The following is a 288358-nucleotide window of genomic DNA, read 5'->3' as shown; positions in this document are numbered from 1 at the left end:
TTGCATTGTGTTAAAAATAAATTTGTAGATTGCCCATTTCCTGCTCCTGCTCATGATTACCATTATGAAATTGGGATTGAGGACTTACATTAGACTCACCTTGTTTGTAAGATTGCATCCCTGTACTCCTGCACACGCTTAAAACATATGGCAAAAAAAAAGCCTGCTGAGAAAATTTTAAACAACAAATCAAGTATAAGGCAGAAGTTAAATAAACTCATATTGTTTAATCATGTATAGTGCTCAAATTGGAAAAGATTATGCAATGGGACATTCCATGCAGATGGGTGTGACATTTTGACAGATTTTTTAAAACTATTTTGTCCATAGATTTGTTGTTGTGTAATGATGAACTTCAAAGGATGAATCACATTGAAGTAAAATTAACTCTTTACATCCTGTGTAGATATTGTAACAAAATTATAATTGTTTATTATATAAGCTTATTTTAAGATGTTTGGTGTTACAAAATATGCACTTGCATTAAAAACAGGTGATTTGTGTGAAATTGATGAAAAAAAAGTTCTGAGACTTATTTGACAGATAGCTTTCAGTGTGAGAAAATATTTCCCTCAATAACTATGTTAACTTGAATTTTTCACTTTAAGAAAGCAGTTTAATCACAGAATGGGTGTGATCTAATGGAGTATGCAGTGGCCCTATGTTTCAAACAGTAATGTTTGTGGATACTCTGCAACATAAGAGCAATAAAATTGTTACTCTCTTAATTCTTGTTTTAATACTTCTTAGAATGAACACAATGTTCCAATTGATCGTAAGCATTCTTATTACTTTAGAACCATTCTAGAATAAGGGGGCCTGATTCAGGCAAAACCTAATTTTCTTAATTTTGTCTTTATTTTGCTAGGAGGTCTTTCTGTTATATTTTCCTGTGTTGAGGGAGGGGAGAGGGGAAGAGAATGCAAATAATCATATAGAATTATCTTTCTAGCACTACAAAGTACTGAATACAGTGATTACAGTTACACTTGGAAATCTAGGAAATTTCAAAAAATGGTTCAAATGGCTCTGAGCACTATGGGACTTAACATCTATGGTCATTAGTCCCCTAGAACTTAGAACTATTTAAACCTAACTAACCTAAGGACATCACACAACACTCAGCCATCACGAGGCAGAGAAAATCCCTGACCCCGCCGGGAACCGAACCCGGGCGCGGGAAGCGAGAACACGACCACAAGTTGCGGATTAGGAAATTTCAGTATTCATGTTACATGCCTAATTTTCATCAACATTTACCTTAATTATACAGTTACACTTTTTGCTGATTTGAACTGTGTACTACATGTTAAAAAGATTTTGTTTGGTCATAGTAATAAAAGCATTTCATTTTTTCTTTTAGGTCATATGTCCCATATGGAACTGAAATTATCAAGTTACAATGACAAAGGAAGGAATTAACATTAAGGAATATTACTTCACAGAAATTATGTACAATGGTTACACTTTTTGCAAGTTAACTTTAACATACCCCATTTAGTTTTCCATTAAGGGTGAAAGCAGTTGCACGAGTCATGTAAAGAACAAAGTTTCCCATAGGGAACTAAAGTATTTTACGTTTGACTTATTGCAGACCCAAAGTATTGTGATCTTCATATTTCTATTTAAAAAAGTTTGTAACTCAAATTCACAGACATTTTGGAATCTGTACATACATGTGTGTAACAAGGTACTTTTCATGTGTCATGTGGAACCTTTAATTTTCTGGTTTAAATATAATTTATTTCATGAATCACCTTTAATACCGACAATGTCTGAATGCAATATTTACCATTTAGAAGAAGAAATATTAATGTACAGAATAACAAACCTCATGAAAAATGCAAGAGATTGTAATGTACTGAACTTGGAATGGCTCTTTATCAATAGCAGGTAAAATAAAGGCTTCTATTAAATGTTCAACGAAACCAGTCAGTACCTCTTAATTCACCATAGAGGTGATACAGTAATAAAAGAATTTACTTTTTTCAGAATTTCTGCTAAGTATTAAAAGTGTGAAGACCTATTCAATAAGTATTTGCTTTACCAATAACTTGTAGTACAAGCACAAGTATAAGCAGGTAATTAAGGGAGTCAAGACTTGTGTTAAAATTAAAGATACTGACTGGTATTACTTGCTGACAAAACATTGTAGTTGCTGTACAGTTTATGCTGTAAGTGGTGTACCCAATGTGATTCCTGGAGGACATAATATTCTGTTATTCTATGGGAATGCACTGCTACCACACCTGTAGAAAGTAAGTTTTGCTGTGGAATAGTTGTATCAGACGTCTGTATCAGAAAACAAATCTCCACTGTGACACCCTCATGTTCTTTGTATGCTATTAGCTATAATTACAGGAATACTCTTCACATGGAGGAGTGAGGGAGGGGGGGGGGGGAGAGAGAGAGAGAGAGAGAGAGAGAGAGAGAGAGAGAGAGAGGAGAAAATCATGTTCTTAGGAGGAGCAAGCTTTACAGCAACATATGCTGTTAAAAGCATAGTGAGATTTTCTTTTTCATCATTTCCAACATTGTACACAACTTTCTTGCACTTTTATTTTATCACATTTTTCCCTTGAGAATGAAGAAGAGAGAGGAAGAAGAAAAAAAAGAAAAAGTAAGCGAGCTTTCATAAGAACTGAAAACTCTACTTGTGTCATTTGTTATTTTCAAAATGTTACTCTCTTTCCAAATGCTGTTCTATTTCTTCAAACCAATTCTGAATGTCTCAGGTTATTACATGTTATTTACTGTACATTGTCCAGCAATACTTCTGTTGTTACTGGATAGTTTGTATTTTGGCACTACCTTTGTACCACTGGTATTGTCTAGTGTACTTTTGCAGATAAGAAAATCGATTGGACTAGAATGTCCTGTCAGTATAGGACAAATTCAGACAATATGGAACTTTTTACACTAAATTTGCAATATAATGTCACCCTTGTCTAACACAGATTGTAGCAGCCATTGGGGTGCCTGTCTGGCCAGCTTCTACAGCTTTCGCTTTCAGGTTTGTTTTTTGCTTGGGCCATATTATGACAACCAGTCATTCCAGTGATTAACGCCATGTCAAAGACTGGAACCAAGATTCACAGAAATAAAATTCCATGGTTGTAATTCATAGTCTAATTAATTTGGCTCACTGACATGTTTTGAATTCAATTTTAAAATAAAACCATGGTACTAGCCATTATTTGGGTAAAACCATGGTACCAGCCATTATTTGGGTGTCAGACTGGAAAATTACAGTTTTAAGACACCCCAACCTTAAACTTAACAGCTGTGATCGATGTTATTTTCAACAAGTTCCTTCACTTCCTACATCATCATTGATCAGTCCAATATAATATTATTACTACACTTAACTTCCAAATGATACGAGTTATGCATTTAAGAGGAGCCTTAACGTTGGCCTTTGTGTTTCTCATATTTAAATGTATTTCTTGTCTCGTATCGAAGACTGAAGCACTGTCAAAAACTGGTGCTTCTACCTTATCACTCAGTTAAAATACACTGTGTCATGTACAGGCGTTAATAAAACTATGGCATTTAAATTTATGATCAAAGAGAGAGCCAAATTCGTAAGTGAATGTTGCAATTACAGTGTCAGCATATATGCAGATCGGTAATGCATCACTTCAGATAAAGAAAAATAACAGTTTTTCCGTTTATAACTAAGTAATACTTTAATAGTTCAGTTGTAATTTCTGCTGTCAGGAAAGATACCCCTAAGCAAACGATGTCAACTTTTTTTCAAGACACGTCTTCACTGTTTTCCACACTTGATTTTCCGAATTATACCTGTAGTTAAAAGCTTTGGCAACCAAGGTAATTTGTTGAGCTCCACTGAATCTTAAATAGTATTTTAAAACGGGCAAATAAGTAAAGCACTCATAAAATTAATAGTAAACAATTTATAGGTCAGCTTGTCATACTTCCAAAACACACTCGAATTTAGGAATTTCACAGCAGAACTGTCATTGTTTTTTCTCACTAGATTAGAAACACTTTATTATGTTGATGTGTAGATATCTAGAACATCCAATATAAAAGACTTATCAGGGCGCAGAACGAAAAACATTTTCATCCGTGTTTCGACACTTCGTTTTTCGCCAAATTCAGATATGACGGACAGTCAATGATATAATCTTTAGCCGGCACGCGCTAGAGCCATCTATCGGTAGGTCCGGTAGTTGAGCATCCCTCATTTCGCTAGCTTTAGACGCCTGTGGAAAAAACTGTCAGAGATCGGTATTTTCCTCTGGCAGTTATCATTATTGGCTCACAGTTCTCGCTCTCTAACAGTTATCGGGCGACCATTACAGGTAACCTGGAAGTTGGTAACGGAATAACTGTGTGTCTGTGTTGCTGATACAGTGACTCCAGTCTTAGACCCCGATGATATTTCAGAGACGATAGTTACTGGAGCGAACAAATATTTACGTACTACTTCGGAAATAGCCGCTGGCCATCGCGAATGACAAATAACATGTCAGGAAGAATAACATTATACAGTTGAATATAATAATTATTATCCTCATCATTTGTCAGGAGATTGTCAAAATATGTGAATATATTACAGTAACTGCTAATATATACAGAATTGATACACTGTCAGAATAAAACACAGTTACGCACTTTTAATACATTTATCAGACACAGAATACCCGATCTTGACTGTTGCAACCAAGTGCTGTCAAAACTGAAATACAGCAGAATTTTTACCTAAGCTGGTCTATCAGTCTCTGTTACGATATTCATCTACAGAGTAGAAGGAGGGGTCAATGGAAGCGTATGATTCCACCCGTCTGCTTCGACGTAAAAAAGTGTTGTTGTGTGTTAATGTCATTACGGCACGGTGTTTGAGTTGGTTTGTGTGTGTGTGTGTGTGTGTGTGTGTGTGTGTGTGTGTGTGTGTGGGGGGGGGGGGGTGGCTGGCCAATCAAGTTTGCAGTGCCGGAATTTGCTGGTGGTAATTAATTTTTTTTTTTCTTCTAGCTGTGATGTTTTGTGTGTTTATGGAGTATTGAATGTGATTTAATTTATGTAGGGATGATTGATTTGTGGACTTTTGGGATTGTGGTTTTATTTTTCGCAGTTGTAGGTGTTGATTTTTTGGCATCAGTAGCTGTGGTGGACCTATATAGGTCACCGGAAATGACCAATTCCCATTTTCATAGTTGTACGTGTTGATGTTTTGCTATCGTCATCTGAGGTTTACCTATGTAGGTCAAGGGAAATGTCCGATTCCAATTTTCGTGCTTTTAGTTTGTGGGTATTGGTGTTTTGGTATGGTCACCTATGGTTGATTTATAGTGTTCAAGGGAAGTGTCCGATTCCTGCAGATTTTTGTTGGTGTAGCAGAATGCTGCATTTTTTTTCTTTTTGTTCTTCATTTTGTGTTTTGGAATCATGGTGTGTTTTTTTTACTAGCTTGTCCTCACCCTAAAACCTCCAACTTCCCGCAGTTGTCCCGTTGGTTTGATTGTATTTTTGGTGTTTGATGTTACTGTATTATTTATATGTATCTTCATGTTTGTTGCCGTGTGTGTGTGTGTGTGTGTGTGTGTGTGTGTGTGTGTGTGTGTAGTGACGTCATGGACACACTTAAAATAGCCATTTCCGGCATATTGATGATGGATCGAATCAGACACTTCTGTATCAAAAAGTCTTTCAAACACACTGTAAACCGTGCTTTATCTGAAACCAAGTTTTTAATGGTTGCTGACTTGCTGGCAGTTTATTGAAAATGCATGTTCCTGAATATTGGACCCCTTTTGGACCAAGATGTAGATTGCTGTTCCTATTTCTAGTGCGGTACTGATATTATGTATTGAGCTATTGGTTGGAAATACTTGTAACAAATTTCATTAAGGAATAAATGTACTAGGAAGCAGTGGTTGGAATACAAAGTTCCTTGAACAGGTTCCTACATGATGTTTTTGAATTTATACCACAAACTATTTGTATTACACGCTTTTACATGCAAAAAACTTTTGCTACGTTTGATGAGTTACCACAGAATATGCGCCCTTATGAAATAATAGAGTGAAAAAATGTGGTATGCCCTTCCCAACTGAATTTATTATCGAGTTGTAGTCCCATAAATGTAACACTGTCAACCTTTTCGATCTGCATATCTTCATATGTTATAAACATGCTGTAGCTGGAGAAATCGAGCAGTTTCCAAATCTCACTTAAACTTGGATTAGCGTACTCACACTTTCCCCAATAGGACTATCTTTTACAGCACAGGAGTAAACGAATCTGTCACATTACGTAGATTTTTTGTTGTATTACAAGGCTGTACACTTTATTCTATTATGTGAGCAGCACAAGAAATTAAGCTTCGAATTTAACCTACAGTACTCAGTTTACATATTACTTCATACTTAAAAACGCACGTTGTTAACATTTTACTTAAACAGTGCTGTGGCGAAGTTCCGTGTAATTTCTGATGCAGCTGCGAAGATAATATTTCTAATACCGACCGATAACCTACAATCATATAATATGAAACACTATAATCGTTCTAACATCAACTAAAATGTACCCGGTGTTAATAAGCTAAGGTTATGATACGACATTCCTGCCATTTCACACTACTCGCAGTTATACTGATAACTAAACTGATGTATTCCAACTATGTCGTTATTTAACTCTCGGAGTATTCGGTATTCGCTAGCGAAAAATAACTTGGCAGTTATTAATAACCGTTAACAATAACGGTTATCAGAGAATAACTGGAACTGTGATAACGGTTACTCCAGAATAACCGTTTGGCCCACCTCTACAAACAACACTACAGAGACGTCAATTACCAGTGGTGCTGCCAGTGTTCCAAGTGCAGTGCATTGAACATTGCAGTGAACACAAGATGAACGACTTTTATGATCAAATCTACAGAATGGCCCTAGATTTGATCATAGTTATTTGACGACAGGTGAGATTTTACAAAGTTCCCAATTACACGACAAATTTCTTTGACATATCAACTCTGACAAAGAAATATGGTAGTGTAATAGCAGACTAAGTGACAGCCACAGCAACAACAGCAGTGTAGCAATTCACTCACTATGTTGCGTTAAGACTTCTACATATGCAACGACCTGTCTGCACAGATATCTGTGCAAATGTCTATGCATGAAATAGATCATTGCAAATTTGGTATGTTCACATGACAAACGTTCCAATACACTGCTCGCTAATCACCTCTTGGTGTAGAAAAGAAATGTCATTGGCAAGCTATTATACTCTTGTACGATAATCTCAAAGAAGAAATGGAGGAAATTTCTATTATGGTCTGTGTCACACTGGTGTTGGAAAAAAAAAAGCCACAAACAGAAGAACAGATCAAAATAGTCTACACAGTGACTGCTAAAGTAAAGGCAGTTTTCAAATGGTTCAAATGGCTCTGAGCACTATGCGACTTAACTTCTGAGGTCATCAGTCGCCTAGAACTTAGAACTAATTAAACCTAACTAACCTAAGGACACCACACACATCCATGCCCGAGGCAGGATTCGAACCTGCGACCGTAGCGGTCGCGCGGTTCCATACTGCAGCGCCTAGAAACGCACGGCCACTGCGACCGGCTGGCAGTTTTCACACCTAGATTTACTTCACAACTTGCAGCATAAACTCGACGATTGAGGTAATTATTTCAGGATGAATGTAGAAACATATATCTTTTTTCACTCATAGCTCCTAGTACAATACAAAAAAAAAAACTTGTATGAGGAAAGCAGTTTCTCCACATGAGCGGCTGATGGTGACAAGATTCCTGGCAATAAGAGCTACTGTAATGTTGTGGACGTTTGGAGCTAAAAGGCGCTCAATGCCGAAGTTGTCAGCGCCCTTACGCCTATTAAAATAATCGAATGTGGATAAAGTTACGAAAATTGTTATAACACACTGAGGAGAAAACCTATCAAACGACACTCATTCACTCACTCTCACCTCACTTGCATTGACCCATACAACAACTCCAACGAACACATCCTAAGGCAATGGAGAAAGGGTGAAAAGTACTATACATGGGATAAAACGGAAGTAAAACAACAGAATATCTGAAAGGAAAGTGCAAGAAAATGTGACTGGCTGACCACTTACAAAAAACACTCTGACCACATTTATTTGAATGTTACTTAAAATGGATGACAGATCTAATAGCAAATCTGCTGCAGCCTGCTGGTTGGAAAATAAAGCACAATCCAATAAAATGTGATGCACACTGATCTGTATGCCACAAGCACCACACACTGGAGGGTCATCGAACTGCTGGAGCTAGAAGCCAAGTGTCAAAGTGCTGTGGTCTATGTGAAGATGAAGGAAACTCTCGTCCAGTCAATATGGCTGGAATGAGGTACTCCACGGCCGCATAGTGGGCTTTAAAATGTGGAGCTTATTGTCTGGCAATTCCAGCTACTCTTCCTCCCACTGACGCAATACTCTGTATCTCAACAGTGAGGTGACAGCATGCATTGCGGTGATTCATCGAACTAACAGCATCCTGACATGCCTCCTTGGCTGCTACATCTGTCCTTTCATTCCCTGCGATACCTATGAGTCCTGGTACCCAGCAGAAAGACACCTCCACCCCCAGGTGCTGTAGTTGTAGAAGGGCATCCTGTATATTCTAGACTGCTTTATCTGCTGAGTATATGTGCTGTAGAGAGTGAAGGGCAATCAGAAAATCGGAACTGACAAGGAATTTAACAATTCTAATCTGCTCCAGTGCCTGCAAGATCGCATGTAATTCCTTGTTGAAGACAGTAAAGTCTTAAGGGAGTCAGACCTTGAGGCCATGATCAGGGAAAACAACAGAGCAACCAACAGAGTCCCTCTGTTTCAAATCATCCATAAAGACAGCTGTACAGATGTGGTGCTCCATTAAAATAGGAGAAAAAATGCGTTAAATACACATATAGGAGTACAATCTTTCCTGTACTACAATTAATCTAAAAATGCTCAGGGCCTATGCAGTAGCCAAGGTGGCAAACGGTTCAAGCCCTGGATTTGGAGCTGTATGTGGTCCACACCAAGTTACTCCAGCATACGCCACATGCAGATCTGACACGGCATTGTTCCTCGTGAACGATTGGAGGAAAGGCGGACAAGGAAAATTATGGTATGCGGGTGAAGATGGAGCCGTTAGTAACATGCCTGATGCACCATGAAGAGCTGCCACTGGATGGTGAACAGTGGTTCCCCTGCCTCAGCACAGCAATTGGGTACGATGCTCGTCCTGTAAATACATGCGGCCAGCCTAAGCCCTTCACGCTGGATGGCGTCAATAATCCTTAGGTAAGAAGGCCTCGCTGGCCCATACTCTGTTCATCCATAGTCTAGCTGTGAAGGCACAAAAGCCCTATAAAACAAGGGCAGACGCCCCCAGTCTGCTCCCCAGTACCTGTGGCTAAGGCATTTTACAATATTCAGGGTGTTCTGAGTTCCGGCTTTCAGGCCTCATAGGTATGGTAACCATGACAGTTTGGAGTAAAAGATGAGGCACAGAAAGCTCACTGAGGCTTTAAAATGTAGAATGGTGTCCCTCTCATGCAAGTCAGGTAAATTAAAAATAGGAAGAGAATGGTTAAAATTAACACACAAACACACTGATCCACAGAGAACTGAAAATCCATCTTTGCAGCTCACTCCTCTAACTGCTGCACTGTGAGCTGCAACTGACAAATCACTGTTGCAACACTGGAGGAGGAACAGAAACAGCAAAATCGCCCACAAATAAGGACACAGGACTCGTTGCCATAGATGTAATACCATTTATGGCTATGGCAAAGGCGTTAACAATTAAAACACTATTCTGGGAACCACCATTCTCCTGCTCAAAAAGAGGCATCCATTGAGTGTATGAGGCGATTTTGACGTTTTTTCGCCCCCACTCTTCCCCCCTAATCTCACGTGAGAGTTTTAAAAATGTGTATTTTTATGTAACGTTCTTTAAAAAAAAATAAAAGCCTTATGATTACTTTGAGTGAAAGTGTCACGTTCTATAAATAAGAAAACATTACGATTATGTTGGATGAATGTCTGAACTGTGGAATAGGTACTGAATTCGAATTATTATGTAGCGTGTTGTAAGTGCAAGTGGTGTGCTTACTCTGTGTTATTGTCAGCAAAATTTTATACGTACTGATTCAGAAATGCAACTCCCAATACATTAGAGAAGTAGAGTCACTGCAAAATACATTCAGCCCTTTAGGTAATGCATCATATGGCCCAGTTCAAAACTAATTAAACTGTCTTACCTCTACAGCAGCAATGGAGTAACGGAATATATTCTGGTCTCTCACAAAAAAATATAAATATGCTAACTAGAGGTTCAGCGATGTGCAATGCTGGTGGTATTACTTTGAAATGCAAATGAAGTCCTTTTGTCTGATAAACGAGAACATTTAACAGAATCCAACTTCTTTGAAAAACATGTGCCCTGGACAGTGAGGCGGTAGTGACTGTGGTGAATTACTAATGCTGATTTTTTTTTTTTTTAGCAAAATTATATCGCAAGTTAAGTTTGTCTTTTAAAAAAATATCTGACAATTGAAGTTACATTACTCACAACTGATTCACAAACAATGATATTTAAACATCAAGTATTATCTAACCTTACTAATCCAACATAAATGCAAATCATCAAATTACATATAGCTCTGTTAACAAATCTTAGAAGCATTACACAAGTGAAATATTTAACTAGGATTTTTATCAAAACAGTTTACATACATTCTGGCGTTACTCAACAATTACAAATTATCAGCCAACTCATCTATACTAACACACTGGCAAAAACAAAAATCATTATTATTTAACACCTTTACGTTGCTGGCATGAAGACTCCTGCTTCCAAATTCAACAATACTGAGATACCTAAATTAATCTAACACTTGGTGGATTCACACAGCTTACTCCATCGTGTTTTACTCACAGACAGTTACCTACAACTGTGTGCCAAGTGCTTTCTTCCTCCAACACTATAATAATCTCAGACCAGAAGCAGTATCTCTGGATCTGCGGTCTTACACAGTCAGCGATATAAAGCTTATCAAAGACATACATCGTTTATAAAATCATGTTTGGGTGCCACATACAAATGTCCACCAGTAGACTCCTTTCATTTAGCATACGTATGTTAATCTGTGCTTCACTGCATTGCAGTATATGCAATCAATCTACACTACCGGCCATTAAAATTGCTACAACAAGAAGAAATGCATATGATAAACGGGTATTCATTCAACAAATATTTTATACTAGAACTGACATGTGATTACATTATCATGCAGTTTGGGTGCATAGATCCTGAGAAATCAGTACCCAGAACCACCACCTCTGGCCGTAATAACGGCCTTGATACACCAGGGCATTGAGGCAAACAGAGCTTGAATGGCGTATGTAGGTACAGCTGCCCATGCAGCTTCAACACAATACCACAGTTCATCAAGAGTAGTGACTGGCATATTGTGACGAGCCAGTTGCTCGGCCACCATTGACCAGACGTATTCAGTTGGTGAGAGATCTGGAGAATGTGCTGGCCAGGGCAGCAGTCGAACATTTTCTGTATCCAGAAAGGCCCGTACAGGACCGGCAACATGCGGTCGTGCATTATCCTGCTGAAATGTAGGGTTTTGCAGGGATTGAATGAAGGGTAGAGCCGCGGGTCGTAACACATCTGAAATGTGACATCCACTGTTCAAAGTGCCATCAATGCGAACAAGAGGTGACTGAGACGTGTAACCAATGGCACCCCATACCATCACGCCGGGTGATACACCAGTATGAAGATGACGAATACACGCTTCCAATGTGCGTTCACCGCGATGTCGCCAAACACGAATGCGACCATCACGATGCTGTAAACAGAACCTGGATTCACCCGAAAAAATGACGTTATGCCATTCCAGGTTCGTCGTTGAGTACACCATCGCAGGCGCTCCTGTCTGTGATGCAGCGTCAAGGGTAACCGCAGCCACAGAAGCGTCTCGCGGGCCCCGAGGAATCATGACGTCATATCATGGCATGAGTCGTCTCTCATGCTAGCCAATATCGCTGGTAGTTTTCGAAACGCGGATATTCTTTGAGCATGACATGCTGATGCCTTGTGGATTTGTGTATGATGGCAGGATTTGTGTGCGTTAAAACTTTTCAATCACGGAAAAAATTGATAATACTTGCTGCAAAAGCACATGTTCGCAGAGGAGAAAGGATAGTTTATATTCCAGACAATGGACGGTAAGTAACTTCCATTAGTAATCTTATCATGCGCAAGAAAAGTAAAATGTATGGTAAATCTACAGAAATTTCATTCTTTGTGCAGATAGTATTCTGATGCATTATGTTGCCCAGTAAAGTTTCTTTCAATGCATCTATGTGGATTATTTGTGTAACGGCGTATTCTCATAACAAATGGCTTCGGTATTTTTTCCTGATCAAAAATTGTGTAGTAACTGTATTCTAACTTCAGTAACCTGCACATTTGAAAACTTTTGAATGTTCACAATTAATCATTGATCATAGTCAGTATTTTTGACAGTAAAATAGATATGAATTGGAGTGACTGAATCCAGATTTGTGAGTGGTGTAATGTGTTTTTGTAATGGATGTTTCAGAGTTTCAGAAGTGAAAGTCCAAGGAAGAGAAGACAACGAGAAGTAGCTTTTTTGTCTGTTTCATGGTTTATAGGCCTACTGGGGAAACTCGCCATGTAAAAAAACGAGTAACGCATCCAGCTTGGTACCTCTATGGTGATGTGGAAATCCGAGCATTGTTAATAAAGAAATTAAATCTGTGTGTGTCTTTCTTTTGATTCATTTATCATGTTGCTTATAGTAGAGCAAATTTAATTAAAATACCCAGGTGATAATTTCAACATAAATTGGATTATGTGCATAGCTGCTTCTCACAGGCAAAGTATAAATATTCACCATCCTCTGGCATGCGTGTTCACTATTCAGTTATGGCAAAAGAAATCACTGACTCAAGGCATAATTTGCTTGGTAGACATAATTGGAAATGGCCTTTGTAGTTATAATTTTACATTATTACTCCCTGACAGATTATCTTCTGCATTTCCTGGCCCTGACATGATTAGTAATAGATGTTTCACCACCAGGTCTGGCATACAGCATTAAGTGTGCTGCTCTGCTGTCAGCAGCATGGTAGTCAATGTGCTAAGCAGTCATTTAGGAACTAGTGTGAAGTATATGCATCTGTACAGCCTTGGCTAAAAAAAGATACAGCTAGAATGCTAATTACTGTTTCAGGAATTATCCCTTACACAGTTAAATATCTTATGTTAAATATGTATCTAAAACTGAATTCATGAATAACTTTACAGTCATTTAATCATTTGGTTTTGTAAGATATTTAAATAAAAATACCGCAAACCGAAAAATCGTCTGGAAATGGTAAGGGATATCAAATATAAGTAAATGTTTTTCCTCACTAAGATTAAAGTGTAAAATTGCTGATACCTGGTTGTTACCATGAGATCACTGCTGGCCCCAGCAGAGCAATCTGCTTTGACCACCAGCACCTTCATGCCAGCCAACAGGTTAATACACAAAACAGGGCAGTGCAAGACTTGGTCCGTAATTGTCATTGGTTGAAGCAACTAAAATTAAATTTCTGAGGTATGCTGGAAATGTGTTATTGGTATATTCCCCAGCATGATTTAAAATTTTTGCATTGAAATGGCACTGACAGTGTGTAATATATTTTGCAACTGAGAATAGATACTTAAAAATTTTTGTGGAAATGTATTTCAAGAAACCCTTTCAAACCAAACCTGACAATTATATTGACACTGGGTTACACAAGCATTAGCTGTAGGTGTAGAATAGGTAATTTACACAGAAAACTTTTCATACAAATTTTATTGCCAAGCACACTAAAGTTAAGGGAAAGATGCAATGCCTAGATGAGATAAACATGGACACACAATAACTCGTTTTGCTCAGATATATGAAAAATTAACTGTAGTATTATATGACGTATGACATATAACACATCTGAGGTGCAAATTTGTGGAGAGGAGAGATTGCATTGAATCTCTTGTGTATGGTGCACATTTTGTTGCAGTGCTGGGATGATGTCATCCAGATTTCAAAATTAGGAGTCTTGTAATGAAACTGTCATCAGTTTTAATATTTAAAAATAAACAAGCCTGAAAAAGGAAGATGAATAGGACTTTAAATTAAATTGCAAAAATTTTCTTGTTTTGCACATTCATTGTGGCTGACACTTAAAAGCTCGTGGCTAGTAGCTCTTATTGACCTTTGTGTCAGCCACAGTGAACATGTTGAAGATTTTAAAGTAACAAAGTAGTTGTTGACATTCTGGTATTAATGGATGGCAGCAGGAAACACAGCAATGAAATAATGTGAATTACTTAAACCAGGAATTAAACAAGTCTACATAGCTATGAACACAGTCAAAAAACGGTTGGTTCAAATGGCTCTGAGCACTATGGGATTTAACTTCTGAGGTCATCAGTCCCCTAGAATTTAGAACTACGTAAACCTAACTAACCTAAGGTCATCACACACATACATGCCCAAGGCGGGATTCGAACCTGCAACCGTAGTGGTAGCGCCATTCCAGACTGTAGCGTCTAGAACCGCTCGGCCACCCCGGCCGGCGAACGCAGTCATTTCACACTTCTTATTCACTGCATATTTGTGTGCTATATCTAATACAGTAACCTTTTATTTTCTCATCTTTGATCTGGACACGTGTCACATCTTACTTGTTTTCCTAGAGCAACTCTAGGTTTACAAGATCCACATTTTAGAATTCTGGTAATTGCTAGTCCTACCTCATGCTGAAAGTGTGGGTTGATAGCTGTCTCTTCAGATACGATCTCATCAACTGCCATTTCAGAAACTTGAAGCAAAAATGTGATTATTCAATTTTCTGTCAGTGATGAATATATCACTAATGTATAGGTATGTTCATGATGGTATAGAACAGTGCAGGGCCATCTTCTGGAACACCTGCTGGGTAGACTAAACTGTGCACTTCACATCCAGTGCATCAATTTCTTCATAGATCTAACATTACTGATAGGTAATACAGGGTTCCCAGGACTTTGTACTGGGACAATTTCTTTTGTTGATTTGTGTAAATGACAAAATACTGCTCCTCAAATTCAAGGATCGTTCTGTATGCTGATGCTACACCCATTGCATGCAAGTGTAAAGATCATGAGCAACTACAAAAGCTATGAAACTGTATTACAAATGAAATAATTCAGTATTTCTATGAAAGTCATCTCATTGTCAGCACAAGATAGCAGCAGTAACAGATTTTCACCCCACAAGAGAGATTTTGAAATTCAGTTGTGCACTGGAACTGATATTGTCATCAAAGAAAACTACTGCTTGGTTACAGTTAAACTTTCTATATTTAACATGTTATAACATGGAAACTAATTACCGTACAAGAACATAATTTGGTAGCATCAATGACAAGGACATGTGGAAGAGAAATAATGCAGAATCAATTCAATTGAAACACTTTTAATGGGCTGCTACAGTACACCATACCATTACATACCAGTACCATTACTGGTGATGGTGATGGAGGCTGTTATGAAAAGCTAGCGATATCATTCAAATCTGATATGGCAAGTTAACAGAACTTTTGATCCATGTGAGTAAAATTATTGTGTAAAATCGATAGTGCAGCTTCTTACAGAAGTCTCTTCAGGGCCTTCGGAGTCTTTCATTTACATGTCAACATATTTACTCCCTAATAGTATTTGTTGTTCATAATAGGGGTAATTTTACTCTGTTCAGTGAAATGAACTGGCAAAATACTGGAAGGAAAAACAATGTCCATGTAGACTATACATCCCTGCCTACGATTCAGAATGAAATTTCAAATTCTGATCAAAAGTAACAGGTTGCTGCTAGACATCAAGCAGAAAACTGAAAATCCTAAGATATTAAAAAAATACAGAGTAAAATAATTATTTTATTAGCCTCTCCTCAAGGATGCATATGCTAGTTAACACTAAGGTTCAAATTAACAGTGTTTTAATGTTACCATTATATGTCGGGCTGTCAGTACTCATTGTAAAATTCTGAAATGCTTTGCACGAAGTATGAGAGAAAAACAGCACTTGAAAAAAAAAAAACCATTTCTAGCTTTCAGGGTCAATACTTCCTTCCTCTGGGAAGATGAATATGTTTAGTGATTGGAAATGAGGGGAAGATCACTTAGACCACCCGTATAGAATACTTATGTGACACATTCATGAGTACTGCTCCAAAAATTTGAGATCCAGGTCAGATTTAAGCAACACATTGAAGAAACTCAGAGGCTGGATGCTAGATAGGGTACCAGTAGTTTCAAACTGTGTGCGAGTATTATTTTGTATAACACTATTGAGAAAATTTAGAAGGCATGAGAAATCAGGGCTCGGATGATAGACAGCATTTCTTCCCTCTCTCTATTTGCCAGTGGAACGGGAAAGAAAATGATTTGTAGTGGTACAAGTTACTCTCCACCAGGTACCATTTGGTTGCTTGTGTAGTATGTATGTACATCAAAATACGGAAGAAAATTGTGACTGCCTACTACATTAAGAAGTAATAGTTGAACTAACCTAAGCTTTGTGATTTACTTCAAATGTTTTGTCCCACTGATACACTCTGACAATCAGTGACTTGCATCTATAGCAGTCTTACAATTTGGAGATGTCAGCAGGCTTACTGCTTGGATCTATTAATATTCCCTCATTGAGCTCTTTTTATCTTAAGATCACATAAACTGGATTTTTGAGAAACTACATACAGGAAAATGTGATAGGCATATAGCTGTTTGTTTACAGGAAAACAACGATCAAAATTTAAGCATATCGGTAACACACACATGGCAAGAGCACATATCTGGGCTAGAGCACTATACTGGATTTTGCCCCCTCCCCCCCTTTTCTCTAGAAACCTTGACTGGAGTAATAACTTTATTTGTAGCATAGTCTGAGGTCTACATTAGGTTGAAAAGCGATAATTTCGTTGGCAGTTGTGGAACACAGCGAATGAGAAATAAAGGTTGTGGTAACAGACAGACGTGTGTCTTTGCCTAATATTTGTTTGCGGCATATTTAAATGCACTTTCCCACATTTAACGCATTTCTCATAATAAAAAAAATAAAACTACTAGGTCATCCCCAAAAAACATATATTAGAAAATGAACAAGCATCCGACGAGTTTTGATGCATATTACGTACAGATATCGTACACAAACTGGAAAAATGCAATGGGCGTTCCACTAAGCATCCTTTACCATATTTGATTCGTTTTTCAGCATTTGCTACTCCTGGTATGGGTTCCAAGACAAATTCGTGCTCAAACGTCTCAGTGGTAGTTAGCCTACATTAGTAAGCTGCAGTTAATGCGTTAAAAACATTTAGACACATTGTCCGCAATGCGTAATATGTGTTATGCTATAAATCATTCTGCCTCTCGACCAATAATTTGTAATCAGTTGGCTTCAATCAATTACGTACGACTCTAATATGTAACTTTGACTACGCAGCGGATTTATCATGTCACCATAATCCAGATTATTCGCATTTAAACCTTCTTTCTACACTTTATTCTGTTAACGGAAGGTTCATTCAAACAATCTGGATTGCTTTGACATTCCAAAACAACAGCTGAAGGCAGGTCTGTATAAACCATGGAGGTAATTCTTACCTCCATGGTGTAAACGCTGTAGCCAACATGTGACGTCACTTACGTCAACAGAGTTGTTTACAGGTCTAGTCACGAGGCAGCACTGTCACGCCTTCAGCCTTTCTGATGACGTCATGAAGCGATTCCTTGGGGCCCGCGAGACGCACGTCCGCAGCCACGGTCTCCGAGCTGATAGTCCATGCTGCTGCAAACGTCGTCGAACTGTTCGTGCTGATGGTTTTTGTCTTGCAAACGTCCCCATCTATTGACTCAGGGATCGAGACGTGGCTGCACGATCCGTTACAGTCATGCGGATAAGATGCCTGTCATCTCGACTGCTAGTGATACGAGGCCGTTGGGATCCAGCACGGCGTTCCGTATTACCCTCCTGAACCCACCGCTTCCATATTCTGCTAACAGTCACTGGATCTCGACAACGCAAGCAACAATGTCGCGATACGATAAACCGCAATCGCGATAGGCTACAATCCGACCTTTTTCCTTACACGAGGCTTCACAACAACGTTTCACCAGGCAACGCCGGTCAACTGCTGTTTGTGTATGAGAAATCGGTTGGAATTATTTGCATATCACAGCATCTTCTTCCTGTCGGTTAAATTTCGCTTCTGTAGCACGTCATCTTCGTGGAGTAGCAATTTTAATGGCCAATAGTGTAAATATACGCTGATACGTTGTAGCTGTATTTCCAGCATATCTCACTCAAGAATTTCACCATTGTTTTTTATTTTTGCCAGTATCTATTAATTTTTGATTTTAACAAAGAAATTTACGAAAACCAAGACTGCAGCCGCCCCCCTGCTCAAGTTCAAGAATGGAGTTCTTGCTGCTACTCCGCTACGATATTGTAGCAATAACAGTTTCGAGGAGACTTAAGCCAATATTATTAAACAGTTCAAGTCAGCTGCTGTGGCGTCGTGCCTTTCGTTAGTGCGTTAACACTTTCAGTCTGGTTACCAATCGTGTGTTTCTGTACAGGTATTATGGCTTAAAATTAGGATTGAAGTTCTTTTTAAAACAAAATATGTGACCCTGAAAGCGACAGTGATAAAGAAATAGACAAGAGAAAAAGCTGGGGGAAAAAAGCTGGGAAAAAAGAGGGGCGAAAGCTCAATGAAACTGCTACACAGAAACCAGAAATACCGAAAAGAATGAGAACAAAATCCATAAATCTGTGATTGGAGTCGACCTTTTAAAGACGATGTTTTTGTGGGCTGTGTGTGTTGTGCAAATCTGTTTTCACAGACGAATTGTCGGTGGCGATAACTCATGCGAAAAGTGCTTCAGTATTCTGCCTCCGTATTGTGATCGTGAGATGTCTTGTCTATAAAATCGAAAGCCTACGTTATTAAGGAATGCCAGAGTAGTCCAGACTTCTCTCTCTATCGCTTCTCTGAGGAGCTGTTGGATCTAATGCTGAATGTGCAGCACCAAGTCTTTCTTTTTTGGGAACTTCTGTTTAGCTGCTTTCGATAACTTTTTCACTTCTTCCTGCCAGCACTTCTTCGTCTTGTAGGCGTGTCTTTTCGCATATGCAACATAATAATCATTGTAACTCATTGTGAATGACTGACAGCGTTAACCGAGCTGTCGAGTGACGAAACATTTACGAGTGTAAAAACAGTTAGTTGGGACCTGCCCAAGTGGCACTGCCACCCAGTTCGCACTCTGCAGCTTTCGTTGAGCCGCACGTTTTGCTGAGGAGCTACTGTGCTGCTTTATGGTGTTCTCATAACGGTAATAAATATTATTGTGTAGGAATTAGTCATATTTTAGTGGAGAAATATGTAATACATAATTTAACACAGTTTTCTCTCCATTTTACACTGCTTCTTGCAGAAAGAAAATTACATGTTTGCTGAGCGGTCCCTCTTCCTCATGTGAGATTGGCTGAGATTCAACTAGACCCCCTCCCCCACCCTATGTGCCGCATGTAATTAATGGACGCCCCCAAACGATCCAACAGCATGTCACCAACTCTGGACATAAATTAGACAGGAAGACCATATGAAGTTGAGGAGGTGGCCACAAAACCTCCATTGGTGCAATTGTGGTGCAAGATTATTATGCCTCCAAATGGTATCATATGCCTTACTGGTATCAAAGAATAGGCTGATGCAGTGGTGGTTACATTGGAAGGCCTGCTGAATAGTCACCTATAGCAGGGTCCGTTTGTCGAAAGTGGACCGAATTCTCTGGAATCCACACTGAGAGCTGTTAAGGAATTGCTTGATTTGGAAATTTGTGGTAAGGTTCCATGAAACCAAACTACTGAGGTCATCAGTCCCTAGGCTTACACACTAATTAAAGTAACTTACGCTAAGGACAACACACATACACTCAAGCCTGAGGGAAGACTCAAACCTCTGACGTGGGGAGCCACGCGAACCATGAACAAGGCGCCCCAGACCATATGGCTACACCGCGTGGCTGCCTGATCTCCAACAACCAGGCCAAACGACAGTTAACCATTTGTTCCAGGGTCTTTCCTGCACAGCTCGTTAAGGCGATACTCCTGTAACTACTGGGACACATGTGGTCCTTTCCTTGTTTGAGGAGAGGTGTCAGAATTGTCTTCCTCCCGCCAGTCTGCTACATAAGATTAAAAGATTTGAGGAGGATTTCCTTTGATGCTGACGGCAAAGCAGTACTTGATTGGTTGTGACTGGGTGCAGTATCACGAGTCTCAGACAGGGTCGATTCCAGCTCGCACATTGAGAAGGGGAAGTTATAAAACTCAGTATTGTGGTATCAGAAGTCTAACTTGCCCCCCTCTGCAGTCGTACAGTAGCGGCAAAGCAGTAGATCCTGGATGGCATCAGCAGCAGTCACTGCAAAAAAAATGCTGCCATTATCTGAGTGATATTTCTGAGCGCTGTTTGGAGACACCAATGTTTCAGCACCACTGCTATTGGTAAACAAACGTGTTTACTGGAAATCCTACTGATGGCTTCCTATACTTCTGTGGAACAAGTGAAATGATTGATACAGTCCAAGAACGCTTGACATGATCTTTTCTTCTTTCCTTAATTACGCATGAAGCCATGGCACTTCTAACCGAAAAGGCTGCGACATTGTCTGCTGTTGAGCTGTACTTAAACCATTGATGAGCTGTACAACTGTTCCAAATCGTTAAGCAGCTCTCACTGGTCCACCAATCAACAGGCTGCCTCCCAAGATGACCTGAGGACTTTGGGATTGATAAGTCAGTGACATGAACCACTTGTGAGATGCAGTCCACCCATTACTGGATGCTTCCATGGTGTTCAAATACAGCTAGCTGGCTGAACAGTGTCCAGTTAGTCCTGCTGACCATTCATTTTGGTGGATTCTGTGAAATTAATGCTCCATCCAGGGGATGACTGCGGAGTGGGAAGTGGGCACTGGAATGAAGGTCGTCAATGACTTCCCACTGAGCAGAAGCCGCAAGAGCAGAAAGAGAGGTCAATGGCTGAGAATGACCCTGTAGCAGCACAGAAATGAGTGGGAATGCCTGTGATGAAAGTGCACAGTTTGTGTGATGTTATGAGGCTCCTCAAAACCTGTCCCTTAGGGTAAGTAGATGTTGAATCCCACAATGTGTGATGAGCATTGAAGTCTCCCAGTAGGAGAAATGATTGGAGGAGTCGTTATATAAGATGTGTTAGAGCCTCAGAGTCAATCGCATCACATGCAGGTAAATGTAGCGAATAAACTCTGACATGCATGGACTGCAAAGCGACCACTTGTAGGTCAGTAGAGAGGGGGAGAGCAGAGGAGTGGTGTACATTATTGACAAACAGAGTGACCCTTCCTTTGACCCTTTCCACAACCAGGTCATCCTTGCAACAGAGTGTGTAGCCCCTTATGACAGGGGCATCTGACGTTTCAAAATGCATTACACACAAACACAACCACAAGGGCTGTTTATGGGATAGCAATTTCAGTTCTTCCACATGTGTCCTGCACCCATTAATGTTCCACTGTAGGATGGGAGCCATTTATTATGGGAGTAGCACTTTCATCATGACTTTCTGCCAAGGAGGGGAGTCTGCAATGGGAAGAGACTCAGTCTTGGGGAAGATGATTACCCCAGTCCAACATCAAGGTCCATCACTTCTAAAGAAGAATTGAGACAGACATCAGAGAGGGTAATGTCGACATTGTCTGACTGTTTACTTCCCGATTCCATCAGTGGTGAACGCTTTGCCCCAGGCACAACTGTGGCTGTCGTTGTGGTAGCAGAGGACAGCGTCCCATACTGAATGTTTGGAGGGGCAGGGAAACATCACAATGTCAGCAACCACGGCTTTTTCTGAAATTCTGTGGGGAGAGAGAGGTTTCGAGATAACTACAGCAGCACAAGTGCATGGACAAACACAGGTACTAGTGATGACACTAGCTACCTCTGTTTGTGTAGTATCATTGATGTTTAAGGGCCGAAACAAAGGAGGTAGCGAACATTGGGCACAGCATGACTTTATACAACTTTTTGGCCTCATTATATGGGATGCACTTTGTAGTGTTAAGCTTTTGTATCTTTAGTTCTACAGAATATACGTTGCAGTCCCGACTCCAGACAGGGTGAGCTCCAAAGCAGTTCCATACCTCAAAGGAGACATACAAGTGACTCCTACAGGGGTGGCCTTACCACGTTTGCCACAAGTGGCTTCTCCATGACACCCAAGAGTAGTATGCCCTAGTGCTGGCATTTGAAACAGCGCATTGGGTTGGGGACACAAGGCCACTCACTTAAGGGAAGGAAACCTGCCTTAACGAATGTAGGTAGTTTCATGTTATTAAATATCAGGATAAAGGAGTTGGACTTTACAAGATCTCATCCACCTTCGTCTTGATATTTTGCACATTGACTATACTTTCAGGAGCCCACTTATCTTTCAATTCTTCCTTGGGAATGTCCACCTGGTACTCCACCAGGTCCTTGCAATTCACAACACCTTTGCTATAATTCTAATTGGTGTGTAGCTCAGTTTCTCTGGCTTGTTCCCCAAGGCACTGAATTTTTTGGAAGTTATTAACTTGGTGAGAACTAGATGTTTCCACCAACAGCATCCCATTACTTTAACTTGATTAAAACTGCCAGCAACACCTTCTAATCCTTTCTGTATATAGAAAGGCGAAACCTTCTTGAAGCTGCCCCCTTTCGTTTTGACTGTTAAAAACAAAATCCGATTGACAGCATGTGTTCTGTTACTAGATCCAATTTTACAATTTACTCCTGAGTCAGGAGTATTGACTACACGAGCTCTCTTACTTGAATGGGTGCTAGTACCACCTAGCAGCCGACCCAGGTGAAAATCAGCACAGGATCTATCTTTGTTGATTTGGAGGAAAAAGTTAGAGACATAGGAGAACTAAGAGTTGAATCAAAAGTTGAAATGACTGTCCACATACATTTTTCTCCAAAATTAGTTGCTAATAAGTAGACTTGGGAAGAATTATTTAATTCTGATGCAAGATTACAGTTAAACTGATGGAACACTTGACAGAATTTTGTCGTCAGTTTCATAGTGACTGGAGATTTAATTTGTCTGCTTACTTTTACCACCTTAGTAATTTTAGTACAATTCTGGATGAACTATTTAATACTTTCGCGAGGTTAAGTTTAGAGGACATGAGATTGTTTTCACTGGAATAATTTGTTATGAAAAGAACGATGTCAAATTCACTTAAAGATGTAAGAGTAGATTCTACACAAATGCACTAAAACGTCAAGTGAATTTGTCACCTGGGCAGAGTAGCTGTTACAGTTGTACATGCTATCCTATTTGTGGCTTCCTTCAACCATCAAGTTAAAAAAAATTTTATAACCATGAATAGATAAACATGTGGGAAGAGAAGAAAGGAAGTAGAAAACTAGTGAGTATTGAAAATCATTTAAATATACCTTGAACCCTTTTCATATGCAACCCACCAGTAAAAACATAAATGAGCAAGGATGAAATCAAGGGGGAGGCCCGGACCTCCTACCACCAGCATGAAATTAGTCACGACCTAGTTAACATGTGAAACTGAAAGATAATACGTATGCTTGTGTGGCCATATTCCGCAGCAGCTGTTAACATCTGTTATTATAGGTTATCTGTGTTGAACTGACTGCAATGTAATTAAAAAGAACTACACTAGATGAGTTTCACTTTTATTTAAAAGCATCCTCTGTGGTATTCTGTATATTGGATACACACGTTTGTACATTTATTTGATTCTTTTAGGTTAAAAACAGCGTTTTCTTTATGAGTTGGTCTGTAAGCTACCTACAGTGTTTCTTTACATAGTCTGCACCTTCCCCTCTTGCTAACAGTGGTTAACGTCGACAGGTTTCATTTCACGTCTGTAGTTTTTGGCATTTTGCATTGTTTCCTGTGCTGCACTATTTATAATTGACTTTTCATTTATCACTGCTACAGTTTTCATGCCTATCTGTTTGTTTTCTTTCATGTTATGAGTGTCTCCAACCTATGAAACGATTTTGTGTGTGTGTGTGTGTGTGTGTGTGTGTGTGTGTGTGTGTGTGTGTGTGTGTGTAAGAGAGAGAGAGAGAGAGAGAGAAATTGCCTTGTATGTGTAAAGATGTGAGAGGGGTGATGTTTTTTTCCCAAAAGGGGCGGGGGGCGGAACAACAGGCTGAGGAAAATAGCAGTGGTAAATGGAGCCGGTAGTTATATTTGTACTTTTAATGTTACATTAAGTGGTCAATCAGTTTAAAGAGTGTGTGGTTTGACAAGTTGGTCTGATCATTTATGAGTTGTTTCTTTTCTGTTGTTGTTTTTTGGATGTTGTAGTTTTTTTCGTAAGGTGAGGAGCTGTTTTTTGTTGTTGTTTATCCTTATGATTTTCATGTCAGTGTCCCTGGTTGTAATTTTATGTTGGTGTTGGTGTTGTAAGTGTTCTGCAAAAGATGAATTATTTGTCCTATACTTCCATGATCTTACATGTTCTTTGCATCTGGTGTCAAATGCCCTCATGGTTTGATCTATGTATCTTCCATCACATGTATTGCATTTCAGTTGGTATATTCCTGATTTCTGATGCAGATCAGTTTCTCCTATTGTTTTTGGGAAATATTTCTGAATTGAGTTGTTGGTTTGGTGTGCTATTTTTATGCCTTGTTTTTTGAAAATATGGGATCTTCTGTGTGTGTGAATGTGGTTGTATGCCATTGTATACCATGTTTTACTTTCTGTTCTTTCACACTTTGTGTTGTTTCTAGTCTTGTCTTTTGTGTATTTGTTTGTGTGTGATTTCGTCCTTGTGTTGGTGACAGCTGGGTGTTTGTTCTTTTCTGTTTCTTGTTCAGCTTTGTTCCTAAGTTCTCTTTGTATCCATTGTTTGTGGCTATTTGTATTATAGTATTTATTTCTTTTTTGTAATTGTCTGTATCTAATGGCACTGTGTTTAGTCCGTGGAGCATGTATCTAAGAGCTGCTTGTTTTTGATAATTGGGGTGTTGTGAAGTCTCATGGATAATTGCATCTGTTGCTGTCAGTTTTCGGTGTATGACAAATGTGTGTTGATTGTTCTGAACCTTTATGGTGATGTCCAAGAAATTTAACTATTTTGCTGTTTCCCTATTGTAAAATGTATCCCATCATGAACAGAATTTATGTCTGTGTGTAATTGGTCAATTTTATAGTTTCGTTTGTCTATCAAGCACAAGGTATCAACCATATATCTAATCCAGTATAGAATGTTGTACCTATTTGGCATTATTTTGTTAAATATAATCTGTTCTACATGGTTCATAAATATGTTTGCTATGGTTCTGGACACTGGAGATCCCATTGGTTATCCTTCCCTTTGTAAACAGAATTCATTATTGAACTGAAAATAATTCTGTTCTGTTATTAGCTCTAGAAGCCTGACTGTTTCTTTGATGTATTCATATGGAAGTGTGTGTTTTAAGATTTTGTTCTGCAATGTTTATTGTTTCAGCTATTGGTATATTGGAATACATATTCCCTACATCAAATGACAGGAGGGTGGTTGTGTCTTTTATGTACTGAATAAATTGTGTGGTGTTACTTATAGTCCTGCCTTCTTATAATCTGTAGTTTTGTGATAAGATTTTCAACATGCATCTTGCAAGTGGGTAAGTGGGAGCATTTCTATAATTCACAATAGGTCTGACGGAGAGATCTTTCTTGTGTAGCTTTGTAACTCTTTTTTCAACAAACAGCTCAGTTCATACATACAATACCAGGAACAAAAATGATCTGCTCAAAGACTTAAAAGCACTTACTTTAGTTCAAAAAGGAGTCCACTACTCGGGAACACTCATCTTCAATAATTTGCCAGCAAACATAAAAAATTTAGTTACAAATAAAGATCAATTTAAAAGGAGCCTGAAAGACTTACTAGTGGCCAACTCCTTCTACTCCACTGACGAATTTTTTAATAGAAACAAATGATGTATTGTAATTATGTATGGTATATATACATACTATTAGTATTGTTATTTCAGCTAAAAAAAGTTGACATGTTCCACATCCACGAGGATCTCCTCAGCATGGATCTATGGAACGAAAAACTAATCTAATCTAATCTCCTGTATGTCAAATGAAAGAGCAACTCTAACAATTTTGTTTGGCACCAGTGCGCATGCGCAATCCGCTAGACAGCGGTAGTTTGCAAAGACCAAATCTGTAGTTACTGTGCAAAAGTGCGTTCCGGCTGTAGTTCGGTTGTGATCCTCCAAGTGATAACAACATTCGTAGATGGTATCATCAATTTGAAGATATCGGCTGCCTTTGTAAAGGGAAGAACACAGGACAACCAAGAGTTAGTGAAGAGACTGTTGAGCGAGTGAGAGAGTCGTTTACTCGTAGCCCAAAGAAATCAGTCCGGAAGGCTAGTCGTGGATTACAAGTTCCCCTGTCGACTGTTTGGAAAATTTTAAGAAAATGCATACAGCTACGTTCTTACCGTTTACAGATATTACAGGCTCTAAAGCCGGCAGACCATGGATTACGTGCCAACTTCGGAAACGAAATGTTGTTGTTTCATGACGATGAAGATTTTCTGGATCATGTCGTCTTCAGTGATGAATCGACCTTTCACCTTAGTGGACATGTTAACACTCACAATGTGCGCATCTGGGGTTCAGAAAATCATCATGAGGTGGTACAAATGCAACGATATTCCCCTAAAGTGACTGTTTTTTGTGCCGTATGCCGGTGGAAAGTATATGGGTCTTTTTTTTGTGAACCTACTGTAACTGTCACTTCTTTCCTTGATACACTAGAGCAATGGCTCTTCCCTCTGTTGAAAGAAGATGAGCCAGAGAACTTAATTTTCCAGCAAGATGGTGCGCCACCTCAGTGGCATAGCGAGTACGCGATTGGTTGAACTTCACTGTACCCAAGCGCTGGATATAGGCCACAAGGGGCTCAATGACAGGGCTTGCTTTGCATGGCCTGCACGCTCACCCGACCTAATGCCATGCGATTTTTTCCTTTAGGGCTTCATCAAGGATCGTGTGTACGTGCCTCCGCTACCAGCAGACCTACCTTCAGAAACCAAAATGAAGCAGCTGTTGCTACAATCACTGAAGACACACTTATCAATGTTTGGGAAGAACTCGGCTATAGACTTGATGTGTGCCATGTGACAAATGGTGCTCACATTGAACATTTATAAGGTTCTTGATAAAACTGTTTGAGTTGCTCTTTCATTTGACATATCATTTATAACTTCAAGTTTAATATAATAAATATTATAAAGCGTTAAAACCCCGATATTCATTTATAAACACCCGGTATATTACATACATACATTACGGAAACTTATGTAAACAGTGATCTTCCTCTTGTTTGACAATAAAGTGTTCAAAATTTCATCAATATCGAAATAAAATTGTAGGTCTGTATGAGTTACACACACACACAAACACACACACACACACACACACACTGAGAGAGAAAGAAAGAGAGAGAGAGAGAGAGAGAGAGAGAGAGAGAGAGAGAGAGAGAGAGAATGAAATATTTTACAGATCAAATATTATTTGCATGAAGGCCTCGCGAAAGCAAATTACGTACATAAAAAAAAGTGTTTTCAGAATGGTTGAAAAACATGAACTTTCCTAAAGTCCTCTTTAACAAATTGAAACCCCCTCCCAACCTTTTGACAAAAACTTGGCTATACCACTGGTATGAGGAAAGTAAAAAAACCTACATCATAGATAATAAATAGTACAGTCAACAATATCTATTCAACAACAGTTACAAGTGCTAGACGTTAGCACAGTCACATTCACCTGGGTGGGCGGGTGGGTGGGGGGGTGGGGGTGGGAAGAAGAGTGTTGTTACCCACATTGGGAAGTAGGTGATCAGTTAACATCTAGGTATTCACAGTAGTGGTGGTAGTATTAGTAGTAGTAGTAGTAGTAGCTTTATCCATACGTAGATCTCTTTTTACAAGGATATAGGACATAACAAAGTATTTGCAAGTTTAGAACAATTTAAAATAAGCTAATTTGTATACACATAAATTTACAGACTTCTAGTTACAGACAATCATTAGATTTACTCCTTATTTAATAATGTGATGCCACACTGTCCACTCATATCTCATGATCAGTCCCTGCACACACTATACACACATTGTTTCATAACATTTCACTCACTACACACACACACACACACACACACACACACACACCACTGGTGACCTCTAGGCCATTTTCTGTATCACAACTTTCCATTTGCTATCCCTCTATAATGAGAGAGATTTTGAGTTCAGAAAGAGGAAGAGGTGTTAGTATTGTGCAATGTGTAGCTTTGGGGCAAGTTTTTCTAGAAAAGGAAAAAAATAAGGGGGAAAAACATAGTGTGAAGGTGTTATGTGGAATGTTGGATGTTTTATAATCATTATTATTATTATTTATTTGCAGTGCAGTGCAAGGATAATGCACAAGTATAAGTCTGTAATGAAGTGAACTTGGGGTAGTGTACGGTGGTAAGCTAGGCAGTCCAGAAGTAAGTTCTAGCTAAAAAGGGAGTAACGTACCTTGAGAAGAAAAAAAGTGACTGAAGAGAAAGAACTTCATGATGTACAAGGTAATGCACCTCAATATAAATTGGTTAGGTGAACCTCATAGAGGGAGGACCTATATCATAATGAAAGAGAAAGGAGATAAAGGACCATTATTGGTGTAGCAAAATAGGATAATATTGGAAGTATTTTCCTGCATTAAGCAGTGTGTTTAACAGTGAAGTTCAAGTTTGGCAAAATGAATGAATGAGGATTTGTGTGCCAGAGCTTTGTTGTTCACATAAGGCACAGGGAACATGAGCAATGTGTACGGGGCAAAAAGGATTGCAAGTTTCTTATGGCCTGTAACTCCTCAAGAGAATGATTTGGTTATGTAAGTAATGTCATGCATGTAACACTTGGGTCACTTCCAACCATAGCGTAACCATGAATAGTTGTTGAATCTATAAGTGTCAAAGAAAGGCACAAATTTATGAATATACACATCTGAATGGTGAAATGCATGTGTTCTGGCTTATTAGCTAACCATAATCTTGGTTACATGCTAGGAATAGAGGATTTTATACAGTTTTGATGAAAGTATGGGTTTTATACAATGTGGATAACAGTGCTGAATTACATGGTTGGGTTCATAAATGTCCTTATGGGAGGGTCTTTACTTTTAACACGATTATTCCTTTTTGCATTTTCAATGTGCTAGTGACTTTAAACAACCTGAATGACAGTATTAGTTTTCTATTCTGTGGAATCACCCTCTTTCATGAATAACCAGGGTAACATTTAGTAGTTGAAACCGGACTGTATTTGATGGACTATCTAGTGTGTGTATAGAGCACACATTCCTGATACAAAACTTAAACCACACAGTGTGAAGAATAGTATTGTGAAAATAGAATTTTTCTTACTAAATTTGCAAGTAGGTGAATATGGATTGGGGCTAAGAAATGAAAGAGGAAGCCACCTGGTAGAGTTTTGCACAGAGCATAACTTAATCATAGCTAACACTTGGTTCAAGAATCATGAAAGAAGGTTGTATACATGGAAGAATCCTGGAGATACTAGATGGTATCAGATAGATTATATAATGGTAAGACAGAGATTTAGGAACCAAGTTTCAAATTGTAAGACATTTCCAGGGGCAGATGTGGACTCTGACCACAATCTATTGGTTATGAACTGTAAATTAAACCTGAAGAAACTGCAAAAAGGTGGGAATTTAAGGAGATGGGACCTGGATAAACTGTATGAACCAGAGGTTCAGGGAGAGCATGAGGGAACAATTGACAGGAATGGGGAAAGAAGTACAGTAGAAGAAGAATGGGTAGCTTTAAGGGATGAAGTAGTGAAGGCAGCAGAGGATCAAATAGGTAAGAAGACGAGGGCTAGTAGAAATCCTTGGGTAACAGAAGAAATATTGAATTTAATTGATGAAAGGAGAAAATATAAAAATGCATTAAATGAGGCAGGCAAAAAGGAATACAAACGTCTCAAAAATGAGATCGACAGGAAGTGGAAAATGGCTAAGCAGGGATGGCTAGAGGACAAATGTAAGGATGTAGAGGCTTATCTTACTAGGGGTAAGATAGATACTGCCTACAGGAAAATTAAAGAAACCTTTGGAGAAAAGAGAACCACTTTATGACTATCAAGAGCACAGAAGGAAATCAAGTTCTAAGCAAAGAAGGGAAAGCAGAAAAGTGGAAGGAGTATATAGAGGGTCTATACAAGGGTGATGTACTTGAGGACAATATTACAGAAATGGAAGAGGATGTAGATGAAGATGAAATGGGAGATATGATACTGCGTGAAGAGTTCGACAGAGCACTGAAAGACCTGAGTCGAAACAAGGCCCCGGGAGTAGACAACATTCCATTGGAACTACTGACGGCCTTGGAAGAACAAGTCCTGACAAAACTCTGCCATCTGGTGAGCAAGATGTATGAGACAGGCGAAATACCCTCAGACTTCAAGAAGAATATAATAATTCCAATTCCAAAGAAAGCAGGTGTTGACAGATGTGAAAATTATCGAACTATCAGTTTAATAAGCCACAGCTGCAAAATACTAACACGAATTCTTTACAGACGAATGGAAAAACTGGTAGAAGCCGTCCTCGGGGAAGATCAGTTTGGATTCCGTAGCAATATTGGAACACGTGAGGCAATACTGACCTTACGACTTATCTTAGAAGAAAGATTAAGGAATGGCAAACCTACGTTTGTAGCATTTGTAGACTTAGAGAAAGCTTTTGACAATTTCGATTGGAATACTCTCTTTCAAATTCTAAAGGTGGTAGGGGTAAAATACAGGGAGCGAAAGGCTATTTACAGTTTGTACAGAAACCAGATGGCAGTTATAAGAGTCGAGGGGCATGAAAGGGAAGCAGTGGTTGGGAAGGGAGTGAGACAGGGTTGTAACCTCTCCCCGATGTTATTCAATCTGTATATTGAGCAAGGGGTAAAGGAAACAAAAGAAAAATTCGGAGTAGGTATTAAAATCCATGGAGAAGAAATAAAAACTTTGAGGTTCGCCGATGAGATTGTAATTCTGTCAGAGACAGCAAAGGACTTGGAAGAGCAGTTGAACGGAATGGACAGTGTCTTGAAAGGAGGATATAAGATGAACATCAACAAAAGCAAAACGAGGATAATGGAATGTAGTCGAATTAAGTCAGGTGATGCTGAGGGAATTAGATTAGGAAATGAGACACTTAAAGTAGTAAAAAATTTTTGCAATTTGGGGAGCAAAATAATGGATGATGGTCGAAGTAGAGAGGATATCAAATGTAGACTGGCAATGGCAAGGAAAGCTTTTCTGAAGAAGAGAAATTTGTTAACATCGAGTATAGATTTAAGTGTCAGGAAGTCATTTCTGAAAGTATTTGTATGGAGTGTAGCCATGTATGGAAGTGAAACGTGGACAATAAATAGTTTGGACAAGAAGAGAATAGAAGCTTTCGAAATGTGGTGCTACAGAAGAATGCTGAAGATTAGATGGGTAGATCACATAACTAATGAGGAAGTATTGAATAGAATTGGGGAGAAGAGGAGTTTGTGGCACAACTTGACAAAAAGAAGGGACCGGTTAGTAGGACATGTTCTGAGGCATCAAGGGATCACAAATTTAGCATTGGAGGGCCGCGTGGAGGGTAAAAATCGTAGAGGGAGACCAAGAGATGAATACACTAAGCAGATTCAGAAGGATGTAGGTTGCAGTAAGTACTGGGAGATGAAGAAGCTTTCACAGGATAGGGTAGCATGGAGAGCTGCATCAAACCAGTCTCAGGACTGAAGACCACAACAACTACACAAATTTGCAAGTTAAATCCACAGGCTCATGTAAGTATATGAACATATGGCTCTGAAAACAAGGTAAGATGGTCAAAGATTGTTTAAAACTAATTCACTATAAAGTAAGGTGTTATGAAGTAAAACTTTTTGGTATTATTAGTGTGACTTATTGAAGATGTGAGTTGAAAATTAGTTAACATCGATTTAGTTTGTGTAACAGATCAATTTGACTTAAAGTGATGTGTTACACCTTACCTTTTCAACCTGACAAATTGTGACCCACCTTCTGTGTGCAGAAATTTTATTTGGTTTATACACATACTGTGTGCTGTGGGAATATACCGTCTCTGTGAAATGGAAGTGGGTGGCAATATTATGGCGCATTGCGGAACTCGCTGCAACAAGAGAGTATTCCGTGCAGTTTATGTCGCACCTATAAGATATATTCAGATCCATGGAATCCCCAGAGAATGGGAGACCTGGTTGTTTGACAGCTCTAAGAAGGTGAGTTGGTAATGGTTGACAGCCAGAGTATACAAGAGACATTATACAAGGCAAATGTTTTATAATTTGGAATATAACCAATTGTACATCTACATGGATACTCCGCAAATCACATTTAAGTGCCTGCCAGACAGAGGGTTCACAATAATTCTCTATTATTCCAATTTCGAACAGCGCACAGAAAAAGCAAACATATATATCTTTCCATGCGAGCTCTGGTTTCCCTTATTTTATTATGGTGATCATTTCTCCCTATGTAGGTCAGTATCACCAAATTTTTAGCACTCGGAGGAGAAAGTTGGTGACTGAAATTCTGTGAGAATATTCCGAAAAATGCCTTTGTTTTAATGATGTCCACATTTTCTAAGTGTCCTGCAAATAAAACAAAATCTTTGGTTGTAAAAAATCAATGTAGTTGTTATTCGCTTGTAACGCAAAGTGGATGCATGTATAGCACAGAAGGAGTTCCAAATCATTCAGCAGTAGTTGGTATCTTAATTAACTTTCCCGGCTGACACAGGCATTTGCAATGGGAGAGAAAGGAGCCTTAAGCTAAGATATCTGGGCCACAGTACTTCTGGAACTGCTTCCAAGAGCCAGAAGGTAAAGTTTATAACCTAAAGCAACTGTAAAATACATGCAAATGGACCGTTACTGACGCATTATACATCACAAGGTGTGACGCTACACATATTGTACATTTCAACTTTAATCTGTAGCTGTACTTATTCCTATGTAAAGTTCACTTTCTGGCTGTTTGCATTATCCAAGCATAGCCGTTTTTGCTGTGAAACACACAGTTACAACAAGGGAAGTTCGCACGTGTCTTCCTAAATAAAGATGCCTTGTAGATATAAAAGAACTCGTATTCAAGCTAGATAAGGACTTCATCAAAAAACTCTTTTCACATTTGGATAAAGAAAAACATTTCCTATAAGTTTAATAATCTTAGATTATAGTTTATCACCAACTGCTGCAAGATGACATCCATATGAGCTATCGAGTGGCCACACTTCACTCTCACTCGGATATATACTCACCCTGTCCGGGGCTTCAGCTGTACATCCTATGAGCTTCTATTTACTCATGTTTGGCAATAATAACTGTACTGTCCCAAACAATACTAAACATATTTTATAGTGACATACACCAGTGAACCAATATACTGTGACCACCTGCTTAATCATCGGAACACCAGAGGCATTGCCCACATTTTGAAAATATTGTAATACAGTCAGTTTCTACAAAATTATTTTAAAATTTTGAAAAAATATTTACTGTTCTTAATGAATTCTTCTACAATATTCCATACATATTTTAAATTTTTCGGTTAAACTTAACACAAAAATTCTCGATAGGTAATTCAGTTTCCCCCATGAAGGTCATATTCAATATTTCCAGGCTCAGGGCCATACTTACGTATCAACATCTCTATAAAAAATATATTTAGAGTAAAAGTGAACAACATTAATGAAACTGCATTTTTTATGTTGGTCACAAAGTTGGTAGTGCACATTATTGAACCGAGTTGATATTGCTAAGAGTGTGCTAAAAGGTATTTTCAGATTCTGGACCCTGATTTCACATAAGTACCCCTTTAAAAAGTATGTTGTTAATATAATTCAACAACAATTAATGAATGTTTTAAGAAATTTTCTTTTTAGGGTATACCTCCCACCCATCCTCTCAGTGATGCACGTAAAGGAAAATGCCTAGGCATCACTAGGGTTAATAGTGTATCATTGGTCAACCTTTAAATTCAGTATGGCAGGAATTGTGTGCAGCACAGATTTGATGAGTCACAGGTAGGTTGCTGGAGGTTCGTGGCACCAGATGTCTATGCTGGTAGTTCGTTGTCATGGCTGGGGCCCCATACTATCCCACATGTGTTCCATCGGGCGCAGATCGGGTGAATTTGGTGCCCGAGATGTCAGCACGAGTTCACTATCCTGCTCCTCAAACCACTGTAGCACAATTCTGGCCTCAAAATACAAACAATAATCCTGTCAGAATGTGCCAGCAATGCCAGGAAAGACATCGAATACAGACGGGTGTGTATTATCCGCAACAATGTTCACGCAGTCCACAGTTGTGGTGCCTTCAACTACTGCTGTTCATCCCGTGAAAGACTAGATGAATGTCCGCTGTAGTGTAATACTGTCCCCACCTCCAACCGTAGTGTGATGCAGATTTCGAGCAGCCATTTGCCTGTTCGACGGTGCATCTGGACACGATCATGAAAGTGGTGTAATGAGAAATGTGATTCTTTTGACCAGGTGACACGTTTCATTTGAAATAATGCACTGTAAACCACTAGCTGTACCAATACAAATTTATTCCTCTACTGGTTTTGCTTCACAGAACCATTATCTTGGAGGGCTGTAACGATGCAATAAACCCAATGTACAATAGACAGACAAATACATAAAAATGTTCTGAAAACTGATAGTTGGAAGGTTACTTACAATGCTGGACATTGATGATTCATACATTTGTATAAGTACAATGGCACCTCACAATAAACTTGCCCATGTTCATTCACACAATATTTGGTAATCATTACGGCAACTTATGTCAGAAAATCCTGATCACAAACTTGAAATATGATAGACATAATTGTCAGGTTACATCTTATATCATGGCTGAGTGCCAGAGATAGTTTAAAACAGAGCTCACAAAAACATATGATCATCAAGGATGAAAGACTGTGGTCAGGAATGACCATAGACCATATAGTCTGCTACTCCATGTCAACAAATATGGCGTATCCATATAATTGCTAATCAGTATATACACTGGCAGTTAAAAAAGACAGCTGCAAAAAGTCAATACAAAATGATTTTGACCTAAAATAATCACAAACAGACTACCAATAAATTTTTGACTATAAACGGGAACAAATAATTAACAGTATGCAATATCACAACTAGTTAATGCACCAAAGGAAAAAAGAAAGAAAAAAGATGCACCACAGAAGAATAATGTGAATGGGATGGAAATTGGTAGGTGTGATGTACACATACAGAGAAATGCTCCAAACATTCTGAATCAGGGATAGAGATAGACACTCTGCTCCTGAATTGATTCAAAGAGTCAGATCTTTCTAGTGGATAATGGATGATTCAGAAAAAATGAATGGTAGCTCATCTGATTATTAAATGCATTTCTGGTGGCTGTAATCAGTGGGAAGAAAATTCTGCAGCGGGCTGCTGCAATGGTGTCCCACATCACATCCTTAAGAAAACATTTCCCAAGCTACAAAAAAATGTGTTATAGACCATGTGGCAATGTGGATTTGCAAACCCTATTAATACATGAAGTTTTTCTCATCTATGAAAACAGAAAATAAAGAACGCTCCGTTTCTTTCCAATTTGTTGGCTGTCGGGCAGTTTCCATTCAGCCATTTCAATAGTAATACTAATTACGGCATTATGAAAGCACAACGCAACACCCAGTCTGTGAGTGGAACAAAAATTTCTTGACTTTTCTGGGAATCGAACCTAGGAACCTCCATTTTCAATTCACCGCGCTGTCCACACAGCTACAGAGGCAAACAAAAGTCGAGGTCTTCAGAACGATACATTAATGCAGAAAACACCTCTGGCATGTGCCTGTTCTTGATTTCAAAAGAATATCAATTTACTTCAGATGCTCAATAAACGTTTACATGTTTTTGAGCAAGTTGCTACTTTTTATCCTTTGACTTAGCATTGCACTTATAATGTGTTGCCAGTAATCATAAAATGCTGCGGCCTTCAGCCACCGCGTGGTCGGAGCCTGTTGCAAAGCGATCCAGGCATCACTCCCCTCCCAACAGCTCAGTGCTCCCCACCACTCTCACCGATCGGACCATAGGATCTCTCACTAGCTCACTGCTCCCCAGTCTCAGGGATCAGATTGCATGGTAGCTCATTAGCTCACTGCTCCCCATGAAGGAAACTAGCTCTCGTAACCATAATAGCACGGAGCAGACCACACGATGACTTGAGGTGTCAGTCTATTCTCTGTGTTCTGGGCACAGCGAAACAGCTTGCAACTCGCTTTCATGACTGAGCACTTCTCCATCCGAGTTCAACTCTTAATTCTTTATATCCTTACTTGACCTGCTCTAATCGTCGTCATCTTGTGTTGTGTTGTTGCTCTTCGGTTTTTTGTTGTGTAAGTGTTCTTATTAGGTTTACTATTATGCCTTCTTCTATGTCTGTTGTCTCTATAGTTGCTTTTGTTGGTTTGTCAATAGCCCCCCTTTTTTTTTTATGGGTGAGATACTGAATGTAACGGTTATTTTAACATACACGATAGTCCATGTATACAAGTTGTCTCAAGATTAATGGTCAATATTCGGAGATATGACAGGAACAATCATTTGAAGCAAAAAAACTGAACATGGACATACGCCCCATTCCAAATAGTTTCTGAGACAAAACATATTTAAAGCTCCTTTTTCTTGAATAACATGAAATCTGCAACCTCTAATGAAAACTTGTCGCAGCACCAAATTAAACTACATTAAATTTCTTTTTAAAAGGGTCCTATTCATTTTTTCTCAAGGTCTTTTAGGTTGCGTGGAGAGAGCGAGAAAATATGGAAATTCTTGCACAATGTACTTGTTTGAGTTGTAGGTAAGCCAATTTGAGGTAGTTTCTTGACCTGATAAACCAAGTGTCCTACATCAAATAATTCGTCTGCACTGTTATGCTAATGCTACATTGTAAACAATGACAATGTACTGAATAATAAAGAAAATAAGTAACAATATGCATTAAATGTGTTCTATCTTGGAAACCATTTAGAAGAGCGCATATGTCCACATGAAGTTTTTTTTGCTTCAATTGGTCATTCCTGTCATATCCCAGAACACTGACCATTCATCCTGTCACAACCTGTATATTATGTTTATTTTTTTATTTATTCATTTAACCTGAACAGATTAATGCCCTCAGGAGTCCTCTTACATCAGACCAGATGTAATCAGATGTAATTACAAAACATATTAAAATCACAGTTACTTACAAAATCATAATATTTTTAAAATGATATCTCTTCTTCTGCTCTCTGCACATAGTAGGCATTTGCCTGTTACTCTTTCTTGGCTGAAGTTGTTGATTTTCCTCGGGCTTCCTAAATATCTGCTGTGCATTGAGAAATAATTATCAACAATTTTGGTAATCTGTTGTCTTCCATTCTTTTGACATAACCCTTCTAGTTGTTTCTGTATTCTTTAATCTGCTCACTTAAGTTTTTCACTCTCAGTTCTTTTCTGATGTCTACATTCACTCACCCCTCAGACAGAATGTACCCAGCTACTCTTCTTAGCAATCGGATCTCTAGTGCTTCTATTCTGATGGGACTGAGGGTATCTACTGTGTTGTCCAGGAAAGAGCTTCAAGGTCTAGGGAGCAGTAGTTATTATGAGCAGTAGTGGATCAACAATAAGCTTGAGTATTTGGACTGCAATGCCGTCCTGTACAGCAAATGCTGAGCTGAAGGATTTTTCGACAGCGTTGTCGGCTCAAGAAAGAATTTTTTTTTGCAATTACCATCATTTACCTCTGTGAAATAATCAGTAAGACCATGTTTTGTTTACAGTTCAACGAAGTACTCTAAAGTACTGGTTTAGTTCCTTGGTTGGGACAATGAAATCAGCTGCAGCTTCTACTTTGCTTACTCTTCCCTAGATCACACAAGTTTTCCATAGAGCATCTGGTCTTTATGTTTTAGATTAATGTATTGACACGTCTTAGTTATCGTTCCTCTCCGTTTGCTTTCTGCATGTAATCAATTTTATTTTCAAGTTTAGGAGATCGTTCGAGAGTCTGATGTGCAATGACTCCGACATTCGTGGACTGTTTTAGCTCTTCCATTAGCCAAGGTGCAGGTTTTCCCTTCAGGTTTCCTGTCTTTGGGGGAGCATATTTATTATGTAACAGAGTTAGTTTGGTAATGATGTTGTGAGCTGATATTACAGGTATGAATTTCTTTGGTTTGAGGGCCTGACTATAGGCTGCATTATGGGTAAGTGCAAGCTGAAATTTGAAGAAGAAATTACACAATTGAATTTCACAGTGAAGGGGCAAAATATTTATGTTAGTGTTCCTAGCATTATTTGTGCGATCCTGAGTCAAATCAAATTCTGAAAGGTCCATTTTGAAACAGGCAATCCTGCCTACTTTCAAAGATCTGTAGAGGACGCACATTAGGCAATTTTTTTTAAGGGATTTGATATTGACAAACATATATTTGTCTTGTTTGTCTTCATTAGTATTGGATGTGAGTAGCATGGTCGGTAATAAGTCAAAGTGTTTGTATGCCATTGCTCCGCCTTCTCATCTGTTACTTCTGTGATGCCTTAGGACAGTGGAGTCTATATTTAGCGAACTGGAGAGAACACTTGGCTTGAGCCAAGTGTCCAAGTTCATTAGAAGAAAGACATGGTTGTTGATATTCTGAAATATATGGTGGAATTTGTTGAAATGAGTTGAAAGTGATGGCCAACTATGTTCTACAGTAAAAATACAAACACACTGGTAGAAATAATGGCTGCACGAGAGGACAAGTTCGTAGTCCCTAAAGCACGGACTTTAGAGTTCATTTGCACTGTTTCTCTCCAGTCTTTATCTGCACCATTGTCCTGTCATCACTTGTTCACATACTGTGTAGCCCAAATTCGGGTATCGCATGATTCAAAATTTTTATCCTTCAGCAGTGAAATCCTCGAATATTGTCAGGCTTGTCTTCATGAGTTTCTTAATCACCATGACTGTTTCAGACCTTTTTGTCTATGATTCAAATTTCACGACTGTCGGTCTAGGTTTCGCAGATCACAAATTCCTACATCCTACTCTATAACTTCTGATTATACTATGTGCTGCATGTATATTTGTTCTCACTTTAAGCTTTTACAATGTAGAATGGCTATGTTAATAACAAATGTTTTAACTTTACCAGTGTACTTTCAGTGCTACACAACAATATGTTATCCACAATGCCTTCACCTAGAAGAATTATGAGTGATGTTCAGTACCATTTTACCAAAATGGAAGAAAAAGGGAAGTGCCGCTAAATGTCAGCAGATAATTGTCATGGCATCTGGCTCGCCATCAAACCTGAAGAGTCATATAAAATCGAAATAGTCTTCAGTACCCCTGGAACAATGTGGGTCGTCACAAACCCGATCGAGATTGTCATCAATTGATGCAGAAATTCGAGAAATCATTTCTCGTGAACTATCCTCCCTCTCTGCTTCCACCTCGGGTGAAGGTATCCTCCCAATAAGGCAAACTGAGTCTCAAGCACTATCCAGCCCATCAGTGTTGTCAGATTCTGGACCAAGTCCTGATTTATCTCCTTTGTGGAGCCCTCACCCTCAAGTGCTTTTCATTTACAACAACCAATAAGTATTTTTTTTTTAAATATTATAAAGCTGTTCACATTAAGTAAATGTATGCCATTAGATGTACAGTTTTTAAAAATGATTTGCAGTGTAAATTAAAAATTTTTGGCCACCGAAAAGGTAGTCTGCTGTACATCTGATGTGTGGATGAGTGCAAGTAACATTAGTTTGAGAAGCGTGAACTAAAGTCGTATCTTTTAGAGTTCTCATAATTCGAAGACAGACAGATTGCAGAAAACATCTCAAACTCGATAAAGCCTGTTATCCAAACACAATATCAATTTTAAAATCACTTTCATAATAACAGAAAATGTGTCAAATATTAAATTAACTGCCATGCTTTTAAATTTACATATATCCCATGCTTTGCACATTCTTTAAATCCCACTGCACAACACAAATTCATAAGTCCATACAGAGGCCTGTTGATGAGCTCAAATGAGTTTTTGTGTTTCTTAAGGAGAAACCCTTTGTTTCAAGCAAACTTTCTGAAATGTAAGAAAATTTAAAGACCAACTGAAATTAAGACAAGATGTCCCAACCAGATGGAACTACTTACAAAATGTTGAAAAGATTCACTTTAAATAAAGATCTCATAATTTCTTACCTCACTATTTTAGGTGGAAAATCTGTCACCTTAAACTTAAAAGATACAGGCTGGGAGATAATGCAACAGGGTTTACAGATTCTGAACATTTTTGATGACGTAACCGAAGAGGTGCCCTCACACGAAACAGTCTCAGTTTCAGTAATGAATATCTTGCCAAGATTAATGAAATAGCAACAAAAAAAGAGTATCCTCAAGAAACAAACTCACTGGCTGATAATTTACTTAAGGGTTACCAGAGTGGTTTGGTGTTATTTCCAGCAACAAAATGGTTAGCCAGGCAGCATTACTTGACTCCCGATTGAAAGGCAAGGATTTTCAGATGACAAAACATTTCAGAACTGCAACATGATGGCTGTTGCAGAAATGAAAGTGTTGGTTGTTCAGTAAGAAAAAACAGAGCTCATGTCTCAACCAGTTACCACAATTACACACGAGACTTTTTCGATCTGGTAGGAGTACAGTGAAACTATTAGTCAACTTCTAGCAAGTCACAACCAGGAAAATGCAGATACACTTCAATTACAGTTGTTATAATGCTTATATAGTATTTTTCCAATAAAAATATCAAAATATAACAAGAATCAGTCTTCATTCTTAAAATTTTTCCACTTGATAAAAAATATTTATTATTTTGTTGTAATATTTATAACTTTTGCAGCAGATTAATTTTAAAACTGTTGTATCTGAAAATTACTAGGGACGTAACACAAAATTATTGCTCCTCTTTATATGTTCTTTCAAAATAGGGCCAAATCAGAAAAAAAATACAGGTTTAGTGGCTGAATTAAAAAGGCAATGTACCTTCCTTTTACTTATTTTTGTGAGTGAACGGTGAGTGGCTAATCACGAAAAAGAATTGGTTAATTCCAGTGAATGGCCAGTTCTGATCCAAACTCTGAAAAGAACAGTTTTGCCCATGTCTAATTAGGGAGAGATCTGGTGACATTGCTGGCCAAGGTAGGGTTTAGCAAGCTCAAAGACACGCAGTGGAAACTCCCACCCTTTGTGGACAGGCATTGTCTTCCTGAAATGTAAGCCTAGGATAGCTTGCCATGAAGGGCAATAAAATGGGGCACAGAATATTGTCCCTGTGGTGTAAGGGTGCTGCGGGTGACAACCACAGATGTCCTGCAATGGAAAGAAAAGTATGGCAGGCAACAGTGAGGTTGGTACTCCACCATTATTCAGGGCATCTCCAGATAGTTTTCAGCCTGAAATCCCATTGACTGGAGTAGAATTGTCTTCAGTGATGACCCCATTCGAACTGAGCCCTGATGACCGGCGCAGATGTGTCTGGAGATGACAACAAGCAATGATGGTCTGGGTGCAACTTCTTCCCATAGCAAGACACCTTTGGTTATCACCCGTAGCACTCTTATAGCATAGTCGTATGTCGACGAGATTCTACACCACATTTTGCTGCCGTTCCTGGCAAGCCATCCTGGGCTTACATTTCAGCAAATAATGCCTGTCTGACACAGTGAGAGTTTTTACTGCTCATCTTGGTGCTTGCCAAACACTTTCTTGGCCAGCAAGGACAACAGGTCCGTCTCCAATTGAGAACTTTCTGAGCATTAAGGGCAGGGACCTCCAACCACCTCAGGATTTTGATGGTCTGACATGTCAATTGGACAGAATTTGGCACTACAGTCCTCAGGAGGACATCAACCAACTCTATCAATCAAAGCCAAGCCAAAATAACTGCTTGCATAAGGGTCAGATGTGGGCCAATGCATTATTGACTTGTTGGTTTGTGATGTTCTCCCTTTAAAATAAATCATCAAATTTTTCTGAAATTGTAATTGTTGGTTTGTCTGTACATGAACATCACTTTTACCGATTTCCACACCATTCAGATAATTCTTTCATGGTGCGTTTCTTTCCTTTTTGTCTTAGAATGTTTATCGGTTTATGGTCCAGGTATTATTTGACCAGTTAGTCTAAAATCTTACACATCTGTACTGCGCTCTCTGTCTGAAAATAAAAAACTTTTGTTTACAACTGTTCAATCTCGATGGTCCTGTTCCCACTGTAATCGTCAGGTAAATATGGAGATGTCGTCTGCTGCAGAGGTTCATATTTGACAATGCGCACTGAACAGAATGTTCCGAACCACTTGTGCCTGCTCCAGCACTGAACTCGGTCATCAGATCTCCTACAGATTGCAGCCTGTCCTGTTTTACAGAGGTGGGCAAGCTTCTGACCTCCACGTTCTGAAATGAGGCACACACATCCTACAGTTTTTCACCTACTCCTCATTTCACTGTCATTCAACCACTGTCCACACAGGCTCACAACAGTAGCAAGCAAACAGCTTTGCTGTTTCTGTTATGCTCATTAGAAGGTGCCTGGCCATAACAACCTGTTCTTTGTTAAAGTTGCTTATGTGTGTATATCTCCCCATTCGGCTCTGTTCCACTTACAAGATATGATCAAAAAGCAATGGGAATCTTTTAATTTCACAGGCTTTATACATCCTATTTTCAAATTCTTTTTTATCTTGTTGGTACATGTGTTCCTGATGTATCTATGCATTTTCAGCTGTTTTGAATTTTCAGTTTATTGTTGTCAGTTAAAAAGGTTACATGTATTTTTTAGTGCCCAGCGAACTTTTACTTTCGAAAAAGATGGATCTGCATCTACATCTACATCAATTACCTGCAAATGACACTTAAGTGCCCCCGGCATAGGGTTCGTAGAACCACCTTCACAATAATTTTCTATTATTCCAATCTCGAGCAGTGCGCCGGAAGAAGAAGAAGAAGAAGGGGGGGGGATCTCTCTATCATGAGCTCTGATTTCTCTTATTTTATTACAATGATTGTTTCTCCCTATGTAGGTTGGCGTCAGCAAAATTTTTTTGCATTCGGAGGACAAAGTTGGTGATTGAAATTTTGTGAGAAGATTCCAACATAACAAAAAACATCTTTGTTTTAATGATGTCGAGCCCAAACACTGTATCACGTCAGTGACATTCTCTCCCTTATTTCGCGATAATACAAAATTTGCTGCTCTTCTTTGAACTTTCTCAATGTCCTCCGTTAATCCTATCTGGTAAGGATCCCAGACCCTGCAGCAGTACTCTAAAAGAGGACTGACAAGTGTAGTGGAGGCAATCTCTTTAGATCTGTAACATTTTCTAAGTGTTCTGCCAATAAAACGCAGTCTTTGGTTTTCCTTCCCCACAACATTTTGTATGTGTTCTTTCCTATTTAAGTTGTTCATAAATGCAATTGCTAGGTATTTAGTTGAATTTATTACCTTTAGATTTGACTGATTTATCATGTAACCGAAGTTTAACAGAGTCCTCTTAGCATTCATGTGGATGACCTCACACTTTTCATTATTTAGGGTCAGTTGCATACACATATCTTTTATAAGTCATTTTGCAATTCGTTTTGATCTTCTGGTGACTTTACTAGATGATAATCGGTAGTATCATCTGCAAACATACTAGGCGATAATTGGTAGTATCATCTGCAAACAACCTGAGATGGCTGCTCAGATTTTTCCTAAATCATTTATATAGATAAAAAACATCAGAGGGTCTATAACACTACCTTGGGAAACACCTGAAATAACTTCTGTTTTACTTGATGACTTTCCTCCAATTAATATGAACTGTGACCACTCTTAGAGCAAATCATGAATCAGGTCACATAACTGAGACAATACTCCATAAGCACATTATTTCCCTACAAGCCACTTTTTAAGTATGGGGCTATTGCATTAGTACACTCTAAAACTTGCAGTACAATTTGCTCAAAAAAAGAAATAAAGTGCAAGACACATTCAAAATGTTGACTGTGGCTTTTGGCAAATCTACTATGAGTAAGACAATAGTTTACAGGTGGTATAAACATTTCAAAGAGGGTCGAAATGACGTTGAAGGCAATGATCAGCCTGGACGCCCTAACACATCAATTTCTGCTGACAATATGGACAAAGTAAAGAATATTCTGGAAAATCACAATCAGAGAGGTTGCTGATGATGTCGGCACATCCTTTGACTCATGTAAAGCAATTTTTCAGATTTTTTGGGCATGAAACATGTAGAGCAAAGTTTGTTGTGAAATTGTTGAATTTTCACCAAAAACAATGTTGCACAGACATTGCTCAGGACTTGGTCAATGAGTCTGACAATGATCCAGAACTTCTAACAAAGGCTATAACTGGTGACTAAACATGGCTATAGAGGTATGACATCTAAACTGAGGCTCAGTTGTCCCAATGGAAACTGCCCGAAGAGCCAAGACTGAAAACAATTCGACAAGTTCGATCACATGTGAAGGTTCTTTTCACAGTTTTCTTCTTTTCTTCCATTACAAATGGACAGTGCATCAGGAGTTACTGTCTTATGGCTGTATGATCAATAAGGAATACTATGTGGAAGTTATGTGCCATTTGCCTGTAGCAATTAAAAAAAAAAACAATGAGAATTTTGCAAAATCATTTGAGGAAATTACATCACTGTAATGCTCCCATTCACACCTCAATGTTTGTTTATGATTTTCTTGGAAGAAAACAAAAGTGTTACATTGCTTTAGCCACTGCATTTGCCAGACATGGTTCCTTGTGACTTCTTTCTATTCCTGAGGCTGAAAAGAACCATAACAGGACATCATTTTGCCACTATTGATCAGACAAAAACACAATCACTGAAGGAGCTAAACACCATAACAAAAAGTGAGTTCCAGAAGTGCTTCCAGGATTGATAAAAGTGCTGCTACAAGTGTATGGTATCAGAAGAGGTTTACCTTCAAAGAGACAATGTTGATGTTCACGAATAAATAAAGATTCTTTAAGGAAAAAAAAAAATTCCCATCACTTTCTGATCATGCCTCATATACACTTGATACATTTCTTACCATGTCATGTGTCCGCACCACCACCAGGCTGCATTTGATTTCATGCTGGACAGTGGTCAGTGTTTTGGTTCATTGGTGTTAAGTGAACTTTATTCGCAAAATTATCTCTCTGCTCCGTGAATGACATTGCTCAGAAATATTGGATAAATTATGCAGGATGTGTGGAAAGACAGAGAGAGAGAGAGTGTGTTTACACACAGATTGTACAGCACAAACATAACTCAAAAAACTGGGAAATCAAGTTTTTTTTTAAAGGATTTCCCAAATATATTCTTACGAACTTGAGATGAGAGCACTGGAATATGTTACACACACATTCATATACTATGAATGTGAGTAAAAAAACCAATCAATGTTCACACTAACACTTGCCACATCCACATTATATACCAGAATTGTGAAATTACGTTTTCCTAAATAGTTGTAGCTTAAGGACTCACCTTTACAGACCAAGTGTCCACCTTTTCCTCCTAATTTACCCATTACTGAAAATTACAAGCATACAGACAGCTTAGTGTATAACCCACACTGGAATGGTTGTATTTAGAGTGTGTATGCCACACATAACTGCCACCCAACACCCAAACTTCTGCATACCTCGAAATACACACACACTCACAGTCACAACAATGTTTTTTCACATGTACTTGCTTTCGTTGTATAGTCAACAACACATGCACATAGCACTTGATTGTTTTTGTAGAGCTGAGTAACTTTACTGTCTTATATTGAGTTGACGAATGCCGATTTTGGAATTTTGCTCGTCTCATAAAGTTCCACAAAAATTTCGAGGGCTTCCTTCAAATCCCAATCAGTATCCTCCAGGCATCTGAGAAAACAGGAAGCATTACTTTCTAAAGTCAAGCAAATCCAAACAAGGTTGAAAAACATCAAAGTCGCTACAGGATGAAAGCAGATCAAAATTAAATTTCAACAGACATACTCAAGAATGGCTAAATGCAAAATGGAGCAAGTAATATTCATATCTGCCACATTGGAATGAAGCACAGCACTCAGTCCTCATCAGTCATAAGAGGGCAAGGTGAAAAGTTCTCAGATTTGCAGCGAAATTGTGTTTCTAGGTAAAAACGTACTGACTTTTCAATGTAGTTCTTCCCTAAGGCAATGCACTCTGTCTAGTGATTGGCTTCCACCACTAAGACGTTATGCTGAAGTTGGAAAGTGCTCCACCTGGTGAATGGGCAATAATAATTGCTTCACTTGTGTAAATGTTTAGGAGTAAAGGAGACCATTCAACAAATAACTGAAGTACTGAAACATCAACAGCCACAGAAACACCTTGTCACATTTCACCTTTCTGTCGAGTTAAAGTGTGTACACACACAAAACTAACTCTCCCACCCACCCACTCTCTCTCTCTCTCTCTCTCTCTCTCTCTCTCTCTCTCTCTCTGTCTGTGTGTGTGTGTGTGTGTGTGTGTGTGTGTGTGCGCGCGCGCCGGCTGAACACACAGTACTGAGATTGCCTTTCAAATGCAATTTCGGCATCGTGTCTTCAGGCAGCAAAACGCGTAAGAATGCAGTTGTGTGTGTGTGTTTTTTTCCCTCTCTTTTGTGTCTTCCCGTTGACGACTCACCGCTGCTTCTACTATGTGGTGACTGGGCTCCTTTATTCCTAAATATTTACAATCTACCAGAACCTTTCTTACTATATTAATACTTCACTTTTCATATTCCCAAAGCGTTTTTGAGTGTCAGTGAATTATCTTGTGATGAGATCTCCCTCCCCCTTTTAATTTAGGGCTCTTCTTAGGTATGTTTTCACACATTTCATGCGGAATACTTCTTAGTATATTATAACCTTTGCAAGGAAACTCTTTCACTAGCCACAGCAATTCAAACACAGTCTTTTTCACTGAAGATCCATCAGGTTAAAATTACATAGATTGCTGCTTCATTTGCGGTGCATAAAATCAGATAGATCTGCATAAAATGGTTCAAACACTGATTAGGTATTCACTTTATCACTTTCAACACATACCTTACATAAAGCTTTCCCACAGTTAGGTCTATTGAAAGTACTGTACTCTTTGTTTCCAATATCCCTCTGACATTAATTTTGCACACTTTCAACCCTGATTCTGTCCAGTTTCAGATTGTACAATATATTTATTCTTTCCCAGTGTTGATGGAAAGTGTTGGATTGTTTCTCGGTATGAGAAAAATGGTTTTTAAAATGGTGTTTTACGTGCCCATTTGATTGAGAGGTCCCACATTAGTCTACTGCGATATTTGTTTTACTGATCTGTATTAAGAGGGACAGTTTGTTTCAGGGTTTGAAAAAAATGATTTTTAAAATGGAATTTTACATGGGCAATTTCACTGAGCAGTACCAAATTAGTCTACTGTGATATTTGTTTTATTGATCTGTATTAACAAGAACAGTAAAACATGATGAATAACCAGTATTCCAGGAATGACAGCATTGCCCAGGCATGTGTTGACTGCTTCTGCTATGTAGCAGCACTGTTCAGTCATTACTGGAGTACCAATTATTCTTTCCGTTTTACTGTCCCTGTTAATACATAACAACAAAACAAATGCTGCACTACACTAATTTGGGACCACTCAATTAAATGGGCACATAAAATTCTGCTTTAAAAATAATTTTGCTCATAGCAGGAAGCAAATCGACACTTTTCGTCTGCAACGGGTGCTGCATGACTTGATGATCATTATTTACTGGGCTGACTCCAGCTACACATTGCAAAAATGATACTACCAATATATGCCAAAACACCAGAGAAAATGCTGCTAGAGACTTGTAGGAGACACACTCTATATATATCACCAGGATCTCCTCCTAAACCTCTGTACTGATTTAAACAAAATTTGACACACAAACAGCAAACTTCACAAGTATCAGCAATGTGCTGCCTATGTGCTGCCTATGACCATAGAGATCCAATAGGTGTGGAGATGCAGGCAAACTGTATAGGATGTCCTGCATTATCGTCCTGCTTGGCAGGACAGCCTACATGTAGGCTGCCAGGCATGATAGGCCTGTCATCGCAGTGGTTTCAGCCTGCTTGTGGACCAGTTTTGCAGGTGGGGGTGGGTATCATTTGGCGAAGTCTGAGATAAATAGAGAAGGGAAAAGGCAGAGAGGACAGGGAGTGGAAGGGGGGGGGGGGGAGGAGGTGGTCAGGCAAGGGAGAGAGAAGAAGATGAATGTGGGGCAGACAGTTATTGAAAAAGAGATGAAGGAATGAGGGAGGTGGTTGGGTAGAAAATAAGGAGGAGGAGGAGGAGGAGGAGGAGGAGTAGGATGATGATGATGATGATGATGATGATAACAAGGATGGGATGGAGTAGAGTGGGGGGAGGCGTAGGTGATGTGTGCATTATATGAGCTGAAATGTAAGCTGTCGAAGCCATGGGGAAAAAGCTAGTAAAAAACAAATATGAGATACCAAAACATGGAGGCCAATGATGCCATGCAAGATCTATACATCCCTTACAATGCAGGAGGAGCAGTGCTGTCCAGTTGTAACTAAATTGCATGTGTTGAAACACAAAACGCAAAACCTCTTCCTGTCTCGGCTCGACACACACTGAGGGCTGAACTGGGAGCTAGTCAGTACCAGCCAGACCTCAACCGCCAACCACATAAATAGGCAACTAATAATTAAGGTTGAGGTAAACTTTTAGTTTTGATGCCTAAGTTAAAATTTCCTCCAAGTCTCTATCTTCATTCAAGCAGAAGATAAAGTCTTGTATAATAAGACCAATTTTTCAGAAACTGCCTGTACCTTCAACTATCCTCCTTCGAAAGCCTTTCCTACACCAAGGAATGTTTTCTCTGTGCACCTGGATTCTTTTCGTTTCAACATAGTTCATAGTGTCAATCTTTATTCTTTCCTAAATCCAGAAACAGATTCTAAATGATGTTTATTCTTAACATTTAACAAAGTTTATTACCACATGCTTCAGGACTGCTGCTAATCATGATGTTCCTTCGCATTTCCCTAATTGGCAACTATTTTACTTTAAAAAATCTTGCTGGTAGTGTTCCAGACTCACAGTAGAAACATAAAACACTTTACAGTTGTTCTTTCACCTAGTTCCAGAATTAGTTACTAACTCAGCAAGGATAATCATCTGTATAAATTGTGTTGAATACTGACCTGAAAACTGCTTCGACATACAAATTCATTTTACAGATCCTATGCAACTTTTACATAATCTGAAACCTTTGCCCACCAGTCTCAATACTAATGCAGTTAACACCCTAATCTTATTACTCTTACATGCCACAGTCGAGGCCATCTGAGGGAGAGCTCTTGACGGCATTAAACAAGTGTGTCAGGAGGCTGTGTGTTGACATCTCTGCTCTGCCTACCTTAGCTGGACATTGTATCCCATAATACAAGTTTAAAGCCTAATCTACGAATTCCATAAAAAATATTTTTTTAACATTGGTAAACTCATTTGAAAAGAACATCTATGAATGTAAAATAGCACTAGTGCTAAATAGTGCTAAATTCTTTGGATGTTAAGTATCATTAGGCTACAGTTAATCTTGACAAAGCAACAGATTTACACTTCATAGAAAATATGTTTTTTAATTCAGTGACATGTGCACGGGTTTTCATGTCTGCATAACACCAGCAACCTACATACTCTTGAATCTGCTTACAGTGGTGAAGCCTTAGTTTACCTCTGCAGTTATGAACACACACACACACACACACACACACACACACACACACACACACACACACACTTCTTTCCCTTTCCAAACTGACTATTCCTCGACGCACCCTATAAATTGGTGCCTGCTTTTCATCCAATTGTGCCGTAAGAGTCTTTTCACCCCAGTTTAATTCAGTACCTCTTTGTTATTTATTTGATCTGCCCATTTAATCTTCAGCATTCTTTTGTAACACCAGCTTTTATTCCATTCTCGTCTGCACTCTTTATTGGCTATGTATCACTTCCATATTAGGTTGCACTCCAGACACTTATGTGAATGCATTTCTTACTATTGTGAGTCTAAATTTTATATCCTCTCTACTTCAGCCATCATAAGTCAATTTGGTGCTATAACAGCACAACCCATCTTATTTCCAACGCTAATCAGCTGAGCACAGCAAGGCTTAACCTGAGAACATCACACTCTTTTTACTATGATTTATGTTCATACTGTAACCTCTTTACCCATTCCATTCAATTCCCCTTCTGAGTCCTTTGCTATTCCTTTAGAAATACATCATGTGCTACATGTCCCACACTGAAGGAGAATCTACTAGGATGTTGAATGAATTAAGAGAAGTACATAAATGTTAGAAACTTACATACTATAAGCAATGCTCATCCCAAATTAGTAAACACTGTTATAAATGCAAGACTTTTGCTTCATGAAAATTTATTCCTTGCAAATATTGTATAATATTTAAGATGTTGATATGAATTACAAGGTCATCAGCAAACTGTAAAGTTTTTATTTCTTGTCTCTGAACTTAAATACACTTTCTAAATTTCTCCTTGGTTCCTTTTCTGCTGGCTGAATGTACAGACTGAATAACATGGGTGACAGGCTTCATTTAGAATGTGAGTGCCCCCACCTGCACCCTCCCCAACAGAAAAAAATAACATGCTATATAACACTTTAATATTTTTTTGCTGAACAAACTGATGATGTTTTCCTTTCTTACTCGATGATCCCAAGGCAAATAGTGTATGATATCTAATGTGAAGTGCCTACATTAGGTAGCTTACTATAACAGCATATGTTAGGTATATTGGGAAAGATGTTAATTTTATGTTAATGTCTTATGGCCAGAACAAATAATAAAATAAAAATCACCTGTCACCATGTATCCCAACTTTGTGCTTATCAAAGTAATACAGAGAATATGAACATTCCTTAAGTGTTTTATGGTTAACTCTGCCTGGTGCAAGACTTTCCACTGAAAGACACTGTGACTCACATGTAACCTGTACAATGAGTACATATCTAGCCCAGTGTAATGTTTGTGTTTTTGATGACAATAGCAAAACAGAAACTTCGTGTCTCTGTCCATCTGCAACCACTCACAAAGATACCTTGATCTGAACAGGCTGCCTCCAAACCACTGCCACCGCCACTGTAGGGGTGCCTATCAACAACTTTGCCAACAGAGGCAGAAAATATTGTATTTGTGATAATATTTCCCCCACTGTCAATGAGTTACACATAATATGATGTAAATTAATGGTACGTACTTTCGTGACCATGGAGCTGACATACTAGTCAGTTGCTGAACCATTTCGGCCATGGACTCCTTCTCACATTCTGACAAATTAGGCATCAATCGGTTTTTCTTTATTTTTCTAGATGGTCTTACAAACCTGAATGCCTCCTGTAAAAAACACACATATCATCTGATAACACAGTTAGCCGTTCAGTTAGTCATACATCATGTTCAAAGTATCCCAGCTTGAAGAGAAGCTTCAATGACATGGGACAAATGAACAGAAGTAAATAAATGTAAGAAACTTACTATAAACAAAGCTCATTCAAAATTAGTTAGCAGTGTAATAAATGCAAGACTTTTACCTCATCAAAAATTTCTTCCTTGGAAATATTGTAAAATACATAAAATATTGACACAAATTTTCAAAAATATATATATCTTGTGCACCCTCAACTAATAATGAAAGCTGCACTAGCCACATGCGGTAGTACTGCTAAAGCCCCTCAGAATCTCAACTTTGACATTAGTTGTGATGTTGGTGAATACTGTGCACCTATCAGGATGAGTAAAATGCATGTGTCCTGATTGATGTACAGCTCAACAGTGACGTGGATAATCTTACAGTTACACCTACACTGTGGCATCCAGTGCTACCATAAATAGGCCCTCCCCATCACATATGCGTGGAAATATCACGAAGGAAGCAAGGAGTTTCCATAAAACTACTGACTTAGCAATCCACTAATTTCTACAGCTAAGTATAACCCTTAAACAGCAAAAGATATTTTTCATAGCTACAGACACTTGACGCTGACGTCTGGAAGTGATATTGACAGACAAGGAAACTACGCTGATTGATGATGCAACTCAGCAACTATCAGACTTTGAATTTTTCCAAAGACTGTTGGTTTATGAAGAGAGAGCTGGTGAATTGTATCATTGCCAAAGATCCAACATGGGTCCAAGGCGAGGCTCAGACAGTAAACCACTTTTTGTTATGTGCAGAAATTTGAGTATTGTGGATTTGCTTGAAACAGATTATACAAAAGAATGGCCGAAAAAATTAAAACTTAGCTTGTACTACTAATTGTCTATACATAAAACATAAAGTCTCAAATATTACATGTACTTCAAGGTGCCAAATTAAAATGTAGTATCTGACAATTTCTTTAGCAAACGTTACATAAAAATAACTGTCCAACTAATGACAAAATCTGATAGAACTGTGAATCGCACACAGTGTATTTTTAATGAGACTAGGACAGTATTTTTAATTCCTTTTTAGAAACAGAACAGAATAGCTATTTCAAAAATCTTACCATGGTTGAGAACATTAGTCTAGCCACATAATAATCAATTCTTAATTTTTCAGTACATATGTTCCACCAGATAGAAAGTGAAGAACCTGTACAATTTAGTTAGGCCAAATCCAAAATGCAGTATTTTCTACATAAAATCCAGGAAATTCACAGCATGTGGTAACAAGAAGATAACAAAAAACCTGCTGATGACACTGAAACTTCAGCAAAACATGTCTAGGGAATAAAAATAAAATAAAAAGGTGGAGCCTCTCCAAAAACAAATTTATACTTACTGAGAGTAATTAATCACTGCAGATTTCATTCGGGTGAGTAATTTTATATACCTCAAGTGTGGGGTGAAAGACCACTGTAGTTGTCAAAGCAGAAGCACATCCACCAAGATTTCCAGAAGACATTCCAAACTGCACAGTCATTAAAGAAATGTTCACAGCACCAATATTTGTATGGTTTACAGTGATCTCAGATAAACTATTCTGATCATTCATTTTGTAAAATTGGGCCACAAGTGATTCTGCTAGGAAACAGTGATAACCAGACCATGGCTTATGAGCTGTAGAGGAGCTGGACTGGTGAGGATGCTTGTGAGTGAGAAACAAGACAATGCTTCTGCAGCCTAACGGTAAATGCCTAAGAAATTTGGAGAGTTGCTCAGAACTCATGAAATAGGAGATTGGTTAGCAGGTTCAGCAGAACACAGAGCCAGAGAGTTCCACAAGTTTGACAGACAGCCTTCAACATTTCAGCACAGCTGCTGGTATTATTATTCAACTGCAGTTTTGAGTAAGATAATGGAGCTAATAGTTAGCTAGAGGAAGTGCTGCTTCCTTGAAATAGTTTATTAAAGTAAGATTGAACTATATTGATTCACTGGAAACTGATTTTGGTTTAGCTTTCAAAGCTTCATATTTCCAAGCTGTTATCAATGCTTTTTCTTTTTTTAAAATTGCTGAGGATGTTGCAAGAAGCCAGGCAGCAGTGAATGTTTCTATTGTAGTTGTCGGGCTTGGAACCTCTCTGAAGTCAATCGTGCTGCTTCAGGGTGTGATCAGTGTCAGAACTGTTATTTTTTATGTCCATCTTGTGGATAAATGCAAGGCACGGGACAAATCAAAACGTATTTAAGTGATGTACACTCATGCTCATAAATTAAGGATAATGCTGATACATGGTGAAACAATGCTCTGATGGGCAGTCTGCGGGTTTAAATCACCTCAGGGTATGACCATGCGGTGCATCTGACCTGCAGCTGTTGCACGGTGGTGCTGGCAGCAGTCCACATACACAGAGGTGTGTTGGTGCATCTCAGAGTACGGTGCAGCGAGTACGTGTGCACACATTTTGAGACATGCTAATGGTGACCGTGTATTGAAAATGGCTCAAAGATCACATATTGATGACATTATGAGGAGTAGAACGCTGGGGCGACTGGAGGCTGGTCAAACACAGCAAGTCGTAGCACGGGCCCTCCATGTGCCGCAAAGTGTGATCTCAAGATTATAGCAACGATTCCAGCAGACAGGAAACGTGTCCAGTTGCTACAGTAGGAAATGTCCACAGTGTACAACACCACAAGAAGACCGATATCTCACCATCAGTGCTCGCAGACGGCCACGGAGTACTGCAGGTAGCCTTGCTCGGGACCTTACCGCAGGAACTGGAACAGTTGTCTCCAGACACACAGTCTACAGACGACTGAACAGACACGATTTATTTGCCCGGAGACCTGCAAGGTGCATTCCACTGACCCTTGGTCACAGGAGAGCCTGTAAAGACTGGTGTCAAGAACACAGTACACGGTCATTGGAACAGTGGTCCCAGGTTATGGCCACGGACGAGTCCAGGTAGAGTCTGAACAGTGATTCTCACCAGGTTTTCAAATGGCGTGAGCCAGGAACCAGATACCAACCCCTTAATATCCTTGAAAGGAACCTGTATGGAGGTCGTGGTTTGATGGTGTCAGGTGGGATTATGATTGGTGCACGTACACCCCTGCATGTCTTTGACAGAGGAACTGTAACAGGTCAGGTGTATCGGGACGTCATTTTGCACCAGTATGTCTGCCTTTTTAGGGGTGCAGTGGGTCCCACCTTCCTCCTGATGGATGATAACGCATGGTCCCACCGAGCTGCCATCTTGGAGGAGTACCTTGAAACAGAAGATATCAGGCGAATGGAGTGGCCTGCCTGTTCTCCAGACCTACACCCCATCGAGCACGTCTGCGATGCTCTCGGTCGGCATATCGCTGCATGTCTTCAAACCCCTAGGACACTTCAGGAGTTCCGACAGACACTGGTGCGAAAGTGGGAGGCTAAACCCCAGCATCTGCTCGACCACCTGATCCAGAGTATGCCAACACGTTGTGTGTCCTGTGTATGTGTGCATGGTGATCATACCTCGTATTATTGATCTCAGGGTATATGCGCAGAAAACAGTGGCGTTTTGTGGCACATGTGTTTTGGGACGGTTTTCTCAACTTATCACCAATACCGTGGACTTACAGATCTGTGTCGTGTGTTCCCTATGTGCCTATGCTATTAGCGCCAGTTTTCTGTAGTGCCACATTATGTGGCACCACATTCTGCAATTATCCTTAATTTATGAGCATGAGTGTAGGTTTGCCAATTAACAGTTCCTTTGCAGAATGTGCTGCTTTTAAGCAGATAGTGGAACTGTCATAGCAGCCCCTTATTGCTAGAGGGCCCGCATAAATGACACGCAAGATGGGTTGTAGCGTGGAGAGAAACATCTCCAGCAGACAGAAACAGTACCAGACTTTCAAAATAAACATGGAACTACTTTACCAGACAATATGTGACAGTGTTCCACCAATGAGAACTGATATGACTGATGTAGCACTTCACCAACACCTACACTGTCAGACAGGCAGTGTTTACCAACCCCTAGGAACAGCTCTGACCAGTACTTACGCCAGCCCTAGCCTTGTATTGACATGCTGTAGTCTTGCAGTAGCACTTTGTAGTTTGTAGAGTAGTTTTGGTCAGTATCTTCTTCCATTGTCTCATCTATTTTGCTACCACAGAGTTGTGTGTATGTTTTTTTTCTGCATTTAAATTTAGTGTATGCCAAGAAGGCGTTTTCCCTTTAATTTAATGAAGTGTGTTCAAATTGACTGTTAGTTCTTTCCTACCGACCACAGGACACAACAGTTTTTGGAGACGAGGATCATTCATTTTCGAATGGAATGGCCTCCTCTGAGGAGCTTCTTCAGTCTTTGTTGGAAGCTCTACAGCAGATTCAGGTAACGTTCACGCGTTCAGAAATTTGCTCTCACTCACCAGCATTGCAAGAAGTAGCCCATAGGGTCGATTCCATAGCAGGTAAACTGAACACGTTGCACGTGGCTACACTGAAGTTTCCGGCTTTCGATGGTCTGTCGAACCGTGGTCAAATTATGTCAAATGGTTGGAACAACATTTACTGGCACATGGGATCCACAACGAAAATCAAAGTTGGGCTATTTTTTTAGTGACAGTCAGTCCACAGGTGTATTGTTTAGTTCCGCAATTGAACCCTGAGCAGTCCCCTCGATATCTCTCATTTACTCCCATTAAGGGCTGCGTTAATTCAACAATTGAACCCTGAGCAGTCCTCTTGATATCTCTCATTTACTCCCATTAAGGGCTACGTTTTTGAGTACTTTGACTCAAAAACACACATCACCTCTGCCTGTCAGACTTTTTTTTCTTGTTGAAAGTCTCCAAGTCAGACTTATCAGGTCTCTCCCGCGATTGTAAATTCCGGTGCACCAACGTCGTCTGCAAGCAGTCTTACGCCTCTTCATTGATTCGTGATATGGTGATGTTTCACGCACCAGACGAGGGTCTTCGGGCTGATATTTTGAAGTTAATGGACCCGTCCCTCAGCACCTGTCTGCCGACCATTCTCACCAGCTATAACCACCGCGTCCAGCTATTTTTGCAGCTTGTCAGTTGCCTAACACTGAGCGGGAGCCTTGTTCATCTGTTGACCCACTCTGTGACAGGAAGTCTTTCACCCGACTTCCACACTGTCCGGACTGTTTCCAGACTCACCAACAGTCAGATTGTCCGCATTGGCGAGCGAGATGCACGGCTTGCAGCCGAATGGACCGTATTGCCTCGGTGTGTCAGGCTCCACAAAAACATCGTGTCGATGCCACGCTTCCTGCAGATGCACAGGCTCGTCAAGAATCATCACCTTAGGATCTGGAAGCCTCGAATTCCGTTGTCAGCCAAGTATTCTTCATCATTCCCCAGCTGGGTGCCTGTTTTCTCATTACCTTGGAGGTTAAGCATATTACGGTGGTCTTCCAAATTGACACGGCATCATCCGTCTCTATTGCGGATGATGCCACATACGAACATTTGGGCTGACCGGCTTCATCCCCGTACACTTGCACCTTGTGCAGTTTCAGTAATCACTTTATATCCGTAAATGGCGTTTTTTCCACACAAATCTCTTACAGTGGTCATTTCTTCACTGTTCAGTTTTTGGTGGTCGGATCCCCTGGAGCTACTAATCCTCTGGGTGTGGACATTTTTGGCCATCTGGGTTTATCAGTGCAAGATGCGATATAAACTGTGTTGATTCCCTCATCAGATACCCTCTTCGCCCCATTGCTCAGAAAATATGACTCGTTGTTCTCATCCTCCACACTAGGCGTGAAGGGTTTCACTGCATGTTCCTCTTTTTTAAGGCCCGCCTGGACCCATTTGCTTTCCGAGGCAGGCTCCAGGTGGAACTTCGCCGCTTACAGGACGAAGGCATTCTTTCTCCCATCGCACACAGTCACTGGGCGACGCCTGTCACGATAGTCGAGAAGCCAAATGGTGCTTTACGTATCTGCGGTGATGTTAAGGTCACGGTCAATTCTTAGTCCATCGTCGATGCCTATCCTGTCCCATCGGTGGATGACATACTCACACGTCTTGCGGGCTCGACCGTTTTCACAGTCAATTCTCATTCCGTCATCGATGCCTATTCTGTCCCATCAGTGGATGACATACTCAATGTCTGTGGGCTCGAACGTTTTCGCCAAAATTCATTTGTGTGATGCTTATTTGCAGCTGCCATTGGACGAGGAATCACAGCAGATCCTACTCGTCAACACCCAGTGTGGTCTTTTCCAGTACAACCGCCTCCCATTTGGCATTGCCAGCACTCCTGCCATTTTCCAATGTTATTTGGAACGCCTCACAAGCAAGGTGCCTGGGGTGGCCAATTATCTGGACGATGTCATCGTCAGTGTCTCGTCCACAGTGGACTTTGTGGACAAGCTGGACCGACTGTTTCACGTTTTTTCTGAGGCTAACCTGTGTTGCCGGAAAGAAAAGTGTGGCTTTTTTGTGCGAGATGCCAGCTATCTCGGGTTCGCAGCCTACACGTCTCTAAGGAGTATATTAAGGTGATTCAAAACCTGTCTCCTCCCACCAACGTGAACCAACTGCACTCCATCTTCGGTCAAATCAACTATTATAGGCATTTTATACCCTACGCCACAGAGATTTTGGCACCCCTGACTGGGTTATTGCACAAGGGTGCATGTTGGGTTGGGACATGGCACGTGAGCTGGCTTTCACATGTCTCAAGTCAGCTCTCTCCCACCCTCCTTGTCTGGCCACTTACAATCCTTCCCTGCCCCTCATCGTCACCACCCATGCCTCAGAGTACGGCCTGGGTGCAGTCCCGTCACAAGTGGTCGACAGTGTTGAGAGGCCGGTGGTTTTCACATCCAGAAAATTGATCGACGTTCAAACCAACTATAGTCAAATTGAAAAGGAAGCTTTGGCACTGGTTTTTGTACTGACTAAGTTCCACAATTTTGTGTATGGTCGACATTTCACGCTGCAGACCGATAACAAACCTTTGGTTTCTTTGTTTCACCCGGGTGCTGCAGTGCCCACCTGGACGGCACACCACCTACAGCACTGGATGCTCTTCCTGGCGATGTTCGACTGAATGGCTCGCAAATGCTGGTTTTCTGTCCTGGCTGTCTGCAAGGGCGGTCTGTGAGTTTGATGTTTCCCCCTCGGTTTGTTTCCACATGGACCCGGCTCTGGACGCGCTTCCGTTGGATTTCGATTCAGTCCGGTGGGCTACCGCTCAGGATCAGACTCTGCAAGCTCTTTGCCGCCAAATCACTGCAGGTTGGCCAACCAGCCATCATAGCACCCACAATACGGAGGTCCAGCACTTTTGAGATCATCGGCACAGTCTCTTTATCCGCAGTGGCGTTATCTTTTTGCATAGTGATTCTGACATTCCCCGGGTGGTCATGCCACATGCATTGTGCTGCCGTGTCCTTGACCTTCTCCACACTGGCTATTGAGACATCATCCTCACCAAACAGCTGTCCTGCTGACACCTTTACTGGCGTGGTATGGATAAAGACATTGCCTCCCTCTTGCCAGCCTGTACCACGTGCCAAACACTTCACACAGCACCCCCACGCCAGTATTTTTCGTGGCCGGATGCTGCCGCTCCGTGGGAACGTATCCATTTGGATTTCGCAGGGCCATTTCATGGTTCCCAATGGCTCATACTGATCGACTCCAGGTCGGGATACACTAATGTCTCCAGCATGATGAACACCACTTCTGCTGAAACTATCAAAATTCTCTGGCGCCTCTTTGCCGTCGAGGGAATCCCCAAAATGATTGTTATGGATAATGGTCCACTGTTTACTCTGACCGAGTTTAAGCAATTCTGTACTGCCAATGATATTTCCCTAGTCCATACCGCCCCATTTCACCCTGCATCAAATGGCCAGGCGGAATGTTTTGTGTGGAAATTCAAGACCCAGCTCGATAAGCTGCTGTGCCATCACCCGCTGGAGGAGGCCGTGCTTCGTTTCTTGACTGTGTACTGCACTGACCCCAGGCTGGTACAAGTCCAGCAGAGATACTTCATGGTCGACCATTCCGCTCCCCCTTATCTGTCCTGGTTCCCGAGGCTTCTCACCCTTCCACCCGCATGCCAAAGCACTTCTTTCAAGTTGGGCAGGAGGTCTGGGCACGGACCTTTTCTCATCCACTGGGTGCCTGTTGTCATCACCGAGCTCTGTGGCCGGGCGATTGTGTCTCTCCAGTGGGCCGACGGTTCCGCCGCCCGCTGGCACCTCAACCAGCTCCACCCCTGTCTGGTGGACCACGATGCCCCGGAGGAGCTGCCAGTGACAATTGCCAACCACACTGTGGTGGAACCTCCGCTTTTGCCTCTGCCTCTGCCTCAGCCGCTGTCTCCGCTGCCAGCTCCCCCAGCTGTGTCACTGCCTCCTGCCCCTGCCGGCCATGAGCCCATGGACATCGATCAGGATGCCCCTATTCCTATGGACGTTTGTGGTGCTGTGCATTTTTTTCCCCACAGGGTGAAATGTAGCAGCCGCTTATTGTTAGAGGACCTACAGAACTGACACGTAAGATGGGTTGCTAACCCCCTTTCAGCAGCACGGAGAGAAACATTGCCAGTGGACAGAAACAGTAACAGACTTTCAAAACAAACACGGAACTCTTCGCCAGACAACAGGTGACAGTGTTCCATGAATCGGAACTCATATGACTGATGTAGGACTCCGTCGACCCGGCTTTATAAGCACGCCTAGACCGTCAGACCCACAGTGTTTACGAACTGCTAGGAACAGCTCCAGCCAGTACTTATGCAGGCCCTAGCCTTGTATTCACTCGCCGTAATCTTGTAGCAGCACATTGTATTTTGTAGACTAGTTTTGGTCAGTATTTTTTTCCATTGTCTTGTATCCTTATATGTTTTGCTACCACAGAGTTGTGCCCCCCCCCCCCCCCCCCCTTTTTTTTTTTAAATGCTGAGAAGGCATTTTTCCTTCAATTCTAATAAAGTGTGTTCCAATTGAATGTTAGTTATTTCCTGCCATCTGAAGGACACAACAGGAGACACACAAATGTAGGCCTAGAAAGTGTGGATCTGGACACATTTTTGTGACACTGCAGAGTTAAGAATAGGACAAATAGGTTTGTTAAAATTGTTTACTAACTCATTTGCACATTTTTTAAATGGTCAACAGTCTTGAGACATCAATATCACTTTAGAAGCTGAAGTTAATATATAAATATTATATCCGCTTGTCGCTGTATGATTGGAATAATAATAATAAAACAGTGACGGACACACACACACACACACACACACACACACACACAAAGATTATTTTGTGTCACACACTTACCTCTGCCTCTCGTGTACTTGCATTTGAGATATACAAGATATCATTAGTAATTTGATATTCTTCATTTTCTTGACCCTTAAGGACAAAAGTGCGTGAGAAATGTCTGTGAGAACTTTTCTCCTTGGTCATGTCACGGAACACACCTGTTACTGTCAGTATGGTGAACTTTGGCTGAGGGAGAAAGAACACAGAATTTTTCACAGAATTTTCATCATTTAATGGTAATTAAGCTTTAGAAAAATGACATACCCTAAGTGTAGCTCATCAAAAATACACCAAGCCTATATCTACAGTAGCCTACATGTGTATTCTGTACACCACATACAGTGCACAGTAAACAGTATGTGTAACAATATCACCCACCCATTCCCATAGCATTCACAAATATTACAGGGCAAGTTTACGTTTCGGTATTTCAGTTTGTAAGGCGGTTTTTCTCCATTTTCATTGTCACAGTCATTATAATAACTGTATATGGGATAAAATAACATCTTTATCATTTAGTCTCAGTTAACTTACCAGAGAACATTTTAGAGGCATATATGTTCCAGAGAATGAGCTTTCACATGATACATATGGTGCTGATATGTAAGGGGCATGAAAAATATAGTACCAACTGCACCACTGAATGTTGCCACTACAAGGGTTTCACACACCACTTACCCTTTCAATGCAGTCTTATGGCTAGCTGAAAACCACAATGTGATCATCTAAACGACTACTCAACCACCACCACAGCCACCATGATGCTTTCACAGTTGGAAGAAATCTTTCTGGATTGTACACTTTCTTTGGTTATCTCCACATATAAGACACATTTTGTGGTTGGAAACAGTACTTAAATAAACTCATCTGATCACATTACTCATGCCAGTGACTGACTGTTTATATTTTGTACATTTTACATGACCTCTTTCGTTAAGACTTGAGAAAATGGTTAACGGCTTGTTGTTATTTCTCTACTCCATGATCATATAGTAATCTCTTACCCCTCTAAGAGTTTTTCTTCAACTTTGTAAGTACAGACAATTCTTTACCACGAGCTCTGTACAGAGATACGATACTCCTAGCACATTATGAAATAGTTTCAAACATCGAACAGCTAAAAAAGTTGCAATAGAGTATACAGTTCCTGTCTTACTGTTTTACATATTTACACAGTGAAACATAGGAATCAACAGTTGTTGAAACCTGTTCCAATGATAGTAACTGTAGCTAGAATTGATGAACATAAGCTTCGGAAATGGTTAAGTATCATGGCACATAATTTAAATGGGGTTAAATTTCTGTTGTACTGTGGAAGAAGAAGTTATTGTTGTAGCCACCAACTAGCCTGTCCAATGGCCTCAGAGCATAAGATACTGTCTTCAGTTATTTCGCAGCATCCTGAGATTACTTCATTATTATTACTAATTTCACACAAGTTTAAAGGAGGGGTGCAATTAACAAAACAGCTTTCACTTATTAATCTGCTTTATCTCGTAAACTATTTGGAGTGTACAAAATAAGTTTTACTGGAGAAAGTTTTGAAGAGTGATTAAAATACAAAAATCCGTAATAATTGGAAAAAGTAATAATTTGCAAGAATCCTAGATTCTATAGAGTTGCATAGAAAAAGAGAAAAGTTGCAAAGAAGAAATAGATCTGGATGTGAAATCATTAAAAAAAAAAAAAAAAAAAAAAAAAGGAGCGGGATGCAGTCAAGTACTGATAGGTACTCCCACCCCCCCACCTCTCTCTCTCTCTCTCTCTCTCTCTCTCTCTCTCTCTCTCTCGCTCTGTGTGTGCGTGTGTGTGTGTGTGTGTGTGTGTGTGTGTGCGCCATACTTCCCAAGAGTACAAGAACAAAAGGAGGCATGATCGTGTATAAACAAGTAAGTGGAACTGAGTAACTCACCGTGTGCACTGTAAGATCCACAGCGAAGGTGCAGGGATCATGCTGTGTATTGGGTAGGTTTGATAATCTTTCGAGGATCTCCTCTGAGCCTTGCGTTAGTGCAGTCCTCACGTTCTTCATGTTGGAGCAACGTAACAGATTTCGGGACTCACCCAAGTAAGCAGACAATCTGGAACCAAGGAAAACTTGCTTCATTTCAGAAATAGATGCCCCAGCTAGTTTGATCATCTGATGGCAACATGGGCTTAAAATAGTAGTTAATTGAGCACTGTAACTGCAAGCAATGGGGGCACATAACAAATCTATTGCACAAAATTATTGAAGATAAACTCTGATTCACATTACTTTCATTTTATTTTTATTCAAATGGACCTCTATGTTGCTGAAAAATGTGCACAGAATAACCCATAAACTTATAAAGCCCATTTTAATTAGTAAGACTAATCAGCTGTGCAACTCTCAAATTTCTAAATTATAAGAATAAGAATAAGAACAAAAACAATAACAAATAAAGAATCAGCCTTTGTCTGGGATGATTTGTGAAAAGCAAGGAATAACCCAATCAGTATGACTAGATCACAAACAGCGGCCTAAATATTTTTTTACATGACTAGATTCTGTACTTTCTAGTATATTTTATTGTAACAATCATGATATGTTTTTATTATGACCTGGGCCAATGATTATTTCATTCACTTCAATGAATTACATATCCACAATACAATTATTTGAATCTAAATTATCCCAGTAGGAATAAAAGAAGTTTTTTTTAACTGAAAAAAAGGGTTTCAAAAACTATAATTTCTCACTATAATTTTCTACTCTTCTGCAAGCCTATAGAGTCCTACATACTTTTTTGAACAGTGTCTCAGAATGTACCCACAACATCAACATTAAGGTTGTTTCACTGCATTGTGTTTAGTTTATCAACAGACTGCTGCTGTTCTATTTAAGCAAGGTCCTGTTGCCAGCCACAACTCTAATATGCAGATGTAGTGCACTGTCACTATAAGAATCCAACTTCTTAACACTCTGACTGCTATGTGCAAAACTGAGAGGCCATGTGTCAGTTTCTGCAATATAGAAGTGTAGGGTGCTCAATTCTTTTGACACACTTGCCATTTCTCAGCTTATTTTGTTCTGAGGTTCAGACAGGTACTGGGATGTTTGGGAGTATTAGTATTTACTGCATTAAGAAGGAATGGTATGATGCATGTCCAGAAAGGAAACGTGCCGAGTCTCCTATGCTTAAAGCAATTTTTTGACAAAGTTGGCAGCACTGCATTCAACGGCAAGGCTTTGGCAGTAGAATGTTCACTCATTTGTCTCTATCAGATGAAAATTCTTGTTGTGATGCAGTGTTGAAATGAGTGTCTTGGTTATAGATCTCTCTAACCACAAGTTGAGGAGGATAATTCAGTTTCTTACAACAACAGGATATTCTCCATTCTAGATTTTCAATGAATCATACTAATGTGTAAAAGTATTATTGTGAGTTTAAAGTAGGCAGAAGGCTGAATGAAGTAGTGAGCATTCCTGAAGCATGATTGATGAGATGGCAAAGCGAAGAAATGACTTGTTGCGATGACTAGACTGCTCCGATCTGGCACCTTCAGATTTTCATCTCACTGAAGTTTCTTACGGATGGACGATGTGAGGTCTAGAATGCCATCATAAAATAGGTCAAAGAGGTGGCAGGAGACTTTTGATGAAGGTTTCACAAAGTTCATCTCTTGGCTCACAAAGTACATTGAGAACAAAAGAGAATGCATAGAGAAATAGATTGTTATGTGAGTCAGTGAATATCTAAATGTTTATCGCCTTTTCAATTTTTAAACAATTTATCACACTTAATTTTAGTGCATGCCTCATATAATCTCACAGCAAAGAGTACAACCCACAATCTACAGAAATAACAGGATATAAATGGGAAATATCATCATCTTTAAATTAACATCTGCTGGAATCTGATGAAATAATAAAGAGTGGTGAGAGTCCACCAGGAAGGGGGTTGGTGTGGGTTGTGCAACCTGACCCATCTCGTTGTGTTCTATGGTCATCCATGAACCATGCTGCACACACCCGTTTACAATGCCGAAACACTTGGTCTTACACAAGCAGCAATGTCCTGGATGGAGTCGTCACATTCTCTCATGGTAATAATGCACCCTTTTTCAAACTCACTGATTTGATGGTACAGTTTGTGTAGATGTCTGTGAGACATCCTGCTCATCTGCTCGAGTCACACTGATCCGTTACCTTTAGTTTATAGTGACAATGAGAGCCGCAGGCACATTTTCCTGTTGGGTGGTGGTATGCCGTGATATCGATGTTGACCTTGAGCCATAAACCAACATTGTTCAAATGCTAATCATTTCTGCAGAACATATACAAGTATGTCCTGTGACTATGAATGCCCTGTCTCTAGTCGTTTGAGGTGTTCTGTTTTTTCTGAACATGAGTGTTTAAGCAACATATTGCCTCTCTGGGGACCTTGAGCCAACAATTGTTTAATGACGTTTCACTAGCACAAGTGGCTGGCTGGCAATATCAAACCTTCATCCTCCATTACCAGTATGTACGGGAAAAAGAGTCTGCGGCTGGAGACTATACATACCTCTTGTACCAATGTTGTGGGTTTCCTCTGGTCATTAGCACTGTGGTTTTTCCCTGAGTACCTGCAATGATCATTCACTGCATCCAGGGGTTTCCACGAGACATTTACTTCAAGTCTTTCTTATTTTTTGTTGAAACTACTGTCACTTTTGTGAATTTCTAAGATTTCCCTGAACAAGCAGGCAGAGATGCTCTTCTCCACAGTGAGAATCTGTGTACAGGCGAATTTTACTATGTGATCAATCTTAGACAGCAGGTGTTTCACCCCAGCCAGTTTCTCCACCAGTCTGCCACCAGCAACAAACAGTGAACCCCTGACTGCCAATCCCAAGACAAAAGCTGACAGGCAGTACATCAACAAGTGGCCACAAAAGCCTCAACAATTTTGTGCAACATACAAAGTGGAGAAAAACAACTTGCTTATTTGAATTTGGCATCTCGAAGTGATGGTTTTTCTGAGGAGGATTGGGGTAGGCACATTTGGGGGGACAGGGCATAAAGTTGTAGCTCCTTTCAGTTTAGTTAGCATCATGGAGTGGACAAAGGTAGCAAGCACATTCGTGGTTGAGGCACACTTTTCTAATAGTTGTTCAATCGTTGCCATGTAATGCGGCATCCGCAACCATTTCAATACTGCGCCCTGTGGTCATTTTCCTGGACAACAGTTGATTGTTTCGTGGGCAAACAGCTTCAGGGAAACTGAATGAATGAATGAATGAATGAATAAATAAATAAATAAATAAATAAAAAGCACACCACCACCAACAAAAACCTGGGGCTTCCATGAGCAGTAAGATCACCCCAAAACATTGACACACTGCGATTCTCTCAATGCTCTGCCTGCAAATGTGCAAATACTGTTGTACTGTCTGATCATTCTGTGAGGCAAATCCTTCAGGAAGAACTAAAATTTCATCCCTTGTTTTGGCAGTGGAACTTAATCAGCTCAATTTTGTTGCTCGAGAATATGCTCAGTAGGCACTTCTTGGCATGTCTCATGACACTTGTTTTCTTCAGTGATGAGGCTCACATCCATCTTTCGGGATCTGTAAATAAGCATAACGTGTGCTTCTTGCGTCCTGATAACCCCTGACAACTTCTTCAGCATCCCCTACATTCACAACAGGTAACTGTTTGGTGTGCACTATCACGAGTTGGAATAATTGGTCCATGGTTTTTTGAAAAAAAAAAAAAAAAACCAAATGGGCAGTTTCGGTGACTTTTGAACATTATGTGCACATGATTTAGAAGTTTTCATCAAGCTGTCAGCAACACACCGGTCAATGTGCTGGAAAGAGTTGAACCAAACTTCTGAGTTCAATTAATGCAGTGTATTGAGAATAATGGATGCCATCAGCCTGGTATCATCTTCAAAACTGTGTAAATATAAAATTTAAATTTTGTACTTGATGATGTTCACATAATTAAATAAATATTGGTATTACTTTTTTTGAAATTGAATTTTTAAATAAGCAAGCTCCTCTGCTCTATCCCGTGTAAATGCTTGTCGAAAGGCTCTTTCTCAGCTACTCTCATCTACATAAAGTAGGTTCCTGACTAGTGCACTCTGCACAGTTACATACAGTACAATCACAATGGGCAGATGAACAAACCACAAACCAGATGGAAGATATAATGGGAATGTTGGTGTGATTCAAGTGCAGCTGGCCAGCAGACACAGTTAACTTGCAAGTAAATCTGAGTCTGATTGATGCCCTCCAACTATCAATGGAATTCTCATGAGAGATGGTGAAGAAGTGGATGATGCAGTTATTTTATGACGGGGAGTGGATGGATGACACTCTGCGTTCTAGTATACTCCATATGTTATACATAAAGCACATAAGTTTAAGTTTGTTGTTAATTTACCTGAAAAAAATGCATGATGAACACAGTGATGTCTTGTAAATTATTAGCCCTTTGCACTTCGTAAGGCAGACACAGAGTGGCTCGGCACACTCTTATGTAAATTGCCACTACCTGGGCAGCGAGCGTGCCACAGAGAATAGTACAGTCTCTCTGTGGAAACAATGACGTCACTGTCCAACAGGTTGGATATACATTAAAACAAAAAGTACACTTTCATTCAAATATATTTCCAAAACTATTACAGTACAAAACTTTTCAGTGTACGATATTTATTGAAACCATCATCAGGATGAAGAGCTGGGTTTTGTGTGCATGTTTCACAGCAAAACAGTGTTTCACACCTGCCACCTTTCTTTTTTCTATCTGAACACACTGCACAATCCTTATGCTTGTTCCCAGGAAGCTTGTTGATAATGTGCAACTGTCCAGTAAAGCATTCTTCACCATCAGAAGTTGAACGACATCCCCGTTTCTACCCTGGATTTATTTCTTCGCCAACAAAAAAATACTTAACTCTGCCCGAATATGCCACGAAGGCCCAATGGTACCGATATGCCGCTGTGTCATTCTCAGCTCACAGGCGTCAGTGGATGTGGATGTGGATGTGGAGGGGCACGTGGTCAGCACTCCGCTCCCCAAGCCGTATGACAGTTTATGAGACCTAAGCAGCTACTTCTCAATCGAGTAGCCCCTCAGTTTGCCTCACAATGGCTGAGTGCACCCTGCTCAGCAACAGAACACGGCACATCGGATGGTCACCCATCAAAGTGCTAGCCCAACCTGGCAGTGCTTAACTTCGGCGATTGGACGGGTACCAGTGTTACCACTGCGGCAAGGCTGTTGGCTCTTCACCAACCGAGTATCTTACAAAACTTTTACAGAATACTCTGTGAGACAGTTTTTTAAGTTGTTTTTCTTGCGGTGATTCTTGTATAGCAAATAGCTGTTTACAAGTCCTATTTCCCACAACCAGAAGTACAGTTTTCGCCACCATTTCAGATCTTTCATTAGAGAATCGTAACTGGAAATAAAATGTCAGATTGATATACTGCACCCACCTCTGACATATATCAATAATCACATTTGGTTTCATTGTTTCTTCCCTTTTGTAGAAAGCATTAGAACAGTTTGTTTATTTTGCCGTGCCAGAACCATAATTTTGTTATTGTGGATGGTTCTTCAGATGCAGAACTTGTTTCTTGAGTGCAGCTGGAAGGTTTTTGTGGCTGGCCTGGACCACTCATGTGAGATGCACATTTTGTTTCAAAAGTTCATCATCTAATGCAACAACTGTATAAAAAGGGCCAGTGTACGAGTGAGACTCTCATTTCCCTTTAGCATTTCTGATATTAGCTATCAATTGAAGAACTATTCCCTCAGAAAAATTCAAGTCTGACAAATCAACGACTATGGTGTTACTGTGTCAAAAAAGGGTATCAAACTGCAAATATAACTGTTTGACAAATTTCGAGAAACTTGCCCGACAAGTAATCTGACACATTCTTTACTTTATTCAGACGTGACTGAACCTGAGTTTTGATGTGTGTAGCACTCTCTGGATTAGAAACATGAAGCGCCCAGAAAGTTTTCATAAATTGTCTACAAGTAAAACAGGCTGAAAAGAAGTCAGATAATTGTAACCATTCTCTTGAAAAAAAGTCCTGCAAGTTCTTACACTTTTGATAATGTCATATTTATTAGCACATCATGGGAGCATTTCATTTCTTCCTTGGTAATGTTTCTCCAATCCCATCATGCAGAACATTGTGGAAATGGTGTCACTTTACATATTTTTGCTATGGCATACCTGTTTGTTTGGTCTGCTATTTGTTGAAATAGGTTGTCTGTAAAAATTAACAGAAAGAAACCAACTAGCGATAATGGAACATTACCAGTTTCAGTGATAAAACCACACTTTGAATCATCAAAAGAAGAATCTGTAACTTCAGAATCATTTTCACTCCACATTTGCTTCGAATCTTCTGCTGAATCACCAGAAAAATGCACATTTTCAAGGTTTTCATTGTCATCTTCACTAGAATTGTTAATAAATGAACCACTCTCATCATCATCATCATCATCATCATCATTGTCTCTGTCATAGTCACGTAGAGATTCCCTAAATCGAATACTGTAAAATCTCTTACTCAGGAAGAACTGAATGTGAAGAATTAGCCATTGCACATGCGCAAACTTGAATGTAATAATTCTAACATTCGTTTCAACACAGTTGCAACAGTTTGACACTGAGTTAACACAGGTTCCCCTAAATGGCTGCACTAAGCACCATTGATGCCTAGTACTGTCAGAATTGAGCATGTGAGAGCCGTGAAACATCACATCAAATGAAGCATTTGTTTTATTTAAAGCTTTAAGAATTTTCACAAAAAAATTCGGACATTACTCTTTAGCATGCCCTCTTACACCACTTTTGTTGAACAAGTACATAATTTACAAAGTCTTGGAAGAAGAATTGAGTGATTCTGGTTTGGAGAGAAGGAAGGGTTTAGCATTCTGTTGACAAGTTGATTGAAGACAGACTACAAGCTCAGTTTAGGGTAGGAAATTGGTTGTGTCCATGTCACAGAAACATTCCTAGCATACAAACTGTAGTACTCTGGGAATAATTCTAGTCCACTATTTTTCATTAGTAAGTTCACCCACGAGTTTGGAGCATTTTACTTTGTTTACTGACTGCTGTTCAATTGCTACATTAATTCTTGGTATGACTCTGTTTGCTAAATATGGCCACAATTGGGCACTGAAATGAATTCTGTGGCTACAAGTGAAAGTTCGTGCTGGACCGGTTCTCAAAACCAAATTTTCCGTTTTACGTGAGCAGTTGCCTTAACCATTTTGGCCACCCAAGCATGGTTCCTGTCCACCTCACACTAATTATCACAAAAATTTGGGACAGAATGTGACCTGCATGGGAGTGATCTTAATAGCCATCAACACATATATTTATGAATGTGTGTTGTCTGTTCTCTAGAACATGTCAGAAAAAACCAGCAGGGCATAGCATTCTTGAAATTGGTCTCTCCCCAAATTTTGAGAAAACACACTATATTTATTTATATATGTGATGTGTCTCTTCTTTCTCACATGGCCAAAAGAACAGACATAACACATATATCAATGATTATAGTGTGTTTTCTCAAGATTTAGGAACACGATAATGAGTAGTGAAGTAAAATCTGATCAGGAGCTGCCACTTGCTTCACGCAGTGGTCCGTGTCCGAATGTTCCACTTGTTACAGTTCTGGCACCACTTGTTAGCAGCAGACACAGTGGCTGTGCCAAAGACTGAGGCGGCGTGGAGTTTTACAATTATTTATTGAACTTTCTTTACAATTTCTCCCTCGATGTCGCTGCCCAGCCCTGCGGATCCCTCCGCGCCACTGATCGCACTCGGGAGCCTCAGGTCACCAGTGCTCTGCTGAAGCCAGGATGCCCTGTGGTTGAGACGAACTCGTCACCCCAGTACAGGCACGCCCACGGAGCCGCGTCGCTGTGAGGTCAGCTGCTGATGCCTGCTGCACCGGCAGCTGGGAAGCCGTTAGTCACGATGTCCGCAAGGTCCCGTCATGGACGGACCACGCGCCGTGGGGCCGGGTTGCCGTGAAGTCCGGGCGTCAGTCCCCTGTGACCAAGACCGTGCTGCAGCCAGTCCTGCTGAAAGTTCTCACTATAGTTAGTCAGCCATGGTGCCAACCGAACTCGGCCCAACCTCCAGAGCTGAAGTTGACATCTGACGGCGAATGGATGACTCCTGCGAGCTGGAACAGACTTCTGGAATCATCACCTATGAAGATTGAACATTCCGACACGGACCATGTCCGTCCTCAGATCCGAACAGCTTCCCAATGGCTTCTGTCTGTTGCTGCCTGCGCTCCACTATTTATATCCAGCAGGAGGACGTTTTTATACCCTCGGTGGTAGCTTTTTGTTATTACTCCCGCAGTATATTGCAGCGTAACTTAGCGTGCTGGCCCTTCCCCTTACTCAGCACTCTCCAGGCTTCGCTCGGTCTGTGTGCGTCCTTGCATCAGCCTGTTGGTAGACTGCTGCTGTCAGCAAGGCTATCTGTGCTTGCCTCCTTCGCAGCGCCTCGGTCACCGGCATGCCTCTGTTTTGCCATTCTCCTCCACTGCGTGAAGCAATGCTTACTACATGTGGCCACAACGATATCTAATGTCTATATGATGTATAATCACAGCTGTAATTGTATCTAACTTGTAACAAATATGCTTATTCATATTTATTATACACTGAATGTCCCACAATGAATAGTAATACAAATAAATTATCAATCATAGGCATGTATTTGTCTCTACTTCACTTTGATTAAATTTCTCAACATTTCTGCCAAGTACTTATTCTTTTACTATGGAGAGTATTTCTGCTAGAAAGAGCAGAGAGACAGTTGTTAGCACCCCACTTTAACAATGAACTGACAACATTTAGCTCCAGTATGATGGACATAGAGCAATTATAGGCAAAGATTAAATGGATTGCACATCATACTCTGGAGAAGCATGTGCCAAGTAAGTGGATAAAGGATGGAAAAGACTCACCACAGTTTAACAGAGGAGGAGATTAGTGTTTAGTATCCCATTGACAACAAGGTCATTAGAGAAGGAACACAAGCTTGGATTGTGGAAGGACGGAGAAGCAAACTGGCCGTGCCCTTTCGAAGGAATCACTGTGGCATTTGCCTTGAGCGATTTGGGGAAATAACGGAAAATCTAAATCAGGATGGCCGGACTCGGATTTGAAGTGCTGTCCTCCCAAATGCAAGTCCAGTGTGCTAACCACTGTGCTACCCTGCTCGATCATGGTCTAACAACAAAATTCGAAAAAGATACATAGGAGGCAAAAGCTGTTGCAGTGTCAGTCGAAAACAGAATGCGCAACGGTTCAAAACAAAATGCGCAAAGGACAACAGGCAAAAGTTAACAGAAATTCATGCGTCTGCAAAAAGATCGATGCGTGAAGCTTAGGACAACTGTCACTGTAATACTTTAGCAACAGATCTTGCCACTACGTAAAAACATTAAGTGGGTCTGCAGCTTCTATCCAGTCAATTGTTGACCAATCTGTTGAGGCAATAAAAGGTAACATAAGTAAAGCTGAAGTTTTAAATTTCACATTTAAGAAAAGTTCACACAGGAGAAATGTACAAACATACTGTTGTTTGACCATCGGTTACATTCCTATACAGATGACCTAGTAATAAGCGTCCTTGGTGTAGAGAAATAAGGAGTAGAAAGGAAATAAGTAGCCAGATCCTAATGGAATCCCAATTCGGTTTTTTACGCAGAGTACTCTATGGCAGTGGCCCATTACTTAGCTTATATTTATTGCAAATCTCTCACCCAGTGCAAAGTTCCAAGTGACTGAAAAAAAAAGTGCAGGGGATTTCTGTATATAATAAGCATAAAAGAATGGACCTGCAAAATTACAGACCAGTATTTTTAACTTCAGTTTGTTGCAGAATCCTTGAACATCTTCTCAGTTCTGATAAAATAAATTTCTTTGAGAGGGAAAAGCTTCTACCCACAAATCAGCACAGCTTTAGAGAGCATTGCTCGTGTGAAACTCAGCTTGCCCTTTTCTCACATGATATTGTGTAGACTATGATTGAAGGGCAACAGGATGACTATACATTCCTAGTTTCTGAAAAATAATTGACTCAAGCCACACTGAAAACTGATAATGAATGTACGAGTATACGGAATACGTTCCCAGATAGGCAAGTGGCTTGATTTCTTACATAAGGTACCCAGTCTGTCGTTCTCGACAGCCAGTGTTCACTAGAGACAAGGGTATCGTCAGGAGAGCACCAGGGAGGTGTGATAGGATCGCTGATATTTTCTGTACATATAAATGATCTGGCGGACAGGGTAAGCAGCAGTCTGCAGCCATTTGCTGATGATGCTGTGACATATGGGAAGGTGCCGTTGTTGAGTGACTGTAGGAGGATACAACATGACTTAGAGATGAATGATAGCTAGCTCTAAATGTAGAAAAACGTAAGTTAACACAAGTAAGTAGGAAAAACAAACCAACGGTATTCGAATACAGCATTAGTAGTGTGTGTTCAAACACAGCATTAGTAGTGTGCTGCCTAACACAGTCATGCCCATTAAATATCTAGATATAATGTTGCACAGCAGTATGAAATGGAATGAGCATGTAAGTATTGCAGTAAGGCGAATGGTCGACTTTGGTTTATTGCAAGAATTTTCGGGAAGTGTGGTTCATCTGTAAAGGCGACTGCATAAAGGACACTAGTGCAACCCATTGTTGGGTACTGTCCAAGTGTTTGGAGTCCACACTAAAGGAAGACATCAAAGCAATTCAGAGGTGGACTGTTAGGTTTGTAACTGGTAGGTTACAAGTAACTGGTAGGTTACAAGTAACTGGTAGGTTACAAGTATTATGGAAACACTTTGAGAACTCAAATGGAAATCACAGGAGTGAATGCAACTTTCTTTTCGAGGATCACAGTGACAAAATGTAGGGAATTGGCATTTCAGGCTGACTGCAGAATCATTCTACTGCTGTCAATGTAAATTTTATGTAAGGCCACCATGGCTCGCACAGAGGCATATAGATAGTCATTTTTCCCTCACTCTGTTTCTGAGTTGACTATTTGTGAATGGAACAGATTTGACTACATAGTAGTGGTACAGGGTGCCTTTTGCCATGCACATATGGTGGCTTGCAGAGTATATATGTAGATGCAGATGTTGATACAGGATCTTGGTTAACAAATATATCATACCAACATTGCTCATTAAACTGTTTTACAATGTTTCTTTGTTTTATCTAATGAACTACTCATCATTACCAGGATCTACAGTCCAGTAGCCATTTAGTCTAATCTAATCAAAGATATTTCTTGCAGGATTCAGGCTTTTCCAGCCATCCTCATAATATTTTCAGGACTCACTGTACTGCTACGCCCTAGGCAAGCCTGTGAATAAAGGTTTTAATAAATAGACCCCAAAGACTGATACTCCCCCTCCCCCACTCCCCCCAGCCCACAATTCCCTTCCTAACAGCTTCTTTGCCAAGGAGCTGGAGAATGATGTTTGGCATACCCTACACAACAATCTTCCCCAGTTTCACCCATACAGTTCCCAAAAACTAGTCCTAAACATCTTACTACTGAAGCCAAGTGAAGAAGGTAGCAACATGACGCAGTAATCACGTATGCCTTTGTAAACTCTACATTCAAATTAAACAAATTCCATGGACTAAATTACCCAAAACTTCCCATAGAAAACTCTTATAAACCTTACGATATCATTTACCATCTCAAATAAAAATTAAAAAGAAAAAAAAGGAGATTCCTCTAAGAAGAGTACATGAGACTACAAAACATGGAGCTATACTCGGGTATTGCCCTGTGTAGTTGTTACAGAGAACACCACATCCATTATTATATGGCAGTTTCATCATCAGACATTTTCAGCATTCATAAAACTGCCACCGAGCAAGAGGAGTTACACACTTTGAATGGTTAAGAACCATTATTGTTGGGCATTCTATAGTCAGTTACCTATTTTTCCAAACCTGAAGAATAGCATGAAAAGTTCACTTCTTTATTATGTCATCTTCAAATGGGTATATGGAACACATCAACAAACTCAGGCAAATTCAACTACTCTGCAACTTTAGAGAAACCTTGAAACCAACAGTATCAATGAAAGTACAATGGGCATTTGAAAAGTCCATGCAAATTCCGAGAAATGGCACCACCGGTGCGTATCGAGGTCATGTTTAGTTAGTAGCATCTTTGGAAAGAACGCACACCAAGTTTCAGCCATATTGGTCTATTTCTTTGTGTTTGGCATTCGTGTGAATCAAGGAAGTCAAGTGATTGTGACTACTTTATGAAAGGCAAAACACCTCAGGAGACTAAAGAGAAGCTTTATAAGCATTACGGTGACTCTGCACCTTCGATTACAACAGTTTATAAGTGGTTTCAAAATTTTCGGAGTGGTCATATGGGTACAAGGGATGTTGAACTTTCTGGACGCCCTGTGGAGGTTACAACTCCATAAATCATTGATATGGTGATGGATGACAGAAAAGTTAAGGTGCATGAGATTGCTAGTACTGTGGGCATCTCAAATATATGGGTACATAATATTTTTCATAAACATTTGGACACAAGAAATCTATCCGCAAGATGGGTTCCACGATTGCTCACACTTGACCAAAAATGGAATCGTGTGAAGTGTTGCAAGAATGGTTTGCAGCTGTTCAGGAAGAATCCGCAGGACTTTAAGCGTCATTTCATCACTGTGAATCAAACGTGGTTACATTATTATACTACTGAGACCAAATAACAATCTAAACAATGGTTTACCAAGGGAGAATCTGCACCAAAAAAGGTGAAGACCATTGCTTCAGCCGGAAAGGTTATGGCGACTGTCTTTTGGGATTCGCAAGGGATAATCCTCATCAACTAAATGGGAAAGGGTGAAACTATTACAGGTGCATATTATTCATCGTTATTGGACCGTTTGAAAACCGAGCTGCAAGGAAAATGCTGGCGATTGGACTGCAAAAAAGTCCTTTTCCATCACGAAAACGCACCAGCACACACCTCAGCAACTGTGGTCGCAAAATTAATGGAAATAGGATTCCAATTCGTTTCACATCCCCCCTATTCTCTAGACTTGGCTCCCTCGGACTACTATTTGTTCCCCAATTTGAAGAAATGGCTGGTGGGACAAAGATTTTTTTCAAATGAGGAGGTGATTGCAGCAACTAATAGATATTTTGCAGACTTGGACAATTCCTAATATTCAGAGGGGATCAACAAATTAGAACAGTATTGGACAAAGTGTATAAGTCTCAAAGGAGACTATGTCGAAAAATAAAAAAGGTTTACCCCAAACATGTAAGTAGTTTTTATTTTTGCACAGACTTTTCAAACGTAGTAACCATCAAGATACACATCTTTCCACAGTAATAGTGTATCTTCCTTTTCCTTCTTTCCCACACACCATACATACTTACACACAAATTAAAGTACAACATCGTGTTAACAGCATTTATAACTCTACTTTCTCCTTCATACATGTATATTGAGATAAGCTACTCCTACCATAGGCCGTATTCATAGTAGGTTTACAATCTGTCTCATGTAGTGTACTTATTTTACTCCTCTGCACAGTCACTCACTCCTGTAACTCTAAACTTTGTATTTCATCAAATGCCCTCCTCTTTTATGCTTCAGTAGTCATACCTGGATGTTAGCCCATTATCTTTAGATTTTTCTCATAGCTAAGAGTTTATCCTCTTTGATTCCCCCTTCCAAAAGTGATGGAGCTAACACCCACCTCCACTTGCACAGAAAAAATAACTCACCTAGGTTCTACAGTCTACAGGTTGGTTATAATTAAGCTTTTGCTACCTGAGGGTATGGGTAGGAATGATGTTCAGACAGTGTGCTGCAGGATATGCATTGTTAGTAGTATTAGTGTCACAACTTGCCGTTAGGAGCCGGTGCTAGTACTCTGATGTAGGTAGCATCAGTGTGCATTACAGCAGCAGACGGTCAACATGGCTCTGGACAAGGTCAGCAAGCTTTTACTCATAAAGCGGATTTATCAAAACAACGGCAATAATGCTGCTGCTCTTCATGAGTATCAATGCACTGAAGGAATATGGAGAGATCCTGTTTACGCACCGGGACTGGAGAACATGATTCAGAATTTCGAATTAACTGGCAGTTTGGGATTGCTCCGGGAAGAGGCAGACAGCCAACTGCACCACAAATTGTTGAAGAAGTTACTGTTCCCATAGCTGAGAATGCTGGGCACGATGTGTAATCTTCAAGCTGTTCATTGGCAGCATCACAACAAATAAATATTCCACTGTCCACCATTTGAAACGCTGTGGGCAATGTTGTTGTTGTTGTGGTCTTCAGTCCTGAGACTGGTTTGATGCAGCTCTCCATGCTACTCTACCCTGTGCAAGCTGCTTCATCTCCCAGTACCTACTGCAACCTACATCCATCTGAATCTGCTTAGTGTATTCATCTCTTGGTCTGCTCCTACGATTTTTACCCTCCACGCTGCCCTCCAATACTAAATTGGTGATCCCTTGATGCCTCAGAACATGTCCTACCAACCGATCCCTTCTTCTGGTCAAGTTGTGCCACAAACTTCACTTCTCCCCAATCCTATTCAATACTTCCTCATTAGTTATGTGATCTACCCATCTAATCTTCAGCATTCTTCTGTAGCACCACATTTCGAAAGCTTCTATTCTCTTCTTGTCCAAACTATTTACCGTCCATGTTTCACTTCCATACATGGCTACACACCATACAAATACTTTCAGAAATGACTTCCTGACACTTAAATCTATACTCGATGTCAACAAATTTCTCTTCTTCAGAAACGCTTTCCTTGCCATTGCCAGTCTACATTTTATATCCTCTCTACTTCAACCATCATCAGTTATTTTGCTCCCCAAATAGCAAAACTCCTTTACTACTTTAAGTGTCTCATTTCCTAATCTAATTCCCTCAGCATCACCCGACTTAATTAGATTGCATTCCATTATCCTCGTTTTGCTTTTGTTGATGTTCATCTTATATCCTCCTTTCAAGGCACCATCCATTCCGTTCAACTGCTCTTCCAAGTCCTTTGCTGTCTCTGACAGAATTACAATGTCATCGGCGAACCTCAAAGTTTTTATTTCTTCTCCATGAATTTTAATACCTACTCCGAATTTTTCTTTTGTTTCCTTTACTGCTTGCTCAATATACAGATTGAATAACATCGAGGAGAGGCTACAACCCTGTCTCACTCCTTTCCCAACCACTGCTTCCCTTTCATGTCCCTCGACTCATATAACTGCCATCTGGTTTCTGTACAAACTGTAAATAGCCTTTCGCTCCCTGTATTTTACCCCTGCAACCTTTAGAATTTGAAAGAGAGTATTCCAGTCAACATTGTCAAAAGCTTTCTCTAAGTCTACAAATGCTAGAAACGTAGGTTTGCCTTTCCTTAATCTTTCTTCTAAGATAAGTCGTAAGGTCAGTATTGCCTCACGTGTTCCAGTATTTCTACGGAATCCAAACTGATCTTCCCCGAGGTCGGCTTCTACTAGTTTTTCCATTCGTCTATAAAGAATTCGTGTTAGTATTTTGCAGCTGTGGCTTATTAAACTGATTGTTCGGTAATTTTCACATCTATCAACACCTGCTTTCTTTGGGATTGGAATTATTATATTCTTCTTGAAGTCTGAGGGTATTTCACCTGTTTCATACATCTTGCTCACCAGATGGTAGAGTTTTGTCAGGACTGGCTCTCCCAAGGCCGTCAGTAGTTCCAATGGAATGCTGTCTACTCCGGGGGCCTTGTTTTGACTCAGATCTTTCAGTGCTCTGTCAAACTCTTCACGCAGTATCGTATCTCCCATTTCATCTTCATCTACATCCTCTTCCATTTCCATAATATCGTCCTCAAGTACATCGCCCTTGCATAGACCCTCTATATACTCCTTCCACCTTTCTCCTTTCCCTTCTTTGCTTAGAACTGGGTTTCCATCTGAGCTCTTGATGTTCATACAAGTGGTTCTCTTATCTCCAAAGGTCTCTTTAATTTTCCTGTAGGCAGTATCTATCTTACCGCTAGTGAGATAAGCCTCTAGCCAACCCTGCTTAGCCATTTTGCACTTCCTGTCGATCTCATTTTTGAGACGTTTGTTTTCCTTTTTGCCTGCTTCATTTACTGCATTTTTATATTTTCTCCTTTCATCAATTAAATTCAATATTTCTTCTGTTACCCAAGGATTTCTACTAGCCCTCGTCTTTTTACCTACTTGATCCTCTGCTGCCTTCACTACTTCATCCCTCAAAGCTACCCATTCCTCTTCTACTGTATTTCTTTCCCCCATTCCTGTCAATTGTTCCCTTATGCTCTCTCTGAAACTCTGTACAACCTCTGGTTCTTTCAGTTTATCCAGGTCCCATCTCCTTAAATTCCCACCTTTTTGCAGTTTCTTCAGTTTTAATCTACAGTTCATAACCAATAGATTGTGGTCAGAGTCCACATCTGGCCCTGGAAATGTCTTACAATTTAAAACCTGGTTCCTAAATCTCTGTCTTACCATTATATAATCTATCTGATACCTTTTAGTATCTCCAGGGTTCTTCCATGTATACAACCTTCTATCATGATTCTTAAACCAAGTGTTAGCTATGATTAAGTTGTGCTCCGTGCAAAATTCTACCAGGCGGCTTCCTCTTTCATTTCTTAGCCCCAATCCATATTCACCTACTACGTTTCCTTCTCTCCCTTTTCCTACACTCGAATTCCAGTCACCCATGACTATTAAATTTTCGTCTCCCTTCACTATCTGAATAATTTCTTTTATTTCATCATACATTTCTTCAATTTCTTCGTCATCTGCAGAGCTAGTTGGCATATAAACTTGTACTACTGTAGTAGGTGTGGGCTTTGTATCTATCTTGGCCACAATAATGTGTTCACTATGCTGTTTGTAGTAGCTTACCCGCATTCCTATTTTCCTATTCAATATTAAACCTACTCCTGCATTACGCCTATTTGACTTTGTGTTTATAACCCTGTAGTCACCTGACCAGAAGTCTTGTTCCTCCTGCCACCGAACTTCACTATGGGCAATAGTGAAATGATATCTCTACTGGAGTTCCAGGCTGTCGCAGATGCAGGTATTTGCCACAATGAGCAATATTTGTAACCTGGAACATAAACGTGGTATGCAATTAACAAATGTTACCCTCTTGTGGGGAAATTAGAATGTGTATTTGTTATTTCTTTCCCACATGTCCTTAGAATGTTTCAAAAAAATTTCAGTTTCCTACAATCACTCGTTCTTCATGAAGGCCCTCCAAGTAGAGAAAGTTAATCACTCTGTAATTTCCGGCTAAAATTTGTTAATTTCTACTGTTTGCCAGGTAGTAATGCATCACTGCATCAATTGTGAAATATAGGATAGTTAAGAGTAATTACAGTTCTAAAGAAGGTACGAATTTAATTAAGAGACTGCAATACAGAAATCTAAAGCTGAAAGCAGTTCCCCACTCTACTGCGCCACCCTCTAAATAACTTGGTGTGAAATAAATCCTCTTTGAATCATCCCATCACTTGTGTACAGATTTATTAAATACTGTTAACAAAAAAATATGTAGGATGAAACTCCCCATCTGGTTTAAATTTAGGAAATTGTTTGCATAGACTAATTCCATTTCCTAGCTGCATCTCCCCTATCTTCTCAGCTGACAGTCCACTGTCTCCACTACACTTTTCTTTTATTAAATCCTCCTTAACCTTAGTTAATTTTTCACAAATTTTCTGTAGTTCACTCTCTGTTCTGTGTTTTCTGCATTAGAATGAAGTGTATCTAAAGACAATTCAGTTCATTCTTGTGCTTTATTACTGACTAAGTCAACTACACGCTCCTCCAAATTAGCATGTGAGGAGCCTGGAATAGTGGCTACATCTGAATCTTTGCTTTGTTCCAATGTGGTTATCCTTACTAGAGACCCTAAAATTTGTTTGTTTATTTTGTTTATTTTCTGCTTAACTAATTCTTTCAATTTTTTCAAGTCCCTGTTCACATCTCTAACTGCTCATTGTCTTCAGTTCGAACTAAATCGTAATGTTTCAGTAGTTTCAATATTTCCAAATTTAGGTCCTCTGGTAAGGTGGAAAGTGTCTTCTATAACTGCAGTATGTTACATTTGGATTTCTTGCTTTTCATTACGTGACTCACTGATCTGCTGTCAGTGTTGTATTTTGTCATTTTTATTTCATTTCTAAATACTGATTTTATTTTCTCAATAGTCACATCCTGATTTTGAATGGAACATCTGCATCCATTCTTCTCATCACCGCAGCATACAATGTCTACAATAACACATGTTAAATTAAACTCAGCTTAATACTGCCACACAGCTAGTCATGACACTCTAGTATGCCCAAAAACTCTGTTTGTAAAACCACTTGCAGTTTACCCCCACAACATAAGCACCACTACACTTTTTCATTTTTTTTTAAACTAATGAATTCGGATTTTATACAGCTCACCAGAATCTTGCCACAACTAGATTTTGACAGAAAGCTGGCTCAGTGTGTAGGTCACGCTGTGTCGCTACAAATGAGTGCGCTATAGACACTGCTGTTGTTGCAGGTTGATGAGTCACAGCTGCAATTCACAGCGGCTGTTGTAGACTCGTCGTGGGATTCATAAAATGTCATCCCCTGTTTGGGAACTACATAACGTGTGTACAGTTGCAGGTAGTAATGCAGAAACGATGCCATATGGAAGTTTAGGTCTGGCTCTGAGTTGTGCACGGATAGCCAAAGCAGCTAAGGAGATCACTTGCATAAAGTAAGAAATCCAGTTTTGAGTCTCAGTCTGCCACAAATTTTCATTGTCGTCATTTCCTTACACAGCTGCTGGTTGGTTGTATTTGCAACTGAGAATAACCTATAATATGAGCCCCTCTGACTGCAGTAGGGACTGGCATTTTACTTAGTGGGCTTGTGGCCCCCCCTTAAACTCTCTGCAAGCTACTCAGTCAATCTGTCCTTCCCCTCCAATTCAGGTGCAGGCATCGAGTTGTGTATCACCATCTCCCAATTGCAGCAACAGGTGCAGTACATATACAAGACTTTGTTTCAGTCGAAAACAATCCACTCGCTTCTACACAGCTGGCAGCTATGTTAACCTAAGGTTGGCCATAGCACTGCACGACCACAACAAACCCCATTTGAGAGAAAGCTGCTTCTGCTCCTATGTCCTTCATGCCACCTTCAGTACCACACTCTATGCCGAGTAGGTTGCATTGGTTACACAGAGATAAAAAGTCCCGCACAAAGTGCACTAACCTGATGAACAACATAAAACTAATCTTTGGACAGCTGACCACAACAGCTACTAATCTCCTGAAGAGGTGATAACTGCCACAGTATGTGGATGAAAAAAGAACTGATACTGCATGCAAAAGATTGCTTCCATTTTATACAATGAGATGCCATAATCACACCAATTTCCCAAGTATATACACTACTGGCCATTAAAATTGCTACACCAAGAAGAAATGCAAATGATAAACAGGTATTCATTGGACAAATATGTTATACTAGAACTGACATGTGATTACATTTTCACGCAATTTGGGTGCATAGATCCTGAGAAATCAGTGCCCAGAACAACCACCTCTGGCAGTAATAGCGGCCTTGATACGCCTGGGCATTGAGTCAAACAGAGCTTGGATAGCGTGTACAGGTACAGCTGCCTGTGCAGCTTCAACACGATACCACAGTTCATCGTGAGTAGTGACTGGCGTATTGTGACGAGCCAGTTGCTCAGCCACCATTGACCAGACGTTTTCAGTTGGTGAGAGATCTGGAGAAAGTGCTGGCCAGGGCAGCAGTCGAACATTTTCTGTATCCAGAAAGGCCCGTACAGGACCTGCAACATGCGGTCGTGCATTATCCTGCTGAAATGTAGGGTTTTGCAGGGATCGAATGAAGGGTAGAGCCACGGGTCATAACACATCTGAAATGTAATGTCCACTGTTCAAAGTGCTGTCAATGCGAACAAGAGGTGACCGAGACATGTAACCAATGGCACCCCATACCATCACGCCAGGTGATACGCCAGTATGGTGATGACAAATACATGCTTCCAATGTGCGTCCACCGCGATGTCGCCAAACGCAGATGCGGCCATCATGATGCAGTAAACAGAACCTGGATTAATCAGAAAAAATGACGTTTTGCCATTCCAGGTTCATCGTTGAGCACACCATTGCAGGCGCTCCTGTCTGTGATGCAGCGTCAAGGGTAACTGCAGCCACGGTCTCCGAGTTGATGGTCCATGCTGCTGCAAACATCGTCGAACTGTTTGTGCAGATGGTTGTTATCTTGCAAACGTCCCCATCTGTTGACTCAGGGATCGAGACGTGGCTGCACGATCCGTTACAGCCATGCAGATAAGATGCCTGTCATGTTGACTGCTAGTGATATGAGGTTGTTGGGATCCAGCACAGCGTTACATATTACCCTCCAGAACCCACCGATTCCATAATCTGCTAACAGTCATTGGATCTCGACCAACGCGAGCAGTAATGTCGTGATACGATAAACCGCAATCCTGATGGGCTACAATTCCTTTATCAAAGTCGGAAATGTCATTGTACGCATTTCTCCTCCTTACACAAGGCATCACAACAACGTTTCTCCAGGCAATGCTGGTCAACTGCTGTTTGTGTATGAGAAATCAGTTGGAAACTTTCCTCATGTCAGCACGTTGTAGGTGTCGCCACCAGCAGCACGTTGTCGGTGTCGCCACCAGCGCCAACCTTGTGTGAATGCTCTGAAAAGCTAATCATTTGCATATCACAGCATCTTCTCCCTGTCAGTTAAATTTCACATCTGTAGCACATCATCTTCATGGTGAAGCAATTTTAATGGCCAGTAGTGTATTATGAAGTAATATATTTTGTCTAAAATTTCACAGTGTGCAGAATTTTTGCAAAGACCTTCTGGAAAAAGAAAAGTAATATAAAAAACAAGGAAAATAATGGAAATGCAAGATTTGACAAAGCCACAGACACTTTCATAATGGGAATAAGTCAGTCACTAATCAATAAAGGATGAGATGGAAATCGACACCAAATGAAACCAGAGGGACTGGACTATTTTAGCGCAATCAATGATGTTTTAAAAGTATTACCTTGAATATCACCACCTTCATGCTTTCATGTGAAAATTATAATCTTGCGGTTTCTTGTATTGAAACTATTATACTCAGCCTCCTTCCTAAAAAATAAAATAAAAACCCACCGTGATGTCCTGCAGTGGTTAAGGCATTGACTCATACCTGGTCATTCAAATTTCTGGTTTCTGTGGTTTTCCTAAGTCACTTCAGGAAATTCTTGGATAGTTCCTCACATAAAGCATTCACAGTTCTTGCCCTATCAGAATCATGTTCAAAAATGGTTCAAATGGCTCTGAGCACTATGGGACTCAACTTCTGAGGTCATTAGTCCCCTAGAACTTAGAACTAGTTAAACCTAACTAACCTAAGGACATCACAAACATCCAAGCCCGAGGCAGGATTCGAACCTGCGACCGTAGCGGTCTTGCGGTTCCAGACTGCAGCGCCTTTAACCGCACGGCCACTACGGCCGGCCAGAATCATGTATGGAGAACTCTGTTGCTGGAGTATTTCACAACAGTCTCAGTTCTTTGTTTTTCAATAAAAGAGACAATAATGCAAAAATTTCTTTAATTTTATTTATTTATTTTTTTGGTTGCTTACCATGGGTTGAGAAAGAGAGAGAGAGAGAGAGAGAGAGAGAGAGAGAGGGGGGGGGGGGCTTACCTTGCATTTGGAGTTGTCATTTGTGCATCCAAACACAAACAGCTCAATGAGAAGTAAGCATTCTTGTGGTACAATCCACGGAGTTTCATTCGATCACTGTCATCATAGAGTGTGAAAAAGTGCTCGATGAACTGGTCAGCAAATTCACCCAGATCACCAGCACCATTCACAATGAAATTCGGCTTCCAGTAAGGTATGCATGCTGAGGTGTGTAGGTAAGTCCCATCCTTAACACAACATAAGAAATATTCAATTACAAATGCTACACTAAAACATACACTTTCTAACTACATCACACTACATTTTTTGACATTTCAAATACTCTACAATAATTAAACCTCAAAACACAACAGCATGATTATTAGGTCCTTACTGTATGAGAGATTTTTGGCCTTCATCTACAGGGTGGAAATCAGCATGGATACATCTTCATAAATCTGAAAGTAGCTTGGGAAAAGGTAGAACATAATCTCAAATAAAAATGGAGGAACATTGAGTGGCCGCCTATTAACTGAGAGACCTCTCACAGCTATTCTCATGGCAGAAGAGTCGTGGAACATGAATACTGAGAATGTCTACAACAGTGTGCAACTAACATATGATTAATCCTGTAACTGACAAGATTTCTGAAGCAACACTGATTTCCAAAAGCCAAGAGTCCACACACACAACCTGGCAGTGCTGCTCACAGTCAGGCATTAGCTGCATTCAGATGCTAGCTTCCACACTTGAAGAGTGGTGTTATGTAGGCAAATTACAAAGAAATTTGGATAAAAAAAATGGGGGAAGAAACAATACAGATTTCACAATGTGACATCAAAAATAGCTGTTCTACAGGGGAATGAATGTCAGACTTTGAACCAGCATAAACATGGTACAAATGAAACTTTTACATTCTCTATGAAATGTGGGACAGAGTGAGAAGTGAATACACAGGAAACTATGGTACATAAAAGAAATGGTACATAATGTACAAATTCACCAATCTAAATGACACCAGTATGTTCTGAGGATGCTAGAGAATATGCTGCCAGGCAAAGTGCTACAATATCAACCATTGGGAAGACCACACTGTCTCTGGATTGAACCATCAATGTAGTCACCAAACATCAGATACTCAAAGCTGATGATGATGATGATGATGTGGGGGGTTGTAAAAGAATTATGAGCAGCCAGACAGTACAAACCTAATACCATTTTTTTTTTCCTTCACTCACCACAAATTACAAAAAAATTTCATGCGGACTATGTTGGGTCACTTTCCATAAAAGATACACATACATTTACAGTTATTTACATACAAAGTATTATGGAAGGTAATGGAAGGGTTTAATTTCTTACAAGCAACATCCTACACTTTCCAATATAATTAAAAACAAATTTATAAAGATATTTCATTGCATACAGGAAGCAACAGTCTTTTGAGGAAGGAAAAACTTTTTTTTTCCAAAAATTTTAAAGCAGTCTCAAATAAATGATTAAGATTAAAGTCAGCTGGACAGAGCATACCTTCTCTCTTGTGACTGAAAACATCAGCTTTGCACCAAGCTCAATCAATGAAGAAAAGAAAGAATGATTAGGCCATGTTGGAGGTTAAAGTTATGATTCCATTGGAGCTGTAAACTTTGTGTCAAAATCAAAAATTTCTTGACATTTACAACAGACCCATTTAAGATGTGATTATTGCATATGCTTTTTAATTTGGGCACAGTTATGTTTCTACAAACATATTACCACATATTTTTGAGTAATATCAAGAACTTGCAAACACAATGGAAAATAAACACAAACTGCATACACTATTGTTGCAGAGGTTTATTTGCTGTATAGTCTACATTAATTCAGGCATAGGGGAGCGAGTGTGTGTGTATGTGTGTGTGTGTGTGTGTGTGTGTGTGTGTGTGTGTTGACATTTTTCCATATATTAAACATTAAAACACACTTTCTCTGGAATGGAGAAAGGTATTTTATTGCCTTTTATATTATTTGAAAGATGAAAATATTCTGATGTACAGTGTAGGTGGAGGAGATAAATGTTTCATGTCCTATCAACAATGAGGTCATTAGAGATGGAACACAAGTTTGGATTAGGGAAGAATGGGGAAGGAAATCAGCTGTGCCCTTTCAGAGGAACCATCCCGGAATTTGCCTGAAGCGGTTTATGGATCCTGATATGAGTTTGAACCGCCCCCCTGCCGAATGTGAGTCCAGTATGCTAACCTCTGAGCCAACCTACTCAGTGACAAAACTGTATCTTCAGGTTTAAAATATTGCCCCCATTCTTTTTATGTAGTCACCTAATCTTTTTATTTGAATTCTTTTTTTTTTTCAAAAATTGACAATCCCAATTTCTCTTACATTCTCTGAAAAAGAGATATTAAATTTTTCAGTGTAACAAGCTCTAACAATGTTTTAAGTTTTAACTTCTGTGTCAAGTATCTTTATTGCAACTGTGTTATAATTTTTCATCTTAAAAGCATCAATCTCAAAAAATCTAAGAATTTTACAGGAGTTGTATATCTGAGGATACTACACATCCAAAAAAAAAAAAAAAAAAGAAAAATGTCTTCACACAAAACCCTCCAAATCAAGAGAGGTTTTTTGAACGATGTGACAATGTGGAAGCTACAATGAAAATAATGCATTTATTATTAGTTTCATGTTTTTTTAAGTATTTCCGGAACGTAACAGAACCTCAAGAAAAATCTGAAACCATTCAGATAAACAGTATGAGTTTGGCCTAGCATAAAAACATGAGGATTCACAAATTGACAGTTCCATTGTTAACAGATAAATAAATACAGCGGTTTACTAAATTATTTGTCCAATATTTTTCTATCAGTCATAACAAACACTTACATCTTGTCTCCTGCTGATATGAAACTTTCTGGCAGATTAACATTGTGTACCAGACTGGAACTCAAAACTGGAACAACAGATTTCCAAATGGTTGGATTTGTAGGAATGTGCCATTTCCCTGGCCTCCAAGAAGTCCTGATCTTACCCCCTTCTTTCTTCTTTTCTGGGGCAACATACAGAACACTGCCAATGCAGAAAAAATTTGAAATATAAGACATTTACCGGAGCGAATTTTGACAGTCATCACCACTGTAGCGCCAGAGATCCTACAAAACATACGGCAACAAATCGAGCATTGTTTTGATGCCTGCAGAGCAAGAAATAGAGCTCACATTTAAACTTCTTAAGATATGAAGAAAATTTTATCTCTCTCTCTTCAATTTGACATTTAATTGTTGCATTATCTTGACATTTTTTTCGGTAGCACTTTTTCAAGATCTCTTCATTCATTTTGGAACAGCCTGTACTGTGGTTAGGCCAGAGTAGTAAACAGCAGGTTATAATGTCATTTGAGCCCTCATCCAGAAGGGTGGGTGCTGAGAGGCCGGGACACTGGGCAGGGTTCCCGTCTCCATTGGCACTCATTCCTTTTGCAGACTGTTCAGCCAGTGGCAGGGCCAAAAATTATACAGCCACTGCAGGTAGAGCCCTGTTGTCAGTGGAGGTGGGGTCAGGGTGGCCTTACACCTGCCAATTGGGCTACGGATATGCCTGGCAGTAGGACTGTGTCTGTCGATTGCTCACCAAGTTTGATGAGGAGGGGGGGGGGGGGGTGGGAGGGGGGGAAGGGAGGGATCTTGTCTGCAGCTGTGTCCAACATTCCCATTCAGTCTAAACTTTGGAAGCAGGGAATGTCTGTTGCTGATCATATCACCTCAAATCCACCCAGTGGATCGGCCAATGGTGTGAACCCAGATTCGGGATGCCCACACGATAGTACGGTGCACATGACCAGAGGCTCTGAGCTTACAGTCAGACGCAGAAGGTCAAATAATGGAAGGGGTCTGCACCTGTGAACAACTGCAGAAGGGCTAGGTCAATTAATGGTGCTGGGTCAAGACAAGTCAAATAAGCTATTGAGAACTTCCTCAGAGGACATAATTTGCACAGTCTTCCACAATTGCATCTCAAATGTCTCGATCTCTGCTCCCCTCAGAATAGACACCAGGCAGAAAGGGGCCAACGGTCAGGTGTTCGCACCACTGAGCTGGCAGAAGTGTCTGAATGTGGAGGCTATAAACTGGGAGCCACCGTCAGATGCAGTTTCTAGGGCATGGTTGTCTGGGTTTAAGCCACGTTCAGAAATGCTGCAAAGGAGCCAACTGGTTTTGCATCATTTCTATGCTCTCCTGAAACACAAGTCCTTTCATTCTGGACATCCCAGTGGAATGTGGAAAGTAACTGGAGGATGCAAGCATGGCATGAGGACAGAATGACAACTCCGCTGTAACGGAACAGCCTTAGATTTCATACTTATTAAGTAAGGATGTATACAATATGAATTTTGTGTAGGAGCAAGTGACAGACAATTTTAATTTATCGATGCTTTATCATTTTCTTTATGTTGTCATATATTTATGTTGTAACTAGGTGTAAGGACAACACGACCAATAGACTGAACACAACTTTATGCCACGGAAGCATTAACAACTTGAACACAGTATTTAAGTAACATCCAGCGGGAAAAACAATAAGCTGTGACAATACACATTGAGAACTGTGGTTAAACATAGCTCGACTAGCGTTCTCTCTCTCTCTCTCTCTCTCTCTCTCTCTCTCTCTCTCTCTCTCTCTCTCTCACACACACACACACACACACACACACACAAACATACACACACACACACACAAACATACACACGACAGGTGCCCTCTGCGGACAACATAATACTTTCGCACATTTGGCGATGAAAATTGTGTACCATTATCAGATACATATGTCGTGGTCAAGCCTTTGAGTGAAAAAATTTTGAACAAGGCTCCGATGCTGGCAGTTGTGGATGTGGAAAGACAACGAACGACACATTGAACACAAGAATGTGCGTCAACAACCAGCAGCCAATAAGTGTTGAGAAATGGGCCAGTGAGTGTATACAGTCCCATGCATGCAATGGTGTGGGCCATGGGGACAAAGGTGCCTGGGGAGCTGCCTGGTGCGCCGCACATTGTGAACAGGAGGCACCCAGGCAGGCAACGTCTCTGTCCAAGTCCGGGCAAAGCCCATGTCGACGGGTCAATGCTTTAGTGTGTGATACACCCCAATGATCTGCATGTAATAAACAGAGAACATCTAAACAATGCACTGGAGGATCACTACCCGAGGGGCTGCGTGTTCCATACATAAGTGCAGAACACCATCCACAACAGAGAATCGATGTCGAAAGATGGGATGAACACAGAGGTCAGGTGTACGATAATGTGGTGCATACAGCCAGCCAACCAAGTTGTACAAAAGTTATGATGTTCTACAAAACAGGGTCTGAAGCAACAGCCTCCACGATCTGTGTGCTAGTTAACACGAAAACCATCAACTGCCTGTTGTGCAGTGACATCAATGTGAAAACAAAGCAATTCCTCATGATCAAATCCTGGGTCCGGACCAGCTGGCAGGCAGGACAGAGCATCAGAATTTGCTTGTTGATCGTAGGTCGGAAATGAATCTCATAGTTGTGACATGACAAGAAAATAACCCAACTGTTGAACACGATGTGCCGCTTTATCTGGTAACAATTCAGAAAGACTGAATAACTAAATCAATGATTTATGATTGGCACCCGGTGGAATTTGGTGCCACAGAGAAAAACATGGAATCTTCATACCTTTTAGTTCTGTCTTTATTAATCAGAGTACGGTTTAGAATAGCTCCTCCTCATGTTTATCAGTCACATTGTCTTTAAGAAAATAGTTTCATATTTGTCAGAATATCCACAAAATCAGTTAACATTTCTCTGTGCACAAGACACAGTCGTGTGTTATGAGTTGCATTTGCGTGAGTGTGTGCATGCGTATGTGAGTCTATTGTTGACAAAGCCCATTGGCCGAAAGCTGTAAGTGTGAAAATCTTTTTGTTGTGCCTATCTGCGGCTGAGCATCTCTGTTATGTGGTGAGTAGCAACTTTCCTTCTCATAATATTGTTACATTCCATCATGGATTATGATTTTAGACTGTAATCATTTCCACATATAAAAACTTCCCCTTTAAGAAACAAAAAGAGCCCTGCTCTCCACTTCAATCATTATATCCTGAAATTACTTTTTACTTTATCTTTAGGTTGGTTCATATAGATTATATTTCTCTATATCAGGAAGACTATCTTTCTTACTAATCCATCCAATTTTAATGTACCAACAACTTAATGTCATCAGTTAGTTTAGCCAATCCTCTGCGTAGTCCCACTGTACGTGTCAAAATACCCTATGAAACCTATTCTCATTACCTTACCTTACTCCAATACAAGGTATGTGGATTACTTCCATTCACCTTAGATAATATCTTCATTCTACATATAATAATGTAATCGTGCTAATTCAAGGAATGTGAAATATTCTGCAAGATTCCTTTTGCTTTGTCAGCTTATATTCATGATTGCATACTGTGTCTCTTTTGTACAACAAAGGCAGCCAGTGGTACTTCACTCCAACTCAATAAATGCATACACTAGATACATACCTACTTTTATGCACCCAAGGAGCTACAGGCTGATCTGTAAACTCTGTCTGCGATTGCTGACTGCAAATCCCAAACATTCATAAAGTCAAGCACGCCTCCTTTGACAGTAACCAGGTTAAGTCTCTTTATACAATGTACAAGTTTGGAGAATATTTCATGAATGGTAACAACAGTTACTTGCTTCTACACCACCTTCTGCAGGCAGATACTTCTTAATTACCTTTCCATTTAAGATGGCAGTGTACTCTTACAAACACCTGCCCCCCCTCCCCGCTCACCAAGTTCAAGTCATCAAGACATTCCTCCTGTGGATTCATCACACCTAGGTGTAGGTAATCTCTTCCATGTGTCCGCCTACCCTTCACTCTCCAACAAATTCATTATACTTGGTACACTGCATCAAAAGCACTCACTTTTCCATCTCTTCCTGGCCACTATACACTTGCATTTCCACACTCCTCTAAATTTACATTCATGCCTATACTTCTTTTTATTTGATACCCGAGTGCTGGTATTACATAAATTTATCACTTTTATTACTATATTCTAGACCACTCATTTTAGTACAGTGCAATAACATCTGTAAACTCTTCACTACTCTGTGCTACCTTAAAATATTATTGCTCTAATTTTAAATATTTTAAACTTTCCTAGCAAGAACACATTCTGTTTTCAAAACTCCAAGGAGCAGATGTGTAAGATGTTATATCTTCTCTTAATCTCTCATCCCTTCACATCCTTAGATCATTTTATATAAGTATCCACAACAGAAGTTCATCCAGGATCAACTCTACATTCTAGTTTCCTCCTCTTCAATACAAAGTTATGGCTGCTCACAACATGTTAGCACATCAAAATCACATTTACGGAATAGTTTACCTTCCTCTTCCCTACATTTATTTGACTTTGGTAACATATTTTTAACAATAACTTGTTTAGTATTCATTTAATAGGCAACTCCAATAAAGTGACAATGATATATTGTTTTAACGTCAAGTTGAACACATATATTTCAAAACGATACAACACATACATTTCAAAGAGCAAGTTGGCAAGCAATACATGTGAACATGGTAACATTCGAATGAGCACTGAGTCCAAGTCTAGCGGCCGCTGCCTGGCTGACCGCTTAGATGACGCAGCTGCTGCATGGCTGGCAGACAGCACCACACATATAGGATGCGCGTAATTGTGCGGCGGCACTTTGAATGATCGGCGAGTCACAACACTTTTTCCCCCTTTGAAATTGTTGCACTGGTCTTGATGGAGGTGCCCTGGAGATGGCTAATGTCCATAGGCGTTGTTTGACTGGCCGTAAAGTCTCGAGGAGGAGGCTTCCCGTACGGACGGAAGTGTCCCCGATGATAACGGGTCGAGATGACAGGAGAAGTAGGGGTTGAATCTGCTGGGGCCCCGTGCACCAATCTGCCCATTGCAGCAAGTACGGTTGATATAACAGGAGATATGGGTGATGTGTCGGCGTCTGTAGTAGGAGGAGGCGAGTAGATTGGCTCCGACAGATGATGGTCATCCGGTTCCTGCATGGGCACGTCTCCTGGTGGCGTCCGTTCTTGTGCTGGCACCGATATGATGGTGAGAGGGCTGCGTTGTGAGTAATGAGAGATGCCAAGATCCCGAGTGTCAGATAGAGCCGAAGGTGGTGTAGCGGCATTTGGAACAGGCGTTGCCGGCACACGAGGCCGCATCTGGTCCGAATGACGCACTGCAACACCCGTGTCCGTCTGGATTTCATACAGGTGTCGGCCACGGTGTCGTAAGATGCGGCCCGGGCTTCATTTTGGCCACCTGCCATATCCCCGTACCCAGACAAGGTCGTCAGCAGTGAAATGGCCAAGCGAAGGTACCTGCGGCCGTGAGGTGGAAGGCCGCAGAAGATGAAGTAGCGTGCGGGGCTGTCGGCCATGTAAGAGCTCAGCCGGGCTGCGCTCGCCCATGGGGGTGAAACGGTAAGACACCAGAAACTGGAGAAGCGCATCATCAGCAGCAGAAGAAGTCAGATGTTTCGCCATCTGAGCCTTAAATGTGCGGACCAGTCGTTCAGCCTCACCATTCAATTGTGGATGGAATGGCGGGGCTGTGACATGCATAACGCCATGACTAGCACAAAAATCCGCAAATTCGGAAGAGGCAAATTGCGGACCATTATCAGTAACGAGAGTAGAGGGAAGGCGTTCCAAAGAAAAAATGCGGGCGAGAGCACTTGTGGTTGCCGCAGTGGTAGGCGACGTGCAACGGACAATGAAAGGAAAGTTAGAGTAGGTGTCAATTACGAGGAGCCAATAAGTACCGCGAAGTCAGCATGAATGCGCTCCCAGGGCTTCTCAGGCGAAGGCCACGGTGACAAAGATGACTTCAGGGCAGCTGCCTGTGACACACAAGGGCCACAGGCAGCGACCATGTGTGCTATTTCAGAGTCGATGCCAGTCCAGTACACATAACGGCGCGCCAGAGATTTTGTGTGAGACACACCCCAGTGCCCTTGGTGAAGGAGGCGCAAGACCGAAGCAAGCAAAGACGCAGGTACCACAACACGTGGCGAAGCATTGTCAGTGGAAAGGAGGATAACCCCATCCCTAGCCGTGAGGCGGTAGCGCAAATAGTAGTAGTTCTGCAACGAATCAGAAGTCTTAGCAGACGGGCGATCTGGCCAGCCCTTCTGAATACAGCGTAAAACCCAGGAGACGGTAGGGTCAGAACCCGTAGCAGCCGCCAGCCGATGCCCGGTGATGGGGAACCCGTCCACAACCCGCTGCTCGGCAACATGCAGGTGGAAACACAAAAATTCGTACCTATCAAATGCCAGATCAGGACCCATGGGAAGGCGAGACAGAGCATCAGCATTCGCATGTTGAGCCGTCGGCCGGAAATGAGTCTCATAATTGAAACGAGACAAGTAAAGAGCCCAACGCTGGAGGCGGTGTGCAGCCTTTTCGGGAAGTGACGTTGATGGATGAAACAAGGAAACAAGTGGTTTGTGATCCGAACAAGATGAAATTTGGAGCCGTAAAGAAAAACACCAAACTTATGAAGAGCATACATAATGGCCAAAGCTTCTTTTTCAATTTGAGCATACTTTTGTTGGGCATCTGTGAGCGTTTTGGAGGCATAAGCAATGGGTTGTTCCGAACCATCAGAAAAACGGTGCGCAAGGACTGCACCGACCCCGTATTGAGAGGTGTCCGTGGCAAGAACAAGATGTTGGCCAGGTCGATAAGTAGCCAGGCACGGGACCTGTTTCAGCATAGTCTTCAATTTCTGGAAAGCCGCATCGCATGACGTGCACCAGTGAAAAGGCACGTTTTTATGCAACAAGCGATGCAACGGCTGAGCCACCGAAGCCGCAGACGGTAAAAACTTGTGATGGTATGCTATTTTCCCCAAGAAGGCCTGCAGTTCCTTAACAGATGTAGGGCGAGGAAGGGCATCGATCGCAGCGACAGTTTGCTGAAGCGGACGAATACCATCCTGAGAGAGTTGAAACCCCAAGTATGTGATAGAGGCCTGAAAAAATTGTGATTTCTGAAGATTACACTCAAGACCGGCAGTCTGTAAGACATGAAAAAGTGTGCGGAGATTTTGAAGATGTTCTTTAGTGGTGGAGCCAGTGACAACAATGTCGTCCATGTAATTTATACACCCAGGGACAGGGAGCAATAATTGTTCCAAGAATCGCTGAAAGAGAGCAGGCACGCTAGCAACCCCGAATGGCAAGCGTTGGTATTGATAGAGGCCGAAAGGCGTGTTAAGGATCAGAAACTGCCGAGAGGAAGTTGATAATAAGCTTCTGACAGGTCAATTTTAGAAAAATACTGGCCTCCAGCAAGTTTAGTGAACAATTCTTCAGGTCGGGGCATAGGATAAGTGTCAATGAGGCATTCAGCATTTACAGTGGCTTTGAAATCACCACAGAGGCGAATATCACCATTTGGCTTAGCAACGACAACAACAGGAGAGGACCACTCACTGGAAGTGACAGGAAGCAAGACCCCTGAAGTAGTGAGACGAACCAGCTCCCGTTTTACCCGATCATGAAGGGCCACAGGAATGGGCCAAGCCTGAAAAAACTTAGGCCGAGCAGTGGGTTTGAGCATGATGTGAGCTTCAAAGTCGTTTGCACAGCCTAACCCAGGAGAAAAAAGGGACGAATATGTCGTCGACAAGGAATCCAACTGAGCATAAGGAATAGCATCAGAGACAATATTGACAGAGTCATCTATGGAGAACCCAAAAACGCGAAAGACATCGAAACCAAAAAGATTCTCTGCATTACTCTGGTCAACCACAAATATGGGAACAGTCCGAACGACGTATTTGTAAGATACCTCAGCATTAAATTGTCCCAAGAGAGAAATCTTCTGTTTATTGTATGTCCGTAATTGCCGAGTGACTGGTGACAGGAGTGGAGAACCCAACTGAAGATACGTCTGAGAATTAATTATAGTGGCAGCAGAACCGGTATCCACCTGGATGTGAACATCTCGACCAAGGATTTGGACAGTGAGGAATAACTTCCCTGAAAGGGAAGAAGTGCAATTGACAGACAACACAGAATTGCGGTTGGATTGTTTACGGCTAGGCCGAGGCTGCGCGTCGGCCGGTGGGGACGCGCCGCACACGGCGTCAACAGCGCACAGAGGTTGTATTTCCTCGACATCACCCCACGCCTCTATCTGCGCCCCAGCGGCGCAAGAAATTTCAAAAGACTGCGCGATGGAGAGGACTTCATTTAGAGTCGGATTTGCCAACTGAAGGGCACGTTGCCGAACTTCTTTGTCGGGCGCCGACTGGATAATAGGATCCCGTACCATGGAATCAGCATAGGATTCTTTGTGAATGTCAGTAACAAATTGACACTTTCAACTGAGGCCATGAAGTTCAGCAGCCCAAGTGCAATGGGATTGATGAGGTTGTTATTGACAACGATAAAAGGCAACACGAGAGGCTACCACATGCGTTTGCTTTTGAAAATAGACAGACAGAAGTGAGCACATTTCAGCAATGGACAAAGACGCAGGATCTTTCAAAGGAGCCAATTGCGACAACAACCGATACATTTGAGGTGAAATCCAGGATAGGAACAGAGACTTACATGTTTGTTCATCTGTGACATGAAATGCCAAGAAGTGCTGTCGAAGACGTTTTTCATAATCAGACCAGTCTTCTGCCGTCTCGTCATAAGGAGGAAAAGGAGGTATAGCCAACAACGAGAAACGCTCCGCATTTGATGTCACAATGAAATTGCGAATCGTTGATGTTAGAAGCGTTTGCTGTTCAATGAGATCTTGCAACAGTTGCTCGACAGTAGCCATGGAAACCTGTGGGTCAACGGTGAAAAGGAAAAATCCACTACCTCGTCGCCAATTGTTTTAACGTCAAGTTGAACACATATATTTCAAAACGATACAACACATATATTTCACAGAGCAAGTTGACAAGCAATACATGTGAACACGGTAACATTTGAATGAGCACTGAGTCCAAGTCTAGCGGCCGCTGCCTGGCTGGCCACTTAGGTGGCGCAGCTGCTGCATGGCTGGCAGACAGCGCCGCACGTATAGGACGTGCGTAATTGCATGGCGGCACTTTGAATGATTGACGAGTCACAACATATATATTACACAGATGGGCAATTCTGCCTGTGAGAATTTAGTTTGACTTTGAACACATGCTCTCTTACGTGAAGCCCACAACTGCCACAGTTGAAAACAAATGGAACACATAACAACACTTCCTACATTATATATTTAAACTCTGCTAAGTTCAAATGTATATACAAAGGTAACTTCATCTCAGGTAAGTAATTAAGATAAATATAGTAAATTGTAAAAATTCAGTCTACAGCTTTAAAATAAACCCTAGGGCTTTCTCCCATTTGATGACAGTTTAACTTAAGGCACACTGCATCCGTAATGATCTTTAGGTGCCCTCAATGTAATATATCAACAATGTAGGATAAGACAGGCTGGTACTTACCGTAAAGAAGACAAATTAAGATGCAGGCAGTGCCTGTCTGCAACTTTAAATGTCTTCTTTATGGTGAGTATTAATCTGTCTTTTCCTGTGCCTGTCTGCAGCTTAATGTGTCTTCTTTACGGTAAGTAGCAATCTCTCTTTTCCTACATTGCTGATATTCCTACCTGGGGTTTCCATGGTTTGATTTTGCTCAACGTGATATATGATAGCCCCCTCCAGGGTCAGGAGAACCTTAAGTTTCTTCCTGCTTCTCTGCTAAACCATTCACTACTTATAAGTATACACATACCACCTACATTGTGCAAAATGCTTCTCATAACAAGGCATCATAGACCGAAGTAAATGAACAGTGTGACCTAGTAAGAAACAAAGTAAATAAGGACTTTAGACACTAGATGATCAAATTTCAGATATAAGAGGACTGGTTTTCACGAATGACAATAGTTTACAAAATAAGTTAAAAATACACGTCTACAGCTTAAAGCTTCTTTTAAATATTTGATGTTTACACTCTTACTAGTACAAAATTTAAATCCTGTACACATACAAATACCTCAACCAGCAAGTGTACCCATATGCCCATCAGTAAATTTCAATCTCAAATCTTCATCTGTACTCATTACAAGTTAAATATATCAGACTTAGGTTTACACTTTGGTAAGCTCACTCAGGCACCCAAATTCTCTCTTAATGGCTCCACTGAGCTGACAAAACGTTTTGAAATTGTTCTGGTATTTGGAATCACATTCTAATTCTTTCCACAACTATTGAAACTCTTTTCTGTGTTCTTCTATGTCCTCCACAGAATTAGGTGTAGCACTCGCACAATCTACTGTTACTCATACTTTCTACTCCATTAATTCCTGTAGCTGTCCCTCCAAGCTAGTCAATGTGTTCTGAGCACCCAGTGTTCTGCTAAATTCTTTATCTCGCTCTAACACCTCTACTTGTCCTCACATATCTGAGATTTGATCATTTAATGTCTCGAGTCCTCATTCACTTCATTTCTTACTAAGTCACACTTTCTATCTATTCAGTATGTAAATCCTGAGGTAAATTTGATATTTCGTTTCAAAAATAGAAATCTTAGCTCCTTGTTTATTAATGTTTGAATTTAATTCTGTTTTTACTGTTTCTTATAAACCTTAATACCTTCTGTCTTAATCTCATTCATAAACTCCTCTACTTTTGCCAATATGGCTGTTACAGTCCCTTCCATTTATTGTGCGACTGCAGGCATACAATACAGACCCAAAATAAATATTTGGCTCTAAAAATTACTTCAATAATGTCACATCACTTCTTATTTACTTTTACACACCAATTCAAATCTTTGGGAGTTTAAATACAAACAAAGCACACAAAATCACAGTTCTGGGCTGAGTGTATGCTCACCGGATGATGGAAATAGCTCACTGTGCTGCAATGCTGGTGAGCAGCAGTTGTGTAACTGATGCAGCATGTAGGTGACCTGCATCATGGACAGTGTGTGTAGGTGAGCCGCTGTCATGTCGACTGTCAGATGCTGTAGCGCCGCTGCGGACAACTGAGTCAGTTGTAGCCCTCCGACCCGAGACAGGAAATCATCTGAGTCAAGCAGTGAAATGTTCTAGTATTTGAGTGTCTGACTTGACTTGAAAACAGTCGTCGTCGGAATCGCTACAGACAACAAAATATAATCTCAAACTTCCATGTTTTGTTCAATCTTCCTAAATTATTCTTTCAGATAGTATCTCTTCTTCTTTTAGTTCAATTCCTTCTTGTAGTTCTTCTTCTTCTATTCTTTCTTCTTTCTTTTTGTAGTTCAATTTATTAGGCTACACTGTGTAACTTTATTCTTCTTTACTGTCTGTTGTTGATGCCACATGTCCTTGACAGCAACTGATTTTCTTATTCTATCTTTCTCCAGCAACACTAATCCAAGTCCTGCACTTTAGTTGCCATAATGGAATATAATGTGGATGGTTTTTTGGTACGGCACCAATGTTACATTTCCTGTGTTTGATCTGTAACCTTTTGATGTTCGATGTTAATAGATTTATTTAGTGAATTTCTTTTGCTCACCTTTCTTGATTTTTGCTGAGGTGGCCTTGCTAGTCATTTCCACCCAACCACATTGCAGCAATCTTCACTAGACTTAGTCCCTTAGTGTGTGGACAGGTGCTGAAAGAGAGTGTTAATTCTCTTCCTTGCTATGTGAATGATGTAAATGACTGAACTTTAAACCTTTTGTATTACTTGGGCAAGATCAAGACAAAAAGATTTTTTTTTTTTAAACGTGTCAGTTTGACAGTCATTTGCCACAGTGTCCAATGTAGTCATGACCTTTTCTCTTTTTGTTTTTGTCTTGTAAAAACCTTCAAAGCATGACACCAAGGAACAAGTGGCTCCCCACACAGCAGGGTGAGACACTCACTCATTGTCTTGTCTTGTTCAAGTGATGGGTTCAAGATGTTCTCCCATCTGCACAATGTATAATAATATCTCCCGCAGAGGGATGTCCCAACGCTCACTACCAAATGTCACGAACATCTTTTGTCAACATGGAAGCCTGGAAGTGGGACGTGTTATTTCATAAGAATGTAATGTCACACTTCACAACAAATGTTAATTGATGTCACTGATGCAATTCTTTTACAATATTCTTGCCTTTTTTATTCAATTTTGAACTGGATTATTCCACAGTATATATATGTGTTTTATGTGTCACTGCCAGTGGATTCCATTTGTGTCTTGAGTGACTACAGCACATGCGACATCTTTCGTCTGTGAGGAACTACGTTCATTACACTTTACCAAAAGAGTCTCGATGAGGTCCGTAATAAACTTACTGGACACTTCTTCCATGGAGTTTTCCAGAGAAGAAGGAGCACATACTTAAAAATGGCTCCAAAAGGAAATGATCTGAGATACAAACTCGGACTTAAAGAACTTACTTTATTGTTTCTTTACGAAGAGAGAAAGGTATCTAGGATACAGGAGGGTGTACAGGCAATATGTTCTGGAGACAGAAGGGGCATGTTGTAATGGATTCTCCGATTTGGTCCTTCTGCTTCTACTCTTAAAGTTTTGAATCATGTGCTTAACCACCAATTATGCAGAAGCAGCAGTTTCATTGGAACACTTATTTTCTTAAATGCTTGTGTGTTCAGCAATGATAAAAAACATGCTACTGTCAAGTTCCCTAAAAATATTTGATTTATAGCAGATCTTAAAAAAACCTCTTGCAATAAGTTAGCACTGAGGTACACAAGACATGGCAAGAGAGACTCAAAACACAGAGTAAACTTATAGCAAAGTAAAATTTGATCAGAGGACTGGTGCCTCCTACATGGCAGTGCTCCTTGTCACACAGTGTTAAGTAGTGGGAAGCCTTATGACCAACAATAAAATGCAAATCGTTTCATATTTACTCTGATCATATCTTTACCACTAAGTAAGATGTTTAGTGCCACATTCTATAAAAACATGGCAGTGTACTAGATAGCAAGCACAACAAACAATTACTGTAAATTAATATATTATCAAATGCACATTTTAAACACTCACCAATTTTGCAAGACGGGGAAAGGTCGCCTTGATGGCACTAGAAACGAAGAAATAAAAGACATAATTTTCTGCTACACAGATTGCTAACATTATCATATAGTGATAAATAAATTATAAAAAAGTTGCAAAATCCGATAATACTTTTCTGGCAATCTCCGCGACAGTGAGACTCCAGGGCAAGCTTTGTCCCAATTTCTCCAATACAAATTCCAAAGGCAGATTCCACTTTTTGCTAAAACACCAGTCACATTTGCTTTAAGACATCTATTGTTGACCTGCATCTGGTGCATCACCAACGGTTTCCAGTCCACCCTTACCTTTTTATTTTTTAAAAAAGGTGGGGGAGGGGCAACGTGATGTGAAAAGAAATACTATTAACAGCTTCTGTTACATAAACTCGCGCGATGTCATGTGCCTATCTCAGTTACTGTTCCTCACAATTTATTGAAAAACTAGGCTGTGTGTTATGCTGAGACAAGTGGTTTCACCCACACTGCAGCTTCCTGTGATTGACACTAAAAGGCACTTTTCGACATGCTTCTCCACATGTGAGTGCACGTGTCGATTTTTAACACAGCTTTTCATTTTCACAGTTTTAGGATACCCCTACCACTACTTTACTTGAAAAAATACAGCAGACAGTAACTTTTTTTTACAACTTCATTTATGCTGACACACATATCAGATTTGCATCCATCTTCAATTGCATACCACAATTATATATTCAGCATTACTATGTGCATGTCAATTGAATTTTGAATACTGTAGTTGCCCTTTGCAGAATACCTGGTCTCTTTGCTACCACATATTTCAAGTTACATATTTATGTGTATTGCATGCAGTTACTTTTATTTTTTTATTCTATAGTTCTTTTTTTGTACATTACACACACACACACACACACACACACACACACACACACACACACACACACACACACACACACACACACACACTTTTCCGTACAGAGGCAGTACTGTTTTTACAGGAGAGTGGAAAAAGGTAGAAGCTGACATTGGGGAAGATCAGTTTGTGTTCCGGAAATATGCAGCAACTCGCAAGATGAAACCGACCCTATGACTTATCTTAGAAGATGGAGTTAAAGAAGACAAACCTGAGTTTATCAAATTTGTAATTTACAGAAAGCTTTTGAGAATGCTGACTGGAATACACTCTTTCAAATCCTGAAGTTAGCACAGATACAATATGGGCAGTGAAAAGTTACCTACAAGTTCTGCAGAAACCAGATGGCAGTTAAAACAGTCCATGGACATGAATGGGAAGCAGTGGTTGAGAAGAGAGTAAAAAAAGATTGTAGCCCATCCACAATATTTTTCTATCTGCCCAATGAGCAAGCAGTAAAGGAAGCCACGGACAAATCTGGAAAGCGAATTAAAGTTCATGGTGAAGAAACAAAAACTCTGAGGTTTGCTGGTGACATAATTCTGTAAGCAACAGCAGGGACTCAGAAAGTCACTCAAAAAGAATGGATAGTGACTTGAAAAAGAGATTAGAAGTTGAATATCAACCACCATAAAACAAATGTAGTTGAAAGTAGTTGAATTAAATCAGATGGTATGGAGAGAATTAGAGTATAGTATGAGACACTAGGCCCCTGGAGTAGACAACATTCCATTAGAACTACTAACAGCCTTGCCAGAGCCAGTCCTGACAAAACTCTACCATCTGGTGAGCAAGATGTATGAGACAGGTAAAATACCCTCAGACTTCTAGAAGAATATAATAATTCCAATACCAAAGAAAGCAGGTGTTGACAGATGTGAAAATTACCGAACTATCAGTTTAATAATTCACAGCTGCAAAATACTAACGCGAATTCTTTACAGACGAATGGAAAAACTGTTAGAAGCCGACCTTGGGGAAGATCAATTTGGATTCCATAGAAATGTTGGAACACGTGAGGCAATACTGACCCTACGACTTATCTTAGAAGAAAGATTAAGGAAAGGCAAACCTATGTTTCTAGCATTTGTAGACTTAGAGAAAGCTTTTGACAATGTTGACTGGAATACTCTCTTTCAAATTCTGACGGTGGCAGGGGTAAAATACAGGGAGCGAAAGGCTATTTACAATTTGTACAGAAACCAGATGGCAGTTATAAGAGTCGAGGGACAAGAAAGGGAAGCAGTGGTTGGGAAGGGAGTAAGACAGGGTTGTAGCCTCTCCCCGATGTTGTTCAATCTGTATATTGAGCAAGTAGTAAAGGAAACAAAAGAAAAATTTGGAGTAGGTATTAAACTTCATGGAGAAGGAATAAAAACTTTGAGGTTCGCCGATGACATTGTAATTCTGTCAGAGACAGCAAAGGACTTGGAAGAGCAGTTGAATGAAATGGACAGTGTCTTGAAAGGAGGATATAAGATGAACATCAATAAAAGCAAAACGAGGATAAGGGAATGTAATCTAATTAAGTCGGGTGATGCTGAGGGAATTAGATTAGGAAATGAGACACTTAAAGTAGTAAAGGAGTTTTGCTATTTGGGGAGCAAAATAACTGATGATGGTCGAAGTAGAGAGGATATAAAATGTAGGCTGGCAATGGCAAGGAAAGCGTTTCTGAAGAAGAGAAATTTGTTAACATCGAGTATAGATTTAAGTGTCAGGAAGTCATTTCTGAAAGTATTTGTATGGAGTGTAGCCATGTATGGAAGTGAAACATGGACAATAAATAGTTTGGACAAGAAGAGAATAGAAGCTTTCGAAATGTGGTGCTACAGAAGAATGCTGAAGATTAGATGGGTAGATCGCATAACTAATGATGAGGTATTGAATAGAATTGGGGAGAAGAGGAGCTTGTGGCACAACTTGACTAGAAGAAGGGATCGGTTGGTAGGACATGTTCTGAGGCATCAAGGGATCACCAATTTAGTACTGGAGGGCATTGTGGAGGGTAAAAATTGTAGAGGGAGACCAAGAGATGAATACACTAAGCAGATTCAGAAGGATGTAGGCTGCAGTAGGTACTGGGAGATGAAGAAGCTTGCACAGGATAGAGTAGCATGGAGAGCTGCATCAAACCAGTCTCAGGACTGAAGACCACCGCCACAACAACAACTAAGAACAACAACATGAGACACTAAAAGTAGTATCTGACTTTTGCTATTTGGGCAGAAAAGTAACAGGAGATGGTCGAAGTAGAGGGGATATAAAGGCGTACTGGCTACAGCAAGAAAAACTATTCTGAAAAAGAGGAATTTGTTAATGTTTACCGTGCATTTAAGTGTTAGGATGTCTTTTCTTACAGTATTTGTCTTGTGTGTAGTCTTGAACAGAAGTCTTGGACAATAAGGAGAGTGGGCAACAAGAGGATAAAAGCTTTCGAAATGTTATAATACAGAAGAATGCTGAAAACCCGATGGGTAGTGTGAGTAACAAACTGAACTGAAGAGTGAAGTTGAGAGGACAAATTTTGAGGCATCAAGGAATTGTCAATTTAGTGTTAGACACGTGAGAGGTAAAATTTACACAGGAAAACAAAATGATGAATACGGAAAGCAGATTCAGGAGGATGTAAGTTGCGGTAGTTATGCAGAGGTGAAGAGGGTTGCACAGGGTAGAGTAGTCTGGAGATCTGCACCAAACCAGTCTTTGGAATCAAGGCCAGAACAGTGACAAATGACGATGGTTAAGATATGCATCAACATTTCCGAAACATTTTAATTCTTGTATTTCAGTTCCATAAAAGATTTAGTTTATAATCAGGGAAATGGAGAGATCTGTTGGGGGTAAAAATTGTAGAGAGAGGCCAAGGAATGACTACAGTAATTAGGTTCAAATAGAATGTAAGAGGGCATGCTGAAACCAATGTGTCTTAATTTTTTATTCCGTTTTCAATATCGGTTGAGTTATTACAAGTCACGCCTATCACTCAGTCAACTTTCACACTCTCCTGACGCAAGTTGCAGCCCTTTGCTGCTAGAGGATTCCAAATTGTAGCATGTAATGTAACGCTCCTTCAACATAGTCAGCCATTTTACAGTGACAGTGGTGAAGACCACAGCAACGTACTGCTGCAGTGTGAAATTCGCCTCACAGCTGCATTACACATTTGTTTATAACTTAAGTAAATTTACAAGTTTTATGTCTGGAAATTGTTTTTCACAGTGGAACCACAGCTTTTACAATGTAGTCATCATAAGCACAATAATGCTGACTGTGTTATACATGACTGGATAGCTGCACGTGTTACCACACAGCTTCTAGGATTCAGGCAGGTGTGCTGGCATCGGTTCGAATCCACACAGTGGATTAACAAGAAGGGCCAGCATGCCAGTCAACCTGGATGTGATTTATAGACAGATTTCCATGTCCAAATAGGTGAATATCGGGCTCGTTCAAAAGCTCTTCCTCAGTTACATGATTCAGAGACATTAACAAAAAGCTTGCACATTTTTACATGGATAACACTACATGCAGACAGTTTTGGGTACACAAATCTCACACTGGAGTGTAATGGGGTGGTGACAGGAAGGGAATCTAGCCACCCCTTAAATTAACAGTGCCAAATCAAATAGTAAGTATGCCGATCCCAAAGATGTACGATAAAGGAACAGGAAAAAGAAGAATGATGACTGTATTATGCCAACTGCACACAGGCAATAACCTGAAACACGCATTTGAATAAATGCTGTTATAAAAAAGGGGGGGCTGGCTGCTGTATTGTTTTCATGTAATTTAATCCACATTATTATTTTAAAATGGCTGGTAATAAAGTCACTGTAATGTCACATTACCTACTTTGAAATGATACATTACTACATAGTAATGTTATGAAACTCGTGTTGTCAAAATGCAGCACTCACCTAATATAGGGACTCTTGTTATGCATTTGACATATCGGATTATGATCCAAGTATACTTCCGAGATTTGCAAAGTGCGAGGTAGTGAAACTGTACCAGTGCTCTTTATCTGTAAACAAAAACATGCTATTGGTACATTATTGACAAAAGGTAGTAGTTTGATGTAATGTTAAAATGTTAAGTGTTACTTATTTGCTAATACTAGACAGAATGCACATTACATGAAGTGTAATGTAACATTAGCAATGTAATACGCATTATACATGAAATGTAATACAATTCTACATGACTTCTGAAATTCCTCAACTTTACAGATGAACAGTGTGATGTTCATTGCCCATCTTTGATTATTGTACAAATATATTTAAATGACTGACAGCACTGCCAGGTGCTGAGAGCAACCTGTTCACTGACTGGACTGCAAAAAGACTACGAGATACTGCTGCCGTCACACTGCTATTTACAATGGATCTCTAACCCTTACACTCACAACGCCACTGGATGCATATTTCTTCTCAAGTTTCAGTAATTATCAGCTTCCACCTAATCCATACCTTCCAAACATCAGAAGGGAATAAAAGACCCTCGTTTGAGAGTGACATTAAAAAAAAAAGTATTTCCTGGGAGTTACAATACTTCCAGTTGAAAGGAAAAAGCTTCTTTTGCATTTATATATTTTATGTCCAAGACAACATAGGAAATCACTAAATGCCACCTATTCACAGTAAGTAGAATGGTTGTGCTTACCGCACACAATCAGTTGAATTTGGTTGTGAATGGTTTCTTGTTTTTTCATCCAGCACACCTCAGGTGTGTACAGAGGATATGAGCAGTACAGCCTTATGTTATTTTTATATTCATGCCATCTGCATTACTTTCTTCTAAATTATGAAATGAAATGCAATAAGACTGGAATCAGGAGAAAGGCTGTAAGTTTCTGGGACCACGCCTCACCATTGGGTAGTTCTTGTGACTGGATAACTTTGTTTTCAATTAATATGGGCATTATGGGGCTGTATAACTGTTTCTCTCTCGTAACCAGATCGTCCTTCAATTTCTGCTTATCAGCTGCAACCAATTGTCTGACTTAATTTTTCCTCCATACAAAATAACGACTTTTTCTATTCTCTATATTACAAAAGAGAAAATAATTTTATTCAGTATAATTACAAAAGAGAAAATAATTTTCTCCAGTACAATTACAAAAGAGAAAATAATTATCTCCAGTACAATACATTTGTCCACAAAGATGCTCTGGCAGTTGCAAAATAGAGGGATTAAAAGTGCATTTCCAAAATAACCACCATATTCCACACCCTCACACCTGAGGAGATTTATGTGGAAAAGGTTTTGAGACCAATGGAAGGGTTACGGTAGCAATACATGTTCCAGAACTTAATTTCAGGGATTGATTCTACTAACTGCAACAATGTCGGAGACAGTATGCGGTATTCTGAAAATATTTGCTATGCAAAACCAAACTCGCACTTTCTCACATGGCATTCTGAAAGAAATGGATCAAAGTAATCAGGTAGAAGGAACATTTCTCGACTTGTAAGAAGCCCTGGAGTCATAGCACACCAATGCTTATTAATGCAAGTACTACAATTTGGGGTATCGAGAGAAATTTGTGTCTCGACTGAGGGTTACTTATAGGGAGGATGCAGATAGTTTCATCAGTTGGGCAGTCATCGACAGTTGTAGATGTAACTTTGGAAGAAAAAAAACAAAATTGTTGCATGATCTCTCAAATTAAAAACAGTAAATCCCAGATTCTTTAAAGAATCTAACTCCCATATACAAAAAAGCTTCAGACATCTGATTACTTCAGAAATGAGTTAATGTGTTAATATGTGACTTTTAAGAATCTAAGCAAGAAAAAGTTTGGGAAAGATTTGAAATTATGCTTTGTTTGTTGGAAAGCACTATGTGCTCTCATTATGAAACAGATGCTGAAGTTTTAGTGGACAAACAACAACAGCATCTACATCTACATGGATACACTGCAAATCACACTTACGTGCCTGGCAGAGGGTTCGTCAAACTAACTTCACAATAATTCTCCATTATCTTCTTCTTCTTCTTCTTCTTCTTCTTCTCATGGCATTACAACCCTGTGTGTGTTTTAGCCTTCTCAACCAGTTTCCTCCATTCTACCCTCTCCTGCGCAATTCTCCACAATCCTTGGATTTTTTATCTTCTTCCACTTCCTGAACTGCCCCATAGATCTTGCACAACACTCTGTGTTCAAATATCCTGAGCTGTTGCTCATCAACACTCGTTACCATCCATGTTTTGCATCTGTAGGTAGCAACTGGCCTGATCGTGACGTTATATGGTTGCAGAGGTCAACAATTTCTTAAACATGTGGAAGCATCTATTACCACTTAGGATGTGCAGTTTTATTTCAGCTGACATGGAATTTGTGTTGTTAATACTGGAGCCCAAATAGTTAAAGTTCTGCATATGTCAAAAATTGAAACCATCTGCTGATAGTCTATCCAAGTTATTATTTTCCTTCTAGGAGAAATTCATGTGCTTAGCCTTCGTTTCATTTACAGAAAGGCCTCTTTCAGCTCACATATTGTCCTCTGTAGTAATATCCTCCTCCTACTAATAATTGCTACATCATCAGCATATGTGCTTATCTGAGTCAACCTTGTGCCTATGTAGCCAGATACCTGAAGCTTCAAATGGGTGCTTCAAGAGTCAGATTGAAAAGCATTGTAGAGAGTGCGTCCCCTTGTCTGACTCCTCTACTTATGCTAAACCAATTGCTCAGTTCTCCATCCACTTGCACTGCAGCCTTGGAATCAGCCTATGTTGCTTGGATAAGTGAGACATACTTCGATGGTATACCAAGCAGCAGCAAATCATTTAGCATTTGTGCTCTACCGAGACTAGCAAAGGCCTGCTTGAAGTCTACGTAGAGGTTATGAAGCTCAATATTATAATCATATGCCTTTTCATGTATTTGCCTTAACACAAACATCTGGTCTGTTGTTGATCTATTAGGCCAAAATCGACACTGATACTCCCCCAGAATCTATTCTGCATATGGTACGAACCTGTGGCAGATAATACTAGAGAAGATCTTATAGGTTACGTTCAGCAGGGTAATTCCTCAGTAATTTGAACAGCAGGCCTTGTCTCCTTTCTTGTGTATTGGTTGGATTACCCTAAAGTCCATTCTTCTGGGATTATTTTCTGATTCGATATCAATATCTGATTACTTTAGAAATGAATTAATGTGTTAATATGTGACTTTTAAGAATCTAAGCAAGAAAAAGTATAGGAAAGATTTGAAATTGTGCTTCGTTTGTTGGAATTCGCTAAGTGCTCTCATTATGAAACAGATGCTGAAGTTTTAGTGCACAAACAGCAACAGCTTCTACATCTACATCTACATCGATACTCTGCAAATCATATGTAAGTGCCTGGCAATAATTCTCCACTATACCACTGTAGAAAAGTGTGCGGAAAAAACAAACATCTATATCTTTGAAACTTCCTGGCAGATTAAAACTGTGTGCCATACCGAGACTCAAACTCGAGACCTTTGCCTTTTGCGGGCAAGTGTTCTACCTCTTGGTAGAGCACCTGCCAGCGAAAGGCAAAGGTCCCAAGTTTGAGTCTCGGTTGGGCACACAGTTTTAATCTGCCAGGAAGTTTCATATCAGTGCACACTCCGCTGCAGAGTGAAAATCCCATTCTGGAAACATCCCCCAAGCTGTGGCTAAGCTATGTCTCTGCATATCCTTTCTTTCAGGAGTGCTAGTTCTGCAAGGTTCACAGGAGAGCTTCTGTAAACTTTGGAAGGTAGGAGACGAGATACTGGCAGAAGTAAAGCTGTGAGAATGGGGCATGAGTCGTGCTAGGGTAGTTCAGTTGGTAGAGCACTTGCCCGCGAAAGGCAAAGGTCCCGAGTTCGAGTCTCGGTCCGGCACACAGTTTTAATCTGGCAGGAAGTTTCATATTAGTGCACACTCCGATGCAGAGTGAAAATCTCATTCTGGAAGCATCTATATCTTTCCTTGTGAGCTCCAATTTCCTTTATTTTATTATGATGAGCATTTCTCCGTATGTAGGTTGGCATCAACATAGTATTTTAGCATTCGGAGGAAAAAGTTGGTGACTAAAATTTTGTGAAAAGATCCTGCCGTAACGAGAAATGCCTTTGTTTTAATGATGCCCACCCCAAATTTTGTATCATGACCATGATGCTGCTCCCCCCACCCCGCCCCCCACCCACCCCATTTCTCGATGTACTCTGTTAATCGTACCTGTAAGGATCCTGCACTATACAGCAGTACTACAAAAGAGGATGCACAAGCGTAGTGTAGGCAGACTCTCAAGTAAATCTGTTACATCTTCCAAGAGTTTTGGCAATAAATCACAGTCTTTGGGGCGCCTTTCCCAAAACATTTTCTGTGTGTTCTTTCCAATTTAAGTTGTTTATAATTGTTACTCCTAGATATTTAGTTGAATTTCCGGCCTTTAGATTTCACTCATTTATTGTGTAACTGAAGTTTAATGGATTCCTTTTAGCACTCAAGTAGATGACCTCACACATTTCATTATTTAGGGTCAATTGCTGATCTTTGCACCATACAGGTATCTTTTCTAAATCATTTTGCAGTTTGTTTTGATCTTCTGACGACTTTATTAGATGATAAATGACAGCATCATCTGCAAACAACCTAAGAAGGCTGCTCACATTGTCTCCTAAATCATTTATCTAGATAAGGAACAGCAGAGATACTATCACACTACCCTGGGGAACATCAGAAATCACTTCTGTTTTACCTGATGATTTTCCATCAGTTACAATGAACTGTGAACTCTCTGACAAGAAATCACAAATCCAATCACATAACTGAGACAATATTTCATAAGCACACAATCTGATTACAAACCACTTGTGAGCTACAGTGTCAAAAGCCTTCCAGAAATCTAGAAAAACGGAATCAATTTTAAATCCCTTCTCAATAGCACTCAACATTTCATGCGAGTAAAGAGCTTCTTGCGTTTCACAAGATTGATGCTTTCTAAATCCATGTTGACTGTGTATCAATAGACCGTTATCTTCGAGGTAATTCATAATGTTCGAACACAGTACACATTCAAAAATCGTGCTGCATATTGACGTTAACGATATTGGCCTGTAATTTTGTGGATTATTCCTACTGCCTTTCTTGAGTATCTGTGTGACCTGTGGGACTTTCCAGTCTTTGCGTACGGGTCTTTCATTGAGCGAGCAAAAATTCAGTAAGTGATAACTTCTTTCCTTTTATGATTTTGTGGATGGTGGTGGGGTGGGGTGTTCCCTGAGGATTTGAGATTACATGTAAACTTCATCCTCAGATACTGAATGAATGAAGTCAGTGTGTTTGTGAGCCATCAGTCACATTGCCTCAAGAGAAACACACAGTTGCTAACTGTGATTCTTGTTTTATTGTGTTAAACTTTAACATAAGATTATATCTCTTAATGAGTATATTATGGCAGTGTTTTAAATTTTTAAATTCCATCAGTAACTACACAAAATATTGAAAATTGAATTCTTGTTGCCCTTCACTGCAACTGGTACCTGTTTCAGGAAGAGCAATTTAGTAATAGAGGGGATAGTAAAATGGGATGCTGAGTGTATACAAAGAAGGGCAGCAGGAATGGTCACTAGTTTGTTACATGCACAGGTGAGCATCACTGTGATGCTGAAAATCATGACCTGGTATATTACTTTAAGATAAATGCAAACAACTTTGGAAAAACTTTTTTACAGTTTCAAGAAGCAGTATTAAGTGTGGACTAGGAAAACGCTACAGCCTGCGACCTATTACTCTTGTAGGATCCGTGAAGAGTAGATCAGACTAATTACCGAGTGCACAGTGGCATTTCAGCACTCTTTGTTTCCACATTTCGTACGTGGGTGAAACTAGAAGAAAACCTAACATGTGGTCAACTGGGAAGTACCCTCTGCCATGCACATCACAGTGGTTTGTAATGTAGGGATACAGATTTAGACCCAAATGCATATTAACATAATCCTTCCAGAGAAAAATGAGAGGCTGTGGAGTTGCACATGCTATATGAACTTGCCATCTCCACCCTGCTACTGCACATTGCACAGAAGAAAAAGCAAGTCTAAAGTTCATGGTCTTTCTCGAGATCAGAGTGACTTTGAATGTGGACTAGTCATAGGATGTCACCTAAGTAACAAATCCATCAAGGACATTTACATCCTTCTAAAGCTACCTAAGTTGACTGTCAGCAATGCAATTGTGAAATAAAAATGCGAACAAATGACCAGGAAGACCTCAGGTACTGACGGCCAGGGACGGTGAGTATGTTCGAGAGTGACTAAGAAAATCTCATGAAATTGGCAGAATGAATTACTTGTCTTGTGGAAAGACCTACCAGCAGTCCATCTAGCACAATAACTGTGCTTAGGGAGATACAAGGAGTGGGGAACGATGGTTGAGCAGCTCCTCATAGGCCACACACTTCTGTAATAAATACTAACCGACATTTGAGGTGCTGTAAAGAGTGCCACCACTGGACAGTGGATCAGTGGATGACAGGAGAGATGCAGTCATGAATCCTGCTGTACCCTGTGACAATCCAATGGAACAGTTTCAGTTCGGTGCTCGCCTGGAGAAAGTCCGAAAGCTGGCAGGTTTTCTTCCTTTCACGTGTGCCTATCGGCAACTCGGTGCTTCTGCTTTTTGGTGAGTGGTTTCCTTGAATCCTAACGTATTTACATTCTTCTAGAACTTCCCACAACCTGTATTAAAATAGTTAACTATGAAAAACTATTTCTTTAACTGTAGTGTAATACTGGCGTAATCAATTTTGGGTGACTAACGCCGATTGCCTGTGAAGTGCACACAGGAGTGAAGAGATCCAGAGCAGATCCGAGTAAGTGGATGCACAAAATGAGCCTGGCGAGTTTGCAAAATTTTCAAATACATTCTGCACAAGGAAATAAAAGTCCAATCAGGTTATACACTTTAGCTTCACATCTCATTGAAGCCTCAAAATCACAGATGGCAGATTGTTCTGTAGCACTAATTAGCTGCATATTTTCAGAATGAATCTGTTGCTCTGCAGTGGAGTGTTCTGTGCTCTGAAACTGTGCATGACAGACAGGGACTAGAGCCTAGAACTTTGTCTTTCATAGACAATGCTCCGATTGACTGAGTTATCTGGGCACAAGGCACAACCCAACCTCACACACCAGTACCTCTATCTTACTTCACAGAAACACTCCTGTGCACTTTGGTGGAGTAGCATACTCGGGAGAAAGGATTTCTGAGTACAGTGAGTTTTTAGGTTCCAGCTCCAGTGTGGCACACAATTTTAATGACAGACATATCATTTGCATGTCGCATATAACAAATTGGTGGGATAAGGCCCATTCGAGTCTCACGTATTGGTTGCGGCACTGTAGTTTTCACTCTTGTTAAGTCTGTTCTCTTACTTCTATTGTAGAATGTCTTAATCTTTATGTCTGACTTTACTTATCTCAGTTTGGATGAAACTTGCTTAAGCTGTTCAGTAAATGGAGGAAATACAAAGATTGCCACTTTGAAACTTTAACTGATTTAAACTTGCCTTATTGTCCGACAAATCCAGAGTTCGCAGAGACTTCCACTTGGTATGGGCCAGCAACTCCCACAGGGCAGTCAGTGAAGTGATCCCGTTCCCTGCGAGCCCAAGGGCTATGAGCCCGGGTGCCGCGACCTCTGCGACCCTCAGCATCTGGTCCAGGATGTGCCAGTTCTCAGTTGGGTCGTACAGCATTTCCTGGACCTCTTACCGATGGCAGAAACGAGAATCGTGAGTGTGAGGATTGACGTATTTCAAATCTCGTGAATGTATCTTTGTGCAAATCTAGATTACCACTATTACTTCTGAGGCAGTAGCTACAAAATACAGTTTCAATGTATTAGGAACTAGATACAGGTGCACTAATTCTTTACATTTAACAAACAATTTCATTTAGTTTTAAGACCATCTTCAGGTTTTTTTTACCAGAATGTGTTACATAACACATTAACCACCCTGGCAGAATGACCCTTATGCTTCAAGATCCATGGGTTTGGACACTACTGACTACTGATGTTGTCTTTATTATTTTGTATGCAGCCACGTAAAAAAAGAGACCTATCTTCTAGTTTATACCGCTCACCACATTACTGAAATTAACAATACAAGAACGTGTTCAAATACCAAAAATAATTTTCTGCAAGAGTTTTGTTTACAGTACAACGGAATGACTTACATTCTTCAACAGAAATTTTAAAATGATGACAGTCAGTTAATTATAACTTTGGTCCACTAAAGTGCTGTACATCAGTACAAATGCTCACACTTATTTGCAATGGCAGCTTATATTAAACTATGGTACATGTCTTGTTTCTTGAACACAATGCACGAGAACAGTTTACACGAAGCACCAAGTGTGGTGCACAGAACCGAATCCACACATAGTTGTCAGTGAATGGCAAATGACAATCCAGTCTCATATCAAACTGAAACAAGTTGCCTGGCATAAAAGTAACCTTCATTCTTGAAGCAGCTGGATCACAAACAAGTGAATCTGCAGCTCATTCACTGGGCTTCTTATGCAGCCCCGGAGACTCTGGATCCACGTACCAGATACTAAATGTGTGTGTGTGTGTGTGGGGGGGGGGGGGGGGGGGGCATATTGCATATAATATCACTATCTGTGCTACTGTGCCGAGCCAAAAGCCTTTGGTGGTGTCATCTGTCAAATTGTGTCATCTGATTTGCTGTCAGATACCGCATTTTATTTTGGTACAGATAATTTGGTCTTAAAATTGATAAAAATCAGTTTTTAAAATGAAGAATAACTACAGTTGTGTAAATGTATGATGAATAGATAGAAAATTTACTCACCAAACGGTAGTAGGAGAACACACGATAAAGGTATTGAAATTTGCAAGCTTTTGGAGACCCAAGGCTACTTCTAATAGAACGGTGGGAGGGGAAGGAACATGGATGAAGGGAAAGACTGGTGAGGTTTAGGAAATGGGAACAGTTTGGAAAAGTCACCCTCAACTTTGTGTCAGGGTGACTTATACAGACAGGTCACAAAATAAAAGGTATACAAAACCAAAACGGAGTGAAGAAAGGAATAGTTACTGAGAACAAATGCTGAAACCAGAAAAATTAATGTAAATTAAGACCAGATGGGTGGTGAGAACCAAGGACAAGTTGTAACGCCAGTCCCCGCCTGCATATTCTGAGAAATAGAGTCTGGAGGAAGAATCTAGATGACACTTTTGGTGAAACAGTCAGCAAGGCCATGACTGTCATGTCGTAGAGCATGCTCTGCAACAGGGAATTGTATGTTGTCAGCCTCTGCCTGATCATTGGTGGTAGTCACGCCAATGTAAAAGGCCAAACAGTGTTTATATAACAGCCAGTACGTGACGTGTTGTTTCACATTTGGAGGATGGTAGGAGGGTACACATTGCAAGTCTTACAGTGGGGACAGTCACAGAGGTAGGAGCCATAGGGTAGGGAGATGGGTGCAGGAGGAGGATAGGGTCCGACAATGATATTGTGGAAATTGGGAGGGCAATGAAAAGCTATTCTAGGTGTGGTGGGAAAAATGTCAGACAGAATGGATCTCACTTCAGGGCACAATTTTAGGAAGTCATAGCCTTGTCGAAGTAACTGATTATTAATATATTCGAGATCAGAGTAATACTGAGGACAAGAGGTGTACCGGTACTCCTAAGTTGTTGTTGTTTTTTTAAGTATCAGTAGTACCAGGGCTGGATACGATCGGCCAGGAAATTTTCTTTTGAGCGAGGCTGGTCGGGTAATTATGTCCAGTGAAAGTTGAGGTGAGAATGGTGATGCAATGATGTAAAGAGTCTGAATATGAACAAATATGTTTGTCTTGAAAGCCGGAGCTGTACGGAAGGGAACATTTGACACGGTAAGGATGGGAACTGTCAGAATGTAAGTGCTGTTGTTTGTTAGTAGGTTTAATGGGAACAGAAGTGTGTAGCTGACCCTCTGTGAAGAAGAGGTCAACATCAAGGAAAGTGGCACAGTATTCAGAATAGGAACGTATGAAATTTAATTGAGAGAATGTATTTAGAGATTCCAATAACAACAGGTCAGCCTCACCATGAGTTCATATAGTAAAGATGACATCAATGTGTGTAAACCAAACCAATAGCTGAAGCCTTATGAATCCCAGAAAAGCCCCATCCAAGCGAACCATGAAAAGGCTAGTATAGAAAGGAGCCATTCTGGTTCCCATGACCATGCCCCTGATCTGCTTGTACGTCTGTCCCTTAAACGTAAAGTAGTTGCTGATAAGTACAAAATGGATTAAGGTGAGCAAGAAGGCCACCGTAGCTTTGGAATCAGTTGTGTATTGACTGAGGAAATGTTCAGCAGTAGACAGAACATGTACATGGGGGATGTTGGTATACAGGAAGGGGGCATCAATGGTGGCAAGTGAGGTATGGGGGGGGGGGGGGGGAGGGGAATTTTAGATTATGGTTGGTGGCTTTAATATAGGAGAGAAGTCTTTGTACTATACGTTGTAGGTGTCGATCTGCTAATTCAGATATACATTTGGCAGGTGCTTTGAAGCCAGCAACTAGGGGACAACCAGTGTAACTGGGTTTGTGGGTCTTAAAAAGCAGGTAAAAGGTGGGGGGAGGGGGTGGGGGGTTGGTTTGGGTGGGGTAAGAAGTTCTTTGGACTGAGGTGTTAGTGCTTGTGATCATGAGTTATCATTGCTCTGGGAAGCAGTGGTGAAGGCTGCGGGATGTTGAGTACGTAGGCTAAGCTCGGTTTGCAGAAGATGAGTGGTAGCTGGTGGTGTGGCTGTCGTGTAGCTGGAGAGAGAGAGAGAGAGAGAGAGAGAGAGAGAGAGAGAGAGAGAGAGAGAGAGAGAGAGAGAAATCGCTTTTGAAAGAGTTTAGGAGAAGGTGGGATAGCTTTTTGTTATGAAATCTGGCCTGTTTTTGCAGTTTGAAGCTGGTTTAAATACGGCACTTCTTTATAATGTACCTGGATAATCTGTGACGTACTTGCCTCATCTGTCAATTTCCACTCCATCAGACTTCTCTCATTCTGCAAAATCCTGCAGTGTTATCTGCCCCTCATGTTTCCTAGGATGGTATAATCTGCCAATCCAACTTCAAAATGTAACAAAAGCTCAGACATCGCCAACCCCTGATCAAGGGTTCTGGTTGGCTTTTGTGAACTCGAGCCATTTCCTAAACTTTACCAGTGCTTTTCCTTCACTACTCTTCCTTCCCCTTCGAGTCATCTGCCACAGAAGGCAGCCACTGGCTCCAAAAGTTTGCAAATATCGATACTTTTATAAGTGTGATCTCCTGCCACTGGCTTGGAGAGTAGGTTTTTTATCTAGCCAATTACATTATATTTTCAAAAACTGATTGTTCCCGTTGATACAACAATGAAATTTCTTCAATATCTAAAAGCTGTCGAATATCGCTTTTACAGTATCCAGCAATTCCAACATATTTCCTATCTGTTCACAATTTATGCACACACAGTTCATAATGTGTATTCTGTGAGAGATGTTACAACAGTTCTTGGCCAAAATAAAATAAACAAATTTTCGAAAATGCAAGATGTAAGAGAATGTACATCCCCACCTTCACACTTTTAAAATCAAATTTCTCATGAAAGCAAACCAAGATCCCAGCAACAGCGTGAACTAACTTGGTTGTGTGACCAATTACATTCACATTCTGTAGTTATAGAAATTGAAGGATATGAAAGGGAAGCGGTGGTTGAGAAAGAAGTGAGACAGGGTTGGAGCCTATCCCCCATGTTATTCAATCTGTACATTGAAGAAGCAATACAGGAAACAAAAGAGAAATTTGGAAGGAAAATTGAAAGTTATGTAGAAAAAATAAAACTTTCTTTTTCTAACAGCATTGTAATTCTGCCAGGGATGAAAATGGACTTGGAAGTCAGTTGAATGCAATTGACAGTGTCTTTAAAAGAAGTTAAAAGTTAAAATATAACAAGGCTAAGGGGATGTATAAAATAAAGTCAGGTGATGAGAAGGAAATTAAATTAGGAAACAAGACAAATATTTGGGCTACAAAAAAACTGACAACAGAAGTAAAGAATAAGAAAATGTAGAATGACATAAGCAAGTGAATCTTTCCCGATAAAGAGAAATATGTTGTCCTGTGTGAGCACTGTACCTTTTGATTTTGCTTGCTTTTGTTTTTATGATTGTAGGAGCAATTATTTTATTTGTTGTTACAGTTATTTGGTAATCAATGATGTCAGAGAAAATTCATCAGGAGTTACGAGTGGGAAAGTTCGACCGGCATATTCCTGTACGAGAACAGTCGAGAGAAACAAGTTTGCGCATTATGTGCCTACTTTGAGACTGAAAAACTTAAATGGTGGCCCACTGCTCACAGTTAACAAGGGAATCGATAGAACTGCTGCAGCACTGACGATTGGCAAGGAAATATTTTGGAAAGGAAAGGAAGCTGGAAAATTATCGAAGCTTGAAACTCCAGGGAAAAAGCATTGAACGGATAAGCTGATTACCAATAAAGATTTCATCTGCTGACAATGTGATGTGTAATCAGGATTATCATTGTTATTGCAGACATAAAGATCTGACTCTCAGGAAGTTATTGGTCACACTTAAGGGATTGGGCCTTTTTGTGGCAATTGTACATTGTTATTCACAGCTTTGCACAACCTGGGATTTCACTGTGGATATTTCTTTGGCCATAAGCTGTTGACAAACAGAGGGAGGATGTCGGTGCAGTGCGATGCTGGCTGTTAATGCAGATCTGTGATTTGAATGTCTATTAAGTTGTATGGCTTGATGAAATGTGAGTCAATTCTGGTCACATTTTCAAGTAATGCTGGACAGACAATACAATTAAAGGAACAATGGCAATTTCTTCTGACAAGGCTGGCAGACTTTCTCTTCTTCATGCACGCACCTCTAAAGGTCTCCTTCCTTACAGTCTGTTGCTTTCAAAATCACAGAAGACAGGAGATTTTCTTTAAATGCAAACATTTTAGCTTAGGCTTTACCGTGACTGTTATTGATATCAAATGAAAGAACATGTTTACTGTTACCAGTCACTGTTTGTTTATATCCACGACATGTTTCGAAGGTTTAAACCTCCATCATCAGGTGAACTTACATGTGTTGGTATGGCGTGTGTGTGTTGTGTTATGATTTTGGGGTAACTGGTGGCATTGTCTACTAGAGAAAGGAAAATACTATTTCAGAATATGATTTTTGAGGGCTTTTAGACTAAAAACTAAATGCATATATAACAGTGAAAATAAAACAAGTAAAATAGAAACTCATACACAAAAAGAACATATAGAAAAAGAGAATCATTATCTTGAAGTACAAAGAATATATATCATAACAACATAATTATTTTGGAATAAATTTTAAACGGTTGTGGAGATCTTTGCTTGAATTGCTGAACACATGGTTTGGAATAAATATTTCAGGTGGTACACAGATCCGATTCTGTGATTCTCATGACATTGGCCAACTGAAACTCTATACCATCTATTTTAATTCATTTTTACCATCACTTTTCTCCAATGTTATTCGTTATGCACACGGATTTGACTTTCAGTTCTCAGATTCCTTTATCTGTTCGGGAAAGAATTTTTCTCAGTTTAGATGGCAAGTTAAAGCTAAATGGTGGTCACCTTCGGCACGCTGACCTCCGCAACTGAAGCGACAGACAGAAATTCTGGCATTTGTCACTACTTCCAGGCTCTTCTGATAACACATCTTTACTCAATTCATCTGCTCAAAAGAATAATGTAGTGCACAATACTTCAATCCCTGTTTAACTGACTGGAAATCATCAATCAATTTAATCTCACCCACTAAAAAAAAAAGTAAAGAGTGCCACAATACTGACATGCTGTCAGTAACATACCTTCAAACTTGTTGTGAAGTAATCTTATCCATTGTTTAAATTGTCTGAAAGCTTTTCCACATTAACTGAGCTAACAATTTGCAGGTCCAATAAACCTTACATGCTGTAACCAACAGCACAGAAAGCCGGTGCCAGTTCACAAGGACGTCAGAAACACCAAGGATGTAAAAAAAATAGAACAAAAATAACACTAAACCGAGCTGTTCCAGCTGGAAAGCAGTGCAGGCTGAGTGGGGAGGGGTAAGAAAACAACTGACACGTGGCCAATGAGTGGGCTGCGCACAGTGTATGCAATGCTACTGTTCGAGCTGAGTGGCTCGCAAATGCAGAGAATGCGTGCAATAGGGCTACCTGGACCGTAGCCTATACTACTCACTCCTCTGTGCAGGCAAGCTGACACGTGCTCGTCAGCCCTGTGGAGAGCACTGGAATAGCCTACTCTAAACTGAACACTGAAGTCTGTAGACTCTAACTTCAACAAATTTTGGGTAACGTTTGGCACGTAAATTATAGAGCTTTGATGCTCATTGAATTCAGATCAGTTACGGTTACAGGACCAATTATGTGGATGACCAGATAGACATTTCTTAAATCTGCACGCTCAATATCACAGTCAGTATAACAATCACAAGCGAGTAGTGAGAACAATGCTGGAATTTAATACAAATTCATGAGAGAGAGAGAGAGAGAGAGAGAGAGAGAGAGAGAGAGAGAGAGAGAGAATATGAATACAACTAAAAACGTTTTATCTTTTACTCACCAGGAATATCATTTATACAAGAGAGATCCAAGAACTTTTTCTGACTGTCCAGCCTTCTGGAAATAATTTCTTTCAGGGCTTCTGATAGGTTGAAATTTTTACTAAACAGTTTGATCGTCATTTCAATCTGTAGGGTTAAAATAGCACAATTTTATCAATGAAGCAGAAGTAACACAAAATGTTATAATGACTATACTACAGAATGGAAAAACTAGTAGAAGCCGACCTCGGGGAAGATCAGTTTGGATTCCGTAGAAACACTGGAACACGTGAGGCAATACTCACCTTACGACTAATCTTAGAAGAAAGATTAAGGAAAGGCAAACCTACGTTTTTAGCATTTGTAGACTTAGAGAAAGCTTTTGACAATGTTGACTGGAATACTCTCTTTCAAATTCTAAAGGTGGCAGGGGTAAAATACAGGGAGCGAAAGGCTATTTACAATTTGTACAGAAACCAGATGGCAGTTATAAGAGTCGAGGGACATGAAAGGGAAACAGTGGTTGGGAAGGGAGTAAGACAGGGTTGCAGCCTCTCCCCGAAGTTATTCAATCTGTATATTGAGCAAGCAGTAAAGGAAACAAAAGAAAAATTCGGAGTAGGTATTAAAATTCATGGAGAAGAAGTAAAAACTCTGAGGTTCGCCGATGACATTGTAATTCTGTCAGAGACAGCAAAGGACTTGGAGGAGCAGTTGAACGGAATGGACAGTGTCTTGAATGGAGGATATAAGATGAACATCAACAAAAGCAAAACGAGGATAATGGAATGTAGTCGAATTCAGTCGGGTGATGCTGAGGGAATTAGATTAGGAAATGAGACACTTAAAGTATAAAGGAGTTTTGCTATTTGAGGAGCAAAATAACTGATGATGGTCGAAGTAGAGAGGATATAAAATGTAGACTGGCAATGGCAAGGAAAGCGTTTCTTTGTTGACATCGAGTATAGATTTAAGTGTCAGGAAGTCATTTCTGAAAGTATTTGTATGGAGTGTAGCCATGTATGGAAGTGAAACATGGACGATAAATAGTTTGGACAAGAAGAGAATAGAAGCTTTTGAAATGTGGTGCTACAGAAGAATGCTGAAGATTAGATGGGTAGATCACATAACTAATGAGGAAGTATTGAATAGGATTGGGGAGAAGTTTGTGGCACAACTTGACCAGAAGAAGGGATCGGTTGGTAGGACATGTTCTGAGGCATCAAGGGATCACCAATTTAGTATTGGAGGGCAGCGGGAAGGGTAAAAATCATAGAGAGAGTCCAAGAGATGAATACACTAAGCAGATTCAGAAGGATGTAGGTCGCAGTAGGTACTGGGAGATGAAAAAGCTTGCACAGGATAGAGTAGCATGGAGAGCTGCATCAAACCAGTCTCAGGACTGAAGACCACAACAACAACAACAACTTGTGAATCTAAAGAACACCAATTACACTGTTATGCTTGATATTAAACAAAATTTAGCTTTACAGCTGGTTTTTAACCTTTCGGAACAAAATCCCTCCGTACGAACTTAGTGACCTTCCCCTACCTATGTCCTTCTGTCCTGCCAAGGATGGGAACTTACAGTTCCACGATGTAGCAACAGTTATGCGAGTGTCTGTTGACAGTAATGGAATTTTCCCTCCTGGAGCTAAGTACTAGTTAGCAATTCTGTCTCTGTAATGTTGTATTTATTACACAACAACTTCCCATTAGACTTAGTGTTTGGCAGAGGTTTCACAAAACCAGTTTGAGACTATTTCTCGCTCATTCCACTCTCTAACAGCACGTGGTGAAGAACTAAATCTTTCCGAGCACACTCCAATTCTCATATTTTATGACGATGATTTCTACCTATGTAGGTGGTGGTTGATAAAATATTTTCATATTCAGAGAACAAAATTCTCTTGAAATTCTGTGAAAGATCTCACTGCAATGAAAAAGCCTTCATTTTAATGACTGCAACAGTGACACTTTCTCCCCATCTCACGATAATATGAAATGAGCTGCTCTTCTCTGAACTTTTTCGACATCCTCCTTCGGAAGGATCCTGTATCGCACAACAGTACTAAAGAAGAAGACTGACAAATGTAGTGTAGGCAGTCCCTTTAGTAGAGATGTCGAATCTTCTAAGGGTTCAGGCAATAAAATAGTTTTCAGTTCGCTATCTCTGTGACATTTTCTATGTCAATCTTCCAATTTAAGTTTGTAATTGTAATCCTGAAATGGAACCTAGTATAGCTTCAGTATTCCATTTCTTGTGTATAATCTCCAACTATCTGATATTTTACATCACCAGCTTTATTTGATAAGATTTGTTTTGGTTGTGTTTTCTTGGTGTTCACTGGGGTAGACTTGCAAGTCAGTTCCATCCAGCCATCACCTTGTGCACGGATGGGTGCTGAAAGTGAGTGTTAATTGTCTTTGAGCTACTTGAATGACCTGAACAACTCAACTTTAAACTTGCTGTAGTCACACCTTCTTTTACAGTAACAAAATCTCATATAACAGACAGTTTACATATTGACATATCGTTTTATACATATGTAACTCGTGCAAAAATCAAGACAAGAAGTAAACTATATGTTGCATAAGCGAATCTGAAAGTAATTTGTCATGGCATCCACTGCAGCCATGATCTTTCCTCTTTTTCTCCTCATTTTCTAAACGCCTTCAAAGACTGCCGCCAAGCAGCAAGTGGCCCTATACAGCAGGTCAGATGCTCAGTTGCCGCTTCGCATTACAGAAGTGATGGGTTCGAGCTGTTCTACCGTCTGAACATATTGTAATAATATCTCCCACAGTTAGATGTCCCAACATCCACTCATTACTAAACGTAACAAACCGCTTTTGTCATCACATAAACTCTCATATATATGGCATATGCCATAAATACTCCCTTTGTCAGAAAAGTTCCAGGATAAGTTTTTTTTATTTCTGAGTTTGAATACTCAAAAGGAACAAAGATAGTTTTTATGTCACCTGTATGTGTGCATCCTTGAAATGACCTTGGCCATGTTTCTGCACAAACTCACTAGGATACAGGGCTCTGACTGGCAACATACTGTTTGGGTTCTTGGCGTATTAGTTACAGTGACACAATGGATGCTGATTGTGACCAAAGAGCGAATATTAAGCTCTGCATTAAGCTCGGGAGAAACCCCTAGTGAAACGTGGACAGTGATTAAGCAAGCTATGCAGGTGAGGCACTTTCAAGAAGTTGTGCTTTAGAGTGGCGCGAAAGGTTTTGTCGAGGCAGAGATTCAGAGTGAGATAATACCACATTGGTCACCCATCAACAGTGCATACTGATGTAAATGTGGAGCGTGTAAGACAGTTATTGCAAGGAAACCGTTACTTTTAAATTCGTTATGTAACTGTGTGTGTTCTATATCAGAACAACTTAATTTGAATCGTGGTGCGTGTCGTAAGATTTTACACGAAGATTTCGGGAAATGGAAACTTAATGCAAAACTCATCCCTCACACACTAACAGATGAACAAAAAGAGGAAAGGCAAAGAATTTCTGCTGAACTACCAGGCAAAGCCAGATGTGATCCCACATTTCTGTCAAAGACTATTGTTGGGGATGAAAAGTTGGTGCTACCAGTATGGCCCTTACATGAAGCATCAAAGTGCTGAACGGCAGAGTCCTGGATCACCAGCCTCGAAAAAGTCAAATGACAACCTTCGAGAATAAAGGCAATGTTAATCACATTCTGTGATAGTAAAGGATTAGTTCACCACGAGTATGTTTCTCCAGGTCAAACACCGAACTAAAGCTATTTGATGTTGCTGCCCTGATTCGTGACATGCTCGCGACTGGTTCTTACTGCATGGCAATGCAAGACCCCCTACTGCTTTATCTGTTACTGTATATCTAGCCAGACATTCTGCTGTTGCCATCCCACATCTGCCACATTCGCCCAACCTCTAGCCTTGCAATTTTTTCTTGTTTCCTTGAGTGAAGAGGCTCCTAACAGGAAAGCTTCATCAAGATAACATAAGCATGCAATGGTCTATGACAAATGAGCTTACAAGCATCACAGTTGAAAATTTCTCAGCTTGCTTCCAAGTCCTTCAGAAATGTTGGCAACTGGGCATATATAGCCAAGGTGACTACTTCATAGGAGCTGGGATCATTTCTTAGTAAGTGCAATTTCCTATTATTGAAAAAATCTGTATCTTTTCTGACAAACGGATATGCCATCCTAAAATGTCGTATCACACTATAATCCCTAGGTTTTTAGTGAAATTGACAACCTCTGAAGTCATGTTATGTATCGAGTAACCAAAATTTAAACATGTTGTTTCAGCATTTGTGTGAGGGACCTATTCGTTATGGACAGCTGCCACTTTTCATACCATGCAGATATCTTGTGTAAATCATTTTGCAATTGATTTTAATTTGATGACATTACTTGATGGTAAATGATAGCACATTATTAAACAATCTAAGAGGACTGCTCAGATTGTCTTCTAAATCATTTATGTACATTAAGAGCAGCATGGGACCCATAACACTTCCTTGGGGAACCCCAGATATCGCTCCTGTTTGACACAACAGGTTCCCGTCATTACTACGAACTGTGACCTTTCTGACAGGAACTTATAAATACAGTCACACAACTATGACAGTACTTCATAACCGTGCGATTTGCTTAGTAGCCGGTTGTGAGGAACACTGTCAAAAGCATCCTGGAAATTTAGAAATATAAAACCAGCTTGAGATCCCTTGTTCATAGCACTCATTACTTCATACAAATAAAGGTCCTACTGCGTTTCACAAGAATGATAATGAGTGAAATGCTGGTGGCAGCACTTTTGGGGACAAAAGAGAGAGTTGTCAGGTACCAATCTGTGCCACGTCAGTGCCAAGTGGCCAAGAGAACTGTGTGTGCCGCACAAACGATGAGTCAGGATACTTGGTCAAAATGTTTATAACATGATTCAGTGTCAACAGGTGTCACTTATACTGTTACACAGGGACTTGAACCTCATTTTTGTATGGTGGCTTCATGAGTTTTAACACTTCAACCGATGTCGCCACCACTTATATATTAAAACTGATTTTGCACTGTGCATAAACTGTTGTTTTAGCCTGGCAACTTATGTTTCCTGTTGTGGTTTGCTAGTTGTGGTCACCTGTAAATGTTTCACCTGTGCAGTATTATACACTGTGGAAAATAGCTGATGGAGATTGGCAGACTTGACGCAAGTCTTTGTGCAAATGTCTAGACTGCTAGCTTCCTACCTTTGGTGCATCTGTCTGTGCCTGAAGACCTGCCATTTGACGTACACTACTTTTTAAAGACCAATTCCAGTCTTCTCAAAGCCTTACAGTCTCCAGCCACACCTATCCTCATCATTCACTTTCATTTTTTTAATGTATTATATGTGCCTTCTGTTAGATCATCATCACAATCTTAGTTCTCTTTCTCAGAACTTGTCAGAAAATTTCACTATTCCAGCCACCATTCTCTCAATTGTCCACATATCCTGCTACCTCCACTTTGCTGCCATTACAGCAATACTTTAGCTCGTTTCCTTACCCATTTGTTTGTTGCACTGCTTCACCTCTCGTGGTAATTCTCATCGAGCACATATCTATTACTCACAGAGCACCTCTCAGTTTTCGAATCATTTCTGTAGTGTTTCACTTCTGTATGATGAAACTGGTAATACACACTGAATGTAAATATCTGATATTCTTTTTGATAACCCTTTCCTTCACTAAAGCTTTCCCTTCCACTCCTGATCTTCTGTTCATTTCTTTTAATGTCAATCCAGTCACATTCAGCTGCCCCAAATACAAAAACTCATGAACTGGTTACACAATGACATTATTCACCCAAACAATTTTCTTTACAACATGCTGATTACACATCATTGTAGTCCTATCTTAGCTGATCTTCAGTTCTGTTTTTAAGTGTCTCCTGTTATGCTGTTCCATCAGTTTCCGAAGTTTCATCTGAGAGAAGCAAATGGTACGAGGTTTTCAGCAAAGTGAAGTAGGGTTCAGATATGCATTCCTCCTCCTCTTTTTTCAGTTGATAGATCTGCAGACTTCCTCAAGGGATGCTGAGAACAGATTTGGTAACGCGGAATCTACTTCTCTGGCTCCTCTTTCAAATCTGAATCTCTCATAGTCCTGCTGAGGTTAAAGGAAGCAGTAGGATAGATGCACATATTCTTCAGCTTACTGAAGTGGGCCTCGTTTCTCAAAGGCTGTTGGCGCAGATTTTGTTGAAACTGACAGGTGGACATTATGGATGACCTCTTCAGTTTTGTTAGTACCTTACAGGTTTTGAAAGTTATTGTCCAGACACCTATATCCTACAGCACTACGGTCTGACAACTGTCCAATTCAATCATATGCTGGTAGATGTTTCTCCTTCTTGCAAGTGCATAGCACAATCTTCTCAGAAACAACTAATATTTAAACTTCCTGCCATGTTGAAACTGTGTGCTGGACTGGGACTCAAACTTGGGACCTCTGCCTTTCATGGGCAAGCACTCTACCGACTGAATTCCTGAGCACGTCTCACAACCTGTCCTCACAGCTTTACTTCTGCCAGCAGTACCTCGTCTCCTACCTTCCAAATTTTACAAAAGTTCTCCTGTGAAACCTGTGGAACTAGCACTCCTGGGAGAAAGGAAAATGTGGAGACATGGCTTAGCCACAGAGAGGCAGATGTTTTCAGAATGAAATTTTCATTCTGTAGTCGGCAGAGCACTTGCATGTGAAGGGCGAAGGTCCCAAGTTCGAGTCTCAGTCCGGCACACAGTTTTAATCTGCAAGCAAGTTTCATATCGGCGCACACTTAACTGCAGAGTGAAAATTTCATTCTGGAAACATCCCTCAGGTTGTCGCTAAGCCATATGTCCGCAATATCCTTCCTTCCAAGAGAGCTAGTCTCACAAGTTTCACAGGAGAACTTCTGTAAAAGTTTGGAAGGTAGGAGACAAGGTACTGGTGTAAATAAAGTGGTGAGGATGGGTCGTGAGTTGTGCTTGGGAAGTTCAATCAGTAGAACACTTGCCCTCAAAAGGCAAAGGTCTCAAGTTTGAGTCTCGGTCTAGCACACAGTTTTTATCTGCCAGGAAGTTTCATATCCCACTTAACTGCAGAGTGAAAATTTAATTCTGGAAACTGATATTTAAATCTGATTTCTGAATCAGAAATCCACTGTGCAATATTGGTTTACGTACAGAATACATGATTCCTATCTACTTTATTGCAAAATACTAATCACTTGTATATATAAGTATATACTGCACTTTGTGCCAGATTGACATCTGTGGCACGTCACATTCAGGGTACTGCAATTTTAATGGCTGGCAGTGTACAACTTCCAGTGCTCATGCAAGACTCTGTGATTCATTGGTATAAGTTAACTGAAGGTTTACAAATGAGTGTGGAGGACCCCTTTACCGACGTGATTCTCGATGTTACTTACACTTTGTACATATTTTTAGGAACAGGGTGCTCTCTTCTTTCGGCGTAGACCATTTCCTGCAAGTTTGAAATCATTAGCAATATTGTACTCTGACTATCTTGAAGTGCATGTTGAAATGGTGAAGAACTGTACTCTACATCATAACAGTGTGATCGTACGCTTCCTTTTCATATGAAAGAAGTGCGACATTCCACTACTCTGTCACTGCTACGAAGGCATTCATCCTGAAAATGTACTGTACCAGCTTTTTAACCTGATTACGAGTATTTGCAATATGTCAGGTTCCCAATGTCTGCTCTGTACTTAAGGAAATCTGACACAGAGGAGGTGACTCATATCTACTTATTTCTGTCTGAACCATTAATATTTTCTGTCCAATGGTGTGCAAAGTCAATGATTATTCGTGAGTACCTCAGGTTTCAGAAGACAATTGTGTGAAAACTACAAGACGTACAGAAAAATGACACTTGTCAGTGGATACCAGCATCTCTCCAAGGGTTAATTTGTGATTCCATTTTTCTTTGCAGAGAAAACTGTGACTTGTGTCACAAACAAAGGTATGCTGCAGCAATAGCTAATGCCACAGTTACAGAAAGATAGCGGAGACCTCATTTTGCAAAAAGATGCTGCTCGACCAACTTTCTTTCAGGAGTTCCGTGATTGCCTCAATGACATATTACCCCAGTGACAGATTGGACTAACTTCTTTTTGTGACACTTCTCTTCTTCAGTGACCTCCATAGTTACCAATGTGATTTCTTCTTATGGAGTTACATCAGTGATCATGTGTTACTCCTTCACTGCTACTTGAAATGGTTACAACAAAAGATAATTAATGCAGTCACTGAATTTCAGTAAATTATGATGTTTGAGCTTAGTGACTGTAACATAAACCATCACAAAGCGTTCCATTAGACTTCACAAGATCAATCAACGTGGTCTACCAATAGACAGAGACACCATGGTAGTGTCAGTTCTACTGTGATAGTTAATTCTCACACTGTTTAATGACAGTCTCTCATGTACTATTTGCTCTAGATCCCCCACGACAAATGCCTCTGTGACTGAAGTCACCTAAATATATGTGCAGGTTAAGTCTGTAAGCCTCTGAAGCACTACAAAGCAATTAAACAGAGAGTGCCATGGTGGCTGAAGTGTAACACGTGTTAAGTTCGGCTCGCGAAATTTAGTTGAATTCGAAGGTGTTCTCGCAGGTAGTGTTGTCTAGTACAAGTGGAAATTGTGTAAACGACAGTCTTCTGTGCAGTAGTGCTATTTTTTTTTCTGTGCTCCGCCAATATCTCCGAGAAAATGGTAAACAGAAGAGTCAACAGCAGGCGTCCAGCAGCGGGGAAGCAACAGGTGCGGCGGGCTCGCTCTTGGCGGAAAGTGTGGCCGCGGCTCCCGGTATAGCGGAGCTGGTCCGCTCTGAGGTAAACGCTGCGCTTCGCGATAAAAACAATCTCGATCTGATAGCAGGCACTATATCAGATACTGTAACGGCAGCAGTATTGGCCAAAATGCGTGAAACTGTTGAGGCCAATACTGCCGAAATTACAGCACTAAAAAAGTCTGTGTCTGAATACGAGAAAAAGGCACGAGAGTTGGAAGTGAAACTATCTGCCGCAACAGACGAGCTAGAACAGTACCAAAGCCGAAATAGTCTACGACTGTTTGGAGTAGCAGAAAATAAAGAAGAAGAAACAGACAACCTGCTTATACAGGTTGCGCTTGAAAAATTAGGCGTTGAAGTGACTAAGGCAGACAATGACAGGAGCCATCGGGTGGGACGAAAACTACCAGGTGCTACCACACCTTGTCCAATAATAATTAAATTTGTCTCATACCGAAAAAGGGCAGAGATCTTTACCCAGAAGAAGAAGTTAGCAAGGACAGGGCTTTCAATAAGGGAAGATCTGACACACGAACGGCTAAAGATTTTAAACAGTGCCATATCCCATTTCAGTCTTCAGAATGTGTGGACTTAGGATGGCAGAGTAATCATTAAGACAGCAGCTGGAAAGAAGACAGTCACAAACATGACAGAACTGAATAGTATTAAGTGAAGCTACTCGAGCCAAAAGTGCAAACTTAACACCATCTGCAAATTGTAACAGCCCTATACTCAGATATAGTCTTGCAATTGTATTAACTTTTTAATTATGCCCATATTTGTACCTTCAACTAATTGTTTTTGTAACTGTATTAACTTTTTAATATTTTTTGTATCTGTAGCTGTAACCATTACTTAATTTTAGTTAATGCTAATACTTTTTTCATTTTCTCAATTTATTCTCTTCCATTCTGTAATAGTTCAATTGCAATTATTAGTCTCTCCTTTAGTTCATTAATCACCCATCTCTTCGGTTTAAATTGTTCATAACAAAAATCACTATCAGTATCACTTTAGCAAATTTCAATCCAAGTGTGGCTTCCTACGATAATCACTACCAGTATCACTTTAGTAAATTTCAATTTAATTCTAGCTTCCTACAATAATCTATTAATTATTAAGCTTACTTCTCTCTGCTGGCAGCATCAGCCTCTTAAATCACTCCCCTTTCCTATATTTCCACCCTAAGCTGTTTCAAATACGCTAATTACATTTCTCCTCTTACGACATAGGATACACAGTGACACACAGCCGTCACTATTTTGGTCATATTCTCCTTGCACCGAATACCACTAATCCATTTTCTATACTCCTTCAACATCAGGAAATCTCTTGCAGTCGCCTTTCTTTTGGCACTCGCGGAGTCACAAACAGGGCGCGCAAAATCTCAGACACCCCTGTGTTATGTCACTTGGCAGAAGCAGCGGCCAGTGCCCCTCGCGGCAGGTAGTGCCTAACAAAGGGACAAACCAGTCTGCCACCCTACTCCAGGCTGCTCAGTGGAATGCGTCAGAGCTTTTAGCAGCTCACTGCAACATCCAGTTTTTACCTGCACATTACGAAGAACTTAGCCTCCTCTTCAACCAACTAAACTACCACGTAATCCACTTATCCGAAATGTGGTTAAAACCACACATATTCTCTGCATCTATTCATCTCCCAGGGTACACATTTCTTAGGGCAGACAGATCAAAAAAGCGAGGTGGCGGGGTCGGCGCGTATATAAGAACAGATCTCAAAGCGAAAGTCTTATGTACGTCAAATCCTGCTGAAGAAAAAGAGTTTGAATTCATGTTCATTGAAGTAAATATACAAAGTCGGAAGTTCTTGACTGGCGTTGTGTACAAGCCGCCAAAAATAAGCTCAACGAGTTCCTTCCCTCCAGTCGGAATTACATTCACTTCAGTGTCAATACGAACATGTCATTGTAATGGGTGACTTGAACATAGACCTGCTAAGAGACACTTCCTCTGCAATAAATCTACAAAGACTGTTTAGTTGCAATAGCATGAACATTCTTCCATTACAACCTACACACCATACGGTGCACAGTCATACTCTTATAGACGTAATCGCAACGAAACAGACTGACAAAGTGAGAGATGTTGGTCAAACATCGGCCCCTGGCCTCTCAGCACATGATGTAATTTTACTGGCCTACTCTGTGCAGCCCCCAAGGATCAAATCGCGTTACATAACTTGTAGGAGCATGAAACGTATTGACCTTGATGCTCTAACAACCGATTGCACAGAAATGTCATGGCATCAAATAATCAGAGAACCTACAATCAACGGCAAAATTAATGAACTTGGTGATAAACTCACTGCCCTCTATGACAAACATGCACCTGTACGCACAATCCGTGTAAGAAAAACTCCTGCTCCATGGCTGACAGCTGAATTACGTCAAATGATGATTAATAGGGATGCTGCCCACAGGCATTTCAAGGCAGATCCGAAACCCGAGCGTTTTGAAGAATATAGAAAGCTATGGAACAGAGTGAAACAAAGCATTCGCAATGCTAAAATCATGCACGCTCGCTCCCTTGTATGCAGCGATCTGACGCCCACGACTCTATGGAAGAATCTCCGTAGCTTGGGGGTCGGAAAGGCAAAATCAGAAACTACTTTTCATGTGTCAGCTAACGAATTAAATGAATTCTTCTCTGCACCTCTGAATACCCACACGGCTGATAATTACCGTCCACAAGAATCCCCAAACAGGATAACTAACAACGATACCTTCCATCTAAAACTTGTAACAACAAATAAGGCAAGAAAAGCAATAATGAGAATCTCTTCTGATGCAATAGGCAACGACAGTAACGGTATAACCATGATTAAGAATGTTGCCAATATCTTAGTACCTGTCTTAACTGACATATTTAATTTTTCCCTCGTGAACGGAATATACCCCACTGCATGGAAAAGAAGCATAATTCGACCCATCCCAAAGATCGAAAACCCGCAACTGCCTAGTGATTACCGACCAAGTAGCATACTGCCTGCTGTTTCCAAAGCACTTGAATATATTATTCATGACCAAATCACTGAACACTTGCATGAATTCAGCCCATATGACAAATTTCAATCCGGTTTCCGTAAACATCACACCACAAGCACTGCTCTAATTAAAGTAACTGATGACCTGAAATATGCCATTGACAATCGAAAGGCAACAATATTAACACTACTGGACTTCAGCAAAGCTTTTGACACTGGTAACTTTGACATATTGCTCAGAAAAATGCAACAGCTTAATTTCTCAGATTGTGCAATGAGATGGTTTGAAAGCTACTTAAAAGACAGACAGCAATGTGTTGTCTGCGTAAATGAAAAATCTTCCTGGAAACATGTTTCCTCGGGAGTGCCACAAGGATCAGTCTTAGGACCACTTTTGTTTTCTTTATATGTCAATGATATTTCGTCGGTTCTGTCCTCCTGTAAATATCATTTCTATGCCGACGACCTCCAGCTCTACCTAAGCGTCAGACCTGAAGATGTAAACACTGCAATCGCTCAGATGAATGACGATCTGTCTTCAGTAGTGACATGGGCGAAAAACCTGGGGCTTAAAGTAAATGCAAAAACGACGCAAGTAATCTTAATAGCCCATCAGAAATTAATAAGTTCAGATTTCTGAGAACGGCTACCTTCTATTCTGCTCGCTGGTACTCCAATACCATATCAGAAAACAGTTAAGAACTTGGGTGTAACTTTGGATGAGCATCTCAACTGGGCGGAGAATACAGTCGCAGTGTGCCATAAGACGTCTGCTTGTCTCTATGCTCTCAAAAAGTTTCGGAACATATTTCCGCAGGACTTGAAATGCCAGCTCGTGCAAGCACTCGTTCTACCGAACTTCCACTATTGTGATGTAATTCAACAAGGCACAAGTAGAGAAAACAAAAGACGGCTAGAACTAACCATGAATGCCTGTGTGTGTTACACCTGCAACATTAGCCGATATGATCATGTTAGTGCTTCATACTCGGAGCTAGGGTGGCTGCGGACAGACAAATTGCGTGACTACCACACTCTATGTCTACTTCACCGACTCCTCGTCGCGCAAGCACCCCAGTACCTTGCTTCAGAGATTAAAAACCTGTCATGCCATCATAATCGAAACACGAGGTCACTCTTATTTGGTATCCTAACTGTGCCCACTCACAAAACAAAAACTTTTGCAAACTCCTTCTCAGTTGCTGTTGTCCGCCTCTGGAACAAACTGCCCCTTACCTTGCACAAAATTCAATTTCCTGCTGCTTTTAAGAAGAAGTTGAAGCATTTCCTACTATCATCCTCATAACGTTCTCCACAAAATTAATGTACAAGGCCAATCCTCTTATCTGTCAAATAGCAAAGCTAGTGTCTCCTATCTTGCTCCTGAGATGCCTTCCTCTTCATCTATCTCTATTAGCCACGCAATCTTCTTTTCCTTTATATTTCCTTAATTATGTTTCATCATGTCTCTCTATTCTTCTCCTCCCTTCACCATGAGTCTCCCTCATACTCCCTGCTGCCAGCACTTCTATCTAAAATCTGTCTCTTCAATAATGTCTAAATTAACAGTACTTACGATCTACGAATATAAACTCTATATGTATGTATTTTTCCAGGTGTGCCTTTCTAATTGTTTATTTCACTTTTTGCACTAGATGTAGTTTACCATGCCTACTAAAACATATGAATGTAAAATAAGTAGAATGCCTGGTTAGATGTAAGAGAGGGCCTGACGGCCCTAATCTTGCCAGGTTAAATAAATAAATAAATAAATATTGTTCACACTACACTCCGAATGAACATAGTAAGGTGGCAGCATAAATCAAGTATCTGTAATTTATGTTACAGTAAGAAGCCATTCTGAAGGACTTGCATTCACAGAAAATGACATCTCAGAGTTACAAATTAACCGTTCTTTCTGGCAGCTGATAAATTTCCAAAACAATAATTTTTAGACATAGTAGCTAGGAATTGAAACAACTAACAAAAACTGATCTTGAAACAGTCCAAAATGAAATATTTCTTGTATACAATAGACTAATATATACTATAAAGTGTTACTTTGATCAATGTTACCAACCCTCTCACCTCACCATGGGCATGTTTGTTCGAAACTGGTTATTTAAGCAAAACCAGTCACCAAGCCAAACTAAAGAGAGACTTGGACTGATTTAAGGTCAGTTATTAAATTTACAAATAACTAATAAAATTACACTCCAGATACTAACCTCCACAAATTTGTCGGAGATGTACGGCACTTTAAGGTCTTGCCTGCAAAGTGTTTTCAATGCCAAACTACACATGTTCACAAAGAACGTTATGCGGTTATTTTCCATACGAAACTGTAAGAGAAGTTCAAAGTACAGTCATGAGAACAGTTACAAACACAACAGTATGAAACTGTACCGCAAATTTTACAAAGAATCTTTTAGCAAGCGGTGGCAGACACACACGTACAAAACACATCAGAGGCATATATCTGGGGGGGAGGGGGGGGGGGGGCAAAAAAAAAAAAAATCCCCTACACTCTGGCTAAGTAAGTGCTCTGCAATATTCTTTCTTTCAGCAGCACTAGTCTAGCAAGGTATAAGGTATCCAATAGAACTTCTGTGAAGTTTGGATGGTACAAGGAAAGGTAATGGCTGAAGTACACTGATGTGGCAAAAGTCATGAGATACCTCCTAATATTGAGTCAGACCTTCTTTTTCCCAGGACAGTGCAGCAACTTGACTTGGCATTAGCTCAATAAGTTGTCGAAAGTCCTCTGCAGAAATGCTGAGCCACACTGCCTCTACTGCCGCCCACAATTGTGAAAATGCTGTCACTAGAGTATTTTCAGCACGGACTGACCTCTTGAATATGTCTCATAAATGTTGAAAGTGATTCACGTTTGGTGATGGCTGGTCATAATGTTCTTCAAATCAACCACAAACAACTGTGGCCCAGTGACATGGTGCACTGTCATCCATAAAAATTCCATTGTTGTTTGTGAACATGTAGTCCATGAATGGCTGCAAATGGTCTCCCAGTAGCTGAATATAACCATTTCTAGTCAATGATCCATGTAACCGAAGGATGGAGTCATTCCAGATCATTATGACGTCATCACCAGCTTGTGCTCTTCTTTGTTGAAACTTGGGTCCGTAGCTTCATGGGGTCTGCACCACACTCGAACCCTACCACCAGCTCTTACCAAATGAAACCCAGACTCATCTGACCAGGCCATGGTTTACCAGTCATCTAGGGTCCAAGCAATATGGTCATGAGCCCAGCAGAGAGCAGGTGCAGGTGATGTTACCAAAGACACACACGTCACTTGTCTGCTGCCATACCCCATTAATGCCGAATTTTACTGCAGTGTCCTAATGGATACATTTGCATATGTCCCACATTGATTTCTATGGTTATTTCATGCGGTGTTGCTTGTCTGTCAGCACTGACAACCCTGTGTGAACCACAAACAACTGTGGCCCAGTGACATGGTGCACTGTCATCCATAAAAATTCCATTGTTGCAGGATGGCCATTGGCCACTGCAGTGTCCGTGGTGAGAGGTAATGTCTGAAATTTGGTATTCTCAGCACACTCTTGACACTGCGTATTCTGGAATATTGAATTCTCTAAAGATTTCTGAAATGGAATGTCCCATGCATCTAGCTTATGACCATTCCACATTCCAAGTTTAAATTCCCATCATGTGGCCATAATCACACTTTTTCACATTAATCACCTGAGTACAAATGACAGTTCTGCCAATGTGCTGCCTTTTTATACCTCGTGTACGCAATACTACCGCCATTTGTATATGTGCATATTGCTACTCTACGACTTTTGTCACCCTGAGTGCAGATCGTGGTCGTGGTCAGATAGCTCCAGTGGCGGTACATTTTCCCCCGATAGACAAAGGTCCCCAGTTTGGGGCCCAGCCTGGCACACAGTTTTAATCAGCTCTGAAGTGTCAACTGCTGTCAGTATGGCTCTGTGTAAGATCTTTCATTTTACTGTTACCACTGGTTTAAATGTATGTAGGAGGCAATAACATACTGCTCTACCATTCTTATAATACCTTTGCAGGCAAGCATGTGCAAATGCACACACAGAGTTTTCCTGCCATACTGTTCCATTTTTCACAGCATTGCAACCTCCCTACATTTGATAAACTCATCAACAAACAGCCTTCCGAAATTTCAAATTACCCACTCGGCTGATTATACATATATATTGCGGACTAGGTCTGGGGGGTAGTGCCTGTCTGTGAAGCCCTCGGTAAGACCCTCAGCATACTGAGCAAGGGAATTTTTGTCACTGCAGATACATACGGATATAAAAAATCCACGGCACACCCATCAGCACTCGCACGGCACCCTCCTATGCCAACCTTTTTTGGGCCATCGAGAGGAGATCTTCCTAGGCCCAGAACACCAACCCCTAGTCTGTTTCAGGTTCGTTAATGATATCTACATGGTCTGCACTCAGGGCCACGACACCCTATCTTCGTTCCTTTACAACCTCAATACAGTCTCTCCCATCCGCTTCATGTGGTCCTCAATCCAGCATGCCACCTTCCCGCATGTTGACCTCCTCCCCTCTGATGGCTCCATTTGCACCTCTGTCCACATTATACCCATCAACTACCAACAATACCTGGATCTTGACATCTTGACATCTGTTATCCATTTCATACCAAAAAATGCCTCCCATGTAGCCTCGCTACCCGGGGATGACGTATCTGCAGTGACAAAAACTCCCTTTCTCACTATGTTGACGGTCTCACCGAGGCCTTCACAGACAGGCACTATCCCCAGACCTAGTCTACAAACAGATCTCCTGTGCCATTTCCCTCACACCCTCAATCCTCCCACCACCCCAAGAACCAGCCACAAAGGAGTGTCCCCCTCCATCAACCAATACCACCCCCGACCAGAAAAACTGAACCACATCCTTCGCCAGGGCTTTTATTAACTGTCATTGTGCCCTGAAATGAGAGACATCCTGTCTGAGATACCTCCCACCCCTCCTAAAGCGGTATTCCGTCACCCACCCACCCATCACATCATCCTGTGCCACTCCAAAACCTAACCCCTTGACACAAGAATCATGTGCCTGTGGAGACACATTTCACAGACCCAGGGGCAAAACCTGTCCAATCCACCAACACAGCACTTCCTCCTCCAGTCCTGTCACAGGTTTAATCTACCCCATCAGGGCCCTCGTCACCTCCGTGAAAGCAACCGTGTCATATACCAGCTCTGCTGCTCTCACTGCACAGCATTTTATATTTGTATGACTGCCAACCAGCTGTCCAGCAGGATGAACAGCCATCACCAAACTGTGGCCAAGAGCAAAATGCACCACCTTGTGGCACAGCACACAGCTGAACGTAACACACTCAATTTGAGTGTCTGCTTCACCAGCTGAGTCATCTGGACCCTTCATACCACCACCGGCTTTTCTGAACTGTGCAGATGGGAGTTATCCTTACAACATATACTCTGCTCCCAAAACTATCACAGCCTCAACCTAGAGTAACATACTATTTCCACATCCTCCACCCAACAGTTTCCACCCCTCTCTGTCCTATCATCTCCCACCTTGTTTATTTGCAGCCCTCTCTCCACCACTTCTGCCCATCTTTCCCCACTCCTCTCTATTTTTTGCCTTTTTTCCCACGTCCCTGCCCCCAACCTCCTGATGCTGTGTGTGTGTGTGTGTGTGTGTGTGTGTGTGTGTGTGTGTGTGTGGTGTTTTGTGCCACATTTACTGATAAAGACTGTGGCCAAAAGCTGTATGTGAGTGTCTTTTAACTGTGCCTGTCTGCAACTTGACAGGTCTTCTTTACGGTATGTAGCACTCTGTCTTTTCCTACATTGTTGATTATACATATTAACAGTGATGGTATATTAATAGTGACTCTTGCTTGTGTATGTGTCAATTGACTGCTGCATCTACTTCCTTCTGAGGAGCATAGAATATTGATCTATGGCTGTTACAAAATCTCCAGTCTCATCAAAATGCTGGTCTAATACCCTGTAAACTTTTACTCTGTATCTGAGTTTTACTGTGTTTGTAGTCAAAAGACAAACATTTCACACTGTAATGGATAAACACGATCTTCTACAATCACAAGACTTTGATATCACTGTGTGTGGTCACCTAAAAACTGTTCACACTTGTCAGTATTACCTTTACAAATCATTACTGAACGGAGTCTCTTTAGCGGCACCTTGAAGACAGCGCAAATAATTTCGTGCTCTGCCTGTGAGCATTCCAAAGTATTTCATGACAGTCTGTTTGTTTTAGGTATACGCAAACTCAATCAGCAGTGTCACAGATTACTGCCAGTAACACTGTTGTTTATTTCACCTGAATGATAATGGGTAAATATTAATATTTTCAATCTACAGGGCGCGTCAGAAGTCATTGGACACCTTCATAAGTTGGAAGATTAAAGGGAAAATTGAAATGTGATGATGGGAAAATAGGTTTGATGTGGGGCCGCAACTTTTGGAGTGAATGTCATTCATGGCCGCCATTTTGAAATCCGCCATTTTGGATTCAAGTCATTTTTTAAAAATGGGAACAGGGGTGTATGACACATCAAATAACACTCGTTTGAGCTCTGGAATTTAGTGGCGTAATTTATTTTTGTCTATCTTTTACAGTTTAGAGATTATTAATGTTCAAAGTCGGGAAATTACCTTAATACTGACTGCTACAACACATGTTCTACGTGTTGTCGATCCCGTGCAATGCACAACTGTAGTCGCCGCAACCACATTAATAACTTCTAAACTGTACAAGATAGACGAAAACAAATTACACCACTAAATTCCAGAGCTTAATCGAGTGTTATTTGATGCGTCATACACCCCCTTCCCATTTAAAAAAAAATGACTTGAAAACGAAATGGCGGATTCCAAGATGGCGGCCATGAATGACATTCACTCCAAAAGTTGCGGCCGCACTTCAAACCTACGTTCCCATCATCACATTTTAATTTTCCTTTTAATCTTCCAATTTATGATGGTGTCCAAGGACTATCGACTAGCCCTATATTAATATATTTGCATCATTTAAGTTTCAGTCTATTTTTCTTAGTTTCAAGAGTTGATAGGAATTGTGATCTACATTTGAGGCAGACTTTTGCATGGATGAAAGCTAACAACTGTGATGGAATGGGGGCAACTTTCCCAAAACATCCAATGTTTTTACTTCAACTGACATATTATGAAACGATATTTTCCCCAGGCAACTGTGTATCTCATGATACTCAATTTATGCCATTACTGATAACTTACAACCAATGTTTCTGCAGTGGTTCTGTAAAAGTATTGTAGAACCATTCAAACAGGCCTGGATGCCAAAACTGATTGCGCAAAAAATTTAATATTCTGCCACAGACAGTCACTCAGCAAATATTTTGTTGTTGTATATATCCAATGACGTTTACAGTAAAAATGGAATAAAGGAGCTATTCACTGTTAACAAACTTAGCAATGTGATGTACAGAAAATATTAGTCCTTATCTGTCAGTCAAAAAAGTAAAAATAACTCATTGCATTGTAGCAAATGGTGACAAAAGCAATTGTTTGTAATAGAAGTTAATAAACTGTTATTGAATTTGAGTCATTTGAGGAAAAAGTTTTTGGCACTGAGTATTCTTATTTTCTCAACTAAATAACTGGTTTCACAAAACAGAAAATGTATGAAAATTGAAATGAAGGAAAATGAAATATGTGTGAGCGAAAGAGTTGAATTTTTATTATGGTGTGGCACAGATAATATATTATAAGCAATGTACAGTGGAATGAATGACAACTGTTCTGACTTCCAAAAATTATGAAATTTTTTCCTATATCAAGGAATTATAGACTTTTTCAGAAGCAGCCTTTCTTCCATATTAAATAACACCAATGCACCTGACTTTCTAAAAAAGAAAGAAAACAGAAGAGTCTGTAAACAAATTGTCTTATTTTGTTTTCATGTCCTGTAGCTCGTATCAGTGAAATCCCATAAGCACACAATCACAGAAACTTCAGAAAATCATCTTCTTCTTCTTCTTCTCCTTCTTCTAAGTGTGTTCCTGTTAGGACTGGGTCCACTTTCTGGGTCAATCAGCACCATTTGTTATGGTCTAACACTTCTGTGGATTTAGGCTTCTTGATCTAATATCTGCATTTGTAGTGGCTAGCCACCCTAATGTAGGTCTTTCACAGCGTATCTGGGCTTTGACAGTGAGCTGATGGGCTGAGATGGTGATAGAGCTCGGTGGTGCAAGTGCAATGTGCCCTTACCAATTAAATACCAATTCCTGGATCCTCACACTGATTGGAGCCACTCCAGCTAGTTGTCAAACAGTAGTATTGTTTATATGGTGCAGCAGGGAAAAGCCTAATGACCTCAGTACCTGCATTTTCTTGACATGTAGTGAGTGCCCACAACTCGGTACCATGTAATGCAACTGGTCTCACCACTGTATGGTATATCGTTGATTCCTGGTGGATAGGTATCTTCTTATCACAAACACCGGAGGTGTCTCTGAATCACATCCAGGCCACTTTGATTATTGCTCACACATCCTCAATCTCAAAGCCTTAATTGTGTAGTCGAAAACCTAGGTATAAAAATGTACCCACCTCAGTGAGAGGTGTTCAATTAATTTATATAGTCCCAGGAGATGGAGTTCTTCTGAGGTACACAGTCTTGTGGATGTTTAAATGGAGGCCTAATCTTCGCAGACAATTGTGCCACGTTTGGACTCGAGTTTCAAGATCCTTCCTGGTATCTACCACAAGCATCAAGTCATCAGCGTACAGTTCACAGTACGCACTTCTGTAGCTCGCGTGTTACAGTATCCGTTACGGTAACAAAGAGCAACGGAGAGAGGCTGAGCCTTGATGAACATCAACTGCCACAGGGAAAAATTTAGAAAGACAAATAGAAAACTTTTACTCACATGAATAACACTAAATGCAGAAATTGAGGTACACATATTCTGTCCTGGGGGTAACAGGGTGGTGACAGTCACCCATTAAACGTACGTGCCAACTCCATTAATAACAATGCCGGCTCTGCGCTGATGCGGGATAAAGGCACAAAGAAAGAAACCCCACTACTGTAGTGGATGAAATCTGGTTTGATGGAATGAACCACCTAATTGTGAAAATACAGGATCTCAGAAGAACTGAAGGAACTTAAAGACATCAGCAGGTATCCAATGCAAGAAATACAATGTGGGACTGTGTGTTGAGTGTCCTGCTGACCATCATTCCCAGTAATTAGTTGGTTTTGTTTTTAATTTTTTCTTTCTGTACAAGAATGTAATCTTTTCATATAAGTGTATGTTTGGCTCTCGGTAGTGGTATGTATTACATATATGTTATGGTACATTATATCAAAAAAAGGTGAAAATTACTTTTTCACTTTAAATGCTTCATATTCAGTATATGAGGGAAATCAGAAAGTAATGCATGATAATTTTAGTAGCAAAAAGTTTAATAGGTAACAAAAAACACAAATGAACTTACATCTTACTTACTTATCTACATAGTTATCAATGCTATCAACACATTTCTCCCATCAGGGTACCAGTTTCAATGTTCCCTGCTTGTATAAGTCTGTCTAGTCAGAGCACAGCCATTTGTGGACAGCTGATTTCACTTCTGCATCTGTTGCAAAGTGTTGGCCAGCCAGGACTTTCTTCTGGGGATCAAACAGATGAATGTCTGATGTTGCAAGTTCCAGACTGTATGCTGGAGCATCTCCTATCCAGATTTGGTCATTTTCTCACGAACATGAGGGAGAGCACTGTCATGAAGAAGTTTGACACCCTCGGCATTAATGTTATGTTTGTCACGAACGGCACAATGCAACTTAACCAAAGTTTTAATGTAGACTGCAGCATTCATAGTGGTCCTGTGTTCAGCAAAGTCCACCAGTAACTCACCATGTATATCCCAGAACACTGTCACAAGCACTTTCCTAGCAGACTGCATCATTATAAATTTTTTTTGTATTGGGAAACCAGCAGGGTTCCACTCTATAGAGGCCTGCTTGGTTTCGTGCGTGTAGTGGTAGGTCCACGACTCATCACCAGTGACAATTCCTTTCAGAAAGTCATGCCCATCTGTGGCGTAAAACATTAAGTGATCAAAGCTTGTCGTCATTCACTGGCCCTTGGGGTCATCTCTGAGGTTATTAGGCACCCAGTGAACACTAACTTACAGAAATTTCAATGTGTCATGGACAATATCATACACCGCATCATAGGAAATGATGCAATAAGGTTGGCAGTTGCACGAGCTGGTCGTTCAAAATTGCTGCCTCAATTGCTCTAACATTCGGCAGGGATGCACCTGTTACCAGCCACCTGGAGGGCGAAGGTTCACACGGCCCTCTTGGAAGAATACACACCAACTGGAGACATTGCTACAGTCCACACAGTCGTCAAACATGCATGCCACACATGTCCCTCTGAATGTCACTCATTTTGTGCCCTTTGGCCCATAAATATCGAACTACATTTCGCTGCTCTTCTCAAGTTGACAACAGCAACATGTACACCTTGTTTGTTTAGTAGTTCAGCCTTCTTCTGCTAGAACTGCACATGAAAACAAAGTACTCTCTGTAGCACAAAATTCAAACTCTATCATTTCAAAATTTCAGCTGCACGTAACAAGGGAGAAAAAAAATTATTGCACGTAACTCTCCAATCCTCCATCATAACAAGGATAGTAAAAGTAATAAATGTAAAAAAAAATTAACAAAAATTAATTCGGGCAGGAGTAGGTGGAAGATGGAAGGTGGAAGAACTGTACCTAATGTCACTCAGTTTTCCACTTAAAAAAATTTCTGACAGCACACGGATTGTCCCATTGAAATACTGTCTTCTTCTTTCCAGATTCAGCCCTCTTCCCACATGTTGTTGTTGTGGTCTTCAGTCCTGAGACTGGTTTGATGCAGATCTCCATGCTACTCTATCATGTGCAATCTTCATCATCTCCCAGTACCTACTGCAGCCTACATCCTTCTGAATCTGCCCTCCAATACTAAATTGGTGATCCCTCGATGTCTCAGAACATGTCCTACCAATCAATCCCTTCTTCTAGTCAAGTTGTGCCACAAGCTCCTCTTCTCCCCAATTCTATTCAATACCTCCTCATTAGTTATGTAATATACCCATCTAATCTTCAGCATTTTTCTGTAGCACCACATTTTGAAAGCTTCTATTCTCTTCTTGTCCAAACTATTTATCGTCCACGTTTCATTTCCATACATGGCTACACTTCATACAAATACTTTCAGAAACGACTTCCTGACACTTAAATCTATACTCGATGTTAACAAATTTCTCTTCTTCAGAAACACTTTCCTTGCCATTGCCAGTCTACATTTTATATCCTCTCTACTTCGACCATTATTAGTTATTTTGCTCCCCAAGTAGCAAAACTCCTTTACTACTTTAAGTGTCTCATTTCCTAATCTAATTCCCTCAGCATCACCCGACTGAATTCGACTACATTCCATTATCCTCGTTTTGCTTTTGTTGATGTTCATCTTATATCCTCCATTCAAGACACTGTCCATTCCGTTCAACTGCTCTTCCAAGTCCTTTGCTGTCTCTGACAGAATTACAATGTCATCGGCGAACCTCAAAGTTTTTATTCCTTCTCCATGAAGTTTAATACCTACTCCAAATTTTTCTTTTGTTTCCTTTACTGCTTGCTCAATATACAGATTGAACAACATCGGGGAGAGGCTACAACCCTGTCTTACTCCCTTCCCAACCACTGCTTCCCTTTCTTGTCCCTCGACTCTTATAACTGCCATCTGGTTTCTGTACAAGTTGAAAATAGCCTTTCGCTCCCTGTATTTTACCCCTGCCACCTTCAGAATTTGAAAGAGAGTATTCCAATCAACATTGTCAAGTAATTCCCACATATTTTTTCATATATCAAACAATGGAAACTCCAGGTAGGAATATCAACAATGTAGGAAGACAGATTGCTACTTACCGTAAAGAAGATATGTCAAGTTGCAGACAGACACAATTAAAAGACACTCATACATTGCTTTCAGCCCCAGCCTTCATTAATAAAACAAACAAACACACATACACACACACACACACACACACACACACACACAAAAAGCAAGCAAGCACACCTCATGCATGCACAACCACCAATTCCAGCATCTTGGGGTGGAACTCAACATTACATGGGGCAGCAATCTGGAGGGGGGGAAGGGGAAGGGATAGTAGTGTAAGGATGGGGAGAGAGATGAACTCTGTCTAGTGGAGTGTGCAAGGTCAAGACTGCCAACAGGTGCAGTGTCAAGAGGTTGTGGGGCAGAGAAGTGGGGGGAAAAGGATCACAAAAGGAGAGAGCCGGAAAAAGAAGGGCAGATGCATTGCAAAAGAGCTGCAAATAAACAGGTTGGGAGATGAGGATGAGGAGGAGATGACAGGACGGTGGGGGTGAAAACTGTTGGGTGGAGGGTGTGGGGGACAGTATGTTACCATAGATTGAGGCTGGGATAATTACGGGAGGAGAGAATGTGATGTAAGGACAACTGCACCCCTGTAATTATCCCAGCCTCAACCTATGGCAACATTCTGTTCCCACACAATCCAACCAACAGTTTCCACCTCCTCTGTTCTGTCATCTTTTCCCCATTCTCATCTCCCACCCTATTTATTTGCAGCCCTCAGCCAACGCATCTGCCCATCTTTCCCCGATCCTCTCCTTTTTGGCTCCTTTTTTGCTCCACCTCCTTGCCTCATGACCTCTTGATGCTGCGCCTGTTGGCAGTCTAGTGCCTACACACTCTAACAGATAGCGTTTGTCGTCCCCCCCCCCCCCCCCCTCCCATATGCTACTATCTCTTCCCCTTCCCCTTCCCTACCCTCTCCAGACTGCTGCTTGCATCCTAAGTGATGTTGCATTTTGGCCCAAGATGCTGGATTTTTCTTTTTTTTTTTTTTTTTTTACTGACAAAGGCTGTGGCCAAAAGCTATATATATTTTTTAATTGTGTATGCCTGTAACTTGACATGTGACATGTCTATTTTACCATCTAGTCAGTCTACATTAATTTCCCAGCATTCAGCAGATGCTGTTTTACTCTTTGGAAGGCAACTGATGAGAAAAATCCCTTTTTCATTCCAGGAAACACTAGCTGTAAATTTTCAGAGTAATTTTCTGAGCAAATAAAAGCACATAACATATAATGATGCAGGACCAGTTTTGACTATTTTTTGATTGCTGTTTTATTCTCGGGTGTAATCGTGGACATGTGTCTCATCCACTGTAACTAAATAGCACACAAAAATAGTTGCATAATTTTTAAAACACTTCAAATATTGCTCCAATACTTTTTCCTGCATTTGAGTTTGTCCAGTAATCCACAATGTTCATCCGATATGTAAAGAAGGACAGCAGTCAGTCACAGAATCCGTAATTCACTGCATTTCTAGATTTCGACTATGGCGTGGTCATCATCGGTGTTTTACCAGAAGAGCCATATAGCTAAAATCACATAAGAGCATAAACATGTGATAACTGAGGCTAGCATTTACATTCCAGAAACAAAATGCTAGTGTCAACTGTCACAGGTTTATGCTCTGACATGTTGTAGCTCTCTGGTTACATGAATGATGCCTATGCTGCAGTCAAAATCTAGATCTGCTCTAAATTATGGATTCTGCAACTGACTGCTGTCCTTTACATTTGGGAGAAGCTTGGGACAATGACTATTTTGCACATCTGTAATCACCCACTGTACAGCACTATAGTCAGCATTTCTTTACATTTTCATCTGTGGTTGTAGTAATTCTCTTCTTCACTGTTGAAGGTAATGAGGAACGAGGTAAAATTACTTTAACTTCAGATGAATTTCAAATGTTAGTAAACTATCCAACAAGAAAGATTATCTACATTAATTTTATTGAATGTAACGTCACAAAAGGACTACTTTGGAAAGCTGTCTACTCTGCAGATCAAATTGACATAAGAATATCACTGTCCAACTTGTATCAGTATGAAGAAAAAAAACTTCATCAGGGAGTGAACCACATATTTTCACCTTTACCTTCTACTTAACAACTTATAAGAAGTGATATTGCAAGTATTCCAAAGCCTCATCTGAATAATGTGGTTTTTTAATAATAAACTGATCTCCGACTGGCCGGGTTTTGTTCTATGGCATTAGGTGCTCCAATATTCAATGGATACATTATTGTATGACGATATATTTTTGAAAACATTTATAAAGGAGCTGAGGTTGTAAAATATCACAACTCCCCCAGATGTGATAAAACTCTTTCTGTCCAGTTTTGTGATATTATGTAACATTATTGTCAATACTTTTTTCATCAAGTATTCTTTATTGTCTATTATGTGCTCACTGGAGCAATTTTCTCTATGCCACCCTCATTTTCAGTTGTCTTAAATTAAATGAAAGAGAGAGACAGATGTATTTTGTCCCCTCCTGGTAGATATCAAACTGAGCAGATGGAAAGAGAGAGATACACACATTTTTGTAACAGTTTTGACAAAATGAAAAATGGTGAGTGTTAAGCTGCCTTGGAGTAGACTACATTATCAACCTGTCCAATTATTTTATATCTGTGTCAGAAGATAAACACTGCTAGAGAACATATTCAAAAAGGCGAGGAAAAGATTTCTTCAGCCAGTCACAATGAAGATAATTGGAGAAGGTGTAAGTAATAAACAACAGCACCCATCAGAAGATTACCCCAAATTCTTTTATAAATCAAATTCACACGTATAACACAGTTTTGAACCTCTGATTACTTTGAAAATTAGTTAATGTTTTAAATATACGAAGTCAAGTGTGAAAGTGAGAAAGTTTGCAATTATGTACAACCCACTGTCACCACACCTTCTATCTAATAGTTTTCCCATCTTCTGTTCTGAAACCCCCTTTCAATCTACCACACCTTACTGGCTCCAGTACCTGTGTAGCACTTGCCTAACCCACACATTTGTCACCCTCGTCTCCCACATTCCTAGGCGGCAAACCTGCCGCCTCCTTCTGAGCCACTAGCTACTCATCCCCAACTCCTCTTCCTCCCTCCTGCCTGTCTTCCCCTCTACATCCCCCCTTCCATCTGACACAACCCCCACCTCACCAAAGGCCACCTGCTGAAATGCAATCCTGGAATTGTGTGTCCAGCTGACACACTGTAGGGGCACAGAGGTAGGTGTGTAGGTGTGTGTGTGTGTGTGTGTGTGTGTGTGTGTGTGTGTGTGTGTGTCTGAGAGAGAGAGAGAGAGAGAGAGAGAGAGAGAGTGTTTCCTAGCTCCTCATTCTAAAAGACTAAGACTAGTAAGATTTCTCTCTCTTTCATGTGCGCCTGTCAATGACTCAATGATTCTGGTATTCAGTGAGTGGCCTTGTTTACTCTCAAATTATTTATGTTTAAAGTCTGTTGGAAGTTGCTAAGTGCTCTCACTATCAAACACTGGATGACCACAGTCTGTGTAATATGTGCTCTGTTTTAAGTAAAAGCTAGTTTTTGAAGTATATCAGTGATTAAGATGCTGTATTTCCTGAGCTTTATATCGTGCAATGACATAATTTTGCATACGCATTCAGTGGTATATGAGGATAGAACCTGCACATTGTGTTGCAAAGAGAGTTAGTATAAAAGAAGTAATAAATTAAAATGTCATTCCTGATGCTGAAGTCTGACAGCATGAACAGCAAAAATGTATTAAAAGTAAAACTTTTTTACTTTCATTATTTTATGGATCTACATCTACATCCACATCAATACTCTGTAATTTCTTGTACCTTATCTTTGTGGTCCTTACATGCACTGTTATGTTGGAGGCAACAGAATCTTTCTGCAGGCAGCTTGAGATGCCAATTCTAGTGTTTCTTGAAAAGAATGCCAACTTTCTTCCATGGAGTTCCAACTGAGTCCCCAAAGCATTTCCATAACACTTCCATGTTGTTCAAAGCTACCAGTAACAAATCTAGCAGCCCACCTCTGAATTGCTTCAATTTCTTCTATTAATCCGACCTGGTACAGATCCCAAGCACTTGAGTGGTACTCAAGAATAGGTCACACCAGCATTCTATATGTGGTCGCCTTCACAGATGGAACACACTTTGCCAGAATTCTTCCAACGAACCGAAGCTGACCATTCGTCTTTCCTACCACTATCCTCATAGGCTCATTCCATTTCATATCGCTTTGCAATCTTACGCCCAAATATTTGAACAACATGACTGTGTCAAGCAGGACACTATTAATGCTGTATTCATTCGCATTAACTTACATCTTCCCACATTTAGAGCTAGCTGCCATTCATCACACCAACTAGAAATTTTGTCTATATCATCTTGTATCCTTCTACAGTCACTCAAGTTTGACACCTTACCATGCACCACATTATCATCACAAATAACGACAAATTGCTGCTCGCTCCGTCCTATCACACTTCCCTTGGACACTCCTGATGATACCATGATACCCTTGTCTCTACTGAACACTTGCTGTCAAGGACAACATACTGGGTCCTATAACTTTCTTCAAGCCACTCACATATCTGTGAACCCCTTCCAAATGCTCGTACCTTCTTTAATAGCCTGCAACGGGGCACTGTGTCAAATGCTTTCTGGAAATCTAGAAATATTGAATCTGCCTAATGCCCTTCAGCTATAGTTCACAGTATATCATGTGAGAAAAGGGCAAACTGAGTTTCGCAGTGACGGTTTCTAAAACCATGCTGATTTGTGGCCATCAAGAAAATTTATTATTTTCGAAGTGAGAATATGTTCAAGTATTCGGCAGCAAATTGGTGGTAGGGATTATAGACCTGTAATTTTGTGAGTCCGTTCTTTTGCTCTTCTTATATATATGGGTAACCTGCACATTTTTCCAACTGCTTGGGACTTTGTGCTGGGTGAGAGATTCGTGATAAATGAAAGCTAAGTGAGGGGTCAATGCTGTAGAGTACTATTTGAAAAACGGAACTGGGATTCCATCTGGACCTGATGACTTATTTGTTTTCAACTCCTCCACTTGTTTCTCTAAATCAGTAATACTTATTGCTGTGTCACCCATAAGAGTGTCTGTTTGATGGTCAAATGACGGTATATTTGTATGATTCTCCTGCACGAACAATTTCTTGACCCTGAAATTTAAAACTTCTGCTTTTGTTTCACATCTTCAAGTGCCACACCAGACTGGTCAACAAGTGACTGCATGGAAGCTTTAGACCCACTCGGCAATTTTTCATAGGACCAGAATTTTTTCAGGTTCTCTGCCAGATCTTTTGCTAAGGTATGATGGTGGTAATCGTCATATGCTTCGCACATATATCTTTTCACAGATGCACGAATCTCTAATAACCTTTGCTCGTCGTCATTTGTGCGTCCTCTTTTGATTTGAGAGTGCAACAGCATCTGCTTCCTCAGCGTTTTCAGAATCTTGTTATTAAACCAATGTGTGTCTTTTCCATCCTTAATATGCTTACTAGGCACATAATTCTCTAGACCACAATTTACAATATGCTTAAACTTTGCCCATAATTCCTCTACGTCTGTCTTACTGGAACTAAGTGATGCCGATTCACTGTCTAAGTAAGATTCTAACACTGCTTATCGCTCTTTCTAGCAGAAACACTCCACACTCTACTAGCCTTCCTACCTGATTTATAAACTTCCACAAGTATAGTTGCTGTAATGACATCACGATCGCTAATCACCATTTCTATGCTGATGTTGTCAATAAGGTCCGGCCCATTTGTAGTTACAAGGTCTAAGATATTTCCATTGTTTGGCTGTCAAAATAGCTGCTCGAGATAGTTTCCAGAAAAAGAGTTCAAAAGTATTTCACATGAGTGTCTGTCTGTATCCCCTGCATTGAATCCATAGACATCCCAGTCTACGCTTAGTAGGTGAAAGTCGCCACCAACTAGTAATGCACGGTCTGGGTATTTATGTGCAACTGACCATAGACATTCGTTAAATGACTCTAGGACTGTCATGGCGAAACAGGTGGCAGGCAAAAACATCAAACATATAACTTGGTTTCACATAGAACTGATATACGTGACCAGATAGCTTCACTGTTAAACTCAACTTCGACAGAGACAATATTTTTGTCAACTACAATGAACACTCCCCTCCGACAGCCTCTAATCTGTCTTTCCTGTGTATGTTTAATGACTTGCTAAATATCTCAGAGCTTTTCAATTTGGGTTTCAGTCAGCTCTCAATTCTGAGAATAATCTGAGTGTGAGAACTTCCCTGCAGGGCAGTAACCTCGGGAACTTAAGTTACGAATATTTTGATAATTTACTGATAAAATTTTGACTGTCAAAGTGTCTTTACTCTGAATGCAGTCTGACTTTCCTCATCGAGCCTGACTTCCCTCGCTGCACATCGACTGGTGAGTGTTCATTAGAGTACCTTAAACTACAGCCTAGCCTAAAAAACCTCATGTACACTCCATAAGTACTCTGCTACCCAAGTAGCTGCTTCCTTTGTATAGTACACCCCTGATCTATCAAGGGGAGCTCAACAAATCCCAACTGATAATGCAGGTCTATAAATCTGCAGCCAAGACCGTCACAGTCGAGACCCTCCACTCACCTCCAAACTAAAGGTCAACGATAAATTCTGCAAACAACCATGCAAATTGCGAGCTCTGCTTGCAGCCCCCGTGTGAGGCCATCAGTCTTCGCCACTTCTGTCTGTACAAACTGAGGATGGGCTCAGAACTCACGTGACAGGCGTCATCGGAGCTACAACTTGCAGATGATGCCCTCTGCATGCTCGGTACCTGCAGGCAAGGCCGCCTCCACGTCTCAGATGAGGCCCCCCTGGCAGGCATACTGAGTGCACACTGGCTCTCTTTCCAGCCCTGATTGCTATCTGCCTAAGGGGCTCTATAACACGCCTAACAGTGGAGCTTCTAATAACTAGTAAACCCTCTCCACCCCCCTCTCCCCACATGCCCACTCAGATCCTACTGAAAAAGCAGCCACCCGTTAACTTACAGTCACTTACAGGGCGGACGGTCGAGGCCAGACAACCAGTCTCCACATCGGCCCTCCACCTCGAGCAATGCAGACACGTTACCGCTCACCAGTTGTTCTGCTGTGAGGGAGTATCCACCCCGTCGGGTACACTAGGAGGTGCCTCGGTATCAATGCCCGTTGGCAAAACAAACGACATCCGAGGTGTCCCGTGCAATGTGACAGCTTCTCCGCCACGGCTCCTGAGGCAGCAACCTGAAGGTGACTGACCGTAGCCAAAAGTGCATTCAGCTGACCACTAACTGCAGCCAGCTCCCCCTGCGTCCGCACACAACATGCACTCATCCCACATTCTAGCAAGACTAACTGAAGAAGTAACCTATAAAAACAGACAGAATCATAGATATGCAACTTGCCACCCTCCTGACTTGTGTCACCAATGGACACTACTGCCTCAATGAGCTATGTAGCTGCTTGTTCTAAAGAAATGAAAACTACATGAATTTACAATTACAAAATGCGAACTTACACCTCTTAAATGGAAACACACTTGAAATTTAGTAAATAGTCTATGAGGAAAAGGAAAAGACAGGAAAAGATAAACACTTAACTTGCCACTCAGTAGATGTGTATCAACCAAGAGATGGAGCCTCACTGACTGGCTTGCTCAACGGACAGTCACTTGTCTTCAGAACAAAACAAATGAGCAACTACTGTGCTACAGATTGAATGAATTTGCACTTATAAAACGAGAGATTTAACCTCTTAAACAGAAAATATGCACAAAATTTAGTAAATATACTATGAGGAAAATACGGGAATAGAGAAACACTTAAACTTGTTGCTCTGTAGATGTGTATCAGCTGAGAGCTGAAGCCTCACTGGATGGTGCCAGCAAGAAAAAGTTTCTATAGGTTTGAAATTATAAGTAAAGTTTGTTGCAAGTCAGTAAGAACTCTCATTCCCAAATAGTAGACGAATGCAGTCTGGATAATTTGTATGTGGTGAGTTATGCTGCCTAAAGATATACACACTGTAATACTCATCTTACTGTGTTCAACGATTAACATAATATTATACTTGATAATGAGGACATTATGACAGTATTTTTAAATTTTTACATTTTGTCAATGATTATGTAAGATAATGAAAACCTGTAAGCTGTTAGATAGGCAACCTGTAACATGAGGCATGAACGGGGTTAGTCATTTAGTAATATAGATGTTCACACCTGTTAATGTCCCTCTCAGATTCTACTCAATGCAACTCTTGTTCTCTTCCATAGATTCACTTCTCATCAGGAGAAATTTCATCAACAGGAAGGGATCCAAAGTATGCAAATATTTTCTATACTCCAGCAATGAAAACCACTTTAATCATAGCACTGTGGTCAAGGTATGTGTCACTTTGTTAAATGAATAATAACTGAACATTAAGAGTGATAAATATTTGTCTGTGTAACACAATTTCTGACCGCAAATAATGGGACCATATGAAGGAAGCAGAGAGGATATAACATGTATACTGCCAATGGCAAGAAAACATTTCTGAAGAATGCGAACACATGAAGGTAAGTAGAGAGGATATAAAATGCAGACTGACAATGACAGGGAAAGCATGTTTGAAGAAGAGAAATTTAACATCAAGTATAGCTTTAAGTGTCAAGTATAGATTTAAGGGGCAGGAAGTCTTTTCTAAAAGTATTTGAATGGAGTATAGCCATGTATGGCAGTGAAACATGGACAACGAACGGTTTCGACACTAAGAGAATAGAAGCTTTTGAAATGTGGTGCTACAGAAGAATGCTGAAGATCATGTGGGTGGGACATATAACTAATGAGGTAGTACTGAATAACTTATGAGGAAGTACTGAACAGAATTGGGGAGCAAAGAAATTTAAGGCACAAACTGACTAGAAGAAGGGATTGGTTGGTAGGACACATTCTGAGACACAAAGAGGCCACCAATTTAGTACTAGAGGGAAGCGTGGGGGCTAAAAACTGTAGAGGGAGACCATGGATTTATACAGTACGCAGATTCAAAAAGGCGAAGTGTTGCAGTAGTTACCTGGAGATGAAGAGGCTTGCACAGGACATATTACCTTGGAGAACTTCAACTGAAGACCTCAACAACAAAAACAACAACATGAAGGAAGGTGATTTGGTGATGGTGAGTTATTTTAGTGACCAACCCAAAATCTGCCAGCAATGCTTTGTGAAAACACTGAATACCTTATGTGGAATTGTCAGATGAGGTAAAATTCACATACACCTGTAAATAGGAGATAAAGATTACAATATTGTTATTAAGTTTGCAAAGCAAAATTATTTTAGTCACTTTCATATTTTGAGTAGTTGTGAAAATAATACTACAGACTCAAGTTGTCAGTCCTACTTAATTGTGAGTATCAGTTGTGTTAAGTTGCAAAACTGCACAAAAACAACATTCTTGTAAATGTTTATAGTTTTGATTACAAGAATATTGTGCTCTTAGCATTGTAACAATTATTATTTATGCAATGCCTAGCATCACATTTAAGCGACTTAACTGACCCTGACCAGGCCAAATGTTACTCACCCTCTTAAAGGAACACACTGTCACAACTACTGGGCAGTCAGGTGACACCACTGCTGGCGTAAGTTAAGGCAGTGAAGTGATCCATATGGGCCAGTTGGCTGTACAGAATCAGAGCAGTGAGACAGTTCTATGTGGAGACTCAGAAGAATGGCAGAAAGAAGTTATCATGTTTGGACATGCCTTGACCACACTGAGAATGAGGTTGTGCTGGCATACGCTGGCACCAGCACACCATGTGGCATGGAGGTTACGAGAGTATCGATAGAGGCCAACAACAAGACTCACTGGAAACACACCGCCAATGCCCTCTCAGCTGCCAGTATTTAGGATCGCCGCCACGAACCGGAGGGCCAGTTTAGCCAGTTAGTTCACGCCTGTTACGCCAGTTAGTTCGAGTCCGTATGCCGTGGAGTTCCAGCGTGTCACCGAGATGGAGACACAGACTTAGCCTCTATCACAGAGACCGGCAGCACATAGTAACCTTATAGTGAACATAGCAGACTTCTACTTCAACAGCATTGAGACTATGTGGACTATACAGAAGAGAGTTTGTACCACAGCACATGGAAACTTAAGTTAAGTAGCTCTTTGTTTATGAATAAAGAACCCAGTTATTAACTGCGTGCAGTTTGCATTATAGAACAAGGATACTAGCCACCAACCAACATCCTCTCCTAGCTCCTCAAGGTACAGTCCTACAGAGACAATGAGACAACATAAAAGTGGCTAAAGAGAATACAACAGAGGTTGCCCAATATGTCAGTGTATCAGTGCAGAGTGAATTGTGTGCCATTCACAGCCATGTAGCACGGCTCAACAATAGTTATTGTAAAAATGTCCTAATTGTCTGAGTTTGGAGAAGTGTCACGCCTTACCAGTGACAATTTGTCTCAAACCTAGCAGGAACTGTTTCTGTCAGTAAATATGGGCTCTGTCCAACCATTTTTGAGAGAACACTAAAAGGAACTGTAAACTGCACATAAATTGACATTTGGAAATGAGTACATCACAAAATGCCATCGGTCACTGCAGCGCAAAAGGCTGCACATTCTGATGAGCCAAACAACACAAAACCAGTGTTCAGTGTAGTCTGACAAATTGTGTTTTTGTCATTTTTCAAATGACACAAGGTGCCAGGTGCACCACATGCCACCAAAGGCATTTAACCCTCAAAGTGTGGAGGCTATAGTTTAGACTAAAGGTTGTTCTGCATTGTTTGGGGTTTTTTTCTCATACCATAGCTTGGACTCACAGAGTCAGGTTACTGTGAACAAGAACCAGGATGTTTATTTCAATGTTCTTGTCAACTACATGTTGCCCATTCTCCTACATCTTTGTGGCGAGTATGTTGTGAAATTTCATATCTCAATGACAGCCGAGTTGGAGGGCTGCACACACAAATGTACATTCCCAGTTTGACAAATTGAGGCACCATATTACATCTTGATTGCAAACTGAATTGCCCAATTTCAGTCCTGCGAATAATGTCTGAAACTATAAGGAATGGAAGGTGAAATGTAGCAATCAATATCTCTGAAATTTAGTAGCTGTGGGGGATCTAATCATCAGTCAGTAGTTTCAGATGGATGTGGCATACCAGAAGAAACTTGTAGATTCTCTTCCATACAAAATCCAGGCTTCAGGTTCAGTGTTACAGGGTATTAATGTGATATCTCCTGAGGAGATATGGACCATATCTACTGCTAAGAACTAAATTCACACACAATCAGGGAGAGAACTACACTGAGCTGACAAAAGTTATCGGATACCTCCCAATATCGCGTCGGACCTCCTTTTGCTTGGCATAGTGCAGCACCCCTGCAGAAATATTGAGCCATGCTGTCTCTACAGCTGTTCATAATTATGAAAGTGTTGCTGATGTAGGATTTTGTGCACGAACAGACCTCTCGATTATGTCACAAAACCTTTGACGGGATTCATGTTCGCTGCGAACAATTGCAGCCAGGTGACATGGTGCATTATCATCCATAAAAATTCCATTGTTGAATGGCTGCAAATGGTCTCCAAGTAACTGAATGTAATCATGATTGGTTCAGTTGAACCAGAGGACCCAGTCCATTCCATGTAAACAACTTGGGCCCATGGCTTTGTGCAGACTGTGCCACACTCTAGCCCTACCATTGGCTCTCATCAACTGACTGACCAGGCCACGGTCTTCCAGTCATCTACGGTCACGAGGCCAGGAGAGGCGTTGCAGGCAACGTCGTGCTGTTAGCAGAGGCACTCGTGTCCACCGTCTGCTGTCATAGCCCATTAACAACAAATTTCGCCACACTGTCCTATCGCATACATTAATATTTCCCACATTTATTTCTGCTGTAATTTAACACAGTGTTGCTTGTCTGTTAGCACTGACAACTCTACAAAAATGCTGCTGCTCTCGGTCATTAACTGGAGGCCGTCAGCCACTGGGTTGTGCATGGTGAGAGGTTATATCTGAAATTTGGTATCTGTGGCACACACTCGATACTATGGATCTCGGAATACTGAATTTCCTAATGATTTCTGAAATAGAATGTCCTCTGCATCTGTCTCCAACAACCATTTTGTGTTCAAATTCCCACTGTGCAGCTGCAACTATGTCAGAAACTTTTTCAAATGATCATTTGAATATAAATAACAGTTCTGCCAGTGCACTGCCCTTTTATACCTTGTGTATGTAGTGCTACCACCATCTGTATAAGTGCATATCACTATCCCATGACTTTGTCACCTCAGTATACAAGCCAAAGACAGTAGCAAACCATTCTAAGCATTTTTTAAAATATAACTGGATAGACAAAAAATATCTACTCACCATTTACATCAGCCCTGCAACTTGCAAAACATATACTATCCACGGGAGAGACACCTGGTAAACAATACATCTCATGCACCAGCTGTTATTTAAACATGTTCAACTTTCTACATTGGTATGACTACCACAGAAGTTATCAGTTAGGATGAATGCGCATAGAGGGTGTTTAATGGAAACACACATCATTCTGTTGCAAGCTTGCTCTACAGCATGACAGTCGTGACCTTGGGGCCCGTTTCATTACATTTGCCATATGGATTCTTTCCCCTGACAACAGTATCTCGCAACTCTGCAGGTGGGAACTGGTGTTTCAATGTGTCCTCAGTTCTTGTCGCCCACCTAGCCTTAATATACGTCAATTCCTTTGGCCTCAGCATTTCATCTCAGTAACTATTCCTTTCTTCATTCACTTTTAGCTTCCTAAATCTTTTATTTTCTGACCTATCTATTTTTCCCTGCCAGGCCATTACGCTAAGTGGTCTAACTTTTTCTAAAGTTCCCACAAGACCATCATGGATTTTGCTGAAATTTTGTGTGAATGTTTGCACATGTTCCTAAGGAACATTGGTAAAGTTTTACAATCATTATTTCAATACTTCCACAGGAATAGTTATTTGTTTGATGCCAAAATGCAGTTATCAACAGCACACTTTCGAGTTTTTGGCAACTTTGAGGCATAATATTTCTGGCAATATTTTCTTGAAAGAAATAAAGCTAGACCATCATACACACATTTTTGCATTCTCTTAAGCAAGATAATAAAAAAGATTTCCTGGCGTTTTGCATCTCCTGAAGCAATTGTGGGATACACCTTATAGCGTCCCCAGTGCCAAATTTTTATCATGTAGCCGTAAAATAATAATTTCTCTGTGTAGGTTTAGATTGCAAAGAAATAATTTATGACAGAATGATCTAAAGAGACGACAAGTTACACTCTTTTGTTAATTTTTTAGTCGACCTTACTTCCTCTTTTGTCTTGAATGTGGATAGATGGTCATTGTGCGAGTGCTGACAAATGTAAGCATATTTGTATGAGTTAAGCATATAATATACTGATTTAATATTATTGTGCACTTTTAATTTGTAAGAGGTGATCCCGATTTCATGTCCGCCTTCCTTGAATTAACCTGCATTCAAGTAATTCACAGCTCAACAATCGCAGCGGCCGATGCAGCCAACGATGCCATTACGTGGCGATATTAACTTATGAAAAATTAGCGGAAACAGAAAACTCGCCCGCTATTAGCATAATATTAATTTTTCTCCACAGCTGCACGAAGTTGCAGAAATACTTAGCTTTAAGATTCTTATTTTCAGTACCATAGCCGAGACCCAGAGCCAGGACTCTGACTACAATACAATGGTTAACGGAGGTAAGAAAAATACTCTCGCGCGTGTGTGGGCCGCAATTTTAATTAATAACTAAAGATCTTATGCTTTAAGGTGAACTGACTAGCCGAGGAAATTAATATAAAAAGTTTATTACATTGTTCAACTTAAATATCATTTTTATTAAGGCCCACCACGTAAGTCGGCAACAATCAAAAAATAATAATAATATATATATTAAATTACGACGGCCGACGGACGCGAGATTGGCGCCCAACGTGGGGCCCGATTAATATGATTCTATTGTAATGAATGTAATTATGTATGTGTCTAATTGTTGTAAAATATTAATGCTTGTATGAATTCTTTTACATGTACAACAACAAAACCACACCCTGAGGAGATCCGGAGAGGAAAAAGTGTAGAAAAGAAAAAGGATTGCGAGAAACAAAAATAAGTAAGGTAAGGCCTATTGTGCAAGCATCCTGTGTAGCTCTGTGCGGAATATCGAACCCACGTGCACATGAGATACCTTCGGTGTTTTGTGTATTTATGTGTTTATTTTTGGAGGGATAATTATTCATTTTGTGTATTTATGTGTTTATTTTTGGAGGGGATAATTAATCGTGTGTGTATCAGTGTTAAAGATTCGTCAGTGGCTTAAAGTGAATTTAGTATGGGTAAGATAGGACAACCTAAAGCATCCGTACCAGAAGAACAAAATTCTGTTAATATGGAAAGTGAGGATCATTTGCAATACGTAAACGAATCCCAAGCCACCGCTTCGGATAACATAATTTCCGGAGCGGGGGGCGAGGATCTGTGGTCGGTGAATGACGCTCCACAGCAGAATGGGAATAGAGTAACAACTCCACTGCCTGGGCAGGGGGGCCAATCGAGTGCTAGATTAAGCGGGGCACCAGTATGCTCACCGATTGCAGACCCATTTGCAGAATTTCTGCGCAGGTTAGAAGAAAGAGATAGGGAAAGAGATCAGAAACTGGCTCAGATGCTCTATAAGCAAGAGCAACAAAGAGAACAGAAAGAAAGGGAAAAAGAAAGAATGTCAGAACAGAGGGAAAAACAAAGAGACGAAAAACTTGCTCGGATGCTACGTGAGCAAGAGCAGCGCAATGAAGCCAAACTAGATAGGATCCAAAGCGAACTTGCCGAGATGCGGGACGCTTGCAGAGAAATCCCCGATCTTGTGCAAAGCTTAGCCGGCGAGATGCAGAAATTACAGATATCGCAGGCCAGGCTTGAAGACAATGTCCAGACTTTAACCAACCGCGTGGATAATGTGGAGATAGATGCACGGAAAAGTATTGACGTATATTTGGAAGTGCAAGCTCAAAAAGTAGAAAAGGAATTAAATGAATGGCTAGAAAAAAAGGATCGCGAGATATCTGCAAAGATTGAAAGCGACGTAAAAACAGCTGTAGAACAAGCGACTGCGGCCGCGAGTGTAAATATTGACGCTAGCGCTGCTGCACTACATGCCGAATTAACACAGATCAAATCCCACGTGACAGCGGAGTTGCCAAATTGGCAACAGGAGGTCGCGCGGAGACTGTCTGCGTTGGAAAGCAATGTAAACAGTGGCGGACAGATCATGAATCTGACTCCGCGTACTGATTACTGTAATAACGCTGACGGTAGGCAGGGTGTGAGTGCGCAACCGCAACCTAATGCGAATTATGAGCACAAACAACATGCGATACCGTGCAGCGCACATCACGAAGTGATGAATGTCCCAGAATGTAGCAATCAGATATGCAAAAAAGGGGACAATGTAATAAAACACAGGACATTTCAACCCTTCAATAGCGAAAAACAAAATGTCCACCCTGTTGTATTTATTAAGAGCTTCAGGAATGTGTTTCCCAGGACATGGACGGAAAGACAAAGAATACAGTTCGTGGTCTCCTTTATTCAAGGTGACGCGGCACTGTGGGCCACCGATGCGTCCGAAAAATGTCTAACGATGCAACAGTTTGAAGGTGCCTTCTTGCAAAAATTCTGGTCCGATAGCGTCCAAGAAAGACTACGAAAGGAGTTGTACAGTCCAGAAATGTACAATCCTAAGATGGGAACGTTACGCAAATATTTCGAAAAGTATATAAACAAAACCAGGTACTGGGACGAGCCAATGTCCGATCGTGACATAATCAGATTGATAAAAATGAAGTTGCCCAGTGAAATTAAAAGATATTTCATCAATGTGCCGGAACACGATATAGAACAATTCATGGAAATAGTTGATTCTGTTGACTTATTGATCGAAGATATGAAAACCGAAAACAAGTGGAACCATGCAGGCTGTAATCAACAAAAAGCCAATTACAATAGCAGCCACAGTAACGGTAGTAACAACGGGAATAGGCAAGAGCACCGGCAACAGAATCGAGGCACAAACAATGGCAATGGTTATAACGGCAATGGTTATAATCGTCAAAATCGAAAGAGACATCATGATGGACGCATGAGTAATGGATATAATGGTAACGGCAATCCGCAATGGCGGAACAACCGAAACCAGTGGCGTGGTTGTAATGAACCGACACCACAGTGGCAACAAAACACAGCGCCACAATGGAACGCCAACCCAGGTCCATCACAGAACAAGTCAGGGAGTTACAACCAACCACCACAAAACCAGAGCCATACACAATATCAAAATACACCATCGGGGAGGCAGGGAGGCCAACCCAACAGTAACAACAACAACAACAACCAGAACCACAATGTGAGGTTAGTGGAAGTGACAGACAACTGTCAACCCACTAATGCTCATCCGTTAAACTAAAGACAGCCACAATACGCTCTCCGTTGTTGGCTGCAGGATGGTGTAGTGAGGGCACATTCACGGATGTATGCTGAGATACAATGAACGAACAAAAATAGAAAAGGAACTTGTAGACATACCGCAGAAGTGTAACCGAACCGACAAAAGTGTTGTGCAGGCTATATTGCAAGCAGATATGTACGGAGCACCAATACAGATAACAGTCGATACCGGTGCGTCAACCAATGTCATGAGTGCAAATTTTTACAAGTACTTGAGTCAAAATAATAGAATACCAGTATTGCCAGTGAAGAATTGTCGTGTTACAGGTGCAATAGGTGCACAATCTCATATCATAAAGCACCAGGTGCAAGTCGAGTTTACGGTAGGAAATGAAGCAATGAAAAGCTCGTTCCTAGTAGTTAAGGGATTAGGTGTTGCTTGCATCCTGGGGATGGAATTTTTACGCCAGAGGGACGCAAAAATCGACCTCTTGTGTGGGGAAGTAAGCCTTATGAATGAGGGTAGACGTGTAATTTTGCCATTGTTGAGGACACGGGAAGTGCACGGTAAATATTGCCGGAACTTTCAGTCGAGATTCGAAGGAATACAGGTAATGAATTTATATTCTGACTTAAGTACAAGACAAGCATATTATAAAGAATTTATTACTGAAGATAAAGAGGAAAAAACGAAACTGATAGCCATGAAAGTCAGAGAGTCAGAACATTTGACTGAAGCACAACAAAACAAATTGAGTCAGCTACTTACAGATTATGAGAATGTGTTTTCGGAAAAACCCAGTGTTATCGAGGGCTACACCTATAACATCGAAGTGGTACCTCACGATACTTTATGTCATGCAAACTACATCATCCCGTGGTCAAATAAGGAGGCAGTTACCAAGGAAATAAGAAAAAAATACTTACAAAGACTTAAAGAAGTTAGCTTAGTAGAGCAACTGTTACATATGAATAATAGGTTAAGTTTATAGTGTATTTTTTTGTGAGTAAACGTTCAGATTTTAGTGTAACATTTAAAGACAATGAGGCACACAAGATTAGTGTGATTAAATTTTGTAGATGTTAAGGAATAATAGTATTTTGAAAAAAAATGAACGTAGATTTAAGAATATTTTAAAAATTTCATGTTGAAAAATGCTAAAAAATAATATTAAAAAAAAAAATTTTTTTTCAATAGCATGTAATGATGACAGAATTTTTCATTAGAGTGTCATGAATATTTTTGAACTGTAGCAGTAACGCAACTTATGAAATTAAATATTATAGTGCATATGTTGTTCCATGTATTTATGTCTATACCGATCTTGAAATATGCTCAAGCATAATTTACTTAACAATATGAGTGCAGGGTGTACATCACCCAAGGTACCTCATGTGTTGTGGACAAGATACAAAGCAAATCAGTAAACGCGACTACCGCTTAGCACTGTTAAAATATATTGCCATCTGCTAAGGCAGAGATTTACACGAATTTATCGTGTAAACAAAAGTCACAAATCAAACACTAATCTAGGAACTTGCACGCTAGGCCTAGATTATAAAATGTGTACGATAATGCGAGAGGCAAAGTTTTGTAAAGTCGAGCCTGGCTCTGGAGGGCAAGTACGCAATGAGTGGGCAAACATGACATGGGGACTTACCTCAGATCAGACGGAAATACAATTGTATAGTCAAAAAAAAAAAAAATCTGAAGGCAAGTACGACTCTAAGTGGAAAATGAAAAGAGATAATTAGTGCGAGAGACTGGTAAAATCCAGCACTAGCCAAAATCCAGTTCAGACTGAATGAAATACATTAGTGTTTGTGAACTAATCGAAACAGTTACTTCAAGCAGTGTGAAAAACTGTGAAGGTGAAACTGTAATACGGACAGTGAAGTGGTAGTATTGAACGTTCAACAGCGGTAAGGACGCCAAACGCCAATATTACGCACGAAAAACTGTGAATTTGCTTATAAATGTAAACTGTTAACGTGAAGTGAACCCACAGTCAATATTTTTGGGACAGACTGTAGTTTCAGTGAGCACAATAATGCGAGATTGGAATGCGATGCGTGGACTGTTGCAAAACAGCGACCGCAGAAACGGCGAATGTTTGTGCTAAGCTCGTATTGGGACACTCACCAGTGCCTGCGAGTGCGGCGAAAACATAAATAATTTTATCAAGACAAAAACTGACGTGTAATGGAAACAGTGGCGCATCAAAACTTCATTCACAGGAGAAGATCCATGTCATGTATTCTGAAAGACAGACACTCGGAAACTGGCGAAAGCTTAACAACAACTGCCGCACTAATAAATGCTTCTTCCCCACTAGCGTAACCATCTGCAGCGGGAAACAAATATTACGTTGGTTGTGTGTATGTTTCATGTACTACGTCAGAGATGCGTAGCTGAGCTGACTCCTGCCAACAAGCGCGGGAGGCGGATATCATCCCACTCCGCACGCCTGGGCTCGACAGAAGCGCATCACCAACGGTGCAGCCGATCAGCTGATTCTGACGTTCCGCGACGGCGAGAGACACGCTGGCGTCGAGCGGGCATTGACCTCTCCGCAGCCGCCTCGACCGCCGAGCACCGAACACACCAACCGACGCCGTCGCGAGCTAAACGTCGCGGCGTAGATCATCAACGACACCGCAATCAATTGTTATAATGACCTCATTTTTTGCATAGTGCAACAAAAATATTTGTATGCACATCCTGTACTCCAATGACATTCGAGAAACAATTAAGTGAAAGTGACCAAAGCAGTTAGTCTGTCGCTCCGCCAAGGTTTTCCCCAGGTTTCCCTACGGCCGCGCCAAATGGGGAGCGAACAGTTGACACCCCTGGGACTTCAAATATTCCGGACTAACTCGTGGTTGTATACCTTGAACCTCATCTGTATTACACCTGGTGGGCAACACACCTCAGTAATTTAACGATTTAAATAAACCATGTGACATATGCAAACTGTGAAAGGAAAATCTGCGTGTGGACACTGTGGACATGAAAGTGGATATATTTATGTCAAAAAACAAGAACATTTTTTATGACATAAACATTTCGGGGGGCAATATAGCGTCCCCAGTGCCAAATTTTTATCATGTAGCCGTAAAATAATAATTTCTCTGTGTAGGTTTAGATTGCAAAGAAATAATTTATGACAGAATGATCTAAAGAGACGACAAGTTACACTCTTTTGTTAATTTTTTAGTCGACCTTACTTCCTCTTTTGTCTTGAATGTGGATAGATGGTCAACGTGCGAGTGCTGACAAATGTAAGCATATTTGTATGAGTTAAGCATATAATATACTGATTTAATATTATTGTGCACTTTTAATTTGTAAGAGGTGATCCCGATTCCATGTCCGCCTTCCTTGAATTAACCTGCATTCAAGTAATTCACAGCTCAACAATCGCAGCGGCCGATGCAGCCAACGACGCCATTACGTGGCGATATTAACTTATGAAAAATTAGCGGAAACAGAAAACTCGCCCGCTATTAGCATAATATTAATTTTTCTCCACAGCCGCATGAAGTTGCAGAAATACTTAGCTTTAAGATTCTTATTTTTAGTACCATAGCCGAGATCCAGAGCCAGGACTCTGACTACAATACAATGGTTAACGAAGGTAAGAAAAATACTCTCGCGCGTGTGTGGGCCGCAATTTTAATTAATAACTAAAGATCTTATGCTTTAAGGTGAACTGACTAGCCGAGGAAATTAATATAAAAAGTTTATTACATTGTTCAACTTAAATATCATTTTTATTAAGGCCCACCACGTAAGTCGGCAACAATCAAAAAATAATAATAACAATAATAATATATATATTAAATTACGATGGCCGACGGACACGAGAACCTGATACTTTGCATGCTACAACTTGCTAATAAAAGGTCTTAGAGAGCAAATTTCATTCTCCTACTGCTTTCCATAATTTACAATTAGTGATTTTTCTACGAATTCCAAAACTGGTTATTTCTAGCCCACTTTTACAAAAAAAGCCTCTCCTTCAAACTCTCTAAACCATTGTCACTTGAGAGATCATATTCTAACCACTTCAAAAATGTTTTGCAATGTGAGAATATAAGGCCCTAAGAAAAGAATAACATGGTGGAGGTGCACTGAAAATGGGCCCATATTCCACTGGTAGTCGAATTAAATTTGACATCTTTTATTATCTTGTACAATCATTTAACATTCTCTGTGGAAGATAATTTCAAATGCCCTGATGACTAGGAAATGAGCTTGAGTCAGAAAAACTGAAAGTAAGTTGTCTTTTTTGTTGTTTTAATACTTCTGTAGCGCATTCAGCTCAAAAAAATGCTTTTAATAAAATATTAAATGGAATAACAAGAAGAAGAGAGCAGAAGAAGGGCGGGGGGGGGGGGGGGGGGCACAAGAAGAGGAGAGCAGAAGAGGGGTGGCCACAAGAAGAGGAGAGCAAAAGAGGGGGGGGTGGCCACAAGAAGAGGAGAGCAAAAGAGGGGGGGTGGCCACAAGAAGAGGAGAGCAAAAGAGGAGGGGTTAAAAGAAGAGGAGAGCAAAAGATGGGTGGGGCACAAGAAGAGGAGAGCAAAAGAGGGGTGGGCACAAGAAGAGGAGAGCAGAAGACGGGGGGGGGGGGGGGGCACAAGAAGAGGAGAGCAGAAGACGGGGGGGGGGGGCACAAGAAGAGGAGAGCAGAGGAGGGGGGTGGGTCACAAGAAGAGGAGAGCAGAGGAGGGGAGTGGGTCACAAGAAGAGGAGAGCAGAGGAGGGGGGTGGGTCACAAAAAGAGGAGAGCAGAGGAGGGGGGTGGGTCACAAAAAGAGGAGAGCAGAGGAGGGGGGTGGGTCACAAAAAGAGGAGAGCAGAGGAGGGGGGTGGGTCACAAAAAGAGGAGAGCAGAGGAGGGGGGTGGGTCACAAAAAGAGGAGAGCAGAGGAGGGGGGTGGGTCACAAAAAGAGGAGAGCAGAGGAGGGGGGTGGGTCACAAAAAGAGGAGAGCAGAGGAGGGGTGTGGGTCACAAAAAGAGGAGAGCAGAGGAGGGGGGTGGGTCACAAAAAGAGGAGAGCAGAGGAGGGGGGTGGGTCACAAAAAGAGGAGAGCAGAGGAGGGGGGTGGGTCACAAAAAGAGGAGAGCAGAGGAGGGGGTGGGTCACAAAAAGAGGAGAGCAGAGGAGGGGGTGGGTCACAAAAAGAGGAGAGCAGAGGAGGGGGTGGGTCACAAAAAGAGGAGAGCAGAGGAGGGGGGTGGGTCACAAAAAGAGGAGAGCAGAGGAGGGGGGTGGGTCACAAGAAGAGGAGGGGGGTGGGTCACAGGAAGAAGAGGGGGGTGGGGCACAAGAAGAGGAGAGCAGAGGAGGGGGGTGGGGCACAAGAAGAGGAGAGCAGAGGAGGGGGGTGGGGCACAAGAAGAGGAGAGCAGAGGAGGGGGGTGGGGCACAAGAAGAGGACAGCAGAGGAGGGGGGTGGGGCACAAGAAGAGGAGAGCAGAGGAGGGGGGTGGGGCACAAGAAGAGGAGAGCAGAGGAGGGGGTGGGGCACAAGAAGAGGACAGCAGAGGAGGGGGGTGGGGCACAAGAAGAGGAGAGCAGAGGAGGGGGGTGGGGCACAAGAAGAGGAGAGCAGAGGAGGGGGGTGGGGCACAAGAAGAGGAGAGCAGAGGAGGGGGGTGGGGCACAAGAAGAGGAGAGCAGAGGAGGGGGGTGGGGCACAAGAAGAGGAGAGCAGAGGAGGGGGGTGGGGCACAAGAAGAGGAGAGCAGAGGAGGGGGGTGGGGCACAAGAAGAGGAGAGCAGAGGAGGGGGGTGGGGCACAAGAAGAGGAGAGCAGAGGAAGGGGATGGGGCACAAGAAGAGGAGAGCAGAGGAAGGGGGTGGGGCACACGAAGAGGAGAGCAGAGGAGGGGGTGGGGCACAAGAAGAGGAGAGCAGAGGAGGGGGGTGGGGCACAAGAAGAGGAGAGCAGAAGACGAGGGAGGTACAAGAAGAGGAGAGCAGAAGACGAGGGGGGCACAAGAAGAGGAGAGCAGAAGAGGTGGGGGGCACAAGAAGAGGAGAGCAGAAGAGGTGGGGGGCACAAGAAGAGGTGGGGGGCACAAGAAGAGGAGGGGGGCACAAGAAGAGGAGAGCAAAAGAGGAGGGGGCACAAGAAGAGGAGAGCAGAAGAGGAGGGGGGCACAAGAAGAGGAGAGCAGAAGAGGAGGGGGGGCACAAGAAGAGGAGAGCAGAAGGGGAGGGGGGGCACAAGAAGAGGAGAGCAGAAGGGGAGGGGGGCACAAGAAGAGGAGAGCAGAAGGGGAGGGGGGCACAAGAAGAGGAGAGCAGAAGGGGAGGGGGGCACAAGAAGAGGAGAGCAGAAGGGGAGGGGGGCACAAGAAGAGGAGAGCAGAAGGGGAGGGGGGCACAAGAAGAGGAGAGCAGAAGGGGAGGGGGGCACGAGAGGAGGGGGGCACAAGAAGAGGAGAGCAAAAGAGGAGGGGGGCACAAGAAGAGGAGAGCAAAAGAGGAGGGGGGCACAAGAAGAGGAGAGCAAAAGAGGAGGGGGGCACAAGAAGAGGAGAGCAAAAGAGGAGGGGGGCACAAGAAGAGGAGAGCAAAAGAGGAGGGGGGCACAAGAAGAGGGGAGCAGAAGACGAGGGGGCCAAAAGTAGAGGAGGGGGCACAAGTAGAGGAGGGGGCACAAGTAGAGGAGGGGGGCACAAGAAGTGGAGGGGGCACAAGAAGTGGAGGGGGCACAAGAAGAGGAGGGGGGCACAAGAAGAGGAGGGGGGCACAAGAAGAGGAGGGGGGCACAAGAAGAGGAGGGGGGCACAAGAAGAGGAGGGGGGCACAAGAAGAGGAGGGGGGCACAAGAAGAGGAGGGGGGCACAAGAAGAGGAGGGGGGCACAAGAAGAGGAGGGGGGCACAAGAAGAGGAGGGGGGCACAAGAAGAGGAGGGGGGCACAAGAAGAGGAGGGGGGGCACAAGAAGAGGAGGGGGGCACAAGAAGAGGAGGGGGGCACAAGAAGAGGAGGGGGGCACAAGAAGAGGAGGGGGGCACAAGAAGAGGAGGGGGGCACAAGAAGAGGAGGGGGCCACAAGAAGAGGAGGGGGGCACAAGAAGAGGAGGGGGCCACAAGAAGAGGAGGGGGGCACAAGAAGAGGAGGGGGGCACAAGAAGAGGAGGGGGGCACAAGAAGAGGAGGGGGGCACAAGAAGAGGAGGGGGGGCACAAGAAGAGGAGGGGGGGCACAAGAAGAGGAGGGGGGCACAAGAAGAGGAGGGGGGGCACAAGAAGAGGAGGAGAGCAGAAGAGGAGGAGAGCAGAAGAGGAGGAGAGCAGAAGAGGAGGAGAGCAGAAGAGGAGGAGAGCAGAAGAGGAGGAGAGCAGAAGAGGAGGAGAGCAGAAGAGTAGGAGAGCAGAAGAGGAGGAGAGCAGAAGAGGAGGAGAGTGAGAATGGAAAAGCAGAGTGAAGGAAAAGGAGGAGAGCAGAAAAAGAGAGGAGCAGAAAAGGAGGAGTGGAAAAGAAGTGGAGCAGGGGAGGGGAAAGGACGGACAGGTATGGTGGCAGAGGGCAGCACACAAAGAGGACGAGGAGATAGGATAAGGGGTGAAAACTGTTGTGTGGAGGGTGTGGGGGCACTAGGTTGAGGGGGGGGATAATTTCAGGAGAAGAGAATTTATTGTAAAGATAACTCCCATCTGCGCAGTTCAGAAAAGCTGGTGGTGGATGGCCCATGTTGTGAAGCAGCCATTGAAATCAAGCATGTTATGTTCCACAGTATTTTGTGCAACAGTCTGATCAACTTTACTTTTGGTCACTAGATGACAGTGGTATTTCATTCCTAGTAGATAGCAGGTTGGTAGTCATGCCAATATAAAACGTGGTACAGTGCTTACAACCGAGTTGGTACACAACATGGTTGCTTTCACAGACAGCCCAGACTGTGATGGAATAAGACTAGAACAGGGAGTGGTCAGTGAGCGGACTGGTTTTGCACCTAGGTCTTCCACAGGGATATGATTGCTGTGGCAAAGGTTTGGAATTATTAGTGGTATAGGGATGGACTAGAATGATGTGGAGGTTTGGTGAGCAGCAGAACATCACTTTAGAGGGGTGAGAAGGATCTTAGGTTGTATTTCCCTCTTTTTGGGGCATGACAATAGATAATCAAAGCCCTGATGAAGGATGGGGTCAGTTGTTCCAGTCTGGGGTGCTACGGGTGATGAAGGTGGCACCCTTTTGTAGCTGGCTCTAGGGGATGGTGGGATGATGGGAAGTGTGGGGGGAAGAGGGTTGGGGGAGAGTGTGGGGGGAAGAGGGTGGGGGGAGAGAGTGTGGGGGGAAAAGGGTGGGGGGGAGAGTGTGGGGGGAAGAGGGTGGGGGGGAGAGTGTGGGGGGAAGAGTGGGGGGGAAGAGGGGGGGAGGAGGGTGGGGGTGGTTGTTTGTTGTTTTTTGGGGAAGGAGACCAGACAGCGAGGTCATCGGTCTCATCGGATTAGGGAAGAACGGGGAAGGAAGTCGGCCGTGCCCTTTGAAGGGAACCACCCCAGCATTTGCCTGGAGGGATTTGGGGAAATCACGGAAAACCTAAATCAGGATGGCCGGACACGGGATTGAACCGTCGTCCGACCCGAATGCGAGTCCAGTGTCTAACCACTGCGCCACCTCACTCGGTGAGGGAGGGAGGGAGAGTGTGGGGAGAGTGTGGGGGGGAGAGTGAGGGTGGAGAGTGTGGGGAGAGTGTGGGGGGAGAGTGTGGGGGGAGAGTGTGGGGGGAGAGTGTGGGGGGGGAGAGTGTGGGGGGGAGAGTGAGGGTGGAGAGTGTGGGGGGGAGAGTGAGGGTGGGAGGAGAGTGTGGGGGGGAGAGTGAGGGGGGAGAGTGAGGGGGGAGAGTGAGGGTGGAGAGTGTGGGGGGGAGAGTGAGGGTGGAGAGTGTGGGGGGAAGAGGGTGGGAGGAGAGTGTTGGGGGGAGAGTGTTGGGGTGAGAGTGCGGGGGGGGGGGGGGAGGCGGAAGGGCACGGTGGGGTGGGGGGGGGGGTAGGAGAGCGGTGGGGTAAGAGAGCGGGGGGGGTAAGAGAGCGGGGGGGTAAGAGAGCGGGGGGGAAGAGTCCAGGGGGGGAGAGTGTGGGGGCAAGAGTGTGGGGGGGAGAGTGTGGCGGGGAGAGTGTGGCGGGGAGAGTGTGGGGGGGAAGAGTGGGGGGGAAGAGTGTGGGGGGGAAGAGTGTGGGGGGGAAGAGTGTGGGGGGGAAGAGTGTGTGGGGGGGAAGAGTGTGTGGGGGGGGGAAGAGTGTGTGTGTGGGGGGGGGGGGAAGAGTGTGTGGGGGGGAAGAGAGTGTGGGGGGGAAGAGTGTGGGGGGAAGAGTGTGGGGGGAAGAGTGTGTGGGGGGGAAGAGAGTGTGGGGGGGGAAGAGAGTGTGGGGGGGGAAGAGAGTGTGGGGGGGAAGAGAGTGTGGGGGGGAAGAGAGTGTGGGGGGAAGAGAGTGTGGGGGGGGAGAGAGTGTGGGGGGGAGAGTGGGAGGGATGGGGGGAAGAGTGTGGGGGGAGAGTGTGGGGGGGAGTGTGGGGGGGGGGAGTGTGTGTGTGGGGGGGAGTGTGTGGGGGGAAGAGTTTGGGGGGGAAGAGTTTGGGGGGGAAGAGTTTGGGGGGGAAGAGTGTGGGGCGAAGAGTGTGGGGGGGGGAAGAGTGTTGGGGGGGGAAGAGTGTTGGGGGGGGGAAGAGTGTTGGGGGGGGAAGAGTGTTGGGGGGGGGGGAAGAGTGTTGGGGGGGGAAGAGTGTTGGGGGGGAAGAGTGTTGGGAGGGGAAGAGTGTTGGGAGGGGAAGAGTGTTGGGGGGGGAAGAGTGTTGGGGGGGGAAGAGTGTTGGGGGGGGGAAGAGTGTGTGGGGGAAGAGTGTGTGGGGGGGCGGAAGAGTGTGGGGGGGAAGAGAGTGTGGGGGGGAAGAGAGTGTGGGAGGGAAGAGTGTGGGGGGGGGGGAAGAGTGTGGGGGGGAAGAGTGTGGGGGGGAAGAGTGTGGGGGGGAAGAGTGTGGGGGGGAAGAGTGTGGGGGGGGAAGAGTGTGGGGGGGAAGAGAGTGGGGGGAGGGTGTGTGGGGGGGGGGAAGAGTGTGGGGGGAAAAGTGTGGGAAGGAAGAGTGTGTGAGGGGAAGAGTGTGTGCAGGGAAGAGTGTGTGGGGGGAAGAGAGAGGGGTGTGGGGCAGAGAGTGGGTGGGGGAGGGGGAGAGAGTGGGGGCAGGGTGTGGGGGGAGAGAGTGGGGGGCAGGGTGTGGGGAGAGAGTGGGGGGCAGGGTGTGGGGGAGAGAGTGGGGGGCAGGGTGTGGGGGAGAGAGTGGGGGGCAGGGTGTGGGGGAGAGAGTGGGGGGCAGGGTGTGGGGGGAGAGAGTGGGTGGTGGGAGATGGTGTGGGGGAGAGAGTGGGTGGTGGGAGATGGTGTGGGGGAGAGAGTGGGTGGTGGGAGATGGTGTGGGGGAGAGAGTGGGTGGGGTGAGAGAGTGGGGGGAGAGGGTGTGGGGGAGAGAGTGGGGGGAGAGGGTGTGGGGGAGAGAGTGGGGGGGAGAGAGTGGGGGGAGAGGGTGTGGGGGAGAGAGTGGGGGGAGATGGTGTGGGGGGAGAGGGTGTGGGGGAGAGAGGGGGGTGAGTGGGGGGACTGTGAGTGGGGAGGGGTGTGAGTGGGGGGGGAGTGAGAGGAGGGGGAGAGTGGGGAGGGAGGGAGTGGGGAGGGGTGTGAGTGGGGGGGAGTGAGAGGAGGGGGAGAGTGGGGAGGGAGGGAGTGGGGAGGGAGGGAGTGGGGAGGGGCGAGAGTGGGGAGGGGGGAGAGTGGGGAGGGGAGAGAGTGGGGAGGGGGAGAGTGGGGAGGGGGGAGAGGGGTGATGGGGAGAGTGGGGATGGGGTGAGTGGGGGGTGGGGGGAGTGGGGAGAGTGGGGAGGGTGAGACTGGGGAGGAGGGAGACTGGGTAGGGGGAGGGGGACTGCGGGGAGGGGGTGAGCGGGGAGGGGGAGAGCGGGGAGGGGGAGAGCGGGGAGGGGGAGAGCGGGGAGGGGGAGAGCGGGGAGGGGGAGAGCGGGGAGGGGGAGAGCGGGGAGGGGGAGAGCGGGGAGGGGGAGAGCGGGGAGGGGGAGAGCGGGGAGGGGGAGTGCGGGGAGGGGGAGTGCGGGGAGGGGGAGGGGGAGAGCGGGGTGGGGGAGAGCGTGGAGGGGGAGAGCGGGGTGGGGGAGAGCGGGGAGGGGGAGAGCGGGGAGGGGGAGAGTGGAGAGGAGGAGAGTGGGGAGGGGGAGAATGGGGAGGGGAGGTGTGGGAGAGGGGGAGGGTGTGGGAGAGGAGGAGGGTGTGGGAGAGGGGGAGGGTGTGGGAGAGGGGGAGGGTGTGGGAGAGGGGGAGATTGGGAAGGGAGAGGGTGTGGGGGTTCAGTGGAGATGGGTGCGGGGTGTGGAGGGCCTGATGGGGAAAAGTGCGGTGAGGGGGGAACGGTGTGGGGAGGGGGGAAGGGTGCGGGGAGGGGGGAAGGGTGCGGGGAGGGGGAAGGGTGCGGGGAGGGGGGAAGGGTGCGGGGAGGGGGGAAGGGTGCGGGGAGGGGGGAAGGGTGCGGGGAGGGGGGAAGGGTGCGGGGAGGGGGGAAGGGTGCGGGGAGGGGGGAAGGGTGCGGGGAGGGGGGAAGGGTGCGGGGAGGGGGGAAGGGTGCGGGGAGGGGGGAAGGGTGCGGGGAGGGGGGAAGGGTGCGGGGAGGGGGGAAGGGTGCGGGGAGGGGGGAAGAGTGCGGGGAGGGGGGAAGAGTGCGGGGAGGGAGGAGTGTGCCAGGGGAGTGCGGAGGGTAGTGTGGGGGGAGAGTGTGGGGGAGAGTGCAGGGGGAGAGAAGGAGGGTGGGGGGGAGATAGTGCGTGGGGGAAGAGTAAGGATGTGGGGGGGGAGGATAACAGTGTGGGGGTAGGGTTAGAGTGTGGGGGGTAAGAGTGTGGGGGGGTAAGAGTGTGGGGGGGTAAGAGTGTGGGGGGGTAAGAGTGTGGGGGGAGGGTAAGAGTGTGGGAGAGTGGGTAAGAGTGTGCGGGGGAGGGTAAGAGTGGGGGGAGGGTAAGAGTGTGGGGGGAGGGCAAGAGCGTGGGGGCAAGAGCGTGGGGGCAAGAGCGTGGGGGCAAGAGCGTGGGGGCAAGAGCGTGGGGGCAAGAGCGTGGGGGCAAGAGTGTGGGGGCAAGAGTGTGGGGGCAAGAGTGTGGGGGCAAGAGTGTGGGGGCAAGAGTGTGGGGGCAAGAGTGTGGGGACAAGAGTGTGGGGGCAAGAGTGTGGGGGCAAGAGTGTGGGGGGAAGAGTGTGGGGGGAAGAGTGTGGTGGGAAGAGTGTGGTGGAAAGTGGCATAGGAGGTATGTTTATAAACTAGATGTGAGTGATAATGCCTAACTGTGAAGGGCTTTTTGAGACTTCCAGGATACTGGGAAAGGGAGTTCTTGTCACTGCAGATATGCCATCCCCGGGTAGCATGGCTGTATGGGACGTTTGTTATTGGATTGACAGCTGCTGTCAAAATGGAGGTATTGTAGCTGGTTGGTGGGTTTAATATGGGTGGAGGTGTGGATGGAGCCAACAGAGAAGAAGGTGACATGCCGAGTTGTGGAGTACGAGGTGAAATGGATGGGAGAGGAAGTGCTGGGGCTGTGAAGGCATGAGAATAGGGAGCCTTGGCCTTGAGTCCAGATTATGAAGATATCATCAATGAACTTGAACCAAACCAAGGGCTTCGGGTTCTGGGAAGCTAGGAAGGTCTCCTCTAAATGGCCTGTAAACATATTGGCTTAGGAGGGTGCCATGTGGGTGCCCAAGGCTGTGCTGCAGATTAGTTTGTATACCTTCCCTTCAAAGGAGAAGTAGTTATGCGTTACAATAGAGTTAGTTAGGTGAATGAGGAATGAGGTAGTGGGTTTGAAGTCTGAAGGACACTGGAAGAGTTGCTGTTCAACTGTAGCAAGACCATGGGCAGGGAGGATGTTAGTGTATAGAGAAGTGGCATCAGCAGTGACCAGGAGATAAAGGGGTGGGGATGGTGGAGGGTCGATGAACGAAATGGTTGATATGTTTGAAGTGGGCGCTAGGTTATGGGCAATTGGTCGGAGGTGTTGGTGAATGGGGATTGAAATGTTTTCTGTGGGAAAACAATAACCAATTACAATGGGTCATCCAGATTGTTGAGTTTGTGAATTTTGGGGACCATGTAGAAGGTGAGAGTGTGGGGGTTATCACAGGGGTGAGGAGGGAAATGGATTGAGGGGAGAGGTTCTGGGAAAGACCTAAGGCCTTCAGCAGGGATTGGAGGTTATGTTGGATTTCCATGATGGGATCACTCTGACAGAGTTTATAGGTGGTATGACAACCAACCTGCTATCTTTTGGTTGTGCCCGTCTGCAACTCAACGGGTTATCTTCACAATTAGTAATAATCTATCCTATTCCTGATACTGTTTCTAACACTAAGTGTGCTAAACCTTAAACCATTATTAAACTAGCACAACAATAGCATTATACAATAAAAACAAGTACTAATTATTCTCTATAACATCTATCTAATCCAAAAAATTTACACAATGTGACAGTGGCGTAAAATCTGCGTACTATTTATACAACGTGTGTCGCAGCTGTCAAGCAACAATTTTACTACAATGGTCTCCACTGCCTTGGCAATGCAAGTTAAACTGTGAAGCTTAAAACCAATTTCATTCTATAGTTATAGCATAAAAACTAAAATACGCTATGATGTGTTGCCACAAAAGACACTCCTTCTTTGAAATTTTTCAAGATATTCAGCTTTTATCTCACTTCCTTGTCAAACAGATTTTTTGATATTTCCATCCCCAGAGTGTAGTAAACAATTATAGAACATAATAAAATATGACAGATTTAATTTCAGTACCAGTGGAATATGGGCCCATTTTCAATGCACCTCCACTTTGTTGCTGTTCTGTAGAACCTTATATGGTCACATTGCAAGACCAAATATAGTTTTTAGGTGGTTTAGAACATGACATTTCTAATGTTCTAATGAAAATGGTTTACAGTGTTTGCAGGAGGCTATTTTGTAAAAGCGAGCCAAAAAAGGCAGTTTTGGAGTTTTTTGAAAAATTGTCAACTAGTAATCAATTTTAATCAGTAGAAAAATAGAATTTTGTACTCTAATACCTTGTATTGATAAGTTACAGTATCCAAGGTCTCAGGGGTATCCCGCAGTGACTTCTGGAGATATAAAAAGCTAAGCTCCACATTTTTTTGAGCATCTATTGTTTTTGGCTGACTTTGCTTCAAATTATCCAAATGTACATTGTCCAGGAAATCTTTTATTATTATTATTTCACTAAAGGGAGTGCAAAAAGTTATACAAGATGACCTAGTTTTGTTTCTTTCAAGAAAATGTTACTGGAGGTATTATGTATCCAAGCTGCTAAAAACTCACTGATGCACTGTTGATAGCTGCACTATCGAGTCTAACAAATGATTATACCTCCAGAATGATCATGAAATTTTATCAATGTTCATTAAGAACATGTGTGCTTGTTAAAAAAATTTTTTATCAAAATCCGTGACAGCCAATCGTGAATCTCTAGACCCCATGTACAATGCAATTAGCTTTCCACTCTTATTAACTTTTGCATGCTGTTTTGTTAGTTATCCCTGTCTTGATTATTACCCTATCTTCCACCTCCAAGCTCATACATTTTCAAATCTCATCTGGTGCAGTCCCAACATTAAGCTTTTCCTTCTCATCCTGTCTGGTGTATAGCCTCTGACCTGGGCTCTGGTTTTCCTAAACCTTGCCAATTCTTTTCCTTCTCACCTCTTCCTGCCCCTTCAACCCTTTTCAGGAGAATAACTCATTGGCTGCGATGGCCTGCGCATTTCCTTAGCAGTTATGTGTGTTTTCTCTCACCCTCCTTCACGAGTAGACTTTTCATCTGTCCCACTATATTATGTTTTCAAAAAAATTTATTGATATATACTAATTAGTTTGCTACAGTGTCTAACTACAATAATAGTTTAAGAAAAATGTGTCAAAATACAACTGAGATATAAAAGACAAGGCCTACTTACAAAATACGGATTAATTTTCAGCGGCGATATTCTTCTGTTAATGGCCATGAGGACATATTTTCTCTTGCTTCCTTGAACAGGAGTTTTGATCTGGAAATAAAATGAAGGTTCATAAACAACAACAACAACAACAACAACAACAACAACATAGGAAATGGAAAAGTGACTTTATTTTAATTTCTACCAAATGAAACAGAACAGGCTAACAAGGGGACCATACCTACTCATCATTACCGATTTCGATCAGAATTATGGTATATGCAGGGCTTGGCCAGAAATGAAAGAGGTAGGAGTGGAAGCTCCAGATGGTCAGGCATTTAGAAAAAATAAAGCATTTTTGGTGTGCTTTGGGCAAGGCACAAGGCTTTTATGTTAGCGTGATTTCCAGGAGGTTGTCAGTGCAGTGGGAATGTTAGAGAACAGTAATCCTAGGGTCTTGGTATCAAGTGTCTATGTGGAAAATTTTTTATTTTTTTTTTTTTCATTCTCAAATTTTACATTACTTACACAGCAATAAACTTAAATAATGCTAAATACATTGTATTTATTGATGTTTTCATAAAATGCATGAAAAGGAAAGGCAAAGGAAAATTTGGGACTGGAAATAAATTTCGAAGGAAAGGCTGTACTTACGATGTCCATGAGGACTGCAAATAACATTTTGAAAAGGGACTGTAATTAAAGTGTTTTGGACTTTGGTACTGCAGTAGTTTCATTTTGAAGTGTAAGAGGACTTTTTCAAAATACATTCCATTGTACATCACTATCTATCCTTCCCAATATTTGGCAAAATTTTGCATTATGCATTGTTTGCTGCCAAACGGTGTGATGAGAGAGAAACTTTTATGAATGGAAACCAGGTCCGTTTTTCATGAGAAACTTTTATGTAATTATGCTTTCCCTGTTTTTATAAGTATCACTCCAGCATGCATACGTCAACTAAAAAATTATAAAAGGATCTAATTTTGTATAAGAAGTTCTCATTTATGCATTAAAATCTCTGCACATAAATTTATTTGCAAATACCAAAATTTCCTTTGTCTTCTCTTTTCATGTCTTAGGAAAATGTTAATAAATTCTGAGCATTATTTCAGTTTATTTGCAGTGCAAACAACATAAAAATTAAAAACAAAAAATTTTAAATGTCAGGTTCGATCTCATAACCCCCTGACTACTGTTCTGTACTCTTCCTACTGCACTAACCACAATGTACAAACTGTGCTAAAATAAATGGCTCACGTCTTGCCTGACCTGTGCAAAAAATGCTACTACTTTTTTCTACATGCTTGACCATCAGGAGCTCCCAAACCTGTCAATTTCCTTTCTTATCAAGCCCCGCACACATCATAAATCTGGACGAAAGTGATGGTGATGATGAGGTGACACAGCCCCTTGTATGAGATCAATTATTTCTGGAGGAAGATATCAGAAAAGAAACATCATCAAAAGAATAGAAATAAGGTACATACAAATACTTTTACAATTATCATACTTAATAATTACTGTTCATGTTGCTTCTGCATAATGTTTCACTGATTGTATCAACTCTCATTTGCATTGTGATATATATTGTGAAATTTTGAAAATTCTCGTGTGCCACGATAAAGTTGTACTGTTACCATCAATTACAGGCTTAAACTTAGTTGTGCCATTTTTAAATTTCTCATTTCATTATGCCATTACATGAGAAACAGGTTATTTTTTAGAGTTTTTGGTCACTTACAAAACTATATTTTTGTTAATTACCAGTATGAGTGTTTTGCATACAAACTTATTTTGGAGCAAATCAGCATGTGGGGTTCACAGTTCTGCCGAAGAAATCATCACCCCAGAATTTCATTGAATATAAATGCAAATAAATATGCGTTTTTGAGAATTTTCAGACACTACCATTGTCCTCTGCATAACCTAGAAGCAATTTGTAGGAAATTGGCATTTGTGATTTAGTTACTGTACTAGATATTCTAACATATTGTATTACATGTAGTTTTCCCTAAAAGAGTAGCAGCTCTATATATTGTCTGCATTTATTGTAAATTAACTCTGTTTTCGAGTTTGCTAACAACAGTAATTAACCTCAAAACATTTTAGAAAACTAGTCATTTTTACCACAAATTCTTGTGTTGCCTTTACAGAAATCTTGTTTTCTGTATTTGCTTCAATTCTTATAGGAAATTAGCAACTTTTTAGCTCAACAGATTACAAGATAATCATTGGAGTTAATTTAGTTATTTGTTTACTGCCTTGTCATACATTACTCCAGCCAAAATGCTGTCCTACTGTGAATGCTGTTCTCGAACATGGGATGAGTTGGTTGACATTCATAAGCAGCTGGAAATCACCCTAATTGTTGTCAAATGATTGGCAGCTGCTGCAAATCGGTGTGCTGAAGAGCACACGAGTGTGTTGAAGAGCTCCTGAGAAACGTGTACCTGTGATAATGGTACCAGGCACCCTGTACAGGGTGGATGGGGACGAGGAAGGACTCAGGGTGTTGTTCCAATCCGCCTACCCAATAAGTTTCAGGTACTGTCTTCCACTGAAATTGAAACTGAGCCTGTTTTGGAGAAACCTGTTTTATCCTATGTCAAGAGGAGGCAAGCATGAAAGGGTAGGGGTCTATTAATCGTTGGTAATTCAAATGTATGGTGAATGATGATAGGCCTTAGAGAAATGTCAGGAAAGGATGCCAGGTGCACTCAGTGTGTGTGCCCGGGGACCGCATTCAACATGTTGAAGAGGCTATTCCGGCAGCCACTGAGGGAACAGGTTGCAACCAACTGCAGATCGTGGCGCATGTTGGAACAAATGATGTCTGTCGTCTGGGCTCCAACGTCATTCTCAGGTCATTCCAGTGTCAGGCAGGAGGAGGTTGAGAAGACCACCCTTGCGTATGGAGTTTCAACAAAGTTCACAATTTGCAGTATTGTCCCCAGAACTGATTGTGCCCCTTTGGTTCTCAGTTGAATGGAAGGACAGAACCAGAGATTCTGAAGGTTCTGTGACAAGATAGGCTGAGACGTCCTGGACTAGTGCTATAGGGAAGTCACACAAATCCATGGGTGAAAGGAGACTTGTCACATAGGATGAGAAGGAAAGGAGACTTTCCCAAAATCTACCCCTTTTTCTAGACCTCTCCAGTCATTTTCCTTCACCCCTCTTCCTTCCCCTTCAACCGTTCTGCCTGAAAAAGCTTGACTGATAATAATCTTCTTTTATGTGTGTGTTCAGCTGCCGCTTGGTGAGTAGATTTTATATCTATCCAATCAAATTATTTAATAATAATAATGTGCTATATAGGACAGGGAGAGGTAGCACCTTCCACTATGTAAACTTTCAACTACAGACCGGTCCTCATCACCTCCCCTACCTCTTTCTCCCTCAGAGAAGTGCAGTACAGAACAAACGCAATTTATCCCAAACCCTCTCCAGCCCTACATTGCTGTACTTAATGAAAAGTATCATACTGCGTGAGGCAGTGCATGCTTCAGCAGAAAATTGCATATTGAAATGAGTAAATCTCCAAAACAATTCTCCAATAAATGTAAATAATCACACTCAAGTTACCAATGACAGCAAATCGGTTAGACTGTAACAATGCACTGCAGCTATCAAGCAATGTCCAGTTGTATGTAGCGGTAATATAGCAATACGGAAGTCCACTGTAATGAACCTTCTGCAGTAGCAATTGTAAGGAATTTTCATTATTCTAATTGCAACAACTTGCACCATAGCATGCACTGCCCTGTGAGGTAGGTCGAGTGGCTAAAGCACCTAACCTCACCTTTCTGCTGTGCCCAGACAGAGTACTGCTGGGCCTCAACTTAAATGCACTTACTGAGGCATTTCGTGCCATCCCACTGACTGAAGGGCTAAAATTCTGCAACACCTACCCAGTTTTCATTTACAAAAAGCACAAGAACATGAAGTGCTGCCTATGTAATACAAGTAAACAGAAAAACACTCGCTTTTGTTAAGAAAAGATTCAAATAGACGGGCCAACTGGAACAAATTTATCTTTTGACAGGAAATCATTTACTTTGAAGTGCAGTGGTTTCCTAAGACAATACAAAGAACAAAGCACTTCCCCAATTAAGACTGTGCCTAGTACCAAAGCAGAGTGTGCCAAATCTTAGAACAGCACATTACTTACAGTGGCCCACAGACCGTCAGTGATTTTCTTTGCTAACTCATGTGACAAGCGAGGCAAACTGCGGCATTGTCTCTGACAATAAGGAATGGCCCTATAGCTGCTGCTGCAATGAACTGCCAGTGCTGAAGCTGCCCTCGGTGTAGTACAAGTACAACAATGCAAAGGAGAGCAAAGGAGTTGGGTGGCTTCCCTTAGCTCCAGAATATATACTCAGCTATGTCATTTTTTATGAAGTACTTGCTCAGGCTTCTGTCAAGTGCTCAGTCGTAATTCCCTCCCACCCACCAAATTCAGAAGGTTCAAAGAGAGCTTTGCCCCCCCCCCTCCTCCACTCCCCCCCCCCCCCCCCCCCCACCCGCCAATTCTAGAGGTTTGAGAAAGGATTGGAAAGTAACATACAATAATTTTTTTCTTCCCTGTTACTGTAGCTGGAATGTTGAAATTTCATAGCATTATAGTCTGAAGTTTGTGATACAGAGGGTATTTTGTTTTCATATGCAGCTCTGGCGAGAGAAGCCTGGACTATGATACAAAAATGGTGCGTGTCTTACTGTCATCAGTAACGAAGTTTAGTCCAATACTTGTGGGTCAAAGAGCATACACCAAGTGAAATTCACAGGGACATGTGTTGGGTGTACAGGGATGACTGTATGAACTGTAGCAAAGTCTCCAGATGGTATGTATTCTTCCAAGAAGGCTGTGTGAACCTTAATGATTTGCCACACTATGGCAGCTGCAACCTTGCAGAATGTTGGTGCCACTGAAGCAGCAATTTTGAGCAATGGCATTTGCAATTGCAAACCTTATTGCAGCAGTTCAACATTTCCTACTGTGCAGTGTACAATACTGTTCATGACATGTTGAAATTTGATAAACTTAGGACTTGCTGGGTGCCTAAAACATGACAGACAACCACAATGGTCAGCAAAAGATTACATGTAATGTAGTGGCATCACTTTTTGAAAGGATTTGTCACTGGTGATGAGTCATGGGCACACCACTATGTGCCCAAAACCGAGCAGGTCTCCATGGAGTGGAAACATTCTGGTTTCCATTATGAAAAAAATTCAAAGAGGCTCAGTCTGCTAGGAAAGTGCTTGTGACAGCATTCTGGGATATGCAAGGCATGTTACTGGTGGACTTTTCTAAACACAGGATCACTGTGAATGCTACAGGCTACACTAAAACTTTGGTTAAGTTGCGTCATGCCCTTTGCGATGAACACAACAAAGTTAATGCTGACGGTGTCAAACTTCTTCATGGCAATCTTCGCCTCGATATTGCTGCTCTTGTTCATGAGAAAATTACCAAATTTTGGTGGTAGGTGCTCCAGCATGCTCCATACAATCCAGATCTTCCACCATTGGACCTTCATCTGCTCAGCCCCAAGAAGAAATTCCTGATTGGCCAACGCATTGCGACAAATGTGGAAGTAAAATTGGCAGTCCCTACGTGGCCATATATCATCCAAACGCAAACTGATACCACTCGTGGAGAAATGTGTTGAGAATGTTGGTGAATATGTAGAAAAGTAAGTGAAAGATTTAAGTTGATTTGAGATTTCTTTTGTTTTGTTACCTATTAAACTTTTTGGTATTAAAATTATTGTTCATTACTTTCCAATCTTTCCTCATACATCTATGTGAGCCACAAAGCTCGCATATTGCTGACAATACATCCTGACAATGTTATCCAATGACATGTCCTCACACATATTGCTGCTCTTTGTGCTAGAACATATATGGCCACTAGTGCCGAGCAATGTATAAAACTCATATAAAGGTATTGAACTGAATGATCACATTATTGTGAAAAGGATAGATTGCTACTTGCCATACAGTGGACATGCTGAGTTTCAGACCAGCACAAAAAGAAGACTGCTAAACAAGTAAGCTTTAGGCCAAAAGGTGTTCTTATGAATTAGACAACACACACACACACACACACACACACACACACACACACACACACACACACACACACACGATCACTGTCTTAGGCTGCCGAGGGAACACTGCTTGGTCTCAGCAGCCAGAGCCAGTAGTCTCGTGTGCGCGCGTGCATGTGTGCGTGTTGTCCAATTCAGGAAAAGGCCTTTTGGCTGAAAGCTTAATTGTTTAGCAGTTTTTTGTGTTGTGCCTGTCTGCAACTCAACATCTCTGCTGAATGGTGAGTAGCAACCTATCTGTTTCATAATATTGTCATTATTCTATTCTGGATTTTTCATTGCTTGAACTGAACAACCACTCTTTCCTTCTCATCTTGTCCAGTAAGTCTCTCCTGACCCCTGGGTTCCCCATTTCCTGAAACTCACTATTCATTTTCCTTAACCCCTCTCCCTTTGCCTCCACTCCTTCTGCCAGGAGAAGGAGCCACTGGATCTGAAATCTCGCAAATTTGAGTACTTTTGTACACTTTTTTCCTGCCGTCACTTGCCAATTACATTATATTTTTGATAACTGATCATTTTCATTCATGAGGAATAAAGTTAGAAACAACAAGAGAAATCAGACTTTGAAGATGCATTCTTCTTAAGTAAGCAGCATACTACGGAATATTTAAATCACAAACTCATATCTTTACCTAGAATTTTACCAGAATGTTGAAACACGATTCTGAATATCTCATTCGAGCAACTGGTTTGAGAATTGCCAAAATTGATACAAGTATGAGAGAGTATGTACCAGTTACAGCCCGACTGGCACCCACTCTTCTGATTTCAACTACTGGTGATTCATACAGAAGTTTAAAGTATCTTTTCAAAGTGTACTATTCACCAATAAGTCTCTTGATACCAAAAGTATGCAATGCTTTTGTAGAAGGACAGAAGGACTTCATTAAGGTAAGTTTGAAATAAGAATACAATTTTAAGTATATTTTATTTTTGTTGACCAGACCAAAGTAACACACATGAGAAGCTAAAACCAAAATTGAACACAATTCAACCTCATTGCCAACAGCTTGCCGACTGTTCTTTTTCAGACCACGTGTACCTTACTTTTGTCATCCCACAGCTTGGTTGTAGATGACTTGCATTGAAGAAATTCATACTTATCTCGTTTGTCTGCTTTCCCATTGTTGTATATATCGTACTCACAACAACAACAACAACAACAACAACTACTACTACTACTACTACTACTACTACTACTAAAAGCATCTCTGTATGCATAAAACTTTTGAAGAAAATTGATACAATATATTTTTCACTCAGAGGAGTGCTGTGTGTGAGAGAAGTAGGAAACAAAGATGAGAGTGAGAGGGAAGCATTTACAGGAATGACAGAGATCGATATTGTAGTACAATAGAAAATACACTCGAACCTCAGTGGTGAACTCCGGCAAACCCCTCCGCGTATGTTGGCAAATACCTGCGACATCAGCAATACTGCCTGACCATATCTCTAAAATGTTTTGTATTGCAGCCACATTGCAGCAATGTTGACAGCAATTCTATTTGATCCAAATATTGCATAAAATGTGGCCAGTGCAACTGTGTCCTCTCACAAAATCTCCACTGTAAGCTAAGGAACCAGTGGCAGTATTATTCGACTGACATTTCTGGAAGCTTCCCGACAGCTGTATACCAATTTCTAGTGTGAATACACTGTAAAGACATGTATGTCAGCTCTCAGTGTTTTCGTGCATAAACGCTCTTCTGATACGTAACTGAAGCTCAGATCAGCTCACGATATCAGTTACATACAAACAAAATATTCAATAAAGGTGCCTGTCACATTCTCTTATTGAATTTAAATAATTTGGGCTCACATTAGCTCATGAAATCAATTCTTCAATAATCATTACTAAAGTGGAATGAGACTGAATGAAGCACAGACCCCATCTCGGTGCCACACTACAAATTTTCCATTTTGTCCACCTGGGCAGCCAATTCTAACCCATAATAGAAACTTTAGGGACCACACTGGTACTATCTAAGTACAATTTGTTACTTTAGAGCTTTATCTCCTAATGCTGCAACCAACTTTCTATTTATTTCACTGGCACTTTTTACCTTAAAAAATACAAAATGTGTCTTTGTTGAAGCTCCCAATTGCTCAAGACGGTGCATCATCTTGGATTTGGCACGGAATCTTACAGTAGCCAGTAACTTCTTAGAATAAGTAACTGCTTTTCTCATCACACTGATCTTCTATGTTAATTTCTGTTGCACAAGGCCCAGATCGACTTGATAATTACTCTCACCAATCCTTAATTAAGTTAGGAATGTGAATTCGTCCTATAAAACAAACTGTTTCTGACAATATGTCATGCTTCCCCTTTGTCCCCATCTGCTCCTCCATTTTTTCAGGCATAAGTGACAGGTTGGTCTCAGTGTGTGAAGTGACTGATGTGTGCTTTGTAACCCATCGAATCACATTCAGATTTTTCCCTTTAGCATCAGCGTTTGCTTTGTTGCACTCTTTAAAGGACATGTAAATGGGCACTAAGTTTTCTTGTCAGTGAATAACACAAATAGTCACAAATCGGTGGCCGGTTGTGTTATTCACCAACAACTGTTAATAGCCACAGAGTTCACAAGTTCCAGCATGGATAAAATAGCACACAGTATTCTGTTAAGGTTATTCTAACCATATGCATGTATAGTCATTCTGATTGCCCTATCACCTGATGTAGTATTTATACAATTACAAACTTTAACTTCCATCAACATATTACAAAAATTTTGTAAAAAAATTGTTATCAATGTACTATCACATAGCTTTCCATATCAAAAACTGTCATACTTACAGTGATTTGATGCCACTGGCTGGCAGAACCTCCTAGGAGAATATCACTATTAAGTGCCACTATCGTTGCTGCATTTGAGCTATTCAGTTCCAAGAAATCTTCTGAAATTCCTGTTTGTAACAGAAGTAGACATTTTATAATGACATACTTTGATAGTTGGAATTGAACAATCACATATTAAGAGACATATGCACAATGGCTGCCTGTTTCAGTACACAACTATCAACAAAAAGTGAGTCTTTGTTGAGACAAGGAAAAGTTGCTGATTAATGGAACGGAACCCATTACAATTTGAGGATACAGAACGACGCACAAACAGAGGATGCATACATTACTGAACAATCACAGCATATTCTCTTTTCTGCATGGTGTTGGCAGGAAACGACTCAAGACGGTTGGACAATAGGCTTCAGACATACATTTGAGAGGAGTGAGCACAAGATCAGGAGAGAAGGGACAAGAGATGATCCAGTTGGAGAGGGTAGGAGAGCAGAGGATGGACTAGAGGGCTGGGGGAGGTGAGTGTACGGGCTGGGGAGGGGGAGGAGGCAATGCGCGGGCAGGGGAGGGGGGAAAAGCATGAGAGGGGGAGGCGAGTGCACGGTTAGGGGAGGGGAGGGGAGGGGAGGCGAGTGCAAGGACAGGGAAGGGGAGGGGAGTGCACGGCCAGGTCAGGGGAGCGGAGGGGAGGGTTGGCGAGTGCACGGCCAGGGGAGTGGAGGGGAGGGGAGCCGAGTGCACGGCCAGGGGTGGGGAGGGGAGGGGAGGTGAGGCGAGAGTACGGCCAGGGGAGGGGAGGCGAGTGCACGGCAGAGGAAGGGGAAGGGAGGCGAGTGCACAGCCAGGGGAGGGGAAGGGAGGCGAGTGCACGGCCAGGGGAGGGGAGCGGAGGCGAGTGCACGGCCTGGGGTGGGGAGGGGAGGTGAGGGGAGAGGAGGGAAGGGGAGGCGAGTGCACGGCCAGCGGAGGGGTGGGGAGGGGAGGGGAGGAGGGCGCACGGCCGCGGGGGGGAGGCAAGCGCACGCCCAGGGGGGGAGGAGGGCGCACAGGCAGGGGAGAGGAGGACGCACAGACAGGGGAGAGGGCGCACAGGCAGGGGGGAGGGCGCACGGGCAGGGGGGAGGAGGGCGCACGGGCAGGGGGGGAGGAGGGCGCACGGGCAGGGGGGGAGGAGGGCGCACGGGCAGGGGGGAGGAGGGCGCACGGGCAGGGGGGAGGAGGGCGCACGGGCAGGGGGGGAGGAGGGCGCACGGGCAGGGGGAGGGGAGAGGAGGGGAGTACACTGCCAGGAGAGGGGAGGGGAGGTGAGGTGAGGTGAGTGCACGGTGAGTGGAGAGGAAGCGAGTGCACGGGGAGCGGAGAGGAAGAGAGTGCAATGGGAGCGGAGAGGAAGCGAGTGCACGGGCAGGAAGGGGAGGGGAGGGGAGGCGAGTGCGTGGGCAGGAAGGGGAGGGGAGGGGAAGGGAGGGGAGGGCGAGTGCACGGGCAGGAAGGGGAGGGGAGGGAGGGCGAGTGCGTGGGCAGGAAGGGGAGGGGAGGGGAGGGGAGGGGAGGGCGAGTGCTCGGGCAGGAAGGGGAGGGGAGGGGAGGAGAGGCGAGTGCTCGGCATGGGAGGGGAGGGGAGGAGAGTGCACGGGCAGAGGAGGAGTCGGGAGGGGAGGCGAGGCGAGTGCACGGCAAGGGGAGGAGAGGGGAGGGGAGGCGAGTGCACGGCAAGGGGAGGGGAAGGGAGGGGAGAGGATGGGAAGCGAGTGTACGGCCAGGGGAGTGGAGGGGAGGGGAGGCGAGTGCACGGCCAGGCGTGGGGAGGGGAGGGGAGGCGAGTGCACGGCCAGGCGTGGGGAGGGGAGGGGAGGCGAGTGCACGGCCAAGCGTGGGGAGGGGAGGGGAGGCGATTGCACGGCCAGGGGAGGGGAGATGAGGCGAGTGTACGGCCAGGGGAGGGGAGGCGAGTGCATGGCAAGGGGAGGGGAAGGGAGGCGAGTGCACGGCCAGGGGAGGAGAAGGGAGGGGAGTGCACGGCCAGGGGAGGGGAGGGTAGGTGAGTTCACGGGGAGCGGAGAGGAAGCGAGTTCACAGGCAGGAAGGGGAGGGGAGGGGAGGCGCGTGCGCGGACAGGAAGGGGTGGGGAGGGGAGGGGAGGGGAGGGGAGGTGAGTGCTCGGGCAGGGGAGGGGAGGGGAGGGAAGGGGAGGCGAGTGCACAGGCTGGGGAGGAGGGGGGAGGGGAGGGGAGGCCAGGCGAGTGCACGGCAAGGGTAGGAGAGAGGGGAGGCGAGTGCACGGGGAGGGGAGGGGAGGGGAGGAGAAGCGAGTGCACGGCCCAGGGAGGGGAGGAGAGGGGAGGGCAGGCGAGTGCACGGCCAGGGGAGGGGAGGCGAGTGCACGGCCTGGGGAGGGGAGGGGAGGGGAGGCGAGTGCACGGCCTGGGGAGGGGAGGGGAGGGGAGGCGAGTGCACGGCCAGGGGAGAGGAGGGGAGGGGAGTGCCCGGCCAGGGGAGAGGAGGGGAGGGGAGGGGAGGGGAGTGCACGGCCAGGGGAGGGGAGGGGAGGCGAGTGCATGGCCACGGGAGGAGGAGGGTGCACGGCCAGGGGGGAGGCTGCACGGCCAGGGGGGAGGAGGGTGCACGGCCAGGGGGGGAGGAGTGTGCATGGCCAGGGGGGGAGGAGTGTGCACGGCCAGGGGGGAGGCAGCACGGCCAGGGGGGAGGAGGGTGCACGGCCAGGGGGGGGGAGGAGTGTGCACGGCCAGGTGGGGGAGGAGGGTGCACGGCCGGGGGGGGAGGAGGGTGCTCGGCCAGAGGGGGAGGAGGGTGCGCGGCCAGGGGGAGGAGGAGGGTGCTCGGCCAGGGGGGGAGGAGGGTGCGCGGACAGGGGGAGGAGGAGAGTGCGCGGCCAATGGGGGAGGAGGAGAGCGCGCGGCCAGGGGGGAGGAGGAGAGTGCGCGGCCAGGGGGGGTGCGCGGCCAGGGTGGGGTGAGTGCGTGGCCGGGGGGGAGTTCACGGTTGGGGGAGTGCGCGGCCGGGGGGGAGTTCACGGTTGGGGGGAGTGCACAGCCGGGGTGGGAGTGCACGTCCAGGGGGGGGGGAGAGTGGACGGCCAGGGGGGGAGAGTGCACGGCCAGGGGAGAGGAGAGGAGGGGAGGGGAGGGGAGGGGAGGGGAGGGGAGGGGAGGGGAGGCGAGTGCACGGCCAGGGGAGGGGAGGGGAGGAGAGTGCACAGCCAGGGGGGAGGAGAGTGCACAGCCAGGGGGGAGGAGAGTGCACAGCCAGGGGGGAGGAGAGTGCACAGCCAGGGGGGAGGAGAGTGCACAGCCAGGGGGGAGGAGAGTGCACAGCCAGGGGGAGGAGGAGAGTGCACAGCCAGGGGGAGGAGGAGAGTGCACAGCCAGAGGGGGAGGAGGAGAGTGCACAGCCAGAGGGGGAGGAGAGTGCACAGCCAGAGGGGGAGGAGAGTGCACAGCCAGAGGGGGAGGAGAGTGCACAGCCAGAGGGGGAGGAGAGTGCACAGCCAGAGGGGGAGGAGAGTGCACAGCCAGGGGGGAGGAGAGTGCACAGCCAGGGGGGAGGAGAGTGCACAGCCAGGGGGGAGGAGAGTGCACAGCCAGGGGGGAGGAGAGTGCACAGCCAGGGGGGAGGAGAGTGCACAGCCAGGGGGGAGGAGAGTGCATAGCCCGGGCGGGAGGCGAGTGCATGGGCCGGGTGGGGGGGAGGCGAGACCACGGGCTGGGGGCAGGTGAGTGTGCGAGCTGTTGGGGGTGAGTGTTCGGGCTGTTGGAGGCGAGTTTGAAGGCCGGTATAGGTGAACAGCGTGCCAGGCAGGGAGGGAATTTGGGCTAAAGTGAGCCTGGGGATGGCAGCAGGCTAAAGGGCAGGACATGAAGGGGATAAGGATGTTGGATAGACTTTAGAGAGAGGTGAAGGTAAGAGCCAGATGGGAAGTGAGAGGATAGGGCAGCGAGAGGGAGGGGAAGGTGAGCCGATGCCAGGGTTGTACGTGAGGGGATGGGGCAGGGAGCAAGCAATATGATCGGAGGGAGCAGGTTTGATAGGGGGCAGATGGCAGACAGGATGGGGGGGTGACGCGACTGGTGGGCCGGGGGGAGGTGGTGGGCAGTACGGGGGAATCCGGCTGGCGGGTCGGGGCAGGCAGTGTGTGGGACGTGGGACAAGGGAGGCAGTGGGGAGCGGTGAGAGTACAGGCGGGTCGTCGAGGGCAGTGTACGGGCGGGACGGCGAGGGCGGTGTACGGACGGGACGGCGAGGGGAGTGTACGGATGCGATGAGGGGAGGGGTGAGTATGATCGCCGAGGGGATTGTACAGATATGATGAGGGGAGGGGAGTGTATGATCACTGAGGCGAGTGTACGGATTCAATGAGGGGAGGGAAGCATACGATCGCTGAGGGGAGTGTACAGATGTGATGAGGGGAGGGGAGTGTATGATCACTGAGGCGAGTGTACGGCTGCAATGAGGGGAGGCGAGTGTACAATCACCAAGGTGAGTGTACGGACATGATGAGGGGATGGGAGTGTACGATCACCGAGGTGAGTGTACGGACACGATGAGGGGACGGCAGTGTACGAGCGCCTAGGTGAATGTGGAGATGCTGTGAGATGAGAGGAGTGTACGAGTGCCGAGGCAAGTGTACGGACATTGTGAGGGGAGGGGAGGCAATGAGTGGCAAGGCAAGTGTACAGACACAATGATGGAAGGGGAGTGTATGAGTGCTGAGGGGAGTGTATGGACGTGCTGAGGGTAGGGGTGTGTATGGACGTGATGAGGGGAGGGGAGTGTACAAGCAACGAGGTGAGTGTACGGACAGGACGAGGGGAGGGAAGTGTATGATCGCCGAGGGGAGTGTATGGATGCAATGAGGGGAGGGGAGTGTACAATCGCCGAGGCGAGTGTACGGATGCAATGAGGGGATGGTGGTATACGATCGCTGAGGTGAGTGTACGGACACAATTAGGGGATGGGAGTGTACGATCGCCGAGGTGAGTGTACGGCGCGATGAGTGGATGGGAGTGTACGATCGCCAAGGTGAGTGTACGGACGCGATAAGGGGATGGCAGTGTACGAGCACCTAGGCAAGTGTCGAGACACTGTGAGATGAGAGGAGTGTACGAGTGCCGAGGCGAGTGTACGGACATTGTGAGGGGAGGGGAGTGTATGAGTGGCAAGGCAAGTGTACAGACACAATGATGGAAGGGGAGTGTATGGACATGACGAGGGGAGGGAAGTGTATGGACATGACGAGGGGAGGGGAGTGTATGGACATGATGAGGGGAGGGGAGTGTATGGACATGATGAGGGGAGGGGAGTGTATGGACATGATGAGGGGTGGGGAGGGGAGTGTACAAGCACCGAGGCGAGTGTACGGACAGGACGAGGCGAGGGGAGTGTACAAGCACCGAGGCGAGTGTACGGACAGGACGAGGGGAGGGGAGTGTACGAGTGCCGAGGCGAGTGTACGGACAGGACGAGGGGAGGGGAGTGTACGAGCGCCGAGGCAAGTGTACGGACATGACGGGGTGAGGAAGAGTACGAGCGCCGAGGCAAGTGTACGTGCGCCGAGGCGAGTGTACGTGCGCCGAGGCGAGTGTACAATCGTCAAGGCAAGTGTATGGACACGTCAAGGGGAGGGGAGTGTACGAGTGCCTAGGCGAGTGAACGGACGGGACGAGGGGAGTGTATGGACGGGACGAGGGGAGTGTATGGACGAGACGAGGGGAGTGCATGGACGGGATGAGGGGAGTGCACGGATGTGACGAGGGAACACAACAAACGTGATGAGGGGAGTGCATGGATACGACAAGCAGAGTGTATGGAGATGACGAGGGGAGTTTACAGACGTGACGAGGGGAGTGTGAAGATGTGATGATGGGGTAAAATATATGGGATGTCATTGATTTAATATTACAGATAAAATTTTTTTCTAAATTACACGGATAACAATACATTTGTATTATTAAATGTAGTCAATTGTTGGAAGATGAGAAGTCGTTTGATCATCATTGTTTTTGTGTTCTCTTCGACAAAGGCTGGACTGATGCAGCTCTCCATTCTACTCTGTTATGAGCAAACCTCCATCTCTGAATAAGTACTGCAACATAAATCCTTCTGAATAAGCTTACTCTATTCATCTTTTGGTCTCCTTCTACAATTTTTACCCTCCATACTTCCCTTCAATACTAAACTGGTGATCCCTTATTGTCTCAGAATGTGTCCTAAAAACCAATCCCTTTTTTTAGCCAAGTTGTGACACAACTTTCATTCCTGCTCAATTCCTTTCTGTACCTCCTCACTATACTCTGTTCATCATAAGAATAAACCTGATGTAAACATTACGCCACGTATTATTCTGTGTTTGGTTGAATTTCATTGGATTTCATTACACGTGGACAGCACTCCAACAGAGAAGTGAGAAGTTGCAGTAAAAGATGTTAAAAAGAGACGAGTAAAGAAACAACATAGCTTCAAATGTTATTCAATTTTTGAAGAAAATTAAATAATATTCAGCAAAACTACAGCACTACCTTGCGCTTCTCAGGTGACCAGACAGAAAGCATAAATGCTTTCATTCTGACCTGACATAGTATCCTAATTACGAACAAGAGTGATGAAAACTCCTAACTTAAACACAGGATAATTTTTCTGAGTGAGCTATATGGGAGGCAAAAGCATACTGCACGGAATTCACCATACTTTTGAATACCAAAGTCACTGAAGGTATCAATTACAGTTAGTTGTCGTAATCTCTTAGCTCCTTCCCTATCTGAATCCAGGAAATACGTTTCAGTTCTGGACCTGTCATCTGCTTATGTTGATAACGAGTTGGTCAACAACAAAATCCATGAACCCGACTAGGTGCCACATTTTCTCCTTTTCTTTTATGATGCACCATTCTATGTTCCACCAGCGTTCAGCAGTGACATGCATTTGCTAGTTCCATTATGTCTGGCAGCTTAACAGTCTTATTGTTTTTCTGGCCAAATCCCTTAAATTGGCTACAGAACAGTTCTGTTGGGTTCATATTGTTATGGTACAGTGAAAAAGTAAAAATGCAGCTTTTGTATGCTGTGAAAATGATTGTTTTTCACATAGTCCAAATAAAAAATATTTTGTTTTTCATTTTTGCCTTACAAATTAAACTGTTATTGTTCCTTTATTTCAGCAACCATCAGTCTTTCATAAAATATCAATAATTAAGAATTTATCTTTGAAATGAAAGCAAATTTTGTGTGCAATATGTAACTAGAAACAAGAAGGCATGCATTATTCATAAAAAGGATGACAAATTTTACAATTATGAGATTTAGGTATTTCAAATTGAATGAGAAAAGACTATCTCTGTTAATTTATTAAAAACATTAAGAACTACATATTTCTTGGCACTTTTTAACCATGTTCCACACATGTGTTTCACTACGGAACAGGAAGCAGCCTCAGCCATTTTCATACTGCATACTAACAGCATGACAATCAGAACACAAAAGTGCAGAGGCTGTGACTGTACATGATTTTTGATATAAAAACTATTTAGCTAAAGCATTATTAAGAAAAATGTTGATGGCTATTACCAGATTTGAGTATCTTAAAGTTTCATTTAATGTAACTTAGTAATAATACATCTAACACGTAAGCAGAACCAACGTCCAAGAGCACAACAACACCAGTGTTCATCTGTTGCGACTTCTGGCCAATCATCACATTTATTTGTTTACATCAGGTTTATTCTTATGGTGAATGGAGTATAGTTACATGACGTACCAGGTGTACCGGTATGAAATGAGTGTTTTTTTGTGAAAATGAAACACTAATTTTTTATTGAAGAGTAAAAACATTTTATTCAAAGTACTGGCCATTGCTTTCTCTACATTTTGACCACCTTTCTGGCAATTTGTGGACACCACGCCAACAGAAATGTTTGTCACAGTTTCACCAGGTTTTAGAAGCTCATGATACACCACACCTTTCTGATCACACCAAACACAGAGCATTTTCTTCTTGCTGAATCGATCTGGTTTTGCAGTCGATATTGATGGTTGTCTTAGATTAACCCATGATTTTTCCCATTTAGGATTCTTAAAATAAATCCATTTTTCATTGCCAGTAACAATTCGATGCAAAACTGATTTTCTTTCATGTCTTTGAAGCAAAATTTGACAAATGGTTTTTCAGTTTTCCATCTGTCTTTCATTCAATTCATGTGTCACCCATTTTCCACACTTTTGGATCTTTCCCACAGCTTTCAAACGGTCAGAAATTGTTTGTTGTGCAACACTTAGCATTGCTGCCATTTGCTTCTGACTCAAAATATCATCTTCATCCAATATTGCTTGCAATTCGGCGTCTTCAAACTTTTTTGGTGGTCTTCCATGTTCTTCATTTCTTACATCAAAATCATTATTTCTGAACCGTTGAAACCATCTTTTGCATATTGCTTATGATAGGGCACGATCACCATATGCCTCGACAAGCATTCGATGCGGCTCTGCAGCACTTTTTTTCAAACAAAAAATTAATGCTTTCCGCAAATCATCACTTTCTGGTACAAAATTCGACATTGTTAACACGATGAAAACATATGGTATTGTTTGTTCCATGGCTTAATGTATACTAAATATCTTTGACAGATATCACATCAACCAAACAAACAAAAATTAAGGCTCGTTGACAACAAATGTTCCCTATCGACACATTTGTATCTTAATGCTCATTTGATACCGGTACACCTGGTACTCATCTTTTCTTCAGCATTTTTCTGTAGCACCACACCCAAAAGTTTATCATCTGTTCCTGTTGAAACTGTTTATTGTCCATTTTTCACTTGTATACATGGCTCCACTCCATACAAACACCTTCAGAAAAAACTTTCTAACACTTAAATCTATATTCGATGTTAACAAATTTATCTTCTTCAAATATGCTTCTTCTGCCATTACCAATCTACATTTTTATCCACTCAACTTACAAGGCTGCTTTCGCAGCGGCCTGGTCTCTGATGGGGTAGGAAAAGTGTGACAGGACTGGGGTACGAAGTGGTGGGTGGGTGGATTGGGCAGATCTTGCACCTTGGCCCATCACACGGATACGATCCCTGTGGCAAGGGGTTGGGGGTGGCAGTGGCACAGGAAAGGACTAGAATGTGTGGAGATTGGGTGGGAAATGGAACACCACTTTTGGAGGCAGCTCCTGATTTGTAAAAGAGAGAGAGAGAGAGAGAGAGAGAGAGAGAGAGAGAGAGAGAGGAGGTTCCAGTATTCGGGGTGGCAGGTGGGGGGGGGGGGGGGGTTTGAAACTTAAACTTCTTAAAACATCATTTTAATGCTTTTATGTGCTCTGAAAAGGGTGAATACTACTTCTGTACTGATGCCACTACATATAAAGTGCTGTTAAGAGGGATGGGGAGGATCTTGGGTAGGATGTCCCTTTAGATCATGGTGAAAACCATTTTCCTTGTCAAGGTTTTGCTTATGTCTCATCATGTCCTGAAATGAGGGCTGTCCTACCCAAGGGCCTCCCCACCCCTCCTACAGTGGTATTCCATCACCCACTCAATCTCTATCCCTATGCCACCCATCGTAGTTCATCCCTATGCCACCCACACACACAACCCCTTGTCACAGGGCAAGATCTGGCCAATCCACCTACCAAGAACTTCCTGCTCCAGTCCTGTCACAGGCCCATACTACCCAATCAGAGGCCAAGTCACCTGTGAAAGCAGCCACACGATATACCAACTCTGCTGCAAATACTGCACTGCCCCTTACATCAGAATGAGTACTGACCAGGTGTCCAGAAGGGCAAATTATTTCTGTCAAGCTGTTACCGAGAACAAAGCTGACCACCCAGTGCCTCAATTTCAATGGCTGCTTCACAACCTGAGCCCTATGGATCCTTTTCTCCACCACCACATCCTCTGAACTAAACAGAGAACAGTTATACTCGAAACACGTCCTACACTGACATAATTGTCCTGTAACCTAATGTCCCGAACTTCCTCCATCCAACAATTTCCTCTTCTCTGTCCTGTCACCATCTCCCGATTCACATCACTTTTGACGTACTGTATTTACTCGAATCCAAGCCACACTTTTTTTCCGGTTTTTGTAATCCAAAAAACCGCCTGCGGCTTAGAATTGAGTGCAAAGCAAGCGGAAATTCTGAATAATGTTGGTAGGTGCCGCCACAACTAACTTCTGCCGTCGAATATATGTATATGTAGCGCTACACAGGCATGCTTTGTAGACACAAAGATAAATACTGGCGCCAAAACCTCTGCATCAGTAAATAAATTTTAAAAAAAGGGTGGAAGACGAGCTTTTTTTCTCCGCCCCGAGTTTCGACCACTGCATTTTCATACATTATCCAACAAAGTAAATACAAATTCCATATTGTTCATCTTCGAATGTAGCAGAATTTCAATGTACTTTGAAAATCCGACGGGCAAGACTGTTTGGGATGTTTGTGAATATGGCCAACTCTACGTTCTGAATTTTTTCCTACCAGTGAGAAGAGATGGTTGCTAATAGGAACCTGATGAAATGTGAACCACATTCAGTATTCTCTTCACCATAAGAATAATACGAATATAAACATTTTGCCATGTATTCTTTCGTGTTTGCTGCTATCTCATTTAAATCCTGTCTGCCTAATAAACTACGAAACTAGAGTGAGACAACAGCAAACGCGGAAGAATATACGTATCGTGTCATGTTTATATTCGTATTATTCTTATGCCTAATAGTGATACAGTCAGAAATGAAGCACGGCAATTTACTAGATTTTTAAATCAAAGATTACTCTAATTTCTGTGCAGAATTTGATGTACTAGAGAAGCGGCCGCAAAGATTTTCAAACGGAGAAAAATGTTCGCCTAACTCTCGTTCAAAACATGTTCTATCATACGCAGTCTATTATTTGGTTCTTGTTGATCATTATCAAAGAAAGCAGCAGTGTAAGTAACAACAAATAGCAGTCTCCTGCCATTGTTTTGCTAATGAGACGATTCATCTCTCTTTTTTTTTTTTTTAATTGTAAGCGGCGGTAGCGCGCACAAAATCAAGCCATGCCGCGAGCGGCGACAGGCCATAAACGCACACTATCAGAATGAGACAAACAATGCATGACACAGTACAGTAATGCATTTTCAGCTTAGAGTGACGTAAACACCTATAGCAAAGAAAACGGCACTTATCAGATCAAGGCAAAATAAGCAATAACTTCAAACCAGACGAAGCACGTGAAAAAGGAAGGGTACCCGTCTAAATACGGACGGAGCGCCTGACGCATAGCAATGGCTACCTGGTAAAGCTTAACTGCTAAGCTTACGACTCGAACCACAGTACTGTAGGTGAATCGTCATTCATTCGACCTAAATTGTGTCTCATATTACAATGGACCAACTTTGTTTCGATTTGGAGGTATGGCCTAAAACTTTTCTCTTCCCTTGAATTTCAAATCTCAAATTTCAGGTGCGGCTTAGATTCGGGAAATTTTTTTTTCCTTGATTTCGAGTCTCATTTTTCAGGTGCGGCTTAGATTCGAGTGCGGCCTAGATTCGAGTAAATACGGTATGTCACTCCCCTCTGGCTCCAACAACTGTTCATCACCCCTCCGTCCTGTATTTCTAGCCACCAAAGAGACTGTGTCCCTCCGAGCTGCTAGCCAACCAACCAAACCCCTCTCAGTGCCTCCATCTTCTCCCCCCCCCCCCCTTCCACCCACCCCACCCTAACCCACCTGATGAAAAGCAGCACTGGCACTGTCTGACCAGAAGGCCCCTAGTAAGGAGTGTGTGTGTGTGTGTGTGTGTGTGTGTGTGTGTGTGTGTGTGTGTGTGTGTGTGTGTGTGTGTGTGTGCGCGTGTGTGACCACTCGGTCGGGTTCCACCAGCGCCACGGGTGGTGCTGAGGATGAAGATATCGACTTTGCCTCAGCAGACTGCCAGCTGAGTACAATCTGTCAATGACCAGACGACAATGGACAGGAGACTACTCAGAAGACAGAAGAGCAGGTCTCGCCCACTCGGTTATACATCATCGTCCACAGCTGACTTAGACAAGAACGTCATTTAGTGAACTCTTAGAACTGAACAAACAGTTGTTGTATACTGCATTTGCTATGTACTGTGAAGTTTACCTACGATTATTTGCACTAAGTCGTTAAGGGCCTTTTTTGTGTTATATTACAAGCAGCGTTGCAGAATTCAATAAATCACAAAGATAAGTAAACCTTTTTAACTACTTTGTGTGAATTTGTTACTAATTTGTTGGAGTGTTGTAGAACCTTGATCCTCCTATCTTGTTACCTGACCCTGGAGCATAGCTGTATCACAGTGGCAGGGAGAAATTGTGGTGTACTGCACCACAAGCCATTTCACAAACTCGGCCTACCAAAACTACAGTGGCAACTCGGCCTCCACAGCAGTAGCAACGAGACCTTTACAAAACTGGCGACAAAGTGGCAGCTTCAGAAGCCAGAAGCAGTGGTGTGACTTTTGCGTCAAATTTAAAGTGTTCTTATTTGCCTTGTTTCTCCTAATCCAACACTGCACATTTGATAATTTTTTTTGTTCTAGTCGTGGTAGCACTTCATGTATGTCAAAACTTTTGCTTTTGTGTCATTGCTATTGTCCAACTAGTTACGATGTCAACCCCACCCACTACGCAACCACAATTTATAATTCACTATCCCATGATGCAACCGTCCTTACGCCTGCACCGACTCTGGCTCCAAATCCACAAAATCTGCCAATTGTATCTGTTCCTACCAAACCATTGCCTAATGTGGATGTACAGTCGCTGCAGGAACTTAATGCGTTCCTTCGATTTCAGATGCAGTCATGTCACAGTTCCTGCCACCGTATCACACCTTTGACGCGGACGCAGAAGACTGGACGGAGTATATTGTACAATACAAGGGCCCCCTAGCAGCCCACCAAATATCAGGTATTGTGTTGCAGGTTTACTTCCTTTCCATCGCTGGTGTATCAGTGTATAGGACTTCTACAAAACTCTTCCCTACATCATGGCCTGAAGACATCCCTCATGAGACAGTCAGTGCATTAAATGAATACTATGAAGAGCATAGCAACATTGCAGCTGCAGAGGTTTTAGTTTTTTCGTTTTAAAGAAGCAACCAGGAAAAACATACCGTCAGTGGGTGAATGAATTACAAGGCTCAACGCAGAAATGCAAGTTCTGTTGGGAATGTGGACAGTATTACAGTGACTATATGATCAGGGATGCAATCACACAAAATGTGTCAGACAACAGAATCAGGGAACACATTGTGAAATAGTAGTAGTAGTAGTAGTAGTAGTAGTAGTAGTTTATTCATCCAGAGACAACATACATTGCATGGATTTCGCCAAAAAATACATAGTATATATCGGGTGATCAAAAAGTCAGTATAAATTTGAAAACTTAATAAACCCCGGAATAACGTAGATAGAGAGGTATAAATTGACACACGTGCTTGGAATGACATGGGGTTTTATCAACAACAACAAAAAATAAATAAATAAATAAAATTAAATTAAATTAAAAGAGAGAGAGAGAGAGAGAGAGAGAGAGAGAGAGAGAATCACAAAATGTTCGACAGATGGCACTGAACAGCAAAACGTCAGTGACTTCGCATGACAATCGTGTTACAGAATTGCATCATACCCAGCCTGGCTGATAAACACCTGCTGGAATGTACGATGTTTATGCAGGATGGCGCTCCACCCCATATTGCTAGACGCATGAAAGATCTCTTGCGCGCATCATTTGGTGATGATCGTGTGCTCAGCTGCCACTTTCGTCACGCCCAGACCTCAGTCTGTGCGATTATTGGCTTTGGGGTTACCCGAAGTCGCAAGTGTATCGTAATCGACCGACATCTAGGGATGCTGAAAGACAACATCCGATGCCAATGCCTCACCATAACTCCGGACATGCTTTACAGTGCTGTTCACAACATTATACCTCAACTACAGCTATTGTTGAGGAATAATGGTGGACATATTGAGCATTTCCTGTAAAGAACATCATCTTTGCTTTGTCTTACTTTGTTATGCTAATTATTGCTATTCTGATCAGATGAAGCGCCATCTGTCTGACATTATTTGAACGTTTGTATTTTTTTGGTTCTAATAAAACCCCATGTCATTCCAAGCATGTGCGTCAATTTGTACCTCTCTATCTACATTATTCCATGATTTATTCAGTTTTCATATTTATACTGACTTTTTGATCACCCGGTATATATACATAAATGGTGACATACTCTACACAATACAAATGTGCATAGTAGAATAAACAACATCAGACCACATTGAAATAGCATGTACAACCTTGATTAATTACATTAATGTATGAGAAAGAATTTTTACATGGAATACACAGTTGATATTTAGATATAACACATAATAATTCTAACATTTTTTTTACATATTATTTATTTAGATCATAGCAACAGAAAGATAAAAATTACTATTGGCACAGAGTACATAAATCTAATTGTTTTGTATGCAGCAATTCCAGGTATTCATTTACACTATAATAGCAGTTGGTCATTAAACATTTGAATACTGCTTCTTTAAATGAAGACTTTTTTTTATTTCTTTTATCTTTACCGGTAGTTTGTTATACAATCTACTTTCTTGTACGTTTGTTTGTTTCTGCGCCAGAGCCTTGTTAACTCTTTTAATATGAATGTCATTGCACTTTCTTGTGTCGTAAGTATGTAGATTCAAGTTAGATTGGAAATTGTCAATATTTCTTTTTACATTAATTATGCTTTTTCGTATATAGAGGCATGATAGGGGTAGAATATTTAGCTGTTGAAATAATTGCTTTGTAAGAGTTAGCCTTGAACTGTTGGTAATTATTCTAACAGCTCATTTTTGTAGAGTGGAGATGGTTTTGAGATTTTTCTTTTATGACCCCAGAAGGTGAGGCCATAGTATTAGCAGGATGTATATGAGCAAAGTAAACAGTTCTGCTACATTCCCTACTACATACAAAGCTATTCTGATCCTGCTCCTGAGGAGGTATTGCGGATCACTGATCACCAAGACTCTTGTGATTTTGCTATAGACAGTTTTGTGCTGTAAAACAAAAAGGCAGAAATAGGTCTAGTGGTACGTGGTCCCATAAACAGCCACACTTAACGGCACACAAAAAGCCTCGTGGACAGAATGCCGTGACACATCAACAGCTTACGCGTAAGCTGCACTTTGCTCACCGACAGCGTGGTACAAAATCTTGCCCCCCAATGCTATACAGCACATAAACATGTACATTGCCCATCCTACCAAGCCACTTGCTACTCCTGCCATCGAACTGGACACATACATAGTGTTTGCTTAAAAAGAAAAAAATCTCCAGGTCACAATGTGAAAATATTGTGCCCAGCTACGCACGTGCATGTTGTAAATTCAGAACAGGTTGCTCCCACAGAACTATTGTGTGCAGTAATTCAGACTTCTAATTCCCCTGTACAATGTCTCTCTAATAAAGTGTATGTACCTTTAGTGATTGCAGGCCACACAGTAAAACTTCAATTACATACAGGTGCATCAGTGTCCTTGTTAAACTATGAAACTTATGAACTGTTAGGCATACCAAAACTGTGTCAATCTACAAATACACTTACAGCATACAATGGCCAGAAACACCTAACATTGTGGCCACATATCACAATCTGCAGAAGACAGTTTGCTTCCAAGTGCCATGAACTAGACAATCAGTTAACAATTTTTTAATCATTTTTGTCTTGACTTATTTGGGCTAAACATTGTGGCCAATGTGCTAGCTGTGTCTCATTTCAGTTCAAGTGACAGTGTTGCTAAGCTTTGTGACAAATTTCAAGAGTCGTTTGCTCCTGGTGTAGGTAAAGCGAATAACTTTGTAGTGCAAAAGACGCTTAAAGACAATATTAAGCTGCACTTTTTCAAATCATGTGGAGTGCCTATTGTACTTTGTGAACAGGATGCAAAAGAACTGGCTCACTGGCAAGAAAAGGGCATCATTGCACCAAACTCTGCAAGTCAGTGGTCTTCCCCAGTAGTTTATGTTCACAAACCATCAGGCAGAATTCTGATTTGTGCTGATTTCAAAGCCACTATCAATCCTCAGGCAGTTGTGGATACTTATCCGCTGTCTCACCCTGACAAACTCATGGATAACTTAGGCGCAGGTCGTTATTTTTCAAAAATTGACCTCCGTGATGCCTACCTTCAGACTCCTCTTGATGAATCTTCGCAAAATGTGTTTGTCACCAACACACATTTAGGGCTTTTCAAGTTCCTTCATTTGCCTTTCGGTACCACATCAGCACCTGCCATTTTCTAATGCTACCTACAACAGCTGACTACTTCTGTACCTCCATGTACAAATTACCTGGATGATATTGTAGTTGCTGGTCGCACAGCAAAAGATCATTTTGCCAACTTGTGCATTTTATTTAAAGTTCTGTCTGAGGCCAGACTCAAGTGTAATAAAGAAAAGTGTCTCTCTCTTTCCTGATAGAAATAGAATATTTAGGTCATGTTATCAATTCTCGAGGTGTTCATCCGACATGGGCACAATTGCAAGAAATACGTGATCTCAAACCACCTCAGAATGTCAAAGAATTGCCATCTGTCTTAGGGAAGTTCCATTATTACATTCACTTCATCTCTAACACAGCTCATATAGCAGTACCCTGCATCGTCTCCACCACAAAAATGTTCCTTTTGTTTCGTCCCAAGATTGCGAGATAGCCTTTCAGAAACTGAAAGCATCACCACTCTGTGATTGATGCTTGGTTCATTTCGATCCAAACAAACCAGTCATTTTGGCCACGGACACATTGTCCTGTGGAATTAATGCTGTTTTGTCACACCAGGTTGGTTCATCAGACAGACCTATTGCCTACGCTTCCAAGCTTCTAAACAACAGTCAGCAGAACTATTCCCAAATAGAAAAGAAAGCTCTAGCCATCATTTTCAGAGTGACTAAATTTCACCAGTATTTATATGGTCGAAAATTCTATTTGGTCACGGACCACAAGCCTTTGCAGCCACTCTTCAATCTAGCCAAATCGATTCCTATTCGTATTGCTCAGTAATTGCAACGTTGGGCTCCTCTTCTCTCCCACTACCAGCACGAGATCATTTATCGGCCCACTTCTAAGAATGTGAACACAGACGTACTCTCATATCTACCTATGGGATCTGATGCTGACTTCGACATTTCTGAAGCAGCATCTGATGCACAAAAAATTGACATTGTCAAGCAGTTTCCCCTGGATTACTGCAAAGTAGTGCAAGACACTTCTGATCCCGATTTGCAAATTTTACTCCGATTCATTCATACTGGATGGTCATCTTCTATCAAGTTTATTGTTAGCTCCATTGTTCAACAACATTTTGCACGTCGACATGATCTTTCTGTTGTTCAGGGTGTCATTTTGCTTCACAAAGAGTCAGGACATTTGCATGTGGTGATATTGAAAGTGCTTCAAAGACATGTACATAGCTTACTGTATCAAGGTCATTGGGGTGTTGGTCACACAAAACAATTGCCACATAGACATTGCACACGGTTTGGCATGAGCGCGCAAGGAGAAAGGCTGTCCGAACAGTGTCAAGCAGTCAAGCATGTGAGGAACATCAGGTTACCCCTCCACAATGTTTTATTTGAGTGGCCAAGGCAGAAGCACCTTGGCAGCGTGTGCATGTCGATTTTGTTGGCCCTTACTGGAACACACACTGGTTAGTAGTTGTTGATGCATAAATTCCCCTTTGTTGTTCCCATGTCATCGACATCATCTCGCTCCACTTTGCAAGCACTTCAGTCCACATTCTGAACTGAAGGTCTGTCTGAATTGCTTATCACAGACAAAAGACCTCAAATCACCTCTGCAGAATTTTAAGATTTCTGTGTAGCGAACGGCATACGCCATCTCAGCTCAGCACCGTTTTACCCACAATCAAATGGTGAGGCTGAATGTTTTGTTCGCATGTTCAAACAGCATATGAACCAACTTTGCTTGCATCATCCACGCAAACAAGCCTTGCTTTGCTTCTTGTCCACTTATCACTCCAAGCCCCCGCAACAGCTCTTCACCCACAGAATTGCTACACGGTTGACGCCAACGCACACTCTTGCATTTGTTCCATTCCCTGCTGTGGTCAGTGCCTATGAACTCCAGTCAGCCAACATATCAGATTAGCCAACCTGTGTTTTACAAAATCTGTGGCAGAAAGAAGTCACGGGAGTGCGGCATCATTACTAATTCAATTAGTAGGTATATGTTTCGAGGTCCCGATCGAATGCAGAAGTGGCATCTAAATGAAATTCGCCCTTGTTGCTTGAAAAGTTCTGCCACTTCTCATATGTCCGCAGACTCCTGGTCTTCCAGGATGATGCAACCTGAGCAGCATCCATCAGAGTGGGGTCACGGAACACTGTTTCTGGACCTCGAGCCGATGGATGTCAATCCGACACCACGTCCGTCCAGTAGCGCACGTCCAGCAGCACCTCCCACGCCACAACCGCCAGGTCAAACCTGTGCAGAGGCCTACCGAGGGGTTTCCAATTGGGAAATTGCCATTGTGGATTCATGCCATCAAGGAGATGCCCTGCCAGTGGGTGCTGGGACACATCCTCCGTGTCGTTTTTTGGCCAGTATTCCCTCACAGTCTCGAGACGAATGTCAGGGTGTGAGCAGAGACTCGGCATCAGCTATGGCAATGGCCACTGCTTCAACACTGGTTCCAATACCCAAGCGTCCTCCTCGCCACCAGTATGGTGTTCAGCCATACATGACGACAGTGCTGGGTCTGAACTGCACAATAACCCAGGGTGTGTTGTGGGGCGGCAGTGGGGTGGGTGGACTGCCGGAGCCTGTTGTGGGGTTGTGTACCACTGAGGGCTACAGTGGGGATGAAGCCTCTCCATGTTTTCTAAGTCCCCAGTTCCATACAATACCAAACAATACAATAATCTTATGTTAAACAATAACACATATATCACAGAGAGAAACTGCGTTTTCTCGAGGCAGTGTGACTGACTGTGTGCATATACCCAGACTTTCTTCATCCAGTATCTGAGAATGAGAGCATGTGGAGACTTCCAACAAACTTGATACATAATCTTGAACCTTTGTAAAACTTTTTATCACTTACATGCTTAACATCATATATCTAAAAACACAGATGATGAGACTTACCAAACAAAAGCCCTGGCAGGTCGATAGACATACAAACAAACAAACACAAACATACACACAAAATTCAAGCTTTCGCAACAAACGGTTGCTTCATCAGGAAAGAGGGAAGGAGAGGGAAAGACGAAAGGATGTGGGTTTTAAGGGAGAGGGTAAGGAGTCATTCCAATCCCGGGAGCGGAAAGACTTACCTTAGGGGGGAAAAAAGGACAGGTATACACTCGCACACACACACATATCCATCCGCACATACACAGACACAAGCAGACATTTGTAAAGGCAAAGAGTTTGGGCAGACTGGATCAGACTCTGAATGTGGCTCTCCAGCAGGGATACGACTTCCTCAAATCCTGCCCTGAAATGAGATCCATCCTTCATGGAATCCTCCCCACTCCACCAAGAGTGTCTTTCCGCCATCCATCTAACCTTCGTAACCTCTTAGTTCATCCCTATGAAATCCCCAAACCACCTTCCCTACCCTCTGGCTCCTACGCTTGTAACCACCCCCGGTGTAAAACCTGTCCCATGCACCCTCCCACCACCACCTACTCCAGTCCTGTAACCCGGAAGGTGTACACGATCAAAGGCAGAGCCACGTGTGAAAGCACCCACGTGATTTACCAACTGACCTGCCTACACTGTGAAGCTTTCTATGTGGGAATGACCAGCAACAAACTGTCCATTCGCATCAATGGACACAGGCAGACAGTGTTTGTTGGTAATGAGGATTACCCTGTGGCTAAACATGCCTTGGTGCACGGCCAGCACATCTTGGCACCGTGTTACACCATCCGGGTTATCTGGATACTTCCCACTAACACCAACCTGTCAGAACTCCGGAGATGGGAACTTGCGCTTCAATATATCCTCTCTTCTCGTTATCCGCCAGGCCTCAACCTCCGCTAATTTCAAGTTGCCGTCGCTCATACCTAACCTGTCTTTCAACAACATCTTTGCCTCTTTACTTCCACCTCGACTGACATCTCTGCCCAAACTCTTTGCCTTTACAAATGTCTGCTTGTGTCTGTGTATGTGCGGATGGATGTGTGTGTGTGTGTGTGTGTGTGTGTGTGTGTGTGTGTGTGTGTGTGTGTGTGTGTGTGTGTGCGCGCGAGTGTATACCTGTCCTTTTTTCCCCCTAAGGTAAGTCTTTCCGCTCCCGGGATTGGAATGACTCCTTACCCTCTCCCTTAAAACCCACATCCTTTCGTCTTTCCCTCTCCTTCCCTCTTTCCTGACGAAGCAACCGTTTGTTGCGAAAGCTTGAATTTTGTGTGTTTGTTTGTGTGTCTATCGACCTGCCAGCACTTTTGTTTGGTAAGTCTCATCATCTTTGTTTTTACACTCCTGGAAATGGAAAAAAGAACACATTGACACCGGTGTGTCAGACCCACCATACTTGCTCCGGACACTGCGAGAGGGTTGTACAAGCAATGATCACATGCACGGCACAGCGGACACACCAGGAACCGCGGTGTTGGCCGTCGAATGGCGCTAGCTGCGCAGCATTTGTGCACCGCCGCCGTCAGTGTCAGCCAGTTTGCCGTGGCATACGGAGCTCCATCGCAGTCTTTAACACTGGTAGCATGCCGCGACAGCATGGACGTGAACCGTATGTGCAGTTGACGGACTTTGAGCGAGGGCGTATAGTGGGCATGCGGGAGGCCGGGTGGACGTACCGCCGAATTGCTCAACACGTGGGGCGTGAGGTCTCCACAGTACATCGATGTTGTCGCCAGTGGTCGGCGGAAGGTGCACGTGCCCGTCGACCTGGGACCGGACCGCAGCGACGCACGGATGCACGCCAAGACCGTTGGATCCTACGCAGTGCCGTAGGGGACCGCACCGCCACTTCCCAGCAAATTAGGAACACTGTTGCTCCTGGGGTATCGGCGAGGACCATTCGCAACCGTCTCCATGAAGCTGGGCTACGGTCCCGCACACCGTTAGGCCGTCTTCCGCTCACGCCCCAACATCGTGCAGCCCGCCTCCAGTGGTGTCGCGAAAGGCGTGAATGGAGGGACGAATGGAGACGTGTCGTCTTCAGCGATGAGAGTCGCTTCTGCCTTGGTGCCAATGATGGTCGTATGCGTGTTTGGCGCCGTGCAGGTGAGCGCCACAATCAGGACTGCATATGACCCAGGCACACAGGGCCAACACCCGGCATCATGGTGTGGGGAGCGATCTCCTACACTGGCCGTACACCACTGGTGATCGTCGAGGGGACACTGAATAGTGCACGGTACATCCAAACCGTCATCGAACCCATCGTTCTACCATTCCTAGACCGGCAAGGGAACTTGCTGTTCCAACAGGACAATGCACGTCCGCATGTATCCCGTGCCACCCAACGTGCTCTAGAAGGTGTAAGTCAACTACCCTGGCCAGCAAGATCTCCGGATCTGTCCCCCATTGAGCATGTTTGGGACTGGATGAAGCGTCGTCTCATGCGGTCTGCACGTCCAGCACGAACGCTGGTCCAACTGAGGCGCCAGGTGGAAATGGCATGCCAAGCCGTTCCACAGGACTACATCCAGCATCTCTACGATCGTCTCCATGGGAGAATAGCAGCCTGCATTGCTGCGAAAGGTGGATATACACTGTACTAGTGCCGACATTGTGCATGCTCTGTTGCCTGTGTCTATGTGCCTGTGGTTCTGTCAGTGAGATCATGTGATGTATCTGACCCCAGGAATGTGTCAATAAAGTTTCCCCTTCCTGGGACAATGAATTCACGGTGTTCTTATTTCAATTTCCAGGAGTGTAGATATATTTTTCCCACGTGGAATGTTTCCCTCTATTATATTCATGCTTAACATCAAGTACATATCTGGGAATCTAAACCATAAGCTCTGATCTCTGTCAACAATCTGCAGTGTGGCACCACGTCAAATGCTTCCCGGAAATACATGAACATGGAATCTGCCTGTTGCCCCTCCCTCCATGGTTTGTAGGATATTGTGAGAAAACTGCAAGCTGAGTTTTTCTCGAGTGATGGTTTCTAAATACTTGCTGAGTTGTTGACAGAAGCTTTTCAGCCTCAAGAAAATGTATTATATTCAAACTAAGAATGTGTTCAAGAACTCTGTAGCAAACTGATGTTAAAGGTATCGGTCTGTAATTATACACGTTAGTTCTTTTGCCTTTTTTGTATACAGTAGTCATCTGTGCTTTTCTTCCATTTGCTTGAGCCTTTTTGCTGGATGAGGATTTGTGATAAATGTAAGCTAAGTAAGGGGACAACACCACTGGGTACTCTCCGTAAATCCACTGAACTGGGATTCGATCTGGACCAGATGATTTATTTGTTTTCAGCTCTTTCAGTTGCTTTTCTACAACACAGATGGCAATTCTATGCTCTCATGTCAGAGTCTGCATGAGATTCAAATGACGGTATGATTGTACGATCCTCTTGTGTGAATCATTTCTTAAATCTGAAATTTGAAACTTCAGCTTTCCTTTTGCTGTCTTCAATTGCCACACCACAATGGCTGACAAGTGACTGGATAGAAGCTTTCAACACACTTAGTGATTTTATGTACAACCGGAATTTTCCTAGGTTCTCAGCAAGATCTTTCGCATTTCTGTTCTTAATGATGCATGGATTTCTACTCATTTTTGCCTGTCAACATCTGCACCCTCTTTTTTGAAAGAGTGTAACAACCCCTGTTTCTTCAGCTTTTCCTGAATTTGTTTAATAAACCATGGAGGATCTTTTCCATCCTTAATCCACATACTTGGCACGTAGTCCTCAGAGTGTGATTTACAATCATTTTAAACTTTACCCACAATTTCTCCACGTCCATCATACTGATACTAAATAAACTAAATGATGTCCATTCATTATCCAAGTGGAATGCTAACAACTGCTTATCTGCTTTTTCTAGCATAAACATTCTCCTGGCCTTCTTAATGGAACTATTAAATTTAGTAACTGCTGTCACTATGATGACATCATTATCACTAACACCTGTTTCTATTCTAACACTATCAATAACATCTCGCCTGTTTGTAGGTACTAGGCCTAAGATATTTCCTTTGTGTGTGGGTGCTGAACTAGCTGTTCATAGCAGTTCAAAAGAACTTCACAAGACTGTCTGTCTCTACAAACAGTGATTCTCCTCACCCCCTCCCCCTCCCCACCCTCCTCTGCCGCAATGGATGCGTTAATGTCCCAGCCTTTACTCGGAAGTAGGTTAATGTTGCCTCCAACTACAATCTGGATATTTACATGCTACTGACCGTGGATTTCCTTTGAATGCCTCTAGAGCTAACACAGCAGAATCAGGTGGCTGATAAAAGCATCCAGCAGTTAACCTGATTTCACCTAGACCTGTTGTTATTATTTGTCATGTGACTAGGGCCTCCCGTCGGGTAGACCGTTCGCTTGGTGCAAGTATTTCGATTTGACGCCACTGTGGCACTTTGGTGACTTGCGCAACGATGGAGATAAAATGATGATGATGATGATTAGGACAACACAACACCCAGTACCCGGGCGGAGAAAATCTCCGACCCAGCCGGGAATCGAACCCGAGCCCTTAGGATTGACATTCTGTCATGCTGACCACTCAGGTACCGGGGGCGGACACCTAGACCTGTTATGTATGACTAGATAACTATGCTGTCACACTCAACTTTGACCTCAATAGACACAATAGTTTTTTCAACAGCAATGAGCACTCCCCCTCTTATGACAGCTCACTTGTCTTTTTGATAAACATCCCACGAATTGCTAAATATATCAGAGCTTTTGAGTGTGAGAAATTTGCTGGGGGTCTGTAAGTCCAGGAGCTTTATCATGAATAATTCAACAATATACTGTTAAAATTCTGACAGCCGAAGAGTTCATCAGAGTACCTCAACCTATCACGTAGCCTATAAAACCCTCATTGCACTCCACAAGTACTACACTAGCAGAGAAGCAACTTCCTTTGTGTAGTGCATGCCTGACCTATCAAGAAGAAGCCTACAAATCCCCACCCGATAATTCAGGTCCATAAAACTGCAGCCGAGACTATCACAGAGGCGACAAAGCCTTCGGTTGCGGCCCTCCATTCGGCTCCATAACAAATAATCCCCATCAACTCTGGGAACAATGCTGCAAATTGCAAGTTTTGCAGTCTCCACATGAGGCCAGCATCTTTCATCACCTCCACCAGCCACCTGTAGGAACTGAGGACGGCCTCAGAAACCACGCAAAAGGCTTCACTGGTGCCGACACGAGCAACAACTAGAAGACTACTGCACTCTACATACTCGACAGCCACAGGCAGGGCCTCCTCCACATATCGGCAGAGATCCCTCCAGCAAAAACACCGAGTGTACGCTGGAATTCTTTCCAGCCTGGACATTATTTTCCTAAGGGACTCCATAACTTGCCTAACACTGGATCTCCCAATAACTAGTGAAGCCCTGCCCCTGTGTGCCTGCACAGTCCCTGCTGAAGGAGCAGCTACCTGTCCACTAGTAGGATGAATGGGCGAGGCTAGAGAGCCAGCCTCCTCTCACCCAGCAGTGAGCATATATTCCCCAAATAGGATATGCCAAAAGGTGTCTTTGACAGCTGAGCCCATGGGCAAAACCAGTGACATCTGACATGTTCCGTGCAGTGTGCCATTATCTCCACTGTCGAGGCACCCCGACACGGCATCCCGCAAATGGCCGACTGTGTCCGTAAGCATCTTCAGTTGTCTGTTCCTGCATCCGCACACAGCACGCACATACCCTACCCGTCCTAGTAGTAGTAACCTGAGAATTAAACTATGAAAACAAACATAAAAAGTTAAACATGTGGCTCTCTAGTCTTCTGGTACTTCACCAATGGAGGCTGGCAGCTGACTGACCTGTAGTCAGTGGTTACTTGTCATCAAAAAACAAACAAATAAATGACGATTGTGGGAATGTACACATTACCAATGTTAAGCTAAATGTACTCCTTGCAAGCCTACTGGTGCTTCACACACAAAGGCTGACAAACCACTTATCAGTGACTGTAATACATGGTTGACTATGGGGTAATGGAAGAAAGACATTGGGTCAGATAAGTCTTGTTGCACACTATTTCCAACTTCTGATATAGATTATATCCCAACAGCGAAACATGGCAGGGGTTCAGTGATGTGTTGAGAAACCGTATCACAGTTTTCTAAGGACCCCATAGGTACTGAGAAAGGTCACATTACTGTCGAAGATTGTGAGACCATTATGGTCGATCGGGTCCGTCCCACAGTACAATGTTCGTTCCCCGCCAGTGACTGTGTGTTCCACCACGACATGGCCCCCGTCCATACAGCTCATGCTGCCCCGGACCGGTTTTGTGAGCATCGGGATGAACTTTCACGCCTCCTGTCACCACCACAGTTGTCAGATCTCAATATTATTGAGCCATTGTGGTCTACTTTGGAGAGAACAGAGCGTGGTCACTAGCCAATGTCGTCGTAGTTACCTGAACTTGCCACTATTTTGGAGGAAGAATAGTATAAGATTTCCTCATAACATGTACAGGAACTATATTTATCCATTTTGAGAGAACCAGAAATTGTTCTAAGTGCCAACAGTTTCCTACACCATATTATGGTCGATGAAGTGTTGTGGTTTTGGTGTTTCTATATTTTTATCCTACCTCTGCATGTCTGAGAAGACAATACACGAGTTAATAATTGAACTTGGACTTCATTCATTATTCAATTGAAGTTTTAAATTTGGTGTAACCTTTCTTAATCACACAAAGGATTTGTCAATGGAGAAGTCTGATTAGTCTTAAAAGAAAGCTAAAGAGGACCTAATTAATAGTGCACGTTACAATTCAGGATGAATACTATAAGAAGGTTTGAACAGACGTAGGTCACAGTAATGTTTCAGAGATGAAGAGGGATGCACAGGTCAAAACAAAGAGGAGAGCTGCAGCACACAAGTCTTCAGTTGAATACCACAATGACAAACAGTGCACTTCTGCATACAACAACTTACACGTACAGATTTTGACAAGGTTATGTTCACATTACAATCGCTACAAAAATGAAAGGATGCATGACAGGAGCCTGCTGTACCCTGAATGGCTAACTACAAATACAAAAAATAGTGCAGACACTTTACTGTAACACATAAAATGTCTTCAATTTAAGCACAACCGCTAGCCAGGTGTTAGCCTGAACTGTATGAGAGTTGTGGAGCTCTCTCTCTCTCTCTCTCTCTCTCTCTCTCTCTCTCCCCCTCCACCAATCATCAGCCATCTTCTCTCCCATCCTCCCTCCATCACCTTTCACTTTTCAGACACTCCACACTGTACAACCTCTCTTATTCCAGTTAGCCTGCAGTGCCACTTCAAGGGAAACTTAAGGGTGAACGTTACTTTTGCATTCCATTCATTGCCAAGTAACATAGCTCAATGAAATGTGGATTGTACATAGAAAGAACTACTGCGGTATAGTACAGAAGATAAGTGAAAGAAATACACAATCAGACAAACAGAAATGACATATTTATTAGGAGACAATAACTACATCAAAGTCACAGCAACTTACGATGGTCTCCTGGACATAAAATATGGCAGGACATTGTTCTTCATAAGCTGTCTCATCACCACAGACAGTATGTATGCTCTGCAATGTGCTCTAACATTGGCCACAAAATTGGTAAGGAGTTCTCATGGTAGGGCATTTCATTCCTGAAGAGGATGACAACTGCCGGAAGGTCATCGGTGCGGGTGCATGTGCTGCAATACGTCTCCCCGACACACCCCACATGTGCTCGACAGGATTTAAATTGGGGGAATGGACAGGCCAATCCATCTGCTGAACACCTTCTCATTCTGAAGGCTCCTCTACCTGCACAGTTTAATGTGGTTGTGCACTGTCATTAATAAAAACAAAGCCAGGGTCGAACGCACTCCTGAGAAGACATAAGTGGGGAAGGAGTACAGTGTCACAATAATCCTGCTCGGTGAATGTACCGGCTTCAAAGATTTGGATGTCGCTATGCCTGTGCGACATTATGCCTACCCCTGCCTGATAACACCTGGAATGCTAAGAACATCATGTTCGACAATGTCCCCGGTTGCATTACACGTTCCAATCTCTCGCCATATATGTGGCTTTTAACTTGAGGTGGTATGCTATGTCTGAAAACAAATCTAATAGCCATGCTCCAGGTAGGCAAGCATACAACCTAGAAAATCATGTGACTCGTTATTCGATACGGCTTCGATTTTACACTGTCACCTTTGGCCCAAACATCAATAATCTCAAAAATTCCTGGCAGATTAAATCTGTGTGCCGCACCGAGACTCGAACTCGGGACCTTTGCCTTTCGCAGGCAAGTGCTCTACCAACTGAGCCACCCAAGCACGACTCACAGTCGTGAAGTTTGGAAGGTAGGAGACAAGGTACTGGCAGAAGTGAAGCTGTGAGAACGGGGCGTGAGTCGTGCTTGGGTAGCTCAGTTGGTAAAGCACTTGCCCGTGAAAGGCAAAGGTTCCGAGTTTGAGTCTCGGTCCAGCACACAGTTTTAATCTGCCAGGAAGTTTCACACCAGCGAACACTCCGCTGCAGAGTGAAAATCTCATTTTGGATCACAAATCTCATGTGGCTTGCGGAATAATCTGTCAAATTGTAAAACTTGATAACTAAGCTATTATGTAAAAATAAAATAATGGTGTAGGAAAATGTATCCCATGGGATAAATAATGTTGGCAAAATGCACTGAATTAAATATCAACCTGCAGTGTTTATTTCAAGTAAAGGAATCCAAAAGAAATCATGTCCGAACTGCAGCCATGCAATCCTATTACCGATAAGAGTTTTCCAATCACATACAAAAACAAACAAAACAATGAGTAGCGAGCAGAGTGATAGGTAGTGTTCTGTGTGCTACTTATCATTAAGTATCACACTGCAAAATAGTCACAATCATAATCACCAGTTCTGTCCATAGTTAGACAGTTGATATAGGAGTCTGTCACTAACAGAAGTACTACCATTTGCACAAAGAGCCTTAAAATTTCAGTGCAGTAACTGAAATTTACAATGAACCAAAAGTAGCACAAACACTAAATACTCTAAACAAGTGTGGCACTCTGACTGCCCAACCTCTCACCAATCTTACCACAAACCACCAGCAATGCACTTTGGTAAAATGACATCAGCCAAAAAGCCTCGAGATTCACTCTGGCTGCTTATTTAAAAACCTCAGTCTTGTGACCTACTCTGTATACAACATACGAGCTTCCCTTCACCACAGTATCATAACATTTTCAATTTTTTATACTCCATTTAATTTACATATATATAATAAACATACTCAATTTCTTGCGTTTCTACATCATGTTCATTATTCAAATAGTTATAAGTTTTAAATAAAAATTATATAAATTACATTTGTACTGAGCTGATGGCCCAGCTCGAGTCAAATGAGTGACACTTCCACGTAGTGTTGCAGTACCGTACTGGTCAAATGAAACATGGCTGTCATTAATAATTATAACAGAGTCTTTTTTAATTAATAATTTCTCCATGGTTTTTTACTGCAAATAGAACAACCTGCTGCTAATAATTTGTGTAAATTTGTAGAACTCTGTTTCAACAACAATCAATAATAATTTGTTTAATAATTTAGACATCCAATAACTGCATCACAAAGCTGTCTCACCCTGTAACTGACATCAATACGTTTTCATTGGTGTGCTGTATGTATCCTTAATTTGTTCAAAAAGTTTTTAATGTAGTTATCAATAATAAATGTTTAAACAGTAACAGTTCTTAAACCGTATGTTATATGACTTTGGTGACAAGTTTGTCGGATTCTAGAGTTTCTGTAGATTTTAAAAGTGTCTTTGGATACTCTATATCACAGCTGCAACAATTTTAACAGTTTATGTGAATATACAGTATTTTCAGCCTAATATTTCAGTCATTACTCCACGAAAATATAGTACTGTAGCAGAAGAAGACGAGTAGTGCAGTCGCTGTAGTGTAGTGGTTATGATACTAAATTGTTGCATGGAGGGTCGTGAGATCAAAACTCACCTGAATTGAAACATTTTCATTTCTATCCTTGGTTCGAGTACATTCCACAAATGGCAAGAATCATTGTTCTGGAACATTCTGTAGCTGTATTTATACCATATGCGTTCTGGCCGGAGGCAGTTCGCTCCGCGCTCTTGTATGTGCAAGTGCTGAATAGACCTCCGTTAAGTGAAGTTAGTGTTTGTCATTCATCTACTTACACCTTCTTCTATGTGACATTAGTCTGGTGGAGGTACTGGTATTGGAACTTGTGAAACCGCAAATTATCAACACCACAGTGGCTCCCATCAGGCCACGAGAGAGCTACCGTTTACGTGGCGAGAAACCCGAGTTCGAGCCATATTCAACAGATTGCAATATATCAGAGACAGAAGACGAGGACAACATCACGATGACAGCAACTGTGTGCCACCACACGAGACAGCCTTCTGGGTTCTCTGGTGACAATGGCAAAGATCCAAACAAGTGGCTGAAGGTATATGAGCGTGTAGCCAAATTTAACAAATGGGATGACACCGTGTGTTTGGCTAACGTATTTTTCTACTTGCAAGGCACTGCCAAGCAATGGTATGAGAACAATGAGGAAAAGTTCACAACCTGGGAAGTATTCCAGGTGGAACTGTGCATGTATTTCGGTGACACACAACGACAAACGTGCAAAGCTGAAGATAAATTAAAGTGCGGGGCACAGTGTCCAGAGCTGTGTAAAATAGTGGATCCTCGAATGAAGGATGAAGATTGTCATATTGATGTCTGTGATGGAGGAAGAAACTGATTTCACAAGTGTTCTTCTCCAGATAGTGAGAGAGGAAGTTCAAAAGGCACAGTGAGCAAAAAACAGAGACGCTTCAAGAGGTCATAAGGGAGGAAGTGGAACAGACATAGAACCCAATCTCTCGTCCTTCATTTCCCTTTAAAATGGTAAAAAGTCAAGACTCAAGTGAAGTTACGTTCCTACAATGCTGCATGAGGAACCTGCTTGGGCACCAAAGAAGATTGATGTCTTGAGGACCCAGGATAACCAACCAGTATGTTTCCACTGTGGACGAATGGAACATGTGATGCGCTATTGACGAGAAAGGTGGCGGATATTTGACAACGCCCGTGCCAGAAGACAGCATACCGATCTTAGTCGACGTCAACTCCGGGACGACGAAGATGAACAAGAAGATGTGGGTGCAGGATGACGTAGGTCACCATCGCCGCAAGCTAGCTGCTGGAGATGACACTTCCCAACACGCCGATCAAGGTCTCCATCACTGCTTAGAAGCTCCAGACGATCACCTAGGTGCCGCAAGCTGGAAAACTAAAGGGTGCGACCTTCCTTGGAGGTGAGGCCGCTGAAGAGAAAAATCCTCCGCCGTCGATCACCACAAAAATGATAGGAAACTACATCGATATCCTCATGAATGGCCGACGAGCCCAAGCTCTTGTGGACTCCAGAGCATCATATTCAGTCATTTCGGAGAAGTACTGTTGCCAGTTGCAAAAATGTGTTCAAATGTGTGTGAAATCTTATGGGACTTAACTCCTAAGGTCATTAGTCCCTAAGCTTACACACTACTTAACCTAAATTATCCTAAGGACAAACACACACACCCATGCCTGAGGGAGGACTCAAACCTCCGCCAGGGCCAGCCGCACAGTCCATTACTGCAGAGCCTTAGACCGATCGGCTAATCCCGTGCGGCTGCCAGTTGCAGAAAACCATATTCATCGACAACAAAACATCTCTGCTGAAGGTGGCTAATGGGAAATATGTAAAACCTACAGGAAAATGTACCATTTGTGTGGGTATAAGTGGCCATACACAGCCCTTAGAACTCATCGTCTTACAAGAGTGTAGTCATGACGTCATTCTCGGATGGGACTTTTTGAAGGCTTCTCAAGCAATTATAGATTGTGGTCGCTCGAAGATTATGCTAGATGAGATGAGATACTGTGGACAGGAAAATGCGTATCAGGGTGTGTGGAGACTATGTGTACTGGATGAAGTGATCATTCCTGCAGTCAGCGCTAGAAAGGTAGCTGTCATGTGTTATGCCATACATCAACCCATGGATCTTTTAGTGGAATGTAAGAGAAGCATACCACTGGAGATTAGCTTGGTCATCCCAGCCTCCATCATCTCGTTTACTAACGGATTTGGTGAATTGTGGATAGTTAACTGTCACCGAGAACTGCAGATCCTTCAAACACATGTGCATAGCAAACGCTGAGCCGTTAACTGCAGAACAACTGAGCGTCATAGAAACCTCCCATGCCCAGTCTGTGGGCTAAATTAGTGCTACCATTACAAGACAAGATCTTCTAGCATGATTATCACCAGATCTCACTAAGGAACAACAGAAGAAGCTACTTACCATTCTTCAAGAGTTCTCTGAATGCTTCAATCAACAGTGAAGAGCAAATTAGACAAATCGACAGTGAAGCAATGGATTAGCAGTGGAGACTATCAACCAATAAGCCAGAGAGCACACCGCGTGTCAGCAACGGAACGTTGCATAATTCGCAATGAGGTAGAGAAAATGATGAAGAATGATGTCATTCAGCCTTCGCAGAGCCCATGGTCGTCACCAGTGGATCTCGTCAGGAAGAAGGATGGTAGTTGGCCCTTTTGTGTTGATTACAGGAAGCTTAATAAGGTAACTAAAAAGGACATTTACCCTCTTCCACAAATTGACGATTCACTAGATTGTCTGAAGGGGGCTAAGTTTTTCTCAACCATGGACATGTATTCGGAATACTGGCAAATCAAAGTAGATGAGGCTGATTGTGAGAAAATGGCATTCATAACCCCTGAAAGCCTGTATGAGTTTAAGGTAAGGCCATTTGGTTTGTGTAATGCACCAGCAACTTCTGAGCGAATGATGGAAAATCTTCTAAGGCACCTGAAATGAACGATGTGTCTTTGTTATTTAGATGACATTATAGTGTTCTCAGAGACATTTGATGAACATGTAAAAAGACTAAGGGCCGTTCTTGAGTGCCTCCAACCGGCCAGACTGAAAAAGTGCCTCCAACAAGCCAGACTGAAACTTAATACAAGAAAGTGTCTCTTTGGAGCAAAAGAAATAAAAATACTTGGGCACCTTGTGTCAAACAAAGGTGTGTGGCCAGACCCAGAAAAGGTGAGAGCTATAACGGAATTTCCTATTCCTAAAAGTATTAGAGATGCGAGAAGCTTCCGCAGAGTGTGTTCTTATTACCGTTGTTTTATCAAAGACTTTTGTATCAAAGCCAGGCCATTCCAAGAGTTGTTAAAATCTGATGCTAAATTTATCTGGGGTTGTGCTCAACTAGACTCTTTCAATGTGTTGCGAAAAGCTCTGACAACTGACCCTGTACTTGGTCTGTATGATGAGAGAGCACCTACAGAACTACACACAGATGCCACTGGGTAAGGGATCGATGCTGTTCTGGTGCAGATTTCGGATGGAAAAGAGAAGGTTATAGCCTAGAGAAACTACTCAACTACAGAAAGAGAATGTCTTGCTGTGATCTGGGCCATGTGCAAATTTCGACAGTATCTCTATGGAAGGCCATTCACAATTGTTACAGACCATCATTCAGTTTGCTGGTTGACTGGCCTTAAGGATCCAACAGGTCGACTCGCCAGGTGGGCAATACGTCTTCAAGAGTATGACATTACCATAGTGTACAAAAGTGGAAGAAAACACCATGATGCCGACTGTCTCTCAAGAAACCCTGTGTAAGACTGACTGTCTCGCTGTGTAAGACTGACTGTCTCGCTGCACCCCAGGATCTCTCTGCTGAGCAGGAGGAGGATACCAAGATATCTCAAATTATGCTTGCCTTAATAAAATCAATCAGAGGATGTGAAAGTTCAATTTAAGGTAGTTAATGGATTACTTTGCAAGAAAAACTTTGATCCATTTGGAAAGAGGTGGCTACCAGTGGTTCCTAAACACATGCGCTTAGATGTTCTACAGAAATTCCATGAGACACCTGAGACATTTAGGATTTACTAAGACATACGATAGACTCGCAAGAGATTTTTCTGGCCAGGTTTATTTAGGAGTGTCCGTCACTATGTGTCACACTGTCGAGAGTGCCAGAGGAGAAAGACAGTTCCTCAGAAACCACCTGGCCAACTCATACCAATTCCACCAGCCGAAATGCCTTTCCAGCATGTTGGGATTGACCTCCTCAGACGATTTCCAATGTCTACTAGTGGCAATAGATGGATTATGGAGTTTGCACTGATTAGCTGATGCGCTATGCCATTACAAAAGCCATGAAAACATCCGAAGCATCCGAGGTAGCCAAATTCATCGTAGAAGACATTATATTAAAACATGGTGCCCCAAGGTGATTAATTATGGATCGAGGGAAAGTATTTCAATCGAATCTTGTGACAGAGATAAACTGTCAGTGCAACATTACTCATCACATGACAACTGCCTACCATCTGCAACTAATGGGCTTACTGAATGCCTTAATAAGACCTTGGCCGACATGCTATCAATGTTCGTCAATGTTGAGCAGAACAATGTTGCTAAGTTCCATGATGTTTGCCTACAACACCGCCAAATGAAACACCACAGGATTTACACCATTTTTCCTGGTGCATGGGTGTGAGGCGACAATGATGATGGACACTGTGTTTCCATTACATCCTGATGACGTGGACGCTGACTACATTGGCCAGGTGTTAACCAGAGCTGAGGAAGCTAGGCAGTTAGCTCAACTCCGCACGCTGCAGGCTCAAGAAAACGATCGCCGAAGGTATGACGCGAGCCACCGCCCTGGTTTCTACAAGCCTGGTGACCTCGTCTGGATCTTCACTCCTCTTCGGAAGGTTGGTCTCTCTGAAAAGCTCCTCAGGCACTACTTTGGATCTTATAAGATTGTGAGACAGTTGTCTGATGTTACTTATGAAGTTGAAGATTTCGACGTAAACACCATAAGACGAAAAATCAGAGATACGGTCCACGTCCTTCGAATGAAGCCCTATAAGGATCCTGCAACCCAGGGTAAATTCGAAGCTCTAGCGACAGGCAACAAGCGGAAAGGTAACGAAGAACATAGCGGCAAGGGAAGTTCTAAGAAGATCACCACCAGGGCGAACATCTGTCATTGGGAGTCGGAGTATGCAGAAATGATGACTCGTTCCCAGACTAGGAGGACATAACACCGAGACGCTGTTCTTCTAAGGAGGGAGCAATGTCACAGAAGAAGACGAGTAGTGCAGTCACTGTAGTGTAGCGGTTATGATACTAGATTGTTGCATGGAGGGTAGTGAGATCAAAACTCACCTGAACTGAAACATTTTCATTTCTATCCTTGGTTCGAGTACATTCTAGAAGAATCCACAAATGGCAAGAAGTTCTGGCAGGAGGCAGTTCGCTCCAAGCTCTTGCATGTGCAAGTACTGAATAAACCTTCGTTAAATGAAGTTAGTGTTCGTCATTCATCTACTTACACCTTCTTCTACGTGACAGTATTTTCAGTGTTATATTGAAATTGTTAGTCCACGATGGCTTCCATTCCTCACACACGTAGGCCCTTCAGGCCGAGCTATTACCTGGAAAAACCCCACGGCTGCTCAGTGGCTGATCGTTTTCTTCCTCATGTCTGCCACACCGTCACCTCAACAGACACCAATTTCCTAGGCTGACAGTATGTAGCAATTGCCAGCTCTTGAAGCTTGCGACGTCATCATGCAAAATAAATTGGTCGGGCCACTGATAATGTCGTAATTAGAGCCATCTTATACACAGAATGTCCCATTTACTTTGGCCACATCAAATATCTTTTTATCCAGAAGCAGAATAATGTATCAAGAAAAAGTTGTTTAGCTATTTTAACAGGGAGATAGTATCCAGCATGATTACCTTTCTTCTAACATTGGTGACTACAAAGATACGAACAGGTATACAGTATTTTTAATTTACATGCTAGTCCGCAGCTCATGGTCGTGCGGTAGTGTTCTCGCTTCCCGCGCCCGGGTTCAATTCCCGGCGGGGTCAGGGATTTTCTCTGCCTCGTGATGACTGCGTGTTGTGTGATGTCCTTAGGTTAGTTAGGTTTAAGTAGTTCTAAGTTCTAGGGGACTGATGACCATAGTGCTCAGAGCCATTTGAACCAAATTACATGCTATGTTTTTTATTTGGTACTCCACTTCTTCTATCCAAGACCTGTTCAAAACCGTACCATAGTAAACATGAAGTTACCAAAAAAGTAACACAAAATGGACTTTGACTCTCCTGAACTAGCAAACAGTGCATGCATACTAGTGTCCCACAAACAATCAAAATAAAGTATGTATTTTTAATATTTCTCTTAGGTAATACAGGGTGTCCCAAAAAGAATGACCTGATTTTAAATAGAATTATTTATTAGGAAGAAGGACTTAACACCCACAAATTGAAACTAAATTACTCAGAAAAGACAGAAATTTATAAAAATCTATCATAAATGTTCAATATGTCCTCCATTGGCTGCACGGATGACATCTAGCCGATAAACGAATTCATCCCTAACTGAGCGTAAGGTTTCTTCTGTCACTGAAGCTACAGCAGCTGATATTCTGGTTTTTCGTTCATCAATGTCATGAGGTAAGGGAGGAACAAACACATTGTTTAACATATCCCTACAGGAAGAAATCACATGGTATTAAGGCAGAGGATCTACAGGGCCAAGAGTGTAAAGCCTGGTCTTGCAGTCCTGCACACCCTATCCAACGTTGAGGCGAGTTGGCATTGAGGAAACTGTGTATGTTGTGCCAGTGCGGTGGTGCTCCATCTTGCTGATAGATGAAATTATCAAGAGTCAAGTTGTGGGAATAACCTGTTCCATAGCATTGCAAGATATGATTGTCCTGTTACTGCTTCCTCCTCAAAATAGTAGGGACCGTAAACATTGCTTTGCGAAACAGCACAAAAAACATTCACTTTTGGTGAAACAAGTTTGTGTTCAATTGTTTCATGAGGATTTTTGAGCCCCCCATATACGCACATTATGACGGTGAACCTTCTACATAGTTACTCTGCAATTCACACTTAAGTGCCTGGCAGAGGGTTCATCGAACCATTTTCATACTACTTCTCTACCATTCCACTCTTGAATGGCGCATGGAAAAAAGGAACATCTAAATCTTTCCGTTCAAGCTCTGATTTCTCTTATTTTATCATGATGATCATTTCTCCCTACGTAGGTGGATGTCAATAAAATATTTTAACATTCGGAAGAGAAAGTTGGTGATTGAAATTTCATAAATAGATCTCACCGCAAAGAAAACTGCCTTTGTTTCGGTGACTGCCACCCCAACTCTCACATCATACCAGTGACATTCTCACCCCTATCGCACAATAACGCGAAACAAGCTGCCCTTCTTTGCACTTTTTTGATGACCTCCGTCAATCCTACCTGGTAAGGACCCCACACTGTGCAGTAATATTCCAGCAGAGGACAGACAAGTGTAATGTAGGCTGTCTAGTGAGTTTGTTGCATCTTCTAAGTGTTCTGCCAACAAAGTGCAGTCTTCGTTTCACCTTCCCCACAATATTATCTATGTGGTCTTTCCAATGTAAGTTGCTCGTAATTGTAATTCCTGGGTATTTAGTCGAATTGACAGCCCTTAGATTTGTGCGATTTATCATATACCCAAACTTTATCAGATTTCTTTTAGTACCCATGTGGATGACCTCGCACTTTTCTTTGTTTAGCGCCAATTGCCACTTTTTGCACCATACAGAAATTCTCTCCAGGTCATTTTGTAAGGTCATCTGCAAACAATCTAAGGGGGCTGCTCAGATTATCACCTAGATCATTTATGTAAATCAGGAACAGCAGAGGGCCTATGACACTACCTTGCGGAATGCCAGATATCACTTCTGTTGTACTCGATGATTTACTGTCTATCACTATGAACTGTGACCTCTCTGAGAGGAAATCATGAATCCAGTCACATAACTGAGACGATACTCCATATGCACGCAATTCGATTACTAGACACTTGTGAGGAACGGTATCAAAAGCCTTCTGGAGATCTAGGAATATGCAATCGATCTGAGATCCCTTGTCAACAGCACTCATTACTTCATGGGAATAAAGAGCTAGCTGTGTTGCACAAGAACGATATTTTCTGAATCCATGTTAGTTATGTATCAATAAGTCATTTTCTTCAAGGTGATTCATAATGTTCGAGTACAGTATATGCTCCAAAATACTACTGCAAATTGAGGTCAGTGATATGGGTCTGTAACTCAATGGGTTACTCCTATTTCCTTTCTTGAATATTGGTGTGACCTGTGCTACTTTCCAGTCTTTAGAAACAGGTCTTTCATCAAGTGAGCTGTTGTATATGATTGCTAAGAAAGGCACTATTGTGTCTGCATACTCTGAAAGGAACCTGATTGGTATACCATCTGGACCGGTAGACTTGCCTTTCTTAAGTGATTTGAGTTGATTCGCAACACCTAAGATATCTACTTTTATGTCACTCATGCTAACAGCTGTTCTGGTTTCGAATTCTGGAATATTTACTTCATCTTCTTTCATGAAGGAATTATGGAAAACTGTATTTAGTAACTCCGCTTTAGTGGCACCATCATCAGTAATATTTCCATCGCTATCGCACAGTGATGGTATTGACTGTTTTTTGCCACTGATGTACTTTACATACGACCAGAATCTCTTTGGTTTTCTACCATATTTTGAGACAATGTTTCATTGTGGAAACTATCAAATGCATCTCTCATTGAGGTCCACATTAAATTTCGAGCTTCCGTGAAACTTAGCCAGTCTTGGGGATTTTGCGTTCTTCTGAATTTGGGATGCTTTTTGCGTTGTTTCTGCAACTGTGTTCTGACATGTTTTGTGTATCATGGTGTGGATCAGTCCCGTCTCTTATTAACTTATGCAGTATGACTCTATTTATCACTGATATGGAAAGTTACCTCATCACTGAATATCAACTGCGACATAAAAGTGTCATCTTCCATGTCCTCTAGAATAGCACTGCTAAAGTCCACTCGCTTCACTCTGTCAGTATCTCAAAGAGCTTGCATTAGTTGTAATCAGTATGGTTTGAGGGCTAAACGACACCGTAACACACGCCACAATGTCATGCACGGTAAAGCAAGTTCTCCGCTAGCAGGACGCATAGACTTGCAGGGGCTCCGCTCAATTGCTTGTCGGATTTGTTCCACTGTTTGTTCAGGAATACGTGGCTGGCCAGGACTTTTCCCTTTAAGGCACCCTGTTTCTTCAAACTGTCCCTGTTTCTTTAAACTGTTTAGACCACCGTCGAATGTTCTTTGGTGATGGGGGTTTAGCATGAAATCGAATATCAAATGCCTGCTGAACTGCGATCACTGATTGAGTACGACTAAATTCAATAATACAATACGCCTTCTGTTATGCAGATGCCAAATTGCGCGAGACTGGCTGCACGTTCCAGGTCAGCGCTCGTAGAGACATCTAGTGGATTTTTTCTGAAACTCTAGACCATGCTGATTACATCTAGTGCTGTTTCAGTTACCTAGTGACATTTGTCTCAATATTATTACAAGTTAAAATCGGGTCATTCTTTTTGGGACACCCTGTATAACAGTATGATTTTTTATGTCCTTTGCCTACGTGGATGGACACTTGGACAGTATTGGACTAATTACTTCTTGCAAAGTTTCTCTCAATTTCTTGATGGGATACTACAACTCATTTACTAACAAACATTTAGTCACATAATCAACAGAGGCTTCTGACAATCACTGAAAACAGAACATCTAGATTTACCTTTGCTTTTATTCACAATGTCAATGGAATTGAGTGCCATAACATAGTCACATCATATTGCTTTCACAGATCAGTGGATAACTGCACTGCTTTACTCAATAGCTTTTAGTACTACAATAACGAGAGCTGATCAGCTCAATCTTACATCTAACTTCAAGCTATGCTAACCAGAAAAAGATACGTACTCTCTTTCTTCCAATTTAAAAATGAGCTTACATTGATGACAAAAGTAAAGATGACTGGTGTAAAACAATCATCAATAAGAGAGGATTAACCCATATGAAAGACTGATCATATTTTTCTCAGCAGGAATTCTGTAAAAACATTTATTTCAAATCTACTGTCTGGGCAACTGACATTACAGCAGCCGGGGTAATGTGATGCTTCCATTTGCTGGAACTGACAATAAACAAATGGAAACACAAGGAAAATATACTCCCTTAATAATATTCAGTTGAAGGTTTGTGCAATCACAATGTACACTGATGGAATGAAGACAGAAGTGCTACTCATCTATGGAGAATGTAAGTTAGTGGACCACTTATTGCAATAATGTTTCTCTTATTTACAATAGAGGCACATGTAGTACACTATCACAGTAGACAATATTTTGTGTGCAGTAAAAGACGTCTTTGATTAAAAACTACTTAATCATTACTTTTCAAACAATGGAAAATCCAGGATGGAATAATGACAATATTATGAGAGTGACTGATTGCTGAGTCACAGAGAGCAATCTATCCTTTTCATAATATAATCATTACTTTTCTTTTATTTTGGTTGAATATAGACATAACGCTACTCTGACAGAGCAACTGTACACAGAGAGCAATATTCTGACAACAGCCCACCTTCCTGATGAATGTTTTCTCATGTCGTCATATCACTTCCATAAATGAGAAGTTTCAACCCAAGTAACACACTCGTTGTACTCCCACAAACCTTAAATTGAACAGATGTCAGAGAGTGAAAATGTGATTTTCCCTCGTGTTTCCATTTGTTTACTGTCCATTCCAAGTCAATGAGTTACATTACCCCAGTTATCTGTTGTGGGTACTAGGACAGGAGAGTGAAAGTAAATTTTGTGGTACATTTTAAAAAAATGTCATGTTGATGTGAACGGTACAGTGTTATACATTTTTTGAACAGGTCTTGAGGAGAGCATGTGGATTACCAAATAAAAACTTTATGGTGCTATTTAAGAAGATATACTGCTATTCATAACTTCATGATGAACAAAACTACAAGAAATAGCTCCAGAAGGCTGCCAACTGCGAGCCAGGAGTTCCTGACCAACAGACCATTTCTTTGGCAGAAATCCAAGTTTGTCACCTTCCTCATTTTGACTGCCACAACCCTATGGTTCAAGCACAATGTCATACCCTCGTCTTTCTCTTTCAACATGTATGTTTAAATGCTCCATAACTGTAGCATGCTTTCTTCCCATCTTTTTCTGTAGTCCACCTTCAAATTCTTATTCTGCTGCAGAAGGCTAACCTACCTTTATCTGCTTCATCCTGTCACCTGTTCCCTCCACTTCCTCTGTTAACCCATTACTCACTACTGCACCCATTCCATTTCTCCTTCTACCATCATTTCCACTCCGTTGTAATCAACAGTCTTATCTAAATTCTCTCCCTCCTCCTCCTTTCTACGTTGTTTGTGCACACCTCAACAAAATTAGCTTCCTTCCTTTTTTGCAACTTTTGCTGGTAATATTCATATAATTATCTAATTATGTGACACTGGTGATCAGCACACAAATTTTGATATTGTGCAATAGCCAATGGCTGTGTGTTTTAAATCCAAAATTAAATGTTACCACTAGCATATAATTAGATAATTATGTGAATATTATCAGCAACGGTATCTGATACATGCTAAGAAATCAGTACATTGGTTATCCCAATTATTTTCATCACTATAAATAAGTTTTTGTTGAGGAAAAAAAGTGTGTCTAGGATATGAAAGGGACAGAAAAATCAGGATAGGTATATATGAGTATGGAACCTGAATGAAGAAGAGAACACACTAGAATACCTCAGCATAGAGAAAGAAAATCTTCAAACAGATGAAACAAAAATGTGGAAGAGAAATGGGATACATTTAAGAGGACATTAATAAGACCAGAAGTAGTATGTGAGAGGACCAGAAGATGGAAGGCACACCACAGTGGAATAAGACACAAAAAATATAGTGCAGAAGAAGAACAGAATCTTAAGGCTGTGCTTCCAAAATATGACAGTAGAAACAAGACATGAGTACCAGACAAGGAAGAAAGAGGCAAAAAGAGTGGTGGCAGAGGAGAGAAGAAGATAGATGGAAGAGACTATTAAAATGGAGGAGGAGGGTGCTGAAGATTAAGGAAAGTTTCTCTATGGTGGTTAAATGGAGGAGGCAGAATAATATGACAGATTGTGTGTAAAATGTTAATAGAAGTGTCCATGTGGAGGGAGTATTTAAAAAATCTCAAACCCTAATGGAGAGCTGGACGAAAAGGTATTAAAAGCACAAGAGGATTTAATGCAGTGAGATGGGGAAGATGCGCTGAGGAAGTGAAAGGAAGCAAGGCATCCGGTTTGGATGTGGTTTACTGTTAAAATCCTGAGAGTGTATGTTCCTAGGAGAGAGAACTGACAAATCACTTCCTCATATGCACAACTCACAAAAAAAACTACGAAGCTAAATCAGAGGCACTCGAGCTCTCACACGGGCTTACCAATAATTGCTTTTCCTGCAAACTGTAACCATCACCAGAAATAGCACACCTCACTAGCCCAAAAAGTAATAAGAAGCAACAAAGCAACAAGTTTGTCAATGGATACTGTGAGAGGGTGTATACATGGACAAGAAAAAAAAGTTCCCAGGTTTTCCCCAGATAAAAATATACTTCTTCCCGGGTGAAAATACATTTTTCCCATGTTAAGTGGCAATATACATTCCCGCAGAGCAGCAGAACTTATCAAGGCTTTAATCGGTAAAGGTTTTATATACCAGTGCAAAACTTCCAGGCCCGTTTAGAAAATGAAACCCAGCAAAAGAACAACATGTCATGGAAAGACCTTTGATACGTAGCAACATGAATGCTGCATATTTCTCTGCTGCAAAAGTATACATATGAATTCCGCCAAATACAGCACGGTAGCTTCCGATGCACTGAAATTGAGCCTGCACTGTGTGGTGTGCTTTTGTCAGTCGAACAAAGCTCATGTTACATGATTTCACCAGCCAATGACAACTATTCTGAGCATGTGAAATGTGATGTTATCAGCCAATAACAAAATCACTGTTAAGTAATGCAAACACACAAATTGGAAAAGTTAATGGTTTAAATTCATATACATAAGGTATAGCTACAAGAAAATCTAAGTTTTCACACCAAATACTGGCTGTCAAAAATTTTTTGCTGTTTTTTTTCCGAGGGGGTGGCTACGCAGGATCCTGAGAGCACAGCTTAAATTGCAACAGCGGAATATTTCTGATAAGCACAATTATAAATTTTACTGTTGTGCATCAAATATTTTTTGGGGTATCTGTCTGAGTGTATGTTCCAGCAGCACTTCGACTTTACCACAGAAAAGCCAATTACGTGTGAGATTGCTCAAGAAAACATCTCTCACTTGTTTTAATGGATAATTATAATTTCTGCCTCTCTTATTGCATAATTTGTAATCTATGAAAGAACTAAAATAATTATAAAAAAAACTAACATTGAAGCTTGGTCTTTTTAGTGTGTGTTACTCTTGATATATATCAAACACAAATGTACCTGTAAAATTTTAAATAATGACATGAATGGCTGGTCTCCTGGGCCCAAAATTTTTCTAAGTGACTGGTCTCAAAGTGTATAAATTTCAAACAAGAGTCAAACTCTCAACGATTTAAGTAATTTATCGCATACTCTCACACGCAACATAATTCATTTTGCGTAAAAAGAAATTTACTTCAAAGTAATGCTTCTCACAGTCATTCGCAATATTTTCCTGCAGACTGTTAGAAATATAACCAGTAGTGATGTCATGCTAATCAAAAGCAGTTTTTTGTTACGAAGTATTGCACGGTCTTCATCCTAAAGCCTTTGACACACTTTGCTGTCAACAGATGCTCATGTGTGCCCTCTTTTGTTGTTGTAAATGGCGAATTTTCTTTGAAACTTAAGTTTTATTTTGGTACTATTCTCTCATTTGTGTTTTACTGCTGCAGTAGCAAGCTAATGTAATATTCTTTGTTGGAGTATCAGTTCTTACCAGTCAAAAACACAAAAATTTTGCTGGCACCAAAAACAATGAAAAAACTGCAGAATTCTGAAAAATTCCCAAAATTGTAAAAAATTCCAGGGTTTTTGTTGGATGAAAAAATTTTTGCAATTTTCCCATATATTTCCCAGTTGTCTCAGGGCATATGCACCCTGTGAAATACGGAAAAGTCTATTCACGAAGCGTTCACTTACCCTCCTTTGTGTGCACGTCCGACACTTGTGGTACTGCCTGGGCTGGCGCGGCACCTGTTGTCAGGGACTGGTAGTGGCTCTGTTGCACCAAGGGCGGTTGCGCCACGGGCGGCTGCGCCACAGGTTGCTGCACCATCGGTGGTGGTAGCTCCTGCTGCTGCTGCTGCTGCACCACATGTTGTCCTGCTTGGACTGGGGCTGTGGTATCGTATAGCAGTGGCCCACTCTCCACAGTCGGCTCTGGGATGACTTGGACTTGGGTAAGCACCCGGCTATTACACACAGCACATAAGATATTAAATCAATGAGGCTTCGAATTATATCAAAACAAAATGTACAAGCAATTTGCTATAGGGGGAAAGGTAACGACTCGGTGTATATTTGGGGTACTGAGTGGGTGTCAGACAGGCGAGAGGGATTCACAACATTACTGTTCTACACAAATATGCAATATAATCAGTTGCATACGCAACAGTTCATTATCGTAGGGGATATTCCCAGATTGACTCAAGTATCCTATTTTTGGAAACAGAAACAATCGAACAGCCACACGTTTTCAGAAGTTGTAATTTTATTTACATTACCAGTTTTGGCTTCTCATTAATGCCACCTTCAGGTCCCTATACACTCACTGTACAGAGAATCGGATACGTTGATACGGGCATAACCAGAGTCATCAATACCTGGATTCCGTGAATTTTTTGTGGACTGTGTACTCCAAAGACATGACCTGACCTGACTTGACTTGCTGTCAAGTCTCAAAACCTGCCTATCTGTTACTCGGCATCACTCCACGAATAAATTCACAGAATCCTGTTATCGACAGCTCTGGTATGCATACATCAATGTATCTGATTTTCTGTACATGGAGTGGATAGGGGTCTGAAGATGATATCGATGTGATGCCAAAACTGGTTGTGTAAATAACGTGACAACTTCTGAAAACATAAAGCCGTTCGGTGGTTTTTCTTTGGCAGATATCTGACTGGCTGCTGTCCCGTATCAGTACACACTCCCATGGGTTAAACAAACCAATAATCTTAGCAGTGAGTGGATCAGATGAATGCTGCGTCAACCTTATAGTTCCACTGTTCTTTTAGCACTGTAAATAGCAATTATTCTTCATGTACCATAATTGCCCACAATACACATTGTTGGTTGGAATACCATACCAGACTAACACAGCAGAACTACTTTTATTAGGAACATAAAATAAGGGATTAGTAAAAATTGCAATATAGCACCAACAGTGCACTTACGCCATCAATAGTCCTACAATGGAAATACAAGAAACAACTCAAAATGGATAATGTCACTAACAACACAAAATCATCATCAACGCAAAAACCAACATTCTAACAGAACCTTCACAATAACAAAAGCTTCTGCATGAAGAAGAAGAGCGAAGAGAGAGAGAGAGAGAGAGAGAGAGAGAGAGAGAGAGAGAGAGAGAGAGAGAGAGAGAGAATATGAAATTTAGCTAATTGTAAAATATAAGTTAAGACTTATCGACTAAGAAAATACAAAACAAAATTTAAATTTTTATACTGATGACACTAGACTTACAGAGGTATGAATATGTTTAGAGTCTAAATAAAAATTTTGAGAATTACTACTTTCCTCCACTCCAAAAGAATACAGCCATGTGTTATTATATACTTTCTGGCCTCTAAACTGTTTATAAAATCTTTGTACTTCATTGCTTCGACGAATTTATTGCTTTTCCTCTGAAACTGGGTGGCGACACTGCCTGACCAATTCAGTTGTTTGTGATGTGTTCTTTGCTGTGTTATTATTAACTTCTTACACATTTGTCTTTCATTAAAACGTGATCTAGGTATGTTACACAAGTAAAGCAAGTTTAATCAATTCAGAAAACATAGTATCAATATTTCATTTATATATTTACATTTTAGGGGCTGTTCTATTCCCATTTCCATTTTTGAGATTAAGGGCTGAGAAAGTGACATAGAAAACTTGCCTTTACAAATGTCCTATTACAAGAAAAATGCTGTTCTGAGAGAGACAGAATCAGGTGAAAGGTTACAAATATCTATAAGGCGTGAAAATCAGGTATTAAATAATGGGAAAAACTATCATCTCCCTCCACAAGGAGGATGTGGATGAAAGAATACATTCAGCCCGAAAATTGTATGCAGACTCATCCAAATTGCCAAAGACAACAGGAGAGTCACCATTAATATTTAAAGAATTGTCTGTAAAACTATGAAGTATCCACTTGTGCCTCCACCGGATGCAGAAAACTCATTACTTTTGGACAACTGAACTGGGCTGATCCTGCCAAAGCTGCGTCCCCTCCCACTTCCAACCCCCACAAACCTCCTCATAAAAAGTCTTTTGACACTTTTTATATAAAGATTTAGATAATCACACACTTTTGTAAGTCAATTTAACAAAAATGAAGCATTACTGAAAAATATTGCTTGAATGAACCAGACTGATAAAAATACTGTACACAACAAATTAAATGTATCATTCCAGTAAAATTGTAAACTGACTAGAAAAGTTTAAAGTAAAACAATATTATATTGAATTCTTTATGGCATCTACTACACATTGGTTTTAGTATGATGTATAATAACAATAGATTTTAATTTGTTCCTGGGATGAAACATACCACTTCACTGAAGTGATGCGTTGAACAGTGTTCATAGTACCGATGAATAATGATCGCCAAATGAGCAATTACTTTTTATTAGGTGGTTTAGTTGCTGATTTGTAACGCTAGATGCAAATTACTAATCATAATGGCAGACAGTTATTGTACTGGATGTTCCGAGACTGTATTTGCTGGATCAACATGTGTACATCTTCAAAGAGTGGCTTCTGTTATTCATTATAGTTTACTGGAAACAGATAATAAAAATTCCACTCCCCGAACAGGCCAAACTGCACAGGAGATGAAAGGAAGAAAGAAGATATCTAGAAGGGAGATGTACTCCTGATAACCAAGTAATTTCTGAATCCGTACACATTAGCATCAGAATCAGTACACGAAGCCCCTCAGACCGTCCAAATGCAGCAGGAAACATCTCAGTGCATAAATTACTAATACGAAATAAAAGAAAAAGCACTATAAAGTTAAGAATTGGGAAATATCCCTTTCCAGAAATTGTGATTTTATTATTTTATTTTGCATCTCCTCATTCAGAATGCAGCAAACTTACGGATTATGTTGTCGAGATCCAGTTTAGCAATCGTTTCACATTCTATCTACAGTAAACAGTTTCTATCATCTTCAATATTCTGAAACTGCAATGGCGAGACGTTGTAGCCTGTAAGGATCCTGTACCATAACATGTTGAGTTATTTGCTATTATTTCTAAGATTTGAAAGTCAAATTGGCGAACTGCTTAATCGCAGTGACTGTACGGCAGCTACCTCTGGTTTTGTCCAGGTAGAATTTGAAAGTAATTGCTACCAGATGATAATGTTTTAAAATAAAGTCTGACTGTTGTTGCCGGGTGCCAGTGCTAGGTGGCATTCAGCAGTCTACAGTCAGTAAGCAGTACTATGTCACATGAGCTGCGCAGTCGGGTTGAGGACATGAGCAGGCCGGCACTGTTTTGTTGCAATTGCTAATCCATTAGTAATACAATTATTTGCATGGTGTTAATTCGTTTGAGAGTTCCAGTGAGAAAAATTGACAAGGTATAGAAACTCGCAGAATATTAATTAGGTGTGCATATTCAGAGGTGTTCGCTCTGAATCGTACTTACGACAATAAATCATACTGTTCACATTCCACTAACAATAACTATCTTTCGTAATACTTGATATGATCCATTTCTTTCAATTAACAATCACTGTATTACATTTGTTTCTTAGTTAACGGAACTGAGAGTGGTGGCAGTATCACTGTAATACAGCCAAGCCACCACCGTCCTGTTATAAGTCGCTAAAACTGTCATGTTTGGACAAACATCTCTAAAGCTATTCTTTGAAAAACCTTCCAAATATCCAAATGGAAAGCACTGCCAATGCTCTTATCAGCTTTTTCATCCAGACATAGAAAGCAGCTATTTTGTTTACCGGTTCTGCTGTATCGATGTCTCTACTATCTTTGCCACCAAAATCAGCTGCAAGTTTTTCAAAACAAGATACAGATATTGTGACTCATGATGAGAAATTAAATTCAGATGAAATGGTGTGATATCTATGAGACTTTCAATTATTATTCGACAAATTATACTTCCAAAATTTCTAGCTCAAACAACCTCAGCTCCAGTCCTCAGCTGGCAGAATTTGAAAGCCTTCAGGCAAACAGTATCTTTATTTTGGCACCTGCTCGCAGACCTCCGAGCCCCTACGATACTGTAGCAAAGTAGCGGCAAGAACTCTGTTGCCAAACACGAGAGAGACGAGCAGGCGGCAACTTTATTGCACATAACATGCATTAAGGCAGACATTTGCTCGGTAGCAGTCATTTCTTTATAATGCTACTCGGATGAAATGACACTGTGACTACAGTGTGCGTTTGCCACCACAGGCCGAGAGAAAGGCTTCTTCTCACAGGCAGACGAGTGGAATGTGAGAAGTAGGAGAATTCACATACCTTTGATACATTTCCTCCTTAAGTAGGTGTTCTTGCAACTTTCTTGCTTTTAGCTTCTGACGACTTTTACGTCCTCTTGACCTGCGCACACGTGAGGGACGTATTGTGCCTTGCTCTGGAAATGGTGCTGACTGTGGGTCTCCTGGCACGCTGCCAAGAATGAAGGACTAATTAATGCTTTCAGTGGCTAAGGAAAGGTGCAATTGGGCTGATAATGACAAAACTCTGTTTGGTAATGACTGGATCAGGCTTAATAAAACCTATTTTGAACTTCCTAGCATTCTTAGATATCAGAAAAAAATATTTTTTTAACAAAAAAGAAAGAAAAGAAAAAGCAGGAAAGAAAAAGAAAGAGACATTTTTGTCAGGACACACATGAGCCATGACATCTTGTCTCAAGTTTTCCATAGCTGCTTGCGTATCTCTAGTTTGGTGTCACACAGTGTGGTTACGTGGCACTCCGGAGCTGAAGGCGAGGGGGATTTGGCATTGGGCAGTGAGACGAGTGCATCAAACTTGGCTAGAAGACTTACAAGGAAGCGCACACCGATGGTAGCCCAGAGGGCTGTGGGGCCTCTCAGCATTACGGTCGTGCCCTATTTTAGTCGCACGTTGGCCAGTAGGCAAAACTTGTTTTGTCCATTAACGTCATATTTACAGAGAACAAAGCCGATCTCCTGGAAGTGAGCAATTACTGATACAAACTCTGGATCCGAGCATTGTTATTGCTTCCTGCTGCATGTGTATAGGCAGCATGGTTGGGAGCTGGCTTGAGACTGTATTTTAAAAGACTGTCTTCACATACATCAGCTCCGGCTATGTGCAATCTGACACAGTTAAGCTTGTGTGTGAGTGATTTGTTTTAAATTCATATACTTATTTGTACTGAAACTGATGGAAAACCTGATGTGTTCCACTATTGCTCATGTGGACTGTTAACTTTAAACAACAGTTCCGTCACTGGAAGGTTGTTCTTCTGGGTGTACCTGATCTGTTATTTACTTGTAGGCTCACTGCTGGAACTGTGATAAACTGTAAGCTACTGAAGCTTAAAATTGCAAATTATATGTTTAAGATTTCTGAAAATCTATTGTGCTGTCTACTTGGCAGAGTAATTGCATTTTCTTGTTTTTGTGAGCTCATTCATGATACTGAGGTTTCAAGATAGTGAATTCCAGGTATTTCAGGTGATTGTTTAAATGTGTCAGTCCCAAGCACAGTGGCTTAGTGCTATGTTTTGCTAATGAAAATTTAATATTTTTACTGTAGTCCTAATTTTGCCTACCCTCTGTGCAGTTAGCACGAGTTTTTCTGTGTACTTCAACTAATAAGTTTTTGTATCCTCAGTCAGCCTCCTACCCCAATTGTATTCCCTCGCTCGTGTACAGCTACCTTGTTTGTGTTAACTGTATGAGCTTTGGTCACTGAGAAGGTCATGCTACGCAGACTGCACACCTTCAATCGACAAGGGATGCCAATACATTGGGTGACACACCTTGTTGTGTGATCCTCCCAGGCAGTCCATATGTATATTGTGCCTGTTGCAACCATTCCATGAAACTAAAGTCCAAAGTTGAGTTTTTCTTCTTTGTGGTTTGAAACTGGCCCTGGGCCTGTAATATTTCATGTAATAACTAAAACTTTAGTTTCCAGGTTCCATAAGTTATTTATTGTACTGTTTCATGTTCTTATATCTGGTCTGTTACTGTGTTGATTAACAGTTTTATGCACCTAGTCCTTCCTTGAAAATATGTTGTTCTGGCTCGTGTTTACCTAAGACAACACTGTTTGTCAAATGTTAATTATTCTAATAAATTTCATCCAGTTAAATTTTGTAAAGCATCCAGCCTTTTTATTTGTCTAGTTGTGCCTCAGGGGTGAGAATGTGTTGTAAGGATAACTCCCACCTGTGCAGTTCAGAAAAGCTGATGGTGGAGGGAAGAATCCAGACGGCTCAGGTAGTGAAGCAGCTATTGAAACAAAGTGTGTTATCTTCAGCTGCATGTTGTGCCACACAGTGGTCTACTTTGCTCTTGGCCACAGTTTGGCGGTAGCCATTCATCTTGGCGGACAGCTGGTTGGTAGTCATACAAATACAAAAAGCTGTGCAATGATTGCAGCAAGGTGGTAAATGACGTGGCTGCTTTCACAGGTGCCCCGGCACCCGATGGAGTAGGATAAACCTGTGACAGGACTGAAATACAAAATGCTGGATAGGTGGATTGGGCAGGTTTTCCTAGTTCTTCCATAGGGATATGATCTTTGTGGCAAGGATTTGGGATTGGGAGTGGCACAGAGATGGAATAGGATGTTGTGGAGGATTGGTGGGTCATGGAACACCACTTTAGAAGAGGTGAGAAGTTTCTTGGGTAGGATGTACCTCATTTCAGACCATAATGATGGATAATCAAAGGTAATGTAGTCCAGTTGTTCCCGTCCAGTGTGGTATTGGGTGATGAAGGGGACACACTTTTGTGACTGGCTCTTGGGGTTGGTGGGAGGATTGGGGGTGTGAGGGGAAATGGTACAGGAGATAGGTTTGCAGACTAAGTCTGGGGGATAGTGCCTGTCTGTGAAGACCACGGTGAGAACTTCTGCGTACTGAAGAAGGGAGTTTTTATCACTGCAGATAAGCTGTCCCAGAGTGGCCAGGGTGTATGGGAGGGATTTCCTGGTGTGAAAGGGAAGACAGCTGTCAAAATGCAGGTTCTGTTGGTGGTTGGTGGTTTTAATGTGGACAGAGGTGCGGATGGAGCCACCAGAGAGGAGGAAGTCAACAGCTAGGAAGGTGGCACACTCAGTTGAGGAGGACTACATGAAGCAGATGGGAGAGAAGGCGTTGAGGCTGTGAAGCAATAAAGGTAGGGTTGTCTTGGCCCTGAGTCCAAATCGTGAATGTATCATCAATGAACCTGAACTAGACTAGAGGATTGGTGATTCAGGAGGCTAGGAAGGTCTCCTCTAGATGGTCTCCTTGGCTCTTGGGGTTGGTGGGAGGATTGGGGGTGTGAGGGGAAACGGTACAGGAGATAGGTTTGCAGACTAGGTCTGGGGGATAGTGCCTGTCTGTGAAGGCCACGGTGAGAATTTCTGCATACTGAAGAAGGGAGTTTTTGTCACTGCAGATATGCTGTCCCAGAGTGGCCAGGCTGTATGGGAGGGATTTTCTGGTGGTATAGGAAGGTGACGTGTGAATGCCCATGGCTGTGCCACAGATTTGTTTATATACAGGGTCACAATTATTGAACTATATTAAATAAAATCATCATAACTTCCAATTAGTTTGCGTTATAATGTTCAAACTGCATGATTGGCCATGGGGCATAATACGAATTAGTATGCGCATGCTTGGTTTGGTTTGGCGATGAAGCCAACTTTCACTTGGACGAGTCAATCAATAAGAAAATTGGCAGATTTTGGGGGACTGAGAATCCGCATTTCGTGATTGAGAAGTCTCTTCACCCTCAATGGGTGATTGTGTGGTGTGCAGTGTCCAGTCACGGAAGAATCGGTGTGACATTCTTTGATGGCACGGTGACTAATGAATGGCACGTGAAGGTTTTGGAAAATGATTTCATCCCTGTTATCCAACGTGACCCTGATTTTGACAAGATGTGGTTCAGGCAAGGGAGACTTGACCCCATCGAAGCAGGAGAGTGTTTGACATCCTGGAAGAGCACTTTGGGGACTGCATTCTGGCTCTGGGGTACCCAGTGGCCACTGGCATGGGCCTCAATTGGCCATCATATTCTCCAGATCAGAACACATGCAACTCCTTTTTGTGGAGCTATATTAAAGACAAGATGTGCAGCAATAACTCTAAAAACATTGCTGAGCCGAAAACAGCCATTCAGGTCATCGACAGCATCAATGTTCCGACACATCAGAGGGTCATGCAGAATTTCACTGTTTGTCAGTACCACATCGTCGCTAATGATTGCAGGCATACCGAGCGTGTCATAACCTAAATCTAAATAACTGTAGTGACGTTTAATATTGAATCAAGTATGTGCATGCCGTAATTTGTAACTAATTTACAATTTTTTCATCTAGTTCAACAATTGTCACCCTGTACCTTCCATTCAAATAAGAAGTAGTTGTGGATTAAGATCAAGTTAGTAAGGAGTATGAAGAATGAGGTAGTGGATTTGGAGTCTGAAGGACATTGGAAAAGGTAGTGTTTAACAGCAATAAGACCATGGACATGAGGGATGTTGGTGTATAAGGAGGTGGCGTCAACAGCGACAAGTAGGAATCCAGGAGGTAAAGGTTGGTAGCTTGGTTGGTTGGTTGGTTTTGGGGAGTAAAGGGACTAAACTGCAGGGTTATCAGTCCCTTTTCCCAAGGTCACACAGGTCTTGGATGAAACCATACCCCAAATGAATCCTATCACTTCAAATCGTGGAAATGAACAAAATGCATAAAAAGAACTGTATAACCACACAGAAGAAGAAAATGAAAGAAGCAAGTTAAAAGTGAGCCAGCCACTCTGCAACACACTAAAATCTCTGACCTAAAAGCACAAGCCAAGAGAAACATAGATGGTAAAAATATGAACACAAAGTCAGACAGACAGCACCACGGAGAGGGAGGAAGAGTTAAAACTGAAGTAGGGTGAAGGTCTGGGAGAGAAGGCTACACACCCACCCGTAGATTGAGTGATAAAAACACCCCTCTTGAATAAAAGGTAAAAGTAGATCAGCCATTGACATATTATCACCTGATAACATAGGTAAGGAGTCAGGAAGGTTAAAAGACAGCCTCAAGGTGGCTAGATTAGGACAGGCCAAAAAAATATGGACTACTGTCAATCAAGAGCCGCAGCAACACTGGGGTAGGTCATCACGATGGAGGAGGTGACCGTGATTCAGCCAAGTATGGACGATGCAGAGCCGGAAAAGGACAACAGAGTCACTGTGAGTGGCTCACATGGATGAACTCCACACATTGGTTGTCTCCTTGATAAAATGTAATTTATTTGGTGTACTTAGTGTGTACCACTCAGTATTCCAGATCCCGAAAACTTTACAGCGTAAGACCGATCGGAGATCGGTCTCCAATGTCCCGATCTCCAGAGATGGTTTACCGGTAGCCTGGGATCCACATGAAAGCCACTGAATGTCCATGGTTTTCAAGGGGATAAACAGACCCATGGATAGTAATTACCAAAAGATGTTGAGGGAAGCACTGGTGGAGAGCTTGCAGGTTGCTTAAGGATTCACTACAGGTGAGGAAGGACTCACCTGCACAGGAGCAAATACGCTCAAGAGCACGAGATATGGCCACTGACTCTGCAGTGGAAACACTGCAGCTATCCAGCTAGGACTGCTGTTCAGTATGTCCAGTGTGAGCATAAGTGAAGCCAGTGTGACAATGAACCATCAAGCCATCAGTGTAGACTACTTATGAGCCCTGGACCTTGCCAAGAATAGAGAAAAACTGGTGGCGGAGGGCCTCAGGAGGACCTGAGTCTTTTGGGCCTTGCATTAGGTCCACATGAAGCTGTGGCCAAGGCACGGACCATGGACGTGGACATGAGTGGATTCAGAGGAAAAGGGGGAGAGGGAAAGACTCAAGTTCAGTGTAAAAAGACCTGACATGGACTGCAATTGTAACTCCTGATCTGGTTGGTTGGTTTAAAATTGAAGGGAAAGGGACCAAACTGCAAGGTCATCGGTCCCTTGTTCCCAGCAGAACAATTACCCAAGAGAAAGAAGAAAACAAAGAAGACATACGGCACAATAACAGGAAATAGAAAGACGTAGAAGAATGACAGAAGGACAACACACACTACAATGGGCAAAACAGGACAAGAAAATCACAGAGAGATGCAAGAAACAGTGAGAAGAGATTAAAAACAAGAAAGCAGACAACCATGGCTGGCTGACCATGAGAATAAAAAAGGGGAATCCAGCCACTCTGCAACACATTAAAACCTCCACCCTAAAAGCCCTAGGGTGGAGGACACAGACGAACAAAGGACATGCACTAAAACTCAGATCAGATGATAAAAACCACCCTCACGAATAAAACATACACCTAAAGCTGCTGTTGAGGCACTGTCCCCCAACACCGAAGGTAGGGTGCTGGGAAAGTTAAAAGTCCGCTGCAGAGCAGCTAAAAGTGGGCAATCCAGCAAGAGGTGGAAGATTATCATTTGGGAGCCACAGCGACACTGAGGTGGCCCCTCACGACAAAGGAGGTAACCACGTGTGAGCCACATATGGCCAATGTGGAGCCAACAAAGGACAACTAATTCCTGTGAGAACCCCACAGGGAAGACTTCCACACATTCGCAGTCTCCTTAATGACACACAGTTTGTTGTGCATACTGTTATGCCACTGTATCCCAAAGCCAAAAAACCTTGCGGCGTAAGACAGAACAAAGGTCAGTTTCAGAGGTGCCCATCTCCATGAAAAGTTTCCATGTAGCCTGTTTGGCCAGCCTGTCAGCAAGTTTGTTGCCTGGGATTCTAATGTGTCCTGGAGTCCACACAAACACCGCTGAACGACTGGACCGTTCCAGGGCAGAGATAGACTCCTGGATGTTTGCTACCACAGGACAGCGAGGGTAGCACTGGTTGATAGCTTGTAAGCTGCTCAGGGAGTCAGAACAACGAACAACTCACCAGAACAGGAACAGATGTACTGAAGTGCATGAGATATGGCCACAAGCTCTGCAGTGAAAACACTGCAGCCAGTGGGGAAGGAATGCTGTTCAATATGGCCTCTGTGGACATAGGTGAAGCCAACATTACCATAAGCCATTGAGCCATCGGTGTAAACGACTTCAGAGCCCCAGAACACATCAACAATCAAGAGGAAGAGCCAGCAGAGAGCGGCAGGGTTAATGGAGTACTTAGGGCCGTGCAAAAGGTCCAGACGAAGTTTCGGCCAAGGTGTACACCATGGAGGTGTACAGGAATGGACCTCAAGTAGGGATGGTAAAGAGAAGGACTCCAATTCGGAGACAAGGGATTGCATGGGAACCGCAATCGTGAGCCCTGACATGGGCCGCTGATGGGGGAGAACTGCCATGGGTGGGAAAACAAGATGGTAATTCAGAAGCTCAGCAGCCAGTCAGCATCTGGAGGAAGGTAGATATTTCAGATGTTAATTTCCTGCATTGTCTTTATCCTGACAGCCGCCACTTCTAAAGGTGATTGAAGGGGTAGATATTCACTATGTACAGAAGTAAGGACATAGATGCAGAGTCCACCTGACATCCTGTTACAGTCATTACATTTTCGTAATACTCTCAACAGCCACGAAGGGAGTGGGCCCGCATTGCACAGACCAGGTTTCCTGAAAAAGAACACAAAAAGCAGGTGTAATGCTTAAGAGTTGTCGTAACTCAGCCAGGTGGGGGAAAAAACCACTGCAATTCTACTGGAGGATGATGCTGGAGATTGAGGATCAAGGTCCCTGGTGGGTGGGGAGCCAATGCCCCCAAAGGGGTGTGGGGGAAAACAGTAGGAAGGGGTCCCAACCACCATGGGAGCAGCTGTAGTCAAACAGCCCCAAGGGCCTGACATAAAAGGCACAAAGGGCGAGGGTAACATCACAAGAGAGGATGATTTTGTTGCAGCCATAATAAATGTCATCATCATAGCAACAGGCTGTGAATGATCGTATTTCTTCTCGGCCTCGCGACAACACAGGAGTTGGTCGAGAGTCTCGTATACTTGGGTTTTCTTTCTCCTTTGGAAAATGGTGCTGTGCAGGGAATTGGGGGGGGGGGGGGGGGGGGGATGGTTCAGCCCGCAGCTAAGACGGAAGGAGGGTCACGAGGAGTGTTCGTGTACGATGGACATCCACAATTCCTCTAGACAGGACAAGCATTCCGATACGACATGTGCCCAAATCTCATGCATCTGAAGCACCACGTGGAAGGGGACCATACAGTTTCACAATGCATTGATACATCATCACCCTGACCTTTTCATGTATGAGTTGTCTTCAGTGGCCAAGATGAAGGGCCCAGTATCAACCCTGTTCATACTAGGGCCTGGGGCATTGTGAGGTCACATCTCTCCACATCGTAGTAACCCTTTCCTTCAAAAAGAGACTGCTGGGGCCACGCCACCATCTACAAAAGAAAGTTTGATCCGCTTCATTTGCGAGTCACTTACTCCAGATGGGGGCTCTACCCACGGCCGCCACCCGACCACAGCAAAAGCTACCTTGCGCCGAGTTCGCGTGCACCGGCCAAGATGCGCACATACTACTCGGTGTATGCACGGAGTTTACAGCTCAGGTGCAAATAGTGTGATCCTTGTGTGGCCAGGGGGCTACCACTCTGCAGCTACTCGATCACCCCCACACAACAGATGTCTACCGTGCTGGGATTTGGGTGTAGTACTGAACAGTAGGAGAACGGACTTGCAGCACAGGAAGAGAAGTAGCGCTGCAAGACCTAGAGTCCTGTGTTGGCCAAGCACGTATTTACAAAAATGATAAGAGCCCTCTTGGGATTGTGGGATTGGGGGGGGGGAGACAGGTATGGTCCGGACATACTACAGCAGATTAAGGATTCAAATGTAATGATTAGTCCCAACTCTACTATAGCTAGTTTGGAGGAATGAATAAATCAACTAATTGAGCAGAACATGTAAGAGAGAACTGACTCAACTGTAAGTACACCTAATTCTGTAGTTGATTTAGTTAAAATGAAGGCAGATTTAAGAGATTATATGAAGAACTCACAAAAATGGAAGAAAAAGCAATTTAGGGAAAATACTGGACTGTCAGTCAAGTTAACTGAGGTGCTGCAACTAGGAAACAAGACTAATTTGTTTAAATAACTAACAAAATTAAAACTAGATCAATGAAGACCTCTACATGCTAATAAAAGATAGATACATTATACATATGGAGAAAACAGAAAAGAATAAAGGAAATAATTATCCATCCACATTCTACAGAAGAATTGGAAGTAAATTTTGTAAAGTACATAAAGAGAATAATGGTTGGTTAAATAGTCTAAGCCTGGGAGTAAACAACCAATTAAGTACTCTCAAGTACTTTCGTTTAATAGTGTAAATAATCCCAATAACCATGTCAATTCCAATTCCACTGTTGGGAAACAGAGAACACTCTGGTGCAGGGGCCAGGCTCTAGGATGTTACAAGACAGTCACAGTCCATTATGTGGAACATACAGTTCCGACACAGGAGTAGTTGACACACGAAAACAAAACTTAAGTTGAAGAACACATTAAACCGGTAGTAGTCAGGATGATATTGAGTACACAAGCAGATATTCACCTACACTCAGGTAGTGAAATTTCAATAATATACCAGACACTACTGACAACAATGTGATGTAAAAATGTTTGTCCAGTATTGCCAGTGACCGGTATCTATGTAGATGGAATAACCAGGAACAAACGGAAGAAACTAGGTTGCCTAAAATAATAAATAATTTTACATTAATACAGACTTTATCAGTGACTGGCGTCTATGTAGATGGAATAGCCAGGAACAAACAGAAGAAACTAGGTTGCCTAAAATAATAAATAATTTTACATTAATACAGACTTTATTGATAGTACATAATATAAGGTTGACAATACTATTTGGTTTACAATGGTTATTAGCTCATAAGGTATTGCTAAATATTAAAACCAAGGAAGTATACCGGAGAATGAAGGCTGTACATACAAAGAACCATTTAAAATTACTCAGTAACTGTTAAGCAGAATTTGCAAATTGATCTCGTTCATCTTCTAGCTACAGCTAAGGTACTGGAGACACATTGGAGATGCTGAATAACTTCTGAAGCAATTACTGTTGAAGTCTTGGCAGTCAAATCCCTTAAACTCCAAAAAGAACATGAGTTACATGATATTTTAGATAGATACAAAGAAGTATTTTCTGATAAACCAGAAATTATTGTAGAGTACATACACAAATTTAAAGTGAAGGACGCCACACAGTTCTTTTCTAAGCTTTATCCAGTACCTATGAATTTAGGGTCAGCACTGCATGGGGATGTCCAAAATATGGTTACAAATGGGATTATGGAGCGCAGCGCATGTGTGTGTACAGTAATCCACAGTTAGTTGTAAGAAAATCAGCCTGGGACATACACCTTATACTCGATGCTCGGACTACAAATAGATAAAAAAAAAAAAAAAGAAAGAAAGAAATCAAGAGAGAGAGTCTGGTCGGTACTGAAGAACTGTTGTCCAGATTTGAACAAGACCAATTCTTCCATTCAACAGACTTAAAGACAGGATTCTGGCACGTGCCATTACACGATGACTTGACGCCATGTACTGCATTTCTAATTGAAGTTAAGTCTTACCACTTAAAAGTACTTTCTTTTGAATTGTATACCCCTGTACTTGTGTTCATATGAGATGTAGACAAAACATTAGGAGATGATTTCGTGCAAAAACTAACTATATTTGTTGATGAGATATTAACAGTTTCAAAGGCCTGGGAAAAGCACTGCGCTTTGTTAAGCAACTAAGGTTTCCCATTTAGTGTTCCCAGTCCGGTGGCATGGAGAAACAATTTTTAGGGAATTTATGTATTCTTTGGACACAAAACTTTTATTCAATGACAATGTTGTGGTGAGTATGACCTCAGATGGTTAAGTGATTTTATTTGTTACACTAGATGATTAAACTTTAAGTGTTCCAAAACTGGTAGTGTATGAAGTAAAAGATTGATCATTCAGCCAGTTTCTTTGCTTACAAAATGAGCTTGTACAGTTGCTATGAACTCCTTATGTAATCAAAAGGGACTTCAAATTACAAGACATTCTTCACTATAGTATGTAAAGCCATACATGACTAGTATATTCACTCAAATGCTTCGGCACACGTCTAAACTCCCATGTGAAATGAATTCATGTAGATTAATGCTCATTTCACAAGTGATAGTGGTGAATAATGAGAATTTACTCACTGAAGGAAAAGACAAAAGCCGGAAGTAACAAATGTTCTTTAAGTGCCACATTTGCGTACAAATTTACTTCCTGTAAGTAACATAGTTGAAAAGGTACTTTCCATCACTTTGATAAATGAGGTTGTCCCATTTACAAGACACAAATGAATTTACCTGGAACAGCAATGCTTGATAATAGCATATACAAATTGGATCAATCATATAACTGTTCAGTTAAACACAAATCTGTATCATTATTAAAGGACGCGAACAAGTGGAATAGGAGATTAGGACATTTAAGCCTTGAGAGAATGGACTGGCCAATGGTATTAATTATAAAGGAACTATTGATTTTCCACATGTAGCGTGCTTGGAAGTCAAACAGACAAGATTACCTTTCCAACCCTCCGAGTCAAGACGAAAAGGTATCGTTGAATTAATAAATTCTGACTTGTGGAAACAAGAGCAACTGAAGGTGCCAGATATTTCCGGACTCTAATAAATCATTATTCAAGGGAGATATTTTTGTACATACTAAGTGACAAAATCAAATACCAGAAGGTATTAGAAATTTCAAGAAGCTAGTAGAAAAATGAACTGACTGTAAAACTTGTGTCTTATGCACAGTCAGTGGGAAGGAATATGTGCCCCAAGAACTAGAAACCCTAAACTCTGGAACAAAATGGAATATCAGATATGTATAAGAGAATATTCATGTTTATTATCTGATGAAGGCTTACCAAAAAGCCATTAAAGTCAAAGGCGCATTTAATGGAAGGAAAAAAAAACCTTCAGTATTTAACAATATTTGCCAGCAAGGCATTCATTTATCATCCTAAAGGAAGAGGCATAAATGGGACAAGGAGGATACTGAATGAGTGCGGGTATGATATTGTGAACAGGGCAGGGCATATTGCCTATTTAAACCCAAACAATGAAAATTAATAGTGGTGAGAGATGTGATACTTGAAGAAAATACACCACTGGCCATTAAAATTGCTACACCAAGAAGAAATGCGGATGATAAATGGGTATTCATTCGACAAATATATTATACTAGCACTGACATGTGATTACATTTTCACGCAGTTTGGGTGCATAGATCCTGAGAAATCAGTACCCAGAACAACCACCTCTGGCCATAATAACGGCCTTGATACGCCTGGGCATTGAGTCTAACAGAGCTTGGATGGCGTGTACAGGTACAGCTGCCCGTGCAGCTTCAACACGATATCACAGTTCATCAAGAGTAGCAACTAGCATATAGTGACGAGCCAGTTGCTCGGCCACCATTGACCACACGTTTTCAATTGGTGAGAGATCTGGAGAATGTGCTGGGCAGGGCAGCAGTCGAACATTTTCTGTATCCAGAAAGGTCAGTACATGACCTGCAAAATGCGGTCATGCATTATCCTGCTGAAATGTAGGGTTTCACAGGGACCGAATGAAGGGTAGAGCCACAGGTCGTAGCACATCTGAAATGTAACATCCACTGTTCAAAGTGCCGTCAATGCGAACAAGAGGTGACCAAGACGTGTAACCAATGGCACCCCACACCATCACACCAGGTGATACGACAGTATGGCGATGACGAATACAAGCTTCCAATGTGCGTTCACCGTGATGTCACCAAACATGGATGCGACCATCATGATGTGGTAAACAGAACCTGGATTCATCCGAAAAAATGATGTTTTGCCATTCGTGCACCCAGGTTCGTCATTGAGTACACCATCGCAGGCGCTCCTGTCTGTGACACAGCGTCAAGGGTAACCGCAACCGTGGTCTCTGAGCTGATAGTCCGTGCTGCTGCAATCGTCGTTGAACTGTTCGTGCAGATGGTTGTTGTCTTGCAAACTTCCCCATCGGTTGACTCAGGGATCAAGATGTGGCTGCACGATCCATTACAGCCATGCGGATAAGATGCCTGTCATCTCGACTGCTAGTGATACAAGGCTGTTGGGATCCAGCACTTTCCGTATTACCCTCCTGAACCCACCGAATCCATATTCTAGTAACAGTCATTGGATCTCGACCAACGCGAGCAGCAATGTCGCGATACGATAAACCGCAATCGCGATAGGCTACAATCCGACCTTTATCAAAGTCCGAAACATGATGGTACATGTGGTGTCACCACAAGACACCACACTTGCTAGGTGGTAGCCTTTAAATCGGCCGCAGTCCATTAGTATACGTCGGACCCGTTTGTCGCCACTGTCAGTGATTGCAGACCGAGCCCCACCACACGGCAGGTCTACAGAGACTTACTAGCACTCGCCCCAGTTGTACAGCCGACTTAGCCAGAGATGGATTGCTGACAATTACACTCTCATTTGCCGAGACGATAGCTAGCATAGCCTTCAGCTACGTCATTTGCTACGACCTAGCAATGCGCCATAGCATTTGATATTATTTTATGAAGCATGTGCAATCAAGAGCGATGTTCTACAATTGTGGATTAAAGTTAAGTATTATATCAACTATGTACTTTACTTGCTACTATTAATTCCATTAACTGTTCCAGACCTCGCGCCAGCCTGCGTGAGCTTAAGCACGTGCCTTTCGGCTTCCTCTCATTGTGACTTGGCTGTCTTGCCAAGTCACAACAGTACACACTTCTCCTCTTTACACGAGGCATCACAACAACGTTTCACTAGGCAATGCCGGTCAACTGCTGTTTGTGTATGAGAAATCGGTTGGAAACTTTCCTCATGTCAGCACGTTGTAGGTGTAGCCACCGGCGCCAACCTTGTGTGAATGCTCTGAAAAGCTAATCATTTGATTATCACAGCATCTTCTTCCTGTAAGTTAAATTTTACATCTGTAGCACGTCATCTTCATGGTGTAGCAATTTTAATGGCCAGGAGTGTACTATTCAGAAAGATTATGATACAACGGTGCCTAAAAAGTCTCAGGAGCTGAAAATTATTCCCAGCATTAAGCCATACGAAGAAGAAATAGTTGCATCTGAGCCAAAAACTGATGAGAATAATGACAACTCAAGATGTGTTTTAGCCAAACAAAGAACCTCAGAAGATTAAAATTCATCAGACGCAAATAAAAGACACTTTACAAAGTGAAGTTTTGCACAATTGGCTTCAGGCAATTAAAGAAGAATTGCAGTCAGATGCTGAAAATCAGTCATGGGAAATGACAGTTTAAATCTCAGATATAAATATAAGACACCAAACTGATTTTCAACACTAAAAACAATCTTCAAAGACACAATGTTTTGGCACATCCATGGCTAATAGTTAAAGGATGTGCATAAACTTTAAACTATAAAGAGACATATGTCTTAGTGATCCTCTATATTTCATTAAGTTATTTGTTTGGAACACTTAGGCATTACTGCAGCATTCTTACAAGCCAATCTGAATGAGAAGATTTATGTCAGAGTCCCAGATGTTGATTTTAACATGAGAACTGTTAAGGACAAATGGATGATGAGGTTTATAAAAGCAGTTTACAGATTAAAACACAGTAACAGCAACTGGAACATTAAGCTACGTGAAGCACTCTTGAATTTTACAGGTAGTACAGAAGATCCATGTTTTTATCAAAAGAATCATGGAAATTACATAATGTATTAATTGTTACAATTTATGCCAATGATATGTTAATTTTCAGTGACAACCAAGAATCAAACTGCTCAGTCATCAGAGTAACAAAAGAATGCACAAGGGGGCTATTACGGATGGATCAATCTCAATAAATAGAACAATTATTAAATAAATACAACATAAGGCATTGCAATCCATTTCTGACACTCTCGAACAACAATGAAGTACTTACACATGATGTGAGCTCCAAGACAGACCGAGATAGAAATGCTGTGAGAAATATTCCACGCAAAGAAGCCATACACGGTCTGATGAACACATCTCTCGGAATCGTACCTGATCTCACAGATGCAATCAGAGTTGTAAGTCACCGCAACAATTATCCAAGCATGCCTGACTGACATGCTGTTTAAAGAATCGTGAGATATTTGAAAGGGACTAATAGCTTGGAGTTGCAATTTTCTAGGAAAGAGAACCACGAGTCACAGGATATACTGAAGCAGACTGTCAGGAGGCAAAGAGGACAGAAAGTCAGTCACTGGTTTCTGTTTAAATTGCAAGAAAAGGTTACTTCCAGAGCAGCAAGAAACAACCTAGAGTACCTACGTCAACTACTGAAACTGAATATATGGGTCTGCCCTCAGCTTGTCACGAGACATTCTGGGTACGGGGAGATCTCTCCCTGCCCTGAAAGTGATCCCATCAAACTTTATTGTGGTAACAAAGGTGCAGCTGACTACAGTGGAAGAACAAAAACATAATGATATCAGACTTCCATTCTACTAGAGAAAATACAAACAAAAAGTGGTAAAAGTCTGGAACAGGGTACGCGGTGTAGTTACGTACTTCGTGGAGGATTGTTGTCAGTGCTTTCCATGAGGTATAATGGGAACAAAAGAATGTGGCTCAGCTGTTTGTGTTACTCAGTCAACGAGAAAGCAGAAGGCAGACAACGTGTTTCAAAGTAATGTGTTCAAAAGAAACTGTAACTGAGGATTATAAACTTTTATTGCTCCTCGATCTAGACCTTAGCCGACAAAGCTCGAGATGGAGCAGATGCTCACCGATATGTTAACTGAGTCATTTGCAAGAACAAGATGTCATCAAATCATTAAGGAAAATGAACTGATTTTATAAATTTTTTTCGTATTTGGCATTGATTCTGGTGAGAATGTTATAAATCAGAATCTATGCCTCTACTGATATATATACTCTTTGCAGTAAATTTCTGCACATTCTTTATTCTTGCTCATATGTGTGTTCCGAATACAACGTGCACGTAACAGTAAAATGCTTCTTCTGTGACACTTTAAACTGTGATCACTTTACTTAATTGCATTACTGAGTATTACAGCAAAAAATTAAAAAAAATGTACAAATAGAACAACACTGTTAATTAATTTTAGGAACACAGCAGCCTAGATCTTTTTTTCTCACTTTTATTTCCAATTTTGGCCACTTCATATTACAAGTTAATGTACATCAGGATTGTTGCTACCGCTGCTATTACCCTGTGACTGGGAAACATTTCTAGGATCAAGTGTCTCTGGTTGGAAAGCAAAAATGGGAATAGTCAGTGTGGCTATCCACTTATACCTTACCGAGAGGTACGAGGTGCCGCACTGTGTCAGTAACACACCTGAACCTGTGAGGGATGCCTCATCTATTGGGCCTGTAGCCAATTTTCCGGCAAGCCCAGACATTCACAGAGGGTGGGTTTGTTCACCATCAAGAGTTCCAACATTAGGCAGGTACCACAGCCCCTCAGGGACAGCAGGCAAGTTGGGAAAGAATGCTACTATGCACTAGATTTGTTAGCTGAGAGGTCTTACCTGAGATGGGAAGAAGCCTCTGCCACTGACTACTGAATGCACAGAGAATTGTTGGCTGGAAACAGGAGCTCAGGTCAGCACAAGTGACACTTGCCACGTGGATTCTCAGTTACTTGATATAGCTGGCTGCATTAATGAATGCATTTAGCGTCACACATGGAGTGCAAACACAGCTCACTATTTGCAACATCGTACCCAGAATCACTCGTGGCCCTCCATTTGGACCTGAGTGGAAGGTCTAAAGCACACACTCAGCATTCTGTGGTGCATATTTCTTGACTCTGCTATCGGTTGGAGATTTGAATGGGCCCTTCAACAGATCTGTGATGCACTGCATAATGGAAGTGATTACACAGGTAGCAGAGTATGATTGTGCACACATGTGAGTTTTTTAGATTAGTGGAAAACCTCAGCATGTCATAAAGCTCTGCAAGTGGCACCCAGACTGATCAAATAATAACTGAGTCATCAAAGTTCATAGTGGGCTAAAAAATTTAATCAGTCAATTTTGGCTCACTTTCAACAGGTCATATCTCAAAAGTGACCACTCAAATTTGATTTTTCTCAGCACATTGAAAAGAGCTCATCTTGTTTGATCAGAGTAAGTTGTTTTTATTTTGGAGACTCTGCATTTAAGAACAAATAAACTTATATTTTCATTAGATTACATTTCTTGACATTGCGACTTAAATGAATAAATGATCAACTTTGATTTATCATTACTTAGAATCTAAGAGACCTGTCATGCTGAAACTTTGCAATCCTGTTCAAATTTTTGGGTACAATATCTCAGCTGTAAAACAAAAGGTCAAAGTATGGTAAATTCATCATAGTGTGCTATCAAAGTGGCCCATAAATCTCGTTGTACCAAATAAACTTACATTTATATTACATTAAAAAAATACATGTACCAGTCATACTCTTTATGGTCCCCAAGCCAAGTATTTCAATTCTTATAATTCATTTGCTGAAATTTCAGTTGATTCTAACAAGCTATAATGTCAGCCCATTCTTGTTACTGATGGCGCTGGAATGACAGAAATAATGTGCTGATTTGGAATCCAACAAGCATCCTCCCTAGCTGGCCAATAGAATGAACATGTAGATCCATTAGGGTGCATGAAACTGACTAAAACATCATTTTCTTCTTCTGAAACTTCAGACACATTATCAATCCACCATTTTCCATCATATATACAGGCAATGTATTGGCTCAGTTGTAAGGCGGTAATATTTCTGAATGAAACTGTTGCTTAACTTTGGTCAACATTTGCCAGAAAAATATCTGTATCATTCGATACTCTTCTAATAGAAGGGAAGGTGGAGGAGAGGTAGAGGGGTGAAAGAGGAGAGGGGGAAGGGGGAAGAGAGGGGGGCAAGGGGGGGGGGGGGGAGAGAAGATACACTAGGAACAAACTTTTTGGGTGAAAGTCCTGCTGCATGTCAATACAGTCATTACCAGAAACCACATACAATTTACATGTGTGGTTGTATTGTTGTCACTTCTTCAATTAACATTCACAAGTCAAATTACTTCTTTGTTAACACCACAATGCAAATGACAACTTTTAGCACTACTGCAGTATGTAAATAAAGAAAAATAATAGGCTTTGTTTGTATAAGAAATATAATTTTCACTGCAGATTAATATAGTACATCATAGTGAATCAAGCTGAAATCAATACTCACTGATTATATGGGACTCTCCAGTCCATGACTCAAAACTCAGAAACACTGCGCGCCACCTGAAGCAAAAAATAAGTGTTCTCTATATCACTGCACGTATGTCATTGTACACTTTCATTCAAAGCAATTACGAAGCTGTTAATGCTGAAATCCTACAGAAATAGTAAATCAGTTTGTATTTCTATATCTGGGCGACACTGACATCACTGTGAGCAGAGCACTATCTCTGATGAACAGTGTTGACCCCAAAGGGAACATCACTCGTATGATCCAATCTGAGGAAACCACAAACTTGAATAATATGTTGGAAATCAGGATCCCAAAATCGCACATACCATCTGTTAACCATTGTAACACTTCAACTCATGCTGCTCTTCAATATTCCAAATTAAAATTCAAAAAATGCAATCCAGCAGTTTACTAGAAGCTAGGCCTATATGCTTGTCATGAAACTAAACTACGCAGTAATTTGTTTATATACATTACAAGCAGATGCTAGTAATGAAAACAGCCGTAAGGATAGACTTCGTTGTAACAGAATCAGCAGTATTTCGGTGGAGATAGTAGGGAAACCCAAATCATGTACTCTGGAGGATCTGAGAGGCTTAACCATTAAAGGTACGGCTTCACCCTCGAAGAGCATTTCCGTGATCTTTTAGCTGTTTTGCACCGGGCAGGGTAGCATTAATTTTTAAAACCTGTGTAAATGTAAGTACTTGCAATAACAAAACAAGGTGTGCATTTACGAATGTCATAGCTTCAACAAAGAAACTGTAATCACGCAGCAAACTCGCCTTTCTTTTCCGGTGGCCTATGCATCCTAATCCCCCGGTAGCTATTATTTAAAGATGAATATTTCAAAACTATTTTCTAATTCAGATACATTAATAGCTCTACACTATTACCTACTGGTCGACTCATAGTTTTTGATTACAGAAACCTCATTTTATTTGGTTTCTCGTCCTTTTTCACACCCTGGATTTGTTATAAACTATGCCATTCAACATCCAACTGCGCTGTCAAACTGAAGGGAAAACGCCCACTGCGCTGTCATACTGAAGGGAAAACTTGACAAACCAATGTCGACCTTTAAATGACTTTCACAAAATATACAGGCTCTGAAACTCACCCGAAAACTGAAATTAGTATGTGTGGGGTTTTGCAACTGACGTAAGTCACGCATCCCTCCCCCACTTACTACTCTCACCAAAACACTGAAGTGTAAACACAAAACAAATACGACAAAGATCTTAGGCAGCTCGACGGGCAGTTCAGTGATATTTCTAAGGAGGTTTAGGGGCCTGAACACGTTCAATATTTATTGACAATACTAGTTCGTCAAACCATCAATGTTATTGAAACGACCCCACACTATCAATAACATTGACAAAAATTGTCAGTTGACAGCGCGATTTTAGAAGGTTAAGATGTCGAACAGCCAAAAGAAAGCGTGTGCTGCAAAAATATTATCTATAGCTTGAGAGCAATAGAAAAAAGCGAAAAAGAGGAAATGGATCCGATATTGGTTGAAAAAATGAGCGAATGGTCGCATGTTAATTTACTTTCTGAAATCAGAATCACGGACCCTGCATATTTCATAAGTTATTTTCTGATGAGTTCTCCATCGTAAAAGTTACTAGTGTTCATACGAGATAAAATAGAGAAGCAAAATATATTAATGAGAGAGTCAGTCGCGTTCGTCAAGATATTAGGAGTAACTTTGAGATGTTTGACGACAGACAGCTTGTTCCAGTGCTCAGAGTTTAGTTCTGTAATATCAGCAAGCGAGGTATTAGTAAAATTCTATGTAAATCAGTGAAGTAACTGCATCTGCCCGGCTAGGACCAGTTCAGCCAATTAACGTAAACCTTTTTTTTTCATGCTTTTTTCTGTTCCGGATTTGGTGGGGGGGCAACCCGGGGTATCTGCCCGGCGATAGTTTCAGGGGGCGCCAAATTGTATTCTTGAAGCAAAATACCTTGTTTCACAAAGCGCCTAGCACTCGGCGCACGTTGGTCCATCGATTATACATATGATTTTTAAACGCATCCCAGTTTGATTTCCAATATGTTTGAAGACATTGATTTCTGAACGAGTCATTAAGTGATTTTTGAATGTGTGCATAGCATACGTGATGTCTCTGCCAGGTGAATTCCCATCACACCTAGAAATTAAAAAGCTTTCCCGCAGACAGAAGGGGACGGGGCAGTACGAACTGAGCCGAATAAACACGAAAGGGTGAATGCCAATTGCTGTTTGTTTATGTAGTTCATTGGGTGTACGAATGATAAGTGGTGTTATAATTACTAGTGAAGTCTATACATGTCTCGGTCACCTCTTGTTCGCATTGACGGCACTTTGAACAGTGGACGTAACATTTCAGATGTGTTAGCACCTTTGGCACTAACCTTCATTCGATCCCTGAGAAACCCCACATTTCAGCAGGATAATGCACGATCGCATTTTCCAGGTCCTGTACGGGCCTTTCTGGATACAGAAAATGTTCGACTGCTGCCCTGCCCAGCACATTCTCCAGATCTCTCACCAACTGAAAACGTCTGGTCAATGGTGGCTGAGCAACTGGCTCGTCACAATAAGCCAGTCACTATTCTTGATGAACTGTGGTATCGTGTTGAAGCTGCATGGGCAGCTGTACTTGTACACACCATCCAAGCTCTGTTTGACTCAATGCCCAGGCATATAAAGGCCGTTATTACGGCCAGAGATGGTTGTTCTGGGTACTGATTTCTCAGGATCTATGCACCCAAATTGCATGAAAATATAATCAAAAAATGGTTCAAATGGCACTATGAGACATAACTTCTGAGGTCATCAGTCCCCTAGAACTTAGAACTACTTAAACCTAATTAACCTAAGAATATCACACACATCCATGCCCGAGGCAGGATTCGAACCTGCGACTTCCAGACTGAAGCGCCTAGATCCGTTCATCCACATTGGCCGGCAAATGTAATCACATGTCAGTTCTAGTATAATATATTTGTCCAATGAATACCCGTTCACCATCTGCATTTCTTCTTGATGTTCGAGAAAAGTCGCGAATTTTCTACTGTTTTCTTGTACACATCGTGATTCTGTTATGCAAGCGTTGTCTGTTTGTCCTAGAACTGACTATCCTACTTGGCACACTTTGTACAAAATATTTTCTTGTCTTCCTGCATCTACTGCTACAGTAGAAAAAAGTTTTTGAACATTGCGGCATACAAAGATATGGCTGAGGTCGACAGTGAAGAAGGATCAGCTTATTGGCTTAGCTCTGTTGAACACTCACCCTGACATTGATGGTCCTATTGACGATGTAATTAACCAATTTGCGAGGAAGAATAGGCACATAGAAATCACTATTTAATGAAGAGAACAACATTGTAACTTTTTTATATCATAAGACGGTATCATCTTGCATATGTATATAAACAGTTTAAATGAAACTTTCGTAAAACTTTGCATGTGACTTGTAACGTAAATAAAATTACAACTTCTGAAAACATGTGGCTGTTTGATTGTTTCTGTTTCCAAAAATAGGATACTTCAGTCAATCTGGGAATATCCCCTGCGATAGTGAACTGTTGCCTATGTAACTGATTATATTGCATATTTGTGTAGGACAGTAATGTTCTGAATCCCCTTCGCCTGTCTGACAACCACTCAGTACCCCGGAAATACCAGGAAAGGTGGTAAGGACAGGGTGTAGAGAAGAAGCTGGGTTGTAGATTAATCTCTGTGTATCTTCGTCAGAGGATTGGAGTTCAGGGAGAGCAGAAAGATCCAAAAGGGAAGATACATCATCGACACGGGAAAGAAAATTAGCGGCAATATTGTCGGCACCCTTTATGTGCCTGACATCAGTGGTGAAATGAAGTCAAAATAACATGGGAGAGGGTTGGCCGGAGGGTTCATTATAGCAGCTTCCAAGCGTTTGTGGTCAGTGAGAACATAGAATGAGCGCCCCTCGACGTCTGTTCGAAAATGTTTGATCGCCTCGTGCACAGCCAGCAGTTCGCGATCGAACAAGGAATATTTGCGTTGGGAGTTGTTGAGCTTTCGGGAGAAAAACTGCAGGGGCGAGGTCGGGCCGTTGACTGTCTGGCTGAGAACAGCGCTGATGGCAGAGTCACTGGCGTCTGTTGTTATGAAAAGTTGTGCATCGGGGTGGGGATGCGCGATTCTGCAGGCTTTGGCAAGGAGTTTCATGAGTTCCGAGAAAGAGTCTGTCATTTCTGGTGTCCACTGCACAGGCCAGGTTCCGGACGTTTTTTTTCATGCCAAAGCGTCAGTTAACGGGGCTTCGATTTCCGTGGCTCGGGGTAGGAGTTTTCGATAGTATTTCACGGTGCCAAGAAAACGCCAAAGTTCTTTGAATGAAGAAGGTCTGGCTAGATCTAGGATGGACTGTACTTTCTCCGGTGGAGGTGAGATACCGTCAGCCGATACCCAGAACCCAAGGAAGGTGACAGCAGGCTGTTGCAGTTGTAGTTTGTCGGGGTTGGTTTCGATGCCTGCGGCTTTCAAGGTGTCTAGAACGGTCTGTACATGATTTATATTGTCCTCGACAGAGGAGCTGAAGACAAATATGTTGTTGAGGTAAGCAAAACAGAATATGAGGCCGAACAAAACCTTATTAATAAAGCGTTGCCACGTCTGTGTGGCGTTTTTGAGTCCAAAAGGCTTGAAACGAAATTGAAAGAGGCCTATGGGCGTGGTGATTGCAGTTTTTACAATATCCTCTGGGGGCATTGGAATTTGGTGGTAAACCACTTTACAGTCAATGATAGGAAAAACAGATGCACCCGATAGCGCGCTGGTCAAGTCGGCAATGTTTGGTACTGGGTAGTTTTCCATTATAGTTCTTGCATTCAAGCGACTGTAATCCCCATACATGCGCCAGGTCGCATCTTTTTGGGTGTCATATGAATGGGAGTGGACCAGCAGCTGGCGGAGGGTTCGAAGATACCAGCGTTTAAGAGCTCTGTGATTTGCTTTTTGAGATCACAAAGGCGCTTGGGGCAAAGTCTCCAGGATTTACTAGACATGGGAGAAACTGGTGTGAGGCGCAATCTGTGCATTGTTCCGTTAGTAACCACAGCAATGCTGCCTGATGTAAGGGAGGCTGTTTGTTTACTGGTCGGGTCGTGCAAGTCAGGTGGAGCAGGATTACTGCATTCAGTGCAGGTCGACTTTTCCAAAGGAAGCCGAGCTGGCAACGTGTCCTGGGAGTCAGTGCGACAAGATGGCCGCCGGCCCGAAGCACAAACTCTGGAATCGTGAAAGTTCGGTTGGGTTCGTGAATCGTTAGTAGGCACTGCGGCCGTGGGTGCGGCTTGTGGCAGCACGGTCTCGGTCGAAACATGTGAATTGCGTTTAGGCGCGAGTGCACTGTCTGTGTAGTTCATGAAGTTCACATGGTGGTGTGCAGGAGCAGCGGTTTCACAGTTCGCAAGATCGTCCACTAGGGGCAGGCCAGGTTGAAGTGAGGCGCGGCGCGGCGCGCATGCGCAGTGGTACACAAGTCAGAGTCAACAACTGTGGCGCGAGGAGGGCGTGGCACTTTGGTTTGTCAGTACATGTGGCGACAGCAGTACGGGGGCCTAGTTTACACACGTCTGTGTATGACATTGGGGTGACAGCACAGTTGACAGAGGTGACGGATGAGGAGCATACAGAAGTAGAATTGTCTGTACAATTGATGCACTTTTGTGTGTAATTTCTTGCAGCGCAGTCGAAAAAGACCTGCATGTGTGTACTAGCTCAGCACGAACAGATGCATTCAGGGAGCGAGGGCTTGATGGAGCACAGGGAAAGTGAGTGTTTGTCGGGTGATGAAACACGGTGTTGCACACTATGTCTGGGGAAAGTTTGTGGTGGCGCAAGAAATCAATGCCTATGATAGGTTCGTCAATATCATAGACTAGGAAAGTCCACTCGAGCTTGCAGTTCAGAGAGAGTGTAACAGAGTGGGATGTCAAACCAATGCACTGCAGTTTAGTGGAGTTGACTGCTTGTAGTGACATGTGGTGGGAACAAATGTTCTCGGATGCTAGAGACGTGGGCAGTAGGGACACATTAGCACCCGTGTCAACAAGGAACAGTTGTCCCAAAGACATGTCTTTGACATATAAGCGACCACAAATGTTAGGTCGTTCACAAACTGAGTGAAGCACTGGGAGGCACCTGTCTTGTGCGCAGGAGGCAGCACCCGAACCTACCTGCGACTGACATTTGGGAAGCTGTAAGGCGGTCTGCAGTTCCTTGCTGCATCACCGAAACATGTGTGGAAGTAGCAGTAGGGGTAACGTGGATTTGCATCCTGCAGAGAGCCCGTAGCCAATGGGGAAGGACGAGGGTCCATGCCTGCTGAAGAGTTGACTGCAGGAGGGGGCGAAGCCATTGGCAGTGTCGGCGAGTGGTTCCCGGTGTCCAAATTAACACGGTGTCTGCGGCGTGCAGGGGGAGGGCGAAGCTATTGGTGGTAGGCAGGTTCAGTTTGCCAGGTGTGAACATCGCATTGTAGTGCAGAATGAGCTCGGTCAGTGGCGCGGATAAGAACGTCAGTTGCTTGATCTTCACAGCCAGAGATGGCAGTCTGGACAGAAAGAGGAAGTTTCTTGATCCAGATTGACAAGAGTATGTTATTGGGCATGGCCTGGTTGTTAACGAGGAGTCGGAGACGGCGCCACAGCTGTGATGGAGTCGAGTTGCCGAGTTGTTCCTCGTAGATGAGCTGCTGGACCTTCTCAGTCGACATCCATGTAACACATTCCAGTATCATCCTCTTGACAGAAGCGTATACGTCTACCTGAGGAGGTGTGGTGACTAAATCTTGAATCAAGTCAGCATGTTGGGGTTGGGCTGGGTTGTTTGGGGAAAGAGACCAGACAGTTAGGTCATCGGTCTCGTCGGATTAGGGAAGGATGGGCAAGGAAGTCGGCCATGCCCTTTCAAAGGAACCATCCCAGCATTTACCTGGAGCGATTTAGGGAAATCACGGAAAACCTAAATCAGGATGGCCGGACGTGGGATTGAACCGTCGTCCTCCCGAATGCGAGTCCAGTGTCTAACCACTGCGCCACCCCGCTCGGTCAAGTCAGCATGATCGTGGAGATTGTTCATGAGACAAATATACCGTGAGTGGCCATCAAGCGAATAATATTGAAAGATCAACTCAACTAAGGCGAACCAGAATTCCGGCTTCTCGATGGAGAACGCAGGCAGTTTCGGTAGTTTCGCGAGTGGTGGCGGCCTGGAAGCAACCTGGGGGTGAAGTGCGGAAGCAGATGTGAGGTCCAAAGAGTGGGTGGCAGTAGCATTCTCAAGCCTTCGCGGCACGGTCGAGGAGCTCGATGGAGCTGTGAACTGGCCCTGCGGTAGAGTGAAGGTGGCTCATTGGAGTGGAGGACGATATGTCACATCGCGGAAGGCCAACGTGGATGAGGCACCGATTTGCGCCGAAAACGAATGTGGAAGCTCGACAGGAGCTGGCGCAGATGCAACAAGAGAGATGTGTTTCATGGAAGGTGGCACGTCGCAGATGGCTGACACGGAAGAGGCACCCGGCTGCGCCAAAAACGGTTGCGGAAGCTCGACTGGAGCCGGCAAGAATGCAACAGGTGAGAAATAATTGATGAACTGTGGGCGCATGATAACATGCTGATAGCTCGACGAGAGAGCTGAGGAGTAATCACCTGTGTGGCAGGGAAGTGGTGGAGGTGTGGGCTGAACCGAAGCACCGTGTGTATAGTGGTGCCGAACATGGGGTGAGTGGTAAAAAGATTCATTGTTCATAGTCACTCCATTCGAAATCACGTTTGGATAAAGTGAGAGCCATGGCACAGAGCACTGGGGGGTAGTAGTTGAACGTAGGGTGTCAATAGGCCCACTAGACCACTTGTTCACGTTGCAGGCTGATGTGCCTAAGTTGGAAGACACATATTGATGTGGGACAGAAGTAGCAGCAAGAGTGGTCGGAAGCTGAGGTGAAAGGCCTGTGAACCTGGCAGGGCCAACCAGGTGGCTGTAGTTAACGTGGGGCTGCACAGAGTAGGGCATCGAGGATTGATGCTCCAGCAGTGGAAAGTTGTCCAATGAAACATTAATGGAGTTCGACATTGGTACCGCACTACATCGAGAAGTGTAAGTAGTGATGGCACGGTTGGTGGAGGTAGGCACATGAGGTGGCGGGAACAAAGGCGTTTGGTAACCAGAGTCATGCATGTTTCTAACCTCACTTGTTGTTACAGGTTCCAAAATATCGAGCAACACCAGGAGAGACATAGAAGGAGAAACACCGTGTTGCAATCCTGGCGGGTGTACAACACCAGCGACACGGTGCATATTTGTCACAAAATCTGGCGTTAGGCATGGAGCCGAAGTCATTGTTTGAACACTGTTGTGGTAAAACACACGAAAATAACCGGTGCGGTCGTCACGGGCACTGTCGGAAAGCAAAAACGAATAATGAAGAAACTCGGGGTCACCACTGTGGTGGATTCAGAGTGGTTTTCTCCAGAGAATACACCTACATGTTTAGAACTATATTTTATTGCACATCATGGCAGAACAACACATACGGAACTGAACTCTAATATGGCGTGAAGCAAAGAAGTCAGAGATGAAATACAATGCAAAGATGGCTTGTTTATGTATCGATATTTCTGGCGACGAGTTTATCAGCGCCACAAAGCCGATTGTACGTTACTTTTTCTAAAATTTTTGAGACTGCTGACAACAGTGAAACTGGACGGAAATTTGACGCTATTTCTTTGTCGCCCCTCTTAAACAGTGGCTTAACTTCAGCATATTTCAACCATTCAGGAAACATTCCACTGATAAACGACTGGTTACACAGGTAGCTTAATATGGTACTTAGCTCAGAATCACATTCTTTAATTAACTTTGTTTATATTTCATCATACCCACTAGATGTTTTTGATTTTAAAGATTTTATGATAGACATTATTTCTGCTGGGGTAGTGAGGGTCAAATTCATATTATGGAAGTTGCATGAAATGTCTGGTCTGAGGTATTCCATAGCAGCATCTACCGAACTTGACAACCCCATCTTTTCAGTAACAGTTATAAAATGTTTGTTAAAAAGTTCTGCAACACTGTACACATCTGTCACCAACATATCATTTACTCTTAATGCTAGTTGTTCGTCTTCATGTCTGGTTCTACCGGTCTCCTCCTTCACTATATCCCATATTGTATTTATTTTGTTGTGTGATACGACTATCTTTTCCTTGTAATATATTTGGTTTGATGTCTGCATTACAGTCTTTAATATTTTGCAGTATTTCTTGTAATTTGCTATAGCATCAACATCGGAGCTGTTTCGGATTGACAGATACAGTTTTCTTTTTGTTTTACAAGATACCCCTATTCCTTGAGTAATCCATGGCTCCTTTGTAGACTTTGCTCTAACCTTGGTAAGTTTTGGGGGAAAACAGTGTTAGAATAAGGTAAGCACTTTATTAGCAAAAGTGTTATACTTTTCATACATGCCATGAGCACTGTAAACATCAGACCAGTGAACGTCTCTGAGGAGTGTCCTAAAATAATCAATTTTTGGCTTATTGATTACCCTCTTGAGCTCAGATTTAACAGATTTTATATCCTATTCAGTATTAACATTTAACAGAAGGAGCTGCATGTCACGGTCTGAGAGGCCATTGACTATTGGTTTTGTAATATAATTTTGTTCATTGGAATTTTCTATAAAGATATTATCATTGGCTGTATGTGAGCAATTGGCTACCCTAGTGGGAAACTTTACAGCGGGAATTAAGTTGAATGATAGTGTTACTAACGCAATAAAAATAAAAATAAAAAATAAAGAAAAACAAAAAACACAAAAAATAAAGTTGTTATATTAACTTAAGTATGTTGTTAAATTAACCTAATTATGTCATGTATTGGAAAATTCGACTCGTTCCACATCATTACGAAATATCGTATTCATGATCCATGGAACTACACTCCTGGAAATTGAAATAAGAACACCGTGAATTCATTGTCCCAGGAAGGGGAAACTTTATTGACACATTCCTGGGGTCAGATACATCACATGATCACACTGACAGAACCACAGGCACATAGACACAGGCAACAGAGCATGCACAATGTCGGCACTAGTACAGTGTATATCCACCTTTCGCAGCAATGCAGGCTGCTATTCTCCCATGGAGACGATCGTAGAGATGCTGGATGTAGTCCTGTGGAACGGCTTGCCATGCCATTTCCACCTGGCGCCTCAGTTGGACCAGCGTTCGTGCTGGACGTGCAGACCGCGTGAGACGACGCTTCATCCAGTCCCAAACATGCTCAATGGGGGACAGATCCGGAGATCTTGCTGGCCAGGGTAGTTGACTTACACCTTCTAGAGCACGTTGGGTGGCACGGGATACATGCGGTCGTGCATTGTCCTGTTGGAACAGCAAGTTCCCTTGCCGGTCTAGGAATGGTAGAACGATGGGTTCGATGACGGTTTGGATGTACCGTGCACTGTTCAGTGTCCCCTCGACGATCACCAGTGGTGTACGGCCAGTGTAGGAGATCGCTCCCCACACCATGAAGCCGGCTGTTGGCCCTGTGTGCCTCGGTCGTATGCAGTCCTGATCGTGGCGCTCACCTGCACGGCGCCAAACACGCATACGACCATCATTGGCACCAAGGCAGAAGCGACTCTCATTGCTGAAGGCGACACGTCTCCATTCGTCCCTCCATTCACACCTGTCGCGACACCACTGGAGGCGGGCTGCACGATGTTGGGGCGTGAGCGGAAGACGGCCTAACGGTGTGCGGGCCCGTAGCCCAGCTTCATGGAGACGGTTGCCAATGGTCCTCGCCGATACCCCAGGAGCAACAGTGTCCCTAATTTGCTGGGAAGTGGCGGTGCGGTCCCCTATGGCACTGCGTAGGATCCTACGGTCTTGGCGTGCATCCGTGCGTCGCTGCGGTCCGGTCCCAGGTCGACGGGCACGTGCACCTTCCGCCGACCACTGGCGACAACATCGATGTACTGTGGAGACCTCACTCCCCACGTGTTGAGCAATTCGGCGGCACGTCCACCCGGCCTCCCGCATGCCCACTATACGCCCTCGCTCAAAGTCCGTCAACTGCACATACGGTTCACGTCCACGCTGTCGTGGCATGCTACCAGTGTTAAAGACTGCGATGGAGCTCCGTCTGCCACGGCACACTGGCTGACACTGACGGCGGCGGTGCACAAATGCTGCGCAGCTAGCGCCATTCGACGGCCAACACCGCGGTTCCTGGTGTGTCCGCTGTGCCGTGCGTGTGATCATTGCTTGTACAGCCCTCTCGCAGTGTCTGGAGCAAGTATGGTGGGTCTGACACACCGGTGTCAATGTGTTCTTTTTTCATTTCCAGGAGTGTAGTATTAATCTAATCTAATCTAATCTAATCTAATCTAATCTAATCTAATCTAATCTAATCAAATAAGTTGTTATTGGGAGAGTCTTTAAGGAAATCTACATTGAAATCACCAGCAACCACCATTTCTTTGTTTTTGGTTGTTAAATGGGCCAATACCACTTCAAGGTGGTCTACGAACAGATTAAAGTTACCTGCAGGTGTTCGGTATACACTTAATATTATGAAGGATTTTTTTGTGAAATTCTACTTCTGTTGCACATGCTTCCATACGCTGTTCTAGGCAAAGCTTATGAATGTCTATGCTCTTAAATTTATGACAGTTCTTGATGAATGTAGCAACTTCTCCTTTCTCCATTTCTGATCTACAAAAGTGAGATGCTAACCTAAACCCTGTAACACTTAAAAGTTCTATGCCAGTGGTCACATGATGTTCAGAGTGGCAGATAATGTCAACTGGGTTTGAAGACTCTAATTCATCTATGCAGATAGTTAATTCATTAATTTTATTTCTCAGTCCTCTAATATTTTGATACAATAAAGACAGATGACATTTCACATTGACTGGGTTCAAATTGGGTAGGGGTAAAATATCTGTCGACTGTTGAAAATTCTTAACCAATAGCTGTTTATGCTGATGTAAGAAGCTAGAATTATGTTTTTTGGTTTCTTTCTCTAAATGAAGTTTTGTCTCAGTTCTAACCTGTCTTAAAATTTGGTTTCTGTCCGTCCTCCCTACCCTAATAAAGGGTCTTTTCTGAACCCTATAACCACTGGTATTTTACCACTCATGACAGTGCTCTCCCCTTTTAACTTTCCTGCTATTTTCCCAGCCAATTTACCCTTCCCCTGCCTGATGAGGTGAAGGCCATGCCTAGTATAATCCCACCAACTGAGAGAATCAACAGGAACCACACGAATGTGTGACCCTGCACCCGACATACGCAGCCGTTCCAGCCCCAAGTTAACTCTCTTGACAGAAGAATTCAAATGAGGTCGGTCATGGCACCCAAGAACAGATATAAACTCAACACTAGTATGCTTCGATGCTGATGCAATCTTTGCCAGGTCACGCTCTATGCTGCACCCAGGATCTCTGTCAATACTGTTACCTGCCCCACCCACTATAACCATGGTGTCTTCCTTAGTGAAATCTTTGCAAAGTCCTCTGTCATTTGCTTCAGACCAGCACTAGGTTTAAAAAAAATGGTGACATGTTATTCTGATCCTAGTTCACCCTGCAAAAGTTGGCCAACACCTCTTCCATGGGAACTACCTAACAACAACACTTTCTTTCTCTTTACTGATTTCCCTACATTCTTACTTTTCAATTTGCTGCTAAAAGTTTGTTGTGCCCTGTCTACACCTGCAACTGCTTGAGGCTCACCAGCTTCTAACTGAAGCAACAGGTCAAATCTATTTTCCACATTCACCACGAAGCTGTCAGACAAATTTCTAGGCCTGTTCTTCCTGTTGCCTGTTGCCACTTCCCAACTCTCTTTACCTTTCTCCCTCCTTAACCTGTCAAGACCTCCTCTGGCTTTTTCTAACTCAGCCTGAAGGGCGGCAATTTTCCCCTCCTGTTCTAGTATCTTCCTATCTCTACTACAAATCCTACAAAACCACTGATAAGTCACATTTACTTCCCCTATTCCCACACCACTACAGTCACCCACATGGAAAAAACTACAGCACCCATCACACCAAAGCCCCGACCTAACAATCATAAGGCAAGTCAAGCACTTTTCGCTCATGATAAACGTAATGGTTTATTAAGAATAAGTCAGTTAAATTACAGATAAAAACGAAAATATGGTTCCACAAATTTGGCCTACACGCAAATGTGTGTGAACAAAAACAACAGTGCAAAGCTTCTGAAACAACAACATAAACTTTACGCTACTTTCCGGAAATTCTACTTAAATAATGAAGAGGTACGCTAAGTTAAATTGCTGGAGAGAGCAAAGAACAATTAAACGAAATTCTATAGATTTGCTGTGGCAAAACGCAGACAGAAAATACGACTGGACGATCTATTTGCATTTTCTGCTATATTACGTAAAGAAAAATTAAACCTTTAACGGTACACTTAAAAGGCACACTAATACACCTATTTACCACGTAATCAGTACTAAACTACATGTTTTTTAATCTAAAATGCCGCCATCACTTCCGCTGATGCGTTTCCTAGTACTCACGTTATGCTACTGCATGGTTTGAGGTTTATGTATTTTTTTAATGTGCCAGATTGTGAAGGTTCACTCAATTACTTGGCTTTGATGGGAAGTTGAGCCACTTCTTCCCTTTACAAATATGACATGATGTACGACAAACTCGACTGGCTCAGAGCATTTCTATAATTTCTCTGTATGAAACTTTCAGAAATTTCTTCACCTTTACTATCCTTTACGATGCAGATCTAGGGTTTGTGCATTGCACTTTGGAAACTGTAAATATTTCCATTGACCAGTTCAGCAGGTAAGACTTCTCAAATGCTGCTTTTTATTTCGAAAAATAAACCAAATCACTTACACTGAATTTTTACTTGTGAGAATTCACCGTTTTAATAAGATTGTATGCTGCAGTTAGAAGCTCATTATCATGGACATCAATTGGCCTCATTTTAATTGTATGATACTTAGTTCAATGTGGGAGAATGTCTAGCCATAAAGATCTTCATTGACCAGTTGGCAGGTACAATTTCTCAAATGCTGGTTTCTATTTTGAAATATAATGTGGGATTATGTCAAGCCATTTGTATGAACCTTGAAGATTAAGTCTCAACCACCTATAGTTTATCATCTTCCTGTTCAAATGTTCCTTAATATTACACTACTGGCCATTAAAATTGCTACACCAAGAAGAAATGCAGACGATCAACGGGTATTCATTGGACAAATATATTATACTAGAACTGACATGTGATTACATTTTCATGCAATTTGGTTGTATATATCATGAGAAATCAGTACCCAGAACAACCACCTCTGGCCGTAATAACGGCCTTGATATGCCTGGGCATTGAGTCAAATAGAGCTTGGATGGCGTGTACAGGTACAGCTGCCCCTGCAGCTTCAACACGACATCACAGTTCATCAAGAGTAGTGACTGGCGTATTGTGACGAGCCAGTTGCTCAGCCACCATTGACCACACGTTTTCAATTGGTGAGAGATCTGGAGAATGTGCTGGCCAGGGCAGCAGTCGAACATTTTGCGTATCCAGAAAGGCCCGTACAGGACCTGCAACATGCGGTCGTGCATTATCCTGCTGAAATGTAGGGTTTCACAGGGATCAAATGAAGGGTAGAGCCACAGGTCGCAACACATCTGAAATGTAACGTCCACTGTTCAAAGTGCCGTCAATGTGAACAAGAGGTGACCGAGACGTGTAACCAATCGCACCCAATACTATCATGATGGGTGATACACCAGTATGGCCATGACAAATACACGCTTACAATGTGCGTTCACTGCGATGTCGCCAAACACCGATGCGACCATCATGATGCGGTAAACAGAACCTGGATTCATCCGAAAAATTGACTTTTGCCATTCGTGCACCCAGGTTCGTCGTTGAGTACACCATTGCAGGCGCTCATGTCTGTGATGCAGCGTAAAGAGTAACCGCAGTCATGGTCTCCGAGCTGATAGTCCATGCTGCTGCAAACGTCGTCGAATTGTTCGTGCAGATGTTTGTTGTCTTGCAAACGTCCCCATCTATTGACTCAGGGATCGAGACGTGGCTGCACGATCCGTTACAGCCATGCGGATAAGATGGCTGTCATCTCGACTGCTAATGATACGAGGCCGTTGGGATCCAGCGTTCCGTATTACCCTCCTGAACCCACCGATTCCATATTCTGCTAACAGTCATTGGATCTCGACCAACGCGAGCAGCAATGTAGCGATACGATAAACCGCAATTGCGATAGGCTACAATCCGACCTTTATTAAAGTCGGAAACGTGATGGTACGCATTTCTCCTCCCTACACGAGGCATCCCAACAACGTTTCACCAGGCAACGCCGGTCAACTGCTGTTTGTGTATGAGAAATCGGTTGGAAACTTTCCTCATGTCAGCACGTTGTAGGTGTCGCCACCGGCGCTAACCTTGTGTGAATGTTCTGAGAAGCTAATCAATTGCATGTCGCAGCACCTTCTTCCTGTCAGTTAAATTATGCGTCTTTAGCACGTCATCTTCGTGGTATAGCAGTTTTAATGACCAGTAGTGTACTTTTCTGCAGGAGAACGTCAAGTAGTGGTTTATCCTATATCGTTTCATTACCGACTTGAAACGTCTATTGTGAAATTCACCTCCATGGTAGGTCTGAAGATCGTCAGGACTTCGATTTATCCACCTCTTCAGCAATTGTTAAAAGAAATCCACAGCTTTCTTTACTGTCTTTGCCTTCGCAGATGTCGTCCATCTCACTTTGGAATACGTATCCATGACGATTAAAATATATTTGGAATCATCATTCGATTATGAATGTACCTGCAAGATCAGCCTGTTGTAAAGCATCCAAATATTGTATTATGACACACTTATGTGGGAAAGTTCTGTGGCAGGTTTGTGAACAACTGTCTCTATAATTGTTCAATAATGCATCTTTCTCAAAGCTCTTAAATGACTGGTAGGATTTCATTTGTGTGAGTAGTATTCTCTGTGGTAGCTGATTATGTGATAGTTGTAGTGGTTCTATGATTTTTGTTCAGGTCATAGTAGCTTGTATACTCCGGAGGTAAAGTATTCTCTCTTTTATGCTGAATACCTTTACCCATGCTTTCTGCAGCAACTAATACAGATCTAATAACATTCTGGTATTTTTTAGTGTTTGAGACTTTTATTCGCCCGTAAGGTGGTGTTTTGGTTCAAAAATGGTTCAAATGGCTCTGAGCACTATGGGACTTAACATCTGTGGTCATCAGTCCCCTAGAACTTAGAACTACTTAAACCGATTTAACTTAAGGACATCACACACATCCATGCCCGAGGCAGGATTCGAACCTGCGACCATAGCGGTCACGCGGTTCCAGACTGAAGCGCCTAGAACCGCACGGCCACACCGGCCGTCGAGGTGGTGTTTTGCTGATGTGCATTAGTCATATGTAATATTTCACCATTTGTTTTTATCTCTTTTGATTAGTATCTGCCTAGGTTCGAAATTTTTAAGACGTGGTGGTTAGTGTTTAACGTCCCGTCGACAACGAGGTCATTAGAGACGGAGCGCAAGCTCGGGTTGGGGAAGGATTGGGAAGGAAATCGGCCGTGCCCTTTCAAAGGAACCATCCCGGCATTTGCCTGAAACGATTTAGGGAAATCACGGAAAACCTAAATCAGGATGGCCGGAGACGGGATTGAACCGTCGTCCTCCCGAATGCGAGTCCAGTGTGCTAACCACTGCGCCACCTCGCTCGGTGAAATTTTTAAGAACATGAGATTCAATAAACCAGGTGTTCTTTCAAATTCTTTATTTCCAAGCTGTACTGCATGCTCAGTTAAACGTATGGGGTGATTACCCAGCATTTATGGTTTATTCTGACTGACCTTACGTGTTCTGTCTAACTCATTGTCCATGTAACAGTTGGCGAAATCGGTAATAGCATATCCTTCTTCTTCTTCTTCTTCTTCTTCTTCTTCTTCTTCTCCTCCTGCTCTCTATCTCCATTTCTAGTGTTTGAGGGACTTTTCAGATTTTCAATTACTGGTTTAAACGTTTCTGAAAGATACTGTTCTCATTCCAGGTATCCTAATTTCTGCACTCGTAATTTCTGATGAATATGCTTTTGCGCTTCGATAACTTTACGTTTCTTCAACATGTTGTCGTATACTCGGCCATTTTTGAGATAGTATACAACTCACATATAAGCTGAGATTACTGGGACGCGTCTTTCACATCTATAGGCTAGAAAAAGTCATTAGTTTTGTGTTCACTTCTTCAGTTTTCTCATTGACATATAGCTCATGTTGCCTGATTTTGTCATTCAACATCTCACCTTTACTAGCTATCTTGGTTCATTGCGTTTTCACCATTGTCAACAATAATGGAAATTGATTTTTGTGCCATTTTGATTGAATACTAAAATTAAAATTTTGAAAAATAGGAAATTGAAATATACTATTTTTGGAAAATTAAACATACGATTTACGTATCGTTGAGCGTTAATTGGCTACTTTTATGACACACGAAATGTTGTGACACAAAAACTTCAAATTTTTTTCTCGTTAATCATTACGTAAAATTTCTGAAAGATTCATTACAATACATGTAGGAAGGGAAATTGAGGAAAGGGATGTCTAATTACTACGCAGGAAACGCTATCAAGCATAGCTAAGCAAACGGTTATGTAGCAGTCCTACCTTTGCTGCGATGAAACAGCGTATTTCCAAAATTTGCTGTAAATTCCGGTTTCATTTTTGAGTCCCTTTTGAAATGGTTACTTTATCCACAAGAATTTTTGGTTCTGGTTATTTTGCTCCCAGTCGTGATGTTGCACATGAAAATTAAAAAATAATTAGTACATGCAAAAAATTTAATACAATGTCATAAATAATTTTGAACAATTTACTTTATACATAACTGGTTTCATGGCTCTCTCAATGTCACGTTACCTGTCACCTGGTCGTCAGTTGTGCATATATATATATATATATATATATATATATATATATATATATATATATATATATCGAATTAATTTTATATTTATATATATATATATATATATATATATATATATATAAAAATCGAATTAATAACAATATTATCAGATTTAATTTTTATAAATTTTGAAGTGAATGAATTGTCTTTCAGTCTTAATTAACAAATCTTGTAAACTGTAAGTCAGTAGTAGCCTGAAGTAACGTCGATGTTTGCGTTCTCTACACCACTGAGATTTACGCAATTTTGTTATATGCTTCTTCTTCTGTCATTAGTACTTCTCATTTTTGACTGTGAATAAAATACTGATGTTTATCAGCCCTCCTTTGCAGATGCAGGCAGCTACAGTGACAAGACGTTAGCAGAATGGGCGGAAGAAAATAAAAACTTTCGTGGTTTTGCACTAATAAAAATCCTTACACTTCGTATTTCATAAAAATTATTATCCAGATATCACAAATTCTACTACACACTTCTAAAAAAAAATACGTCTTTTCCCTATGAGGGCTAAAGACAGAGTCTATTAAATAATTGACAAAAAAATTGAACGAAGTTTCCATAATTTGTCATTCGCCTTCTGGCATAGCAAAATACATACTTTCCAACGCTTACAGCGGTAGCGCTAGTGTTTCTTATCATTGGAGCTTTTCCTTACGTATCTATACAAGCTCTGTTTCCATGACAGGACGGCACACCCTTAGAAAACCAACAGGGTCGCAGCACCATCCTGCCAGGTTCTTGATCCTCGTGAACGAGATTCGCTCCTCAAAGGTGTCTGTAATCACTCAGCATTCTAACTGCTGTATGGTGCCACTGACCTGGTGTCCTTCACTAAAAGGACAAGAGAGCGAATTGCCACTAGCCACAGGATCTCTATTACTACTACTACTACTGCTGCTGCTGCTGCTGCAGGAGGATAATGACTTCCATGCTGTCGACGATGGAGTTGGTGAGGTGGATAGGGGTATGCACTGAGGCACACACATCTTGTGTTGTCGGCGAGGGCGATCAGTCACAGCCAGAACAGGATGAGGTGGCGGCTCTGACGGCCAGCGGGAACATCCTGGTGTCTGGCGATGCTGCTGTGCATACCAGGGTCATCATCACCGCCAGCCTGGCGGGTGGGAGATCGTTTTGTTCCCCTTCTTCTTCCAACTGAACCACCCATAGACGTCAGGGAAAAGCTATTGGTGCGGGGCAGGCGCTGGAGTGGCCACAGTGAATGCTGAGGCCTCTCTCGCAGCAACCAGTGGTGCTTTGCACGACACTGCAAGCTGCTCGATTGCGTGTTCCAATCCTGACCCCACAACCACCACTCCAGGCACTTGTGCCAGAGCCAGCTGTTGTGGTGGTGACTGGTGTGCCTCTGTAACATATGAATAACTAAAACAAAACTATGTAACAACATCATATCAAATTATTATAATTACATGCTGTAACAACAATGGTTGCATTATGATCACCTTTTCCACCCTGGGTCCAAGGACTGAGCAGTTCAGTCGAGTTTTCCAGTGGCTCTCCCACCCAACCCAGAATTTCATCATCCTTCCTCGAAAAGGCAAGATGGCGCAGCCTCTCAGCTTCCGCTGCAGCAGCCGCTATCTCATGTACCCACTCCGGTATTTCGCCCTCACCTTTGGGGCATTTATCATGCTCACTGACACTACCTACTACAATAAGATATTGAATGTAATTATTTCTTGTTAGTACTGAAAATCATTTTCGTTAACTCAATGATTTGTAAACAGAAAATTGTGTTCTCTAGTTCGCTGAAATTACTTATATATATAAAACATACTGAATTTGAAAATCATACACTGCTAATTACAAGACTGATTTGGGTATTCCTGACTCTCGGCCTCAACACATACCACACTGTCTCCCTCCTCACCAAAAGAAACATCTAGAAAAGCAAAGAATTTGTCTCAGACAACTGAATGCATCATATTACGAAAAATAAATGTAAATACATTCCAACGCCCCCATCATTAGAACCACAATACATTACGTGAACAAAAAATATAATATTATCTCTAATCGTCAAATGTTAAAAATAAAAAATTAATGCACTTACATTTTTATTGCGCCGACTCTTGATAACATTGCTGGAGGCTGTTGCTGGAATAGCCCCTCAGCCTCCACTTGCCAGTCTAAATCAGCCAGCGTCTCAGGGATGAACACTATGAGACAAGAAAAATAGGGCTGTAATACCAGCTACAGAATAAAATTTTTAGCACACTAAAATTACAGCATGATAGTATGGAGTTTTGCTTCTACCGACCATGACTAAAACACGTGCTTCAATAGGTGCTAAAATTACAGGGCACATGTAGGTACATTGAATGACTAGAACAGTTAACTTACATGGTAGACTGTCCTGGCATCACTGGCTAAACATTTCATCTTCTAATGCATATGAATACCACACAAGAGAACAAAGAGAGACTATGAATGCTGATAAGGACACAATCAAGCACACTGGTAAACTGACAAAGGCAAAATGAGAAAGAGTGCACTACAACGAGCGTTTATATAACCCCTGACTCTTCCACCTGCCATTTTACCCAGGGAGCCAAAAGAAGTGCAACGCTACCTGAAGATAAATGCTGGTTGGAGCACATGGGTCAAGTTGGTTGGTACCAACCATGGTTTTCGCAAGCTCATGGATGCTTGCATCGGGTCTGCACAATCTGGCGTTAGGAACTTGCTTATTCTGGATAAGAAGTAGTAGTAGTAGATAATAATAGTGATGCTGTAACTGTTGGTTGGTAATATTTACTGGCAAAATGCAACCTAACACCAGATTGCGTACTTACGGCTATCTTCTGTGGCCTTTTTTCAGTACGACTTGAAAAGAGAGAGAGATTATTAATTGATCACCGATACGTCGGTTCTCGATTGTGTTCAGGAGACGTACGGATTGATAGCGTGTAAAAATTGACCTTTGACCCAGACTGCCTTCACGCAAACAGGGTCTTTGATGAAATTACCTAAGGGACTTATTTGAATATAAAAATGGAAATGAAACCAAATTACTTGAATTTCGTAAGAGAAAGATTAACAGATCGGAAGTTGAACACATTAGTGGTCTCCCAAATACAATCGAGACATCGCGATAAAGAGCGAACCTGTAACGAAGCTCATATACAATTTGAACATCATTTTTGGTTAGTGAAAGAAAAGAATAAGAAGAAATTTACTGCATCGTAAAATATTAATATATTTTGGACAAATTGGCGTTAAACTTCTAGACATTGACAAATACACAATAAATACATGACTTACATCTGATATTTCTTTTGTACATGGTGAAGTCCAATAATCGCTACTTTGTCAGTACGTTCCTTCTTAAAATTAAATGTCCTTGCGTGTGCATAAGTACATTGTATCCTCCCCCGGTTTACCGAAATGTTTGTTCGTCGTTTCACACAGTTTTTACTCAAAATAAAAATACAACTTGCAGCAATGCTATGTAGTACCTCTTAATATGTCGGCGACCAAAAGTACAAGCGTAATGAAGTCTCTAGAATATTTCTTAACAAAAGACAGATTGTTTTTTCTTCTGTTTCGCAGCTTCTTGCTATCAAGCGCTGCGGCAATGATTTTAAATATCTGCGCCCAGCTGGTCAAAGTGTTTAAAAGATTATTTAAACGCTGGACGCGCGTCTTGGTATAGGCGCACATCAAAATAATTACTCTCGCACTGTGATGCTTAGCATCTTTACGAACTACAGCTCGTTGGCTGTCCTTTTCTTTTGTGACAAATATCTCATATGCAAAGTATCTGAAATCCAATGACATTACAACTCACTATGGTGACCTGAGCTATGGGTGGATGTGCCGCTGCTTTGAGGCCCCAGTTACAACCATGCCTCGTGTAGCAAACTATTGTGATAGTGTATTTAACAATATTTCGCAGGATCGTCCTCAGAGTTTCGACGCGGTGTATTTGCTCTCGTTTATTTTAGCGATGTTTTTTTTTCTCAGGTGTATTTTGCTGTAATGTATTTCCATTAGACGTGCACCTGGGAAGACAGTGTAGTGTTTTGTGTGCAAGTGTATCTGAAACAAATTGTTTAAAGCAACATTTGCAAATGTATTGAGACATTTAAACACTTTACCTAATTTGTTTATGCACGCAAATATTCCGGAATAGTGGAGGAAGACTGAGAGGTTTCACAAGTGTTCTGCAATCTTTTGTTGGGTCAGTGGCGGTATAAATAGCAAAACTGATGGAATCTAATATGCATCAATCTGTTTGAATGTGTATTTACAGACGTATTCACTTGGATTTAGTAATTCCTAAAGCAGCTCATGCTCAGAGTCAAGTGTTTTCCCACAGAAGCGCGCGAAGCACCTCAGGGATGATTTCACAAGTGTGCCGTGATCTGTTTTTAGAGTCGGTGGCGGTATACATGACAAAATTGAGGTAATCTACTATGCATCGATTAACTCCTGAAGCGGCCCATGCTCAATGACAAGTATTTTTCCCACAAAAGCGCGGAAGTGCTTCAGGGACGGTTTCACAAATGTGTCGCCATCTTTTTCTTTTAGAGTCCATGTTCAAGTGTGGCAGAGCAGATATTCCTCGGAATAAAACGTGTAATTACTTGAATATTCTCGTGTCGTCTGCAAACCGCTCTCTCTCTCTCTCTCTCTCTCTCTCTCTCTCTCTCTCTCTGTGCAGTGGTACATTTAGTTACTGTGATATCTTCAAGTAACGTATGTGACAACATTCAGCAACACAAGCTATAATGATTCATGAAGCAGTTTGTGTTCAATGATAAAGGGTATGCATCAACCGAGGATGGGAATGGGAAACACCAAGGGTATTTTCAACATGACAGGAAGTGCCTAGAGGCTATTATGTGATTGTGCCATAAGCCGGCATGGAGACTTGGGGGCAGGTAGCCCGGTGCATTGCCTGCCTGAGTCCCTGGGCCCATTGGAAGAGGCTGCCTGACAGAGTAGGTAAATGTCTTGCCCCTTGTGCTTCAGCTGAAGTTTTATCGAATGACCTACATTTACAGCACATGTACTTATCGGTATGAGATGCAAAGTGTAACTTAACCCATATTCGTCTTCACCAAATATCAATGCTAGCAAAACACAGACTGTGCCATAAGCCGGCATGGAGACTTGTCGGCAGGTAGCCCGGTGCATTGTCTGCCTGAGTCCCTGGGCCCATTGGAAGAGGCCATGTGCCAGAGTGGGTGAACATCTTGCCTCTTGAGCTTCAGCTGAACTTTTGTCGAATGATCTACATTTACAGCACATGCATTTATCAGTATGAGTTGCAAAGCATAACTTAGCCCATATTCGTCTTCACCAAATATCAATGCTATCAACACAGTCTGCAGATGCTAACATACTCCTCCTCCTCCTCCTCCACTGAACACAGTATACAATTACATCCAGCCTCCTAGTCCAGCAGCTAGACACAGACTGAGTCGTTTTGCCGCCATTTTTTCCCCATACCACGATCATGGATTACATCACAGGAGGGGAGAGGGGGAGAGATGACAGTGTCATCTGATTGTGTACTGTGAACCAGGTCAGTTGGACTCCGGACCTCATGGTGAACACACTGGACAGAGCTACTGACTATGAAAACTCAAATTGTTTAAATAAACAATGCATGCAAAGTAAACTCTTATGTCCATCCTATCTAGTATCCCAGGACAGACTGAGTCCTTTTCCTTACAATTTACTTATAGGGGAGTGGAGGGGAAGGGAGAAATGCGTACAAAATAAAAACTTATGTCAGTCCTATCTGGGAGCCCAGCACAGATCCCATCAATTTCCAGATGGGGAAGGGGAGAGAGGAGGGGAGGGGATGGGTGGGGGTTAGGTTAGTGGAGGTAGCCCAATTAACCTATTTTCCTACCATAATTTGAACTTCCTGCCATGACACCATTGCGATGTTGCCACACTGATGGCCCCATCCTGAATAAATTTAGCAACAATACAGAGTGTGATGGCCGCCATTTTGAATAAATTTGGCAACGATGTAGAGTGGGGTGATCCTCCCCTTGTACCATTACTCACGTTGTCAGGCAAAGGGCTCTGATTTTGCTGCTGGTGAGAACACATTGTCAGGTGAAAGGCTATGTTACAGCCAGTGGTGGGTAGCATCATCATGTGAAAGGCTCTACTGTGGCTGTCGGCGTACACACATTGTCAGGTAAAAGGTTCAGAGGTGGCCACCTGTGGGCACGTATTGTCAACTGCAAGGCTCTGCTGTAGCCATCGGCTGGCACACATCATCAGGAGAAAGGCTGTGCAGTGGCCACCAGCGCAGAAGTGTTATGAGTTGAAACACCTTGCTGAGACCGCCTGTGAGCACATGTCATTTGATGAAAAGCTGAGCTGAGGTTGCCTCCTGTGGGCACAAGTTGTCAGGTGAAAGACTCCAATGTGGCGGTCGGCGGGCGCACATTGCCAAGTGGAAGGCCCTAGTGTGGCAGCTGGCCACCATACGTCATCAGGTAAGATTCTCAGCTGTGGCTAACAGTGGGCACATGTCGACAGGTGAAAGACCCTGCTGTGGCTGCCAACAGACACACAGAGTCAGGTAAGAGGCACTCAGTGGCAACTGGCGAGCATCAGGTTATCGGTTGGTTTGTAGATTAAAGGGACCTAACTGTAGGTTTATCAGTCTGAAGAGTAGGCCTATGTTCCCCAAAGTGTTAGCGGATTTCGTGACTGTGATTCGTGCAGTAGCGCTGAGATGATTCTCTCACTGAAAAAAGGACACTGTGATTACAACAAAATTAATATTTCTGTAATTATATTTTCTATGTAATTTAAGCGAACAAGGACTCGCAAGTTTTTGTTCTCTTTCTTTCTGGTCAGCCATTGTCTAGTGCAAGAAAAAAAAAATTGTTGCTCGGTCAATGTTATGTAGAGATTTTGCTATTTGTGCGCATTTTGCATAGTAATGCCTATTTAATTTCACTGTGTACGTTATTACGACTAATCATACTTTTTCCTCAGGTTTTTTCATGAATTTGATAATTAAATGTGGCTTACTTTGTGTGGGGGTGTCTGTTGGTGAATGATCGCGTATTAACGGCACCTATCAGTGTAATACATTTGGTTTGCTTTCAAAATAGAACCTGCATCTAAAGTTTCACTTTTCGCAAAACAAAGTCCGATAGCTTTTAGGCATAAATCGTGTCCCAAAATTATATTCGCCAACAGACAATCCCGGCAGAGGAGACAAGCTAAAAAAATATGAATCATGATGGTGGTAATTAAATCCCACTTTCAATATGTAAAAAAATATTTTTATGTGATTGTTCAAGTACGTAATTTTTCTTGATTTAATTGAAGATTCAATTAGCCAAGGATAATTTTAATTTGATTCAAACTTGCATTTGAGTTCAAACATTTTAAAAGCCAGAATAATTATAAAACCCAATAAAAAAATAATAATTTAAAGCCACCATTAGAAGAGGTGTAATGTTCTGCTGTGGTTGCCAGTGGGAATGCGTCGTCAGCCACACAATGTCTGGTGAAAGACTCTGGTGTGTCGCAGTAAACGTGGTGAGCAAATAGGGCCTACAGCAGCACAATTGGTATGAAAACGCAATGGTGAACTCTAAAGCTGCGATTATCTTCAGCAATCCATTGTTTTTGCCCTATCCTCAAGAGGAAGCTTTCAGTGGCGATAAGTGGATATGTGAAATGAGTAACTTCTTTATCTTACCATGAGGTTCGCTTTCACCTGCTTGTCTGCGATGTTATGTATCCTCTCTGGCCTTTCAACATGTTCACATTCTTTTCCATTCTGTAATTTTTAACATGCACAAATGTATCTAACATCTGTTACAAGTGGACAAGATCTTTCGGAGTTGAAGCAATCTGTAGTCTTCCACGATAATTGTACTGCAGTAAGAAGAAATATATGGCACTAGTTCTGGACAAAGATTGGCATTATCCCTGATTTTCCGATATAGTTCGTTTCCCAACACGCAAGAGCTTATAGTAAAATGGCTCTAGAACACTTATCTCACCACGTTAACCCTGTATTACATAACATAACATACATACCATCTGGTGAGCAAGATGTATGAGACAGGCGAAATACCCTCAGACTTCAAGACGAGTATAATAATTCTAATCCCAAAGAAAGCAGGTGTTGACAGATGTGAAAATTACCGAACTACCAGTTTAATAAGTCACAGCTGCAAGATACTAACGCGAATTCTTCACAGACGAATGAAAAAACTAATAGAAGCCGACCTGAGGGAAGATCAGTTTGGATTCCGGCAATGCTGACCCTACGACTTATCTTAGAAGAAAGATTAAGGAAAGGCAAACCTACGTTTCTAGCATTTGTGGACTTAGAGAAAGCTTTTGACACTGTTGATTGGAATACTCTCTTTCAAATTCTGAAGGTGGCAGGGGTAAAATACAGGGAGCGAAAGGCTATTTACAGTTTGTTCAGAAACCAGATGGCAGTTATAAGAGTTGAGGGGTATGAAAGGGAAGCAGTGGTTGGGAAGGGAGTGAGACAGGGTTGTAGCCTATCCCCAATGTTATTCAATCTGTATATTGAACAAGCAATAAAGGAAACAAAAGAAAAGTTCCGAGTAGGTATTAAAATCCATGGAGAAGAAATAAAAATTTTGAGGTTCGCCGATGACATTGTAATTCTGTCAGAGACAGCAAAGGACTTAGAAGAGCAGTTGAACGGAATGGATAGTGTCTTGAAAGGCGGACATAAGATGCTTCTGTACCCTCCTGGCATCTAGTGGCAGTCCGCTGCACCAGTTGTAGTTCCTGTTTGTTGTGAAATATGGCCATCAGGACTGTGGAAGTACATATCCCACCAATCAACGGTATTTTCATGATTATTGGGAAGTATGGTTACCACCAAAGTAGTTTCTGGAAGGGGCTTGGGAAGTAGACTTACCACGAAATTAATCTGTCATTCGTGGCTCTTGTGAAGCATACTTATCACCGACTTAGGGGTATCCCAAAGCTTTTAAGAATATGTGTTACCACCTCTGTCTATGCCTGACATATTGTGGTAGTATACTGCACCAGTGTATGAAAACTGCTACAACAATCAGTTTCTGTTTGTCGTGGGATCACTACTATTGTTCCAACGCATTGCTTCATTTCTTGCAATATACATTTATGTGAACTGTACCAGCTTGTACCTTTATTGTGTGATCAAGTTTCAAGGTTTTTTTTCACATTGTGGTAAGTAAACTTTTATATTGGTAATAAATATTTTCTAAATAAAGTAAAAGAAACCATAAAATAAAAACAGAAAACACTTAATTTTTTTTTGTAATGGCAACATACAACAACTCACAAAAATGGAGTGGGAAATCCATTTACCACCACAGTTTTAATACCTCACAACAGCACCTTGGTGATTCATGTACATCCATAGTTTTTCGTCCTAAATCACACAATAAAGTTATCAATAAATAAGTATAGTCAGTTGATCACAATTGTAATAGGACGGCAGAAAAATTAACTTCACTGAGCTGCTACAAAAAATGTGCCCATGAAATGGTTAACAGACAATCGACTGAAACTTTACAGTTTGTCATGTAAAATATTTCTTTTCAGGAGAATATCATTTTAAAATCATAATAGGCCTAATATATGAATTAACGAACTTGAACAAACCAAAATATGGTTAAAGAGCAACTATTTGACACAATGTGTTGTCTTAGGAATTCTTCTGAGCTATGACTTTTTTACTATTTGATCCTCCCCTGCCATCACAATTTCATTTCTCAAAGCTACCCCTCATGTCGGGAGTGTCTCCCGACAGTACGCACTTGGCTGTTTTGACGTTTGACTGCCGGAAGTCACGTGACTGTCCCATCGGTACGGTTTTCATGCAGTGCAGTTGCATCAGTATGGAGATCACTGAGTTGCACACGTGAATACTGAAGGAATTAGTTAAGCACGAAGTAATTTCCATCTTATGATTTAGTCCTTCATGTTCAATAAACAGAATAGTGTAAAATTTCCGCAGTAGGCCCATACTGAAATTTACGTAATTGATATATGTGCGTACAGATTTGCCGAAATATTCTGCCGATTAGTGTCAGGTTTTTTTTCCCCCTTTCTTTCTGTGGATCTTAGTTGTTATAACGAAATGTGCGTAAAATATGGAAAATAAATGTGGTTAAAAGGTTAACACAAGGCTATACTGCTCACAAGTCTGCTGCCTCGGTTTACTTCGCATTCACATGTAGGGGGACCAAACCGGGGAATATGAAGCATTTTTAATATTTTGGACGACGAAAAGCGGCTTTTAAGTAGCCACAGTATAGTTCCAGCCCTGTTGAAAACCTGCATAAGGAATGCTGTATGGTGAAAAAAGATCATGGCTAGACCTGAACCGAGTCATAATTTGTACAACTCTAGAAAATGTCTTTAGCTTCCAGCAAAAAAGAAAGGGGTGAAAATCTTGAAAGTGTTTACCCTGATCTTAGATATAATGTAATGGATAATGCTACATAGCCCAAAAATATTGTGATGTATCGTTTTTTTTTATTCCATAGTGTCGCCAATATTCCTGTGAAATAATCTTTTCTGTGACAAACATAAAGAAGAATTAAGTGTAAACGGGTCACATAGTGCTCAGAAAGTTACTCCCATAATGCCTGTATCTTAGAACTAAACTTAATGTGTTATCACTTTTTATAGAAGTGAAGCCAATTTTACTGTGTATGTAAACATTGGTTATCAGCACAAGAAGCAGGGTAGTATAACTGAATTGAATGCCTAAATTCAATAAGTGCATGGTGCAGAACACCTGCTTCCTTTGGTGATGTATCTAAATATACCAACAGAAAATCTAGTGTTAAAGAAATTGATTTAAAAAGCTACTGTGTGGACCTAGATGTTGAGTTGGCTGCTTCGGACTTATTAAATCTTATTATAATAATTGTTGTCTAGTATACCATTCTCCAGATGGCAACTTTGAAAATTTTCTCATCTAAATAGAATCTTGGCTGTGCTATTTTATGCACTTGAAATCAGAAATTGCACTGGGTGTTCATTTCAATGTACGCTTTTGCAAGGAAAGTTCTAAGGAGGAAAATTTATGAATCTATTAACAATTTATGGACTATTTGTAGCATGTCATTTACCAACCAGAGGTGATGCCTGCCTTGACACTGTTATCCCAAATCTAAATACATGGGACTATGAGATGACTTTAGTTGACCCAATGACAGCTGCCAACAGAGCACTAGTCATGGGACTTTATACAAAGAGAACTAATAATCAACCAGCTGTTTCCTAGCATTCTAATTATGTATTCACAAAAAGGATCATTAACAAGGAAACATTAAACTCTTTTCAAACAGCGCTAACTGCAGTAGACTCACAGGTAGGATTACAAGAAATGGCTGTAATTAATGCATTTAAAGAGTTATTTCAGACCATCAAAACCAAATTTGATTATAGCTATCCACAGAAGACCAAAAAATGTCGCAACACAGGCAAACTCTGTGTGTGGTAAAGTATTTTGTCATAACAGACATGACATTTAAGCACTTTTGAGAATTTCAGCCAGTTTTCTTTTACATAGAAACTAAGACTTGCTGTAGCGTGACACTAAATCCTTGATTTTTTGTGCTCAAACACAGTAGTAAAATCATGACAAATTCCATTACTTTCTTTGTTGTCTTTTGTTAACTCAAATCCTTTACCAAACACTGATACAGACCAATAATAATGTTTCATTGTGCAATTCAGTTTTATTTACAAAATTAGATATCACTGAATTACAGAATACAGTTTGAATGAGCCAAGATGGTGGGACAGCATTATTTTAGTATACCATGATTAACAAAACTCAAAAAATGCACAAGTAAATTTAAATTTTTATTCACCTTCAACTACATGGAATCTCTCTCTCTCACTCACTCACACACACACACACACACACACACACACAAATTGACATAATGTACAAGACCACCTTTATGTGCATTAACAATATTAGGAAAAGGATAGTTTGCTATTCGCTGTAAAGGTGACATGTTGAGCTGCAAACAGGCACAATGTAAAGACTGTTACACATTTAGCTTTTGGCCAAAGACTTCTTCAGAAAAGAAAACACAAAAAGATTTACACATGCAAGCACACTCCCTGCACACATCTCCACTATCTGCAGTGGGAGATATTGGTCATGTGTGCTTGCTAGTGTTAATCTGTTTGTGTTTTGTTTTCTGGAGAAGGCTTTGGCCAAAAACTAAATGTGTAACATTCTTTACATTGTGCCTGTCTGCAACTCAACATGTCACCTTTACAGTGAGTGGCAAACTATTTTTTTTTTCCTAATATTGTTGATATTCCAACCTGGAGTTTCCTTTTTTTTTTAACACTTAATCACCCCTCACAAAATCCTTCTCTGCTTTGTGGAAAAAAATCTAGCCTGAGATTCAATCTTGGCATTCACATTTACTGTGTTTTCTTCTGAGAAAGAAAAATCTTTATTAAGATTACCAATGATCTTCTTCAGATCCTTCAATACTTTGGCCTTAGTCTCCTGTCCACACTGTGTTCCTTTGCTGAGTGCAACTATAGTTTCACAGTGAGACATCACATCCTGTTCAAATGTGTCAGCAGATTTTTCTGAATTGCCAGAAAGCAATGCTGACACATATTCATTGTCTGCACTAGAGGGCAAGGAACACTGTTCACTCTCCTGGACAGCACCAGACAATGATTTGGCACATGCATGTATATGCTTACATATGTTAAAATTTAAAATGTTGTCTAAACAGCTGCATTTATACGAATGTACACTTATGTTGCAGGTGTTGCACTTAAGTGAACATTTTCTTTCGCATATCAGTTCTGAATTTTTTACAACATACACTTCACAACCAGTGGAAGAAAGCACTTCCCACAACCCTTCACCCCTGCATAAAATCATCCCATTTGTTATAGCTGAGCTATCGTTGTGGCTTGCTTTCACTCTTGACGCCCTAGAGCACTGTTTACGTTTTGAGAGCTTCACTAAGCCCTCATATACTTTGTCTCTCACTAAACATAACAAAGCATTTAATGACTTATCCAGCCTTCTGCACTTTTTCCCTTCTAGATAACTGTATTTAATAACTTTATGTAGGGACTCCAAGTAATTGTTTGTATTAATGCCCAATTGGTGCCTAAAACAATACGCCCACTTTTCCACTCGCTGGCAGTACATCTTAAGAAAGTACCTGCCAAATTCTGCAGTATCCGGATCATTCAATAAGTCTTCCACCACTTTCTCCAGACTACAACTAAAAACATCTATATCCAGTTCAGTCTGAAGTCGCTTTAGTGAACTGAACACTGCTGATTTTTTCTCACTACCCCCAGAAATTCTCCTTAAAATCTGAGACCAGTTCCATTGTATATGCCAAGAACACAGCAACTGGTTTAGCACAGGTCCCATTACTGCTGACCATGCATTATAAAATGCTGGTGCATCGTCAGACATAAACACATTGGTCTTTACAGTGCCCACCCTTTCTCTCACACATTTGAAATAAAAAGACAGTAAGCACATGTCTCCCCTATTTGAAAAACAAAATGCAACTGGCATTCCAGCACCATATCTATCAACAAAGACAATAGTAAAAAGTTGAAAATCGTATGCAGTCATGCCATGAGTGCCATCCACACATATTTTATCTTCTCCATACTTTAGAAGTTGTTCGGCCTGAAAGTCTGTCATTATAATAAGAATGAAGTCTTCATCTTGAAAATTAGAATCCACTTGTTTTTGCTGCTTGAAATACAGTACTGGGTTGTCACTTTGTCTCTTCATTTCTTCAACCCACAATTTCACACTCACTGCATCATTTTCATGCTTCTTCGTTGCATAACCAATATCAAAATCCCTTTTTATATTATGCAAATCTTTTTTCTCAAGGAGATGGATTCTCTCCACACTTGCAGCGATTGGTGCACTTCGGACATCTTGTAAGACTCGTCCAACAGGAACGCCCTGTGACAGCCGTCCTGAAAAAAGAAAAAAAAAGGAAATAAAAATGAAGCACATTGATAGGCCCTACGTCTGTTCACACAAATAAATTTGATAATTTCATGTTTCATGTACATAAGTGTAACATAATCCATTTTACCTGCCAACTCTGCCCTCTCGTTCCCATGCAGAAATGTTCTTCCAACATCTTGGGTGTGTCCCACATGTTTTGGAAAAAATTTTAAGCAGCATTTGTCCTCTGTTATTGTCACTTGCATGTTGGATGGACAAGTACTGCCTATTTTATTCGTGCCCATACTTTTGACACACCTGGCACCTGTTCCTTTAGAATTGAAATTGAAAGAGCGATGGCAGTGGTAATATCGAACACGTTTTTCTAGTCGCTCCTGCTCCGAACAATTCATTACATAACGAACATGGTTTACTTTTTCGTAAGAAATTTTCCACTCTTCAAAGTCTGAAAAAAATGTTAAGGCAGTATTTTTAAGTCATGTAATTGGGATAAACAAAATTTACTAAAACGTGACTAACACAATAAATATAAAAAACAAACCTGCAAGACAACCAAAATCTCCTGGCACTCAAAACTAACGTCATGGTTCTCTTGAATATGTGTTCTCAGTGTGTCATAGGTGAGAAACGAGAGAGAGCACTGTGGGCAAATAATGCGGCATTTCCGACTGTTTTCCTCCGACTTCATGCCATGCACAGTTATTTGATGACGTTTTAATGAACTGCATCTCATAAATGCAATTCCGCACTGGGGACACAATTCACTGCCTTTTCCTTTTTTAGACACATGGATATCAAGTTCATGAACTTTCCTCATATGGGCGTAGAGGTTCTTTCGCATTTTAAACTCTGAACTGCATTCCTCACACTTATAGAGCGTTTCTTGGGAATCACTCATGTTTGCTAAAACAAACTAAACAATAACAAGAAACAATAACAAAACGGAACAGCAGCAACGAAATAACAAGAAGCAGCAACAAACAACGAAAGCAGTTAAATGGAGCACAAGGCAAACATCAACAACCATGAATGGCGTCTTCGAACAGGATGCCTCGTCACGTGAAACCAACTTCCGGTCAGTAAACGTCCAAACAGCCAAGTGCGTACTGTCGGGAGACACTCCCCCCTCGTGTCCTCTGTTCTACTCATCTGTTTCGATCATTACTCAATGCTCCCATTGAAACATATCGAGGTCTCCACATCCACGATTTTTGCTATTTCTCAATTTCATTCTGCATTTCGTAATAGGAACAAACTGAGGCATTTTCTGGAACGATGACTTAAATGCAATATATGGAAATCGAGATAGGGAGCATCAAATATTTGATGTCGTGTTTTCATTCATTTCAATCACTTGTACATGCGCGAAATTTCGGTCAAATAGAAACGTGATATAGTTATTTCAGAACAAATGATGCTATAGTGTACTACACATGACGTACATACTGATTTGAACTGCTAATCCAGTAACATACTTAAGTTGTTTTTCCATAGATCACTGTATAATACAAACAAGAAAACAACAATTTTCATATATGACTATTAAACAGTCATTAAATATAGAAGCAGCGTACTCGGATCATAAGGCAACAAATATATTTTTATTTGGCAAACATAAATAGTAGCCAATATAGATACAAAGCCCATGCCTACCACAGTAGTACAAGTTTATATGCCAACTAGCTCCGCAGATGATGAAGAGACTGAAGATAGATATGATGCGATAAAAGAAATTATTCATTTAGTGAAGGGAGACGAAAATTTAATAGTCATGGGGGGGACTCAAAATTCGATAGTAGCAAAAGGAAGAGAATGAAAAGTAATAGGTGAATTTGGAATTGGGGTAAGGAATGAAAGAGGAAGCCGCCCGGTAGAATTCTGCTCAGAGCATAACTTCATCATAGCTAACACTTGGCTTAAGAATCATGAAAGAAGGTTGTATATGTGCAAGAGGCGTGAAGACACTGTAGGATTTCAGATAGATTATGTAATGGAAGACAGAGATTTAGGAACCAGGTTTTAAATTGTAAGACATCTTCAGGGGCAGATGTGGTCTCTGATCACAATCTATTGGTTATGAACTGTAGATAAAACTGAAGAACCTGCAAAAAGGTGGGAATTTAAGGAGAAGGGACCTGGATAAACTGAAAGACCCAGAGGTTGTAGAGAAATTCAGAGAGAGTGTTGCAGGACGATTGACACGAATGGAGGAAACAAATACAGTACAAGAAGAACGGGTAGCTTTGAGAGATGAAATAGTGAAGGTAGCAGAGGATCAAGTAGGTAAAAAGACGAGGGGTAGTAGAAATACTTGGGTAACAGAAGAGGTATTGAATTTAATTGATGAAAGTACACAATATAAAAATGCAGTAAATAAAGCAGGTGAAAAGGAGTACAAAGATCTCAAAAATGAGATCGACAGGAAGTGCAAAATGGCTAGAGAACAAATGTAAGGATGTAGAGGCATATATCACTAGCGGTTAGATAGATACAGCCTACAGGAAAATTAAAGAAACCTTTCTAGAAAAGAGAACCACCTGTATGAATATCAAGAGCTCAGATGGAAATCCAGTCCTCAGCAAAGAAGGGAAAGCAGAAAGGTGGAAGGAGTACATAGAGGGTCTATACAAGGCAACATACTTGAGGACAGTATTATGGAAATGGAAGAAGACGCAAATGAAAATGAAATGGGAGATATGATACTGCCTGAAAAATTGGACAGAGCGCTGAAAGACCGAAGTCGAAACAAGGCCCTGGGAGTAGACAACATTCCATTAGAACTACTAAAAGACCGAAGTCGAAACAAGGCCCTGGGAGTAGACAACATTCCATTAGAACTACTGACAGCTTTGGGAGAACCAGGCCTAACAAAACTCTATCATCTGGTGAGCAAGAGGTGTGAGACAGGCGAAATACCCTCAGACTTCAAGAAGAATATAATAATTCCAATCTCAAAGAAAACAGGTGCTAACAGATGTGAAAATTACCGAACTATCAGTTTAATAAATCACACTTGCAAGAAACTAACACGAATTAGAGAAGGGTGGAAAAACTGGTAGAAGCTAACCTCAGAAAAGATCAGTTTGGATTCCATAGAAATGTTGCAACATGCAAGGCTATACTGACCCTAGGAGTTATCTTAGACTACAGGTTAAGGAAAGGCAAACCCATGTTTCTAGCATTTGTAGACTTAGAGTAGGCTTTTGGCAATATTGACTAGAATACTCTCTTTCAAATTCTGAGGGTGGTAGGGGTAAAATAAAGGGAGCAAAAGGCTGTTTACAACTTGTATAGAAACCAGATGGCAGTTAATAAGAGTCATGGGGCTTGAAAGGGAAGCAGTAGTTGAGAAAGGGGTGAGACAAGTTTGTAGCGTATCACCTATGTTATTTAATCTGTATATTGGGCGCCCAGTAAAGGAAACAAAAGAAAAAATTTGGAGTAAAAATCCATGGAGAAGAAATATAAACTTTGTTTGCTGATGTCATTGTAATTCTGTCAGAGACAGCAAAGGACCTGGAAGAGTAGTTGAATGGAATGGAGTGCGCCTTTAAAGTAGGATATAAGATGAATATCAACAAAAGCAAAACAAGGATAATGGAGCGTAGTCAAATTAAATCAGGTGATGCTGAGGGAATTAGATTAGGAAATGAGTTATGCTATTTGGGAAACAAAATAACATGAGAGTAGACGTAGGGAGGATATAAAATATAGATTGTCTATGGCAAGGGAAGTGCATCTGAAGAACAGAAATTTTTTAACGTTGCGTATATATTTAAGTGTCAGGAAGTCTTTTCTGAAAGTATTTGTGTGGAGTGTAGTCATATATCGAAGTAGAACACAGACGATAACTAGTTTAGAGAAGAAGAGAATAGCTTTCGAAATGAGCTGCTACTGAAGAATGCTGAAGATTAGACGGGTAGATCACGTAACTATTGAAAAGGTATTGAATAGAATTGGGGATAAGAGGAATTTGTGGCACAACTTGACTAGAGGAAGGGATCGGTCGTTAGGAGACGTTCTGAGGCATCAAGGGATCACCAATTTAGTATTGGAGAGAAGTGTGTGGGGTAAAAATGGTAGAGGGAGACCAAGGGATGAATACACTAAGCAGATACAGAAAGATGTAGGTCGTAGTAGTTACTGGGAGATGAAGAAGCTTGCACAGGATAGAGTAGCATGGACAGCTTCATCAAATCAGTCTCTGGACTGAAGACCACCACAACAACAACAACAATCACAAGTACTGCATTTATGTATCGGATCACTTTTCTTTGTATTCCTTATATAATTACTGCCTTACTAACCTACTTCTATCTTCATGTACACTGAGTGTAAAAAGTATTTGCTTTGAACCTTGTTTAGGAAATAACTTGCTGTGCTAACAACAATGCTCCCGAAAAATAGTGACACTGTAGTATTCATTCATTCATTCACTGCCCATAGACATATCACCAAAAGAAGAACTAGCTCCTGGTGCAAACCTACAATACACTGTATGGAGGTCCCTCAACCGCCTAAGAGTGGGTGTCCCCCAATGCAAGATCAACCTGATGAAATGGGGATTCCTTCCGGAGAGCGCAGAGGCCTCTTGCGTCTGCGGGGCTGAAGATCCAAGCCACCTACTTGTATGTCCCATCATGGACAACCCGTGCACAGTACAAGTTGTTCATGAGGGAAATGACAAAGCTATCGCAGCTGCTATATTTTGGAAATGCTGACCGGATACATAAATGAATGATTTTACATGCTAAGTGCACCAAATAAAACAAAACTTCATGCAGTCGTCCTTCAAGCTGCACAATGAGTATTTGGACACTGGTGGTTTTCTTTCAGTAGTTACTGTGATTAAATTCCCACACTAACACAGATTAAAGGTATTTGAAAAGTATAAATATGTGCACTTGCATGAAGGCTGTGTAGGGGTGGTTTATAACAACAGAATCAAACATACAGAGAAGGCTTAAAATTCTTGATTTACAAAATTAGTCATACAGAAGGGGTCAGTGTATGGACGGATGGTATCATCTTAAACAGGTATTTTACTGAAGAAGTGGTGTTATTTTATTTTGTCTTACTGATGATACAGTAAAAACTTTAAGTTGACTTCGTGATGCATCACATGTTTATAATGGTCCATTTGCGTGTTATTTTATGGTCGTCATAGATTGTCAACTTTACCTTCTAGCATTCGAAAGCCGTTGCAGAATTACTGTGGCCCTGGTATCTTGGCTTTAGATTCCTCTTCCTCCACTGTAATGCCTGAGTCAGCCTGGAAACATACTTATGAGACTAGCTATTGCTGAATGATTTCAGACTACTCTTCTTTGTAATACATGTATTCACTTTCCATTACAACACAAGCATTGTGTTTTTACAGCTGATTATACTTCAAGTTATAAAACATTTTCCTTGTACAACGTCTCTTGTACATTCTGGCTGTCAACCAGTGACCGACTGACCTTCTT

At 41.9% G+C, this 288358-nt stretch overlaps 2 protein-coding genes across 5 annotated transcripts; both read right to left on the bottom strand.

The window, feature by feature from the left end:
- Positions 1-45593: 45593 nt before the first annotated feature.
- LOC126424774 (nuclear RNA export factor 1-like) lies at positions 45594-268677 on the bottom strand. 4 transcript variants are annotated; one of them, XM_050087533.1, is made up of 16 exons: positions 268594-268677; positions 250827-250882; positions 232845-232994; positions 228269-228540; positions 184829-184938; positions 175925-176014; positions 134587-134700; positions 120521-120647; positions 113399-113598; positions 105787-105893; positions 100964-101000; positions 84892-85118; positions 62995-63163; positions 61098-61268; positions 51604-51740; positions 45594-46205 (listed from the first exon to the last, which is right to left on the bottom strand). In XM_050087533.1, exons 2-16 carry the CDS (start codon positions 250850-250852, stop codon positions 46100-46102), a joined length of 2043 nt encoding a protein of 680 aa, XP_049943490.1. In that variant the 5' UTR covers positions 250853-250882; positions 268594-268677; the 3' UTR covers positions 45594-46099. The 4 variants fall into 4 exon arrangements, with proteins under 4 accessions (XP_049943490.1, XP_049943489.1, XP_049943492.1 ...); XM_050087532.1 differs by lacking the exon at positions 268594-268677 and adding an exon at positions 251953-252149; XM_050087535.1 differs by lacking the exon at positions 232845-232994 and having other exon boundaries at positions 268594-268675.
- A 2287-nt stretch (positions 268678-270964) lies between these two features.
- LOC126424648 (uncharacterized) lies at positions 270965-283357 on the bottom strand. Its single transcript, XM_050087380.1, has 4 exons — positions 283018-283357; positions 282109-282895; positions 281387-281559; positions 270965-271074 (listed from the first exon to the last, which is right to left on the bottom strand). The coding sequence occupies exons 1-4, from the start codon at positions 283280-283282 to the stop codon at positions 270965-270967; spliced, it is 1335 nt and encodes a 444-aa protein (XP_049943337.1). The 5' UTR covers positions 283283-283357.
- Positions 283358-288358: the final 5001 nt, after the last annotated feature.

This window comes from Schistocerca serialis, chromosome 10, assembly GCF_023864345.2.
Source record: "Schistocerca serialis cubense isolate TAMUIC-IGC-003099 chromosome 10, iqSchSeri2.2, whole genome shotgun sequence".
In the NCBI taxonomy this organism is placed as follows: Eukaryota; Metazoa; Arthropoda; class Insecta; order Orthoptera; family Acrididae; genus Schistocerca; species Schistocerca serialis.
The sequence above is the reverse complement of the archived record's forward strand: the minus strand, read 5'-3'. Positions and strand labels throughout refer to the sequence as shown.

What these genes read in the sequence shown, in the direction of transcription:
- LOC126424648 (XM_050087380.1), bottom strand. Translation starts at nt 283,282, where the DNA reads ATGAATTGTTCGGAGCAGGAGCGACTAGAAAAACGTGTTCGATATTAC. An exon ending in GATACTGCAGAATTTGGCAG is followed by an intron (nt 281,560 to 282,108) that starts GTACTTTCTTAA and finishes CTTGCCCTCTAG; the next exon opens with TGCAGACAATGAATATGTGT. An exon ending in GGATCTGAAGAAGATCATTG is followed by an intron (nt 271,075 to 281,386) that starts GTAATCTTAATA and finishes CTTGTCTCATAG; the next exon opens with TGTTCATCCCTGAGACGCTG.
- LOC126424774 (XM_050087533.1), bottom strand. Translation starts at nt 250,852, where the DNA reads ATGGACTGGAGAGTCCCATATAATCA. An exon ending in TGGATTTGTCGGACAATAAG is followed by an intron (nt 105,894 to 113,398) that starts GCAAGTTTAAAT and finishes TTTTGTTTACAG; the next exon opens with ATAAAGAGCACTGGTACAGT. An exon ending in CAAGTACACGAGAGGCAGAG is followed by an intron (nt 51,741 to 61,097) that starts GTAAGTGTGTGA and finishes TGTTTTTTACAG; the next exon opens with GAGGCATTCAGGTTTGTAAG.